We start from the raw sequence: 288358 nt of genomic DNA, 5'->3' as shown, positions 1-288358 counted from the left end.
GGGTGCCCGTCTCGAGTTCTGTTTATGGGTACTGGCACACACTTGAGGGCAAGTGATGTTACTGCACGCACACAAGCCTACTTATCCACCATGTCACCACAAGATAGTAATATGTGAGCTCAGCGACGGGTAATACCTACCAGGTAATAATAATTTTTGCTGTTAATATATTCAAGTTGTGCAGACTACACATACACCGGATGTCGAGTCTGAGAGCCACTGAGATTCATTGGAAGAAACCTAAGGAAATGCAATCCGAAAACAAAGGAAGTAGGTTACAGTACGCTTGTTCGCCCACTGCTTGAATACTGCCAGCAGTGTGGGATCCGTACCAGATAGAGTTGATAGAAGATATAGAGAAGATCCAACGGAGAGCAGCGCGCTTCGTTACAGGATCATTTAGTAATCGCGAAAGCGTTACGGAGATGATAGATAAACTGCAGTGGAAGACTCTGCAGGAGAGACGCTCAGTAGCTCGGTACGGGCTTTTGTCAAAGTTTCGAGAACCTACCTTCACCGAAGAGTAAAGCAGTATATTGCTCCCTCCTACGTATATCTCGCGAAGAGACCATGAGGATAAAATCAGAGAGATTAGAGCCCACACAGAGGCATACCGACAATCCTTCTTTCCACGAACAATACGAGACTGGAATAGAAGGGAGAACCGATAGAGGTACTCAAGGTACCCTCCGCCACACACCGTCAGGTGGCTTGCGGAGTATGGATGTAGATGTAGATGTAGATGTAGCCACACAAGAATACAGTGTGGTTTGAAAATTACTGCAGTCCTTGACTGTACGACTAGGCGCTTTATGAAAATGTATGGGAAGGTGGTATCCCAAACCTCCTAGGTATATGAAAAAAGTTATCTTTCAGAGCCGTCAAGAGCAGCTAACTGTTTACAGCAGCGTACTTGGCAACGAATGCAATGCAACAATTTTAATAAAGTTGCCATTTGCTGTGTTCTAAAAAAAGAATTACGATACCTGAAGATAATTAGATGATCAAAGTTGGTAACATATAATCAATGATTTTATCAGCAGCGGTGGATGGTTTTCAGATATGACTCCTTACTAATGGTGTTAATTATGACGAAATGCATTCTATTAGATTAGATTAGATGATTTGCAGGGAGTTGGTACGATATGCATTGCAATTTTTTATGTGATCTGCCTTTCTACTTATATCTCATATTCTAATAGCAAATTTCGTTTACCTCCACATGTGTGATGATGGCCAACAGCAGACGTTAGCAATTTTCGAAGTACGTAAACAATAAAATATTAAAGGTGCACCTGCCAGGCGCTGCTTTTTGGACTCGTGTAGGCGCGTAGGCCCCGGATCTAATCCGCCGGGCGGATTAACAACATAGAGCCAGTTTGCCGCCCAGCTTGGACGTGGTTTTTAGGCGTTTTTTCACATCCCTCTAGGTAAATACCGTGCTGGCCCCACGTCCCGCCGCAGTTACACGACTCGCAGACCTTTGAAAACGTTCGCACTATTTCATGGCGTCCACTAGACGCAGACAGTTGGGGTATACTAATTGCGTCTCGGGGAGTGCAGGGTGGCGACAGGAAGGGCATGCAGCCACCTTCTGACACTAACATCGCCAAATCTATAGCAACAAGGGTGATCCAACATAGAAGTGGGACAAAGGCCTTAAGAAAGTGATGATGATGAAATTATTACAGGTGTAATTAATGCAAGTAATTTGCCTAATTTCATGTGTCTGTTTTTAAGTGTTCTATATACGTGGACTTGTCTGTGTTTCAGACTACAAGGTCTCTTGCCAAATGTACATGGTTTTTGAAGGCCCTAATGTGGCCAGGATGTAAAAGCTCATGAATAAATGAAATAAATCTAAAATTCGACACCTCTAATACCAGTATGTTCACCACTTCTCCAAAGCAAGCCATTGCTCGACGATTGGGAAGTGGAATGCGTTGTAAGTTTCACAGTGCTGTAATATGAGGGAGGAAAATCCAATTTATCTCACACTCTTCTAATTTCTGAGTTTCCTGTGTGTCCACGTCTGAGTGTGTTATAGTACTGTTCTGTGTGGTTGTTGTTACCCTTGAATTAACTGCAGTCATTGAACAACCTGTCTACTGTTTTGGTTGAATACCTGTTGTTCATGATATTTCCTTTATAACTTTGACCAGTGACTCCCAGCAAGTTTTAATGGTTTTGTGAGCGCCTTTATGAGTGTTTCGTCGTTGTGATAACATGCTGTTGCTTGCTGACATGTCAGTGTCGGTGCTTTTCTGTAAATGTGAAAACTGTGTTCCTCCTCATACGCTAATACCTAGTAAACGAGTAGAGAAATTTAATTTCAAGTTGATGATATTTCAGCCGTCTTTATCAGACATTTGACTTTCACAGCTGTAGATACCTCATCTGGACTTTTCTGCGCATACCGTTTGTTTTCAGATACATGATTCCACGTTACACCTGTATGTCTTCTGGCGTTGCTACCTAGCCTGCATTATGTCGTCGCTATTATCTTTGTATATTAACAAAAAACGACAAAAAGACCCTGGCCTTGCTACCACCGTTTCGCTTAGCCATATAGCCCAACTAACTCCAGGTATTAAAGTGTCTGCAGAATGGAAGAGAATATTGTATGAGGCTGCAAGAATTACTAAAGACTCAGAAATAATTTCACACTGTGAAAATTGTTCTAACATAATGAGAAAAGTTATCAGAAAATAAAAAAAGGCATATTAGAAATGAAATTAACAAGTCAGGCAATAAAATCAAATCAGTGTGGAGTGTTATTAGAAAAGAGACAGGAAAAGTAGCCACTGGGGTAGATAGTATTACTATTAAAGTGAATAAGACCATCTTGACCGACAGTATACAAGTAGTTAATGCATTTAAAGGGACATGCTCGTGAAAATTACTAAAAGTTTGAAAAAAAATTCTTCGTCTATAGAAAAGAGCATCTCGTGCTGATTTCAAAAATGTATAGTTTATGGTCATTATCATCTTCCGTTCGTTCTAAAACTGAGGTTGAACGTAATGCACAGGGGCCACGCACATCCGTCAGTTTGAAGTGTATCAGAATACGTGTTGCATTATTTTGTTCTTCCGTTTTTTTCCGTCGTTAGTTATGAATCGTTAACACAGGTGTATTCTAGGAGGCACTGACTCCCGGAACCAATGTACAGGCATGTCTAGAATGCTATGGTTCGAATGTAAACAAAGATCTGAGAATACATGATTTCGGAATTTCATACCAGTGTGGTTTCGTAGTTATTGTGAGTTGTTTTGTTTCTGTGTGTGTGTTTCTTTTGCTAAATATGCCGAGAGTAAAGAAATTCAGTCCCAAACAAAAGTTTTGCGGCAAGCAGTTCCAAACACAACCGAATAATACACATCAGTTGCTTCAAAAGTTGCCTGTGGAAACTGTGTCTACAGGCATTGCTTTTAGATTTAAACTTTCGATTTCTGAATGCAATAAGAACAAGCCTAGGAGTATTGTGAGCAGTAATGACGACAGAAATGTTATTATGAAGCTAAATATGCTGTCAAGACTTTCGAAGAGTGCTGTGAAATGTAAGTACTGCAATTGTGAAAATGGTATTGACGTTTCTGAGGACATTTCATCAAGGAAGGGTCTTTCAAGTCGGTTAGTGATTGCCTGTAGCTCGTGTAAGAAGCACAGTGATACTATAACATTGCCAGTAACTGATAGTCGGCATTACAATGTAAATATTCAGCTTGTTTATCCAATGCTATGTATTGGAAGGGGAAGGTGAGCTTTTTGTGCAGTGATAGATTTGCCTCCACCTCCACTGAGATTTGACAGATACTATAATTTAATACATAATGCTTTGTGTGGTATAAGTTAACATTCAATGAAAAGAGCAGCAGAAGAAGCAGTAGTCTTGTCTGAGAATACAGACACTGTAGCAGCATTTGATGGATCTTGGCAGAAGAGAGGTCATACTTCTCTGAATGGGGTGTAAATGCCACATTTATTGAAACTCGTAAGATACTAGATTATGAATGTCTAACAAAGTACTGCCAGGGTTGTTGAAGTAAATTTATTGGCATCCATGTTTATATAAAGAACATTGATGGCCCAAGTGGAAACATGGAAGCGAAAGGAGTTCTAAACATTTTTAGAAAATCAGAGGTCAGTCATGGTGTGAGGTAAGTAGGCTACCTTGGGGATGGACTGTAAAGCACACACTACTGTTGTTAATGACAGACCACATGGGGACACTCCGATAGAAAAGCTTGAATGTGTTGGTAATGTACAAAAAAGATTGGGAGCTCGGGTAGCAAAATTATGTAAAGATTTCAGTGGAAAAATCTTACAGACGGAAAATACATAGGTGGTTCGGGTCGTCTTACAAAAATTGAAATTGATTCTTTGACTCAGTATCATGGACTACCAATAAGGCAAAACGTTGGAGATTTGGAGAACATAAGACGAGTTGTTTGGGCAATATGGTTTCACAGAGTGTTAACAGATGAAATCCCACTGCATAGTTTATGTCCAAAAGGGGGACGATCCGTGGTGTAAGAAGTCGTTGACCAGTGCTGCGGCATACAATATACCCATAAGCATTCCTTACAGGTTGCTGTAATGGAGGCTATTAGGGCTATATATAGGGATCGGGCAAATAAAAATCTACACTACTGGCCATTAAAATTGCTACACCACGAAGATGACGTGCTACAGACGCGACATTTAACCGACAGGAATAAGATGCTGTGATATGCAAATGATTAGCTTTTCAGAGCATTCACACAAGGCTGGCGCCGGTGCCGACACCTAAAATGTGCTGACATGAGGGAAGTTTCCAACTGATTTCTCATACACAAACAGCAGTTGAATGGCGTTGTTTGGCGAAACGTTGTTGAGATGCCTCGTATAAGGAGGAGAAATGCGTACCATCACGCTTCCGACTTTGATAAAGGTTGGATTGTAGCCTATCGAGATTGCGGTTTATCGTATTGCGACATTGCTGCTCGCGTTGGTCGAGATCCAATGACTGTTAGCAGAATATGGAATCTGTGGGTTCAGGAGGGTAATACGGAACGCCGTGCTGGATCCCAACGGCCTCGTATCACTAGCAGTCGAGATGATAGGCATCTTATCCGCACGGCTGTAACGGATCGTGCAGCCACGTCTCGATCCCTGAGTCAACAGATGGGGACATTTGCAAGACAACAACCATCCACACGAACAGTTCGACGACGTCTGCAGCAGCATGGACTATCAGCTCGGAGACGATGGCTGCGGTTACACTTGACGCTGCATCACAGACAGGAGCGTGCACGAATGGCAAAACGTAATTTTTTCGGATGAATCTGGGTTCTGTTTACAGCATCATACTGGTTGCATCCGTGTTTGGCGACATCGCGGTGAACGCACATTGGAATCGTGTCTTCGTCATCGCCATACTGGCGTATCACCCGGCGTGACGGTAAGCGGTGCCATTGGTTACACGTCTCGGTCACCTCTTGTTCGCAGTGGACGTTACATTTCAGATGCGTTACGACCCGGTATTCTACCCTTCATTCGACCTTGCGAAACCCTACATTTCAGCAGGATAATGCACGACCGCATGCTGCATGTCCTGTATAGGCCTTTCTGGATACAGAAAATGTTCGACTGCTGCCCTGGCCAGCACATTCTCCCGATCTCTCCCCAATTGAAAACGTCTGGTCAATGGTTGCCGAGCAACTGGCTCGTCACAATACGCCAGTCACTATACTTGATGAACTGTGGTATCGTGTTGAAGCTGCATGGGCAGCTGTACCTGTACACGCCATCCAAGCTCTGTTTGACTGAATGCCCAGGCGTATCAAGGCCGTTATTATGGCCAGAGGTGGTTGATCTGGGTACTGATTTCTCAGGATTTATGCACCCAAACTGCATGAAAATGTAATCACATTTCAATTCTAGTATAATATATTTGTCCCATGAATACCCATTTATCATCTGCATTTCTTCTTGGAGTAGCAATTTTAATGGTCAGTAGTGTACTTAGGAAATGTATGCCTGGTCTCTCTCAGAATGCAAATGAAAGCTTCAACATCTGTATATGGTAAACGATACCTAAAACTGTATTTGTTGGGCTGACAGTACTGAAGATTCGTGTAATGGATGCAATAATAACAATCATTGATGGTGCAATATCAAGGATCAGTGTTATGATGAAATCGAACATCAAGAGGGGAAGGAATATGGCTTCAGCTCTAACTGCTATCGATAAGCGGTGGGTAGCCGAAGCACAAACAGCTGGAGAACCTGCTACCAAGGAATCAAGAATAAAGAGAAGAATGAAGACAAAGAGTGAAAAATTGAAGAGGGTCGTAATGTGTAACACGCAGGCATCTATCCAGACCATCAAACAGGAATTCCAAACTGTATCAGGATCCTTTGCAAATACTATGACAGTTAGGCGGGAGGTGAGAAAACTTGGACTTCATGGTCGAGCGGCTGCTCATAAGCCACACATCACGTCGGGAAATCCCAAACGACGCCTCGCTTGTTGCAAGGAGCGTAAACACTGGATCATTGAATAGTGGAAAAACGTTCTGTGGAGTGAATAACCACGGTACACAATGGGTGGGCGAATGCCAGTCATCTGCCAGTGTGTGTAGTACCAACCGTAGAATTCGGAGGCGTTGGAGGTATAGTGTGGACATGTTTTCCATGGAGGGGCTTGCACCCCTTGTTGTTTTGCGTAGCACTATCCCAGCACAGGCCTACATTGATGTCTTAAGCACCTTCTTTCTTCCCACCGTTGAAAAGGAATACGGGGGTGGCGATTGCATTTTTCAACACGATGGAGCACCTGTTCATAAAGCACGGCCTTTGGCGGTGTGGTTACATAACAATAACATCCCTGTAATGGACTGGCCACCTCGGTGTACCGACCAGAATCCTATAGAACACCTCTGGGATGTCTTGGAACGCTCACTTCACGCCAGGCCTCACCGACCGACATACACTCCTGGAAATTGAAATAAGAACACCGTGAATTCATTGTCCCAGGAAGGAGAAACTTTATTGACACATTCCTGGGGTCAGATACATCACATGATCACACTGACAGAGCCACAGGCACATAGACACAGGCAACAGAGCATGCACAATGTCGGCACTAGTACAGTGTATATCCACCTTTCGAAGCAATGCAGGCTGCTATTCTCCCATGGAGACGATCGTAGAGATGCTGGATGTAGTCCTGTGGAACGGCTTGCCATGCCATTTCCACCTGGCGCCTCAGTTGGACCAGCGTTCGTGCTGGACGTGCAGACCGCGTGAGACGACGCTTCATCCAGTCCCAAACATGCTCAATGGGGGACAGATCCGGAGATCTTGCTGGCCAGGGTAGTTGACTTACACCTTCTAGAGCACGTTGGGTGGCACGGGATACATGCGGACGTGCATTGTCCTGTTGGAACAGCAAGTTCCCTTGCCGGTCTAGGAATGGTAGAACGATGGGTTCGATGACGGTTTGGATGTACCGTGCACTATTCAGTGTCCCCTCGACGATCACCAGTGGTGCACGGCCAGTGTAGGAGATCGCTCCCCACACCATGATGCCGGGTGTTGGCCCTGTGTGCCTCGGTCGTATGCAGTCCTGATTGTGACGCTCACCTGCACGGCGCCAAACACGCATACGACCATCATTGGCACCAAGGCAGAAGCGACTCTCATCGCTGAAGACGACACGTCTCCATTCGTCCCTCCATTCACGCCTGTCGCGACACCACTGGAGGCGGGCTGCACGATGTTGGGGTGTGAGCGGAAGACGGCCTAACGGTGTGCGGGACCGTAGCCCAGCTTCATGGAGACGGTTGCGAATGGTCCTCGCCGATACCCCAGGAGCAACAGTGTCCCTAATTTGCTGGGAAGTGGCGGTGCGGTCCCCTACGGCACTGCGTAGGATCCTACGGTCTTGGCGTGCATCCGTGCGTCGCTGCGGTCCGGTCCCAGGTCGACGGGCACGTGCACCTTCCGCCGACCACTGGCGACAACATCGATGTACTGTGGAGACCTCACGCCCCACGTGTTGAGCAATTCGGCGGTACGTCCACCCGGCCTCCCGCATGCCCACTATACGCCCTCGCTCAAAGTCCGTCAACTGCACATACGGTTCACGTCCACGCTGTCGCGGCATGCTACCAGTGTTAAAGACTGCGATGGAGCTCCGTATGCCACGGCAAACTGGCTGACACTGACGGCGGCGGTGCACAAATGCTGCGCAGCTAGCGCCATTCGACGGCCAACACCGCGGTTCCTGGTGTGTCCGCTGTGCCGTGCGTGTGATCATTGCTTGTACAGCCCTCTCGCAGTGTCCGGAGCAAGTATGGTGGGTCTGACACACCGGTGTCAATGTGTTCTTTTTTCCATTTCCAGGAGTGTAGATACCTCTCCTCAGTGCAGCACTCCGGGAAGAACGGGCTGGCATTCCCCAAGAAACCTTCCTGCACCTGTCTGAAAGTTTGCCTGCGGGAGTGGAAGCTGTCATCAAGGCTAAGGGTGGACCAACACCATACTGAATTCCATCATTAAAGATTAACGGCGCCACGAACTTGTAAGTCATTTAAAGCCAGGTGTCCGGATACTTTTGGTCACATAGTGTATAGCGCATCGACAAAAACTGCCGTTGAGAAATAGTATAAATGATTTCTCTGTTTAGAACATGTGCAGATTGTGTGAACTGCCTGCTAATTGTACAGCTCACGAAATATGATATTTCTGCTATAACTTGTATCATGCAGTAAATGGAAATGCTTGCATTTAAAAACTGTAATACGGTCTGAAAATTGTGTGGTAATGATGTTTACAGAAAAGCATTTTTATTTGCCGTCTTTTGTTGTTGTGGTCTTCAGTCCGGAGAATGGTTTGATGCAGCTGTCATTGCTGCTCTATCCTGTGCAAGTTTCTTCATCTCCGAGTAACTACTACAATCTACACCCTTCTGAATTTGTTTAGTGTATTCACTCCTTGGACTCCGTCCACGATTTTTACCTTCCGCACTTCCATCCAATATTAAATTGGTGATCCCTTGATGCCTCAGAAAGTGTCCTACCAACCGACCCCTTCTTCTAGTCAAGCTGTGCCACAAATTCCTCTTCTCCCCAATTCTATTCAGTACTTCCTCATTAGGTAAGTGATCTACCCACCTAATTTTCAGCAGTCTTCTATAGTACTATATTTCCAAAACTTCTGTTCTCCTCTTGTCTCAACTATTTACTGTCCATGTTCCACTTCTATACATGACTACACTCCATACAAATACTTTCAGAAAAGACTTCCTTACACTTAAATCTATACTCGATGATAACAAATTTCTCATCTTCAAATATGCTTTCCTTGTGTTTGCCAATCTACAGTTTATATCCTCTCTACTTCGACCATCAGCAGTTATTTTGCTCCCCAAATTGCAAAACTCATCTACTACGTTGTCTCATTTCCTAATCTAATTCCCTCAGCATCACCTGATTTAATTCGGCTAGATTCTATTATCCTCGTTTTTTATTTGTTGATGTTCATCTTATAACCTCCTTTCAAGAGACTCTCCGTACTGTTCAACTGCTCTTCCAGGTCCTTTGCTGCCTCTGACAGAATTACAATATGATCGGTAAACCTCAAAGTTTTTATTTCTTCCCCGTGGATTTTATTTCCTACTTGAAATTTTTCTTTTGTTTCATTTACTGCTTGCTCAATATACAGATTGAATAACATCAGGGATAAGCGACAACCATGTCTCAATCCAACTGCTACCCTTTCGTGCCCATCGACTTTTATAACTGCCGTCTGGTTTCTGTGCAGATGTAAATAGCCTTTCGCTCCCTGTAATTGACCCATGCCACCTTCCAACGTGTCTTTGCATGGTTTTAAAGTAATAATACATTTCTTAGGGCTGAAGTGACCGTACCCTAGATGTATATACCACGTTCTCTATTCAAAACAGCTGAAGAGAAAACAGAATGAATAGTTACTCGGAGAATGGTTTTGTGGAACAATATCCCTCTTTGAAGCTTCCATCTGTTGTTTAACTCGTCTCTCCACTTTCTAACTGTTGAATATGTTTAAGTAATGCTTGATATTCGCGCTATTCTGTTTGCAAGCTACGACAGAAATGTATAACATCTCTATCTAAACTTTTTGTTTTCAAAAAAATATACTGCCAAAGTGCCACAGCCTCTGACGTCTTCCTATGTCCATAAACCTACTGGAACTTGGGAAAAAGAATTAGGTACTATATTTTCGTCGTCTTTGACATAACGTATAGAAAAAAACTGAATTCCTACAAGCACAATGCCCACCTTGTGAGCCTATTGCGTAGCAACTTACTTTTTGAGAGCAGCGTTAATGATGTGTGATCACTGTGGACGATGGTGTCATGTCCTGCTAATATGTTTTTAAACTTTTCAGAAGTCTATTCTACTGCTAATGTCTCTTTTTCTGATATTTCAAAATTGCTTTCAGTACATGTAAGCATACGGCTTGCAAATGCTGTAGGTTTGTGTTCAACTATAACACCCAATTATATTTCTTGGTACAGCTCGCCCCTGGGGCCGTAATATGAGGCATCTGTTGCGAGATGAAATGGTTCGCTGAAAACAGGATGCACCGACAATGGTGCTGACACTTGACACTAAACTGTCCTTCACAGCTAAGAAATCTTCTGTGAATTATTGCTTCCATCGTCACGCTGTATCTTGTTTCAATAACTTTGTCATATGCAGTTCATTAATGAGCGATTTCTTCAAAAACTTTCTCTAATATCTTGCCAACCCTAAATATGATGGCAGCTGTTTTTTGTTTGAGGGTTGTGGGCATTTACTAACTGCACCTAACGTACATGGGTGGTCTTATTCAATTCGTATTGATCACATGTCCTATAAAATTAACTTCATTTCCACTGATAACATCTGGATAGCTTCAGGGTAATTACCTGAAAATATAAAAGACATAGTAGTTTAACCAATGTGCTTTTGTGATCTTCCCAGGTTTGCGATATGCTTACTATGTCGTCAATTCATACCAAACTCTTCTGCTTCAAATCATCTCTCATTGCTTTATCCGGACCTCTTATCAAGATCAACACTGAGATATTCAACCCAAGCCTTAGAAACTCGAACCCATTAGCTCTATCTTCAAACAGAAATGCTTTATATTCACTTGACTTCTTCTGTACTTCAGTTTGCAAATATCCAGATGCTAAATTCATGGCACTAAAGTACTCCACCTCTGAAAATCTTGTCAACAACTCATCTGTTACGGGTTATCTGCATCATTTTGGTTTTATTATACTAATTAGTCTTCTTGCATCAAGCACAGGTCTCAGTGCTCCATCGGGTTTCTTAACGACAACCAGTCGCCTATGATAACAACCATCAGATATTTCTATTACGTACCAATCTATCATCCTGTCAGTTTCGTGCCATACCATGCCCTTTACGGGCATCTTGTATAGTCTCACATATAACGGATCACTAGGTTTTATCTTTAGTGTGCAAATGTATTCTCTTAAATGATCCTGGTTTCAACGAAAATATCTTTTTATAACTCGTAAGAAACTGAATACAATCTACTTCTGCTTTTCCTTACGTCCTAATGATTTATCAGTGTTAGCTACTACATTTTCCACTGATACTGTTTCCATATATCTAGGGCCCATATGTATCTCAGTTTGATGTACTGCAGTTTCTAGTGTGATTATTACAGTTGTGTGATTAGTTGCCATGAATCGAATGGTAATGATACTAGTAGCTGATTTCACTGTGTGGAGAAGTTACAGGTCATGTGCAAAAGTCTCAGATAAGTTTAGAATCTAATAACCAGTCTGTTACCAGAAGGACAGGGATGTGTAAGACAGATACGAGGAACAGTGGATAACTAAACTTATAAGTCACAATATAAAAATGAATTAATATGTATGTGTCGAGCTACTGATTCTTCCTGTAAGCAGAGGGAACACTAACAGGATAATTTCAATGTTGACGTAATGTAGTACTGGCAGCAAACAGCATTCTATGAGTGTAGCATATGGAAAACAAAGGCTTAGCGACTTTAACTTGCAGAACATGCTAAACAAATGTACAAATGGAAATAATGTCTTTTAAGAGGCCATAATGGTACATTAATGGCTTTGATAAACTACTGCAAAACGTAATTTTGACAATTGAGATTGTCATTCAATGACGAAATGTCAAGGATACAAATTTTCGTTATAATATAAAGCGTCGTCATAGTCATTATCTATTACACTATTTGACCTGTCATTCTGTTGGTGATAAAGATTATACTTGATATAGTAATGAAAATTTGTAACCTGGACATTTCCTCATTGATTGATGATCTGCATTACGTAATTACTTTTTACAACTGTAGTTTATCAATGTCATTTATTGTACTATTATATGGCTCTTAAAAGACATTATTTTCATATGTACATTTGATTGACACGTTATGCAGGTTAATGTCGTTTAGCCTTTGTTTTCCTTTTGCTGCACTCATAGAATGTCATAATTTTGTTAGCGGTGTATATGCTGTTGATGTTCAGAGGTACAACTCTAGTTTTATCGAATTTTTTTTCCTGGCATCTTACATGTGTTTTTCTCTGTTTGTTCAGTCTTCCAGTTGATGAGGGTTGAAACAACCGATATCAGTCAAGAATAAATATAATGTATGCATCTGATGGCAAATTAAAATGTTTTTCTATAAATATCTCACAGCTGCAGCCAGTTGCCTTCACAAATTTTTAATTGTGTAATAAATTTTTTTCAACTTCATGACGAATGAGATTAAAAACAAAGTAATGTAATAATTAGAAGTTCTCTGGGATACATTTATACTTAGTTATCAGAAAAATTTAATACATTACATTGGTTATAATGTACATATCTCTTTCATTTTGCTTAATTCGCATTTTTCGATTCATAAATTCAAATATATTGAATTAAACAGACGTTGTTAACACAAGAACGCTGTTGGCATCTATGCGTTTCCAGGCCGTCTACAATGAAACAATATCCCAAGCTGCTGCTGCTGTGGTAATGGCACAGAGAAAACCTAGGTTACCTTTTTGCGGTTTGATTACCATTATTTGGGGACACTTGAGTCACAAATTCAAAACTTTTGGTGTGACTCAATCTTTTTTACTTTTTTCGTATTCAATTATAAATAAAGTTTCCAATGTTGTGCTACACCCAACAGCGATGACACAAGCTCGTGGTACATCTTCAACTGAACATTGCGCCTCCAGTTGGCTGAATAACAGATAACAGGAGATGGTTCTCTCCTTCGATGTCGTGAGTTTCCACAGTCATACTGGTCGTATGTTGCAGCCAGTAACATGGCCCACCACAAAATATGTCTTTCATCTGAAAACCACGACAATCACTGTTCACGATTGTCCACACTGAGGAAGGCTGATGCAGTCTGTAACCACCCTCCTTCCATACTTTGCTGTTACTTAATTGAAACAGTTTTCTTTATGGCGAACTTGCACGCGTGAGCGTCAATTAACAGAGAGAACACACTTCGTGCACAACTTGACCACGTTGACAGAAACATATCACTTTGCTTCACATAATGTATTAAAGTTCCTCTTCTTTAAGTTAAAAAGGTTTCTTTGAAATATCATTTCATGCTATTTACTTCGTTCATTTAGTAAGTAACACACTTCCCATTGCTGCGCTGCTTATTGACATTTAACTATCATGTTTTAACAGCTCACAGTAGCCTTAGCAATTTTTGAGATAATAATACAGTCCGCCAATGGATGCTGCCGGTTAGTGTGACGATAGTGATATCCAGGTATTTCGCGCACCTTGTGCGAATAATAAGGTTAATCACTCACTGTCACCCTAAAACTCGACGGAAAACCACTGAACTCATATTGTAACGTCAGCCTTTTTTGTTTCTTTTTTCTTTTGTAGTCATCAATCTCCTATTTATTTGATGTAGGCGACCACGAATTCCTGTCTTGTGCCAACCTCTTCATCTCAGAGTAGCATTTGCAACCTACGTCTTCAATTAAATTGCTGGATGTATTCCAATCTCTGTTTTTCTCCACAGTTGCCTCTGGTAGCAAGAAAGTTATTACTCGGTGTCTTAACTGATGCTATTCATTGTTCTTGTTAGTGTTTTCCAGATATTTCTTTCCTCGCCGGTTGTCTGGAGAACGTCCTCTTTCCTTACCTTATCAGTACACTTAATTTTCAACATTCTTCTGCAGTACCATATCTTAAATGCATCGACTCTCTTCTGTTCCGGTTTTCCCACAGTACCTGTTTCACTACCATACAGTGCTGTGCTCCAAACGCACATTCTCAGGAATTTCTTCCTGAAACTAAGGCCGATATTTGATACTAGTAGACTTCTCTTGGCAAGGAATGCCCTTTTTGTCCGTGCTAGTCTGCACTGTCTCTCGTGGGTTATTTTGTTGTCTAGGTAGCAGGATTCTGTAACTTCATCTAGTTTATGACCATCAATCCGGAAGCTAAGTTTCTTGCTGTTCTCATTTCTACTATTCCTCATTACTTTCGTCTTTCTTTGATTTACTCTCAGTCCATATTCTATACTAATTAGACTGTACATTCCATTCAACAGATCTTGTAACTCTTCTTACAACCTTTTTAATCCGACAGCTTAGTTCTTGGTTTTCCACTCTTATTGTTCCCTCTTAATAATGTTTTGGTGTTATTCACTGTGGATAGCATTGTCATCAACGAATCTTAAAAATGATACCCTTTCACCTTGAATTTTCATTCCACTCCTGAACCTTTCTAATATTTCCGTGATTGCTTCTTCGATGTATAGATTGAACTGTAGCGCCGAAAGACTACATCCCTGTCTTACAACTTTTTTAATCCGACAGCTTAGTTCTTGGTTTTCCACTCTTATTGTTCCCTCTTAATAATGTTGTGATGTTCTTTGGTTACAAACTGCCATTCCATACGAAGCCTGAGCAAAGATTGCTCTCGTCTCGCTTAAGGGCGCGTGACCGTTAGCGTTTGGGCAATGTTGAACTAAGCAGCAAGGTAATGGCTCTGCTGGAAAAGGCATATTCAGCTGCAAATGTTCCAGAAAGTCAGTGATGTATTACGGGTCCGACTGGCTGCGTTATACCACTTGAAATTCCAGATCCTGACTTTTGCTTTAACTGATCAAAGTAAATTCCAATCTCCCTCTCGTAATTCGTGTTGATTCATAGATTCGTCCAGTATGTGGGCCTTTGCTAATTAACTTTTCCTGAAACTTATATGTCTTGGCAATGGTATGTGTCACTAAAGAGGATGGTGGCAGTCTCTCTCTTGTTTAGTCTTTTGTGTATCTACAGCTATCTCTCGTCTGATACGACGGGGAACCTGTGGAGAGTGTTCGTGAACTTAGGGGATTATTGCTGTCTCTGGTCTCTATACACAAGGTTTCTCTCACAGCAATGCCTGTGTGATGCGTGTACTGGAGCGCTCCAAACTTTTTTAGTAGTTTACGTATTGTCAACTGGAAGTATGCGACCTTATAAAGCGCTCCATGCAGTTTCCTATTTCCATTGCCGACACGGACTAAGCAAGTCCTGATGCTCTGTGTGGTGTCGTCTTATGGCTTGGTCAACGATATACGAATAACAATACTGGCATGGCATACTTTACTTTCGGTTCTAATGCAGTGGCACTGAACGCTTAGTATGTGTTCCAATGTGGTTGCCAAAATATTTTGGTCTTCAGCAGGTTTGTAGATGGTCTCCTCTGCGTTCGATCTCGATCAATCCTCTTGATTCATCGTTATAAAAATGGAACGCACGAACCTTAGTCTTTCATTCGATAGCATTATACAACAAATCGTACAACTATATTCAGGCGGTACAGAGAATTCTAAATAGGAAATTACACTCTGGAGGACGCCGAGAGGACGGGAATGCCATGATCATCAGTTACCGAGGAACACATTGACGCTGTGAGGAAACTGCTACACGAAGACAGGCGAGTGACCTATAAGCAGACAGAGGATACCTTAGGGTTAAATGCACTAGCAATTCGTTAGATTCTGGCTTATCATTTGCTAGTAAAGAAACTTCGTCTTCTCTGAGTGCTGCACAGACTGACGGGAGAGCAGATGACATGATGTGTGACATGGTGCCAGGAGATGTTAAAGGAATTTTCTGAGGGACAATTTCAGTATGTGAATAAAATCGTGACACGTGACGAGACATGGCTGTACTGGTATGATGTGCCGACTGAAAATCAGAGTAAAGTTTGGATTTCTGAAGTTGATGACACACCCGAAGCAGTCAGAAAATTCCGATCAGTAAAGAAGAAAATAGTAGCTGATTTTTTCAAATCGAATGGAACTGTGGAGTGTGTTGTTTTGGACACACAGAAGACAGTCATGTCTAATTGGTACACTGACCAGTGCCTGCCCAAAGTTATCCAATCTTTGAAGAACCTGCGACGGAAGTCAAGAATGGACACTCGGTTCCTCCATCACGACAACGCTCCAGCTCACCGTGTCTAAGCATACACCGAATATTTGCGGGGTACAGGACTGAAACTCCTTGGGCACCGTCCTTACAGTCCAGACCTTGCTCCTAGTAAATCTGCACTGTTCCCGCATATGAAAATGAACCTGAAAGAAGTGCAGTTTTCAATTGATGACCATCTCCTGAGAGCTTGGGATGACGAGTGTGCCTTACTCTCTACACAAACTTGGGAGAAATGGCTTACGAACTGGTTTAGAAGGATGGAGAAGTGTCTTCAATGTGGCAAAAATTACTTAGAAAAAATTAAATAAATACAGCTGTATACTTTCTTAGTAAGCTCTGCATGTTAATAGATGATTGAAACCGCTGGAGAGCGTCTGTTCAACGCCTGAGTGACTTGAATATCGGCCACGTAAATGACCTTCCTGATGTATCTTGTTGTAGTTTGTAATTTGTACACACAGTGTGGTCAGCAACAATCTGAAAAGCTTGTAAGAGTGTTGTGCTGAGAAATATAGTTCAGAAACAAATTCGAAACAGTGCGCCGTTCTCCATTTATTTAGCACTGCAGTTAGCCAAATAGGCCGTTGCGAGCGAATTCAAGCACTTGCATTCGCTGCTATGCGACAATGCACAGGGACCTCTGCATTACAAGGACATATTAATGATTTCCTCCTTTTTCTGGTTTTAACAAAACTATTTTATTTTTTAGTAAATACAATAGTCAGACTATAAATGTGTTATTTGTAATGAAGAATAAACATGTTTGGTATATTTCTAGCAAGTCTCAAAGCTGCGAGGAGTGAAAGGAGGAAGTCAATAGAGGATTCCAACAACAAACTTTGTTTGCCAGACATCAAAACAGCCTGTACTCGTAACGGCACAGAGGCACAATCGTATTACAGCTTACTATTTGTTCAAATAATACATAAAGAGAAAAATTCAGAAAACTCTTGTGAAGCAACAAACTGGTTCAAATGGCTCTGAGCACTATGGGACTCAACTTCTGAGGTTATTAGTCCCCTAGAACTTAGAACTAGTTAAACCTAGCTAACCTAAGGACATCACGCACATCCATGCCCGAGGCAGGATTCGAACCTGCGACCGTAGCGGTGAAGCAACAAGTGTAACGTTTAAGAACATAAATTTTAATTTAAGACAAATGACCATGACGTCCTTTAATAAAATATTTTTTTTTCAAACTTGAAACTCATGCCTCTGTTTGTGACAAAACTTAGCTGCAAAATATTGATTTCTTTTTTTTAAAAAAAATCAAGAAATTGAAGAAAAACTTTACAGATATTCTACTTGTTCAATGGAAAGACTTTAGGCAAAGTTATTTGATAGAGGACTGACAAGCCGGGCGGCTCCGAAAGGCTTCGAAATCTTTTGAGCTCTTCAAAACACTAAAAACATTATTTACGAGCTACAGGTTTAAATCAGAAAGAAATTCTTACCATTAGAATACATGCGCCAATTACAGTACTGCTCAAACTTAACAGCCTTCTGCGATCGTAGACCCATTCAGTAGCACTGGTCACGCAACAACGCGTGAGTCGCAGCCCAGCCGGTTAAGAAAACAACAAGTTCCTTCTATAACACACCAGACAAACTATTAGAACTAGGCCCGTTTCACGCCAACTGTGAAGCCAGTCAGCCTTTTGCATGCAAGATGTTAAATCAGATATTAACGTGTAGCCTTGCAACTGCCAATAACACCGAAGTTCTTAAAGCAAATTCCTATATTTTAGAGGACGTAAGACATTTTCATTGCAACTTCAACCAGGCGGCTTACTGAAATCTCTCATAGTGCGCATAGCAGTAAAGGCACAGCTCACTATAGAGCCAAGATAAAATTACACCTTTAAAAATCCATGGCACAATTTGAGCTGCTTCTACACACAGTTGTGCAGAGGTAACAAGTACGTAATGAAGTACTGCAAGAGAAACCGTTACCAGTAACTTGACTGACACACAATTAAGACTACACTTGCTGCTATTCAATACAACATACTTCAAACAACATAACAGATTTTACTATAGTCGCGTTTATAGAACGTGCTATACATTGGGCTTTATATAAACAGATATTACTCTAGGAAAATTTCCCGCGCGCAATCTCTATACAGTTTGAACCATTTGCACAGCTTTCGTAAGTTAGACCCAGTAAACTACGCACTAGACACAGGTAGTACTCATACGTAAAACAGCAGCTACAGGGCGAAAAACGCCCACATACAAAACGCGACAGCACATTTGAAGTTGCACAGCGCAACACGAAAGTCGTGAAGGGCCACTCAGTAGTTAATCGTATAAGAACGATTCTGGATGAGAAAACAGTTAACACAGCTGAAGGTGGCAGCGGCAGACAGAAGTCTTGGCAAGGAGACAGGACGCAGGCGGTTGTATTCAGGCCTCTGCACGGCTACACTGTCCCCTAGACGTAGCGTGGCCCCAGTTCCGCTATTAGCGTGAACTCTCACGCCACGTCGTCCACTCACGAGTGTTGCTTCCGCACTCTCCTAAACCAAACTCAGGGTTTTCACGGCCCACCACCGACCACGGCAAGACCAGTACTGCAACAACGGCTGACAGGTTCACTGCCCTCTTCTACCGCGTCACGCTGCTGCGCCTAGCCCCTTTGAACCGTACCGCGCGCGCCTAAAAAGACGATCGCGACCAATCGCACCACGACAAAGCGCGGTCACAAAAAAATCCAGCACACTTAAAGCTCCAGAGGTAAGGTACAGGTCAATTTTTATAGGGGACAAACAGTCAAATTGCGTCAAGTCCAAAGTAATCAGTTTAGAAAATGTTACCATTCCAAAACAATACCCGTCTTTTGTCTGACATACTTCACCTGTTACTTCCGTCTTAACTTTTTCTCCACATAGGTGCAGTCTGATAAGGCCTGTGTATTAACGTAAATCTCCTTAACTGAGAATAATACTCATTTATTCTTAAGCTTTGTGTCATGTTATTTTATTTTGTATAAGTAGTTTCACAATGGAAATGTGGGTAAGTCTGTGTGAAGAAGAATAATCGGCTTGCATGATGTATGTTTGGCCACTATCATGGCCATCTCATTGAGATCGCAAGTAGTTACACAGAACGGGCTCGCCTTTTAATTTACGAAGTCTGATTTGCTAGTGCGAAAAATATTTGGCGCACTTGAGAGATTCGAAGCTGATAGTTCGTAAAAATAAGAAATCAAGCCATTTATTCCCCCAACTTACAATATTTCGTGCAAAATTAACATTTCTATTCACCAACACTTTAACTTTCCAATTATAAAATCGCGACAGCCCCGAAGGAATAGTAAACTAGATCATTAATATGATCTAAATGTAAGTTTGTTTGCCGGTCGGAGTGGCCGTACGGTTCTAGGCGCTACAGTCTGGAACCGAGCGACCGCTACGGTCGCAGTTTCGAATGGGCATGGATGTGTGTTATGTTCTTAGGTTAGTTAGGTTTAATTATTTCTATGTTCTAGGCGACTGATGACCTCAGAAGTTAAGTCGCACAGTGCTCAGAGCCATTTGAACCGTTTTTGTAAGTTTGTTTCAAAATATGTATGTTTCACAGCTGTCTGTTTCTTTTCCCCATAATTCAGCAAATTAGACTTCGTGTGATGTCGAACAAATAATCTATGAATTTCTTTTAAAGATTGAAAACCTTATGTATAAATGAAAATAATTTATTTTTAGAAACCAGAAAAATTAAATGAACATATATAATACAGCAAGGAATCATAACTGGTAAATTCCTACATAAATATCATTGTTGACGACTACAGCATGGAATGTAATATCTCCTTTTTCCGCCTAGTTCTGCTATCAGTAGCTATAAATTTGTTTATTACAGACTTCTAAGTTAAAACTGAAAAAAGCAGTAGGCTGAAAATATTGTAATTATATGAAAATTTTGTACGTATTGGTGTATAATCATAAAAAGGCGCGTACAGCTTAAAATAGCGATTAGCATTTGTTTCGTAAGGAAAGTTCCGTTTATCTATGACGACGTGCAGTGCGCAATAAACATCTCTGTACACATAGTACATGACGATATGTAGTAGATCTGACTGCGTCACAGATGGCTCGAAATGTTCATTGTAAACCAACCCACCATCGACTTACGGATTCCAACGGGTTACCGCTGGTTATGGAGGTAAAGGTACATTTGGCATTTTTTCTTTGTAAGTCTTTATGCAAGCAGGTGGATTAAGAAACTCTTTTTTTGCGGATGAAATCAGTTTAGTTATATTTCAAAACGTAGATCGTACTTCTTCAGCAAGGCGATGTACTCCATGATCAAAGCACGTTACATGAATCAAATTGGAATAAATTACTTGAAGGGGTTTTCCTGCTTTGATCATATATGGAGCAGCATCTGATTGCGAGTGAAACACAAATACCCTTCGATCCCCAGAGGATTCTGGAAATATTTTTCTAATACCCTCATTCACAAATCATACGATAGTACAATTATTTGTCTTTTCATGTTATTTGCAGACCACTAAATGGAAATACAAATATCCTTCGATCCACAGAAGATTCTGGAAATATTTTTGTAATATCCTCATTAACAAATCAGGCGATCGTACACTTATTTGTCTTTTCATGTTATTTGCAGACCACTAAATAGGAAGAAGAAAACTCTTTTTAAAGCACCAAAAATGAAATTTGCAATTTAACGGCCAAAAGTGTCGGCAGTTTCGTCAACTGAAATCAAGTTAATGTTGTCCTTGAGTTCAATGCGTATTTTTTCCAGAACGTGTAGGTAATTTGTTATTATGTAATTTTCACGCAGTGATGATTCATGTTGTATATTTTGGTTTAAGTAATATTTGCGGAGTAAACTTTGAGGATAGGGTTTGTAACTTTGTGAAGAGAAAAATTAATTGCGATAAATGCTTCACGTAGATATATGTTAGAGTGATTTTTTTGGTTACATTTGGAGATTAAATCCCTCCTACTGCTACTTGCCACTGTCAAAAGTTGTTGTTGCGGGCCTCTCTTTTGAGTCCTGCGACATGGAGCCTTGTCTTGACATGCTCGCGTGTTTGAAAATTTCTTTTGCACGAAACGCTTTTGTCGCAGACTCTACAATATGAAATATTTCCGCCATGTGTAGATTTTCCAGGATGGTCAGCTATCCACGAAACATTTCTTTTTTCGGTCGGCACGGTGCACATCACGATGCACACTATACGTAAACGGGTTAAACTTTGTACAAATAAAAGGAAAACTAAACTGAAACAATGGACGTGTGACTAACAACTTGCTTAATTTAATTTAACTGTTGCCAACGCGTGCGGTAAGACAGGGGAGGGCGGCTTCCGAACTAGAGTCTGCCTATCTGTTACTGTTCAGTAATCAGTTTCCTAGCCAGTAGCCTCTCGCTTATCGATCGCACGAAGTTATAGGTCGTGGCCACTCTATGAGACATCGAAACGAGATTGAGCTAGAGCCCACCCGTCTAAATTTTTAAAATATTGGAAACATAGAGCGAAAATATGCATCGTCACTAGTTTTTAGTTAAAATATGCAATAACCTTTGAAAAGGAGCCAAGTATGGAAATACATATGCATCATGCAAATGTCTATAATCCGGTCTCTACCAATTGCATGCCAGAAGTCAAATTCGCAACTGAAAAATTAAATAACACGATAACTGCGTCGAGTGGAATTATATCGCCAGCTACAGACGAGAATATTGCTGAGCCTGTTAATGTTGCAACAGATCCTATTACGCAACTTCTACTAAAAAATGAAATGACTACTATGAAACAGGAAACAGATACCGTGAATCATGAAATAGGTACTTAGAATCACAGGCAGGAGAGTATGCGTTATAATGGGAATTACGTCTCAAAGATGTGATAACACCATACCAAAACAAGATGACTTCACTACCGCTGTACAGAAGTAAGACAATTTGGTTAAAGGTTACAATGACTTGAGGAGTCGGGACGTACACGTTACAGAACCGAGTGATGATTGATCTGAACAATTCACTGAAAAATCCACCGAAAAATGCTCTTCTAGACAAGTTATCAATAGCGACTTAGACCAAACGCAAGAAAGTTTAACACAAGATACGCCTAAATGGCAAGAAAATGTCCTAAGCTATCTTAATGACGAGATAGGTAACATAGAAAAGGAATTAAACGTCGTGAAGCAAGAGATTAGAAATGACACATCCCAGGCAGCTCTGGCAGCTGATACTCGTTATGTTTATCATAATCCAGTGCCCAGTCAAAATACTGATGGTGATGAACTACATTGTAGTAACCTGTCACCAAAAAACCATACGATTAGGAGTACCCGGCGAGAGCCAACTTTTTGCGAGATAAAAATCTACTCGGATACAGACAGCCTCAAAACTTCATCTCCATGACAAGAAGCAATTATGACAATAACAAAACGTACACAACTGCTGCGGTGCGAGGTTTTTTTTTTTTTTTTCTCGCAGCTGCATGTACAGTTTAGGTTGCGCTCTGCGTCACAGGACGGATTATTTTGTTAAGTGTAGTGGCATAAAGTCAAGCGCCGATCAGTCAGGTGGGGACGGTAGAGCAAAGATGGCCTTAAGACGACATCAGCGCCGGCCGCAGTGGCCGTGCGGTTCTAGACGCTACAGTCAGGAGCCGAGCGACCGCTACGGTCGCAGGTTCGAATCCTGCCTCGGGCATGGTTATGTGCGATGTCCTTAGGTTAGTTAGGTTTAATTAGTTACAAGTTCTAGGCGACTGATGACCTCAGAAGTTAAGTCGCATAGTGCTCACAAGGGAACCTCCCCATCGCACCCCCCTCAGATTTAGTTATAAGTTGGCACAGTGGATAGGCCTTGAAAAACTGAACACAGATCAATCGAGAAAACAGGAAGAAGTTGTGTGGAACTATGAAAAAATAAGTAAAATATAAAATATGAGTAGTCCATAAGCAAGATAGGCAACATCAAGGATGGCGCGATCTCAGGAGCGCAGTGGTCCCGTGGTTAGCGTGAGCAGCTGCGGAACGAGAGGTCCTTGGTTCAAGTCCTGCCTCCAGTGAAAAGTTTAATATTTTATTTTCAGTTTATGTGACAAACTCTTGTGTTTTCATCACTTTTTTGGGAGTGATCATCACATCCACCAGAAAACCTAAATTGGGCAAGGTAGAAGAATCTTTTTACCCATTCGCCAAGTGTACTGGTTAGGTGGGTCAACAACATATTCCTGTCATGTGACGTACATGCCTTCATCAGTGTCGTATAGAATATATCAGACATGTTTTCCTGTGGAGGAATCGGTTGACCTATGACCTTGCGATCAATTGTTTTCGGTTCCCATTGGAGACGCACGTCCTTTCGTCTACTAATCGCACGGTTTTGCGGTGCGGTCGCAAAACACAGACACTAAACTTATTACAGTGAACAGAGATTTCAATGAACGAACGGACAGATCATAACTTTGCGAAAATAAGAAATTAAAATTTTAGCTCGAGGGCAGACTTGAACCGCTGACCTTTCGTTCCGCAGCTGCCCACGCTAACCACGGGACCACGGCGCTCTTGAACTCAGAGTATCCTAGATGTTGCCTATCTTCCAAATAGACAACTCAGTTTGTATATTTTGTTTATTTTTTCATAGTTCCATACAACTTCTTCCTGTTTTCTCGATTGATTTGTGTTCAGTTTTTCAAGGCCTATCAACTGTGCCAACTTATAACTAAATCTGAGGAGGGTGCGATGGGGAGGTTCCCTTGTCAGAGCCATTTGAACCATTTGAACGACATCAGCCAATTGCACGTGCACTGACCCCTCTCCAGGATGACAACCCAACGGAAGCGCCCTCGTCACGAAGAGGACGTAAGCGTCACGCCGCCTGGCCGCAACCCAGTTCTACGAGCTCTACAGCAGTGACTTAGGTAATATATAATTTCACTTGTATCAGGCATTGTCTATACTGAAGATATGGCTTATTTAGTCTGCCACCATTTTCCTGCTCCACCTTTGTATTTTACAAAGTAATGTAATCATTTCCTTTAATAACAAAAATTCATTAATACAATTTGCTTGAATTGTTGTCTAGCGATCCGAGAAGCAGGTTTCCTAGGCACCCCGTACGTGACGAGTAGGCAGGACACACCATTGGCGAGAGGCTTCAAACACCGCACCTCGCTGCCACAGAAATTTTCTTTTGTGTTCAGCTGGCGCCTTAGTTCTCTTTTGTCTTTTCTTTGCATGAGTGTATTTACTTTCTTTAACAGTATCTCTTATCGTGTTATTGCTAATCTGTGTTTTCAGGCGGATGTTCCAGAAAATTTCTTGGTTTTTGTATGATGCATTTTGATTGCTTGCCTTGTCTGTTTATTGCATTTCTCTGTCCCAATATGAGCCACCCATCTCACCCACCCCCTGCTCAGGCGCCTCAGGTACAAGCGATAGATGCAACACAGCTAATGCAGATGATTTAGTTTCAGAGCCAACAAATTTCGAACCTGCTAAACGCGGTGCAGCAGCTACTGGCCAACGCCGCGCGCCCAGTAGAATAACAAACTACACCTACAGCAGCTCCAAGTACTATGCCACCTTTTCGTCAGTTTCATGAACAAGAAGAGAAATGGCTGGAGTGGTAGCAACAGTCTGAAGCCCACGTAATTGTTCACAACATACCAGGTACCGTGAACCCCCATTTATTTTTGTCCACAGTAGAAAGTGCAGTGTTCAGACTTTCCTAACGCTCCTCCAAATGAACTTTCCTACGATCAGGATGTAAATTCACTAACTATTATGACCAACAAGTGAATGTGGTAGCAGCTAGGTACCAATTCTTTAATTGCACGAAACGGTCAGAACAAATTTATCGTGAGTGGGTAACAGATATGCAAGGTATGACGAGGAAATACAAATTCAAATGTGCTGGTGCTGCTTTAGATTCAGATGTTATGTTGCGTGACGCGATCGTGTGCAATGTAACTGATGTCAAATGTAGACAGCAGATTTTGGAACAGTCCGAGGCATCATTCCAGCATGTATGGCAAATACTAGATCAGTACGATGCAGGTACCATGTTGGCCGATAAATCCGAGTGGCCACAGATTTGTCGGGTTGAGTCGCCCCTTGGTTGTGATCGGCCCATTAGTCAGTGACAGCTTGCTCGCGCCACACCACGTCAATACTTCTCCAAGCCACGTCAACAGCTCTCTAAATAGGCGGCTACAGTGAACAGAATTAAGTCAAGCCCTCAGTGCTATTCATGGCCCAAATGCCAAGACTGCCCATCCAAACAAGCAAAGTGTTATACTTGTGGCAAGAAAGGACATTTACAATTCGTATTTTTGCAACGGAAAAAACAGAATTCTATCCACTCACAAAAATCTAGAAACAATGCCCGTGTGATAAATGCACTGTATTCGAAGCATGCTGCAGGAAATAGCCAAACTAGAAAGCGAACATTTTCTTCAGTTTTACGCCGTTCTAACAAGCTTTTTGTTCATTTCGTATTAGTGGGAAACGTATGATATTTCAGTTGGACACAGGTGCCTCTGTGAAACTGCTGAACCGTAACACATACAATCGCACCAAAAAGTATTGGCACAGTTACATTTTAGTGGTTGTAGGTTAAACGAAACATATATTTCAGAACAGAACCCATACATGTGACACCTTACATTACATAGTTTACAAATATGTCAAAATCACCTGTCCTTAAAGTAACATACAGTGTCATGAAAAAAAACATCGCTCTTCTGCACCCAAAAAAGTATTGGCACACGCATATGAATCGGACAGTGTGTTCGTTTTCTTCATTGATGTTCACCATCTAATAGCTAGTGTGCATCCCTTTAGCATCTATAACAGCACGTAAACGCCTAGGAATGCTTTGTATTAAATTCCGGGTGATATCAGGGGTAATTTTCGACCATTCCTCCAGGAGCACTTTCTCCAAGTCGTTTTTACCGGACGGACGCCTTTTTCTGACTTGTGTGTCAAGATGAGCCCACAGGTTCTCAATGGGGTTCAAATCAGGGCTCTGAGGTGGTGTTAGAACCCTTCTGGGGGCATTGTACAGTAACCACTCCCGGGTTTTCATGGCGGTATGTTTTGGGTCGTTGTCTTGCTGGAACTGAAACACCCCAGTAAGGCCCAATTTCTGTGCACTAGCGTGTAAATTACCTCGCAACACGTCAATGTATCTCATATGATCCATTGTGCCGTGAATTACAGCTAGATTTCCAACGCCGGAAGCCGCCATACAGCCCCAGACCATGATACCGCCCCCACCGTGTTTGACTGTGGGATGCATGTGTTTGATGTCGAGGTGCGTATTCGGCTTGCGCCAAATTTTCTTTCTTGCATCAAATCCGAACACATTGAACTTCGATTCGTCGCTAAATATCACAGTGTTCCAAAACTCCATCGGCTTGCTGATGTAGTCCTTGGCAAACTGCAGGCGTTTCTGCCGGTTAATTTCCGAAATGTATGGCTTCTTCCTGGGAGAACGTCCATGCATGTCAGCCTCATTCAACACATTTCGTATAGTCTGAACACTAACCGTCTTGTCGGACGTTGTCTGAACAATCTCAGCAATAGTTGCTGCACTTGTAGCAGGTTCCTTCCGAGCAAGTGCGATGATATGGCGACGCTCTCGGGTTGTAAGCACTTTTGGACGTCCAGGACGACACTTATTCACTGTTGTTCCAGTCTCTTTATATTTCTGAATGATGGCTCTTACCGTGGTGTAGCTCACAGACACCTCTGCTCCGATTTGTCGATAGCTTCTCCCTTGTGAATGGAGCAATACCACTCTCTCACGCAACGCCACTGAATGTTCCTTCTTCTTCGGCCCCATGCTGACCACTATCGCGCACTACAGCAACATACTGGCGACCGGGCCGTCAACAACACGCAGTGTCTAATGTGTCAGCAGATGGCGTTCCGGTACCTGAAAACCCAGCAATATACCGAGATGCCATGCTCTGTGCCAATACTTTTTGTGTGCAGAGGAGATACGTGTTTGCCCATAACACTGCATTTCTTTGTTAATGGTAGGCACTATGGGCAGAATTGTAATGTCTGGTATGTGAGGTAGCACGTACATGTACTGTGTACCGGAAAGTGCGGCGTTTGTAACCAGCAACGATAAATACGCACGTGTGCCAATACTTTTTGGTGCGATTGTATGAACTGTTAGGCTCCCCACGCCTGTCTAAGATTAGCACACACCTGGCGGCCTATAATTGCAAGACGCTCCTGTTCTAGGAAATTGTACTTCGCCTACTATGTATCACTAGCATACGCGCACTGTAACTTTCACTGTGCTACAGTCACGCGATTTGGCATAGATTCATTCGATATGTTTGGCTTTCAAATTAAGGCCAATGTGTTGTCAGTGTCTGCATTCAAAGCAAAAGACAGTGTAACTCGCTTTTCTGAAAGAATTCCCAGAACTTTTTTCTGAAGTCTTAGGCAAGGCTAAAAATTTTGTTCCACGTATTACTGTGAAAGACAATGCTCAGGGAAAATTTTGCCGGGCCAGAACTGTTCCTATTGCATTACGGGACAAAGTCAGTGCTGAACTTAAAGATTAGCAAGATAGCGGAACTATCGCGTCCGTACAAGCTAGTCAATGGGCAAGTCCACTGCTTTTGCTCCCCAAACATTCAGGTCGCATTCGCCTCTGTGTTCACTTAAGTCTACAGTTAACACTCAAACTGTGATTGATTCTCATCCATTGTCCCAGCCAGAGGATCTCATGAAAAGACTAGGCGCTGGTCGCTACTTTTCAAAAATTGATTTGCGTTACGCTTATCTTCAAATACCGCTCGTACGCCTGAGGAACACATTGCAAATTTGTGTGCTTTGTTTCTCGTGTTATCTGATGCAGGACTAAAGTGTAGACTGAATAAGTGTGATTTTTTTTTCAACCGGAGTTGCAGTATCTTGGTCACGTCGGAAACAGTGAAGGTGTACATCCTCTTCAGTAACATTTGTTAGTTCACGCGTGACTTGCCAGTTCCCCTTAATGTCACAGAATTGCAGTCAGTTTTAGGGAAAATTAACTATTACATTCGGTTCATACGGCATGCCGCACAAATCACAGCTCTGCTGCATCGTTTGCGTCGCAAGAACGTTCCCTTTGTTTAGACATATGAGTGCCAGAGCTTTTCAAAAACTTAAAGATGCATTGCTATGTGTTCGCTGCTTAGTTCACTATGATCCTGACAAACTGGTTGTGTTGGAAGTTGACACTTCTTCTTACGGAATCGGTGCCGCGCTTTCGCACAGATTTGTGATAAAGACAGGCCTATTGCTTTCGCATCAGAAGTGTAACTATTGACAAATAGAAAAAGAGGCACTGGCTATTGTGTATGGTGTCACCAATTCCACCACTATTTATATGGCAGAAAATTCTACTTAGTAACGGATCACAAGCCGTTGCAGTCCTTGTTTCATCCAACGAAGCCGGTTCATGCACGAACTGACCAAAAATTGCAAAGAAATGCTTTGTTCGACAGTTCAACATGGTAACGCGAACACCCTTTCACGTCATCCGACAGGCCCTCATACTGACTTTGGCGCTTATGCTGCATCTTGTTGTCACCTCGATGCTCACGATTGTGAATGCTTCAATCCTTTCCTCTGCACCATTGGAAAATTGCACAGGCCACGTAAGCTGATTCAGATTTGAAGATCGCAGCTCGTGGTCGCGCGGTAGCCTTCTCGCTTCCCGCGCCTGGGTTCCCGGGTTCGATTCCCGGCGGGGTCAGGTATTTTCTCTGCCTCGTGATGACTGGGTGTTGTGTGGTGTCCTTAGGTTAGTTAGGTTTAAGTAATTCTAAGTTCTAGGGGACTGATGACCATAGATGTTAAGCCCCATAGTGCTCAGAGCCATTTGAGCCATTTTTTTTTCAGGTTTGAACGTTTCCGTAAAATACGTTCGCACATCTTGGCCTCATTCATTGCAAAGCATAAAAGACTCTGTAGTGTGCTGATACGTTGTACGTCGGCATAGCCTCGCTCTACAGGAAGGTGTGATTCTTGTTCAAAATGACAGTGGACAGTCACGTGTGTTGATCCCCAAAGCTTTGCAAACAGAAATGTTGCAGTTACTTCCCCAAGGACACTGAGGCATTGTGCGTACGAAACAGTTAGCACATCGACGGTGTTCTCGGCATGGTATGGACACCCAAATAGAACAGATGGTATCACTGTATCACGCATGTGCGGAAAATCAGTCCACTCCACCACAAAATTTCTCTGCTTGGCCTAAGTCGCAATCACCATGGCAACGTGTGCACACAGACTTTGCAGGACCGTTTTGGAACATTCGTTGGTTGCTTGCGGTTGACTCTTCTAGCAAATTTCCTTTTGCTGTAGCAATGAACCTGACAACGTCACGTAGCACAATTCAGGTTTTGTCCTCTATTTTTTTGCCTTGGAGGTTTGCCAGAAGTCATAGTGTCGAACAACAGCCCTCAGTTCACGTCACATGAATTTGAAACATTCTGTGAACGCAATGGCATACAGCATCTAACTAGTGCACCGTTCCATCCAGAGTGAAACGGCGAAGCGGAATGTATTGTCAGAACTTTCAAGCAGCAGATGGCCAAACTTCACACCGCACACACTAGGAGTCAAGCACTGCAACTGTTTTTCGCCTCGATCGTTCGCATCCACGAGTTGGATCATCGCCGGCGGAATTGCTTCACGGCCGCCTGCATCGGACACTGCTCCACCCTCCTCAGAATCAGGCGCCGAATGACGGCCGCATGTACGAGGTGCATTCAAGTTCTAAGGCCTCCGATTTTTTTTCTAATTAACTACTCGCCCGAAATCGATGAAACTGGCGTTACTTCTCGACGTAATCGCCCTGCAGACGTACATATTTTTCACAACGCTGACGCCATGATTCCATGGCAGCGGCGAAGGCTTCTTTAGGAGTCTGTTTTGACCACTGGAAAATCGCTGAGGCAATAGCAGCACGGCTGGTGAATGTGCGGCCACGGAGAGTGTCTTTCATTGTTGGAAGAAGCCAAAAGTCACTAGGAGCCAGGTCAGGTGAGTAGGGAGCATGAGGAATCACTTCAAAGTTGTTATCACGAAGAAACTGTTGCGTAACGTTAGCTCGATGTGCGGGTGCGTTGTCTTGGTGAAACAGCACACGCGCAGCCCTTCCCGGACGTTTTTGTTGCAGTGCAGGAAGTAATTTGTTCTTCAAAACATTTTCGTAAGATGCACCCGTTACCGCAGTGCCCTTTGGAACGCAATGGGTAAGGATTACGCCCTCGCTGTCCCAGAACATGGACACCATCAGCACTGGCGGTTACCCGAATTTTTTTTGGTGGCGGTGAATCTGTGTGCTTCCATTGAGCTGACTGGCGCTTTGTTTCTGGATTGAAAAATGGCATCCACGTCTCATCCATTGTCACAACCGACGAAAAGAAAGTCCCATTCATGCTGTCGTTGCGCGTCAACATTGCTTGGCAACATGCCACACGGGCAGCCATGTGGTTGTCCGTCAGCATTCGTCGCACCCACCTGGATGACACTTTTCGCATTTTCAGGTCGTCGTGCAGGATTGTGTGCACAGAACCCACAGAAATGCCAACTCTGGAGGCGATCTGTTCAACAGTCATTCGGCAATCCCCCAAAACAATTCTCTCCACTTTCTCGATCATGTCGTCAGACCGGCTTGTGCGAGCCCGAGGTTGTTTCGGTTTGTTGTCACACGATGTTCTGCCTTCATTAAACTGTCGCACCCACGAACGCACTTTCGACACATCCATAACTCCATCACCACATGTCTCCTTCAACTGTCGATGAATTTCAATTGGTTTCACACCACGCAAATTCAGAAAACGGATGATTGCACGCTGTTCAAGTAAGGAAAACGTCGTCATTTTAAGTAATTAAAACAGTTCTCATTCTCGCCGCTGGCGGTAAAATTCCATCTGTCGTACGGTGCTGCCATCTCTAGGACGTATTGACAATGAACGCGGTCTCATTTTAAAACAATGCGCATGTTTCTATTTCTTTCCAGTCCGGAGAAAAAAAATCGGAGGCCTTAGAACTTGAATGCACCTCGTATCGCTTCGCGTTGCATTGCATTGTTTTTCAGGGTTTTTAGCGGCAGCAGACAGTGTGCGCGAGGCGAAACCCTTCGTCGACTTGGCGTATGCATGTATCTCATTTCAGGTTAATATGGATAGCAGTGCCGACTTCACAATCAAATTCGCCTCTGTCATGTGCACGGTGATCCTTCTGTGTCTCTTCCCCCAGATTCACGGAACCCGAGGACTGAGTAGCCATAGCAGCTGCCAGAGGGTGTCATCACGACGCCGCGGAAAGACACCATGAAGACGGAACCTTCGCCGCCTCCGCCTCCTCTCGTCCTACCGTTGGCACTGGACCCGCCCCCACCACAGCAGCCGACGCCTTCTACATCTGGTTATGGGCCTCAGGAGGGTGATGCGTACCCTTCTGGTCGTTCTCTGGGGGACGTATCCGGCAGAGCGAAGGCCGGATGGCTGGCTACGAGCCTGACGTCCTCTGCAGCCACAGCTTCAGATGCATCACGGCGTCAACTCACATGCCTACGTCAGTTGGAGGGGGGGGGGGGGGGAATATTCCAGCGTAAAGCCAAGCGCCGACACGTCAGGCGGGAACGGTAGGGCAGAGTGTGCTGTGAAACACCAGCCAATTGCACGCGGACGGACCCATCTCTACGACGACAACCCCTCGACACGATGAGTACATAAGCACCACGCCGGCTGGCCGCAACCCAGTTGACGACTAGCCGTTCTACGAGCTCCACAGCGGAGACTTAGAAACCGTATAATTCCAGTTGTATTAGGCCTTATCTATGCTGAAGAGATTGCTTATCTAGTCTGTCGCCCCTTGCCCGCTGCATTTCTGTATTTCAAAATGTATTGTAATCGTTTCCTTTCGTAATAAAAATTCATTAATACGGTTTGCTTGAATTGTTGTCTAGCGATCCGAGAAGCAGGTTTCCTAGGCACGCCATATGCGACTAGTGGACAGGATACGACAGTAAGATTCTCATGTTTTCTGCTGTTGTCAATAATTTACCTCTGCTGTGCTGCAACAAAGATGAATGAGCGCACAGCGTGAGAAGTGAATAAGATATTTGACTGTGCGTTTAGTTTTATCTGTGGTTGACTTACTAATGTATGTTCTGAAGCCCTGAGGCATTCTTATTTGAGGCGTAGTAGCGTCTAGTTTAGTTTTTTTGAGAATGAGATCTGTTATTGTGAATCTGGGGAAGCTATCTGCAATGCTTTATTTTGGGAATGGAAATTCGCTTAATACTTTCTTGTTATTTATGTTAATAGAGAAGATTTTCGAGTAATTTTAAATAACGTGTGTAGTTTCTTTGTAATGAGAGAATTTTGTAATTACTAGAGTCTTCTTATGCTGTGCAGTCTTTTTGTCAATAGTCTGAGTTTGACTTCCCAAAAACAATTTTCTTTAAAGTAAAACCTACCTCCATGAGTCAGAGTAAAGTTTTGAATTTTTTATTATGCGTGGGTTCACCGTACGCCACACGAAGCAACAGAATGTTTCAGACAAAAAATATTAGATTCTTATCTTTAGCTGTTGCCTCTGCTGATCTGTATCTGCTTTCGAGAACGTCAGTACTCCAAACATAAAAAACAGCATGCTGAGCCAATTTGTAGCCAGGATTGTCAGGCGTCGTGCTAGCTAGTACATTAATTTTCAGTGAACAGTGTTAGTAATTTCAAAAAGTTATTTTTTTCCCAATAGAAGAATTATTTAATTTTGAGGATGTTCTTAGTCTAAGATCGTACTCCACGTTACTCATCGTTCATAATATGCTTCGGTACTGAGTTTGTTATATAGATTTCATTGAGAACACAATTGACTTCCTTTGGCATTTAATTAGATTCATTTTCTTACTTCAAGTTTTGCATTTCATGAAGTTTAAAGTTTTATTTCACGACACTGTTCACATGCGCAACACAGGGCTAATAATAGTCAGTTTTGCTCACCAATTGAGTACATTGTGTAAAACACATGTCACATGAGGAAAAAGTTTTCGAAATCAGTGAACTCAACTTTGTCTTAGAAAATATTTTTATAGAGAGCTTGCAAATTTACAGATGAACAGCCCAAGCGGTTCAGGGGTACTTGTACCAGCCCAAGCCGCCAGCTGGCGGCAACACAAACGCTGACTCTGGCATCCAGTCGACAGCACAGGTGGCGGATGCTGTCCTGGGGTACGTTGTGCCACGGCTGCTCGATCTTTTCCCGTTCTCTCTCAACAGCTATTTGCTGAAGAGCCACTTCTCGTCGCATCATCTCCGGCACGTGCCCGGCTGGAGAGAATTCCGGAGATCGTACCGGTCAGGAAAGACCTTAATTTTCTTGTAGAACACGTTGAGTTTCACGGTCATTATGTGAGCGAGCATTATTCTGTTGAAACAACACATCGACTACCTGTTGAAAGAAGAGCAAAAGTAATGATCAAACAACATTCCGCACGTACCGTGCACTGGATAGCGTACCCTGCTGAAACACCATAGGTGAACGACAGTCTTAGCTTATCGCAACCCACACCATAAGGCCTGATTTGGGGCCAGTGTGTCTTAGACGAATGCACTAGAAGACACAGCGCTCACCACGTCTAGGAACGACCGTTACTTGTGTGCCGGCTGGATCTGCTTTCATCGCTAAAGACCTCGGCTTGCCATTCGATCTCCAAAATGATTCTCTGACACCACCAGTCGAGCAGTGCACGTGGATGCTGTGTCGTGAATGGAAGAAGGGATGAAGGTGTCTATGGCCACAGTCACACTGCTAATAAGCGATTCGCAACACTTTGTATTGACATATCTTGGCTCCTAAACGTTTTCAGCTGTTCTGTCGTAGCTGTACGATACGCCACTGTTGCCCTACATTATGGCCGTCCTGGAGGGTGTCTGTGCTACGTCAACGTCCAGAATCTCGTCTACGGGTGTGAGACAGTTCACGTGACCACTGATCCCAGTTGTTGCACAACTGACGCAGAAAGTCCAGCTTGAGTGGCAGATCTCTGAAATGACCATACCGGCACTTAGAAGGCCACAATCTGACGCCTTTCAAACTCACTCAGTTGGCTATAGGACGAACCAGTGCGTCTCCGTGGCCTGATTACCTCTTTACTTCACACGTTTGCACCACACTGAGCTTTCTGGCTGTGAGTTTTCAATATTAAAGGGTAAACACAAGTGGCACACTCGTAGATATGCCACTACTCTAATCTGTTGGCGAACGGAGTTGAAAGCAATATTAGAACTTCTACTATCACACAGATCGTCTCCGGGGGACACCACCTTGACGAAGCACTGTCCGTGCAGGTGGAGAGTCTTGCGTATCCGCGGGAAGCTGAGGGCTATGCCGAAGGTAGAGGACCTACTGCCGGAAAGGCCTCAGCCGATGGATCAGACTTAGAGTGTCCCACAACGTCCCTTCTTCCGTCTCCACTCCTAGTCCTACCCTATTCCCTGACCCAACCCAAGGTGTGATGCGATCCATGCTGAGTGGTGCGTGGCACATGGGAAGATGTGTCTCAAACGGAGCCTCAGGGATACTGGGCGACCCCCCTGAGTAATTAGCCTTACACCGCGTGGGGTGTTCATGGTGTGGACCTTCTAGATCCCCAAATCTCGTGGGACCAACATGGACACGACTACAGAAAAAGAAAAAGAAACTGAGGGGCAAATTGAGACTTCAGATTCCCAAACATCCGTGACTGAACCGATGGAAGGCACTTCCATTACTACCTGAGCCAGAAGTGGGAACTGTATCCGAGAAGCTAGACCAGATTAAGATCAAAGGCTTGTCTGGGGCCCAAAGAAGGAAGCTACTCAGGGAACAGAGGGAAAAGGAAGGAAAAGAATGGCTTACAAATGGAAAGAAGTTAAGGGACTAGAACCCAAGACCACAAGAAGAAACTGTCTGAGGTTGAAGGGGACACGCAGACCCCCACAACTTCAAAGACAGGTAGTAAGTGGATAAGGGAGGAATCAAAGACTCCCTCCTCCCTGGATAAGCGAGTCCAGAAAAAAACCTAGGCTAGAAATAGGGAAACAGACCTATAGTACTGCAGTCTCGGTTTTCAGGATGGCAGTTATCCAGAAAGGTTATCCACTGGTGGCCATTACCTTGCAGCAGGAGCAACTAGTACAGATGGCCCTCTTTGAAAATATTGGGGAGGCACGCTGGCCCAGGTCCCAACTTCAGGAGGGTCTATCTAGCTCGTGGTGCACTCATTTTTGTCTGTGAGGGGGTGCACACAGTAGGATGGCTCAAGGACAAGGTACCCATGTTATCCCCGTGGGAAGATGCGAAGCTGCTGGTCAAGACGGCAGCGGAGCGTCTTAAGACCGCAAAGATATCATTATGGGCACCCAAGATCCTTAAGGAAGTCCCTCCCAACACTCTGTTCGGGAAAATAGGGGCCCAGAACCCAAAAGTCCTGACAGAAGACTGGAGAGTGATTAAACAGAAGGTTGCTCCGGAAGGACGAACACTGCTGGTGGAGGTTTGTGAGAAGTCACTGAAGGCGATGCGGGAGCAGGACCTGAAACTGCTTTTAGGGTTCTCGCAGTTCACCGTCAGGGTTGTCAAAGACATCAAAGATGGCAGTAAGACGGAGCCTGGAGTTGCTGCAGATTAATCTGCAGCACAGTAAAGGGGCCTCTGCTGCCTGGAGCCGCTGCCTGGGGAGACAGGAAGTGGACGTGGCCCTGATACAAGAACCCTATTTATACAAAGGGGGTGTCTCGGGCCTCGGTTGCACTGGAGTTAAGCTGATCTATGCTAGGAATCTAAGAAACTCCAGAACATGCGTCTATATTAGAAACGGCATTTCTTTCATGCCAACGATGGATTTCTCCTCTAGGGACTTAGTGACCATCAAAATGCAGCAATATGAAGAAGGTATCACGAGGGAAATTGTCTTGGCCTCAGCATACCTTCCTTATGAAGACAGGTTTCCCCCTCCCTTGGAGACTGGTAGAGACTTGCCATCGGCAAGGTGACCAACTGCTGGTGGGGTTCGACGCCAATGCCCACAACCTAGTGTGGGGCAGCAAGGACACCAACAGTAGAGGTAAGAATCTTCCTGAATTCCTGTTAGCTAACAACTTAGAGGTCCTCAATAGGGGCAATGAACCTACATTCAGGAGTAGCAGAAGGGAAGAAGTAATTAACATTTGGTTCCATGACGATGGGTAGCTATGTCAAACAATGGCATGTGGTGTTGGAGCCATCCTCATTGGACCACATGTACATTAAATTCAAGGTTGAAATGGGAATCAGACAGACCATGACTTATAGAAATCCCAGGGAAACAGACTGGGAGACATATAGGAGGGACCTTGACTTAGGCTTATCGGAAATTAAAACCACGATAAGGAAGCCAGTAGAATTTGAGGAAGTAGCAGACGCTGTTACCTCTGCCATAGTGACCTCATATCAGGACAACTGCACAATCACCAGGAATTGCACAAATAGAAGTGTTCCTTGGTGGAATAACAAATTGGAAACGCAAAGAAAACAGGTACAGAGACTGTTTAATATTGCGAGACGTAAAGGACAATGGGCTAAATATCGTGAGGCCCTTGTCAGTTACAGTCTTGCAATAAGACAAGCAAAGGAGGCATTCTGGAAGCCATTCTGTGAGGGAGTGGAAGGCATGGCTGCACAAGCCAGATTTCACATGATTCTCACTAGAGTACCAACTAATTCAGGAGGTACGTTGAGGAAGGAGGATGGGGAATATACAAAGACAGCACATGAGATGCTGGAATTGCTCCTCAAAGCTCACTTTCCTCAATATGCTCTGCCGGATAACACAGACCAGTATGTGATCCCAGAGAGGCAACGGTTCTCAGACACTCGAAGAGAGGACTGGGAATCGGCCAAGGAGTGTGTGAACTTAACAAAATCCAGTGGACGGTGGGAACATTCCAGCCGTTCAAGTCACCTGGCCCAGATGGAATTTTTCCAGCTCTCCTGCAACAGGCAGGAGGAAAGCTTATAACAATCCTATGCAGGCTATTTAGGGTTAGCTTAGCAGTAGGAATCATTTCCAATGTTTGGAGGGCAGTGAAGGTTGTCTTCATTCCAAAGCCAGGGAGAATTGATCATACCAAGGCCAAGGATATGAGACCAATCAGTCTGTCCTCTTTCATTCTCAAAAAATTGGAAAAACTGGTTAATGTATATGTTGGGGAGAGGAGGCTATGTAGGGTCCCTCTACACCTGAACCAACACACATACCAACCAGGTAAATCACGTGAGACAGCTCTCCACCAACTCGTCGGGAAGGTGGAAAAAGCACTTCAATTCAAAGAAATAGTCCTCTGTATCTTCCTGGATATCGACGGGGCCTTTAATAACACGACCTTCGATTCCATGGTAAGGGCAACAGAGGTGCATGATCTGGGGACCACTATATGTAGGTGGACCGGAGCCATGCTTAGTGGAAGGAAGGTAGAGGCTACCATGATGAATGAAAAGATGGTACTTAAGACCAATGGAGGCTGCCCACAAGGAAGAGTTTTGTCTCCTCTATTGTGGAATGTAGTGGTGAATTAACTCATTGAGGAACTAAATTCCAGACAATGCTTCCGCCAAGGATATACAGATGACCTTATCATAGTAATACTTGGCATGTTTACTACTGACACGGTCGGTAATATGGCACAAGGAGGGTTGGACATTGTACAAAAATGGTGCAATAAACAGGATCTGAGAGTTAATCCTAATAAGACTGTTGTGGTGCCATTTACGAAGAGATATATTCAGCATGCAAGTTGGAATCTAAAGCTCTTCGATGAAAATCTACCTGTGAAAGGGACAGTGAAATATCTAGGGGTAACCTTGGATGAGAAGCTAACTTGTACCCCTCATATTAAGACTATGTGCTCCAAGGCAAAAAGCACTTTAGTGAGCACTAGGAGGGCTTGTGGCAAAAACTGGGACTAAGCCCCAGGGGTATGCACTGGATACACACCACAATGGTTAGACCTAGGATTTCCTAAGGGGCCGTAGTGTGGTGGAAAAAGGTAGAACAGCAGGTTGCTGCTAAAGAGATTGGCCTGCTTAGCCATAACGCGCCGAATTAGCAGCACACCAACCCCTGGAATGGAATCCACGCTGGATATGCCTCCACTTCACCCATGGGTTAAGCTGGAGGCAGCAGCTGGGGCATATAGACTTAAAACTGGCCAAAACTGGTTCTCATTCGGGTATCCAGAATCACACACTAACATAGTGAGGTAAATATATGTATGGCTGGGGAAATGCCCGCTGACTATATAATAACTCCGAACTGCTTCGACAAGCCTTACAACATAATAATTGGAAGTAGGAAGCAGTGGGAGAAAACAGTTCGACACCGTACTGGGGACGTCGTACAGATCAAGGCGTTGGGGCAGGGTTGTACGGGGTTCAGCCAAGACTGGAGAGCAGCATCTCTCTAGGGAAACTGGCCTCTGTAATCCAAGCCGAAATTACTGCAATCAGGGCATGTGTGGAGGAGAATATGAGTAGGTGCTACAATGACCATAGCATCTACATCTATTCAGACAGCCAGGCAGCCCTGAAATCATTGGCAGCTCCTGCAACAAGATCTAAGACTGTTGCAGAATGCCACAGGGCTCTGGTGGAGCTACGAGGAAGCAATTGGGTGAACCTAGTGTGGGTCCCTGGCCACTCAGGGATCTGTGGCAATGAACATGCCGATAGATTGGCTGGGATGGGGGCTACAACTCCATTTATGGGACCGGAACCTGTCTTGACAATCACCAAGGCTATGATCAAATTAGAACTACGGAAACAGCACGTAGGATATTGGACCAAGGTCCATAAACAAAAACACGGTGGGGTAATGATGCCCAAGCCATGTTTTAAAAGAAGCTCTGTAATCCTGGGATTGAACAGGAAAGAGATCAAACTCATGACTGGACTGATGACCGGCCATGGGAACTTCAAAGAAACAACTACACACGATGGGTATAATGGAAGAGGACCCTAAATGTAGGATCTGTGATGAGGGTGAAGAAACTGCATCACACCTAATCTTTGAATGCAAGGCATTGGAGAGTAAAAGATACAGAATCTTCGGGACAACTAGACCTAAAGAAATTGTGTCTAACAAAAAACTGGTAGAGGGACTCCTTGCACTATTTAAGGGCAGTGGTTGGTTTTACTAGATATACAGGGAGCGATACCGCACAAGAAACCTAGTTTCAGTGCGGGCAGTGGAGGGTTGGACCTAAGCTGTTTTAGCTCTCCTGTTAAAATCAATCAGTCAGTCATTCTAATCCCCCAGATGGCAAATGCCGTCATTGAATCAAAATCGATGTCGTCTTTCCAGGTTTACTTATTTTTCTTCTTGCAGTGTATTTAATTATAGGTTGATCGAGAGTGTGGAATACTGGGAAGTAACAAATGGATCGAACTTTCATATGGAATGGAATTTAACGAATGAACGTATAAGCAGACGTGTAACGATTTTAATGAAATGAGTATGTAAGAAAACAGATACTATCTCATGTAAAACAGGTAAGGTTCTTTATGTAAACTAAAATATAAATATTGGCACCCTTAGAGTTTTAACTGAATAATTAGTGCAGCAACAAAGAACTATACAGATAAGTTTAACTGTACCGATTGGTAAAGTAAATATGTATACTCTATTCTGTAGCCTTGATCAAGAAACTTCTAGCACTGTTAATGTGCAGCCGTTTTTCCGAAAATATTCCATTCCTACACTATTGATCCAAGCAAGCTTCTCACCAAATTATAATAAAAACGTAGAACGAAATAGAGCAAAACTAATTTAATTAATAGAATGCAATCGTTTTATGGTATGAGGATCTCTTTCTCTAATATGTACCTAATTTCCTCATTCTGCTAGTGGAATCTGTGAAAAGATTTGTAATGAACCCCTAACAATAAACTATTGTATTAGTAATTTAATTAGAACGTGAAGAGGTTTTAGTCGTTAAAGTCGCTGAGAATGAGATATATTCTTCATAGAACAAGAAAACCGTAGAGCTATATGCAATGAACTTAAAATCACAGTACCCTTTGTTTACAAAACAATGAGAACTTGTTCAATGTACGAGTATAATTATGTCCTTTGCAAAAGACTTGGTACCTTTGTTTTAACAAAATAACCTGTACATCCTTGCCAGACAACATGTGTATGTTTGTATGTGTATGTAGGGGAAAATCACCTTGATGGTGCACTCGCACTGCGTGAATGTCAGAGAGTGTTTAAAGAGTACAACACAGCACTCTGTTTCTGGCCCCTTTTGAACTAGTCTGGTTTCCGCAGCTTCTTAGGCAACAATTTAATATGACTGTATTACCAACTTCGATGTAGACTAGAGCATTGGAAAGGATAAGCCCCCATTTTGTTAGGACACAGAAAGGAAATTTTTCGTCTGTTGCAGCTTAAGCTAACTGAGCAGTGCACTATTTCGATATGTAATAGAAAGCGTTCTCTAACCTCTTTGTTTGTACAGAAGCAACCACCTGCTTCTTGCTCTCTGCCATGCAGACTTAATGGCGGTCCAAAAAAGCTCTCTCTTAGTTGTTGACCACAGATATCTACAGAACGCCCATCAAAGGAGAACTATCTGGAAATTAGTGGTAAATTTCTATGGGACCAAACTGCTTAGGTCATCGGTCCCTAAGTTTACATACTACTTAATCCAACTGAAACTAACTTACACTAAGGACAACACACACACCTATGCCCGAGGGAGGACTTGAACGTCCGACGGGGGAAACCGTGCGAACCGGGTCGAGGCGCTCCATGACCGCACGGCTAGTCAGCGCGGCCACGGAGAAGTGCGGGCGGTTATGTGGGACACTGACGCTACTAACGTTGATTAGAGTTCGGCTTTATCTGGTTTATGATGAACCGTTTTCCATCACTTGTTTGTAATCACACACAGAGCACGATTCTTTAAGCATTATTGATGCATTTAATTCACTACCTGCCGTATAGTTGGTTAATGAACTTAATCCACGATTTATCATATCCCTCCTCAGATAAAGAAACTTCTCTACAAAGATTTCAAATTGCCACTCGGCAGGCTTCACCTGCCAGTACTTAACTTTGTCGCTGTACTCGTGCAACAAAATTCATGTCCCATTTTACGTCTGCCAGTTTGATTTTTTAAGATTATATTTACACCATGTTTAATAGAATTCCTTCCCTTGTGGGCTATTTCCTCTGTGCAGTTACGATAATGAACTTCATTCTGTTTTTTGGAAGATGTAGTGCTCTTTATGTAGTTCATTGCAGGTCGTACTGTGTAGTCAGAGTGTGTGAATGTCATCTCTTCTCAAATCCGCCAGACCATGACTGCCCCAATCCGATTACTATACCTGCACTGTACAAATTATCTGTGTATACAGACTACTAGTACGTATTTAGTGTAATAGAGTATAAGTGGTTACCAGATGCCCAAGAGGGCCCCCTTATGCCAAGCAACCAACACATAGCTGACTCAAGTAACAATTAATTGTATTCCTGTTAATTTACGTTGTTAACAACGGCTAATGGTGTAATTAATTTGCACTGTAGATATTTCAATGAATGATCATCTTGAAGTGGCTAACCAATACCGGTCCTTTCATTTTTATATGTATGTTGTATCACTGGAAAATTGATTGAGTTATTTAGTTTGGGTTATCAGTGTTGGGGCACCTTTGGTCCACATAGGATTTCTTACTACCTGCTCGTTGTGTGCAAAACGTTTCCCATAGTGTGATAGTTTGCCAGTATATTGTGGGGTTTGTTCCCTTATATTTTACCCTACAGAAGACATAATGCATCATTTTTTTTATTTTTTTTACGAAAGTTTTAAGAATGTAAATAAGGGTGCAGGAACTCTTCAAAGCTTGTTGTTGTATTATAAGTTTTGTAGCAGGATAAAAGAGAGGCTAGATTTATGAAAGCCACATTTATGATCTTCTTGGTCATAAAATCACTTGTCATACTGATTGACCACAGTATGACGTACCTTTCCGGCAACCAGTTTACTGGGGAATACATTTTTCCTCGAGAGCGTCTCCGCGTCAGTTGAGAATGAGTCACTCCAGTATCTTGAACGCATAAGGCAGTCGCCGTGGAGGCCGCAGTACGTGGAGTTGTTTCGTTATTTCCAAATTTTAAATAGTCCTACAACGCGTGCTTTCCCTGCGTATTTCGGTTCAATGCTTCATTGCTAGAGAACTATTTATTAATTCTAGTGACTACCCACGGGCATTCAGACAATATTTTTAATCTGTTCCACTCGTATTTTGTGAAAGCTCGCCTCCTGTTTAGGACTCCACTGCGCCAAGAAAATTTTTCCTGAAGTTTTTCCATGTAGCTCCTACATGACCAGTTATGACTTCTAAGAAATTATAGTTAATCCTTTTGTAATAACCGTTTAGACTTCTCTAAAGTTTAAAGGCTAATCTGCTGTTTGTCTTTGAGGATCTCCATAACGTTATACCACCTCTTCCTCAGTGGTGACCATCGTAACGTGTTTTTCAACTTCAGTCATTTTCTCTGCCAAAGGATCCTTTCCAGTCAGATTTCTGTTGTGTTGAAATAATGATTTAGTGCCCTTCAGGACGAGTAATATATTATACAATTCAGTCCTGTAGACTTTAGGTCTTATTCTCCGGGGTATCGTTTGACGGGCTCTGCGAAAACGTCATATAAGAGGCGATCAAAAAGTTTCCATTTGAGGGCTTTGCTTGCAGGTTATATGCAGCCCAGTGCGACTCCGATGCGGATACATAAAAACCAACATCTAGGCGAGCTGTTAGTGTGGCTTTGAGTGGAAGCTCTTTTAATCGCTCCACATATCCAGGATGTCTCTCCTATGAGCCGTCAGACGCTTTTTCTGTGGTTGTGGCAGATATCTGCAATTTGCAGCTGGAGTCAGACCAAATCAATACCGCTCATCAACTCTTTCTTGCGGCGCCCAGTACCGACAGCAAGTGTCGGTTTGTCTCCCGTTACGAGCAAAACGATTTTTGAAGTTAGTCTACACGGTCCCACATTAGTCTCGTGCGATATTGTTTTATATGTTTGTATTAACAGGGAGAGTAAATCAAGAGCAAGCAGACCTCAAGAGCAAACAGTACTCCAGCAGCAGCTACTGAGCAGTTTTGCTCCATGGCGACAGCAGTTTTGAACAGCGCGCCGCAGCGCGTAATGTGAAGCAGTCGCCCTCCATTTCAGGCGGTGGCGCCGCTACGGCAATCGCAGCTTTGGTGTCTCCCTCTGGTGGGAAAGATGAAAGGTTGCCGGTTCACGTCCATTTAAGGGGCGCTATAAGCTCGCCAGAGCGTCATTTGGGCAGTCGGAGTGAGTCTGGGTCAGTCACTCGTCACTAGTTACTAGTCTGTCTCTCGTTCGCATTTGTGCGGCAGTTAGTGTCTGTCTGTCGTTCGACGTGCTAGTATGTCTGTCTTTGAATCAAACTTTAAAGCCGGCAAAATGAGAGTCTTGCCACTCCGCCAGTAACAGAACTCAGCTAGTCGTCCGTTCGGGGCTGAGTTCCTGCATCTGAGTCTGCGCGTTAATCCGCCAGTCTGCTCGAGTTGCTCGGACAGCGGTCATTGGCGGTTGGATCGATCGGTTGGTCGGTCGCACACTGAGACACAAGATAACTCGTCCGCCTTGAGCGTCGGTGCATGTGAGGTCGCACATGTGAGTCCAGTGGGCCGCGCCGTATAGCAAGGGGTAGTGACTTCGCGGCCGACACGAGAGCAACAGGAGTCAACCCACGACATCGGTCTGGCCGGTGCGAGCTGCGACGCCGTGAGACGGGAGATCGGCGCCCCTTCCTGCGTCCGTTGAAGCGGCCGGTAGCGTACGGTTCGGGAGAGCGTTGGGGGTGCTGCGCCAGGTCTTCGCCAGAAATCGCAGTTTATTAGTTCAGATTGGAGATATGTTCTTTCATTTATTTGTTAAATTCTACTTGTTTTCTTGGTGAGGTCACCAGCCGCTTTGTTTTGGGGTCGTCCCACCATTCTTCTCCTTTTGGGCACCCACGGGAAGGTGGTTATTTATGAATTGGGTGGCCCGTATTTCCCATGTGGAGTAGGGGCGGGTTAGAGCAACCTGCGGTTCGGGTTGTTCTTAATAGCTGTTTGTCGGATTCGATGTTAACGAGTTTATTGCTTGAAGTGTAACGGCCGAATTCCTGAAATATGTATTTATCTTGCCTATCATCTTGAAAGGCGGTATATGTGTAATGTAGAGCATGTTTGGCTAACCCTGTATATTTTATGTAAGACTGCATTTCATGGATTTTTATTTAAATGGTATTTTTTAGTATATAAAGTTGCCACCCTTCCACCGTAAGAGTATTTTTTAATAAAATCAAGTTGCACCTTCGGTGGCAAGTTAATCTTTAATGTTAGTGTTTTGTACAATTTCCATTCCTCCTACGGGGTGCATAGTTTATGTGCTTGTGTGAGTTGTTAAAATATTTTTAGTTGAAAGCAATCTGGTTTGTTGCAGATTAGCACCAGTGTAGTCTTTCAGAGGTTGTTGTGAGCGGTCGTGACTACGGCCGTGTCAGAAGAGAGCGGCAAGGTTCTCAGCCCGAAACCTCATACTGTCAAAATTTTTTTCTTTCTGTCTCTGAATAAACTGTAACGTGATATTAAGAAGGTTCTTTTTGATTATAATATTAAATCTGTTTCTAAAAAAAAAGTCTTTTAGGAATTAAATTTCCATTTGTTGAAAGAAATTTGATTTGTTTTCATCAGTTACCCACTGGCAACTACTTCCACGTTTACATAGTGTGATTAAATGTATTAATGTTCTTGATGAATCGCTAGTAAATAAAGTAAATTCTTAAGAAAAGGGTTTGAAAGTAAAATTCACGGTTCATTACTCCTTTCAGTTTTGTTAACTGATCCTCTTGGACTGTTAAACTAGTAACTTTGGAAGCATTGTGTTGTTTTGATGTGGTCAGTACAAAATGGGAAATAAAAATTGGCCAATGTTAAAACGACATAACATGTATCAGTACGTTACCGCTCCCACCCTAAAAGTAGACCTACCGCCTCATACATGATTAATATCATTTTATCATTTTGAACTTCAGCTGCAGTGGCGTCCCGAACTTCTTTGGCTGACGCTGTATTGTCACCCTGCTATCGCTGCTCACGCAACTGGGTACAAGGTAAATTAATCTTCTCAGCCCCTCTTGACACTGAGTGGCTTGTTACAGTAAACAGCTTTCTGCAAGCGTTTTCACAAAACTAGCACACGACATTCCGCCTCCCCCCCCCCCCCCCTTCGGAGAAGGCACCGTGTCACAAACAACATTTGCAGTCTGTGGTGCCAGATGACGTAAAACTGGTTCAGTTCGGACAATACGGTAATCAGTGCAGAACTGCAGTTCTTCCTATACATTGTTTGATTGTTTCAATGAAAGTCTTCTGGAGAGCGGTGAAGATACTAACAACTAGGATGGATAAAGTTTTCCTTCTTTCTTTTCTTTTGCTTCATTGAATCTGTACATATACCTCTGATGGTGTTGAAAATTTCTTTTTTTTCTGTTCTGTAGTATGAAACACAACTATTTCACTCTGTTTACATTGTTTAATGAATATTATTAACTGATTGTGGCCAGTTTCAGTTTATGTTTGATCTTCTTTGTGATGCTTCCCATACACTGATCAGCCAGAACATTATGGCCACCTAACTAACAGGCGATATTTCCACTTTTGGCAGCGAAAACAGGCGCTAAGCGTCGTGGCATGGAAGCAATGAGGCCTTGGTAGGTCGCTGGAGGAAGTTGGCGCAATATCTTCAAACAATAGACACCTAATTCCCGTAAATTTCTGGGAGTGGGCGATGAACTCTGGCGCCACATTCAATTACATCTCAGATGTGTTCGATCGGGTTCAGATATGGCATGTTGGGAGGGGTGGGTGGGTGGGAGGGGCAAGACTATCAATTAGAACTCGCAACTGTGTTCCTCGAACCACTCTATTACACTCTTGGCCATGTGACATGGCGCAGTACCTCGTAGAAAAATGCCACTGCCGTTGGGAAACACAATCGTCATGAAGGGCTGTACGTGGTCTGCTACCAGTGTACGATACTCCTTGTCCGTCATGATTCTTTGCACGATCTCAAATGGTTCAAATGGCTCGAAGCACTATGGGACAACATCTGAGGTCATCAGTCCCCTAGACTTAGAAGTACTTAAACCTTACCAACCGAAGGACATCACACACCGAGCGAGGTGGCGCAGTGGTTAGCACACTGGACTCGCATTCCGGAGGACGACGGTTGAATCCTGCGTCAGGCCATCCTGATTTAGGTTTTCCGTGATTTCCCTAGAGAACTTCAGGAAAAGGCCCGGATGGTTCCTTTGAAAGGGCACGGCCGATTTCCTTCCCCATTCTTCCCTAATTCGAGCTTGTCGACGGGACGTTAAACACTAATTTCCTCCTCCTCCACATTACACACAGCCATGCCCGAGGCAGGATTAGAACCTGCGACCGTAGCAGCAGCGCGGTTCCAAACTGAAGCGCCTAGAACCGTTTGGCCACAAAGGCCGGCATTGCACGATCTCCACTGGACCAATGGATGCCCACGTGAATGTTCCCCAGAGCATAAGAGAGTCGCTGCCAGCTCGTCTCCGTTCCGCAGTGTAGGTTTCAAGGAGCTGTTTCCCTGGAAGACGACAGATTCGCCCCCTCCCAATGGCCTGACGAAATCGGGGTTCATCAGACTATGCAACGCTCTTCCGGGGAGCAAGCGAGAGACCTCCACGTGAGCAGTCACTTTTTTCGCATTCGAATGCATCTTCATGTGCCTTGATCACTACCGGTGCTCCCTGGGCAACTAATTGGTCGTTTCCAATTAGGCTAACTCTCGAACTCTCGCAGAAGGCGATTTAAAGATAATTCCAACGGCTATTACAAAATTAACAATATCATGAAACCCTATATAAACGGCACTGTTCAGAGCCAACCTGGAAACGTGCTCAGAATATGTCAACTGAATGTTGAGGGACTGTCCAGAAATAAGGGCGAAATAGTATCCAGAATTTTAAGAGAGAATAGGGCGGAGCTCTTAGCGCTGCAAGAGACTCATATTGAAGATAACAACGCTCTGTGGAAGCGAGGGCGCATCCCAGGCTATAAATTAGTGTCCTGAACTAACCACCCTCAATATGGAGTTGCCAGCATTGTCCGCAACCACTTAAAGGATGTCTCAGTTATTCTCGAGGAGAAATCAGAGAAATAAAACGTGATGGTAGCGTTGATTCAGATCGGAAATATAAAAATAGAAAATATCCAAAAAAATGGTTCAAATGGCTCTGAGCACTATGGGACTCAACTGCTGTGGTCATAAGTCCCCTAGAACTTAGAACTACTTAAACCTAACTAACCTAAGGACATCTCACACATCCATGCCCGAGGCAGGATTCGAACCTGCGACCGTAGCGGTCGTGCGGTTCCAGACTGTAACGCCTTTAACCGCTCGGCCACTTCGGCCGGCAGCAAATATCCACAAACCACCGAATAGCACTTGGCGTAAACAACTCCCAGTGCTAGAACATCCTGCAATATATGTAGGCGATTTTACCAGCCATAGCTATGAGTGGTGTTATGCCGAAGAGGATGAAAATGGTAGAAGTCTGGCAGAATGGATGGAAACAAACAACTTCAAGCTCCGTTATGATGCAAAGGGAAAAGGCACATTCAGGTCTGGAAGTTGGGGTACAGAGAGCACACCTGACACCTGCCTGTCAACCCTTCGGAGAGTAGTAGCGGAACTATCATCAGAAAGGTCCTGCACGACTTTCCCAGAAGCCAACATCGCCCCATTCTGATCTCCTACGGCCTACACATTCCCCCAGTGCGATATGCTCCTGTATCCCACTGGAAGTTTCAAAAAGCACATTGGGATAAATTTTCTAAATTGCTGGACGAGTTAATAACACAGGTCCTGGACTTCCAAAATCATACTCAAAGTTTTTAAAGATCATAATATCTACTGCCAAAAAGAGGATGCTGGAAAGTATACATTCCAGGCTGGAACGAAGAGATCAACCAGCTGTTTAACCAATTCAAGGAAAGTGGTGACCAAGAAACAGCTACGAACCTTATGAATTCCTTGAATGAACAATGGAGAGAAAAATGCCATAAAGAAACAAGGGACTTCGATTTCACACACACCAGTAGAAAAGCATGGACGCTGATTCACAAACTTGGAGAAGACCCTTCCCATAACGAAGGAAACTCAGTGATCTCATGCGACTCAATCGCTAGTCACTTAGTGAGAGTTTCCAAGGTCCCAACAGATAAAACAGATCTTCGGCAAGTAAAGAGAGAGCTTACGGAAGTCAAGAAATCTCTTAAACATAACCCGGAATTCTCTTCTCCATTTACAGTCACCGAACTGGAGACAGCCATTAAGCATACGAAATGCAGAAAAGGTGCAGGTGCAGATGGGCTTTAAACTGAATTTTTGGTGCACAGTGGACCGTTAACGCGAAATTGGCTAGTCTGACTTTGTAACGAAATTCTTCGAACAGCAACATTAGCCAAAAATTTAAAAGAGCAAAAATTATCGCTATCAAAAAGCCAGGGAAATGGGGAACAGCTGCAGAACACTTCCGTCCAATATCTCTACTTAGCTGTGATTACAAGCTATTGGAAAGAATGATTCTAAACCGAGTCCAAGATCAAATTAATGCTATGATACCACCTGAACAAGCTGGTTTCAGACCTTATAGAAGCTGCTGTGAATAAGTGCTCTCCTTGACTACTCACATAGAATATGGATACCAAAAGAAACTTAAAACTGGAGTAGTGTTCATTGACATGTCAGCAGCGTATGACACAGTGCGGCGCAAGGGCATATTATTGAAATTTTTGAGAGATATACCTTGCAAAACTCTAGGCAACCTCTTAAGTAACATGTTAAGCAATAGGCGGTACAAAGTATATCAAGGAGAAGAGAAAAGCAGATGGCATATACTCAATTACGGATTACCTCAGGGCTCTGTTCTTGCTCCAGTGTTATTCAACCTCTACACAGCTGACCTGCCGAATTTGACCTGCCGAAAATTTCAACATGCAGATGACCTGGCAATTTCATATCAGGTTGAAGACCTTTCTGAATGTGAAGAACACCTAAAGCACAGCTTTACTAAACTTTATGAGTATTCTGAGACAAGGCGACTAAAACCAGATGTTTCTAAGACCGAGGTAAGCCTGTTCCACTTCTCTAATGGCCTTTCATCAGCAAAGATCAGTCCACAGTTCGGCCCTCTTGGCACAGTCAGATACAACAAAAGCCCAAAATACCTAGGAGTCACTCTGGACAGAACTTTTACATACAAAAAACACCTTTCCAACTTGGCCAAGAAGATACAAACACGAGTGAACCTTGCGAGGAAGCTGGCACGCAGTACATGGGGAGCAACCCCATCAGTTCTCTGAGGAGCATCCCTTGCACTGGCATCCTCTGTAGCAGAATACTGTGCACCAGTTTGGCTCTGAAGCACCCACGTAGCGGAAGTAGACGTCCAACTGAACTCAGTTATGAGAGTAATTAGTGGTACAGTCCGATCTATACCTACTTACTGGCTACCAGTGCTTTCAAACATCTGTCCACCAGACCTCCGTCGAATGGCTGCTCTTTACAACCTCTGTCAGCAAGTTTCTGAAAACAACTCGATCCCTCTTCATGACGATTTGCTATCACTGCCCAGGAAACGCCTAAAAACTAGAAGAACAGCATATGAAATGGGAGTACAAACGTGAGTGGCAAGCTACAAGAACCCGAAACCGCGAACTTGTAGACAATCCAACAGTTCCAGTTCCAGGCTTCCACCAACCAAGGGAGGTGTGGGTGCAGTTAAACAGATATCGGGCCGAAGAGGGTAGGCGCAAATACAAAATGCACAAGTGGGGCCTTCTCGAGTGACAGTGTGTGTGACTGTGGTGACACCCAAACAATGAGCCACATTGTGAATGACTGTCCAATCAGACGCTTCCCTGGTGGCATTGAGAAGCTCCATCAAGCATCGCACGAGGCACTTTGCTGGATCGAGTCCATCAATATCCGAGTGTAGTCTGAGCCGTTTTAAAACTTGTGTGCTAATACAATTTCACATGTTCATTTTTATATATATTTCTTTGTTTTGCTAAATGTGTATTACTGTAATTGATGCATACGATAATAATAACGCTCTGCCACTGCGCCAACGTCCAGTACCGATGGTCACGTGCCTATTTCAGTCGTAGTTGCCGATACCGTGGTATTAAAATTGGCACATACGTGGTTTGTCGGCTGCGGAAGCCTATCTTTTGGAGTGTTCTGCGCACTGTGTGTTCAGACGCACTTATACCCTGACCAACATTAAAGTTTGATGTTATTTCAGCCATAGTTATCCGGCTGTTCCGTTTTACCAGTGTGCCCAGCCTACGACGTCCGACCACTGTAATGAGCGGTACGTGTGGAAGACACTGACCACAGCACTCCTAGACCACCCGGTAAGTCGTGTAGTTCCAGAAATGTTCGAGCCGAACCGCAGGGCCATCATAATCTGCCTTCGGACAAACTCAGATCCCCATTCTGCAAACGGACAGCATGCTCACTGATACTAGATGCACCGTACGTGTGTCTGACTGGCAGTCATTCCTCGCCAGGTGACGCTGCTATCGCCTGGACGAGTTTATATCAATAGTAGCTCGGTGGTAATAGTGTTCTGTATGATCGATGTACACGCATTTCGTAAAACTAAATATAATAATCAGAATGTGTAATATATATGAAGTGTGATGGGAGAGCGATGTCGGTAATTTTCAGTGACTGTGCAACGCCGTGGCGTGTACGGGTGTGTGCTGTCAATCTTGTTATTACGGCGTCGGACAGAAGCGGAAGCAATTTTTACGACCTTGTCCTGATGTTTCAATCAGAATTTTAATAAATTTCGACGTTGACGTTTCGAGAGAAACCCTTAGAGTGGTTGAATACTGCGACGTTCGTGGAGTACAACGAGACAAGGCTTGGAACTAACGCGCAGTAATTGTACTACCAAAACGTTTAATAGGTAACAAAACAGCAAAACGTCACAAATGAACTTACACATTTTCCCTTCTTTTCTACATAATCAAAAATACCCTTAGACTGGTTGAATACTGCGACGTTCGTGGAGTACAACGAGACAAGGCTTGGAAGTAACGCGCAGTAATTGTACTACCAAAACGTTTAATAGGTAACAAAACAGCAAAACGTCACAAATAAAACTTACACATTTTCCCTTCTTTTCTACATAATCAAAAATATTATCAACACATTTCTCCCATTTCGGTACCACTTTCAATATTTTCTTGGTAGAAATCTGTTTCGTTAGAGCACAGACATCTGTGTACTGCAGATTGCACTTCTGCATGTGTCGCAAAGTTTTGGCCGGCCAGGTATTTCTTAATGGGACAAAACAGACGAAAGTCCGACGGTGCAAAGTACGGACTACATGGTGGATGCCAGAGCACCTCCCGCAAAAACCTGGCGATTTTCTCACGAGCAGGAGGAGCAACATAGGGGCGAACATTCTTATGAAGAAGTCTGACACCGTCACCTTAATGTTGTGGCATTTGTCACGAAGAGGGCACGACGGACTTAACCAGAGTTTAAATGTAGGCTGTAGAATTCGCAGTGGTCCCGTGTTCTGCAAAGATCCACGAGTAACACACCACGCATATCCAAGAACACTGTGACAAGCACATACCCAGCAGACTGAGTCACTTTGAATTTTCTTCGTGTGGGAAATAGGATGTTTCCACTCCATAGAGGTCTACTTGCGTTCGGACGTGTAGCCGCCAACGACTCATCACCAGTCACGATTCCTTTCAGAAGGTCATGCCCTCTGTGGCGTAACGCGTTAAGGGATTCAAGCTTGTCATCACTCGGTGGCACTTGCGGTTGTCTGACAGGTTCTTAACGAGCACTAAGTTTATAAAATTTCGGCTTGTCATGAACAGTATCGCACACCGCACCATAGGAAATGCTGAACTGCTGCGCTAAGGTTTGCAGTTGTATACACCAGTCGTTCAAAGCTACTGCCTTATGGCTCCAAGATTCTGCGTGGTTTCAGCTGTTACCGGCCGCCCGGAGCGTGGCGAATCACTAAGGTTCACAGGACACTCTTGGAAGAAAGCACACCTCCTGGAGACATTGCTACGGTCCAAATAGGCGTCCCCATACACGCCACGCATTTTCCTATGTATCTATCTCGTTTTATGTCTTTTGACCCACAAATATCGAACTACACTTCGCTGCTCTTCATACGTTGGCGCAGTAACATTCGTGCCAGTTTGGCTGCAGCTGCACATGAAAACAAAATACCCTCTGTAGAGCAACCTCCCAGCCAAACGGCGTGTAATCTCAACATTCAAACTGCAGTATCCGGGGAGAAAAAATTATTCTGCGTTACTAAAAAAATGGTTCAAATGGCTCTGAGCACTATGCGACTTAACTTCTGAGGTCATCAGTCGCCTAGAACTTAGAACTAATTAAACCTAACTAACCTAAGGACATCACACACATCCATGCCCGAGGCAGGATTCGAACCTGCGACCGTAGCGGTCACGCGGTTCCAGACTGAAGCGTCTTTAACCGCACGGCCACACCGGCCGGCTCTGCGTTACTTTCCGATACTTACTCGAATACAGGGTGTTACAAAAAGGTACGGCTAAACTTTCAGAAAACACAGAAATAAAGAAAAAATGTTATGTGGACATGTGTCCGGAAACGCTTAGTTTCCATGTTAGAGCTCATTTTAGTTGTTCTTCCACCTACGCTCAATGGAGCACGTTATCATGATTTCATACGGGATACTCTACCTGTGCTGCTAGAACATGTGCCTTTACATGTACGACATAACACGTGGTTCATGCACGATGGAGCTCCTGCACATTTCAGTCGAAGTGTTCGTACGCTTCTCAACAACAGATCCGGTGACCGGTGGATTGGTAGAGGCGGACCAATTCCATGGCCTCCACGCTCTCCTGACCTCAACCCTCTTGACTTTCATTTATAGGGGCATTTGAAAGCTCTTGTCTACGCAACCCCGGTACCAAATGTAGAGACTCTTCGTGCTCGTATTGTGGACGGCTGTGATACAATACGCCATTCTGCAGGGTTGCATCAGCGCATCAGGTATTCCATGCGACGGAGGGTGGATGCATGTATCCTCGCTAACGGAGGATAATTTGAACATTTCCTGTAACAAAGTGTTTGAAGTCACGCTGGTACGTTCTGTTGCTGTGTGTTTCCATTCCATGATTAATGCGATTTGAAGAGAAGTAATAAAATGAGCTCTAACATGGAAAGTAATCGTTTCCGGACACATGTCCACATAACATATTTTCTTTCTTTGTGTGTGAGGAATGTTTCCTGAAAGTTTGGCCGTACCTTTTTGTAAACACCCTGTATACAGTCGTGAGTATGTGTACGAGAGCGGATAGTTATTGTCGTTATCAGAACTAAAGTACTGTACTTCCATTGAGCTGAGACGCACGAACGAATGTCCTTTTTAAATTCTTATCTCGTTTGCAACGTAACAAACTACCGCGTGCGTTAAAACATTAACTACCGCTCTGGAGACAGTTAAATTGTTCTTTACGTGGTGACTGTTTTTACCGGAACTATAATTTCCTATCGTGATACTCTTAATAAAAGCAGTTGGACCGTAGTTTCGCTATCACAGCAACTACGTCTAACCAGCTTGTGTCCAAAGGAATGATAATGGAGGAAAATATTACCGCCTATAGGATTACATTCCAAGCAAGAGCACATATCCGCTGTAATTTCATGACTAAGGGGGCTACAATAATTACAGCACCAGCACCAATGAGTCACCGTCGACTTCACAAGACAGAAACTTTGAACAGTTAAGCTACAACTAAAACCACTCACTCTTTCTATCGATTATATAGCCTAAAAGCGTTTTAAACGGTAGGTAGCATTTTATCCGTACACCGTGAGCATATTTGTGCTGACACATAACTACGGAATGGCAGTTCACATCAAGCTTTCCAAGGAGGAGTCCTCTCGGCTTTTTCCAGGTCACAATCCATGTTTCAGAGCCTCTCCTGGAACCTCCAGAGGCGCACTCTCCGACGCGAACCAGTCTACCAACCTCAGATCTTTGACTCTGAAGTTACGTGGAACTGCCAGCAGTCGTTGTCGTGCTATACTGAGATTTGGCCTCTACCGTAATGGACCTTCAAGACTTTGATATTATGCCGCATCATAAAGTTCGCGCAATCAGAGACAATTAGTGCACTATGTGAGACATTAATGTGACATTAGAACTGTGATTCAGTCTTCTGTGGAAGTCTTGCTGTATCTCACCCACCTCCAAACAGAGAATGGACAGACAATTCTTTCTTGTATTTGTGTAGTTAAGCTCTAAAGAAGGCCAAGAGAAGCGTTCGTTTCCATCAATCAATCTGTTTCTCCAGCGTGGGGCATAACAGTATGTACGCCCATCATGTTCGGTATTTATTTTTCGGTTAAATTTAACAGAAATCACGATAGTTTATTCTTTCGCTCACGATGGACCATTCAAAGAGCTCAAGTAAAGCTATGAAATAGGCTGCCTCCTTATATCACCATTGAACAAGAGTAGAGACGATATGTAAACCGGTACGTTGGTGGAGAGGTGAACTATGAAGTTCATGACGAACTGACCTAGGAAGGAGATTCGTCTTCCTACAGCTCTTGGAACAACAGACGTAGTATAAACGGTTCAGACAGTAATGGATGTTTCCTAAGTATGTGATTATGCCGCCTCACGCTGCTCGTCGACATGGCCCGGAGATGATGAATCAATTCCACCAACGTCTTACCGTTCAATTTTACCTGAACCATCGATTCTCGCACCATTATTCGCAACGACCCTCGCCTGGCGCTGCGTCCATCTCTGTACGTCCTGAAACTTGAGTCGCTACCGGCTGCTTCACGGCCACTGTAAAAGCGCAACGTTTGACTCTCCGAACACTCAGTTGTAGGTTAATTATTCCCGGCGGGCAGCAAACAGCGTAACACAAACAAGGCTTCTGTCGAGTAGCAAAGTGCGATGTGGCAGCAGCTTGCAGCGGTGTTTCAACAGTGAAGATGCAGCACAAACGTATCCACAGTTTTGCACGCATTGGAACATTAGCTTATTGAGTCAGAATAATTAATAATAACGAAGCTGATTTTCTGTATCTGGTTGTGTAACTATTCATCCATCGCATGGGTCAGTGAAATAAACTATCCTGTAACCACATCTAAATTTTTAAAATCTTAATTTTTTTCAAAAGCCTATTGGCTTGAGGTAGCAAATATTCCAGATGAAATTCGGTAGCTCCCTGATACCGTTGCCATGTGTTCAAGACACTGATTTTTCAGCTTACCGTGGGAAGAGCCACTGTGTTACACACAGGCAAAAGATAGATGCAGGCTCGCTACGTTATGGGACGTTAAGTGCCTAAACATGGAGTCATAGTGAGGCAACTCAAGCCGCCTTCTCTCATCTAACAACCTGAGGGCAAACATGATATGGTGCACTGTTCGCGGTTTGTTTCAAGGTAACAACGATCAGATGCAGATCAAAGAAAGATGCGAATTTTCAACAAGACAGTGTGCATTGTCGCAATGCTACAATCAATAAGGGATTTTCGCTGACCAGTGGGACGATTTTTTAGAGTCATGACCTGGCCTGAAACAGTCCTGACTTCAAGTCGATTGAGAACGTGTGGTCGAAGCTGAAAATTAAGATGCCGTGAAGGAATCCCAGTAACAAAATGGAGCTACTGGAGACCATGGTCAGTTCATGGTTCAGAATGATCAAGTCTGATGATCTCCGACATTTGTTGGACGTGATGCCGCTCGAATCGAGACAGTGATTAAATCACAACGGCAGCTCGCGAAATACAGAGAAATTTATGATAACTTTTGTACCAAATAATTCGTAACTTTATGAAATTGTTGGGTTGCAAGTATTTTCTTTGATTTTAATTACATATAATTAAACTTTCACATACATCCGGAAGAAAGATTAGTACACCTGGATAGATGACATCGATTTTGACCCGATGATGACATGTGCTACCTGGGAGTAGTCGATTTACTGATAACAGTTTCTATGACGTTCGCTATCAAATAGTATAGTGGGATAGCTACTATAGCGCTCTGTGTGTCTACCATTGAATAGGGAATGCTTGCAGCCAGAAGACTCTGTGATATGTAAAAGTTTGAGGTAAGCAGGCAACCATGCCACGAATATGCACTCGTTCTTCCTACAGCCAACTGAGAAAGTCTGAAAGGGGTCAAGTGGTGGGACGGACCTTTCGTATAACTGCCGTACAAATTGGACGTGCTGTGTCAGTTGTGCAACAATGCTGGTACCACTGGTCACGTGAACTTTCTCATACCTTTAGTGGAGGTTCTGGACATACACGCAGCAAAGACGCCCGCCAGGATCTTTGTATTCTGAGGGCAGCAGTGTCACATCGTAAAGCTACCACAGCAAATACAAGAGGGCTTATGATCCCACCGTGTCAACACGAACTGTTGCGAACCGCTCATTAGCAGTAGGACTACGGGCACGCACACCTCTAGTACGTCTTCCACTCACGCCGTAGCATCGACGTTCATGGACTGATGCCTCTAATTAGTGGTAAAAGTAATTGCAGTGATAACGCTTAACAAAGAATATTTCTCACAATTAGTGTATTGAAACTTTAAATTTCTTGTTGATATATGAAGGGCTTATTTCAATAGTGGTACAAGTCCATTACCTCCACTTTTCTGCTTATAATGCTTCTGAAATTAGTGATCCAAACAAACAGAAAGAAAGGTTCATCTCTAGCAAGAAGCCATGTTGTTGAATATTTCTGATAGCTGAAATGCAGATTTTTTAGCGCTCATTTAGCTTTACGACTCTGTATCTCAGAATGAACAAAAATGGACTTGTACCACTATTGAAATAAGCTCTTCACATATAGTTTCCATGAGCTACTCTATAAAGGAAAGCCGGCGTGTTATCTTGGTCTTATCGCTTGTCTTTTTTTGGATCTTGTTGCTTACTTCTTGTATTGCACTCGTCGACCTGTATGCCATTGGATGTATATAGGCTTGCTGCCTGTTTATGTTAGCTGAATCACCGTTGAATAATGATTATCAGTGTATAATTTCAAAAATTTGTTCACGTTGTGAAACGGAAATCTGCTCCCCTTCTTACGATTTACATAAATGTGGCCAGTGCTTTCTACGGGTGGAAGCTCGTGTGGTATTTTAATCTGATTCCCAAAAGTAGATTAAAATTAGTCTCCTTTCATTTCTTGCGCTTTACATCATGAATAACCTGCATTTTAAAGCTATTTTCCGTTACCACAGTGCGGTTATCTTTGATTGCTGAAAATGTATCTTTGCTTGAAACCACACTGGCAGAATCTTGCATTAACTTGGACTTGAGCCTGACGAAGTAATAATTTGGAATTAAAAGGCTTTTCAATTTATTTAGAGTCAGAAAGAAAAATATTTAGTGATCACTGTATTGTATTGTATGGAACTGGGGAGCTAGAAACGCCGGAGAGGCTTCGTCCCCTCTGTAGCCCTCAGTGGTTCACAACCCCACAACAGGCTACAGCAGTTCACTCACCCCACCACCGCCCCACACCGAACCCAAGGTTATTGTGTGGTTCGGCCCCCAGTGGACGTCTCTCACCAGAACAGTGTAGCCCCAAAGTTCGCGTAGTGGAGTAATTATGGTGTACTCACACGTGGAGAAAGTGTTTGCGCAGCAATCGCCGACACAGTGTAACTGAGGCGGAATAAGAGGAACCAGCCCACATTCGCCGAGGCAGATAAAAAAGCGCCTTAAAAATCATCCAAAGACTGGCCGGCACACCGGACCTTGACACTAATCTCCCGGCGGTATTCGTGCCGGGGACCGGCACGCCTTCCCGCCCGGAGAGCAGTGCGTTAGACCAACGGCTTACCGGGTGGGCTTTAGTGATCATACCAGAGATAATTTTTCGTAGAAGTAAAATATATCTATAATCTAACAATAATAATTCCTAACATCACGATATTTTCACTTTACATGAAGTATATACACTCCCGGAAATGGAAAAAAGAACACATTGACACCGGTGTGTCAGACCCACCATACTTGCTCCGGACACTGCGAGAGGGCTGTACAAGCAATGATCACACGCACGGCACAGCGGACACACCAGGAACCGCGGTGTTGGCCGTCGAATGGCGCTAGCTGCGCAGCATTTGTGCACCGCCGCCGTCAGTGTCAACCAGTTTGCCGTGGCATACGGAGCTCCATCGCAGTGTTTAACACTGGTAGCATGCCGCGACAGCGTGGACGTGAACCGTATGTGCAGTTGACGGACTTTGAGCGAGGGCGCATAGTGGGCATGCGGGAGGCCGGGTGGACGTACCGCCGAATTGCTCAACACGGGGGGCGTGAGGTCTCCACAGTACATCGATGTTGTCGCCAGTGGTCGGCGGAAGGTGCACGTGCCCGTCGACCTGGGACCGGACCGCAGCGACGCACGGATGCACGCCAAGACCGTAGGATCGTACGCAGTGCCGTAGGGGACCGCACCGCCACTTCCCAGCAAATTAGGGACACTGTTGCTCCTGGGGTATCGGCGAGGACCATTCGCAACCGTCTCCATGAAGCTGGGCTACGGTCCCGCACACCGTTAGGCCGTCACCGCTCACGCCCCAACATCGTGCAGCCCGCCTCCAGTGGTGTCGCGACAGGCGTGAATGGAGGGACGAATGGAGACGTGTCGTCTTCAGCGATGAGAGTCGCTTCTGCCTTGGTGCCAATGATGGTCGTATGCGTGTTTGGCGCCGTGCAGGTGAGCGCCACAATCAGGACTGCATACGACCGAGGCACACAGGGCCAACACCCGGCATCTTGGTGTGGGGAGCGATCTCCTACACTGGCCGTACAGCACTGGTGATCGTCGAGGGGACACTGAATAGTGCACGGTACATCCAAACCGTCATCGAACCCATCGTTCTACCATTCCTAGACCGGCAAGGGAACTTGCTGTTCCAACAGGACAATGGACGTCCGCATGTATCCCGTGCCACCCAACGTGCTCTAGAAGGTGTAAGTCAACTACCCTGGCCAGCAAGATCTCCGGATCTGTCCCCCATTGAGCATGTTTGGGACTGGATGAAGCGTCGTATCACGCGGTCTGCACGTCCAGCACGAACGCTGGTCAAACTGAGGCGCCAGGTGGAAATGGCATGGCAAGCCGTTCCACAGGACTACATCCAGCATCTCTACGATCGTCTCCATGGGAGAATAGCAGCCTGCATTGCTGCGAAAGGTGGATATACACTGTACTAGTGCCGACATTGTGCATGCTCTGTTGCCTGTGGTTCTGTCAGTGTGATCATGTGATGTATCTGACCCCAGGAATGTGTCAATAAAGTTTCCCCTTCCTGGGACAATGAATTCACGGTGTTCTTATTTCAATTTCCAGGAGTGTATATTTGAAGTACAGTTTACATTATTAAATGTAGGACGAGAAGTTCGTAATAATAAAAGGCTTTTATTCTTGGTTCCCCAATATTTTTTAAGGGGATACTTAATAAATTTCCCGTAATAAAATCAGGCAGAGTCTAGTTTAACGGCTCACAGATCACTTAAAAGATGCAAAGGCGCGCCGTGGTCTTCAGCGATGAAAGCAGCTCTGGCTGCACACACGTTAAGTTCATCTGCGCGTACAACGTAGACGTTTGGAGCGCTGTCTCTTACAGTGCTGTGGTCGAAGACACACTGTCGCTATCCCGGGCCTTACGGCGTGGGGTGCGATAAGCTGCAACTCTGTTTCACTTTTGGTGGTTCTGGAGGGGACACTTAGCAGTGCTCGGTAAGTGAAGAATATTGTTACACCCGTTCTTTGGCCATTCGAGCAAGACGAAAGTGATGTCATTTTCCAAGAGGATAATGCTCTCCCGCATAATGCAGCAACGTACCAAGCCAGCAAAATCTGCAGACTTGTTTCCAATCGAGCACGTATGGTATACGATGGAACGAGACGTGTCTCGTACGGCTCGTCACTCAACACCGCTTATAGAAATACTGGATACCAAAGGCATCATCTGCATTCCCTCCCATGGAGGCTGCGTAATATTTCATCATGCTTCCATACCTGGTACTTCTGAACCGGTTGCGCTATTGATCAGTAAGTGTAATAATTTCAGGTACTCCTTATTCACTGTTGCAACAATAAATCTTGAGTGATTTGGAAACCTCTAAAAGGAAGTACTATTTTTTACCGGCAGTGTATTCTAAATGAAATTCTCAAACAGCATACATTTGGTATGGAAATTTTTAATAAATTATAATACGCATTTTAACTAAAATAAACTGAATGAAATATTCAAAGAAGCTCTACATAGTGTCCAGAATTTATGCCACTGCTGTATTTCTGCGCTGCTGGCTGTCCCGTTTGAATGGAGTGTGGTAACAGGTATTCATCCGAGAAGTGCTGCCACAGTTGCTGGAGGCCGCTCTTCATATCCACGACAAGATGTGGCTTCAAGAGGATAGTACGCTATTCCCCTTCGACGTTAAAGTTCATGAGCACCTGAGCAATACATATCATCATTGCTACACAGTAAAGATAAGTTCTCTCACATATCCATCGTGATCGCCGGATGTCACAACTGTGCATTTTTCCGTTTCAGTATGAAACATCAGTTGCAACTGTAGAAAAACTGACGAGGAGCACCTTACCTGCTGCTGTAGCCCATACACAGAGACTGGCGATCGTAACTCTGAGAAGCTGTAATCATCTTTAGCTGATGGTATAAGACGTACAATGTTCGAGTCAGCTAAAAAATAATTATTTATTTCGAACCATTAAATTCTTATTTCAAAATACTCAGGTTACAATCATAACTTTGATCCAAGATTTTCGACCACGCTGCATACGTGCTTAAGCAGGCGATGATATCAACACAGAGGACGACAATTCTCAACGAAACACACCTGGTCTGGTGAACGAAGACTGTAATATGACTTTTTTTACTGCATTAACAAGTTGGTCACTGTAATCTATTATAACAGCATTTAAAATACTGAAATTTTTTTCACATCATAATGTTCAAACGATAATTGTATTTGTTACATATCTGTATGCAGCATTTTAGTGTATTAGGCACATATGAAGATAGAAACGACTTGTTGAAACCAGTAATGTGAATATATTAGATATTTAAGCGAGCCTGACGTAATAAATTTTTATACAAGTATAAATTAAGTGTGCTACTGTTGTACGTTAAGTCTGTAGTATAAAACTGTAATTTTTTTACTGTTTGTAGCCAAATAATTGTGATTTGACTGTTTGATTGCGTGATGGCTTTATTTTCTATATCGTGATTGCGTAATATTAATAAAGGAGCCTGCGATGTGTAATACTGTTCTTGAATACTAAATCCCACTGTCTCCATTTTGAAAGAGGTCTTGATCTCTCCACTGCGCCGGAACTGATGCTTTACAGATCATACCAATAATATACACTCACTTACTTGTACCACGGCGGCGAAACATGTTTAACTGTATCGCTCCCGTCATGGCGAGGTCACTAAAAGCCTTTCACGTGGTATTTGGTGGAATAGGAAACTCGCAGTTGTATTCGGTTTTAGAGTCACTAGTTATTATCGATGACTTAGGTCCTCGACTCCAGTTGTTAATGTACGAGTTTGTACCGATTGCACCATCTTTGTTATTCATTGGTAGACACTTAGAAGAATATCTAAAATAATTCAGTATTTTGGCTATTATTTATTCTTTCTTTGCACTCTTAACGTGATTTTTACATACGTTGAACTTGTCAATCCTTCACACATTCTGCCGACCGTGATCACACGGCATTCTCTCTTTCGTCCCTCTGCGACCGTCGTCACCTTTCTGATCCTGCAGGCAGCATCCGCCATGTTAGCTGCTCTTCCGAACGATATCTCCACTTTCGTGTCTCACTTTGATAAGAGTAGATCCCGATTGTTTATTGGAACAAGCCAGCAAGGAATATCCATTTCCTAGCTAGAATTTAATTTTCGACGAAACGTGATACAATATTTCGCATCATTCGACGGGTGCTCAGCCGCCGCCAATCTCTCCATCTGTACTAGCCTACAATTTCGTGTGTATTCCGTGATCTTAGTGCTAACGGATCGTCCCATGATTCCGACATGCGTCTGACTGCAACCGCATGGTACTCGACTCCATACCCTGTGAATGATCCCGTTTGGTTTTGTACCGTGTTTTTTTTAATATACAGTCGGTTATGACGATCTCTATAGTGATGTGCGGAAAGAAGACCTTTCGTGGCATTCCTTCTTTATAGCAGTCATTTTACCAGGTGATTGGCTCTGTCAGACCTGCGATGTCCTTCTTGGAACAGTAATTCGTCTCAGAATGCATTACAAGTTCCACCTCGTGTCCGAGATGCTGTGGGACATTATTCAGGTTCCTGTTATTCTACAGGATAATATGGGGTTGTGTATACTGTGCAAAAAACCGTATGGCCGAAGTTCTCACTATTCCACGTCGTGAACGTATAGCTGTTCATATTTTCGTTTCCTTGGTAATGCCAAAGCTGAAATGTCAAATATTTACGTGAAAGAAATTTGACGTTGTAATAGGGAATTTTGTCAAATATCGCCTTTCGTCAAAGAAATATGATCAGATCTAGAGACTCGCCGTAGGTTTGATCATAACAGTCGTTCGTCTTCTGTTCACTTCAATGTGAAATGTAACCACTTGGAGTGCTGGCATCGCCACAGCTGTTTGACGTCTCTGTATTGTGTTTGTAAACATGGCTTGAAAGCTTAGTTCGTGTGCTTCTTCGACTCTTTTTAATAACCTTGCTTCGGCTATGGTGGGGGGTGAGCAAGGGGCACAACGCATGCTATCTGTACCGTGCTGATGGGCTTGTGAAATATGCTGCAGGCGACTTCAAGCCCGCAATCATAACTACAGCCAGCTACTCAACGCCTGGAAACATTTAGGTAACTTTTCAGCAAGCTGGGATACAGGAAGTGGTCACACTATAAAATAAAAATTTTTCTTCTCAGCATTCGATTCTACTTTGTCTATTTTTTAACTGTGGATATCACAGTTAAAAAGTGTTCCACCTGTTTCGTACCTTTTATTAATTTTGTAGTTGTTGGAAGACTGATATTGAAGTATTCTAAAATAATAGTAGTTCTTATTGCCCATATAGTGTACTAAACATTTGATTAGCTTCAGATATTCCTCCTTCAGTGCCTCATAAATCGCTTCATACGTTTCTGGAATTATTGTGATTAACGTACACTGAGGTATTAGAGTGCTGTACTGTAAACTAGACTAGTTATCAAATCGCAGTGTTATGGTGAGACTGTCTTCTGCACATGTAGCGTTTCCCAAGTGGGTATTCTGTTTTGTAATATGAGAAGCCACTTTACTGAAAAAATATTGAAATGTACTCTTTTCCCTTCCTAAATAATTTATATAAGATAATTTATGTAAGACTTGACGCCATCCACTTGCAGCTCTCGTAACAAATTTTGCTGAATACTTTTATTATCTCGACGTAAAACCCTAATATGTTTCCTTTTTTACGCCGCTTCTCTTGCAAATGCACATATAGAACAATTGTAGTACAAGCAGCTGCAGTACATAACAACTTGTTGCTGTCCGCCATCTTGGACTTTGACGAAAAAAATGATGACAGTGTAATGCCCGACTTCAGCGCCTCGTCATAGACCTTTGTCAAAGAAATTTCGAATACGTGATCATATTTCTTAGTCAAAGAAATATGGTAGTGTAATACCAGCCTAAACAGAACGTTGACCTAGAGACAATTCAGCCCCGAAGCCACCAAACCTATCATCACTATGTTTCCATGTGACGAAGTAGTCAGCCACGTACCTGATCTACACTCTATAGTTCCAGGGTGGCAAGTCAAGTACCGGCTTTTTGCTCTATATGGCGAATAAACAGAAATTATTAGGTTTAGCTGACTTACCAATGCCGATCCTCCTATCTGTCTGTAGAAATCACCAGTCCACGTGAAGTAACATGACGTGGAACATGCATAGAATAACTTGGTTTTAGTACAAGGAAAAAGAAAACCGATACCGTCTAGAAACACCTGTGTAATCTATTACTTCTTCGGAAAGCAACCAGTTTTAACTGTGTGTGAGAAGCGAATATACAAGACTTTATGAAAGTTGAATTAGGTTGGAGAAGATCCGTGCCAACTTGGAGCTATGAATCATGTTCATTTCAGGGTACTGAAATTGGTCTCTGACAGCCCAACAACAACTAATACTAAGAATCCAATCCTTGCCTGCCATACCATTTTAACCTGTTGCCATACCGTGCTACCTATTCCGCGATTGATTTTCCTGCGATTTGAGCCAACTAATGTAATTGTATTTAACAGAAATAAAGATATTTTGATATTAGAGGTAGACATATGATTAAATCTACCGACAATGACAGCTGCTCATTATATTGCTACAAAACTGAATTTTGAATGATGTACTTCTTCATCGCCGGCCGGTGCGGCCGTGCAGTTCTAGACACCTCAGTCTGGAACCGCGTGACCGCTACGGTCGCAGGTTCGAATCCTGCCTCGGGCATGGATGTGTGTGATGTCCTTAGGTTAGTTAGGTTGAAGTAGTTCTAAGTTCTAGGGGACTGATGACCACAGATGTTAAGTCCCATAGTGCTCAGAGCCATTTGAACCATTTGAACTTCTAGTTTTACCGTTGTCTTGTTGTATTATGTGGTAGAGTAGCTGAATATATTTCTTTTTACAAATTGCCTTACCAACATTTTATCATATGAACTATCTTCTATGGGCTTAAACATTGATAATTACAGTATAAACCAGATGGCAGGATCGTACCGTACATATACTAAAAATAAAATGGAGTATAATGAAATTTCGGCAAACATACTATATTTTGTAACAAAACTGTATACATTTTATTTCACAACAATCACAACATACATATTTACTGGCGCTTAGCATCTTCTGCGAAAAATATATGTAATGGAAAGCGCCAATAGTTTTCATGTTTCTTACAAATTTTTATATACAATTTTTATGAGCCGTTGTTTAGAATCACATACAAAAATCTGAAGATTTTGTACAAAATTTCGTGTAATACTGATTATTTCTGGAGAAAGTAGGTCGCTTAGTAGAAAACTTGGCAGTATGTGACACCTGCAATATTAGGGTTTTCATTTCTTCATAGAAACACGCAATAAAGTCAGTTGTTCATATAAATAAAAGTATAGTAAAGCAAACAGGATAGAGACACTTTGAGCATATTGTATGAAGCGCTTTGGTTTCATAGACATGAGATGCGTACAAGCTACACAATAAATTACAGCGTGTAGTGGTCGTGCATAAGTTTAGCAAATTGATTACTGACTGAAGAAAATTAGTCTTTGAACATCGTCAACGGCAACACAAAACAAACTGTAGTTTCGGGGACTGTTACGTTTTTTACATTTCTCTGTATTTCTTTATGGGAGACTTTTTGATGATTGCATTAAATAGTTTAATATCTCAAACAAAATAGATGCTAATATGATGAACAATGTTGTCCTGTTCACGACTTTCTGTAGTACACTGTGTCCCTACAACTTAAAAATAATTTAATACTGAATATGCGTAACCATTGTGTGAATATTGATAATAACTACTGGTTCTTTTAATAATTCTTTCATGTGATAATAATTCAGTACATAATAATTTTTGATACATATACCTACAGGGGTGTAGTGATGCACATTTTTGTTCTGTGTATCGATAACACACAGCAAAAATAATTATTTTAATTCTTACAGAATTTGTATGCAAGGTTGTCAAACCGTCCGAGAAGCGCGTTCAGTAATCTCCTTTATAAACTCTGAATGTCCTGTGCTGCTGTGCCACATTTTACACTTAGTATGCAGGCCATGATATCAATTTCATGATTCTCCATTTGCACTATACAATGTGTACACCAATGTAGACAGAATTTAATGTCTGATTTAGCCACAGTATAACTTCTGCAAACTATATAATAGAAATATGTTTTTCATTTCGCGCGGTATTTTACTGTTATGTACCCAACCGAGCAGTCGCAATGTATTTTTATATAGCACCATTTACATTACAAATAGTTACTAAGTTATCACTATTCGGTACAGTGATCCCATGACACATAGGTCAGATATGTTTGTCATACGTAAATACAGAGGAATCGAGGTTGTGTGTGTGCATGGTTGGCATGATTTCCCATCAACATGATCCTCGCTTTCAAACTAACACGACATAAAGTACCGGTTACACTTCATTCTCATTACATTGTGAAAGTGTAATATTGCTTGCCTCTCCACTTTGTAGATCTATCAGTTCTTTTTGTGCAACGAGCCTGTGCATGCAGCCTAAGAATCCTGAGTAGTATGCCATTGGTAGTCCTGATGGTAAGCTTTCCATTCCACCTAAAAAAAAAACATGTATGTCATTAATTTATGATAAGATTACAAGCTGCAAGTCAAAACAACGACGTATTAATCACAAAATGTTTCCACTGAAATTATCATGGCTTGAGTTATTTATTGTGTAATTCACTGTATCACCGTTGTTGTTACTAACTGACATAGTTCTTGCTACATGGTGACAGCCGTGTCGAATGGAATTGGCAGTACTATATATGTTACATTGTTTGTCTTTGTATAGACTACTGCGGATAATAATGAACAACGTGATATTTCATTACGTAATGACTGCATAAGAAATGTACATATACTCATACATTAGCAAAGTACACTAAAAAGAGAATGGGTTACGCAGTTTAATTCTATACTAACCTATCCATATATCCTGCACCAAGGATCGTCTGATATTATTGCCTTTAGTGAATTTTTGTTTCGGATGTTCATCATCCACTTGGAGAAAACTGTATTTCCAGTGAATTTCTGCCACTACCGTATGTATTCTCCCATCACTTACATAAACCTGGAAAACCGCTCTTGTTACAGCATACATACAGCATTATTAAACTTACATAAACAGAAGTTCAAACTGTCTTTTCTACGACATCTTTCAGAATCATATTCAACTACAGGAATTTAAACAAATATTCAAAATGACAGTATTAGAGTTTATCTTCTTGTTTACGTCATTAAGGATTGTAAAAGGACGTGATGCTGATTCAACTAATACTAAAAAGATGATAATGTCAATGTTGTTTTATTATTACCTTCGACTGAAGTGAAGCTGAATATTTGGTTTTACCAAGTCTGTACCTAAGTTCCAAATACCCATCAGAAATTGCAAGAGCCACATAATTATTTCTGTGCCTAGTCTTTCTGTCATTCCATAAGAGTAGGCCGCTAGCTTCCAGTGTGTGGAATGTGACCTCATAGTGAAAAACTCTCCCATTTATTTCTCTGAAATATACGACAGATTGCAATGTTAAACACATTAAAGGTTTTTGGAATATTTTGGGTCTAATTTAGAAAAATATATGACTGTATCATTAGTTAATTGTTACTCTTTATGAGGTAGCATAACAAAGAAAAACTGACTAATTAATTTTACGTAAAAATGAAATAAGCAGGTCAAATATATTCAGCACTTTAATTCCCCTCTCTTGACCTACAAAATATTATATAACTTCTCAACATTGATTACAAGATTCTTATTTGCTCAGGAACAAGTTTGTTCATTATTTGTTAATATTCTTCTGAAATTTTCCTTCGACTCACATTATTTATATGTGTTTTATATTAACTAATTTATCAATAAACTTACTTTGTCCTAAAGTATCTCCTGTCACTGTTTGTTGAAATGGCATTTAAGTTAGGATAGTTTCAGGTATGCATTTGTCTTTTAGATGGCTAAATCTCCTGTATTTGGGAGATGATATATTATCTTCATAAATAGCGTTATGTGTGATTTAAATTTCTATGTCCAAAAGTTGCTAAAAGATGTCGTTATTAGCAAGGTGACAGTTTTGCCCCTGCCAGTATAACTAAATTACGCACCTAACTGACCATTTCTTTACAGTTAGCAAAGGACACATCATTCATCCATAATATTATCAACGTCTTTTATTAATGTACCGGAATATAAATAACAAAAACCCACTGAAATTTTGAACCTATTTAGATGAGAAATTATTTTCAGACTGACTTGTACGTAATCTGTTTAGAGAGAGATAGATGTGACGGATAGGTAGCAAATGTGATAACACTGTTTCGTAACTATTTAATATAAGCTACATCAAATAACTATCCAACTACTTACTTTTCAGTAATTAAAAGTTAATATGAAATAAATACATCATTGATGGCGTACCCAACTGGCAAAGTATGATATGCCAGATTCTCGAAGTCCGCCTGTTTCTCAGGAGAAAATGAGGTGTCTCCTTCTATGAAGTGATTGCCACCTATATCACTCTCATCGTCATCCTTGTCTTCTTCATCGTAATCGCTATGTTCGTAAATGTCATTGCCAGATATATCAAGGTTTCTTTCATTTCCTCCTTGATTATCACTATACACGAATGTCTCGTTTACTATGTGCTTCATAGAGCCATTAAGACTGAAAATAAAGGAAAAATGAAAACGTAGTATCAGCAAAACTAAAGTAAATACAGTTCTGTAATTTTAGTTTTATTATAGTAAAGTCTTCGCCTTGTGTATCGATATTAAGAGTAAGATACGGTATCATAGTTATAAAATCCTTTAGCAATATGGTTTTGAAGTTATGCTTAAAGTAGATAGTTTTTTAAAACCTGAAAAACTATTAGATATCGCCACGTAAATATAACTGAAAACCGAAGCGCATTTTCATTGTAGTTGCTTTATTAGTGACTTGCTTCGGCTTACACCCATTGACTCTGCATACAGTATAACAGTTTACACAATCAACTGAAAGTAGATTTGAAGTAAATCTTATACAGCGAAACGAGCCTCGGTGTACCAATGTCGTGGCATTCATGATGAATGACGTCTGCAGGTGAACAGCAATGGTAAATGAATTAGGTAAGTAAAACTTGCAAGAATGGGTTACACTTCAAGTACGAAACAAGATAAATTAGTTTTTATCAAAACGATAAACAATATTTTGATTCACTGATGGGTCAAGAAAGTTGCGAATACGTTGGTGCAAAGTATTCTTTACGTTCAGTATGTCTGAAATGGTATGGATGTGGATGTTCATTTTCGTTGCATGTGAAAACAGATTTTCTCACAAAAATCTGTATGAAAGTCTACTTCGCTTGTCACACATTCAGTGTTAGCAATCGTTTTGCATATGTAAAGCAACTGGAAATGACAGCGCTTTCGCTAAAAGAAATATGTATCGATAACTTACCTTGTATCTGCAGCGAGTGACAATTTCACGTAAGTGTTGCCAGTGAACTTTACTGGCGTCGAGTCAGTAGCTCCTTCAGTATCTGTAATCAAAATGTGATACGGGTAAGAAATCTTCACTTCTTTCAAGTCTCGAATTTAGTTCAGAAACCTACAGCACAGCAACATTTTTCACAGTCAATCGATATTAATACTGCCTTATTGTGGGCTCCGTCATTGAGGGTAGACAGCATTCATGTCAGTCGATAAAATGTCTCTTGATTTTCGTGATAATTCGACTCATTCTTTACTTAATCACTAGATTGAACTCAGGAAACAGATCTAAAGGTGTTTTCTTCGAATTTAACTAGCACTAGTAACAAGTAATTACAGTGACGAATCCTTTCATTTGGATGGAGTACGTGATGTACAGCTGCACTGTCCCATACAGAGAGTATGGTAAAACAAGAACAGGTTCGCAAGAGGTAAAATTCAAAATAAGGTCCACCTACCCTCTCGTCTTCATCAAAATCCGGAAGAGTGCTGTGGAAAGCATCCTTAGTCAGTGTCTCCGAATCTATACCCCAAGCTCTCACACAGAGTAGAGACGACAGAATGTGAACAGCTTGTTCTTCAAACAGAGGAATGTTTGCAGAGTTACAGCCGAGTATAAGTGCAGAGTTCCTAGATTGTCGCATCACTGAAATCACGGCAGATCAGTTCAGCAAGGTTACCCCCAATGAAGCATTAAAAAATCCACAGAAGTGTAAATCAGAAAGTTCAGCCAGTTTCTTCGTTTCGAACCGTAAAATATGTCTTTAATGAGGAAGCTAATATGCCACCAAGTAGTTGTTTCTTGAGAAGCGGCGTAGTATGTAAAGAGCGGACGGGGTAATTCTGTCACTCTAGCACTGCAGTCGAAATAGCGATGAGCAGTATTCGACTATAAGTCCAGCCATCCTTATTCAGATTCTCCATGGTTTCCCTAAATCCCTAGACTTGATGCTGGGATAGTTTATTTGAAACGGACTACGTGGATTTACTTGCCCTGCGTCGCTAAAGATCTCTTCATTGAATGGCTATTAGATCAGAATTGTCCTTCCTTTTGTACTAGCTCAAAACAAAACAGGTAGCAAGTCGATTTCAACGCCTGCAGATATCTGAAAGGTCAATGCAGGCATGGGAAATATAAATTAATTTCATCTTTCTTACAGAGAGACTTCTTGGGTATCCCAACCTTGTGTGATACGACCATTATTATAGAGACAATTGGGTATCCTTTTGGAGGGATTTCAAGTGGAATGATCATATGAAACGTATTGTGACAAACACTGATGCCGTACTAAAAATGGTTCAAATGGCTCTGAGCACTATGGGACTCAACATCTATGGTCATAAGTCCCCTAGAACTCAGAACTACTTAAACCTAACTAACCTAAGGACAGCACACAACACACAGCCATCACGAGACAGAGAAAATCCCTGACCCCGCCGGGAATCGAACCCGGGAACCCGGGCGTGGGAAGCGAGAACGCTACCGCACGGCCACGAGATGCGGGCGATGCCGTACTACGACTGGCAGAATATTAAGTTAGTTTGTTGCTCACAGTGGAGGTAGCCTAGAAAACGGGTGTTAGACCAAGTCCTCGATGTCGCTACAGTACACGGAGGCTACAGTTAAACTTTTCTATTTGAGAGACCCCGAATTACAAACGAGCGATCGTGGAACAATCAAAATTTAAGGAAACATTTGTAAAAACACGCAGAGGCATATAACGAATAAACCATTGAAATAAACGGTTTTTAATTTCCACGTGAGACGTAATATTTGCTAATTGTGTACCATGTTTACGTTGCAGATTACAAACGATGTTCATTGTGACGACCATCTGCATCGACGACAAACTAAAACAGCAATAAAGGTTGCACTACCGCTACTGAAACAACGGTGGACACTGGAATGTTCAGCTGTCGTAACACAGCACGAGTACGTTCAGCATTCTCAGCCACGGCAAAAGTAACTTCTTCAACAGTGTGAGGTACAATTGGCTGACGGCCTCTCCCAAGAGCAGCTCTCAAATAATCAGTTCTTTCGAACTTCTGAATCACGTTCTTCAACCCCGTGTGGAAAAAGCACTTCTCCGTGTTCCTTTAATGCGTCGATACTCACGGAGAACAGCAGCACTAATGCTATTGTTTTGATAAAACAACTATATGAGTAAGGTCCTGCTCAGCTTGTCCAGCTCTATGTTGACTGTGTGCAGCTGTAATGAACTCTGATGTCTGTGTTTCAATCCTCCGTGTCATAACACTTCCGGTAGCCGACACTAAAGTTACTAACAGCGCAAATCCTGCAGCACGAAGTCTGAACGTCATTCCTACACAGAAGGGTACCCGTACGGTTACTAGCTTTCCGTCTGTTGCTTCAAGTAGAGAAATTTTAATTATGACCACCCTCTATATTATACTCTTATCAGGTGGGTTTAAGAAAGACGAATGCTTTTTGTTACAGGTTCGCTTAGCAGATACAATAGCTTCACGAAGGTATTCATACATCGGTAGCGGCAAATGCTAGAAGGCAGAAGTTATGCATCGTTCAGACAGATCAGCTCGGAAACTAGTATCGACACGTTTTTCCTCTATTGTATCACTGACGCTGTAATCTAGCAGCGAGGGCTTTAGCATTCCGCTAGACTGCGCGCCATGCCCCACCTACCCGATCTAAAGGTCATCGTACTGGATCAAACAATTTGTAAAACTGTACTATGTTTGCCAGACATTTTACCATATACGGCGCTGTTTGGCTGTTCTTCAAACATAGTCCGTGTTCGACGTGTTTGCGAGAAATTTTGATTGACGGGCAGTTTGACAAAATGGCGGACGTTGTTCGTTTTGATGATTCGCCGTATATGTGTCGTGAAAACTTGTTGTATTGCAATCTATCGCACTGTATCGTGAGTTTCCACAGCTACAGAAACTACGATCAAGGGAAAAAAAAGTAGCAGTGACTGTTACCAAAATGGCGGAGGTGTCACGTCTCTCCCAGCCATGTACTTCGCAGGAAGAGGTTATGAACAAAATCAGTATATTACGCACAATGTACAAGCGGGAGTGCAACGAAGTAAAAGAAACCAAAGTACTGCAGTTCTTCCACAGACGATGCTGCCTACATTTTTCTACGTTGTGGTATCTCAATGAACTGTTATTAAAATACCAGGTAGAAGAGATTAAATTTTCGCGTACTTGTGTCTTCATTTTCAATGTGAGGACGAAGTAACTTTAAGCAAGTTATTACATGTTTCAATGCTCATCCGCAGAAAGTTGGAGTGAAAGATATCAATTAACAGGTTTTCATATAAATATTTCTCTCTCATTTAGAACCATTCCCTGGACCAGGGTCTTGTTTTCTTCTTCTTTAAACACAGTGCCGGAGTCAATGTCAGAAATGCTGTACCTACATTTGTAACCATTGCAACCATGCCAAACTACGGCATACGCGCAAAGCGCTTGCTTCAAAAGTAAGGTTATAAGGAGAAGCTTTCTTGGTACGAATATGGGTTTGTATGGCACATTCGTTGTTAGATAAGAGCGAATTTGACGGACAAGCATCCTATTTAATAAGGGCCTTAAAAAGTATTTGAAAGTTTTATTATACAGTCGAAGAAAGTTGATATAATCATCAGGTTCTTTAGCAGATTTTCATGCGCAAATCTCTCACTCATTTCAGGCCGTTTACTGGGCTAGCGTCTTGTCTCCTTCTTCTTGTTGTTCTTCTTATTCCTCTTCTTATTCTTATTTAAACACAGTACCAAAGTCAGTCTGTCTGTATTAGTGGCCATTCTCACTACTGTCAGGATACTCACAAACACGAACAGCGTCTGCATCAAAGTGAGATTAAACTGACAAACTTCGTACGGGCTTGTCTGACAAATCTGCGGCTGGACAAGGGCTCATTTGAGAAACAAGATTGCTAGTCCACGGGAATCTGAATAACACTGCATGAACAGTCTCGCTCCCAGTGTGTGTTCCTCGTTTACTGGCAATGAGTCTAACTCGCCCCTTGGTGCAAGGTCTGCGATGGAGACGGTGCAGTGTTTTCCTTCTATTGCATATGAAGCTTGATATCTTGTCTGCCTTCTGTAAACCTGAGGCACTGTTAAAGGAGATAATCGGTACACTACATCTGTGGAGACCTCAGCTTGATCAAGTTGCAGTCTGAAGGATCGGGCGTGTGCGCAGACTGATGGAAGTTGTGTGTGCAACGCTAGCATTTGTCTTCTTCATTCAGTGAATTTTAAGTGGTAGCACTGAAGAAAATTTAATACGGTGAGAAACATTTTGAAACAGAATGCTCTGAGTGCTCCTATCTGTCATTGTGGAGTGAATGATGTGTTGGTGTGATTGGTTACTGCAAGACTGACCACAGTTAACTTTATTTAAACTTCCCAGCAGCTTTTGCTTTTTAGTGTACTTGCAGAGCTGTCTAGGTGTGGTTGTATTTCCAGTTGTATGTGGCTCCTCAGGCAGACTTCAGTTAAGGGGCTCCGGAATGGCTCAAAATCATGAAAAGTTCAATTTTTACTTTTTTGCGTTTTCTGAAAACAACAACTATTTTTAAATTTTTTTTGAAATGTGTTCTACATGGGCGTGACCCACTGTGGCGCTGTTAAACTGCTGTCAAATGGTGTTATTATTAACGTCCGTGTTCATCAGGTACATTTTAGTGATGTGAGATAAAGTATGCGTTGTGGCTAACCTATTTTCAGAGACTTAGCAGCATCTGAACTGTTGAAAAAGTGTATTCACGGAAAAAACTCAAAACCCCAATGAAAGTGTAAATAGTGTTATATGGTCGAGAATACTCAAGACTGTATTTGTTGGAATAGCAACACTTCACTTTGGTGTGTATGATGCTGTTGCGACTTTCAATGATGGCAACATTGTAAGGTGCAAGGTATTTAGAAATAATGGAATGAAGATAGGTTCTAACATGGTACGAGCGATGCTTGCTTTAGACAAGGAACGCCTTCGGGCTGCAGACAGGGCTGTAAAGAGTCTAGAAATACAAGCAAGAGTAAACAGGAGGAAGAACAAGAGGAAGCTGAAGGAGGAGTTTGCAGAGGATGAAGATAATCCATCCTATGGACCTGGAATGCACTAAAAAGTTAATCCAATCTTTGTCGCTCGATTCCCAAAACTTTTATTTTCTCATACTAATTACATGTTTTCTAAGGATCTTCCAAACATATTTGTTTCAAACATTCAGTAAATGTTACACAATACCTTCTGCATAATTTAACACAGCCTTTTTCCAAAAAACTGTATATTTTTGAATATATAAATAAAAAATTGCAAAAAAATGTTGTGAATTTTCATTACAATTGAACAAAATCATCTTTAATAACTGAACTAAAATTTTGTAAAATCCCTGTGTTAAGTTGTAGTCCATATTCCAATAAATAATCTGTAAAAAGTTCAACTTCCTACCTCAAATACTTTGTGAGGAAAGATGTAATTTATAAGCGTTATTTTAACATTGCAAGTATAGGGCGTTCCGGAGCCCCTTAAATAAACTCAGTTTTTATGTGTTTCATGATGACTGTTTTGTGGGAATTACGTACAGAAGTTATTACAACATAGAGTTCTGTCACTGTTTATTGTCATTTGGTTGAAGAGAGTGATTTTGTATAGTAACAATACTACCAGCTCTATGGATTTATAACTTTTTATACAGAATCCTGAAAATTTTTTCCATAATCTGTTCTCATACATTTCTTTTTGGAGTTTGAGGTTTTCAAATTACGGGCAGTATAATGTTTGGAATTACACCGTCTCACCAGGCGAAGTGCACTTCAAGACTTAGTGACAGAAGCCAGCTATTTCCGTGAATTTCGTGCATTAATGCATGCTTTGGAAAATTCTTCGGAGCTGGGGGGTCTCATGTGTGATTCTTATGTATTTGTGTTAAGCCTGAAGGCAATAAAAATCTGTAAGTTTTATTTTCTTTAATAACAGTAGGACTGATCTCGATTCAAATAAAATATATTTCTTAAATTTTTCATTATTTGGATCTCAAAAATACATTAATTTACAGTTTGTTGACTGGTTTGTTGACTAGTTTCCTAGGCAACCGTCTTCAGATCATTCTTATAACGGGACCCTGCCTACTCGTGATTACCGTTTCTGTGCGAACTCATGGTAAATTCGGGAATTGGCTACAAATGATGTGACGAAAGTGAGAGCTCCGGATAGACGAGAGTTTAAGAAAAAAAATCATTTTTGGTAAGTGTCAGGCAAGGCATGAGGCAGCTACGTTAGCGTAGTTTTCACGCAGTGGTTGGCGCAGTGGAACGTGTCCAGATCGATAAATCGATAGTCGTGAGATCAAGTCTATAAGCGGAAACTATTCTCAAGTTGTTACGTTACTTACACTGCAAATAAAGTGAAATAATGCTCAGGACATAATATTTATTTCCATAAAAGGTATGAAAAGGAAAGACAAAGGCAAATTAGGGTTGCAAATAAATTTCCAGGAAGATATTGTAAGATGTACACGAGAACTATGTGTATAAAATTAGGTAAGTCATTATTCTTCAACATAAATCTGGATTTACGTCGTGTAATATTAAAGGGATTGCCCCAAGGTCACTTCGTTAATGCAACTCTGCGATGTATACTATTATAGACCGGTAAATAAAGCTACAGAACTGCTGTTGTCGAGAGATAAAAATAAATCACGTCCCAAGAAGACTGCATCCAGTTACACTCCACTGTAGGTCACCAGCTATTCTTGCCATTATAGGCGAAATGACGTGTTACGCTTTGTTTGCTGCTAAACTGTGCGATGAGAGAATTAATGTAAACCAAGATTGTTTTTCTACAGAAACTTTAAAACAACCACGTGATAGTAAATAAGTGGTTTTCGTAAGGTGCGCAAGATGCCGAGAAAATTACGGCTTGCCCTGTTTTAAGATGAATATCGTCCCAGCACGTGTACATCATCAATCGTAAAATAAAAAACTATGTAATATTATACATCAATTTCTTGTGTACACGTTCCTGGAAATTTACCTGCAATCCCCAGTTTTTCTTTGTGTTTCCTTTTCACGTCTTTTATAAAGATATTAATAAACACAATATAATGAGCATTACTTCAGTTTATTTGTGGTATAAGTAAACTAAAAACTAATAAGAAAAAAGTTACCTCTTATTGATTCGAACCCATGACCATCGGTTTACCATTCAGCGCTCCTTCCGCTGCACAGACCGCGGCCTGGAAACTAACGTGACGTAAATGGCTTATGCCTCGACCCACCGACTGATATTTTTTTGTATGTGATTGGCCATCCGGAGCTCCAACACCTGTCACTTTCCTTTCTATCCGAGTCCTATGTGTACCACAAATTTCAGAGAAATCAGTGATGACGAGTAGACAACAATCTTCTTGTTAGTAGGGACTCGGTGTCATGTAAGTCTACCTGGAAACATAGTCACTAGAGAGCCAGGCACAGAAAAATAGTGTTCAAATAATGCATAGCGAACCACCAACTGTACCAACACACCTTTGTTCCTCTACGGTTTTCTGTTCACAAAACTATCATCACTGGAGAGAGGGCTGGACATTGATGATTTACACATATGATTTACACATGCATGGCAGTACAAGGGCACATTACTATATACTTGCCTCTGTCTTTACTTCCATAGATTTGCTAATAACTACAGCAACTTATGTCAGAAGATCAAGATCTCAAACTAGAAATATATACTGATACGAAAAAAATCGCAACACCGAGAAAAAATTAATGTAGAGTAATGAAATTTCGGTAATAGACTTGTCTAGGTAACATGTTTAAGAGATTAAGATTGCAATATCACAGGAGGTTAATATAATGGCGAGAAAAGCCATTGCAAATATGAAATGCAGGTACATTGACAACCTGTGTAGCTGCCAGCATGTTGAATACAAGCATGTAAATGTGCATGCACTGTTGTACAGCTGACGAATGTAGGATGGAGTTCCAGGCCTGTTGTACTTACTTGATGAATACAGGGACCGATATGAAGCTAGAGCTGCCGTTCGATGATGTTCCGTATGTGCTCGATTGGAGGCACATCTTGTGATCGAGCAGGGCAAGGCAACAGGTCGACACTCTATAGAGATCGTTGAATTACAGTAGCTTTATGTGGGCGATCGTTACCCCCCATGGAATGGTGTTCACGAATGGCACCGCAAAAGGCCGGATCACAAGGTTGATATACAAATTTGCAATCGGGGTACGTGAGATAAGTGCGAAGAGTGCTCCTGCTGTCATACGAAATCGCACGCCGGTTTTTAACTCCAAGTTTAGGTTCAGTGTGTCTAGCACGTAAAAATTGGTTCAAATGGCTCTGAGCACCATAGGACTTAACGTCTGAGGTCAACAGTCCCCTAGAACTTAGAACTACTTAAACCTAACTAACCTAAGGACATCATACACATCTCTGCCCGAGGCAGGATTCGAACCTGCGACCATAGCGGAAGCGCGGTTCCAGGCTGTAGCGCCTCGAACCGCTCGTCTAGCACGAAGACAGGTTGCTTGCAGGCCCTCAGCTCTCCCCCTTCTAACCAACACACTGCAATCACTGCACCGAGGCAGTACCAGTTCTCATCGGAAAACGCCTGCCCTCCACTGATCTCTCGCTTGACGCCACTGAAGTCGCAGCGGTTTGCGGTCAGAGGAATGCACGCTTTAGGGATTCTACTCGGAGCTGTCTTTGAAGTAATCGATTCCTATCAGTTTGTTGTGTCACTGTGGCCCCAAGTGCTGCTCAAATTGCTGCTGCAGATGCAGTTACGATGCGCCAGAGCCGTACGCCGAACACGAGGGTCTTCCTCTCGCTACTTTGACCTAGCTGTCCGGAGCCCGGAGTTCTTGCTACCACACATTTCCGGGACCATCACTGCCATCAGTCGTGTACAGTGGCTACATTCCTGCCAAGTCTTTCCAAAATATCGCAGATGGAACATACACCTTCTCGTAGCCCTATTACACGACGTCGTTCAAACTCAATCAGGTCCTGCTGGAAGGAAGCCGCACCCAAGTTCGAAAGTTCCGGAGAACCAATGACGTGCAAGGAATACGTTGTCGATACCAGTACCCGCTACATCTTTCAACGGAATGACCTAACACCAGGTGTACCGGTGCTGTCCTGACCTACCTCGATACATAGAATGCTCGACTGTCGCCATAGCCAGCAATTTTTTAATATCTGTCACCTCTGCTTCGCATAGCTGGCAATTTTGACACCAGCCAATACGTTGCTGACTGGCCGAGAGACTGATCTTCCAACACTTGGCAGCAACTACTATTGATAAAATCTGACATTGAGTTGAATCATCGTGAAATACGACCATGTCTGTCATTCAAGCTCATTTTGACTGGGAGCCCAGACATCTTAGAGTTATTGATGCTGCCTGTATAGTAATTTCTGCACGTTATTTACCTGCAAATATCCTAGAAATTTAATAATATACTCTTCATATTATGTTGTATATCCGCTATGTGTAAGTTTTTATTATGGTTCCTGGTATTGCAAGTAAGGCCGATTTTAGCAGAGAGACAGTAGTGGCGTCCCTGGTGTGTGCCGCGGCTAGCTGCCAGAGTTGGGGGCACTGAGTCTTGTGGACAGTGGCGGGGGTTATTAGCCGACAGCAACTAGCGCGCCACAGATTCACTAGTTTCCGGGCCCCGCAACAACCCCGTCCACTTGTTTGCCGAAGACCGTCACGAGGCATTGCAGTATATGGAGACTATTAGCAATGGTGACTAGTGGCGTCAACTCTTGCCTGATAAACCTCCTCTCACATACAATATCTTACTAGAATACGTGTTCTTACCTCCACAGTCCTTGAGTAACCTTTTGCTGTAATACGGCGAAAGTTGTGTTTCGAGCAGTGTGTTACAAGATTGCGACTTTTCTTAACTAAATACGGCAACACCAAATAAGGCAGGCCGAGACGTGAGAGAAATGAGTACACCGTTCGAGAGTAGAACAGATACAGAAGACCTAGTGTCTGACAGTAAAAGGAAACTTTGGGATGCCACGACAGAAGAGTACTGTTGCAAAACAGAGAAACTGAACCAAAGCGTTCAAATGAGTGTAAATTCCTATGGGACCAAACTGTCGAGGTCATAGGTTCGTAGACTTACACACTACTTAAACTAACTTATGCTACGAACAACACACACACCCACTCCCGAAGGAGGACTCGAACCTCCGACGGGAGAGGCTGCGCAATCAGTGACATGGTGCCTCTAACCTCGCGGCCGATCCGCGCGTCGAAACTGAACTCTTGGTACAATATTGTAAAAAGCTTTATCCAAAAATTCGAGGAGGAACGTGTGAGCGAGAAGAATTTTTCGGATAGTTTAATTCTAATTTGACTAACTCAGTATCGTGACCTGGTATGAAATTATCTTCATTGCGGTCAGTCGAATCTTGAGTAACAATAGCACACTTATATTCGGTCCCTGAGCTGGGGATGCTGGAAGCGGAAGCTTGCGATCGGCTCGTAGCACTTTGGCTGCTAGGACGAGCTCCGCCTCCTTGTCCCGCAGCAGTCAGCTTCCTGCTTATATAAGAAACGAACGCGTAATACGTTAACTCGTTGCAGAAGAGTCAAGAAAGTTTATGGCTAGTCTTTAGATGGATGTAGTAGCAGCTACAGCCTCTTCGCTCATTTTGGTATATGTTATTAACAATCACTACGCATAACACCGCACACGGGTCGACACTATATTAACAACGGGCACTTATTGTTACGGTGCACAATACTGTAGCGTAGGTAATGCTAGCAGCGTCCGTTTACATTCTGGTGCGGCCCGAATTCTACCGACTTCCACAGATTACAGAACGCCGAAAAAAAAGTGTGCGATCAGTACAAATATATGACGCAGGCAACAATGAGCAATCCAGACTAATCACCAGCATTACAATTTCTGAATGTGTAAGCGCAAACATGGACTAGTCACTTGATTCCGTACAGATTTCCCGTTTGAATTATAGTGTTCTTTCAGCGCGAGTTCCTTTTCAATATTTTTCGCAATTACGAGCACCACGCTAGGTGAAACAACATCCGTCTCTCCGTTGCATAAAAGGAAGATACTCGTAAAATGACGGTTTGTAACATTCGAAGACAACTGACTAATTTACTGTCGTTCGCACACAGATGGTAAGAGAGCTTGTAATACAGACCTCGGGTTAGTCGAGTAATATACATTCAATGTCTCATTTTCCCACCCTTTCGGCTTTTCTGTTTTAATACCAGGTGTACCGGTATGAAATGAGCGTCTTTTTCTGAAAATGAAACACTAATTTTGAATTGAAAAGTAAAAACATTTTATTCAAAGTACTGACCATTGCTTTCTGTACACTTTGACAACCTTTCTGGCAATTTGTGGACACCACGGCGATAGAAATGTTCGTATTTTGAAGCAAACCGATCAGACACCCTATTTTCAATTTCTTCGTAGGAATCGAAGTGTTCCTCAGCCAATGCGTGTCCCATTAATGAAAACAAATGGTAGTCGGAAGGGGCCAAGTCTGGTGAATACGGCGGGTGGGGTAGCAGCTCCCAGCCAAGTGTTCTGATTGTATCCTGAACCAGTTTTGCTTTGTGTGCAGGTGCATTGTCGTGTAAAAAAATTACTTCGCTATGTCTTCTGGCCGATTCTGGTCGTTTTTCGGTCAATGCATAGTTCAAATTGATCCTTTGTTGTCTGTAGCGATTAGTATTCACAGTTTCACCGGGTTTTAGAAGCTCATGATATACCACACCTTTCTGATCCCACCAAACACAGTGCATTGTCTTCTTGCCGAATCGATCTGGTTTTGCAGTCGATGTTGATGGTTGTCCCGGATTAACCCATGATTTTTCCCGTTTAGGATTGTTAAAATAAATCCATTTTTCATCGCCACTAACAATTCAATGCAAAATTGATTTTCTTTCATGTATTTGAACCAAATTTGTCAAATGTTTTTTTGGTTTTCCATCTGTCTTTAATTCAATTCATGTGGCACCCATTTTCCACACTTTGGGATCTTTCCCATTGCTTTCAAACGGTCAGAAATTGTTTGTTGTGCAACATTTAGCATTGCTGCCATTTGCTTCTGACTCAAAGTATCATCTTCATCCAATATTGCTTGCAATTCGGCGTGGTCGAACTTTTTTGATGGTCTTCCACGTTCTTCATTTCTTACATCAAAATCATTATTTCTGAACCGTTGAAACCATCTTTTGCATGTTGCTTCTGATAGAGCATGATCACCATATGCCTCGACAAGCATTCGATGCGACTCTGCAGCACTTTTTTTCAAATGAAAACAAAAAATTAATGCTTTCCGCAAATCATCACTTTCAGGTACAAAATTCGACATTGCTAACACGATGAAAACATATGATGTTGTTTGTTCCATGACTTGATGTATACTAAATATCTTTGACAGATGTCATACCAACCAAACAAAAAAAATTAAGGCTCGTTCACAACAAACGTTCCCTGTCGACACATTTGTAGCTTAACGCTAATTTCATAACGGTACAGCTGGTAGAAGAGAGAAGAGAAGTAGACCTGCATACGACTTCAGTCTCTCAGCTAACTGTTTTCCGTGCAGAAATGAGCTCTTATTAAAAAGTGACGCCACCAATTGCCTGGTTCATAAAACCTCTGACGTCACGAGTGGACCACTAGTGTATTTGGGCTAGTAGTGGCCTGTTAGGCCTGTATTATAGGAGTCGGCTCGCTGGTGTACCTGGGATGCGGTGCTTACCGACGTACTGGCAGCGCGGTCCCCGGAAGCGCGCCGGGCAGCGGCAGAGGAAGGAGTTGAGCCGGGGCTGGCAGGCGCCGCCGTGCAGACACGTGTGGGCCGTGCAGGGGGGCCCCGCCCACCTGGACACGGCGGCCACGCCCTCGCCCAGGTTCTCCAGGATCTGCCCGTTCACCACCAGCCGCTGCACCGCGCCCACCAGGTTGGGCAGTGGGATCACGCCTGTGTACATTGTGGCCCTGCCGGCAACACAGGTTGACTTCGTGTACCAATTACAAGTATCGCTTAAGTGTAGACGTAAATGCTAATTGAATTTATTGTCAAACTCCGTCAACTCTCAAGGTAAGCACTGTTTGACGTGTTTCGAAGAAAATGTACAATTTGCAATAGTTACGTATCATGTCCAAAATAAGCCGTTGTACAGGGTGTTACAAAAAGGTACTGCCAAACTTTCAGGAAACATTCCTCACACACAAAGAAAGAAAATATGTTATGTGGACATGTGTCCGGAAACCCTTACTTTCCATGTTAGAGCTAATTTTATTACTTCTCTTCAAATCACATTAATCATGGACTGGAAACACACAGCAACAGAACGTACCAGCGTGACTTCAAACACTTTGTTACAGGAAATGTTCAAAATGTCCTCCGTTAGCGAGGATACTTGCATCCACCATCCGTCGCATGGAATCCCTGATGCGCTGATGCAGCCCTGGAGAATGGCGTATTGTATCACAGCCGTCTACAATACGAGCACGAAGAGTCTCTACATTTGGTACCAGGGTTACGTAGACAAGAGCTTTTAAATGCCCCCATAAATGAAAGCCAAGAGGGTTGAGGTCAGGAGAGCGTGGAGGCCATGGAATTGGTCCGCCTCGGTCACCGTATCTGTTGTTGAGAAGCGTTCGAACACTTCGACTGAAATGTGCAGGAGCTCCATCGTGCATGAACCACATGTTGTGTCGTAAAGACAAATGTTCTAGCAGCACAGGTAGAGTATCCCGTATGAAATCATGATAACGTGCTCCATTGGGCGTAGGTGGAAGAACATGATACCAATCGAGACATCACCAACAAGGCCTGCCCAAACTTTCACAGAAAATCTGTGTTGATGACGTGATTGCACAATTGCGTGCGGATTCTCGGCAGCCCACGCATGTTGATTGAGAAAATTTACAATTCGATCACGTTGGAATGAAACCTCATCCCTAAAGAGAACGTTTGCACTGAAATGAGGATTGACACATTGTTGGATGAACCATTCGCAGAAGTGTACCCGTGGAGGCCAATCATCTGCTGATAGTGCCTCCACACGCTGTACATGGTACGGAAACAACTGGTTCTCCCGTAGCACTCTCCATACAGTGACGTGGTCAACGTTACCTTCTACAGCAGCAACTTCTCTGACGCTGACATTAGGGTTATCGTCAACTGCACGAAAAATTACCTCGTCCATTGCAGGTGTCCTCGTCGATCTAGGTCTTCCACAGTCGCGAGTCATAGGCTAGAATGTTCCGTGCTCCATAAGACGCCGATCAATTGCATCGAACGTCTTCCTGTCGGGACACCTTCGTTCTGGAAATCTGTCTCGATACAAACGTACTGCGCCACGGTTATTGCCCCGTGCTAATCCATACATCAAATGGGCATCTGCTAACTCCGCATTTGTAAACATTTCACTGACTGCAAAACCACGTTCGTGATGAACACTAACCTGTTGCTGCTACGTACTGATGTGCTTGATGCTAGTACTGTAGAGCAATGAGTCGCATGTCAACGCAAGCACTGAAGTCAACATTACCTTCCTTCAATTGGGCCAACTGGCGGTAAATCGAGGAAGTACTGTGCGTACTGACGAAATTAAAATGAGCTCTAATATGGAAAGTAAGCGTTTCCGGTCACATGTCCACATAACATCTTTTCTTTATTTGTGTGTGCGGAATGTTTCCTGAAAGTTTGGCCGTACCTTATTGTAACACCCTGCATGTACACTCCTGGAAATTGAAATAAGAACACCGTGAATTCATTGTCCCAGGAAGGGGAAACTTTATTGACACATTCGTGGGGTCAGATACATCACATGATCACACTGACCGAACCACAGGCACATAGACACAGGCAACAGAGCATGCACAATGTCGGCACTAGTACAGTGTATATCCACCTTTCGCAGCAATGCAGGCTGCTATTCTCCCATGCAGACGGTCGTAGAGATGCTGGATGTAGTCCTGTGGAACGGCTTGCCATGCCATTTCCACCAGGCGCCTCAGTTGGACCAGCGTTCGTGCTGGACGTGCAGACCGCGTGAGACGACGCTTCATCCAGTCCCAAACACGCTCAATGGGGGACAGATCCGGAGATCTTGCTGGCCAGGGTAGTTGACTTACACCTTCTAGAGCACGTTGGGTGGCACGGGATACATGCGGACGTGCATTGTCCTGTTGGAACAGCAAGTTCCCTTGCCGGTCTAGGAATGGTAGAACGATGGGATCGATGACGGTTTGGATGTACCGTGCACTATTCAGTGTCCCCTCGACGATCACCAGTGGTGTGCGGCCAGTGTAGGAGATCGCTCCCCGCACCATGATGCCGGGTGTTGGCCCTGTGTGCCTCGGTCGTATGCAGTCCTGATTGTGGCGCTCACCTGCACGGCGCCAAACACGCATACGACCATCATTGGCACCAAGGCAGAAGCGACTCTCATCGCTTAAGACGACACGTCTTCATTCGTCCCTCCATTCACGCCTGTCGCGACACCACTGGAGGCGGGCTGCACGATGTTGGGGCGTGAGCGGAAGACGGCCTAACGGTGTGCGGGACCGTAGCCCAGCTTCATGGAGACGTTTGCGAATGGTCCTCGCCGATACCCCAGGAGCAACAGTGTCCCTAATTTGCTGGGAAGTGGCGGTGCGGTCCCCTACGGCACTGCGTAGGATCCTACGGTCTTGGCGTGCATCCGTGCGTCGCTGGGGTCCGGTCCCAGGTCGACGGGCACGTGCACCTTCCGCCGACCACTGGCGACAACATCGATGTACTGTGGAGACCTCACGCCCCACGTGTTGAGCAATTCGGCGGTACGTCCACCCGGCCTCCCGCATGCCCACTATACGCCCTCGCTCAAAGTTCGTCAACTGCACATACGGTTCACGTCCACGCTGTCGTGGCATGCTACCAGTGTTAAAGACTGCGATGGAGCTCCGTATGCCACGGCAAACTGGCTGACACTGACGGCGGCGGTGCACAAATGCTGCGCAGCTAGCGCCATTCGACGGCCAACACCGCGGTTCCTGGTGTGTCCGCTGTGCCGTGCGTGTGATCATTGCTTGTACAGCCCTCTCGCAGTGTGCGGAGCAAGTATGGTGGGTCTGACACACCGGTGTCAATGTGTTCTTTTTTCCATTTCCAGGAGTGTACTTCGTCTAAGTTATGCTCCAAACATCTTGTAAATAACTGAAGAAAGTCATATTTCTAAAGCACCAAGAGCTACTCACTACATGTTTCCATGAAATGATGATAATCAGGTAACACAAAATAAGTTTCATCAGCCTTTATGGCATTGGTCTTACTGTTGCGTCGATAAAATAAACTGAGGGCCACCCTGGGTGACTGAAAGCACCGTCAACAGTAAAATACGTCATTGCTGTTAAATAGTGCTAAAATAGCTTCTATATACAGTTTGTGTGTTCCTGTGTAGAGTACTCGGCATACTTGCTGGAACATGTAAACCGACAATAGACACTATCCTTACATTATTTAAGTGTTTCAGTGCACCCCGCGAGTACAAAATGTTTCGAGACTGGATTAATAAAACATATAGAAAAGTTACCATGCTGGTTTTAATACTTCAGATTTATTACGTGGTCTTCACCCACTTGAGTTCAATGCACAGAACCTTCTCATTATCATGTGAGTCTGTCGGGAAAGTCCTTCTTTGTTCTTCAACTCTCGTGTCAATTTCTTTTATCTTGGCGAACCATCACAGACCCATTCTGCACTTTGTCGCTTAGTAGTAGGTTCGTGCTAATAACGCCATGTGTCATCACAACCGGTTATTTTTTCCAGAAAATAACTGTTTGCGTTTTCCATTTCAATCAATTCGCAGTTGGCGTACACAAGTCGTTGGTTTTGTTCGAGATTCAACGAGCACGGGACAAACTTTGCACACACTTTTCTCTTCATCGAAACACTCTGGAGAATGACTTGACCACGTGAGTTAGCTCTATTACGGATTACTGTCACAACAACGGTGATACGCTACAGTCGCATGTCCATTCTTTGTAGCGCTGCTCACCACTGACTGGTCGAATGTACAGCTGTTGTTTACAGCCATTTGTCGAAGCTGCCTAGATAGTTGCTGGACTAACGTCGCTTGAACGCCAGGAATAAAATCAGTCTCGAAACTATTAGCTGGGTGTTATATCTTTGTGTTATCCGCAGTTCCAGTGATGCAGGATGGGTCTTAATTTATTTTATTGACGTCTCACTAACAAGGGAACCTCCCCATAGCAGCCCCCTAAGATTTAGTTATAAGTTGGCACAGTGGATAGGCCTTGAAAAACTGAACACACATCAATCGAGAAAACAGGAAGAAGTTGTGAGGAACTATGAAAAAAAATAAGCAAAATATACAAACTGAGTAGTCCATGCGCAAGATATGCAACATCAAGGCAACTGTGTGGCTAGGAGCGCCGTGGTCCCGCTGTTATCGTGAGCAGCTGCGGGACGAGAGGTCATTGGTTCAAGTCTTCCCTCGAGCGAAAAGTTTTATTTTTTTATTTTCAGACAATTATTATCTGTCCGTCCGTCCGTCCGATGCCAGGTAACTGCGCCGTAGTATGGGGACGCTACACCTAAACGGTAAAAATTTGAAAAAGTTAAAAACATATGTTTTGACAGAGCACAGGGAAAACTGTGCGACTGTGAAACTGTTGCATTCATTTGTTGTAGTTTATGTGACAAACTCTTATGTTTTCATCACTTTTTTGGGAGTGATTATCACATCCAGAAGAAAACCTAAATCGGGCAAGGTAGAAGAATATTTTTACCCATTCGCCAAGTGTACAAGTTAGGTGGGTCGACAACATATTCCTGTTATGTGACGCACATGGCGTTACCAGTGTCGTATAGAATGTATCAGACGTGTTTTCCTGTGGAGGAATCGGTGGACCTATGACCTTGCGATCAAATGTTTTCGGTTCCCACTGGAGAGGTACGTCCTTTTGCCTACTAATCGCACGGCTTTGCGGTGCGGCCGCAAAACGCAGACACTAAACTTATTACGGTGAACAGAGACGTCAATGAACGAACGGACAGATCATAACTTTGCGAAAATGAAAAAGTAAACTTTTCACTCAAGGGAAGATTTGAACCAAGAACCTCTCATTTCGCAGCTGCTCACGCTAACCACGGGACCACGGCGCTCCTGAGCTCACATTATCCTTGATGTTGCGTATGTTGCGCATAGACTACTCAGTTTGTATATTTTGCTTATTTTTTTCATAGTTCCACACAACTTCTTCCTATTTTCTCGATTGATCTGTGTTCAGTTTTTCAATGCCTATGCACTGTGCCAACTTACGACTAAATCTGAGGGGGGTGTGATGGGGAGGTTCCCTTGTAAGAACGATACAGTTAAGTCCGGAATTATAATAGTTTGATCGTAGCTGGTGGAAAAATAATGGTATGCATTTTAATCAGTAGTTTATAAATATGACTTCTTTGTCATAAAAGTGTGTTCCCAGAATGTACTACATTCAGCAGTTTTCATTATCAATAAGCAGCTCTGTAGTTAAGCTTATATCAGTGGGGCTATCATATTACCGTGACTCTGGTTCATAATACTGCAACGTCACGAATTCAGTTATATCTACAATGTGTCAGCATATACGCCGTGAGCAGCAGCGGTCGTTTGACATATTTCTAAGGCAAACACTGCTGATTTAATCTACATATGGTATTACATATAGAGTTTAGTCACACGACCAGTCATTCCAGCTATCAAATATCTCGTGATTGTCTGATAAGTTTTTTGTTCTACTACAAGCAGATATTTATACTTGTATACAGCATTAGCGAACAGTTTGTCAAGCTTTACAAGAGATATGAAACGGGATTACAGCGTCATAGTCTCCACATATCCCTATAAATCATGATTATCATGAATTCCAGAATTTATTGAAACTTAAGTGGAACCTAGTACCACATTTACCAGTATCTTGTAGTGAAACAATCTTTTTTTTTTTCAGTTTCATCGTACAAGGTATCACTTAATAGTATGTAATCATTTAATAGTATGTAACATGCAAAATTATTCAAACATAATCATTTGTGCCATAACATTTTTGTAAATAAATCAATCATTACAGACAAGTTCTTCAAATCTGTAGTCCGTTAGTTGCAGAATGGATTACAGGATTGTTTTCTCTATCACTTCCTGGGCTCTAACGGAATTCCGGATGGTATTTGTCATAGAACCAAGCGAAACTCGAATTCGTAGAGCACTAATCTATTTAATGGTTGGGCGCTGATGACCACGCTGTTTAGCGCCCGAAAACCTCAAACCACACACCTACTTAAAGGTAGCTACTGCCTTGCAGGTACGGGGATTTTTCAGAACTGGGACCGGGAAACAAGTTCGTTGTTCATAAGGATTCTTCTCTCTTCGATGTCCTTCGATTGCGAACGACGAGTGTATGATCATTCCTGTGTAAGCTGGTGAACTAAACTCACGCAGAACTAAAGAATATGTTGTTACGGGAATCCTTCCTCGGAGTGATTCTCTATTCGTCTTTAGGAACTCGTGAAAATTCGAATTTTTTTCGTGGAAACGTTAACCTGTCTGTGAAAATAAACATCACAGACCTGGCATTGTGGAGTATTTCGGAGTGGGATAATTTTTACGGTACATGTGCATGCTTGTTTTTCATCGACAAAGATTTGATCTTAATGCGCCTGATCAGTCTGCCCTCCAAACGAATCAATAACGTACAGAAATTTTTCTTGTCCCACGTACCAAAGAATGAAAATTTTCAAAAATTCTGCGTGCAGCACTTTCGTGAGTTTCTCTGATTCCGTACTGGTCACAATTACATTTTTTAGCTTATGAGTCAACCTGTAAACTGCTTTGCCGGCCAGTGTGGCCGAGCGGTTCTAGGCGCTTCAGCCTGGAACCGCGCGACCGCTACGATCGCAGGTTCGAATCCTGCCTCGGGCATGGATGTGCGTGATGTCCTTAGGTTAGTTAGGTTTAAGTAGTTCTAAGTTCTAGGGGACTGATGACCTCAGATGTTAAGTCCCTTAGTGCTCAGAGCCATTTGAACCATTTTTTTGTAAACTGGTTTGTGAACAGTCCGACCATATTTCCCGGATGTTTGTTGTGTACCTAAGAAAAATTTTTCCTCTCGTATCTGCAGTATACGTGGCTGCGAAGGAACGACTTATCTCGTTCAAATTACACTTCCGGAAATTGAAATAAGAACACCGTGAATTCATTGTTCCAGGAAGGGGAAACTTTATTGACACATTCCTGGGGTCAGATACATCACATGATCACACTGACAGAACCACAGGCACATAGACACAGGCAACAGAGCATGCACAATGTCGGCACTAGTACAGTGTATATCCACCTTTCGCAGCAATGCAGGCTGCTATTCTCCCATGGAGACGATCGTAGAGATGCTGGATGTAGTCCTGTGGAACGGCTTGCCATGCCATTTCCACCAGGCGCCTCAGTTGGACCAGCGTTCGTGCTGGAGGTGCAGACCGCATGAGACGACGCTTCATCCAGACCCAAACATGCTCAATGGGGGACAGATCCGGAGATCTTGCTGGCCAGGGTAGTTGACTTACACCTTCTACAGCACGTTGGGTGGCACGGGATACATGCGGACGTGCATTGTCCTGTTGGAACAGCAAGTTCCCTTGCCGGTCTAGGAATGGTAGAACGATGGGTTCGATGACGGTTTGGATGTACCGTGCACTATTCAGTGTCCCCTCGACGATCACCAGTGGTGTACGGCCAGTGTAGGAGATCGCTCCCCACACCATGATGCCGGGTGTTGGCCTTGTGTGCCTCGGTCGTATGCAGTCCTGATTGTGGCGCTCACCTGCACGGCGCCAAACACGCATACGACCATCATTGGCACCAAGGCAGAAGCGACTCTCATCGCTGAGGACGACACGTCTCCATTCGTCCCTCCATTCACGCCTGTCGCGACACCACTGGAGGCGGGCTGCACGATGTTGGGGCGTGAGCGGAAGGAGCAACAGTGTCCCTAATTTGCTGGGAAGTGGCGGTGCGGTCCCCTACGGCACTGCGTAGGATCCTACGGTCTTGGCGTGCATCCGTGCGTCGCTGCGGTCCGGTCCCAGGTCGACGGGCACGTGCACCTTCCGCCGACCACTGGCGACAACATCGATGTACTGTGGAGACCTCACGCCCCACGTGTTGAGCAATTCGGCGGTACGTCCACCCGGCCTCCCGCATGCCCACTATACGCCCTCGCTCAAAGTCCGTCAACTGCACATACGGTTCACGTCCACGCTGTCGCGGCATGCTACCAGTGTTAAAGACTGCGATGGAGCTCCGTATGCCACGGCAAACTGGCTGACACTGACGGCGGCGGTGCACAAATGCTGCGCAGCTAGCGCCATTCGACGGCCAACACCGCGGTTCCTGGTGTGTCCGCTGTGCCGTGCGTGTGATCATTGCTTGTACAGCCCTCTCGCAGTGTCCGGAGCAAGTATGGTGGGTCTGACACACCGGTGTCAATGTGTTCTTTTTTCCATTTCCAGGAGTGTTGTTTCAACTCCTTCCTCCCAAGGAACTTATTGTACGTCGACTGTTACTGGTAGTCTATTTTATCGATATAAATTACGTAATCGAGTTCGAAATTAGGGATGAACACCGTCGACTATACCTACAATATTTCCGAAGCTGTTAATACTTCGTCCATCGTGCGAACTCTTTGGAGCAGTCCAAATGAATGGAAAACACATTTTAAGGAACTGTGCTGAAACGATTAATCTTATTAATGAAGTTACTACGACGAAAATGACGGTTTTTTAATAATTTTGCATGATGTCACTATTTGATGACATTCTGTATGATGAAACTGAGGGGCAAGGTTTGAACCCAAACCGCAGCGTGGTAGTCGTGGACCTTAGGCCCTACGATCGCACGGCCGAGGAGAAACGCATACATTTCAACATCGATTTTATCGGAAACTGGAGGTCATGGATCGAAAAGCTGTTTGCCAGGTTCTCAGGACAGGTCCCTCTACAACATACGTAAGACTTATCAATGTCTCTGATTAACGGAGCTGATGGTCCCCTTGTAAGTCTCCTATAAAACCTTCAGAAACCTTTGATCGGATTTGTGAAGCACTCTGTGTAGCATAGTATACCAAGGAATGACCCAAGACATCAGTAATAATGTGATACACCAGTTATGGCGAGAGAGATACTTTCTGTGTGAAGACGGCGTAGCAAAACTGTAAATGACGTTACTCGTATGTGGCAATTTAAAACTGTACAACTGTTTAAATAACTTAGATTTACTCGTACTACAGTGAAAAGAATACACTGAAAATGTCTTCAGTTGCAATGACATCCAGTGGAACAATTAGAAGTGATGAAATTAAATGATCGAGCGAAGTAAATGCAGTTTCAGCGAAGTACATCCAGTTTCTGATAAGATTCTTCCGCATCTGCAAGCAGCTGAACGCTTCCCAAATAATTTGGCTCCTTCGTATGACTCAGCTTTTAATGAGGTTGAAATAATCATCAGACATTTATTTCGCGTCTTGGTATCAACATTTCCTCACGCTGCACTAGAAAATTTCAGTCATACGCAAACCTCTGCTCACATGTCTTATGACTGATCGTATTTCTTGACACCTACTCTTCTTTTTACCGGAGGTAGGGAATAACATCAACTTTCTTTCACATGCTAAAGCTGTAAATGGTACTTCAAGAGGATGACAGTTAATTGGTATTGTCTTCACGGCTTTCTCCAATCCGGTACCGTGAATGGAGACGTGTTCTGAACAGCATTGGACGCTGGACTGAGAAAAGTGGTCCGCTTTTCCTGGTCTTCAAAAGACTTACGGTACTAGATTTCATTTTTCAGGATAATTTGAAAACACGAGTTGATCAAACGTTCAAGAAAGACACTGATGTCCCAAAAGCTGCCATGTTCACTATAGTTACGTCTCTTGCTCTTGTGTTGTAGAGAGTGTGATGATGTTTGAGTACAGGATACACGGAAATAAACTGATAAAGAAATCAACTTTTTAGTTAGGACATAAGATGAACCACTACTCATTGTACCATACCAATTACAATTGAATTGTGAAGTTACACGTCATCTTTTGCAGTTCAATGTACCCAGTAGTGAGAGACGGCAGTGCGACATCGAATTTCTCTTAATGTCTATGATTGCAGTGCACATGGTGACGTGATACTAATGCCTTCCCTACAGCGGATGTAGGCGTCACATACATAAGTATCAACAACAAACGTTCAGCGGCATGACTTACGGCAGGCCTCCTATATACAGTGGGAGATCCAGATTGAGCTCGTTTAATGGCGCTCCAGACATGCCCGTGGCGGTGGGGCCGTCATCCAGCTGCAGTGTGCCCTCTCGGTCCATGTAGCTGACCTTCACCGAGTGCCACTGATTCGGAGTTATTCCGTTTGTAGTACTGAAAACAAAGGAACAATATCAGGAAGTTACACAGGAGCCAGCACAGAACACACGTAGTTTTAGAGCAAAATGTTTCCTTATTTCAGTTTGTCATTTTTGCTGTCAGGAGCTATGTCTGACAGAACATACAATATCTGTGCTCTACAGTATATGGCACACCGATTTCTGATTACGTTACATTCTAAACTAGCCGTCTTCCTTAAATAATACAACGTAAGAACTCGCTGATGGAAGCTTTAAATCATTATTGCAGTGGCTAGCACACTGGACACGCATTCGGGAGGACGACTGTTTCAATTCCGCTTCCAACAGTCCTGATTTAGGTTCTCCGTGCTTTCCCTAAATTGCTTCAGGCAAATTCCAGGATGGTTCCTTTGAATGGGCGCGGCCGAGTTCCTTCCCTAATCCGATGAAACCGATGACCTCGCTGTCTGGTCTCCTCCCCCAAACAATCCAATCCAATCCAAATCATTATTCAGCAGAATTATTTTCAATAATAAAGGTAGACAAAAATAATTAATATCAGCCTGAAAGAAACAATTGTAATTTACAAATTTCCTTGAAATGTCCCCTTAGAAAAATTATTGAATTACTGAGCTGATAAACCTCTACGTTATTTAATTTCAAACAGCTGAGGAAAACTGAACGTACTCAGACATTTCTCTCTTTACTTGTTCTGATTATCACTAAACTGACACACAATATTTCTTTTAGCGCAACGCAATCTGACTCTCCATAATCCCTACAAAAGAATGGCCCTGGCTAACAATAACCTATACCTTTCATGAATCTCTTACCTCACAAAAATCTTCGTTACTCAAACTACTGCAATACGGCGTGCGCCAATACTGCTAGCTGAATAAAAGATTCTAAGTACTGAAGGCACTAATTACTGATAGGCATAGTTAGCAAATGAAAGATTTTAATAGAGAACAAACAATTTATTTACCTTAATAATGTTCAAAAGTCAACCCTACGCGCTGTTCACTTACAGCTGTCCAACACTACAATAGCAAATATTCCAACAATGCAAACCAGCCAACCAGACTGCACACAGCACAGCCAGTGATTTTCATACAGAGCGCTACGTGACGTTACCAACATAAAAACCTAAACAGCCTACTTACATCCGAAACAAATGAACCAACAATCACAAGTGAATGGTGTCGATCAGACCATCAGGATTTTCTTTTCTTTTTCTTTCTTTATTTTTTTGTTTGTTTTGATGAACAGCGATGTGGACAATGTTTTCATTTTAAGGACTTTTTCAGTAGCTACGTAACTCGAAACAAAGTCATTTTCTTTGTGGATCTTTGCCATAAAATTTGGGAATTTTTTCACATTGCTTTGCATTTTACAAAGTTGTTTCTTAATTGCGGAGAATAGCAATTACGGATAAAGTACAAAGGCTGTCCCTTAATATTAGGATTGGTTTGAATACAATAGTGCTTCGTTAGGTGTGGTCCTGCTGTTACAAAACTTAACTTTACAGTGTAAGCTGCGTCAGCTGATAACGACCGTAAATTTTTTTAGATAATACAGATTCTAATGATAAATGCATTAAATATATGAGTGATAACTGACTGTGATATCTATAAATAACTGACACGAAACACTTCTCAGTACATTAATCTACTTCATTGTTAGTATAATATTCGTCTGTTATAGTTATAAGATCATCTACACAGTTTATCATATTTCTGTTACAGCTCCAACTGAAACAGCCACCAATAACATTGTTCCAGCCTTAAAATGGAGAACTCCTCTTTCCAGATCAACTGCTAATCAAATGGTTCAAATGGCTCTGAGCTCTATGGGACTTAACATCTGAGGTCATCAGTCCCCTAGAACTTAGAACTACGTAAACGTAGTTCACACACATCCATGCCCGAGGCAGGGTTCGAACCTGCAACCGTAGCAGTCGCGCGGTTCCAGACTGAAGCGCCTAGAACCGCTCAGACACAGCGGCTCGCAACTACTAATCCACACATGCTGTAGTCTGATGTAGATCTGTGAGTATTAGTTATTACATATAAGGGGATTGCATGACTATATCGATAATTCGATTGTGAATACGTTAAGTCATGGTGACAAGAAATGAAACTAAGCTTACATTTTGCAGGTTCTCAGCCATTCATACATCAGTAACAAGACTAGCGAATAGCAGTATCTGCCTTCAGTTGGAATTATCTGTTTAAAGATCTAAAGCAGCTGCGATAAGTTCGACTGATACGGAAACTTGAGGCAGAGGCACAATTGACAATCGTATGTACACTGATTCATATTCTTCTGTATTCTCTTAATTAAATTTTACTACTTTTAAATAGAATTAATTTTTCTCATATTATGAATAAAACATTTACTGTAAGTCTTAAAAGAAAAATAGTCAACTGTTTACCTACACTGTTTTTCCTGGACCACTGCCAAGTTCGAAGTGGAACTGCACGTAGCCACTGACCAGAACTAGGGCTATATAATCGCCCTTTCCATCCAGTCTTTGCCCGCTGTAGAACAGAACACCATCCACCGCTCTTGTCAGAAACCACAGTTCCATAGCAAAAGCCTTGCCGACACCTTCCAGCCTAGGAAGCTCTATGAACGAGTTCCCATCAAATTCTGGCACAAATGCTTCCTGATTTTCGGCATCAACTGTGGAAGACAGGCCCTATAATTAAGTTAGATTCAGATGAGTATCACATAGTGTACACAAAAATGTTTTTGAATAGTAAGACATAGAATTGTTTTACTGTAAGCTAATTGAGAGCAAGTTTAATAGTACAAATATTGGAATAAAACTCCCCGTAATGGCAGAGAATTGAACTAACTCTTTCTTAGGAACTCAGTACTAATTAACTAATATCAAAGAAAGTTTTACACTATTAATGTTAAATACGGAAACGTATCCATAACTCTTGAGAACATTGTTTATGATAAATGTCGATCGTTAAAACTACTGGCACATATCTAAATAATACAGAAATTCTTAACCAATACAAAGCATAATTATATGCAGTTTAACACTGTCTTAATTATTACATGTCAGAGGACAGATTACTACTAACTACCACATAGTGGACAAGAAAGAATAACGGAAACAGTAAAGGACGCAGCAGTTACTGAAACGTAAGCGCCGTCAGGCTGGGCTAGCCCTTGGATTGGTGACCGTTCAGGTCTGCCGAGCGCTGTTAACAAGTAGAGTGCACTCAGCCGTAGTGATGCCAACTGAGAAGCTACTGACTGAGAAGTAGCTGCTCTGGTCACGGAAACGCACATCTAACAGGGGAGTGGTGTGCTGATTACATGCCGCCTTATCCGCATCCAGTAACACCTTGGCTTAGGATAACACGCCGGTCTGTCGGTACCAATGGGCCTTTCAGTACCATATCGGACGGAGAGAGATGCGTTATATGTCTCGTCATGTAAACCGTAGTTTCTGCTTTCAACAACTTCAATATCATATGCAGTGTATTTAATTCAATAACCATCCACCTAAGGCTCTACTGACAATAGACCTTGGCAAATGAACGTTCCTGTCAATAAACCAAGAACCGATGCTGTCTACGAGCGGAACCTAGCACTGATGATCTCAAGTCTTTCGGTCTAACATTGCTCCATATAATCGTTCATAGTCGGCTTCCCAGTATCTCCGCCAAAATTACGGAGTGAAATACACGTAGGCTGCACATACCAGCTGTCATACTTTGGAAGGACTGGCGAAAACCAATAACGAGGCGCTTGATTCATCATACACTTTACTGCGTCAACAACTACGATAACACTACAGTATGCAATTACCAAGCTATACAGTTCGGCAACCGTTAATACAAAGCTCTTGGTACTTCAGCCACGTCAAATCAGACTTGAAACGTAAAGTTGAGAAGATAATTACCGTTGTTAGAGAATCAAAATCCGACCAAAAGTGTGTGTCTTGCCGTCAGTCTTGTTTGAAAGAAATACATTCTGTGTGACTTGCGGGCTTTTGCAATCCTTTCGATTTGACACCATTTAGGCGACTAGAGTGACAATTCCGCTACCTAATATATCAAGCAGCTTCTCATATGGCTGCTCTAAACATTTCCACGTGAAAAAACTGAGTTAGTCACTAGAATCGGACCGAGACCTCAGCATGAGTTACCAGTAACGACAGCCGCGTCTTCTTTTAGGCAACAGTGGTGGATTATAATTTTACTAACAAGTGGACTTGCAAGTGGTACCAGCTGTTTTGTATCGAATCAAAAAAGAATTACATGAAGTGTTTGTTAGCATCACTGTTGCACGACACATGTTCGGCATTTGCTTCAAATGGTTTCTTCTAAATCCAATCCTGACTTTCTGAGGACGCACTGAAAGTGCCTGATGTTAATAAGAAACATCAAAACGGCAATAATGCTTTATAAAGTGATCGCAGATGACTTAGCAAGTCAGAATCAATTTACGGAATAGATTTAACAGAATTTGGATTTGATAGGGATGGCGTAGAGTTTGCTATTTCGAACATTTTTTAAAATGGAAGCAACTACTCACAAAACTCCTGAAGTTTTAAAATGTCTGTTTACACGACGAACTACAAGCAGTAAATGTACTCGGCCTGCAGTTTGGCCACAACCGTAACTGGAGAACTCGCACACTAGAATGAAAGAGCTGTTTTTTTTTGTTTTTTTTTTTTACGAGAATATCAGCTTACAAGTATTTTCACGATGATACGTGCTACTATAATTGTATTTGACGTCAGTTCCAGGAACTCCAGCAGAGACTACATACATTCAATACATTCATTACTTTCTTTGTCGTTACCATTATTTCTTCTCCCACGAACAATAATACGAAGTACGAATATGAATTGAAAACAATCTTTTCAAAGAACCCAAAACGCTTCAAAATAGCACAAAAGAGAAAGAGATGCACGGACACAGATGTACTCAACTACCATCAATGAGTACTAGATTTCTTATGGGTAATGTGATGGAGTTGATACTTTTCTCTCGGCCAGTTTCGGTTGAAAAAATCTACAATTTCATTTTGGCATCGTGGAATATTCCCGCTACAGCTCTTATAGCTTCATGGAGTTCTCATAGATGGCATCGCTACATGTGGTCTTCAAAATGACTTCCGTAATGGAGGTCCGTTCCTAACAGAGAACTGTCACCGAGTTTCTTTTAGTAGAAATCAAGAACATGGCAGATACTCATAGGCGCTTTGAGAATGTCTACGAAGACTTAGTAATAAACAAAAGCACGCTTAGTCGTTGGGTGAGGCGTCTGTCATCATCGCAACAAGGTCACGCAGACCTGTTCGATCGCTGTGATATTATACTGAAAAATATGATTTTGTAGCCGAGAAAGTGGAGAATAATAGGGAGTATGGCGTATTGGTATCCTGAATAAAACCAACTCGCTTTCAGAACAAGAATGTTGTAACGCCGGAAATGCATATCCTCCTATTTCCATCTATTATTGTGCTATAAATTTTTTACTTATTTTGTTACCTGAATATATGACATTTCTGTGCCTTTATATATTGTAATTGTTTTACTATATATATATATATATATATATATATACATATATATATATATATATATATATATATATATATATATATATATGCATCTATGTGGTATAATTTGTTTGTTTTGTAAATATTATTTGTATTTTACACTGGGTCTTGCCTAGGGAAAACTATGCTGTTGAACGAATACATCGATAGGTCGTGTGGAGAACCAAAGTGTTTAAGATCTATGGTAGTGTTAACTCTGTCGCGTGGAGAGCGGGCAGTGGGAGAGCCTGGATTGGGTGGTGCAGTGGAGCAGGTGTGTTGTGTGAGGCTCCCGCGAGTTGCCGCGCTTTCGCGGTTTGGCAGCATGTAATTGCGCTCGACTTGCTATGTTAGCCTCTGACATGGTGTCGCGGACGGGAAGCGTTAGCTGGCACACATCAAGAGCCAGTTTCGGCTGGAGACCGTGTCGAGAAGGCGCGCCAACATCCAGCTTCTGGAACAGCGACGGCCGACAATGAGTGACTGTCGCCACCTCCTCGATCGACGACATCAAACCTTCAATCAACCAACAGGGAAGACTGGTAGCACGTAAAGTTTTAGAACTGTATGGCAGACCTCAGCTTTTCAAACTGTTAAATTTTTCTCACTAAATTACAGCAACGTAGCATGAACCTTTTGTTACTCATTGCCCCAATTGCATTACCAAGCAGGCAGGGTCCCTTCCTTTTCCGGAATGAACCCGAGTGTCGTTGAAATTCAAACGCCAGCATTAAAGTAATACCATTCGATTCCACTGCCTTAATTTCAAAGTTCCGTTAAGGTATTCATAGCTGGCTACAATTTTTAGATTACACAAGCACAAATTAAGAGTGCGAGTTTTGTTACCGTATTTTAGCTTACCTGTGACTGCAGCTCAGCTTGGTACGTACTAAATTTTACTATTGTTAATTGTTCAGAATCATTTTATTCAAGTTCAAAGTTAAATCTCTTATTTCTAAATTGCGTAGATTCAGGTAGCTTTTGAAATGATTGTTGAGGTAGCTCAAGACTAACCGTATTTTACTGAATTTCGATTTGCTTCAGAAACAAAGCTCACTATTAATTTCAGTCACTAAATTAACTTTCAATTTTCCGGTTTTATTAATTCTTTTGCTAAATTAAGTCAGAGTGTAGCGAAATTTATTACTTCTGACAAACTTTCAGTTTTCACACTACACGTGTCAACCTTCAGTTGCCACGCTTCTAGTGCTAATTATATGTGTAATAACCTTTCTTTTTCAGTTACTATAGTAATTGTCCATAGGACTGGCGACCGTAATTTCCCCCAAATCTCAAATATCTAATTACCGCTAATTAATTGTTAACGTAACGGCCGCACATTTACTTTCTTTATTAACTTTACCCCTTTTCAAAATTAATTTCCACCAGCTTCATTTGCATTTTTCATTTCATTTAGATGTAACCCTTTCCTCCCTCTTTACCGACAGATTAACTTCGGTGTCGATTGCTTTTCCCAAATTTCCATTAGGTACACGTGGTTTAATTTTTCACTGTCATTGAGGTCGATAAGTGAGGCGGAGGTTACAATGTGTCGCACACTTATTGAAAGCCAATTTGTTGGATCCGTGGAGTACGACTAACGTAATGTTAGGTTCCTTGCTGAAAATATTCAGAGTATCTGTCTCTTCAATCCTACCAGCGTCCAAATGTTTGAAAAAATTGCTTCAGCCACAACATGTGTAGTTTCCCTTTGGAAGATTTATATGTACGACCGCGTGAGTAGGCACAGTTGTTAAGACACTGGACCAACATTGAGGAAGAGCAGAGTCCATAGCCCCATATAGTCATCCAGATCAAAGTTTCTGTGGTTTCCTCACCTTTTCCTCCTTGGCCTCCTCCTGCGCCGTCTCTAAACACCCTGTTAATGACAAATCGCTAAACCCTAAACTTCTTTTTCGTCTTGTGAACTGCAGCCAGAATGTATGCATTCATTACACGTGTTACAACACTATGCAACACTACATTTGCTTGAAAATACAGTTTCTTTTTATCGACAGAGGGATGATTAATAGTAATAGCAACTTCTTTAATGTTAAAGATTCTTCAATTTGTTTAATACTCACAGTCGTGGCAGGGAAGTTTGATGCTTGTCGGTCCACAGTTGCATGTAAAACCTCCTTCAGGTGATACTTCGCACCATGATCCAGCCACACAGGGGCTCCAAGCACATGAGTTGGTTTTGCTCTCACAGTACGGACCTGCAGGACATGGAAAACCATTGTTGGACCGTTATTGCGAAACTTTGAGGTACTTGGTATTTTATGATGCGAAATGAACAACAAAAACTTCTTTACGGCGACACAATGTTTAGTACAGTGTGTTATTACTTTCACTCGACAGTGGTGCCTAATTTAGTTATGCGTTTGGCGTTTGCAGAGTTTAGCGGTCGGTGGTGCAGAGGTATCAGGGCACATTGTCTGAACACATGCTATACATTCAAATAAGAATTTTGTAAAACGTGGTATATACAGAGTGATAATAATTAATGTTAAACTTTCAGAACGATATAGAAATAACACCACTGGTCAGAATGACGTCAAATTGCAACGGAATATTATCGGAGAAGGGGAAAAACATATGGTAGGAGAAAAAAAGTAGTGTGAGAATTGATCAATAGATGACGCTGTATGTGTCAGAATACATGAATGAAACCACCTGTCATGCCGCACGACCCAATGAAGTTGGTGTAAACACACCGGGTACACAGCTTTTCCTCCTTTCACGTCTGCGTCGTTCGCCATGACTGTCTCAGTCCAGGACCGTGCTCTGTTTGTAAAGCTGTATTACAAGAATGATGACTGCGCGCACGTCGCTCTGCAGAAGTTCCGGACACTGAAGGGTTTGAAAAAAGGCGTCGGTCCGGTGACTGCCGTGGGTCTGGAGAAAATGATTCAGAAATTCGTAAAGACGGGTTCATTTGGTGTGTAACCTGGTAGAGGGAGAAAATAAATGAATTTGACGTCAGTGGAAGTGGTGGCCACAGTAGTGTAGGAGGAGACGAGTGGTGGTGTGCAAACTTGTAGTACACGGAGAATTGCCCGAACATTGGACATGCCCGAGATCGCGGTGCGTAAAATACACGGAACATCCTTCTTTGCTATCCATTCAAAATCACCCATGTGCACGAGTCTATTCCTGTTGACCTGCCAACAAGGGAGACTCAGAATCTCTTGCTCGCATGGAAGTGGACAACGATTGGCCGTGGAAGATTTTGGGGACAGACGAATCCGACTTTCATCTGACAGGATATGTCAATACACAGATTGTCGAATATGGGCAACGGAATATCCACATGCAAATCCACCAGTACCACTTCATCCTGGAAAGGTCACTTTGTGGTGCGGGTTTACGGCATCATTTATCAAAGGGCCATATTTTTTTGAAGAGACACGTGCTTCTGGTCCTGTTACCTGTATCGGCACTGGGAAGGGCTATGAGTGTCTTTTGTGTAACCATGTCATTCCAGCTCTCCAACAGCATGGATGTGTGGATGGGATCATTTTTATGCAAGATGGCGCACCTCCGCACATTGCAAATCCAGTTAAGCAGCTGCTGAAGCGCGATTTAAGAAATGTTAGAGTTATCAGCCGCCATTTCCTTAAAGCCTGACCATCCCGATCACCTGATCTTAATCCGTGTGACTTCTGGCTGTAGGGCTATCTGAAAGACGTTGTGCTCAGTGCTCTGACTGCTAACTTAACTGCATGGAAGGCATGCATTGCGCAACACATTCTGAACGTGACCCAAGAAACACTAAGACCAGTTGTGGGACATGCTGTTCCTCGATTTAAACTTTGAAATTAATAATCCGATTTCATTTTGATTCATGCTTTTTATGTGGTTTTTGGCCTCAGGACAATTAAAAACCGCCGGCCGGTGTGGCCGTGCGGTCCTGGCGCTTCAGTCTGGAACCGCGTGACCGCTACGGTCGCTGGTTCGAATCCTGCCTCGGGCGTGGATGTGTGTGATTTCCTTAGGTTAGTTAGGTTTAATTAGTTCTAAGTTTTAGGCGAGTGATGACCTCAGAAGTTAAGTCGCATAGTGCTCAGACCCATTTGAACAATTAAAAACCGATGTGATTGATGCTTTTTATGCGGTTTTCGGTTTCAGGACATTTAAAAACCGATTTTCCCATCCGTTGTGATACTGTATGACATTGCCGTGGTGGATGGGGTTACTTAACTAACAGTGTCACGCCTGTGCACCCATGCTCTCTGGGTAGTACAGTTTGTTTAACGTCGGACGTACACCTCAGGCATTGTTGTATGATTCATTTGTCATTTGTAGTCGACCACTATTAATTTATGGGAAGAGGTATGTTTGTTAACTATGAAACAAATTAGACTTTGTGTGTAATGTATCGTCTATCAAACTTTGTCTGCCAACTTGTGGAACACGCTATATTGCACCTTTTTGCGTGTGTTTAGAGAGTTTATGGTTTGGCAATAGTAATAACGTGTCCATTGAACGCTGTAGTCTAGTGTATATGCATTCCTATAGGCAATGTGCAATGATCTGTGTATTAGCAATTTCAATAGGAGTATAAACTGCGTGCAGCGGGAATGCTTGTCCTTTTTGCAGAGGACGGATTTGCAATGACTCTTTATACTCACAGCGCACAGCACAACCATATACATTCATTCTTCTCCAGTCTCTGACTCCTTATTCTAGATTCATGCAAGTAGTGTAGCTATTTACGCTCCGTTCGATACTATCATGGACCGTGCTAAGATTGAATTAATGAAGACCAATGGTTAAGCCGATCCTCACTGCCTGACAAAATAGTGAAGTACACAGAAAGCATGCTCGGGAGTCAGTGCAACTTGGTACACGCGCACACCGTCGGCAGGTATGTAAATGATCAGACTTGCGTTACTCTAAGACAGTTGAAACGATCACCGGAGTTTTAGTATTGTTGCTGTAGTGTTGCTGCCACGCCTGGTAGGCACATAAGCGGAATGAACAATGTTAGGTGTTGAGTGATCACTGTGAAGAAAGCAGAGATGTTACATACTCGTATGAATCAGCGTTATCAGCACCTGATAGAGTTTGAAAGGAGCGTCACTGTGGGTCTCCAATTGGCTGCTTCGTCGAATAGCGCAATGTCCAAATTAGAGGGACAATCGGATTTGACAGTGAGCCGATGTTGCACTGCATGGGAACTCGAGGGCAGGCATATTCGTCCCCACGGTTCTGGTCGATCACATCTGACCTCCGCATTATAGACTCGTCCCAGGGACATCTTAGACGTGTGGCATGTTCCACCATCGGTCTTTCTTATTTAGCGATATGAGCACAAAACGTATCAAAAATTTCCGTTTATGTAGCTGTGTGGAGGATAGTGTCAAATCGGTCCCATGATGTCCGTTCCTTTTACAGCGCACCAAACGCCGATTTTTTCTTCATGGAGCAGGTTGCTGACACAAAATATTAGGGTGCTCCGTTGCTCAGTACTTCGTGAATTCACGTGACCGCAAATATGAAACTACGCTTAATCACTCATGATACAATGGAAAGTGTCTAACAAACCATCGTTGATGTTATTCAAAAGCCACGTGCAGTAATCTACACGTTTCAGACCGTCATCCTTTCGTAATTGCTGCACAACCATCAATCGATATAGCTTCATTTAAGACTTTTCAAAATCCGCTGGCAATTCCTCCTACTTACATTTTGGCCAGTTTATATGTAGACTTCTTTGGGCTCTGAATAATTTTTCGGCGAAGGTCTGCATTAACTTCTGGTGTGCGAGCTGAAGGAATTATTACATTTAGCACAGATCTGTAGGAGAGCCAATTTTTGTGAGGAATCTGTACTGCTACCTTTGCTAGTAATCCTCTGTCCGGATACCTGCCCCCGAAAATTTCATGAGTTTCCTTAGTCGAACCGGTTTTCACATACGCTTCCACAATTTTCATTCTTTCTTCAACCGACAGAGTCATTTCGCAGACCGCAAAGAGAAACGTCTAACTTTACGAATGAAATAAACTGAAACTCTGACAGAAGAATGCTAACAATCGGTTATTGTATAAAACTGTCCATTGTTGTAGATTTTTATTTCAGAAGTCGAAATATTGTATTCGCATTTAAAGGGGAGGCGGGATACTTTTAATAGCGTCACCCTGTATTTCACACCAGGCTTGTCAGTGAAGTGACTCTCTGAATGGAATCTGCTCGCACAGGGCGGCAGAGCACCTCACTGCAGGCATATGGAGCATTTCCAGTAGCCGAGGACGCTGTGGATAAAGATAGTCTGGGACTTACTGAGAAGGCTGTTCCCAGCAGTATTAAGCGCAAATTTCACAGATATTCTTCCTTGGGTGCAAATATCAATGGGCGTAGTTTGCATATACTCACTTCCAGAACCAGCAAGGTGAGACATGACGCCCCCCCTTTTACAAGGAATTCGATTAGCGCGAGCGGAAAATAGTCAATTCTGAAAGTGTGGGTGATTGACTGCAAAGTATAATCTGCAAATGAACTTATTGGGTAATACGGGAGCTCGCGAAATCGAGAGTGGGCAGACGCTGGCAAGTGGGGCGGAAGTGAGTCAAGTGGGTAGTGAATGATTGTCAACGAACGATTAAGTTTCCTGCCAGTACGAAAAACATAGGAAGGTTTCGCATGTACAATCCCGTGGGCAGGTGTGGAATTCTGCATGTTAATAAACAGGGTACAATATTCGCCTGTTTCTGTTGAAAATGAAGACGTCGTTGTTGTTATGTGTCTTTTTTCCTGTTTGGCATCGAATTGTTATCTTGTTTGCTAGATGGAGAATATTATTAGCGAAGTTACTAGTACCTAGGTGGAGCTGTGGCAGTTTGTGATGAACATTTACCAGTCTGGTGGTGAAAACACGGAGGATTTTTGAAGGGGAAAATATTTTAGCCCGCTTCGCCAAAGGGAAGCAGATGACCCTTTTGTAGACGGTCGGTAGTGCAGCAATGCAGAAGATTAATCTGGATCTGCCAAAAAACTTTTCCGAATAAATGTACGGAGCAATGCGCCTCTAAATTAGTTTCGCGTGCCGCACATCCGTAAAGGTGCGCGGATTGTGGCCGTTGTCTTGTATTGCGCGAGAATGAAAGGCTCTTTCCTAGTGAGGGAGATGCTTACCTGTGAACTGCGGCGGGCAGTCGCAGTGGAAGGTGTCGTCGCCGGTGGGGGTGCAGGTGGCGGCGTTCTGGCAGGGCAGGTGGGCGCACGGGCTGCGGCCGCACTGGCGCACGCCGCTAGAGCGCAGCACCAGCGCGCCGCCCTCCTCCAGCCCCACCGTCTGCTGGCCCAGCCGCAGCCGCCGCACGCAGCCCACCAGCCCGCGGGCCGTGCCCACGTTCTCAAACACCCTGCAAGTACCCCACATTAGTGCTGCTTGGTACTGTTGTTGTAGTGCTCACTTATTCACGATACCCTACTCTGTGCAAGCCTCTCCTCTTCTGCTTAAGTACTGAAGCAGATGAATACCACAGGTGTATGGAATCACTCTCATTCTGCCAATGGTCTTGTTGAAATGGCGGAAAAGTGGTGAGAGTTTCAGGATATCCTCTTGCCCTCGACGTGGAAACTGTCTCTAAGAGGCGAAAATGTGCGAGGATGCAGAATTCGGTATAATCCACTGTGTTGGAAATGCCGTGTGGCTAGGGCCTCCCGTCAGGCAGACCGTTCGCCTGGTCCAAGTCTTTCGAGTTGACGCAATGTCGGCGACTTGTGTGTCGATGGGGATGAAAGGATGAAGATAAGGACAACACAACACCCAGTCCTTGAGAAGAGAAAATCTCTGATCCCGCCGGGAATCGAACCCGGGCCGTTAGGCATGACATTCCGTCGCGCTGACCACACAGCTACCAGGGGCGGACATCCACTGTGTTAAAGACACGGAACGCGTGTCCACAGGACATACGTCGTCTAAGTGAAAGCATGAGTACTTCTCCATTTGCGAAAGACACTATATTAGTTATCTATTCAGATGTCTGAGAGAGGATGCCAAGGAGGAGGCAATCATGAGAGTAATACTGATTAGCACAAAAGGGTGGTATCGACGAGTGTGGAATGTCGGAAGTCTGAACGTGGTAGGGAAGCTAGTAGACCTGAAAATGCTGATGCGGAGATTCAGTCTATATGTATTTGGATTCACTTAAATGGAATGAAAGATTTGTGGCCAGACGAATACGAAACTGGTGTACTGGGAGCAGGATTCGTTATGTACACGGCAGAGAGTGAGTTACTGTGACCAGTGTAGTCATAGGCTAGTTCTCATCAGACTCGACAGCAAACCAACAGTAACAACTGCAGTTCGAGTGTACTGCTAAGGCCTCCAGATAAGCATCAAGAGGTGGAAGAAGTATATGAGGGCGGTAAACGGTTACTTCTGTGTGTAGAGAGAGATGTTAATTTAATAATCATGGGAGACTGGAATGCGGTAATAGGAGAAGGAACAGAACAGAGAATTGTGACAGACTATGGACTTGCCAGTTGGAATACGAGAGAAAAAAGACTAATTGGGCTAAGTAGTGAATATGAGGTAATAACAGTGAATATACTGTTCAAAATGCAGGAAAAGATTTACTTGGAAAAAGCCTGGAGACAAGCGAAGAAACCAATTCGATTACGGTCAGAGAGAGATTCCGAAATCAGATAATGGATCGGAAGGCGTACACAGGAGCAGATACAGACTCAGACAACAATGCAGTTACGAGAAGGAGCAGCAGAAATTGGTGGCACCCAACAGATGAATACATGGAATTTTGCTACCTGGCAACCAAAACTATCAGAATGATATTTTCACTCTGCAGCGGAGTGTGCGCTGATATGAAACTTCCTGGCAGATTAAAACTGTGTGCCGGACCGAGACTCGAACTCTGGACCTTTGCCTTTCGCGGGCAAGTGGTAGAGCACTTGCCCGCGAAAGGCAAAGGTCCCGAGTTCGAGTCTCGGTGCAGCACACAATTCTAATCTGCCAGGAAGTTTCAACCAAAATTACGTATGACTGACGTAGCAAGGAGTATATAAGAAGCAGACAATCAGAGGAAAAGAGGACACTATTGGCAAAAAAATATCTACTAGCATCAAATATCAGTCTTAATTTGAGAAAGAAATTTTTGAGGATATATGTCTGGAGCACATCATTGTCTGGTAGTGTTCATGGGTGGTGAGAAGACCGGAACAGAAGAGAATCTAAGCATTTGAGATGTCCCTCACATTGAAAATTAGGTGACTGAGAAGGTAAGGAGGTTCTCTGCAGAATCGGCGAAGAAAAGAACTTGTGGAAAACACTGACGAGAAGAAGGGTTGGATGATATGGTACGTGTTACGACATGAGGGAATAATTTCAGTGGCACTAGAGGAAGCTACATAGATTAAAAAACTATAGACGAAGACAAGAGGTTGGAGTACATCCAACAAATAATTGCAGAAGTAGAGCGCAAGTGATACTCTGTAACGAAGAGATTGACACAAGGGAGTTTTTCATGGTGAGCTACATAAAAAATGAAGAACATACGCTGCAGTCTACATGGCTTTGAAGCTGCTTACTGTATTCAACCCTTTGTATCCCCCAAAATTTATAACAACCAACAACCCCCATTATCAAACAAATGATTCTTCAGTATGTGTCCTATCACCCGATTCCTTCGTCAGCAAAATTGTTCAAAAAATGTACTTTTTCCCATTTCATTTCATTACTTCCTGATTAGTTATTCGATGTACCTTTCAAATGTTTTAGAACATGTTGTAACACTGGAATTCAAAGACTTCTATTATCTTCATGTCTGAACTTACTATCGTCGACACTTCATTTTCGTAAAAAGTTATTCTGCAGACAAATACAGTCAGTTTTCCAAAGCATTTTAGAAAATTGTTCGTATACGAATTTTGAAGCAAAAAGGAAGAGAGTTCATATCAGTTCCAGCAGGAACCGACAAGGAACTGAAACTGATGAGAAAAAGAGATGCGCACCCAAGTGACAGCGTACTGAACCGGTGACGTATATACGACACACACAGAAAATCGCCAAAAACTTTTTTTTGTGTTCATACCGGTAGCCGATTTGCGTAAAGGAATTTTGAATGTTAACTAGCAATAGCTTTGTACATATATTGTTTCAGTCAGTGGCCAATGCAATCACGTAAAAAGTAAATAAAGCGTTTCGTAGGATTGAAATTAAATTTCTTGTCGTTAATTTCATTTTCTGTCGGGAGGTAATTCAATTAAAGTACATGATGCTACGAAAACTGTTTGCAGTAATCAGGCAATAATAGCGTCACATGATTATACCAAACAAACGGGCGTCTGGTTTGAAATTAACGGTGGTACAGTTGGCACGATTTAAACATTCTGTAAATTTTTAGAAGATTCGTTGCAATAAACAAAGAAGCAACACCTTGTCTCACAGCATGGCTATAGGCTCAATTCCTAGAAAGAAACAAGGACAAGGAATGGGAAAAAGGAATTACACATAATTTTTCATTGAAGAGATCTCTGTTCGTAAAGTCGGTCTGATTAGACAGGGTTGGTTAACAATGAAATATTTGTCTTTTAGATATGTCTCAAACTCTTAATTTGTTCAAACTAAAAACAGATACAAGTTGTGAAGCTACAAATTACACTCTTGAGAAGTAGCGAGGAGTTAATTTTATTGTAAACCCAGGCGAGATTTCGTCACGCACCCAGCAATAAAATTACGTCTAGAATAAAGTGTGCAACACAAAAAATAAATTAATGTAACAGTGACATCTGGGAACCTGACGATGGCAGCATGATGTCAAAACGTGTCGTGTCAATTTGTTTTCTGCAACGAGAAACAAAACATGTCTACAGAACAAAAATGCGAATTCTTATAACAATTGCATGATGATATGTATACATTTAAATGTAGAGTTTTCCTAAGCCACACCTCATCGCCATCACACCTCGAATGCCAGTGGGTGTTAATGTGTGAATTTTGAATAACACAGAGTGGACAATTAACAGAACAGGTAGATACTAGATACAAGATTATAAAATATGGTCTACCGAAGACTGCTTAGGATGTCATGGGCATATCGGTTAACTAAAGTAAAGGCACTGAGCTGAATCCGAGAGGTAAGAAGCCTTTGATACAAAGTGACTAAAGGAAGCACTGAGCTGATAGGACTTAACTTGAGACACGAGAAATCGTCAATTTGGTACTGAAGGGAAGTGTGAGAGGCAAAAATTGCAGAGGCAGACTAAGACTTGACTACAGTAAACAGATTGAAGTGGATGTAGGTTACATTGGTCATGCAGGGATGAAAAGACTTAGGCTTATACGGAACGGGCTAGGGTGGAGACCTGCATAGAATTACTTCGAGCAGATAGTTAGAGAACCAACTCGTGAAGCTAACGTTTTAGACCTCATAGCAACAAATAGACCGGAACTTTTCGACTCCGTGAATGTAGAAGAGGGTATCAGTGATCATAAGTCAGTGGTTGCATCAATGACTACAAGTGTAATAAGAAATGCCAAGAAAGGAAGGAAAATATATTTGCTTAACAAGAGTGATAGGGCACAAATCGCAGAATATCTGAGTGACCACCATCAAACGTTCATCTCTGAGGAAGAGGATGTGGAACAAAAATGGAAAAAATTCAGAAACATCGTCCAGTACGCCTTAGATAAGTTCGTACCGACTAAGGTCCAAAGCGAGGGGAAAGATCCACCGTGGTATAACAATCATGTACGAAAGGTACTACGGAAACAAAGAAAGCTTCATCATAGGTTTAAGAGTAGTCGAATCATAGCTGATAAGGAAAAGCTGAACGAAGCGAAAAAGAGCATAAAGAGAGCAATGAGAGAAGCATTCAACGAATTCGAACATAAAACATTGGCAAACAATCTAAACAAGAACCCTAAAAAGTTTCGGTCATATGTAAAATCGGTAAGCGGATCTAAATCCCCTATTCAGTCAGTCGTTGACCACGATGGCACCGAAACAGAGGACGACCGAAGAAAGGCAGAAATACTGAATTCAGTGTTCCGAAACTGTTTCACTGCGGAAAATCGTAACACGGTCCCTGACTTCAGCCGTCGCACGGACGCCAAAATGGAAAATATTGAAATAAACGATATCGGAATTGAAAAACAACTGCTATCACTTAGTAGCGGAAAAGCATCCGGACCAGACGAGATACCCTTAAGATTCTACAGTGATTATGCTAAAGAACTTGCCCCCTTTCTATCAGCAATTTATCGTAGATCGCTGGAAGAACGTAAAGTACCTAGCGACTGGAAGAAAGCGCAGGTCGTTCCCATTTTCAAGAAGGGTCATAAATCAGATGCGAATAATTATAGGCCTATTTCGCTTACGTCAATTTGTTGTAGAATAATGGAACATGTTTTGTGTTCTCGTATTATGACGTTCTTAGATAATACAAATCTCCTTCATCATAACCAACATGGATTCCGCAAACAGAGATCATGTGAAACTCAGCTCGCCCTATTTGCCCAAGAAATTCACAGTGCCGTAGACACTGGCGAGCAGATTGATGCCGTATTCCTGGACTTCAGGAAGGCATTTGATACGGTTCCGCACTTACGCTTAGTGAAAAAAATACGAGCTTACGGAATATCGGACCAGGTTTGTGATTGGATTCAGGATTTCCTAGAAGAAAGAACACAACATGTCATTCTTAACGGTTCAAAATCTGCAGATGTAGAGGTAATTTCGGGAGTACCGTAAGGAAGCGTGATAGGACCTTTATTGTTTACAATATACGTAAATGACTTAGTTGACAACATCGGTAGCTCCGTGAGGCTATTTGCAGATGACACGGTTGTCTACAAGAAAGTAGCAACATCAGAAGACTCGTACGTACTCCAGGAAGACCTGCAGAGGATTAATGCATGGTGCGACAGCTGGCAGCTTTCCCTAAACGTAGATAAATGTAATATAATGCGCATACATAGGGGCAGATATCCATTCCAGTACGATTATGCCATAGGTGGTAAATCATTGGAAGCGGTAACGACCGTAAAATACTTAGGAGTTACTATCCGGAGCGATCTGAAGTGGAATGATCACATAAAACAAATAGTGGGAAAAGCAGGCGCCAGGTTGAGATTCATAGGAAGAATTCTAAGAAAATGTGACTCATCGACGAAAGAAGTAGCTTGTTCGTCCGATTCTTGAGTATTGCTCATCAGTATGGGACCCTTACCAGGTTGGATTAATAGAAGAGATAGACATGATCCAGCGAAAAGCAGCGCGATTCGTCATGGGGACATTTAGTCAGCGCGAGAGCGTTACGGAGATGCTGAACAAGCTCCAGTGGCGGACACTTCAAGAAAGGCGTTACGCAATACGGAGAGGTTTATTATCGAAATTACGAGAGAGCACATTCCGGGAAGAGATGGGCAACATATTACTACCGCCCACATATATATCGCGTAATGATCACAACGAAAAGATCCGAGAAATTAGAGCAAATACGGAGACTTACAAGCAGTCGTTCTTCCCACGCACAATTCGTGAATGGAACAGGGAAGGGGGGATCAGATAGTGGTACAATAAGTACCCTCCGCCACACACCGTAAGGTGGCTCGCGGAGTATAGATGTAGATGTAGATGGAGAACCAGTCTTCGGAGTGGATACAGTAAATACAACAAAGCTATAACTGAGTCTCAGCCTGTGAAGTGTTTCAAGCCATGTGGCTACAAAAAGAGTTGACGGAAAATAAGATTAGCTAAGGGCGTTGCAGTACAGCACAATGTAGGCAGTTGTATAATGTACTGTTACAGGATAATCGATTCAGCTGTTTTATTGATGGTAATTTATTCATATCATTTCGCTTTCTAAATTATACAATTTCTTGTTTAGACGAGCTTTTCGCAGTCCAACATAACGGAAACACTGAAGTACATTAACATTTTGAGTACCAGTAGTTTCTGTCTGAAACCACCATTTTATTATCATTATAATAATTATTTTATTTTTCAAGTACCGGTACTTTCGGCTTGAAACTACCGATGGTCCTGCAAGACAGAGACATCTGGTGGTACTGCTACAAATTTAATGCACTGTAACAGTCAATTAACACTATGCAAAGCAGCAATCGGGGTGGGGACTGTGCTACGTGATGGCAGGAGGTTGTGGTATGTGATTTTTATGTAGTGTTCATATTGAGGAGATAATTGACAGTGAAAGTAAGTATATCTAAACTTATTCCAACGTAAATTTGAGTTTGTACTAGTGCTGCTACGAGTGATGTGGAAATGAAATCGTTGGAGCAGTAGTTAAAAAACTGTTCAAATGTGTGAAATCTTATGGGACTTAACTGGTAAGGGCATCAGTCCCTATGCTTACACACTACCTAACCTAAATTATCCTAAGGACAAACACACACGCCCATGCCTGAACCTCCGCCGGGACCATCCGCACAGGGAGCAGTAGTACTTTATTAAATTTTAGAACCATTTTCGCTTCTTATTTAGGACTCTAATTTGCTTTAGACATAATGAGTTCATGGAAGTATCGAGATGTGGGATTGTGTCTAAGAATAATGCGAAACTGACTTCAAATACATTTCATGAAGTGACAGATTGCTGAAATGTGGATGTCCCAGAGGTTCCAAAATGAAACAACTCAAAAACAATTTACTGATTACCTTTTTGCAAGTTATTCTTGTTACTTATAATAATAATAATGAAAGCCAAAACTGTGAAAAATTTTAAAATTAAAATTTCTATTTAAAGTTTTGGGACTAAAAAGGTTAAGCAACCCAAGATGTAGCCACGTCGAAGACTGCTATTGTAAGCACAAAACGTGCCATTTCCTGTGTGATCGCGGTGTACATTAATCGGAGGTGTACATTAATCGGAGTTCCACGTCTGCCGAAAGAAATCTAAAGCATCAACCTTCAGCTGCTGCACTGTATGTTAGCCTTTATACTGGGTGCACGCAGCAACTGTCACATTTTTGTGTTTACAGCACTACTACTCATTTTCCGAAGTGGTCACGTCTTGGATGGCTTTATGTACTTTACTGTTTCGGTTGCGATGTACGGCTACAAACACCCGTGAAGACGAAGTTGAATGATTTCAGGATCGAAATCACGTGAATGGAATACCATAAATAGGTCCGCAGCTCGTGGTCTCGCGGTCGCGTTTTCGCTTCCCGAGCTCGGGGTCCCGGGTTCGATTGCCGGCGGGGATAGGGATTTTCACCTGCCTCGAGATGACTAGGTGTTTGTGTTGTCCTCATCATTTCATCATCATTCATGAAAGTGACGAGATTGGGCTGAGCAAAGGTTGGGAATTTGTATGGGCGCCGATAACCGTGCAGTTGAGCGCCCTGCAAACCAAACATCATCACCCCCAATACCATAAATAAAGCAGTTGAATGGATTATCCAGTAACATCATATAAATTAAATTCGTGTGACGCCCTCCGGCTAAGGTTCAATACATGAAGCTGAGTCACACTAACAGGAGTAACAGCACTTGTTTGGGCGATGGACGATCCACTGGGAGGTTACCTGGAGTGGTTGGCGGGCACGGCGCCCAGGTAGGCGCTGAGCTCCAGGTTGAGCGCGCGCAGCGGCCCCTGGCTCTGGCCCACCACCTCGGCTCCGTCGTCCAGCCGCAGCAGCCCGTCGCGGTGGTAGCGGCGCGCCCTCGCCACGTGCACCCTGCCCAGCGCGACGCGCTCTGCTGACGTCAGCCTCACCGCGCCATTGCCCAGGTTGTACCTGAACTCCACGTGGCTGCAAGAACAGAACAACACGCTACACCTCTCCCTGGATCACGTTCACGAAAGCCCGCCTTTCTGACTTGTATTTCGAGACAGTTAGAGACGCACTGATATACACTACTGGCCATTAAAATTGCTACACCAAGAAGAAATTCAGATGATAAACGGGTATTCATTGGACAAATATATTATAATAGAACTGACATGTGATCATATTTTCACGCTATTTGGGTGCATAGATCAGTATGGCGATGACGAATACACGCTTCCAATATGCGTTCACCGCAATGGCGCCAAACACGGATGCGACCATCGTGATGCTATAATCAGAACCTGGATTCATCCGAAAAAATGGCGTTTTGCCATTTGTGCATCCAACTTCGTCGTTGAGTAAACCATCGCAGGCTCACCTGTCTGTCATGCAGGTCAAGGGTAACCGCATCCATAGTTTCCGAGCTGATAGTCCATGCTGCTGCAAACGTCGTCGAACTGTTCGTCCAGATGGTTGTTGTCTTGCAAACGTACCCATTTGTTGACTCAGGGATCGAGACGTGGCCGCACGATCCGTAACAGCATGTGGATAAGATGCCTCGACTGCTAGTGATACGAGGCAGGCCGTTGGGATCCAGCGCGGCGTTCCGTGTTGCCCTCCTGAAACTACCGATTCCATATTCTGCTAACAGTCATTGGATCTCGACCAACGCGAGCGGCAATGTCGCGATACGATAAACCGCAATCGCGATAGGCTACAATCCGATCTTTATCAAAGTCGGAAACGTGATGGTACGCATTTATCCTCCTTACACGAGGCATCAAAACAACGTTTCACCAGGCAACGCCGGTCAACTGCTGTTTGTGTATGAGAAATCGGTTGGAAACTTTCCTCATGTCAGCACGTTGTACGTGTCGCCACCGGCGCCAACCTTGTGTGAATGCTCTGAAAAGCTAATCATTTGCGTATCGCAGTATCTTGTTACTGTCGGTTAAATTTCGCGTCTGAAGCACGTCATCTTCGTGGTGTAGCAATTTTAATGGCCAGTAGTGTACAATATTCCGCGATTTCTTACCCCCCCCCCCTCCCCAAAAAAAAACGACGCGCCACGAGGGATTTATGCAAACTGTACACAAACTGATAAAATTATAAACTTTGACTGCCGATGCATATGTGTGACCCGCAGGGCAATTTCACCGCTCTCCTGCCGACGATACCAAGCAGGGGACATGTCGATATCAGAACATAAAATCCTAGCGAATTTCATTCCGTGTACTAAATTGGAGAGTCACTATGCCTCGCAGACAGGCACGCGATTAATACACGCAGATGTCATCATTTGAGAAAGCACGTGTGGTCGGGCTAAAAGAAGGCGATGTCACTGTTGGACGATGTACGCAGGAATGGGTGAACCATGGCCGAACACAGCGTCAAGGAGGAAGCGGTCGACCTACAGAGGCGACAGAACGAGAGGATCTAGCAATCGTCGGAAGGGCACTCAGAGCGCCTGTTGGACAGTGTATGACATGACATTTATGAGGAGGACATCAAACAACTGTGTCAATCAATGGCAAACCGAATAACAGCTTGTATAATGGCCACAGGTGGACCAAGGTGGACCAACGAGTTATTCAGTTCGTGAATCTCTTTCCCTTGAATAAGTCATCCAATTTTTTCGGATTGCAGTCACTTGTTTTTCTGTGCATGTGCACCACATCTGCCGATTTTCGGTCCATTCGGATAATTCCTCCGTGGTACATCATTTTTTTCTCTTAGAGTCTACTTTGTACTTAGCATCTATGACAGTAAACGTGAGACTTAATCGTCACTTATGTTCGAATACCTCATGAAAATGCCGTTGCCGAGTTGAATGTGCTTCCCGCAATGGACCGTCACAAATAAACGAACTGATTGGAAACACAACACAACAGTAATTAGTGTCGTGCGCAACACTGCTGCGGGGCCTACTCGATGTGCTTCTTCTTACTATTATTATTAGTGCCATCAGTCATACACCAAGCATTAGCATCCCACAGTCTTTCAGTTTCTGATATTTCAGAGTAAGAAGTACAGCAAGCAAGTAGTTTACGAATAATAAGTCAATGTGAACATTTTAACTTGACTGATTTGAAATTGGGGTGCAAGGTATGGGCGAAACAAGTGTTGCTAGCGAGAGCAGTGGTGCAGTGGAAACATGTTTTCAGGCGAGTGCCTGCCCTTAATGTGGATAGTTAGCTTTCGTTTCTAAGAATGAGTTGCAGGAGGCACTCTTGATGTACCGAGAATTACTTCATTGTTTTGTAAGAAAAGTTTAGAAATTAGCAGTAAAAATGTTTCATTGACTCATTTGCTCGTAGTTTATTAAAACACCTAAGAAATCTAAAGGTCATTCACTTTCCGTAATATTAAAAATAGAATTGCCGAAAGGCATGCACTCTCCGTTCATGTTCCTGTGAAATTTTACCTACTTTTTTATTTTAATTTGTTGCTTATTTCATGCCCCCCCCCCCCCAAATACCCGCTCCCCTTATCTACGGCTGGCTGATAGTTGCCCTTAAGTCAAGCGATGTTAAAAAGCATAAAAATCGTTCTTTTAGTGTCAAAAGATTAAAATAATGGGATTAAAGTAGAATTAAAATTTACATTTAAAACACACAGGTAACGAAAAATTAACGTAATACAAAAATAGCGCTGGTGTGGCTGGTGCTAAAAGGAGCTAATGCTAAATGATGCTAAACGTACTGCAAACTGGCGAGTCTTTTGAGATCACCTCGGACAAATTACGACCAATATACATTTACGGATCGCTGTGTCCTGGAACGGTTGGGAAAAGTGGGTGTGAGAGACTCGATATACTGTTGGGAAATGTGTGATGGAAAAATGAGGGTCGGAACACAAAGGAATAAGTGGATATAAGCTATAGTGGGGGAGAGGGGGTGTAGGGGAGGGGTAGGGAATTAGGGTCTTAATCTACAGACACGACCACTCAGCAGCTCACAACGAAGAGTTTGGCACAGGGTTCATTGAACCACTTATAGATTATTTCTCTACCATTCAACTCTGAAATATGAAATGGGACTGACACTGATGGGGTTAACTCCAATCGTATACCGATTTCACCAGTGGCCAACTTCTATGAACTAGTGTTCGCAGACTACATGCAACAGCCGTGTTTTGTCTCCAACCATCAACTTGCCCGCGAAAGGCAAAGATCCCGAGTTCGAGTCTCGGTCCAGCACAAAGTTTCATATCAGCGCACACTCCGCTGCAGAGCGAAAATCTCATTCTATCAACTATCATCTTTGTTTCAGTGCTTCAATACTCCATTTTCAGGCCTTAACTGACGCTGAGGGGGGTTACTCCAACTGCATACCCGATTTGATCAGTGGCCTCCAACCATCGATTGCCAATTGAAGTTAGTAGTTGATGGTTGGAGTGTTAGCCACATATTCCCTCAGCATCAGTTAAGGACCGAAAATGGTGTACTGAAGCATCGAAACTGGTAGCCATATAATAAATAATACCGTAAGGAAGGCTGCAAGTGTTCCATTTTATTACATAAGTAAAAGGCAGAAGTCCCTCACACCTCCAATCACAAGGATCGACATAAAAAAACATAACTCCTTCAGTCCGTTACTATGATAATCGGTTCCTCCTTTATAGGTGGAAGTCAGTAAAGTAGTTTCCCATTCGGAGGAGAAAGTTGTGGTTGAAATTTCGGGAAGAAATACCGCCGCAATGAAATCAACTTCGTTGTAACGATTGCCACGCCAGCGCGCTTATCGTATCCGTGACACTCTCTACTCTATTTCGCGATATTACTAAATGAGCTGCCCTTCTTTGAACTTTTTCGAGGTTATCCATCAATCCTATCTTGTAAGGATCGCAGTCCTTCAGAAGAAGCGGACAACCGCAGTGTAGGTATGCTCTTCAGCGGTTTTCTTGTATCGTCTAAGTGGCAATAAAATGCAGACCTTCGTTCGCCTTAACTGCTACATTTCCTATGTGATGGTTGAAAATGGTATGGAGACTGAGGTTATATGTGGTAGGAAGGGTGGCTATCACCATGGTTTCTGGATCAGAAAGAAGGAGCCATGTGGCGTTTGCTTGGGAGAGTGTACGGATGGAGTGGAGGTCTTAGTATTGACTTGAACGAAGCCCGAGATTGCAGAATTCACGGGATGTATAAGATCTGCGATGATATTCGAGAAATTTGAGTGGAGGGAAAACTTTACCAATTGATAGGAGTGTTAGTAGGAGACGGACACGGAAAGTGAGATTGAGGGATAGCGATCAACGACTTCTATGGAGTGGTAAAATTTGGAGGGCATAAGGTGCAAGGTATACTGGCAAACTTGATGTATAATAATTGTGTCTGTGAAGAGGATGGTGGAAGGATGCAATCTCCGTATAGGATCTGTTAGTTATTTTATTAATTCTGTGGACTTTTTGTTGATTGCTTAGAGCTGACTGTACCATGTTAATTACTTCTGTATATTTTCATGTGTTGGTAAGATCAATGGTATGATTATGTACAGTGAAGTGGAAGAGGGAGACAAAGTGATGTGAAGTAAGTTCTATAGTTAATGCCTGATTACTAACCGTAACAAGCCTCGAGGGATTAGTGGTTGGAAACTATGGCAGCATGATAGAAAAATTAGGAGAGAGTCAAATTTATGGAAAGTAGAAGGAAGGGTATTATGGAGTTGCCATCAAGTGAAATGCTGACATAACTATGTATAGGATGTGGCGATATTAGTCTGTTTCCAAGTAAACACTCGTTCTCGATGTCAATTTTTTCTTTCGTTTGTCCTTCCCCGCCTTACCACGAATGACATGTAACTGTCTTCATATGTAATGGAAATGCAGCAAATGGGAGTGGCCTATTCGAGTTCTGCAGCTTCGAGATAGAGCGCAGAGATTTTGTTGCGCTTCACTGATCTCATATCTTCTATAGATGTAGTGGCCCCAATGCAGACGTAGAGCTTAGGTCATAAGTTTGTTGTTCCTGAAGTGAGACACATGTCTAATAAGAAGTGATACACACATCAAAAAACTTTTGCATCACCTCGGTTCCGAGAGTTCCGGAACTTGTACAGAAAATTGAATGCAGATCAACATAAACATCATTTCCGCTCTTTTTATTGCTCTGAAAACGACACAACGCGTTGTGTACCATCATACAGTGAGACCTTCAGAGGTGGTGGTCCAGATTGCTGTACACACCTGTATCTACAATACGTCATCTTGCATTGATGCAGGCCTGTATTCGTCGTGGAATTCCCTCCACAAGTTCTTCAAGGCACTGTTGGTCCAGATTTTCCCACTCCTCAACGGCGATTCGGCGTAGATCCCTCAGATTGGTTGGTTGGTCACGTCATCCATAAACAGCCATTTTCAATCTACAGGATGAAAAGTATTTAAACCAACAAACTCTGGGAAGTTGTAGGCACTCCGTCTTCAGGCCACAACTAGCCCATCGGGACCATCCGACCGCCGTGTCATCCTCAGTGAGGATGCGGATAGGAGGGGCGTGTAGTCAGCACACCGCTCTCCCGGTCGTTATGATGGTTTTCTTTGACCGGAGCCGCTACCATTCGGTCGAGTAGCTCCTCAATTGACATCACGAGGCTGAGTGCACCCCGAAAAATGGCAACAGCACATGGCGGCTGGATGGTCATCCATCCAAGTGCCGGCCAAGCCCGACAGCGCTTAACTTTGGTGATCTCACGGGAACCGGTGTATCACTGCGGCAAGGTCGTTGCCGGGAGGTTGTAGGGGACATCAAAACAAATATTTTTTCCTAATGTCATTTTTTCCTATGAGGAGTATTTAAACCAGTAGAGGAACTGTGCTCTGGGTGGATAATCAATTGGTTCCAGTATGTGAACACACTGTAAGTGAAATGGACGTAACAATTGCTCTCGAAGGACTGTTCTTACATTCATATGATTCGTCCCCACGTTACGAGCAATTGCACGTGTTCTGATTGAAAGATCCCGTTCCACGTGCTGCAAGACAGCTTCCTCAAATTGCAGTGTGCTTACCGTGCGACAGTGTCCCTGTCCAGGTAATCAGCTAAATGACCCGGTCTCAAGCAGACGTTGGTACACGGGAGCAAAGGTCTTAATGATCCGGGATACAGCGATTAGGATATTGCTGTTGATAAACCCGCTGTGCAGCTCGTCCGTTGTGGTGCGCTACGCACTACGCACCAAACATATCAGTGTACTCACTCCAGGTGTATCGTTCCATTAGTAAACAGAGACAATGCACTACTACATTGGTGGACACCAGTTGCCTACAACTGAAGAGCGTAATACGCCCTCTAACAGATGAATATCGTAATAAGGTCTCTAACAACTGAAGAAAGTAATACGCCCTCCACCGGTTTAAATAATCCTCATAGGAAAAAATGACATTAGGGAAAAATATTTGTTCTGATTTCCCCTGAAACCTCCCAGAGTTTGTCTCTTTAAATACTTTACACCCTGTATACCAGGCATGTTCGATAGGTTTCATGTGTGGAGAACATGCTGGCCACTCTAGTCGCGCGATGTCATTATCCTGAAGGAAGTCATTCACAAGATTTTCACGATGGGGGCGCGAATTGTAGTCCATGAAGACGAATGCCTCACCAATATGCTGACGATATGGTTGCACTATCGGTCGGATGATGGCATTCACGTATCGTAGAGCCGTTATTGGCGCCTTCCATGACCACCAGCGGTGAACGTCGGCCCAACACAATGCCACCCCAAAACAGCAGGGAGCCTCCACCTTGCTGCACTCGCTGGACTGTGTGTCTAAAGCGTTCAGCCTGGTCGGGTGGCCTCCAAACACGTCTCCGACGATTGTCTGGTTGATGGAATATGCGACACTCATCGGAGAGGAGAGCGTGATGCCAGTCCTGACCGGTCCATTGCGTATGTTGTTAGGCCCATCTGTACCGCGCTGCTATGGTGTCATGGTTGCAAAGATGGACATCGCCATGGACGTCGGGAGTGAAGTGGCGCATCATGCAGCCTATTGCGCACAGTTTGAGTCGTAACACGAGGTCCTGTGGCTGCACGAAAAGCATTATTCAACATGGTGGAGTTGCTGTCAGGGTTTCTCCGAGACATAATCCGCAGGTAGCGGTCATCCACTGCAGCAGTAGCCCTTGTGCGACCTGAGCGAGGCATGTTATCGACAGTTCCTGTTTCTCTGTATCTGCTGCATGTACGAGACGCCTGGAAACTTCCCTTGTTGAGAGCGCTTCCTGGCACAAAGTAACAATGCGGACGTGATCGAACCGCGGTATTGATCGTCTAGGTATGGTTGAACTACAGACAACACAAAACGTGTACCTCCTTCCTGGTGGAATGACTGGAACTGATCGGCTGTCAGACCCCCTCCGTCTAATAGGCGCTGCTCGTGCATGGTTGCTAACATTTTTGGTTGGGTTTTGTAACTTCTCTGAACAGTCAAATGGACTGTGTGTGATACAATATCCAGAGTCATCGTCCAGGACTTCTGGGAACCTGGGCGATGCTAAATTTTTTTGATGTGTGTAACTGGTGAAACAGGTGAGGTTCTCAATTCCGTTAAATGATCTCATAAGTCCCAAATTATGGATGCCAATGAATTTTCTTTATTCACAACATACGAAGCATACAATGTTATAAATTGCTAATAAGTCGTCCTGCTTAAGTTCGATAAGAAAGTCGCAAGTATCATAGTTCATGTGTGGATCTATCACAATCGTATTTCATTAAGTCTTGTAGAAAAATCATCCACAAAAGTTATAAACACTGTTATTCGGTTCTTCTCTGCTTTCCACGCAGAGTGGCGTTATTTGAATGCAGTACTATGTTGCACTCATCCGAGATCTTAAGAGTGCTGCCGGTAACACGAAACACGCACTTCTATCCCTCGCTCCAAAGTGATCAAACAGCCCAAATCACTTCGCCGCGTAGCATTCTTTCAGCGGGAGCCGAAGGTGCGCGAAGTGCTTTGTCTAAGTATCGTTTCTCGACTGTAAATGAAACTTTTCAGAAAGCTGAGATCTGTTGTAAGTAGATTAAAGCTTGCTACTGGGAGTGTATTCAACAAGATAGACAATTAAATCTAAATTATACTTTATCAAACATTGATAAACAAATGTAACAAAATTGGCATGTTGACTCCTGTGTCAACACCCAGTCAGATTATCATCCTACTACATGAAATTTATTCCGAGTTGCGAACATGGACAATCATCGGCTGCGTAATGGAATGACGGCAATAAAAATTTGTGCTGGGTCATGACTCGAACCCGGATTTCCCACTTCTCGACAGCGGTCGCCATACCTTAGGCTATCCGAATATGCTCCACGGCCAGATCTATATGTCGCCAACCATATGTCTACAACCTGCACTCATAAGTCGATTATTTATATTCCAGTACAGGAGAAACATTTTAATCGAAAGTCGCTTGTCGCAGGTCGGCATATTGCAATGCCTGTGTTGTTCAGAAGTGCGATGCAATGTCCTTCGGACATCATGCTTGTTTGATATATACATATCGCAATTTTGAACAAGGCACTGCAATATCGTATCCTCTGGCGCTTATTCTCCCGAAATTGGCACTCAATATACCGTCTGTTGTCTTCCTCTCACCCCGACTCTAACATTATGTCTCATCTGCTGCAATCTAAGGCAAACTATGCAGTGACTCTGGCTCCAAAGCCAGAAATCTCACATAACTAAGAGGATTTCATTGGCATAATGGAGCAAAGAGAAGTTTCGCTTGGGCATATCGACTGTGCAAAGGAGATGACAGGACAGGGTCAGGATGATTGGAAGTAGGAGACTGGGTAAAATTGATGGTGACGGGTAGTGTGTTATGTATCTTCTTACATGACCATCAGCGGCGTCGGAAATTTAAGTGCTCGCAACAGCCTCTTCATAACCACTTAAATCTGTGATCATGTACCTGGCAGCTGTTCCACGAAATGGAGAATAATGTCCCTCCCGCATTATTGCTTCCACTGTTCGTGGTTTAACAGCACTGACAACCTCTATGACGATTCACGACATTTATTGTCATTCTTATTCCAATTGCCTTAGTAATACTTCCCTCGTAGCCACTCGCTGAACAGACATCACACGACTTCTCGAAATCAGTCGCTTGCTTCACCATTAAGTTCCCCTCGGCCAGCGCCAATTTACCTCCATGCTCGATTCGTAGGTTATGTACACATTCACTTCGACGTAAGGAGATGTAGTGTTGAGTCTTTCTAACGTAAGACTTGCCGCAAAGAATGCGATGTGCCATTAATGTATGGAGCTCTAGGTTATTTTTCTTGCTGGTAGAAGAATTTTGTTATAGTTACAGATTGTCGGAAGATGGGTCTGCAACCAATGTTGTCGAGAGCTCGGCCGATACCTGTGGAGGCTGCGCCTGCATATGGTAGTAACGCAAGTCCTTGGCGTCGTTCTTCACTCTTGTTCGTACGTATCGTCACCGTCAGCGTGTCCATAATATCTTCTCTCCTATAGACATTGTAAGCAAGGGTCTTTTCCTGGAGAAGAAAGTGTAAATCTTTCGAAACTTCGCGACACACTGCGAATCGAGGCGGCAATAAGTTTCATAACATTTTGTTCCATTGCCGCGCTTCAAGAACTTACAAAATTCATTAACTACCAAAACCAGTCATTCCTATGAATACGAAAGCCATGGGTATTAGTTGCTAACGATAATTATGAACGACAAAGGAAATGTTTCGCTTTGGAGGATAATCACGCGGGAAAGCAGCATCAGAGTCCCTATATGAAACCAGCTTCGGCAACACTAGCAATGCATAGATTTACTGACACACTTAAGCGGACATCAGACGGAGGTGCACGCGCAGATACTTTGCAGACCAGTCCTCAAACCAGCCACACACCACCAGCACATCGTGACCAATATGTGCATTGATCAAGTGATACCCTTCATCTCCCAGGTCTGAACTTGGCGATTTATGAGCCACACAGTAATACCTACGAGCCGTTTGATCGTATGCTAGCTTGACTAACGACTGAATCATCCGCATCTGAGGACACCACAGTAACTGTCAGCACAGAAAACAAAGAGAGTTAAGTATCAGGATCGTCCACAGCCGTCTGCTTCCCTTCATGAAGCATGTATTTTGAATTTGATTGGATGAACGTACGAACTATCGGCTTTCATTGGAAATTATGTTTATTTTAGGGGGTACTGACTTTCAACTATCCTTTGAACAGAAAACGACGTGACATCCCGAAGAAAAGCATTGCTATTACAGGTTTTGTTCATTCATTTGCGGTACTGAACAGTCTCCAGGCTGTTGAAGACCTATCTGCCGAAACCCAATGACAGCAGGAGTGTGCCACAGAAAATGGTCATGGTCGCGTGAGAATTCCTTACTACTACTTAAAGCAAATGTATTAGCTTCTCGAGACAATATTGGCATCTTTTATAAAGCGCAATCAAAGCATTCGTAAATTTGTCTGGAAGTCCTTAAATAAATTGTACCTGGTATACGAAGTCTGTATATATTTACTCAGAAATTAAATAAAACGAATGTTGAAACGAAAGCATTCCTTCTCAATAAGGTACGCTCAAATGTGAAATATGAGTTAAAGCACCTAACGTACTTTCACTTGCAATTTTGAATACAGTTAAAATTTGAAAGTGACTATTTTTCAATATTTATTATGTCCCAGATCTTAAGCCTGATGACTGACTGGATATTATCAAGTAAATTTACACCTTAATTTTTATTTCACTGACCATGAACCCACGTTTTCACCACTCACATACGTGTTACATCACTGCACAAATAAAGTTTCCAGTCGTCGTCTCTAACAATAATATCACCACCATTACACTCAGTGAAAATCGTAGTCAGAATCAAACCAGGAGTGTCCACCAGTACAACTTGTAGCCACAAGCCCGTCCCAGAGTCTCCATCAATACGTGTCTCCTTCAGTGTATGTCGTAAACCGACGTGTGACCATGGCTGGCTCTGAGCACTATGGGACTTAACTACTGTGGTCATCAGTCCCCTAGAACTTAGAACTACTTAAACCTAACTAACCTAAGGACATCACACACATCCATGCCCGAGGCAGGATTCGAACCTGCGACCGTAGCAGTCGCGCGGTTTCGGACTGAGCGCCTTAACCGCGAGACCACCGCGGCCGGCGTGTGACCATGAGTGTCCATTAGCGGAAGTCTGTGTCACATTTCCCATTCGAGGCGTCACATCCGAACAGTGAGTGAGTCGTGCCGTTGTCCTTACAACCCCTCTGATGGTATTGTCGGAAATATGAAGCACGCGTCTGTGCCAGAGGAGTGTCTCAGTTTCCACTATTTTTCCGGTTGGGATAATAGTACGACCAGCGAAGGATATTTAATATATAAGTGTAGCTTAATTCTCACGATATAACTTTGTATTCCAGAGTATACATTACGAATTGATTGGTAAAAAAATGAGACTTGCGTACAACTTCATGGTGTACGCAGAGTTTGAGATATATCTGTACCTTTTATCGTTCAAAGAGATAGGCTTGTCCCAATTCCTTCCATCTTCCTCTCTCGCCATTTTATTGCTACAGTATCAGCGCTTAATCTTTTCTTTACGTCATCATATTACGAACATAATTGTTTCACCTCAATACAGAATGCGCATGGTATCCTACATATAATTCGTTATTCTTTCAGAAAACGTAGAGTTCTTTTATTTTCCTCACCTCAGTCACGAAATAGTTAACTCCGAACTGTTTCGAAACCCTGAAATTATTTTCATGAGTTTACTGTTTGGAAGGTTTAGCATTTTTAAGTTTCTACGAAATGAATTCGAACGGTATGCTACCAACACACGCACGCACACACACACACACACAGACACACACACACACACACACACACACACACACACACACACACACACATACATACACACACACACAAAATACATCTAGATGCACCAAAAGCAATTACAAAACTATGGTGGAAGTATAGCGACAAAACTAAATCAATGTCACATGGCACTATGAGGTACGGCAATAACCATCTGAAACTGAAACAAGGAGACGAAGGAAATGTTCCTAAGGTGTTTTTAGCACTTCCTGCCATGTTGTATCGTTAGAGAAGGAAGACATGTTCCGACATATTACGGAAAAACGATCATCAGTACCCAGTTAGCCTAGTATTCACATTGACTGTTTTAGTGGCCAAGGAGGGATCCTGAAAGTTCAGAATTACCATGAGTTTTACCATGTTCGAACTCGTACTTTCTCAGAAAATACGAATTAATAACGGAACGAAGCTGCCGCACCGTTGTGTGCAAGTGCATCGCCTATAATGATGCCGCTGTCGATAGCGTGTGTCTGTGTCCTTCGCACTACACTTTCTTCTACTTATTCTACCACGTAAAAAAGCATCTCAGTGACCTCCTTTCACAGTAGCATGTGTGGACCTCCTTTCCACTCTTAAAAGTAGTTTTTCCGAGTTAAACGCCCAAGTTAGTGATTTTGTAGTAATAAAATCTTTATAATATTAGTAGATTTACCTTCAGAAAAATTTGCAGTATGAATTACGACGTTAGATAAGACAAATGGAATAACATATCTGTTTAAATTAATAACTAGGTTCCTGCTACAATGGGTGGTTAATTAAAACTACATTAGGAAGCTACACTGCTTTCACAGAGAGGAAGTGCCACTTACCCTTGAACAATAGCCAGGGAGACGAAGTCTCCTGTCCCATCCTCTTTCTGCTGATTGTAGAGCAGAAGTCCGTCGTTCGCGTACGTGATGAATTCTATTTCAATATTCAGTTTGTTGTGTGCTTTGAGGCGCTTCATCTCGATATAAGCCTGCCCATCAAATGACGGGACTTGATAAACTGAAATAAAACACAGTTAGAATAAAGCAGCCATACGTTAACTGTCCGACAAATGAAAACTAGTTCAGATCAGAATAACACATGAGAAAATTCATCAAAGTAGTTGCTCTATTTCCCATTGATGTATAATCTTAGAACGCCGTACAAAAAATAGATTATAAATGCTGCTAGTAAACAACCAATAATCCACATACTTTATTTCGATAACAAATTGTGACGCAGCTAACAAGGTGCGGCCAGACCATGGGTACCACCTACATCGACGAGCTTGGGCGTATTAGTCGTTCGCTATTCGAAAGTAATTCATGGAAGAGAGCTTAAATGAATTACGTTTCGGACCTGGTGCTTTTTTTTAATGAGTCATTAGTCTTCCGAGTGGTTTGATGCGACTCGCCACGAATTCGTCTCCTGTGCCACCCTCTCGATCTCGGAGGAGCACTTGCAACTTGTCCTCATTTATTTTCTGGATGTATTCCAATCTCTGCCTTCCTCTACAGCTTCACTCTCTACGGCTCCCTCTAGTAACATGGAAATTAATCCCCGATGTCTCAATTGATGTCCTACAGTCCTGTCCGCGCGCATCTCGTGGTCGTGCGGTAGCGTTCTCGCTTCCCACGCCCGGCTTCCCGGGTTCGATTCCCGGCGGGGTCAGGGATTTTCTCTGCCTCGTGATGGCTGGGTGTTGTGTGCTGTCCTTAGGTTAGTTAGGTTTAAGTAGTTCTAAGTTCTAGGGGACTGATGACCATAGATGTTAAGTCCCATAGTGCTCAGAGACATTTGAACCATTTAAGTCCTGTCCCTTCTTCTTATCAGTGTTTTCCATATGTTCCTTTCCTCACCGATTCTGCGGAGAACCTCTTCATTCCTTACCTGTCCACCTGATTTTCAACTCTCTCCTGTAGCACCACATCTCAAAGGCTCCGATTCTCTTCGTTTCTGGTTTTCCCGCAGTCCATGTTTCGCTACCATACAATGCTGTGCTGAAAATGCACGTTCTCAGAAATCTCTTCCTCCGATTAAGGTGTACGTTCTCCATCTACATACATACTCCGCAATCCACCATACGGTGCGTGGCGGAGGGTACCTCGTACCACAACTAGCATCTTCTCTCGCTGTTTCACTCCCAAACAGAACGAGGGAAAAATGACTGCCTATATGCCTCTGTACGAGCCCTAATCTCTCTTGTCCTATCTCTTGAAACTTTGTTTTATTTCTGTCATCGCTTCTTCGATGTAGAGATTGAACAGTAGGGGCGAAAGGCTACCTCCCTATTATACACCCTTTTTAATCCGAGCACTTCGTACTAGGTTATCCATTCCTGTTGTTTCCTCTTGGTTCTTGCGTATAGTGTGCATTACCCGCCTCTCGCTGTAACTTACCCTATTTTTCTCAGAATTTCGAACATCTTGCACAATTTTACGTTTTCTAACGCTTTTTTCTGGTCGACAAATACGATGAACGTGTTTCGATCTTTTTTTTCTTCCATGATCAACCGCGACGTCAGGATGGCCTCTATGGTGCCTCATCTTTCCTAAAGTAAAACTGATTGTCGTTTAACACATCCTCAGTTGTCTTTTCTGTTGTTCCTTATATGATTCTTGTCTTCAACTGGGATGCATGAGCTCTTAAAGCTGACTGTATGATAATTCTCGCAGTTGTCTGCCTTGTAGTCTTCGGAATTGTGTGGATCTTATTTTTCCGAAAGTCAGATGGTATATCTCCAGACTCATAGAATCTGCATACTAAAGCGAATAGTAGTTTCGTTGCCACTTCCCACAATGATATCAGAAATTCTCATGGAATGTTGTCTATCCCTTCTGCCTTATTCGATTTTAGATCTTCAAGAGCTCTTTTAAATTCTACTTCCAATACTGGCTCCCCTATGTCTTCTATATCGACTGCTGTTTCTTCTTCTATTACATCACACAAGTCCTCGCCCTCATAGAGACCTTCAATGTATTCTTTCCACCTATTCTGTCTCTCCTCTGTATTTAACAATGGAATTGCCATTGCCCTCTTGATGTTACTGACCTTGCTTTTAATTTCACCGACGACTGTTTTAACTTTTCTATATGATGCGGCAGCCCTTCCGACAATCATTTCTTTTTCCATTTCTTCACATTTTTCACGCAGCCATTTCGCCTTAGCTTCTCTTTGCTTCCTATTTATTTCATTCTTAAGCTACTTTTATTTCTGTAGCCCCGAATTTCCTTGAACATTTTTGTACTTCCTTCTTTCATCGATTAGCTGAAGTATTTTTTATGTTACCCATGGTTCATTCGCACTTACCTTCTTTGTATAAACGTTTTTTTTTTCATCTTTCGTGACTGCTCTTTTTAGAAACGCCCATTGCTCATCAATTGGACTTCCTTCCGAGCTACTCCTTATCGCTGTATTTATAGCGTCAGAGAACTTCAAGCGTACCTCTTCCTGTTTTAGCATTTTCGTATCCCACTTCTTTGAACATTGATTCTTTCTAATTTCTTAATCTTGAGCCTACTACTAAATTCTGATCTGGATCAATATCTGCTCCTGAGTACACCTTAAAATGTAGATACTGATTTCGGAATCCCTGCCTGACCATGACGTAATCTAACTGAAATAATTCCGCATTTCCCAGCCTTCTCCATGTATCCCTACTGTGATTTTTGAACAGAGTATTCACTATTACTATGAAGATGCAATAGAACACTTAAATGTATGGAAATTTGATTTCCGCATATCAGGCTAGCAATCTAACAGTTTCCAAGTAATCTGAGTACTAATGACTTACATGTGTTGCTTGTTTGAGGAGCAGTGTACAAGTCGCGTGGGGCTTGAGTTCAGGTCAATGTCACCGTATGAGCCAGTGTATTCGAATAACGCTTGTAACACTATTAACGAAATGATACCACATTTGTGACAAAAGTCACAAAGTATACCACTGAAATCTTCATAAAGAACTTACAAAACTGCCATACACTTCTACGCAATCAGTGGCAATCCCAATGTTTCATACATTTTTACTCCAGAAATTTACAGCCAGTATGAATGTATTCATGACATTAAATGTTCTTAGTATCAGCTGCGTGTTGGGCGAGAAATAAGTGCATGGAAAGAAATGGCTTATATCCAGTGTGTTTGTTGTAGAGTACAGCTTTACTTTCCCTTATTCTACGATACCATCAATAACTGCACAACACAATAAACACAGATATGCGTCGTTATACTCATATGGAATTAATGTTTCTACATGTAAGGGGATTCCAGTTTGTAGGACATCGATGCCACACGACTACTTTTTAGGATAGAAGGTGGGAGTGTTGTATTTTCGTGTACTTTTCTGAATGTTGCCTCCAGCCAGCCCTGTAATAGAACTTTAATAAATTTTATTATTATGATTTAAACGACAGAATTCATTTTACATGTGCTGATGTGTGTCGCTGGAATTACAAAAATTACTCTGATAAAGTCAGATTTATCCAAATGTGAAAAACTATTCCAAGATACATCATGGTCGTAGAAGTATTGCAAACGAGTAGATCCTATCAGTACTTTTTCAGTAGTCTGTGTGTTACACTATTATTACACAAGGGCTATTCGGAAAGGATGTGTCGATCGACTGCGAAATGGAAACCATAGTGAAACTCTGATGACGTTCTGTGTAGATGTGTTGGACAGTGTGTCCAGTTTGCCTGTCGATCGCATCACGTCTCTCTTTCCAGTTCTGAGCGCACAGTGAGCACGTAAAGAGGCCTAGAAAACAATGTCTCCCACCAAGTGTGAGCGCCCGTGAGAGTTTACGCCTGATTTCATGCAGCCTGCGCTACTCTCATGCGTTTCCATCTTCACGATAATTCTCGGCCACGCACTGCATGGGAAATGGGGGCGTTCCTGTTACGTTTTCGATGGGAGTGTTTGCTCACCCAAAATACAGCCCTGACGTGGCTCCCTCTGCTCACTTGAATCGGCGAATATGATGACAACATATTGGCAAGTTGCATATCAGCGTAGAAAATTGGCAGAGAGCACAGGTGGTTGCCTTCTACGGCGAGGGTATCTGAAAGTTGGTGAAACGCTACGACAGATGTCTTAGCCGGAGTGGCGACTACGTAGAGAAGCAGCTGGAATGTGTAGCCAACTGTTGCAGATTGAAGATTTTCGTTTTTCACTGTGATTTCCATTCCGCTATCTATCGGGCCTTCCTTTCCGAATAGCCCTCGTATTATATACCAGTAATCAGTAAGTGAAATCGGATGAAGAAGAAGTCTTATCAAACGATAGTTGTAAGCTACAAGCATTTTGAAACAGAAACTGCTGGCAACTAAATGTTTGAAGTCTGGGAAAATCAGTAGGACATTAAATAAATACAGTTCATTTGGTAATATCACATGTTCCATGGTAAAAGAGCTTCCGTTTTGAAGTGCACGACTGGCAAGCAATGGCTTAACTGTCCACACAATACGTAACTACTTTTAAAAATAGACGGAATTTTACTCAAAATAAACTTCTGTAAATAAAGAATTAACCGTTTCCTTCGAACAGTTTCAATATATTTTACAACATTTAAATAGGTAGACCTCGTAATAGTTACAAACGTTGCACAAAGCACAACCTCATGTCTCACACAAAAAAACAACAAAAAAACAAAATGCAGGAAACTTGCTTACGGCGATTACCAGAGCACATTCCTTTATGTGATGCTGAAATGAGTCATTAGATCGAAACACCGGGCGGGAAACATTGTCTGCTCCTGGGTACACTTTCTTTCAGATATAAAACTCCCTCCTACTTTATAGACCACTATGAGCTAGTTCGAGTTTTGCTCATTGTTAGGTGCTTAATAAATTTTATGAAATTATTCATAATACAGTCACTGACCTCAGCCAATTCCCACAAGAATGCCGGCCACTGTGGCCGAGCGGTTCTAGGCGCTTCAGTCCGGAACCGCACTGCTGCTAAAGTCGCCGGATCGAATCCTGCCTCGGGCTTGGATGTGTGTGCTGTCCTTAGGTTAGTTAGGTTTAAGTAGTTCCGTGTCTAGGTGACTGATGACCTCAAATGTTAAGTCCCATAGAGCTTAGAGCCATTTGAACCTTCTGAACCCCACACGACTTGAATAAATTTCAGCTGTGGTTAATAACTATGGGAAAAACAATATGGCGGAGACGATGACATTGTTCTAATTTAGCGAAACTATGGCGTCCACCAAGAAGAAGTCAAACGCAAATCTAGCAAAATTTGACAGCATTACACATCACAAGATTCACATTTATACATTTCGTCAATGGTGCGTTATCTTAAGTGTTGCAAGTCAAAGGGAAGTCAGGCCGAAAATACCAGTCTCTCTAGTATGCCAGTGTCTCTAGTATGCCCGTTGGATAATGTGCAACGCCGCTTCCTGATGTTTTAAATGACGATGTTTTAAACGAATAAAACAGTACACTTATGCAGATGTGGCACAATACGCGTATAGCAGTTGCAAAGATGGTTTTTTGAATACCTCAAGTAATTATACAGCAACTACGTAAAGCATGGCCACACAAATGAAGAATTTGCATATTACTACCTATTCGTCATTTAAGAGTAAGTGTGAAATTATTAATTTTTTAATTATTTTTGTCTATAGTTCAGTTAGCTGCGAAATTAATTCTGCTGTATTATTCGCCCTTGAAAAGGACCGCTGCAAAGATCGTCGAAATGTGGATTTTCTTGCTTCTTTCAGTGTTTCATAATACGCTGCCTTACATAAAGAATGACTTTACTCAAAAAGGTATAAGAATTGTGAGCAATCCCCACTCGAAGAAATATCTAATCAAGTGCAGTTGGGGTGGAGGGACTGTAGCTGCTATGTTGGAGAATGGGCACCACTATTTCAACGGCGTATGTAACAGATCGTCGTGTCACGAGATCAGGCTGTCATGAGATCCTGTACAAGCTTGGCAGCTGAGCACCCGATGAGAAACGTGTCCGGTTATCAGCGTAATTAATCGCAGCCACATCGACGGCGCGCTTCGCTTTTTCGACGTCGTCGGGGCACCGTGCTTTCCACGAGCCCCCTGTCAGGAGCGTAGCTATGAGTATATCGATTCGGGGATGACCGCTGCCACAGGTTCGATTTCCGTGGTGATCACAGGGGCATCATCGACTATGGCCGGTACAGTGCTTCAGATGTCCCACCATTTCAATGCCGGACAACAGAAACAGGTGAGCAGCCATACCCTGCAGAACCAGCTCATCGTTCACCACTGTTCTATGTGATATTTGAAATTATTAAACGCGGCCTTAAATGATAAATTTTGTTTTAAAATACCTGTGTACGAACTAACGGGTGGTTATAATTAAAGTGCAGGTGTTCACAGAAGTCCCATGTGGGCTGTAATTATCGTATTGCAGCAAAACTTGGTAGATATTCTAATCCGTCAATGAAGAACCGATTTACCCTGAAAAAAAATTATTTCAAGTTTTGGCCACCAGATGCAAATCTGAAGCTGTGAATGCATGAAACATATATGGGAATGTCTCCATAGGACAAACAAATGAGAAAGGCATAATGTTCGTTTTACTATTAACCACTGCTCACACAATTTCCTGAATATGAGTACTGGAGTCGTCGACAGTAGGCTGTACTGTGCCAGATTCACACCTGGTGGCCAAAATTTGAACTAGTTTCTTACAGCACAAATCTGTTCGGCTTTAACGCATTAGCGTAATTACCAAGGTTCGCTACCATACAATAATTACAGCCCGCGCTGGACTTCCTTGAGTACTTGTACTTTAATTATAACCACTCGGGAGATCAATATTTCTTATTCAAGATTGTTGCAGCTCGTAACCACACATTCTCAGTTATCTTGCAAACAAATCATTTGCGGATTCCTTTTTACTGCAACGTTATTTCTTCTACTGAACTATTGTGTAACCCGTGACATTTAGCGCACTTAATTACGATACACAATTTTATACTCTGAAATTCACTGTACGATGCATGGCGGAGGATATATCGTATCAGTATTAGCTACCCTATGTCCTATTCCAATTAGCATATTACAGGAGAAAAACATCTTTCACCGTGCAATCTCACGATGCCTATGTGAAAAATACGATAATGGCCACAGAATGGTCGTACAATCTGTTTCGAAAAAAAGATCCCTTTATTTACCCAACATTATTTCGCGAGTTCTACGAAGTCAGCCGGCCGTTGGTGGCCGAGCGGCTCTAGGCGCTTCGGTCTGGAACCGCGTTACCACTACGGTGACAGGTCCGAATCCTGCCTTGGGCATGGATGTGTGTGATGTCCTTAGGTTAGTTAGGTTTAAGTAGTTCTAAGTTCTAGGGGACTGATGACCTGAGATGTTAAGTCCCATATTGCTCAGAGCCATTTGAAACATTTTTTTTCTACGACGTCATTCTAACAATGATTCTTATTTACATCCTCCGAGTATCTCTGTTACCCTTTTACTACGGATGTATACTGCGACAACTGCAGTGCATCTCTCCAATGCTCATTGTGATGCCTAACTGAGAAATAGCGCTAGCACTAGAATTGGTCGAACGATGCAATGCAGTTCCCAAAACTCTTTTAAGAAATCCAAATGTTCCATTGGTATTCATTCTTATTTTCTGCAATTGTCCCATTTCGTATCGCTTATTGTGTTACTCTTAACTACGGAGTCCAATCACAGTAAGGGCAGGTTTACTACCTTTGGCCCGAAAAACGCATGTTCTTTTAGAATTTTTTTCTCGGGACTTGTTTTAGATATCAATGTCAAATTTGGTCACAATGTTTATTGATATTTTCTCTACAAAGTGGAATTTTTCGACCGGAAATGTCGAAGAGCAAAGGCGGAAATGCCGTCGGAACGAAACAAAATTTCGATGTAGACCTCCACGCGTGGTATGTCACAGGTCAGCCGGCTCGTCTGAAATCAAAACTGAGTTGACGTTAGCAAAGTATGTAAGAATCTTTAGGAGTTGTACCTTGATTAAGTTATTTGGACCATAGGAAACAAAATGGTGGCCATTTAAAAAAAAAAGGGCTTTTACCTCGATTTTTCTACTTCGTCGGCCAAGTAAAAATATTTGTGATTGACGGATCGGAATAAAAGTGATACAAGTCCTAGACAATTTAGTTAGCTTCGTCGGAAACAAAGAATCATGCCAATCCGTTCAGTAGATTTGAAGTTACCATACCGCGCGATAAAAAAAGTCATTTCGAGATAAATAAAAGTTTTGACTACAAACTAATCCTTTCTCTTCCTCACAGAGGGCGTTCTGCTCGATCTGGGCCATTCTGCGCTGCTCCAGAGCCGCTCGTACGGCCGCTGACAAGCGGTTTTCGGCCTCATGAATCCGGTGGCCGTCCGAATGCTTGGCGAACTGCGTCGAATAGAATCCCAGGATGACGTCCATCGTTTTCAACGGTCTTCAGAATTGCTGAATACCCTTCGTTGAAGCTGCTTACTGCCAGGAAAATCGCAGCCTCCACAGTCTTCGCACCAGAATGAAAATGCTTGTGGGCTAACTTCCAAACACATGCGTTCAAACTTTCATTTGAATTTTGTGTGTTTCCTCCCAAGCACAGGTACAATAACTCGTCCTCCGAAAGAAAAACAGTTGTGCGAGTAAAAGGCCGATCTGAGGCAGGTGCATTTTTTTGTTCAACCGCGAATAACAAACATTTCTGTTCCGTATTCGGAAAAACCGTTTCAGGGGTTGATTCTAAACACTTACGGATCCAAAAATGCAATATTAAAAGAAATCTCTTTTTTTAACCAAAAGGTAGTAAACCTCCCCTTAAAGCGACCATCGACTTGTCAACGTGCAATAACCACCCACAGCCAGCAGGTGGCAGCACTAGCAGGTATAAAGTGTGTTGGGGGTCGCGGAGGATAGAGCAGTCGGTGTCCTAATGCGGGAACAGAAGTCCTAAAGGAATGATCACTGGTTTTCGAGCCAAGGGTGTAAGCAATTCCGGAACGGCTAAGTCTGTAAATTGTTCACGTGCCGCCGTGGTGGAAATACAGTGTGCATGGCAAAATGACACTACTGAAAACTGGTGCCGAGGCAATTGCGGTACACCATGATCAATAGATGACATGGCTAGACAACGACTGCGATATGCGCATAGGCGAATAGATGGCAAATGGGGAGCAACTTAACCGCTGAGGTGAACTAAAGGGCTACCGACTGTATCTCCTCAGCAATCTTTCAGTGCACGTTGCTGCTTGAGGGCCTCCGCCGCAGGCGCCTGGTTCTTGCACTATGCTGGCTGTTGTTCGTCAGCGACGAGGGTTGGATTTTGAATTCCTATACCGCAGGTGTACGTTCACTGAGTGACGACAGGTGGCCATTTCCTATGAATCACGTTTTATGCTCCATCGGGCAGATGACTATTGGCCTGTACGGCGTGAAACGTCTGAAAGCAAACACTCAACAATGGTTATGGCCTGGGGAGTGTTTTCATGGCATTTCCTGGGTCCTCTCGTTTCCTGGAAGGCAGAGTGGATCAACAGAGGTACGAATCTATCATTGCGGAATGTCCAGCACTACATGCAATTTGGTCGGCACACTGACATCTACCAGCAGGATGATGCAACGCTTCACACAGCTCGCAGTGTACGTCCTCGATTCGAAGAGCACCAGGATGAGCTTCCGTACCCCCATTTCCACCAAACTCCCGGATTTAAACCTAATCGAGAATCTTTGGGACTTCCTCGATCGGGCTGTTCCCGCCACGAATCCTCAGCTGAGAAACCCAGTATAGCTGGTCACAGGAGTAGGTATCTCCCACAGCCTCAATGACCCTCTTCCTGCGCGTCTCGCAAGGCCCCGCGTATATACAAACCGAAAGACAGTTCCCAGAATGAGATTTTCACTCTGCAGCGGAGTGTACGCTGATGAAACATCCTGGCAGATTAAAACTGTGTGTCGGACCGAGACTCGAACTCAGGACCTTTGCCTTTCGCGGGCAAGTGCTTTACCATCTTAGCTCTCAAGCACCACTCACGCCCCATTCTAACAGCTTTACTTCCGCAATATCCTTTCTTTCAGGAGTGCTAGTTCTGCAAGGATCGCAGGAGAGCTTCTGTAAAGCTTGGAAGGTAGGAGACGAGGTATTTGCAGAAGTAAAATTGTGAGGATAGGGTGTGAGTCGTGCTTGCGTAGCTCAAATGAATGACGGCACGGTAGCTCAGCGTGTTCGGTCAGAGAGGTGCTGTCTCTCTGAACGGATGTCCTATGACGCCCGAACAGACCCAACACAACAAACATTACCGAAAAAAAAAAATAGAGAGAGAGAGAGAGAGAGAGAGAGAGAGAGAGAGAGAGACAGAGAGAGAGAGAGAGATGGTAGAGCACTTGCCCGCGAAAGGCAAAGGTCCAGAGTTCGAATCTCGGTCTGGCACACAGTTTTAATCTGCCAGGAAGTTCGAAAGACAGTTGCCATTAATGAAACAAAGTGAAAATGTTTTCCTATTCTTTTAGCGTTGAAGATATCGATCGTCCAACGACAATCCTTTGCTCGATACAGCTGCATCATTAGCGAACAAACTTACAGTTCTTCAGGTCGTATCACGCAAATCATCTTACGCCACAGAGAGTGCCAGTGGCGTAGGGACGGCAAATTTGACACTGGATAAATGAAAAACAAGACCGCGTAGGTTGATGAATCTGAGTCCACAATAGTACAAGCCGAAGCACATGAAGCGATACACCACATTTCCAAATAGGACACAATTTTTGGCAGGTGGTGGAGATACTCTGCCTGTCCAAAACGTTCTGAGACTGATTTTATTCCCATCGTATAATCAACGTCAGCGCTGTAACTACGGCATCAGCTGGAACTAACAGCTGTAAACAACAGACGTGCATTCGACCAGTCATTTGTCAGAGGGTAGTGTTAAGTAGTGGGTTTGCAGACACGTGTCAATGTTGTTGTGTTACAAATCGCAATGGAGTAACAGCTCTAAATCAATGTTTTGAGAAATGTGTGTGGCACACGAAAACATAGGCAAGTGGATGTCTGCTGCGACTTAATTGGGAAGCAAGCCGTGGACAATATTTAGCTGGAGAAAATCATATCGAGTGACGAGATTTGGCGCTATCAGTACGAACTTCCCACAAAACAAAAATGTGCAGAAATTCATATGAAGGGTCAACGCTTTAGCAAAATAACTGACATAAACGAATGTGCCACGTGTGTTGAACAATATTCCAAAGAAAGACTTTTCTGACAGCTTCACATGGTTGCATGAACGTTCTGTGCGTTGTACTCAGACAGGGAGAGGGGATAGTATGTGGAATACCCGAATCATTAAAACCGGCATCTTAACTTTTCTTTATTTCATATTAATCAAGTCTTGACTGAAGGAGTGTTCCCGGTGTTAAATTCTTACCTTACTTTAAATACGCTATTTGATACGTGTGTTATCGTCTCTCATCTGCGAACGATGTAGGAACCCACAGTATATTCACATGCATTTGTTTATTCCCACACAACACCTCTCAGGCGATCTGTATATTCAGCATGACAACGCATTGCAACATCGTTTCCTAACTGAGTCAGAGTCACCAGCATTTCAGTCACATTGAACACACTGGAGGCAATCAGGAATATGTGTGCAACTAGAAGTTGTTTTTGACTAATATCAGTATGCTTTGGATGGTAGTTGAGCGACAACGGAACACGGCAGTTGCACTTTTTCTGTGTGTGTACAGCCCATTTCACGAACCGTCGCCACTGTGATATGTACTACGGAGAGTTCTGTATGCATGTATGCCGTGTATCTAACTCAATTCCTCGAGAACGTGTTCACCTGTGAAATTTGTAAGCATATCATCAAGCCATCACGGTCAAAATTTAGCATAAACTGTGAGAAGCAATCAGAACCTAAGAAGTACCACTAAGGAATGGCGCCTAGACTTGTGGAACACATTTCGCAGTTCTAGTCTCGATCACATTCTGCGAACATGTATCTCAAATATTTGGCAGTAGTAAAAGTCTCAGATGAACCTACATACAATATCAGTCAGTCTCACACTTGCAAGACAACAACATGTGTCCAGCCGTTAGCCCACTCTGCATCCATGGCTGTGTGGAACTATGCCTAAGGGTTACGTGTCATGCTACAAATCCAGAGATTCGGCGTTCAACGTTCAGTCGGATTTTTCTGGCACATATTACTTCATTTATCCCTGAAAATGATTTATGTGAAAAATGGAAACTATTTACTTGATTTAGAGTAGAAGTTAAACTATAAGTCCCCATATATCTATGTAGTTACCGTAAGGCAAATAATATCGCCTCTAGTAATACCACCCCCAGTTGAGCAATATGGTCTTCAAATCGTTAGGGTGGGAACACCTTTACCTCACCATTACTTTCAATACCAGTGCTTTACTCTGAGACTTTATGGCATGCACCAGATGCATGTGCCTTCGTAGCTTATACTTCCAGCCACCATTATGATCTTTGTTTGCTGTTACATTTTACTTATACATTTCAGACCGGTCTATTAATGCAGACACTCACCAGAGATTGTTAGTATATTCTTAGAGTATAATTTCAGATTCTACGACTGATTGAAAGGCTGCCTGACTGCTATACGTATGTTCATTTTCTAGGCTTACTTACAGGGTGGTCAGAAACAATCTGAGAAGCTTGTTAGGGGGCTGAAGGGTAGTTTATGCTTATGAATAATTTTAAAGAAAAAAATTCAGTACACTGCGCCGTTCCCGAGTTATTTAGCACTGAAGTTAGCCATTCAGGTCGTTGCACGCACAAACACAAGCGGTCCGCTAGAGACGGTGTCGCCAAACGTATGCCTCGTTTGGTTTCCTAAAACTGATATAAAAACTGGACATAGGAGGGCCTTAAGGGTAGAACCTAAGCAAAAAGCTGAGCTGTCACCTGCGATATCAACCACACTATGGGAACTACTGACACTAATTGTATCTTGCGGGCCGCTTGGATTTCCGCGCGAAATGGCCTCACTGGCTACCTTCATTGGTAATTAACTGGGAAACGGTGCAAAGGTGAAACGGCGCAACGTATCAAAATTTTTTGTTAAGAATTATTTCTCAGCAAAACCTACCCTGCAACACACTTACAAGTTTTCCATACCGTTTCTGATCACCCTGTACATTTCGTCCCTTAGCAATTTTTGCGTTCAATGTGCCATTAAAGTTTATGAATTAATTTATATAGTACCTTGTGGAGCAAAGAAACTATGTTTGGCTGTTTTGTTCGACCCGGAGATCCTTTTTTGCGATGTCATGCACACATTCCACAATTACACTGCGTGTTTTTTACCAGAGCGTCTTTTAAATTCGTGTGTTTCTTTTTGTCTTTAATGTTTGTAGTGTGCCAATTCGGCGATGGATTTCTCATCTTTTTTGCGTAGCGATGGCTGTAGGCAGTTCAGTTTCTCTTTTGTTTGTTGTTTGTGTTGTGTGATTTAGTACCAATGATGCAATTTAGACGCCTATGACGAATCGATTTCCCAGACGAACAAATGGCAAAACTCATTTAGAAATTATGAGCGATCAGAGAGTTATGTCATTTGGCGATATTTTTAATTTAAGTTTAAATCGTCAGAAATGGCCAGATACTTTTGGAATATAACGTAAACTGAGTACGTTTGGTGTTAGTTGTCAACAGTTTCTGGTACATCTTTATCTTACGTCCTGTTCGCTCAGTTTATTTTTAACATCCACGCAGTTTATGGGTTGTTTTAAAAACGTTCAACCGATTTCACAATACCTCGTCTTCTACATGAATGGAGACAGAAATGTACAATGGTATATCTGTTACATGGATGCATATACAAGAGCTATTCGGAAAGTAAGGTCCGATTGGGTGAGAATATCCGACAAAGATTTCCAGTGTCTCTTTATGCCCGTCGATCGCGTCACGTCACACTTTCTAGTGCTGAGTACACAGTGAGCACGTAAAGATGCCGCGAACAATACTGCCTCCCGCCATCATGCGGCCCACATAACGTAACTGTCACGCATTCCCGTCGTCATGACAATTCTTGGCAGCACACTTGAAGAGCAACGAAGGGGCTCCTGCAGCGTTTTCGATGGGAAGTCTTTGGTCGCCCACCAAACAACCCAGAAGTGACTCTCTCTGATTTTCATCTCTTCTTACATGACCCGCTGGCTATGACGACAACAGTTTGGCGCTGAAAACGTGGTGCAGACCAGCGTAGAGAATTGGCGGAAAGCACAGGCGGTTGCCTTCTATGACGAGGGTATTGGAAAGATGGTACAAAGCTTCGAAAATGTCTATGTCGGAGCGGCGAATATCCTCAGAAGTCAGAGACGGCAGGTGGGAGCACGAGCAGTGGTAGATACGTAACTGTCGCAAATAAAATATTTTTTTATCTACTTAGAGGTTTCGACTTCGCGATCAATCGGATCATATTTTCCGAATAGCCCTCGTACAATTCCGGGTGCTTTTTAGTTATCTTTATGGTAAAAGATTCATTTACCTTTCGAGAATGTTTACTATGCTCTCACCGGACGCATCACAGACACCCAAATGTAAATCAAACTTATCCCATGCTTTTGGGAGCGTGTGTCGAGTTACTGCATTCCCCAACATAGGTATGCATAATGAGGTACGTAGACGGAGTCTTTAGTAAACCCCAACAATACATCACGAAATATGAGATAAGAAGACGGAGAACTCAAAATACCTTTGTTATAATGGTATCGCCTCCTCGACCTAACGCCTGCTGGATAATAAACGAGCCAACTAGCGAGCGAGTTAGCTGCACAAGAGAAATCCTACAGGCAACCACATGAACCAACAACATACTACTGAGTCCAAGAAAACATTCATAGTTTAGATGCATGAACTACATGTTCCACTCTCATTAATATGAGCACTGCCTGTGTTCGACGTATACGTGGAAAAACCACTCACAGACGGCAGTGGCAGCACTATCAGTGGTGGATACCTAAAGCGTGTCGTAGGGACGCGGAAATGAGAGCAGTCGTTGTCCTATTGCGGAAACGGAGCGATTTACAGCCAAGGGTACAAACATTTTCGAAACTGCTAAGTTTTTAACCTGTTTACTTGCCGCCATGGTTGAAGTATTCTGTACACGGCAAAATGGCGCTATTTAAAAGCAGTGCAACTGAGGTGAACTATGGTCCGTAGAAGACATGGCTAGACGATGGCTCCGAGAGGCGTACCGGCGAACAGACGTGCAACTGTTGAGAAACTGCCCGCCGAGATAAACTAGAAGGCTATCAACAGTGTTTCATCAGCGACATTTCGGTCATCGTTGCTCCATATGGACGTCCGCAGCTGACTGCTGTTAATCGGCGACGCAAGCTGGAATTTGAACGAGAATACGGCAACTGTTCGTCCACAGTGGCCTTCTCAGATGATACATGTTTCATGTTCCATCGTACAGATGGCCATTGGCGTGTACACTGTGAAACACTGACAGCAAACACCCATACCGGAGGAGCGAGCGTTGTGGTCTGGGTAAATATTTTCGTGGCGTCTTCTCGTTGAACTTGTCATTCTGCAAGGCACAATAGATCAGCACAAGTATACGTCTATCGTTGGCGGCTATTTCCCCCTCTATATGGAGTTTGATTTTCGTCAGCACGGTAATATCTACCAGCAGTACAATGAAGCGTGTAAAACATCTCGAAGAGCACAACGAAGTGTTTATTTCGCTAAAAAAATGGTTCAAATGGCTCTGAGCACTATGGGACTTAACATCTTAGGTCATCAGTCCCCTAGAACTTAGAACTACTTAAACCTAACTAACCTAAGGACATCACACACATCCATGCCCGAGGCAGGATTCGAACCTGCCACCGTAGCAGTCCCGCGGTTCCGGACTGCAGCGCCTAGAACCGCAAGACCACCGTGGCCGGCTTATTTCGCTAGTCTGGCCACCAACCTGCGCGGTTTTAAACCCAATCGTGAATCTGTGAGACCACTCTAATGGGGCTCTTTGTGCCATGGATACTCAACAGAGAAACCTAGCGCAGCTGGCCACGGCAGTGGATTCTGTAAGGCCCTACACCTATGTCCGTACCTTTCAGAACCTCACTGACCCTCTTCCTTCACGTCTCGCGCGGCAAAAGGCGGTTGTTCAGATTTCTGACAGGTGGTCACATTAATGAGATTAGACACTGTAAAATTCACCCGAACTTCCGCTCTTATTTCAAGCAGAGGAATCGGATGAATATTTTTGAAGCTATGAGTATTTTCCTGATACCAGACACTTACCTTTTAATCTGAGCGTCCCTCAGACGGTTACTTCATTCGAGGTTTTTGTTTCTTTTGACTTTAAACAACAAAACTGGCTAGACATCTTTGGAATTTGGCAAAAACTGAATATAACGTCCATTCCGCTCACTTAATTTCCAATAGTGTATTAACTGGCATGATTTACATTGTTGTCAGGTTTGACAAGTAGTGATCTGACGTAAAGAGAGACGTACCCAGACAGTGTCGGCGATCGTGTGAAGGGGTGCGGTCCGGGCGGCAGCGGCAGGTGTTTTCCTGGCAGCGGCTGCCGGCCACCGAACAGTCGCCGTCCGTGGAGCAGGCGCCGCCCAGCAACGACGACAGCGTCGCAGGCGTCGGCCGGTACACCGCCGAGTACAGCGACTCTGCGCACGGAGAGCGGGCAGTGTGTACTGGCGGACATGGTAGGTACAGCTTACCCTACATCACCCAGCCACCGTAGCAGTGGACCAACGAAACTTCGCAAGTTGTCTCCACACCATCATTCTTGACCCTCCCCTTGGTCAGGAGTGTGTCCTGTCTTGCCATATCATGACGCTTCCTTGATAATCTTCACGTTAATGTGGACCGACACATACAGGCCAACGAACGGATATAATACGAACAAAAAATCTTGTTTCATGGTTATTGTGGTCTCTTGTCCCCAATTTCTGTCAACCTTAAGGCGATCGAACGATTGCCGCATTCACTTAATTTCCTTAGGAGTGTTTTTGGGTGTGTGTGCGTGTGGTGGGGCTTGGAGGGGTGGGGTTGGAGGGCTATAGAAGTAGTTAGGATGGTAACGCCTGAAGAGGGATCTTTGTTTTTGTTTGGTAGGATCACAAGTGGCGGTGCTCCGTAGAACTATTTCTGCTTTTTTGTTTTCTTTGCTAGGTTCGCTTAACGTGCCAAGAAAAAGGTTCTAAATGTACGTACATGTGTTGACGCCTCGACCCAGAAATTGCTAGTCTGAATCCGGCTGCAGGAAGAAATTTTAACCACCAGTAATTAACCGGCGATGGGAGGACAGGTAGTGATGTAAAGTTCCTGATCGCCAGACACTGTGCCAATGTTCTGAGTACCTCAAAAGCCTCTAAGCTGTGCCTTACGGAGCGCCGTCGTGTCACACTGTGGATGGTAATACGTCTGTCGGATGGGGACGGTAACCTCCCTTGTAATAATATGTTTTGTCCAGACATCGTACAACCAGGAAATTGAAAATTTAGCGTAATTGATAAGCCAGAATTGCTGGTCGTGAAGGACATATAGCAAAGTCGGCGGTTATTATTAAATGTAGGAAAAATTAAAACTTTCCCCATTCTCGCGTAAAATTTTTGTAAATCCGAATGTAATAAATTCTGAAATGGAGCTTAACTTTTTTTCTCATGTTTAAGATTTGTATACAGGGTGTTACAAAAAGGTACGGCCTAACTTTCAGGCAACATTCCTCACACACAAAGAAAGATATTATGTTATGTGGACATGTGTCCGGAAACGCTTACTTTCCATGTTAGAGCTCATTTTATTACTTCTCTTCAAATCACATTAATCATGGAATGCAAACACACAGCAACAAAACGTACCAGCGTGACTTCAAACACTTTGTTACAGGAAATGTTCAAAATGTCCTCCGTTAGCGAGGATACATGCATCCACCCTCCGTCGCATGGAATCACTGATGCGCTGATGTAGCCCTGGAGAATAGCGTATTGTATCACAGCCGTCCACAATACGAGCACGAAGAGTCTCTACACTTGGTACCGGGGTAGCGTAGACAAGAGCTTTCAAATGCCCCCATAAATGAAAGTCAAGAGGGTTGAGGTCAGGACAGCGTGGAGGCCATGGAATTGGTCCGCCTCTACCAATCCACCGGTCACCGAATCTGTTGTTGCGAAGCGTACGAACACTTCGACTGAAATGTGCAGGAGCTCCATCGTGCATGAACCACATGTTGTGTCGTACTTGTAAAGGCACATATTTTAGCAGCACAGGTAGAGTACTCCGTATGAAACCATGGTAACGTGCTCCATTGAGCGTAGGTGGAAGAACATGGGGTTACATGATCAACAATGCCTGCCCAAACGTTCACAAAAAATCTGTGTTGATGACGTGATTGCACAATTGCGTGCGGATTCTCGTCAGCCCACACTTGTTGATTGTGAAAATTTACAATTTGATCAGGTTGGAATGAAGCCTCATCCGTAAAGAGAACATTTCCACTGAAATGAGGATTGACACATTGTTGGATGAACCATTCGCAGAAGTGTACCCGTTGAGGCCAATCAGCTGCTGATAGTGCCTGCACACGCTGTACATGGTACGGAAACAACTGGTTCTCCCGTAGCACTGTCCATACAGTGACGTGGTCAACGTTACCTTGTACAGGAGCAACTTCTCTGACGCTGACATTAGGGTTACCGTCAACTGTACGAAGAATTGCCTCGTCCACTGCAGGTGTCCTCGTCGTTCTAGGTCTTCCCCAGTCGCGAGTCATAGGCTGGAATGTTCCGTGCTCCCTAAGACGCCGATCAATTGCTTCGAACGTCAGGACACCTTCGTTCTGGAAATCTGTCTCGATACAAACGTACCGCGCCACGGCTATTGCCCCATGCTAATCCATACATCAAATGGGCAGCTGCCAACTCCGCATTTGTAAACATTGCACTGACTGCAAAACCACGTTCGTGATGAACACTAACCTGTTGCTGCTACGTACTGATGTGCTTGATGCTAGTACTGTAGAGCAATGAGTCGCATGTCAACACAAGCACCGCAGTCAACATTACCTTCCTTCAATTGGGCCAACTGGCGGTGAATCGAGGAAGTACAGTACATACTGACGAAACGAGCTCTAACATGGAAATTAAGCGTTTCCGGACACATGTCCACATAACATCTTTTCTTTATTTGTGTGTGAGGAATATTTCCTGAAAGTTTGGCTGTACCTTTTTGTAACACCCTGTATAAGTCCTGCTACGCAGCTAGTGGTCTCGCGGTAGCGTTCTCACTTTCCGAGCACGGGGTCCTCAGTTCGATTCCCGGCGAGGTTAAGGATTTTCACCTGCTGCGAGATGACTGGGTGTTGTTGTGTCGTCTTCATCATCATTCATTCCCATTACGATCGGAGGAAAGCAACGGCAAACCACCTTCATTAGGACCTTGGCTAATACGGCGGTGCGGGTCTCTCGCATCGTTCCCCTACGCTCTGTCAAGAAGCATGGGACTTAATTTCCATTTTTCCATATGTCTAAAATAGCAGTTAATTTTCTGTGTAAAGAACAGAGCCTTAGATATGATTTCAGACCAGACACGGTATCCACAATGGTAACACTTGCAGTCGTTGACGTCTCATGTCCCGTCACTTTTTCACTAGATATTATGCAAAAAACAACGAGCTTTGAAGAGATCTTCAGTGCTGCGTGTCGCTTAAGCTACATATTTTCATAGTAGCCAAGTATTAACAGGAATATTAGAACATCTCTGTAGAGAACTTGGTAGTCAGGACAACGTACGGTTGTCCACCGTGTGTCTAATTGTAGGCCCGAGTCCCACAGATCCTCCACAGTAACTTGAGTAATCGTTTTCTTGACTCTTACCAAAGTCATTTTAGAAATTCCGAATGAATTTCATCTTTCCATTATTCCTATTTTGATAGGATATCTTATGTCTTCTAAATCGATCCCGTTTTAGTTTTTTGTTTCGTCAGTAGCAGCTCGTCTGCCTGCTAGAGACTATGAATGTATCATGCCTTCTACACAGTCTCTCCCACCGTTCAACAGCTGAAATCCTTTTTCTCTCTCAATATTGCACCTTTGCGTCGGAGTTAATGAATGGAGAAACTTTGTCCACATTCCTGTCTGGAACATGGTCATAGTGTGTACCTGTCTGTGTCGACAAGTTGAGGCATCGGTCACGGGTTTGACCGATAACACTTCCCGTAAAAACAACAGACGCAAAAGGTACTTATCTGCGTTCGACTCATGTTGCCGATGTGTAATATTGCTGAGCCTCATGAACTCAGGGTTTGGATGTTTCTCCAGTCCATAAAACATGCTGATTAAGAACACCGGACAACAAGAAATATTCGCTGGATATCCTCTCGTTCCAAGAGCTCCTAAGTCTGCGCTGTCCGATGCGGTAGCGCACTGTCGTCCACAAAAATGAAAGTCACTTGTGAATGCACTACTGAATTGACGCACATGGGAATAACGTTGACCGGTAAATGTACTGTGTTCAAAGATTTTGAGGTCAGTATGCCTGTCCAAACTTATGCCTCCCCACACCGTAACAGCTGGATCATCAAAACGATCATAGTTGATAATTTTCCTGCATATGTGAGACCTTAACGTTTCCTGGCGAATTGGATGTTCAGATAACTTACGGGTTTGCTGCCGGGTGACGTCGACCACCGCCGATATTTCGACAGCAGCACACGCTGCCATTCTCAAGGCACAACTGCAAGGAGGAAGCAATGTGCAAGGGAATTTAATATCTCGGCTCACAGAGGAGAAACAAGGAAAAAACCATACACAGAGCAAGTAACCGCAGAGTCAACACACAACCAAAGATAACCAACATCAGAAATATCGACAGTGACTATTAATCAACAGGTTAGGTAGCACCAATCCTGTCCATCTGTTTTTTGATGAGAGACAGAGCCGGATTCCTACAGCATGTAAACAAAATCCACCATCTCTGTTTATAAGGTTGCTTGATAGTCTGATTTCAACAGCTTCCTTAATAACACTATACCAATAGCTGGAATAGCTGGCTTGCACGTCCAGCTATTGGGATAGTGTTATTAAGGAAGCTGTTGAAATTAAAATATCAAGCAACCTTATAATTAGAGATGGTGGATTTTGTTTAAATGCTGCTTGGAATCCGGCTGTGTCTCTCATAAAAAAACAGAGGGACAGAATTAGTGCTATCCCACCTGTTGATTAATAGTCACTAACCGATATTTCTGATGTTGGTTATCTTTGGTTGTGTGTTGACTCTGCGGTTACTTGTTCTGTGTGTGGTTTCTTCCTTGTTTCTCCACTGTGAATCGAGGTATTAAATTCCCCTGCACATTGCTTCCTCCTTGCAGTTGTGCCTTTAGAATGGCGGGGTGTGCTCCTGCCGAAATATCGGCGGTGGTCGACGACGTGCCCGGCAGCAAACCCGTTATTTGAACTTCCTACGTATGTGTTGAACAGCATTGGCCAAAATTACCTTTACAGCTATTGATTTCGTCACTTTACAATAACGTATTCAATTCCACCTGTATAAGTAGTGAATCGAATAACAAATCTTACCGATGCTCGGTACTCTCGAATTATATCCACTAAACGAGAGGGCAGAACTGTATCTAATGCCTTGAGGAAGTCAAGGAACTTGGCCTCACCCTGTCCGACTCTGTCTACGTTATTCAGTATTTCATGTACGTATAGGGCGAGCAATGTGTCTCAAGAATCAACTTGTGTTACGCGAAATTTCAAGTTTTCAGTAGGACAGATCGAGTGGTCGAAATACATCTCTGAAAAGAGAGGAGCGTTCATTACAATTACAAGACACCAGTAACTGAGTGACGGAGACAAACAGTGATTTCTGTATGTTCCCTTATTCGTTGCTGAGGTGTCTCATGTGCTCACCAGTGTCCGGATGGTCGGAGAGCCCCCGGTAGAGCGACGCCGACGTGAGGCCGGCCCCGGTGTCCGGCAGCAGGTACTGCTGGTGGCTGACCGCCCCCGCCGCCCCCGCCACTGCCTCTGCCAGCGCCAGGTGCCGCGTGGACTTGGACACCTTCTGCACGCCGTCCGTGTCGTAGTCTCCAGGCACGGTGGACAGCGGCGTCGGCGACACCGAGGACGCCGTCGTAGACGTTAGCGCCACCACGGCCGTCTCTGCAATGTCATGCGGAGCGAAACATTATACACACCTTGTACAAAAAGCATATCGGAGTGAGACAGGGTTTTTAGACTATCCCTGATAATACTTTAACTGTACACTGAGTAAGCTGTGAAGGAAACCAAGCCGCTCAAATGGTTCAAATAACTCTGAGCACTATGGGACTTAACATCTAAGGTCACCAGTCCCCTAGACTTAGAACTACTTAGACCTAACTAACCTAAGTACAGCACACTCATTCATGCCCGAGGCAGGATTCGACCATAGCAGCAGCGCTGTTGCGGACTCAAGCGCCTAGAACCACTCGGCCACAACAGCCGGCAAACCACGCAGTAACATGGAAAGAATTTTAATATTCTGAGAGAAGAAACAAAAACTTAGATATTTCTTATAATATTGCTGTTTAGTAACAAACACCCTAGTACTTGGAAGAACATTTGAACAGAATGTGTAGTGTCAGGAAATAAGGTTACAAGATGAATACCAATAAAAGTAAAACAACAGTAACGGAAAGTATACGAATTAAATCAAGCGATGCCGTGGGAATTAGATTACGAAACGACACGCTAAATCTGGTAGGTGAGTCTTGCTACATGGGCGGCAACATAAGTGACAATGGTCAAAGTAGGACGCTAGAAAAGCTTTCGAAAAGAAGAAATTTGTCGGCATCGAGTGTAAATTGAAGTGTTTGGAAAATGTTTTGAGCCATTTTTGAACCATTTTCGTGACAGGAGCCGCTACTTCCCAGTCAAGTAGCTTTTCTATTAGCCTGACAAATGCTAATTGCATCCCAGTTGCCAACAGCGTTCGGGAAACCGGGTGGTCACTCATCCAAGTGCTAGCCAAACCCGACAGCGATCAACTTTGGTGATCTGACGCGAACCGGTGTTACCACTGCGGCAAAGCCGCTGGCAGTGACGGCTAAGAAATAGATCATTTTGCGAAAAATCAGTTCACTGACGAATAAAAAACTAAGAAAAATAGATATTGAGGTAGTTCCTGTAACGCAATTCAAAAGAAGGCGGTCAAAATAAAAGTTAGACAAACTGACTGAAGCAGTTTTATAAACATCTCTTTGCTGCATTCGTTAATAAGCGATTGCCCGATTACCTAACGAGCGCGTAGCGCAAGACATCAAGAGGCAAACTGTACTCACTAACACGCGCAAAGACGTCATTCCACACAGCCGTACTTAAAAAAATCATACACTACTGGCCATTAAAATTGCTACCCCAAGAAGAAATGCAGATGATAAACGGCTATTCATTGGACAAACATATTATACTAGAACTGACATGTGATTACATTTTCACGCAATTTGGGTGTATAGATCCTGAGAAATCAGTACCCAGAACAACCACCTCTGGCCGTAATAACGGCCTTGATACGCCTAAGCATTGAGTCAAACAGAGCTTGGATGGCGTGTACTTGTACAGCTGCCCATGCAGCTTCAGCACGATACCACAGTTCATCAAGAGTAGTGACTGGCGTATTGTGACGAGCCAGTTGCTCGGCCACCATTGACCAGACGTTTTCAGTTGGTGACAGATCTGGAGAATGTGCTTCCCAGGGCAGCAGTCGAACATTTTCTGTATACAGAAAGGCCCGTACAGGACCTGCAACATGCGGTCGTGCATTATCCTGCTGAAATGTAGGGTTTCACAGGGATCGAATGAAGGGTAGAGCCACGGGTCGTAACACATCTGAGATGTAACGTCCACTGTTCAAAGTGCCGTCAATGCGAACAAGAGGTGACCGAGACGTGTAACCAATGGCACCTCATACCATCACGCCGGGTGATGCGCCAGATGGCAATGACAAATACACACTTCCAATGTGGGTTCATCACGATGTCGCCAAACACGGATGCGACCATCATCATGCTATAAACAGAACCTGGATTAATCCGGAAAAATGACGTTTTGCCATTCGTGCACCCAGGTCCCTCGTTGAGTACACCATCGCAGGCGCTCCTGTCTTTGTGCAGCGTCAAGGGTAACCGCAGCCATGGTCTCTGAGCTGATAGTCCATGCTGCTGCAAATGTCGTCGAACTGTTCGTGCAGATGGTTGTTGTAGGTGTCGTCACCGGCTCCAACCTTGTGTGAATGCTGTGAAAAGCTAATTATTTGCTTATCACAGCATCTTCTTCCTGCCGGTTAAATTTCGCGACTGTAGCACGTCATCTTCGTGGTGTAGCAATTTTAATGGCCAGTAGTGTACTTTATTCAGGACTGTCAACTCCGGTCACCGTTCTTGTTTCGTCACGCAACAATCGCGAGATGAGTAGATGAGGACGGTGCATCCACATCCGTTATCGATGCACTTTGAAACTGTCATGCCTGAAACTACAAAATGATTTTAAAAGGCAGCACACTGGAATAATGACTTTCCTCAATTTTTTCGAGGTTGTGGTGCCCAGCAGAAGAAAATAAAATGCTTAAGGCTAAGGATAAAGAACACTCGAAAAGAATCAGTGATCAAATATCTGCAGATCGTGTTGATAATGGTAGCGATGATGGCGAAAGAAATGCTTGAATGTCGCACGTCACACCAAGATACAGAAAAGGTAACACAACGATTTTCCTGGAAATTGCAAAGGTAATCTGTCAACTGTGAAACAGTTGCGCGTATGTACACAGCAAGGAATTTACTTTGCGTTCATTTCGCCAGGAATAATATTTAACCGGTCGAGACTGCGGTGTTTGCTGTCTTTTACTCGCCGTGCCTTCCGATACACTGATTAATCGGGTCAACGTGTCACAGTGGAGATTGCGGAATCTACATACGCAAACGTAGGATGTAGCGACGAAGGAACTATGCGCCAAACCCTCACACTAGAATCACTGCAGAATGAGGGAGGAAACAATGCTTGTCAATACTGATACATTTTACCATTGTTTTCCCGTCAGGAGGGCACAGCTTCCATCATATATTTATTTGAGAACAGATATTACTAAAGTGATTGTGACTCAACCAAACTGCCGTTGCTATTCTTTCAGCAGCAGCAAACCGAACAACATCGTAAAAAAAAGAAAGTCATTGTGCTGTTAATGAGGTAAGCTGAAACCACGTCTTTTCTCCTTCCCTTTAAAAATGTAGTTGCATGTTCGTATCACCGTTTACTTGCAATCGTACAACCCTTTGCGTATTCGGAGAACAATATGTGTGGCAACAAACCTTACTACGGAAGGAAAAAATTGCTGAGATTGAAGTGAAGTAATCAGAAAAGTGGGAAACCTATGTTCTGCCAGCAATGGCTTCGAAGTTGTTATTTAACGTTTTCGGAGAAGTGTGGTTGTGATTAATCTCCCATAACGTACTTGCTTCCATGGGTTATTATGAAGCTATTCATTATCTCACTACTCACAAAGTAAAGCAAAAGTCACCCTGAAAGTGGGGCAAACGTTTTGAAAAACAATAAATATTAGGTTAATCATCCATAGTTTAATATATTTGGTGTAAACGTTGCATAGTGGATGCTGCTACCGATGTCATAGTTTGGACGGCTCTAGAGAAACAGGGAAAACAAAACAAATAAATGACATTATGTGATTGGAGACAATCTGGAAATTTATTTTCCGACGGTAAAACTATCTTCCTCCAAGGCTCCAATGTAGTACGGCTGCTAGCAGAATGTGTAGTTAACTTTAAATATACATTATTACTAACAATTTACGTTGGGTCTCGTCTTAATACAAGGCGGTCAGAAACAGTCTAAAAAGGTTATAAGGGGGTCGCAGGGTAGGTTCTGCTGAAAAATAACTGTCAAGAAAGACATCGATACACTGCACCGCTCCCGAGTCAATTAGCAACGAAGTAGCCAAACAGGTGGTTGCGGAAGCAAATTCAAGTTGCCCGCCACAGACGCTGTCACCAAACGTGACCAGAGAGTGAATCAGAGAGTGAAATAAAACTTGGATGTGAGACGGTAGTGAGAATCGAAACCGAGCCAAGAGCTGAGCAGTCTTGTGCGTTATGATCTACGCTACGCAACAACTGACACTAATTGTCTCTCGTTGACCGCTTGAAATGGAACGCTCTGTCGCCTGATTGGCTGACTTCAATGCTAATTAATTCGGAAACGGGCCACCGTATAGTACTTTTTTCTAAACAATTATTTCTCAGAACAGCCTACTCTGAAACAACCTCACAATCTATTCAGACTGTTTCTCACCAACCTACGTATTACGAAAAGAGAAGTCCCATAGAAAGATGTAACAAAAACGGATGCAACGATGTAATTAACAGTTATTACAAACACAAGGTAGCTGTAACGATCATATAAAAGTCTGTTTTGAAAACGGGACTTAGTTTATAATTAAAGATCAGAGTAAAAGAGACAATAATACGAGTGTAGCAAAAACCAGAATATCAGTAATACTCCAAGGAGGACACGCATGAAACAGACGAGGACATAACCATTGTGGTTGATCATAAGAAATTGCACTATCAGTAGGCATACGTATCAAACAGACTCTTAGCACTAAAATCCACTAAAAGGAAATCAGAGTGAATGGTTGTAGAAGTGGATAAAATCAGAAAAACACGCAATACTCGCAATAAGGAAAAAAAAAGATTTATTCGTGTAAAACTGGTTTGAAACTGTTATCTACATCATGAAGTGAAATGTGCATACTTCGGGAACCGAAAAGCGAATGCTTTAAGTATCTTAAACGTGGATGCAAAGCTATTAAAATACAAGGAGACGAAGAACTAGCAGTTTTGTTAGATGAGAGACGGAATAAAAGTATGGAAATCAAAAAGAGTCACAAGTTAGTGAGAGGTGTGCAGCAACAGCTAACAGCGTTACAAAGCAAGAACGGCAAGTAAACGGTCCATGAACGATAAGGTGATTTAAGAACGGGTCTCAAAACCAAATTAGAGAGAAATGTATACAGGAAGGAGCTATATCCTTTTCACAGGAAAAGTTCTGGCATTTTCCTTAAGTGACATGAAGAAAATATGGAATTCTAAATGTGAATGACCTGGCGGGCGGTGCATAGCCGCTCCTTAAGAAAGAGAGACCAGCGTCCCAACGACTCTGCGAACTCGCTCGATGCAGTAGACGGCGCAAACTGAGGGCGAGGGTTGACAGAGCGTCTTGCAACTAACCTTTTAGCTTCAGCCTGTTTGGCAGGATTCTCAGATGAAAAAGTTGAGTCTCGTACTGTGTTGGTCGAGCTAGCTACTTTGTGAGACTGTTTCTTTAGTGAAATTACGTTTTCCTTTCATTAAACGGGATCAGCGTAAGAAATGGGAGGAGCTCAAAAAGAAGAAGACTGTTCTCGTTTAGAAAAGTCACTCGTGTTTTAATGGAGAGCTATTTAAATACCACCGTACTCAACTTACACAGGGAGAAGGCAGTTCACTACTGTTCAAGTAATTCCACCAAAGAAGTCGCAGTTCTACATATTACATACATTCTGTTACACCTTTAGGTGCTTTCAAACCACGTTTTGGTTACCGTTTATCATCCGTAGTTTCCTCAAAGGTTACATCTTGGCAGTTTCTTAAGAACTTCCGAATCCTTGATTCTGCCATTCGCACCCATATACCATCTTCTTACCAGTTTACGCGAAAATGTTAATCTTGTCACATTAATTTGTTAGAGACTACCTAATACCAGGCATGCTTTCTATTATTTTGTAACTTTTTGGAAGTAAATATACATAAACGAAACAGAGGCAGGTATGCAGACAATATGCAGACAATAAATTCAAGAATTATTTCTTCACCATTACCTTATACTTTAAAGTGACAAAAGTTATGGAAAACACCCTAATATCTTCTCGGACTTCCCTGTCCTTGGCGCAGTGCTGCAGCTCGAGGTGGCATGGACCAAACAACTCACAGGAAACCCCTGGAGAAGTACTCATCCACGCTGCCACTATGGCAGTCAGTAATTGCGGAAGTGTTGCCGGTGCGGGATTTTGCGCACGAACTGACCTTTCGATTACGTCTCATAAATTTTCGACGGATTTTACGTCAGGTGATCCGAATAGCCAGATCATTCGCTCGAATTGTCCAGAAAGTTCTCGAAAGCAATCGCTAACAGCTGTTTCCCGGTGACATGGTGCATTGTCATACATAAAAGTTCCATCTTTGTTTAGGAACATGAAGTCCATGAATGGCTGCACATAGTCTGCAAGTAGCCAGACATAACCAATTCTAGTAAGTGATCGGTTCAGTTGGACCAGCGGACCTATTCCATATAAACACACCGTATATCGTTATGGGGCCACCACCATCTTGCACACAGGCTTGCTGAAAACTTTAGTCCATGGCTTCGTGGGGTCTGAACCACACTCAGAACCTACCGTCAGCTCTAACCAACCGAAATCGGAACGCATCTGACCAGGTCACGGGTTTCCAGTCGTCTAGAATCCAACCGAGCCCAGTAGAGCCGCTGCAGGCGCTGTTGTCTTGTTAGTAAAGGCACTGGTGTCGGTCATCTGCTGCCATAGCCCATTAACGCCGTAATTCGCTGTTATAATGGATACGTTTGTCATACGTCCCACATTGACTTCGAATCTTATTTCACACAGTACTGCTTGTTTTTAAGCACTGAAAACTCTACAGAAACACCGCCGCTCTCCGTCGTTAAGCGGTGTCGGCCACAGCGTTGTCGGTGATGAGAGGTAATGCCTGAAATTTGATATTCTCTTGACACTTTGGATCTCGGAATACAGAATTCCCTAACGATTTCCTAAATGGAATGTCCCATGCGTCTAGCCCCGGCTAGCATATCACGTTCGAGTCTGTTAATTCCCGTCACTCAGCCACAATCACGGCGGAAACTTTTTGCCTGGATCACCTGAGTGCAAATGACAGTCCCGGTAATACACTGCTTTTTTAACCTTGTGCACGCGTTACTATCACCATCTACACAGGGTGAGTCACCTAACATTACCGCAGGATATATTTCGTAAACCACATCAAATACCGACGAACCGATTCCACAGACCGAACGTGAGGAGAGGGACTAGTGTGATTGTTTAATACAAACCATACAAAAATGCACGGAAGTACGTTTTTTAACACAAACCTACGTTTTTTTAAATGGAACCCCGTTAGTTTTGTTAGCACATCTGAACATATAAACAAATACGTAATCAGTGCCGTTTGTTGCATTGTAAAATGTTAATTACATCCGGAGATATTGTAACCTAAAGTTGACGCTTGAGTACCACTCCTCCGCTGTTCGATCGTGTGTATCGGAGAGCACCGAATTACGTAGGGATCCAAAGGGAACGGTGATGGAGCTTAGGTACAGAAGAGACTGGAACAGCTCATTACGTCCACATGCTAACACCTTTTTATTGGTCTTTTTCACTGACGCACCTGTACATTACCATGAGGGGTGAGGTACACATACATACGTGGTTTCCGTTTTCAATTACGGATTGGAATAGAGTGTGTCCCGACATGTCAGGCCAATAGATGTTCAATGTGGTGGCCATCATTTGCTGCACACAATTGCAATCTCTGGCGTAATGAATGTCGTACACGCCGCAGTACATCTGGTGTAATGTCGCCGCAGGCTGCCACAATACGTTGTTTCATATCCTCTGGGGTTGTAGGCACATCACGGTACACATTCTCCTTTAACGTACCCCACGGAAAGAAGTCCTAAGGTGTAAGATCAGGAGAACGGGCTGGCCAATTTATGCGTCCTCCACGTCCTATGAAACGCCCGTCGAACATCCTGTATAGGGTCAGCCTAGTGTTAATTGCGGAATGTGCAGGTGTACCATCATGATGATACCACATACGTCGCCGCGTTTCCAGTGCGACATTTTCGAGCAACGTTGGCAGATCATTCTGTAGAAACGCGATGAATGTTGCAGCTGTTTGGGCCCCTGCAATGAAGTGAGGACCAATGAGGTGGTCGCCAATGATTCCGCACCACACATTTACAGTCCACGGTCTCTGTCGCTCTACCTGTCTGAGCCAGCGAGGATTGTCCACGGCACAGTAATACATGTTCCTTAGATTCACTGCCTCGTGGTTTGTGAAACCCGCTTCATCAGTAAACAGGTAGAACTGCAACGCATTCTCTGTTAATGCCCATTGACAGAATTGCACTCGATGATTAAAGTCATCACCATGTAATTGCTGATGCAGCGACACATGGAACGGGTGAAAGCGGTGACGATGCAGTATGCGCATGACACTACTTTGACTCAGTCCACCGGCTCTCGCAACGTGCCGTGTACTCATGTGTGGGTTCATGGCAACAGCAGCTAACACACCAACTGCACCAGCTTCTCCTGTGACGGGCCTGTTACGGACCCGTTTGCGTGCTACGACCATACCTGTTGCATACAGTTGGCGGTAGATGTTTTGCAATGTGCGGCACGTTGGATGCTCTCTGTCCGGGTACCGTTCTGCATACACCCTGCAGGTTTCAGCTGCATTTAGTCGACACTCGCCATAGATGAGTATCATCCCCGCCTTTTCAGAGTTCGAATACACCATGGTCACAGTTCCTACAACACTACACTACACAGACGTCTGGTAACATGGTGTACTACAGTTGGTCTGCGTGCGGAGACGAATGCAGAATAACAATAGCAGCAAGCGCTACATGCGGACACTGCGACAGCTAGACCAAACCACAACAGTGCACTACGGCCACACTCGTAAACACGGTCGTCATCGTAAACATGTCCCTGCAGATGCTGCTCGCCGACCGTGGCCCGTGGTTGTTACAACACGCAACTGAACTTCGGAGGTTTCAAGCGTCAACTTTAGGTTACAATATCTCCGGGTGTAATTAACATTTTACAATGCAACAAACGGCACTGATTACGTATTTGTTTATATGTTCAGATGTGCTAACAAAACTAACGTGGTTCCATTTAAAAAAACGTAGGTTTGTGTTGAAAAAACATACTTCCGCGCATTTTTGTATGGTTTGTATTAAAGACTTACACTAGCCCCTGTCCTCACGTTCGGTCTGTGGAATCGATTCGTCAGTATTTGGTGTGGTTTACGAAATATATCCAGCTGTAACGTTAGGTGACTCACCCTGTATATGTGCTATCGCTATCCAATTACTTTGTCACCTCAATGTATGTGAATCAGTTGATTCAAGTGCTTTGGGATGTACAATATTTTTGTGTAGAGATAAATACATTTTTCGGCTGGGCCACTCATGACCACTCAACATAGGAGGGGCGTTTAATATGTGAGGCAACACATTTTTTTCTAGGCCACTTTTGGTTGAAATAAATGCGGTGTTGGTGGTGGGGTACAGTGGAATATTCCCGCTTCAGCCCCTTTAGCTTTATGAAGGTCCAGTAGGTTGCGGCGCTATACGTAGCATTGAAAATGGGGTCTGCAAAGGACGTACTTTCGAAGCAGAGAGATAAGATTGAGTTTCTTTTGGCGGAAGGCCAGAGCATCGCAAATATTCATAGGCGCTTGCAGAATGTCTATGGAGACCTGACAGTGAACGAAAGGACGGTGATTCTGTCGTTGGGCGTGCCGTCTGCCATCATTGCAGCATGGTCGCGCAAACCTGTCTGACCCGCTGCGTGGCAGCCGGCCGCACACAGCTTTCACTTATACAATTTTTATTTGTCGCCACAGAAATGCTAACGAAATTCCTCTTCTGCACGACAACGCAAGGCCTCACGCAAGTCTGCTCAGTCGAGAGGAGCTCACAAGACTTCATTCGACTGTGCTTTCTCATCCACCCTACGGCCTGCATCTCGCATCTTTCGACTTCCATCTCTTCGGCAGAATCAAGGATGCAGTACCTAGATGATGGGGAGGTTATTGACTGTAGCAAGACGTTGGCTCCGACGCTAACCAATAGAGTGGTACAGGCCGTCCGAGAAAGATTGCGTAAGACCATTGCACTGAACGTAAATTATGTTGCGAAAATCGGTTTTATAGGCAGAAGAGTGGGGAATAATATGGAGTATTGGAAAAATGTGAGATGACGATTCCTGATCAGACGATTATAGGGTTATAACGACAACAGAAGTATATATAACGACGTCGCAGGTAGAAGATGAAGAACTGGAGGAAGTACATGTGGATATCCGACGGCTAATTTAGTACATAAAGGGACGTGAAAATCTACTTACCATTGGAGGATTGGAGTATGGTTGTAGGGGAAGAAATACAAGAAATACTTGCAGGACAATAAGGGCTTGGTAACAGGAATGAGAAGAAGTAAGACTGAGCTCTGCTAAAAATTTCAGCTAATACACTCCTGGAAATGGAAAAAAGAACACATTGACACCGGTGTGTCAGACCCACCATACTTGCTCCGGACACTGCGAGAGGGCTGTACAAGCAATGATCACACGCACGGCACAGCGGACACACCAGGAACCGCGGTGTTGGCCGTCGAATGGCGCTAGCTGCGCAGCATTTGTGCACCGCCGCCGTCAGTGTCAGCCAGTTTGCCGTGGCATACGGAGCTCCATCGCAGTCTTGAACACTGGTAGCATGCCGCGACAGCGTGGACGTGAACCGTATGTGCAGTTGACGGACTTTGAGCGAGGGCGTATAGTGGGCATGCGGGAGGCCGGGTGGACGTACCGCCGAATTGCTCAACACGTGGGGCGTGAGGTCTCCACAGTACATCGATGTTGTCGCCAGTGGTCGGCGGAAGGTGCACGTGCCCGTCGACCTGGGACAGGACCGCAGCGACGCACCGATGCACGCCAAGACCGTAGGATCCTACGCAGTGCCGTAGGGGACCGCACCGCCACTTCCCAGCAAATTAGGGACACTGTTGCTCCTGGGGTATCGGCGAGGACCATTCGCAACCGTCTCCATGAAGCTGGGCTACGGTCCCGCACACCGTTAGGCCGTCTTCCGCTCACGCCCCAACATCGTGCAGCCCGCCTCCAGTGGTGTCGCGACAGGCGTGAATGGAGGGACGAATGGAGACGTGTCGTCTTCAGCAATGGGAGTCGCTTCTGCCTTGGTGCCAATGATGGTCGTATGCGTGTTTGGCGCCGTGCAGGTGAGCGCCACAATCAGGACTGCATACGACAGAGGCACACAGGACCAACACCCGGCATCATGGTGTGGGGAGCTATCTCCTACACTGGCCGTACACCACTGGTGATCGTCGAGGGGACACTGAATAGTGCACGGTACATCCAAACCGTCATCGAACCCATCGTTCTACCATTCCTAGACCAGCAAGGGAACTTGCTGTTCCAACAGGACAATGCACGTCCGCATGTATCCCGTGCCACCCAACGTGCTCTAGAAGGTGTAAGTCAACTACCCTGGCCAGGAAGATCTCCGGATCTGTCCCCCATTGAGCATGTTTGGGACTGGATGAAGCGTCGTCTCACGCGGTCTGCACGTCCAGCACGAACGCTGGTCCAACTGAGGCGCCAGGTGGAAATGGCATGGCAAGCCGTTCCACAGGACTACATCCAGCATCTCTACGATCGTCTCCATGGGAGAATAGCAGCCTGCATTGCTGCGAAAGGTGGATATACACTGTACTAGTGCCGACATTGTGCATGCTCTGTTGCCTGTGTCTATGTGCCTGTGGTTCTGTCAGTGTGATCATGTGATGTATCTGACCCCAGGAATGTGTCAATAAAGTTTCCCCTTCCTGGGACAATGAATTCACGGTGTTCTTATTTCAATTTCCAGGAGTGTAGTAGAATAGTCTGAGGATGGGGTGTACGTGGGGAATGCCCGGACACACGGGAAGATTCCAGCCAGAATGGTCACACATTCAGAAATCAGATATTGGATATTAAAGCTTACCCATACCAGACAGAGTATCAGATTACAATTTATTAATGGCAAGATTAGGTCGAAGTTTAATATAACGTAAGAATCAGATAGGAAGGAAGTGAGATAATGAAGTACTGAGGAAGGGTAAGAGGCGTCTGACGTTCAAAAAGGCTCTGAGCACTATGGGACTTAACATCTGAGTCCCCTAGAACTTAGAACTACTTAAACCTAACTAACCTAAGGACATCACACACATCCAGGCCCGAGGCAGGATACGAACCTGCGACTGTAGCAGTCGCGCGGTTCCGGAATGAATCGCCTATAACCGCTCGGCCGCCGTGGCCGGCTGTCTGACGTTCGCTAAAGTTGTGGTTACTGTGATAAGGGATACCACAGTAGGCACTTCGCTTGAAGAGCAGTTCACATCTCTTAAAGGAAAGGGCAATCACAGATGTTGGAAACAGAGACACAGTTGCTAGGAAGGTAACTGAGAAGTAACCTTGGGTAACAGAAGAAATACTCAAATTCATCGGCGAAAGAAAGAAACACAAAAACGTTCCGCGTACGGCAGGAATAGGCCTCCAGTAATATAAATCTCTTAGGAATGAAATAACGAGAAAATAGAGGGACGCAGATGCGAAATGGCTGCAGGAAAATTGTGTAGAAATTGAAAAAGAAATTATCGTCAGAAGTACCGACTCAGCATATAGAGAAGTAGAAATAACCTTCGATGAAATTAAAAGCAATTACAGCAGCATGAAGAGTGCAGAGGGGAGAGCAGATAGGTGGATAGATTACTTTGAAGATTTGCATGAGGCAAAGGAATTCTCTAATGACGTTGGAGAAGGGGAAACTGGAGAGATAGGGACCCCCGCATTAGAGTCATAATTTAAATGAGCTTTGGAAGACTGGAGATAAAATAAGGCAGAAGGGGTGGATAACTTTCCTTCGGAATTTCTAAAATTATTCGGGGAATGCGCGAAAACACGACTATTCACGTTGCTGTGTAGAATCTATGAGACTGGCGAAATACCACCAGACTTAAAGAAAACCGTCATTCACACCATTCCCAAAAAAGCACGAGATTATAAATGCGAGAACTGTCGCATACTCGGCTTAACAGTTCATGCACTTATCACAGATGCACGATCGTCAACTGATGAGGAGAGTAACGGAATTGTAAAATGTAAACTTTCACGGTCGTAATTGTCACAATTAATAAAATATTCCGGCCTATTATGCCGTGGTCGAACGGATTTCACGTTAAAAGCGGATATGACGAAAGGCTATACAGAGAGGCCATAGAGATTGTGGAACACCTCAGGAATTTCAATAGGACGGAGGAGGGCGTAAAATTTAATGAAATTTGGATTCTGTTGCTGAAGAAGATGTGTACCATTCTTCCACCATAGTAACAGGGAACGACGGCAGTCAAAGGCTAATTGCGCTCGCGTATTCAAAACATGTGATGTCACGCCACTGGGCGGAAGCTCACGGTAACGAAGTTTTGCTGTAGTCAGTAGCGAGCCAGGGTGAATCGGACATTCGACAAAGCCCTCCTTGACAATGTCCACCGCAGATGGGGACGAAACGTCGGGTTTTAAAGTGAAACCCCTTCGACCACGGCATAATAGCCCGGAATATTTTATTAATTGTGAGTAACTGAATTGTTCCTTAAATATGTGATGTTCCTCCCACCGCATACCGCATTACGTCAGTAATAGTCGATCAGGAATACGAGAAGTAAAACTGTTATTACAATACGATATAGACAGAATAGTTTTACTATGGTTATTAACAATTGCAGAAGACGGTACATTAGCTGCTGTAAAAAGTATATCGTCAAGATTTGACAAAAATACATACAAGAGAGATCAACATTGATAATCCGCAATGAGAGTATAGATCACCATCTGTGGGGCTTTGCAGAAAGCTCGTAGATCGTATGCTAACAAAGACAGACTTGAGTGATGCCGAAGGCTCCGATGCAGACGGCATGAAAGTTTCGACCTGTACCATCCAGCAGAAGATAGATTCAGAGCTCCGACAGCGACTGAAGTTAAAATGTACTAGGATGCAGAAAGGTACATAGAGGTGCAAATCAGATATTGCAAACTACTCGTAGATCTTGGTGCCAACAAAAATAAAACTTGACTGACGTCGATGGTTACCATGTAAGCGGCGTGGAAGTAGCGAGATGGGCGTTCGTTGTAAGGATCACACTTCAGGTAAGTCTCGTAATAAATCGGTATTTGATCAATACGTGATACATGACAGCCATTGTGAACGATCTATAAACAATAACGTGAAAGTTCTCCAAAATCACCGAAAGGATTTTTATTGAATACAATGCAAGGGATAGAAATTTGTGCTCATCATAAAAGTAAACCTTCGTCTATAATTAAGGAGAAATTATATTTTAGAGACAATTATTTCTGTGCTCCTTTTGAGGACTTAGTATACGCGTAGAATGTTTTTGGTCTCTTCCTCGTACTTCATTACTCTTTTTTATTTTCCAAATTTAATTTCGTACTTGCAACAACTTTTTACAATTTTTCATGACTGGAACGTGTTACCTGACAGTAAACAACTATCTGACAGTATCTTTTATAGTTTTGACTGCCTACACGATCTACGCTTAGTCTGCAATTAATCTGCAATATGTCGCATGTCTCAATTTTATAATTATACACTCCTGGAAATGGAAAAAAGAACACATTGACACCGGTGTGTCAGACCCACCATACTTGCTCCGGACACTGCGAGAGGGCTGTACAAGCAATGATCACACACACGGCACAGCGGACACACCAGGAACCGCGGTGTTGGCCGTCGAATAGCGCTAGCTGCGCAGCATTTGTGCACCGCCGCGGTAAGTGTCAGCCAGTTTGCCGTGGCATACGGAGCTCCATCGCAGTCTTGAACACTGGTAGCATGCCGCGACAGCGTGGACGTGAACCGTATGTGCAGTTGACGGACTTTGAGCGAGGGCGTATAGTGGGCATGCGGGAGGCCGGGTGGACGTACCGCCGAATTGCTCAACACGTGGGGCGTGAGGCCTCCACAGTACATCGATGTTGTCGCCAGTGGTCGGCGGAAGGTGCACGTGCCCGTCGACCTGGGACCGGACCGCAGCGACGCACGGATGCACGCCAAGACCGTAGGATCCTACGCAGTGCCGTAGGGGACCGCACCGCCACTTCCCAGCAAATTAGGGACACTGTTGCTCCTGGGGTATCGGCGAGGACCATTCGCAACCGTCTCCATGAAGCTGGGCTACGGTCCCGCACACCGTTAGGCCATCTTCCGCTCACGCCCCAACATCGTGCAGCCCGCCTCCAGTGGTGTCGCGACAGGCGTGAATGGAGGGACGAATGGAGACGTGTCGTCTTCAGCGATGAGAGTCGCTTCTGCCTTGGTGCCAATGATGGTCGTATGCGTGTTTGGCGCCGTGCAGGTGAGCGCCACAATCAGGACTGCATACGACCGAGGCACACAGGGCCAACACCCGGCATCATGGTGTGGGGAGCGATCTCCTACACTGGCCGTACACCACTGGTGATCGTCGAGGGGACACTGAATAGTGCACGGTACATCCAAACCGTCATCGAACCCATCGTTCTACCATTCCTCGACCGGCAAGGGAACTTGCTGTTCCAACAGGACAATGCACGTCCGCATGTATCCCGTGCCACCCAACGTGCTCTAGAAGGTGTAAGTCAACTACCCTGGCCAGCAAAATCTCCGGATCTGTCCCCCATTGAGCATGTTTGGGACTGGATGAAGCGTCGTCTCACGCGGTCTGCACGTCCAGCACGAACGCTGGTCCAACTGAGGCGCCAGGTGGAAATGGCATGGCAAGCCGTTCCACAGGACTACATCCAGCATCTCTACGATCGTCTCCATGGGAGGATAGCAGCCTGCATTGCTGCGAAAGGTGGATATACACTGTACTAGTGCCGACATTGTGCATGCTCTGTTGCCTGTGTCTATGTGCCTGTGGTTCTGTCAGTGTGATGATGTGATGTATCTGACCCCAGGAATGTGTCAATAAAGTTTCCCTTTTCTGGGACAATGAATTCACGGTGTTCTTATTTCAATATATATATATATATATATATATATATATATATATATATATATATATATATATACTGCAATATGTATTTTCACAGCTGATTATTGGTTGTCTCCCGTGTACACATTTTTGTCACATTTTGACGAGACCATTTTTTTAGCGGTTATTTTATATAATGTAATGTATTCATTTCATCATTTGTTATTAAGCTTTGTAAAACTATTCTGTGTATATTTGATTGTAATAACACTTTTACTTCTTTCACGTCTGATTGGGTATTATTAACGTAAGACGATATGTTGTGGGGCAAGCATCGCGTCGTTAACAAACAACTCTGTTAATCTCTTCAGGAGTTGACTTTGGAAATTGGAAATTCGTGGCAAGGTCTTATGGGACCAAACTGCTGAGTTCAACGGACCCTAAGCTTACACAGTACTCAGTCTAACTTAAACTAACTTACACTATGGACAACACACACACCCATGCCCGAGGGAGGACCGTGACAAGGCGCCCTAGAGCGCACGGCTACCCCGTGCGGCGGAGTTGACTTTCGTCTATCCACGGTACCTGCTCCTTTCAACGCCATCGTCTGCCATCATGGGTATAATTTCCATGTTTTTTTACTTTGCTTATACTTTGTGTATTTTATATTTTATCATCACATTTCACACTAAATCCTTTCTGGACTTACATTTGAGCGTAACATGGCCTGGAGATGTCACGTTTTGACCGTAACCGGTGACCATTGCAAAAAATATTTTATTGCGCTCAATAATGTTTTTAATTCAATTTAAAAAAACGTCCTCGAAGGGTTAAAATTAGTGTTGCAGTTGGGAAACTACAGCATTCCAGACGAATTGACTGCTGCGGACAGTGAAAAAAGTGTACAGCCGCCTACACAGGACGCCTAGAAAGTCTAAGATATCGGGAGCAACCTATCAATATCGACCACTTAAATTTTTCCATGTTTGAAACCTCTAACAGGCTATCAACTCACGTTCCCGCAGTGGCGTACGTGCCTGATGGAACATGTAAGGGTTAGCATCACGTCACGTTTCCTGTTGCATGCTGCAGAAACGAGCATCCTACCACCACTGCTGAATATACCAGCCACATGCTTCAGTAGGTCGCCAATAGGTGGCATGAGAACTGTGTAATGAGGTGGTTGCTGCTGGTGTCCAGGGGAGCAGAAGAAAATTGAGACGCTCTCGTGGATTTCAACTTTCAGACCGATTAGACGGCTTCTAGCCTTCTGCCCCTGTCTCTCTCTTTGACTAAATCTATACAGGGTGTTACAAAAAGGTACGGCCAAACTTTCAGGAAACAACCCTCTTGACTTTCATTTATGGGGGCATTTGAAAGCTCTTGTCTACGCAACCCCGGTACCAAATGTAGAGACTCTTCGTGCTCGTATTGTGGACGGCTGTGATACAATACGCCATTCTCCAGGGCTGCATCAGCGCATCAGGGATTCCATGCGACGGAGGGTGGATGCATGTATCCTCGCTAACCGAGGACATTTTGAACATTTCCTGTAACAGTGTTTGAAGTCACGCTGGTACGTTCTGTTGCTGTGTGTTTCCATTCCATGATTAATGTGATTTGAAGAGAAGTAATAAAATGAGCTCTAACATGGAAAGTAAGCGTTTCCGGTCACATGTCCACATAACATATTTTCTTTCTTTGTGTGTGAGGAATGTTTCCTGAAAGTTTGGCCGTACCTTTTTGTAGCACATTTTATGGTTTCAGAAATATTTTCAAGTCTCAAACATCACTAACGTATATGTGCAGACTGAAACGATATTGTTCGAGCTTAAGGAGAATACCACGTGGACTGAGGCATGAATGGGGATTTGGACTGACGAGGGAGGCGTGCTAGGGTAGTCCGTGCAGTTATGCAAAGCCGCTGCGCCAGTGCAGCGTAGTGCCTACGGCATCTGCCTACTGGCCTGGAGATCCGAATTCGAATCCAGGCCTTGGTACAAATTTTCATTCGTCGATTCAGACTCCAAACTTAACCTGAACCGCAGTTTCTGAACCTTTATTCAGTAACGACGCAGACTGGCGGATGCTCCATACAGCCCGGCTTGGGCGAGCCCTCATGTGACCCACAATTGCAGGTTGCAGTCCAAGTTTATTTCACTCTTTTATTTTGAAACACTCCCTTCTGACATCCTACTCTCCCATCCAGACCAACTACTTTTTACACTCGTTTAGTCGATGCTGTGTATGCTTGTTAAACAACGATAGCAATCATTTGCTGGAAGGAGAAACATATCGAGGAAGGAATCAGACACTTCCAAACCGAATGCTGTGTAGACAGCAGTGGGTAGGCGTGAGGCATGAAGAAATATCTCCCCGACCTTAGGCTACTAGGGTCTTGTTCTCTCCTCGAGACAATTAATAAGAGCCTTACAGTTTCGATCGATAACATTTCATTCCTTAACGATATTTATTGAGATTGCTATCTATGTGCTTCAACCTGCACCGTACTGCATTGACTGTCAGTGAGGGAGAAGATTTCAGACTGGTATTAGACATTCTAACCGAAATAAGAACGATGGATAAGGTAGTTGTAAAGACTGAAGATAAGTCTGTGTCAACAGCGTGAACGACCAAGGGCTGACATGCGGAATCTGTTGATATTTACTAAACGTGCTCAGGTGATAAAACGTAGGTCGCCACTGTGGTACACAGTGCACTACTAGATTGTGTACCGACAGTCACTAAGTACGCCTGCACGTCTGCAAAACAGCCGCCGAGAGCGCGCCGTCAACTCGTTAGGACTGCTATTATAGGAACAGAGCAAACACAGCCAGATGACAAAGTATTTGGATAGCGTGCTGCTCACCGCTGCGTTCCGAAAGATATTTATCTAAATCTGCGTCGTTAAGGAAATGCTGGCCTTTATTGTTTTGTAACAAGAAGAAAATAATACCTGCGTGCCATTGTGACGTATGGCAGCACGCTACTGCGGTTACCTTCTTGCAGACTGATCGTTCAGCGATATCGAACCACATGCGCTGTTTTGTCCTAATTTTGGGCAATAAGGAGCAGAATAAACTAGCCACAAATACGTGCGGTAAACTGTTTTTAGTTCATTTATGTGAACGGTGCCGATTTTTGTACCGCCACCTCTCAGTGATAGTTCTCGGAATTTATCCACTTTCTGTTGGCATGATTCGCTTTAGTTTAGTTCTGTAGTTGGTGAAACGTTTCTGCAAACGCTCTCCTGTGGATCAGTGAAAGCCACTGGAAATCATACAGTTCTTGTTGAATGTTTGTCAGTTCCTTCTCTTATTCCAACACGAAATGTATGAGAATATATCAGAGTAGTAAAACTGCAGCAGGTTGCTGTTGACTATCATCAGTAAGAATAAACTACAGTAGTTTTCCTCGTAACCTTGGTCAGTTAATATCGTAACTGCGTTACCTGTAAGTTAGGCGTGTTGCATACCTATTAGGCGCTACTTCATTTCCATCGCTTTGTTTTCTTGTGTGAGTGGTACGAGATCCCCTAGAAACTGGAGGCTGTGAACAGTCTCAAAACTGACTGAGGATATATAAAGAGCTGTGTAACCTATGGAGTGCTTTTATTCTGCATAGTTATAACCCTGTTACTTAAACATAAACAGTATTTGTGGAAATTGTCAATGTTTAATTCAGGTTTAGCTCGAAAATGGTTGATCTGTAACTTGAAACAGAGGGATGTTGGAATAAATGCAAAAAACAATAAAGATTCATCATATAGCAGTACAAAATGCAATTTAAAAATGTAAAATTAAAACATGCCGCTAAACAAAAAGCATCTCAAACATCACTTCAATACGTCATAGAGTTTGCATGAAACATGATTCATTTATTGATAAACCACTTTCACATTTATCAATAATAACAGGAAACTCTTACCTTTGATTATGATGAAGAACGTTCAATTGAATAGAATATAACGAAAATAATTATATAGATTTTTTACGTTTGTGCATATAAATTGTACTTGGATCAAAATTAATGGCCTTGGTTACATAAAAATGCAGAAGTTACGCGATTAACTAATAATAATGATATTACTTACAAAGTGCAAGTTATATTTTTTAAGTATATAAAATACAGAATGAACTGACACTGAACGATGTGTGGTCCTAATTGGTCTAAAACAAACAAAAAAAAAAAAATTCGTCGGAATGCAGTTTGTCTCTAACACATTAATTTATGTTTCTATCCCTACCAATGCTATCAATACTGCCAATAAACGTAGCACTTACTACGTCATTTATGTACCGTACCATAACTACTGAGTCGCAGTTTCGCAGAGCGCAACTCTACAATAGATAAATTTACCCTACTTCCCTAAAGTTCCGAGACTGATTCTATTCCTGGCGCATAAGGGGCGTCAGCGCCGTAACTGCTGTAGCAGCTTGAATTAACGACTGTTAAGCTCACAGCGAAGTGTCTGGATGATATTGTCATAAAATGTCCATTCAATTACAAATGATAGCACATCTGATTTATTTATTTTCGCTGAGTTGCTATCATTATTAAAGAGACGCTCAATGGAGTCAGTATGCTATGTCCTTAGAAATGTCACTGCTTGTTTGTCTCACAAGGAATCGCCCACGTAAATTCTTCTTAGTGTGCTCGATATACATGTCACACATGTCACTTAGTCCATCAACTCAGTCTCCATCAATTCATAAAATAAATAAATACTCTTCATCGAGATATACTTACTGGGCTACACGTGGCAAGAATTTGATACAGTTGCAGTTCTTGATTTCCCAGCTATATAGTCTCCCGTACGCAAACTAGCTGTTGACTGAACGCTGGAGTATAACTGCGTTGAAGCCATTTAGGAAGTGAGGAATTCGTATTTCTACATGTCTATCCTAGTCTGCAGTTCAGTCTTAGTCGTGCATGTATCTAAATTTCTAGCAGTTTGTTACAATATATACTGCTGTGGCAGTAAGCCGATCTCTGAAGATTGTTGCTGTGAATATCGAAACCGGTGATTTAAAACAATGATAATGTGAAACTGTGTTTTAAAGAAAGAGTCACGATACAATGAAGCACTTTTCTAATAAGCCTACCATTTTGTACTTTTCTACACCTCGTGACTGCGGACAGCGGCGACGAACTATGACCCTCGCCACACGTGTTCCGCTTAAGTGGCAGGACCTATTAATCACGCAGTATGGACGTACGTATCTTCGTATGTTCCACATCTGCTACATCTGCTCCTAACACAGAGTACTGATTTCAAACAAACTTGGTATATTTATCACTTACTGTCAGGAAAGATTCTCTGTGGAACCTATTAATGGGATGGAGGTGGGGGCGGAAAGAAGTGTTGCCCACTATGCGCGAACACCAGTACTTCAGCCTTCCGGTATTTCAGAATGAGAGCACTTAATGTCTTGCAACAAACTGTACAAATAATTTCCAACTTTTACGAAATATGTTCTCCCTGAAAACCCATGTAAAATGATGAAAGGAAAATTATTTATCAGTTACTACATTGTTGCTGTTCGTACAGCAAAACTGCCGCAGCACGCGAGACGTTTTAAATTATTAGTTCTTTACTACTAACTGCATTCACGACTCACTTTGTATACAGTATTCACATATACCATATTATGTAACTGCAGAATTATGTCAATGCACGACTCATAGTTCAGGATATATGAAGTCATAACACTTAGATGCGTGAAAAACTACCGCATCATGCATGCCGTTTAAATTTATTACTTCTTTGCTACTAACTCTATTAGCAAAACATTTCGTATAAAATCTACTCATATTTCGCTGAATGTACCTACAAAATTATATCATTGTACGTTTTCAGCAGATATAAGGTCATAAACATTGAGCTGTGTGAAAACTAAACTACAGGGTGAAATTCGGTAGATATACACGTGAAATATGTGTACCGATATATGTGCAGTTTATTAAATATATGTGAAGTTTATGTGAAATAGGTGTATGTGTAAGTGGGTGAAAAACTTCTCCTAAACTCTGGGATCGCTTTTAACCCAACATCATACACATATTGCTTACTTTGTGAAAAGAAATACTGTGGGAGTAAGAACACGCAACCTCCTGTTGGGGTGGACATGGTAACTTAGAGAGAGAATGGGCGAGAAAGATAGGGACAGACATAGAGGGAGAAGGAGAACATGGAAACATATGCGGGAAAAGGAGATCGACCGAAAGAGATAGGGACAGAGAAAGGCAAGAGGGAGGAGGAGGAGATGGATAGAAGAAGAAAAGATGAAGAGATGGACTGAGAGAGGGAGCTGAGGTTCAAATGGTTCAAATGGTTCTGAGCACTATGTGACTTAACATCTGTGGTCATCAGTCCCCTAGAACTTAGAACTACTTAAACCTAACTAACCTAAGGACATCACATACATCCATGCCAGAGGCAGGATTCGAACCTGCGACCGTAGCAGTCGCGCGGTTCCGGACTGGGCGCCTGAACCGGAGCTGAGGAGACGGACTGATAGAGAGGAGAGGAGGAGACTGACAAAGAGATGGAGAGGAGGAAATAGGGAAAGGGAAGAGCAGGTGAAGAGAGAGGCAGGAGTGACGAGTATATGGACAGAGAGAGGGAGAGTGGGAGATTGGGTGAGGAGAAGATATTGGGGAAAAGGGATGAGGATCAGACAGCCAGGGTGAACAGCAGGAGAAGAGGAATGCAGAGTGAAGGGTGCAGAAGATGGACAGGGAGAGGGAAGAAAACGAGATGTACAGAGAGGAGGGCAGAGGAGGTGGACAGAGAGGGGCGGGGTAAGGAGGTGGACTAATAGAATTGGAAAAAGTACATATCCAGACAACGCCGGATACCTAGCTAAACTTTAAATAAAAGTTACGCTTTCATAGTGGTTGAAGGCTAAAATTAGATGACGAATTTTCACCCCTATTGGTGAAGGAGCCGCCTTGTGTACAGATAACGTACCTGTTTATGTTCTGTACGCTGATTCTCGCAATTTCACACGTGAAGGCGAGTCTTGTGCCTCCAGAATCTATTAAAATTAAATAAATAAATAAAATGGAGTTAATTATAATTATTTTCACGCTGTGTCAATCTTATCGTGCATATGGAATATACTACATGACATGTTCAAGCGAAACATAACTCTCTGTGTTTCTATTGTTCGTTTCTGGCCCGGAACGGAAACAGTGAACGCAAGCAAGTTGTTATCAAGTAAGAGCGCTGCTTTAGTACGAGCCACGCGTTCTGAATTGACTGCTAAACCAAGTTACCTCCACTCTGCTAAAGTTAAAACGACTTGAAGTTTGCGGAAGTGTAATTAAACTTCGCCGTAAAGAAGCGACCATATATCGTTCAGACAATTAGACGAGAATCTAGAAGATTGTGGCCTCTTTAACAATTTCGTAACAAGGCGCACTACACGTGATTAAACTTTCGTAACATTGGTTTTGAAACGTTGATGGCGATACAGTCGAATTGCTTTAGCTCTGCGTTCCAATCTCGATGAACCGAAGACGATGTCTTGTTTAGTTTTCATCGAAGTGCATTGTATCTAGAAGTTCAATGAGACTTACAAATATCAGTATTGTTTTTCTAATCTTTCTGACTCTCTCTCTCTCTTCTTCTTTGGCATAAATTAATGAAACATTTGCGATTCAGCAGACATATCTTCAGATGTTAATAGCGCAGTGCAGTGACATGTGGCTTCGAGCATGGACAGAGTTACCTACTGCAGCGTTACGAGTAGCCACCACGGCCTGAATACAAGATATTCTGTTATCAAGGAGCTACCTGACATAGACTTGTTTCTCTTGATTTTTGTACCGAAGTGATTAGGCATAAATCGAGCTCTGTCATCACAGATCGCTGCCAGTCTTTTTTTCAGGTCCTCCTACATGTTGTCAAACTGCTGGTGAACAGATAAATATTAATTGCAAAATTCATCTTTTATCCAGGGGTTCTGCATGTATTCATAACAGTTGTTTCGACATTTACTGATCCTACATATATATGCATGTATTTGTAGCTGTTATCTCACAGCTATATTTCTTATATGACCCCAAGTAGAGAGTGTTTCAAAAATACTTTTACAAAATTTGAGGACAGGTTCGTTACACCAATACAAAACAAAAACTCTAGTAAACATGCCGAGGAAATCAAGATGCGATGCCGTTCATCAAAGCCAGGCGGACCAACACATAGCGCGACTTCCATTCTAGGTGCCAAGAAATCAGACCTGTATTTCGACCACATAAGAAAATTAAGGAAATGTTGATACGAGAAATTCTTGTCCACGCATCGATGTATTGTGACTCCGTGATCAGACAAGCATTGGAAGTTAGACCGATTGATTTTTCCGCTTCAGTTGTCCTTCTTCCAACAGCACAGATAACCAGTTTTCAATTTTCGATGATTACGGGGTACGATACTGGGTTCACATGAGAGACAAATGAATGACGGTTAGAAAGAAAGGTTCATGCAACACCTACGAGATGTGAAGCGTAACGGGTGCAAATAAAATTGGAAATGAATAAGAAATGGAACTTCTCGAGGAGAAAGCGTGACGCTAACGAAAGCATGCTTTGTTTTCTAAAGGGCACTAATTTCTTTTTGTGAAATTGGAAGACAGAAAATGCTACTGTTCAAAGATTCTCCATATTTTTAAATTTAATATTTTGCCGTAAATTATATACAATATGAAATAACGTGCATGGCCTTCACTTTAATATTAATCGTAAATTTACTCTATTGTAGTGCGAAAAGCCCATCGGTAAACAGCCAATGGACAGTAATACGGTGAAGACTATCACATCAGTTGTTTACTTCTGTCATTGCTTCTGAGCTGAGAGGGCGTTACCGATATGTGAAAGTATTCACTGACTTCCTCCCCTACAGCTTTTACCCTACACAGGGTCTTCTAATAGCCTGATAACACGTATCCTACCAGCCTATTAACTCGTCTTGTCACTGTAATCCGATGTGTTGTTCCTCTCCTCGCCGATTCTGCGGAGAACTTCCTCATTTGTTATTTTATCAGTACACCAAATTTTCAACATCTTTCTGTAGTACCGCATTTCAAACGCTTCGATTCACTTTTTCTCTGGTTTCTCCAAAGTCCATTAATTACTTCTGTACAATTCTGTGTTTCAGACGCACATTCTCTTCCTCAAAATAAGGCCAATACATGATACTGACAGATTTATTTTGCCCAGGTGTACCCTTTTTCCGTGTGCTAGTCTATTCTTGATATCCTTCTGCTTCGTTCTTCATAGTTATTTTCCGTCCAAGGTAGAAGAATTCATTCGGTTCATTTACTTGTTAGGATTTCCAGTAGTCTCATCTCTGCGACTCCTCATTGCTTTTTTGAGTCTACCCTCATTCCATATTTTGTACTTGTAAGTCTGGTAGTTGCATTCAGTAGTTCCTGTATTTCTTTTTCTCTTTCAACGAGGATAGGTATGTCATCAGCGAACCTTATCACTGACGTTCTCTCACTTTCAGAGGAGTAAAGCCATAAATATAGACATATCCGAAAGTATTTCTTCCTGACTTGGTTGGAGCTTATGTCACTGAATCAGTGTGATTCGGCTTTTGTTACATGTATTTCACGATGATTCATGTCTCTTGGTAATTGAGTGACGCACAGAGTGCACGAATATTCCCTCAATTAAGTTTAAAATAATTAAAAACAAATTCTCAGCGCTTGGATCGCTAGTGCCGGTTCAACTGTCAAACGGCTGCAACTAAAACTTCCTGGCAGATTAAAACTGTGTGCCGGACCGAGACTCGAACTCGGGACCTTTTCCTTTCACGGGAAAGTGCTCTTCCATCTGAGCTACCCAAGCAAGACTCGGGAGTTCGAGTCTCGATCCGGCATACAGTTTTAATCTGCCAGGAAGTTTCATATCAGCGCACACTTCGCTGCATAGTGAAAATATCATTCTGGTAACAACTAACTTTCTCGCCAGAGAGTATTGCGACTGTGGTTATTGGATTGTGCTTCCATTATGAAGCATAACGTCAGAAGAGCCTCTCTCATGCGTTAACCTTTCTTAAAGTCCAACTAACAGCTCAACAATTTTCTTTTCCATTCTTCGGTACGAGTATATTATTCATGTCATCAACTTCGATGATAAGCTGTATTACGGCCACCAAGTTCGTCAGGTGACGCCGCATCTTACTGACCGGTGAAGCGGTCATTCCCGATTAATCATTCCCGATTAATAGTAAGCGATTGTTTCTTTCTTGGCCTAAAGTACGTATCAAATTTTTGAAATTAAACTTCTTCTTGTTTTATGCTGAAGTTGTCATGGTATTTATATCTATTGCCTGCCTATCGAACGTGATCTTGATCAGAACGCTAATGTCACTAAGTTGTGTTTCATGGTCTCATTTCAAAAGGGATTTATCACAACAGTATATTTATCAATTCGGCCAAGTCGACAGCAGTTAGTTTTATTCATCGAGCACGGCCTATCATACCGTATGTTCTAAGAGAAACACCACATAGTTCATTTACTATTCAGTAACAACCAGTTTTACAGTGAAAATTAACATGGAAAGTGTGCGGTTCAGTCGTGAATTATGTTAGACTTGTTCCACCCATTGTAATACGTATTGTATGATGTGTAATGTTTATAAGGATGTTTGTATCAAAAATTCAGTGGTCTTTTTTGTGGCTTTACTCTTAATATTCCCATAGCTTTAGTGCCTTACACTCTAAGCAGGCTACAGCAACTAGCTTGAGGCACGAACCTTGGGTCTGTATTGGAGGGTAGTGATTTTCGTTAAGCAGTCGGGGTCGTGAAGACGAAACACCTTTTCGTAAACAAAACTCTCGGTACGCTGATGGCATGGACGGCTGTTGAGGCGCAACAGTCTGCAGCGTATAAGAAAACTTGTAACAACACTAACGTTATCCTACTGTATATGTAATAAATTTTTCCCCTGAATTTCGATAAATTAGTATAATCGATATTCTGGTTTCATTTCTTTCTTTTTTTTTGTTTCATGACATTATGTTGAAAAAGCTATAAACAATTTTCGATGTAAATTTTAATATTTATGTCAAATTTCAAGTAATGTTGTAATCAAAGGGAAGTGGAACTAATGTTGGAGATATTATAAGATGTGAAAGATGTAATTGTATGCCTTGTCCATACGTAGGTAATGTTTTAGAATATGTGGAATGTAAAACCTTTGGTGAATACCCTGTCTGTAGGGGAGCAGGAAAAGGTGGATGTAGGCGAGCGCGGGAAAACGCACACGGGCGCGTTACGGCATAACGGGCTCAGCAGTAGTAGTCGGAGTTGGGCATCGATCTGAGAAACACGTGCTGGATCGAGGAGGCTCTCCTGGAAAAAGTGGTTTCGTTGAGCCTCGGATGCGCTGTTTCCGACGTCTACACAGCATGACAATATTCCATAGGCACTAAATGGAAAAGCATTGCGACGCCATGAAGAAGTAAAGTGCCGATATTTCATGAGCCATTGCTGTAATTGCACGTGTGCTTTGTGCCTCGCTATCTCACCGCCTGCCGACCGCCTCATCGATAAGAACAGGTTGAAACTTTCAATACTGTATTCGTGTGGACCAGTGTCACTTTTGCTACATACTGTTCAATAATAACTTACATTTTACCAGAACTGTCCTATCAATTAATTATCCTCACAACTAACCTAGACAGGGTCCTTTCCACATGTTGTGCAATCCGAGTATCCCAAGATGAAGATTTAAAGTTTATGTTAATAATCATTACCTGCAGACCTATCTATGTTAGAATGATGTTTAAAGAACTTTGTTTTTAATGAAATACTGGACGAATAATATAGGTCTGACCAAGTTGGAAGATAATATTGAAATTGGTTTAGTAATGAAGTTTATTTAAATTGAGACAAAAATAACGGTAGTTAAATGAGCAGGAAATAAGACAAAAAGAGTGGTAAATCATATATTGGAAATCTAGAATGCTTAAGGCTCTCAATGATCAAACTTTCGCTACAGTGATCATAACAGTTTCAGGGTCCCCCCCCCCTTCTCCTTTCTTTCTTTTCTATTCATTTGAATCCCGAAGTGTACTGAACTGCTTTGACCAGCAAAGTTAAAGTCAATATAAAACCTAAATTTATCAGTGTTTTGCCCTTCTTAAAATTGACATTGTATGTGTGTTTCAAAAGTGCTTTTTCTAGGATAACCTATGCCCGATTTCAGTCGGATCAAAAGACAAAACGCAGGTTGTAGTAAACATTATAATGTTATAGTGTATTGTTGTGTATTTATGGTGTGTCCATATTAGTACAGAAAGTGAGATTCTTAGTTCAGTAGATTTTTCTGGTTCTAAAATTTACCATATAATGCAGTGTTACTACGTGTTGTTATGCTTGCACGTACATCCACTTGTACAAGGAAAAAGCTCACTTAATGCCTAATTAGGCTGGCGACCGTATTATTAACAATTGGTAGCATCTGCTGTGTATGTTTCTTGTCCATCCTAACGTGTAGTTGCACTTTAGACTTGCTTGACGTATCATTGTTGTTACTGAGTGGGTGTAAGTCTGATTTTGCCTCCATTCAGGTACACGCGGTCAACATATTTACTAAAATCCTTTCTTATAAGGTGAAGCCTGTCAACTTACCATAGTACAGGCTTTAAAGAGTTAACGTACGCCCGAGCGGAGGCGTTACGAACTACTGTCCCATAGAACTCTAATAGCCCAGTGGTAAGAGTATCGAATCTCACTAAAGGTGGGGAATAATTTTCAGTCTCAAAGATCAACAGTTTAAAGCATCAGTTAATAGTGCACAACAACCGTACGGAAGCGAACGGACTGTCCCACTCTCTTTGCTTCTGGTGAGTTATGAATTCTGAGCTGTATCTCAATTGTCGCAGACGATACAGTAACTTAACCCCAGGTGAAACTCACGGGCTGGGATGAAATAAACTGTAGCGTATAATCTGATCCAAAAACTTCAGTGGAGCGTCAGTGCCTCTGAAATACATGTGAAGAAACTAAGACTCCTGGCCCGGGAAAAGCCAAGTATCTGTGTCTCCGAGAGTGATATATAAAGGACACGGACCGCCGGCTTCTAGGAGACTGTAATTTCCACAAATGTCTGTCAGGGACGGTAGGAGACTGGGTGGCCAAATCTATGACAAATGAATATACCTCGGCTATTCTCCGAGTAACTGCAAAATTACAAGCAGTTACTACACACAGATGTTTTACTAAGTAGCCACATGCTCCCAAAATCTGTTCAATAAGGAATTTGCAGATAACTCACTGAACAAAGTCGTTACACACCAATGTTATCCGTTTCACTTCTGAGAAAGTTCCTTCGTCTTGACACGTGGGTTCTACAGCTGTCACCGCATCCAACATCTCTGTCGCCAGACGCCTCAACCTCGCATTCTTCTTCATCCGCGTCTATTCCCATTCTCTCCATCCTTAGCCACTGTATTCATGGTATTCCTCTTCTTTTCCTTCCAGAATGCAGCCGAGAAAGTGCTTTCTTCGACCATCTATCTTTTTCTATTGTTATGACGTACGCTAACCCTCCTTGCTTTCTTTCTTCGATTCTATCCGTAATGCTGCTATTTCCTCAACTAGATTAGCACCCGCCGCTTCGCTCGCCAAGTCTCTATGGCTAGCAGGGACTTTTTTGTTTTTCTTTAATTGAATTTTTATGCAGTACACAAATTGCGACGCCTTCTAAGCTTTTCCCGCTAATTAAGGCCATACAGGCATGGTCTTTTCCGAAAGCACTTCGACAAGAAAGCGATTCTGGTCGCTGGAGTCCAAATATTTTGTTAATCGTGCCTTCTGCGTTCTTATGAAGTTATTTCAATAGCAACTTTCATTCCCTATCATATATTTCTTTACATACCACCGAGAAGGCTCAAATGGTTCAAATGGCTCTGAGCACTATGGGACTTAACTTCTGAGGTCATCAGTCCCCTAGAACCTAGGACTACTTAAACCTAACTAACCTAAGGACATCACACACATCTATGCCCGGGGCAGGATTGCAACCTGCGACCGTAGCGGTCGCGCAATTCCAGACTGTAGCGCCTAGAACCACTCGGCCACCCCGGCCGGCAACCGAGAAGGGAAATACCAATTTTCATAAATTTAGCTTTATAATCTTTTAATCTAAATATTTTCTTAAAAATTCCATCCCTTATTGAACTCCCTTTCTGGTTGAATTTCCAGAAACAGGGAAATAATTTTTTTTTAAATTTCTAACCGAGAAGTCAAATACCTCTTGTCGTAGATGTAGCCTTAAAAATCCTTTAGTAGTTCTTTAGCAATTATTTATTTTCAAAAGAACCTCCACCCTTTATTTCACCCTCTACATCTACAGCTACGTCTATATGAGTACTCTGGAAAACACGCTTAAGTGCCTGGCAGAGCGCTCATCGAAACATTTTCACAATAATTCTTTATAATTCCACTCTGGAACAGCGCGAGGGAAAAACGAACACCTTAGTGGTGAACTTCCAAAATTGCTGAAGCACGTTTTTTATTATTTTCTGACTGAGAACCCAAATACCAGCTTTTGTAGTTCTAGTTCCAAAGATACCTTAATAGCGAAATACTTTTAAAAAACCTTTCATCCCCTATTTAACCCCATTAGGAGTGTGATTTCGGACGTTCCCTTCTTAAACAATGCGTATAGTACACAATCCACACCCTCTCCAAACTTCAAGTTTCTATCCATGGCGGTTTTGGCTGGGCGATGAGTGACCCTACTGCACTTCCTTAGGGGTTGAATTTCCAAAAACAGTGACATGCGTTGTTTTATTTCTCATAAAGGAGCCATATGCAAATATTCATAGCTTTAGCTTCCAAAATTCTTGCACAATGAAATATTTCCATAAAAACTTTCATCCCCCGATTGCCACCATAGGTGTCGAAATCCAAAAACATTGAAACACATATTTTTTATTTCCAACTGAAAAGCCAAATTTATATTTTCATAGCTTAAGATTTAAAAATTATTTCATAATAAAATATTTTCATAAAAAGGCTCGTCTCCTATTTCACTCCCTTAAGAGCTAAATTTCCAAAAATACTGAAATATGTATTTTTGTTATTTGCAACTGAGTATTAAAATACCAATGTTCATAGACGTAGCTTTAAAAATACGTTAGAATTAATAATGATAGATTTTTTTAATCTTTTCATGCGCTATTTCATCCCCATAGCGTTAAATTTCCAAAAATGCTGAAAACGAATTTCTTTATTTATGCCCGAAAAACCGAAAAACCAGTTTTCGTAGGTATAGCTTCAAAATAGCCTTACATCGACATTTTGAAAAAAAGAAAAGAAACCAACCTTCATCCCCTGTTTCACCAGTTATGTGAGTAAGTATTGAAAATTCAGAGAAAACAGTAAAACGAGACTCAGAGCCTTTGAAATGAACCACTGGAGAAGAGAATGTATGATTCACTGATTTGATCGCGTTAAAAATGAGGTAAACATCAAGGCACGAAATGTACTGGACCTCCAACGTTACGTCCCCCAGCGTTTACCTGTTGTCACTCTCGTGCAGTGGCGAGAGTTGTGGCTACTTCACACGGGGCAGAGCTCACATTTCATGATTTCGGCTCCATCGATCCATCCATATGCTACTCTGTAATCGCGTAAACGGTTTGTGAGAAGTGGATTGGTTACAAAATATCTAGGTGGACATACTCAGCAGACCTAAGGCCAAGCGGTAACCAGATGTCATAACTCAAAATGGACGATCTTCAGAATGAACTGGGCTCATCACTACTGACCGAATGTGCTCAACAGCCCAGACATCCTCTACGAATGGATGGCGTATCACCCTGCAGTCTTGGGCAAATGTACAGCTCTGCACAGCTTCGAGCACTGACCAGCTTCAAAATGCATCATCGTAGCCTTCTCCACAGCGAGACATAGATGCCGCCGAATTATTAAGGAGGGTGTGGCGCGACTTTCTGGGAATCTTAAATCGATGCTTTTATTCCACCGGCAATTGTAACATATCAGGAAGATTTCTGGATTTGCAGGAAGACGCCCAATTACGTGGGTATTGCGGACTGATAGACCTCAAACCTACCTCCGGGGACGGAGGACAAGAAATGGCTGAACATCCGCTGAAGTAGCCACCGCTAGAGACTAAGATTCGGGCTTACGGCACGACGCTGGCCACCAAGATTCGGGCTTACAACGCGCCACAGCCATCGCCGAGAGGACTTTATTGCTGAGAAGGAGAAACTTTACAACTGACCCTTTCCACCATGAGAGTTGCGTTAAGCGCTCTGCGTAGCTCAAGATATAGCACCTTGTCCACGTTAAGTCAATTACTCTCTGTTGTGGCATCTCACGGGAATAGCAACAGAAACCTGGATGAACAAATTAATGTTCTGCTGCACAACCGCTCCATTTGCTAAAAAGCACTATATCTTACTCCACGGCCGATTTCGCCTCTTATAGTGAAGCTATGTCTCTAGCGGAATCTGAAACTGGAATTGTAGTTTAAACTAAACGTTATACATAATGATTTAATGTATATTCAAGTTATTTATGAAGCGTATCCATAAAATAAGTTCCCTTGGGGGTATGAACAGAAACAAAAAACATATTAATTGAAAGATTTATTTGAACCGGTAAAGGAAACGTTGAGTTGTTTTCAAAATTCAGACATTTGTCATACCGCGATATAAACTTTTGTATTGCTGTGTCTTACAAGTCTTCCTCCTGAGACGAACCACTGCGTGACAGCCAACTCTGCCTCTTGCAACACTTGTGAGCGATCTGGACTCTACCTGTTTCGTGTAACTTTCTTGTTTTCTGATGCTTAATGTGATACCTGCGCCACTATGTTCTTTTGTAAAATAATTGTTCTTATTTTCTATCAATTTATCTAAAATAAACGACATGTGCACGCATTTACCAAAAGTATGTTTTGTTAAAATACCAACATGTTAAAACAGTAATTGTAGAACTAGTTCAAGTATTGAGCACGTAGGTTTTTGCTTACGCAAAACTTGAAGGAATGTCCCTCAGCCACGAAAAACGGCAGGCGGGAATAGAAAGGATAGATTTGGCGGTAGATCCACAAGGAGTTTTTGTGGCACAGTGAGTCGGTGGCTGACATTCGAGAGATGAAAGCATCAAACATGAGTCACAATGCCTCAGATGTGGAAGATCACTGAATAGTAATTCAGCGCATTTACCGGCTGGCTCTGAATCATACAAAATCTGGTGCCAAGATGATGATTTTCAAAGTATTTGTACTTCAAAAGCTATAACTGCGTATGGAATTTTTACTTTAGCCACAGAAGATCGCCACAGATTCTGGCTTCAGCTCAAGTAAAGTTTAGTATTAATTTATTTGCATGTACCAGTAATTTGCTTCAGACGCGAATACTAATAATTTTATTTTCAACTTAGTGATGAGAACATTAATTCAACCTCCCGTCATTTTATGTAGACATGTTCGTTTTCCTATTGGTGCAATAAACCCGAGTGTCCAATTTTATTGGGCTGCGAAGTATTGGTTACTTTAACAGTGCTCATTAACTTTTGTGGTGTACTAAATTTCGTACGTGTTCAGTTAGCTTTGTTTCTGAAACACTCCTACTGATCTGCACACATGATGAGTTAAAGTTTTGCAAACATGGGAGTGCGAACAAAATAACTAATTACTTTTCTTAAATTGCATTCTTGCCAAAATATTAGTTCAGTAATAAAAGCAACTGATTAAAAAAGATATAATGAAAAGCGATTGCTGGGCATTACAATTTAAGGGAAAATATGATGAATGCCTATTTCCCAGGCTCATAAAACGATTGTTTTTCCTGTATTTGTGTTTACATGGGCATCGTAATTGTGTCTTACGAGAAGCGATTAGTTGTCAGTCAATTGATAAAACATTTTATGGCCCCAATATTAAATGTGGACGCAGTATCACAATCATTATCACAGTGAAAGTGGTTATGAAGTGCAGAAATCATTTGTACAGATTTTGTGATGTTGAAAGATTCACTTGCTACAGCTTGTTCAGACCGTAATAGATTCAGTACCCCAATGTTTCAATTATGTTCTTTTTAATGCAAAGAAATGTATCCTCCCTCTGGAACGTATACTAATCCCATGAAACAGTACAGCAGCTTAAAGACCATTTCTATGTCAATGCATTGCAACAGTCCAATATCCAAATTAGTTACGCTCGTGCCTTATTAATTGATTTTGTGTAATGAACAGTGGCGATATTGCTTTAAATGCAGTTGGTATATGTTAGTGACAAACATTGTGTGGCCAGAGCGTTTTATGCTTGTAGTTGTGCTGCTCGTGTCACATTATTTCACCAGTACTTGTTAAATTGTACTATTGTTTCGTAACCTGTCTGCAAAACAGAATTTAGTACCAAGCAAAATAATAAACAGTAATTAACTTTCTTAACAGTATAATTACTTTGTCCCTCTCTGCCTAATTTGACTGGCGACCGGTTTTTATTTACGTAATTACAGTTTACTTTAAAACTACCATAACATTGATTTCATTTCCGTTAATTTAATTACTGCTCTCTATCAAAATTAATCGTAAGAGTGACGAAACGTAGTCCGATACCGATAACATTAGCACACGTTCGTGCTCATTTTTAATTCCTTCGATAGAGGTAACATTATAGGCTGATTACTCATGTAGGGTTATACTTAGTCTGAAAGTCTGGGCCGTAGGGTGGATGATCAGACGACTCCCAGCGACACACTTACAAGAACTCAGTTGCCCGTCGAGCCACGTCGGGCCGAGCGTTATCATTCAGTAAGAAAACACCGGCATTAAGCACCCCGCGCCGCTTGCTCTGAATGGCGTGTCGCCGTTTCCGCATTGTTTCTCAGTAACGGTCAGGATTCATCGTCTGGTCAGGAATTCGACGTGGAGAGTTCCCGGCCAGTCCCACAGCACTGAACACAGCCACACCGACACAGTTCGCTTCAGTTTCTCCTTGCAGGGAGAGCCACTATGACGCCGATGCATACACTGCTACTTGATTTCTGCTGTGGTATTGTGCGAAACCCACGTCTCGTCAACATTTTTATGATCCGATCCAGAAACTCGTCACCACTACCTTGGTAGCGGTACAGAAAAGATGGTTCAAATGGCTCTGAGCACTATGGGACTTAACTTCTGAGGTCATCAGTCCCCCGAACTAACCTAAGGACATCACACACATCCATGCCCGAGGCAGGATTCGAACCTGCGACCGTAGCGGTCGCGCGGCTCCGGACTGTAGCGCCTAGAACCGCTCGGCCACCCCGGCCGGCAGGTCATTTACTCGTTGCACGTCTATTCACCCGTACACATCTCCAGAGGGGTCATTCAACTCTGTCATCTATGGCCCGTGGTGCACCACAGTTGCCTCGGCGCCGGTTTGGACACCGCCATTTTGCCATGCACGGTATACTTTAAACACGGCGGTATGTGAACGGTTTATAAACTTGGCCGTTTGGGAAATGCTTCAACCCGTGGCCCGGAAGCCAGCGATCACGCCCGTTTCTGCGTTAGATAAATCGCTCTTTTTCGCATCACGGCAACGATTGCATCGTTTTCCGCGTCCTTGCGACACGCTTTATGTATCCTCCACTACTAGTGCTGCCACACACCGCTTTTGTGTGGTCATTGCACGTTGACGTCGAACCCAGGCGGTTGTCACATAAGTGAGTGGACCGTGTATACTGATATGTTAGAAATCTATGGAACTCGTCTGGATTTAATGAAGTTCTAAAATATTTTCAGTGGGTGGGTTGTCCAGGAAAATCGGCAAGTTACATCGTCCATCATGAGCGGACAAATGTTGGAACACAGGGATCTGCAGAGGGCGCTGGTGTATCCTGGAAGCGACGTGGACCGCTTACAAGATGAGGATATGTTTATACCTGAAAGCAGCTACGAAACTGAGGAATACCTTGACACGAAGCTCTTAATAACGAGGCGCCGTACTCCCGTATGGAGTACATACCAATATGGATAGCTGACGCAGAGAAACAACTGAACGAGTTGAAGACGAATATGTCGCCAGATCCGGATGGGACCCAAGTTCAATTTTACCAAGAATACTCCAACACATTGGCCCCTCAGTAAGCTTGCATTTATCGCGAATCTCTTGCACAGCGGGAAGTCCCTTTCGACGGAAAAAAGCGCAGGTGACTCCTGTATAAAGAAGGTTAAAAGAACGAGTCCGTATAATTACAGACCGGTGCTCTTGACATCGGTTTGCTGCAAAGTTTTTGAGCATGTCTCATTTCCAATATAATAAATCCCTTTGAGACAGAAAAATTTCTCTCTAGGAATAAGCACCGTTTTTGAAAGCATGGCTCGGCCGAAACTCAGGCTGCCCTTTCCGCACTTGATGTACTTCGAACTATGGATGAAGGGTAATAAGGAGATTCTATATTTCTAGATTTCCGAAAAGCATCTGACGTGGTGCCCAACTGCAGACTGTTAATAAAGGTACGAACGAGCTCATGGACTACATACCCAGATATGTGAGTGGCTCGAAGACTTCTGAAGTATTAGAACCCAGTACGTTGCCGTTGAGTGTTCATCAGACACAAGGGTGTCATCAGTGGTGCCCCAGGGAACTGTGACAGGACGGCTATTATTGTCTGCACCCGTATATGATCTGCTGGACAGGTTGTTTGCTGGCGGTACTGTGATACACGGGATGGCGTCATCGTTGAGTGACTGTAGTACCACACAAGGTGACTTAGACATAGTTTCTAGTTAATGAGATTAATGGCAGCTAGCTCTAAATATAGAATAATGTAACTTAATGCACATGAATAGGAAAAACAAACCACTAATGATTGAATTCCACGTTAGTACTGATCTGCTTGACACAACCACGTCCATTAAATATTTAGGCGTAACGATGCAAAGCGATATAAAATGAGCGAGCATTAAGCATTGTAGTAGGGACGACGAATGACCGACTTCGGTTTATTGGCAGAATTTTGTGAAGGAGTGATTCACCTGTGAAGGAGACAGCATGTAGGACGCTAGTGCGGCCTGCTCTGGAATACGCACCAGGTCGGTTTAAAGGAAGACTTCGAGACAGTTCGGAAGATTGCTGCAAGATTTTTTACCAGTTGGTTCGAACAACGATCAGGTGTTACGGAGATGCTTTTGGAGCTTAAATGGGAATCCCTGGACGGAAGCCTACGTTTTCTTCGAGGAACACTGTTGAGAAAATTTAAAGAGCAGGTATCTGAAGCTGACCGCTGAACGGTTCTACTGGCGTTAACAAAAATTTCTCGTAAGGAAAACAGAGTACGAGAAATTAGGACTCATACGACGACATACATACAATCGTTTTCTCCTCACTTTATTTGCGAGTGGAATATGAAAGGAAATGACTAGTAGTGGTATAAAGTACCCTCCGCCGAGTACCGCACGTTGCGGAGTGTGTATGTGTATGTAGATGTAGATGTAGATGTTGATATTGATCTAGGAAACCCGTGTCTCTTAGTAGGCATTATTCGTTGCACAGCTTTCTGTTCTGTTTTTGCAGGTGGAATGTGTTTCAGTTTTTTTTATGTGTCCGTTAGGTTTATCTTCATATTTGTATGAACAGTTATAAGGTTGTTTTCGATACTGTGTACCACATCTGATATGAGGTGAGCAGTGAAGGTGGGTTTATTTTCTATGTTTTTTCTTTATAATTCTGTAAGTTCCTTGTATCATGTGTTTGTTCGACGTAGCTAAATGTATCTGACTTCAGATTTCTTCGTCGTTTCACTTGTATTCGCCATAGTATAATGCAAGTTATACTTTTCTTTATTCTTTTTACTGTACCTATACTGTACATGGGGAAACTTAATCTATGTCATGTAGAAAATGCTACCCATTAAATTATTAGAGAATTAATTATATTATTACATATAACATTATTATTATTATTATTATTATTGTTATTATCGTATGGTCTAACAGATCATATAAAACCAAATACCCAAAGAATTTAAAGGTTAGTTTTTAAATCTTATAGCCAAGTCGCAGCGCTCTGTGTCAATTCATGTTAGCTGCTCCGCAGCACAATAACTCGATTTATCGCAGATATGGCCGCATCTCCCTTGTCGTTTTCATATGCTGTTGTGTTACGACCTTACGCGACGGGAAAGATCAAATGGTTCAGTGTGTATCATTGGATTTTAAATTAGGTGGGTATTCAGGGGTTTAGGCATTCTTTTACTTTGGTCGGTGACATCTAAAATGTCTATCACTCTAAGAACGACCCAGTGTGGCTTCAGGTGTATATACTGTTGATTCAGGAAAGAACTACGTAGAACTGAATCTTATGTGACCCTATAAGAATTTTCTCTTTCTCATCTTTTCTTCTTAGAGAGGGAACATTGGATTGAAGGGGTACCCAGTCAGCACGACAATAGTTGCAGGAAATACGCAACAAAACACAGATCCAAACAGACCTTCTCAAGACTAATCAGACGCATGGTACAACTCCATTAGCCGCGCGGGGTAGCCGTGCGGTCTGAGGCACCTTCTCTCGATTCGCGTGACTGCCCTGGCAAGGGGTTCGAGTCCTCTCTCGGGCATGGGTGTGTGTTTGTTGTCCTTAGCGTAAGTTAGTTTAAGTTAGATTCAGCAGTATTTAAGCCTAGGGACCTATGACTTTAAGAGTTTGGTCCCATGGGACCTTACCACAAATCTGAAAATTTTACAATTCGATTAACATCGGATACAGGTTACCAACGTGTCAAACAGGCGATCTTAAACCAAAAAGTGAATATCTCTCACGTCCTAAACTGGAGTAAGAAGCAGATATAGTAGTAATTCAGCATAACCACGCTAAAAAAAACTATGCAGATCTCTATTGGAGTGGAAAGATGGATTCCTACACACTGTGCCATCAAAAGTATCCGGTCACTCTTACGTAATGCAGAATGAGTCACTTGATGTCACGAGAGGCAGACCCGTCGGTATAAAATTAGGCAGGGAGTATCCTGTTGTCACTAGAGAAGCAATAACTGCAGAATCAGACGTCCAGAAGAACACTGTGACTTCGAACGCGGTCTAGTCATTGGCAAACGATCAGGGACTTTGTAATCTTTATAAATCCGCCCAAGTCGTCAGTTTGTAATGTCAGTGTGAAGTGGATACGAGAAGGAACAACCACGGGTAAACAAGACCATGCAGATCTCATATACTGACGGAGAAACGCCGTTGAGCACTGTTGAAGGTAGATGTAATAAATTGCATTAACCAACGGAAGGAATCACTTGTGAGAACCGAAGTGTTACCAGTAGTCCAGCTGCCACAATGACTACCGAAGGGAGTTAGAAAGAATTGGGTACAACGATCCAACAGCTCCACGAAAATCACCATTCTCTGCTAAGGGACGCTTAAAGTTGCATAAAGACTGACCTCACTAGACAGTGGATGGCTGGAAAGGATGAATTGGAGAGAATCATCACGTTATATGCTGTGAAAGTCCGATAGAAGAGTTTGGGTTTGGCGAATACCAGGACAACTTTACCTACCGTCGTGTGTAATACAAATAGCGAAGTACAGAGGTGGTAGAGTTAACGTATGTGGGTATTTTATGTGGTTAGGGTGTGGTCCCACTGTTGAGATGAAGAAAAAGGTAAATATGCAAGGATCTGCATACAATTATAGCAATGTACACTACGCACAACATAACAATAGTTTAAAGACACTGATTGGTTGTATCTGTATGACAGTGCACTCTGCCATAAAACTGAATCTGTTAAGCAATCGTTTGTAGGCAACAACATTTCTGAAATGACCGAGGCTACGCAGGGTCACGTCCTGAATTTAAATAAATTACTTTGAAATTGATTTGACTGTCGCTCCACATCCCAACATGCAACATCACTACCTTCTCTGGTTTTGGCTCTTGAGAGAGAGCTATTCCTCCACAGACATTCGATCTCCTTACTGAAAACATCCTCATGAGAGTTCAAGCCACCGTAAAAGCGAAGACTGTACATATCCGTAATTAATATTCACTACACTAAGGTGACAAAGTCAGGGGTCAGCAATATACAGATATACAGATGGCGGTACATTGGCGGATCCGTCATTTGTTCTCATGTGATTCATGTGAAAAGATTTCCAACGTTATTATGGCGGCAGAACGGGAATTAACAATCATTGAACGCGAAATAGTAGTTGGAGCTCGACGCATGGGACATTTGATTTCGGAAATCGTTAGGGAATTAAATATTCCGAGATTCGCAGTGTCTAGAGTGTCAACAAGAATACCAAATTTCAGGAATCACCTCTCACCTGAACCACGCAGTAGCTGAACCCTTCATGTAACGACCGAAATCAGCGGGTTGGTTTGAGTTGTTAGTGCTAGGAGACAAGCAACACTGCGTGAGATAACCGCAGAAATCAGTGTGGGACGTAAGACAAATGTGTCCGTTAGGACACTGAGTCAAAATATGGCGTTCATATTGTATAGCAGATGACCGACGCAAGCGCCTTGGCTAATTGCCCGACATCACCTACAGCACCTCTCCCAGGCTCCTGACGACATTGGTTGGACCCTTATAGACTGGAAAACTGTGGCCTGGACAGGAGTCCCGATATCAGTTTGTATGAGCTGATGGTAGGGTTCGAGGGTGTCCCAGAACCCACGAAGCCATGGACGCAGGTTGTCAATAACGTCATTTGCAAGACGGTCGTGGCTCCATTATGGTGTGGATTGTGTTTACACGGAATTGACTGGGTTCTCTGGTCCGACTGAATCGATCATTGATAGGAAATGAATATGTTCGGCCACCTGGAGAGCATTTTCAGCCATTCAAAGACGGCATTTTTATGGATGACAATTCCCCTTCTCACCATGTCACAGTTGGTCGCGATTGGTTTGAAGAGCACTCTGGACAATGCGAGCGAATGGTTTGGCCATCCACATCGTCCGACATGAATCATATCGAACATTTATGGGATATACTTTACTTTACGTACACAGAATCCTCCATCGGCAACACTTTGATAATTATGAACAGCTGTAGAGGCAGCCTGGCTCAGTATTTCAGCTGGGGACTTCCAACGACTTGTTGAGACCATGCCAAATGTCGAGTTGCTGCACTATGCAGGGCACAAGATATTAGAAGACATTCAATGGATTTCGTCACCTCATTCTAATAGATGACAGTGCACTTTTATTATACAGCGTAATACTGCTGGGGTATAACATATGGTTTCATTTACAGTGTGGGAGTCATATTCTAGCAGAAAGCCGAAAGACGATATCAGAGTAAAATAAAGAACTTCCTAACAATTGGAACTCTTGTTGCAGAGCAGCAACGCTTTGTAAACACGGAGGAACTAATATTAATCGTAAGGTGGCTGTGTGAGGAGAAGTGGCAGTAGTTCCTCCCAAATTTACCATAGGGTGCTTGTACCCTGAATATAAGCGTGGGGGAGACCTCTTTGGCCTACCAGAGCTAATTTTGTTTCGGGTAGATGACGTCACTTCTGCGGCTGTCTTGTAAATAGTCGGATGTGTGTTTTTTTCTGTGGCTTGTATTGTTGAATGTGATGGATTGGATTATTTTATTTCGAATTACCGCTTTCTCCACGCCAGGTTACTGTGAATGAGATAATATTCGTCACTACATTTGGATTTTCTGCGATCTCAAATGTTTGAGTGGTATGGCTAGAGAAGGTTTTCCATTTCCGTTCATCGTTAACAGGACATAGTTTGAGTAGTTATTTCGTGATTACCATGCACGGACTCAGGGAATCATTATAGCAGTCTTTTCCCTTTTTTTAATGCACTAAACTAAGAAACTGATAGGATTACCTGTTCGATAGGTTCTTGGTAGAAGAATTTGTCCATTATGAATGAAAACCCTCACGATACTGGGTCAATATTCTGCAATATCGTAGAATACTACACCAGTGTCCTGTGGGTTCTCATCAAAGTGTTATAACTTTACTAGCAATATTTTATGTTTTCAAGCTCGTGTTAAAGCCGTTGTTATTTCAACAGAGGCATTTTCACGTTTTCGGAGAGTAGTCTTTCAACCTTCTATGCTCTCAGTTGAAATATAACAACTAGATTGAAATAAACTGTTCGTGTACTTAATCCCCTGACCTCGTATTTCCGTTTTTTGATTCCAAAAGCTACTGTGCACTGATGTGGTCACACGCCTTGCACTGTTGCGTGATACGTAGCATGTTCATACGCAATGCACATCGTGTGATTTATTTAAGTGCGTTTAGCAAATAACAAGTGATTTCTTCCACATATTCTTACAGAATATTGTTACATTACAGGTAGCGAGGCAGATCAGAGATGAGCTTCTTTACTGTTGTTCCACAGGGAGGAGTTAACGTTATGGATATGACATAACTTTATGTGGAGTACTCAGGGAACAGTTAACATTTACATATTGCTGTAGAGATAGAAATTAGTATCAGTAGTTCAACATGGTTGTTTCAAATGTCAACTGCTTAATATCCGGCGTTGACTGGGTATGTACGTTTTCCAATTTTGTTAGTCCGCCTCTTTCTTACCCTGCACCTGTCCATTTCCTCCTCTCCCTCTCTCTGCCCATATCCTCTCTCTCTCTCTCTCTCTCTCTCTCTGTTCACCCTTCCCACCTCCCACTCTCTATACATCTCCTTCTCTTTCTCTGGCCATCTCCCCCCATCGTCCCTCTCTGTCCATCTCTTCCTCTTCATTTCTCTCCGCACGTTGTCACCCTCACTGCAATAGAAGGACCGAACGTGGTAGCGCAGTGGTCATCACACTGGACTCGCATTCCGGAGGACAACGGTTCAAACTCGCGTCTAGCCAACCTGATTTAGGTTTTCCATTATTTTCCAAAATCGCTTGAGGCAAATACCGCGATTATTGCTGCGAAGGAACAGACATTTTCCTTCTCCATCCTTTCTTAATCCGAGCTTGTGTTCCGTTTCTAATGACCTCGCTGTCGATGAGACGTTAAACGCTACTCTTCTGCTCCTCCTCCTCTAAATACTGTATGCAAAATGTGCTGTGCATAGAGTTATTACAAAAGAAATAGTAAAGTTAAAGGTCGTGCATTAAGCAGCAGTGTTATTGGATGGACTGCGAAAATGCTAAGGGACAACCTTTTTCTCCTTCGCCGGTTGTGTGAGCAAGACAATGTTTCTTAAAAGTTTGAAATCATGTGTAAAGTTTGCTGCAAATCGCTAAGTGCTCTCATTCTAAAATACAGGATGAATATAGTCTGGCTATTTGCGTGTGGTGAGCTGTACTCTTCACCCCATTCCTTTTGCGAGGTAAGTCATTCTTATCCTTACAGTGGTTCTTTCCAGATAGTAAGTGAAATGTTTACCAAGTTTGGTTAAAGTCGATCCAGTGCTTTAGTGTGAAATGTGGAACATAGATACGTACATACATCCACTTTTAAGGTACTTACGAATCAATATCGCAGTCTTGTTTGTTGGAGAGTTATCCGTCGTGTTTTCTTGATAACGTTTACTGTTATATTTCTGGATTAAAGCTTTCTGAAATTTCTGTATCTTTATATATTCATAGTGACTTTGAGGTTCGCCGATGACATTGTAATTCTGTCAGATACAGCAAATGACCTGGAAGAGCAACTGGACGGAATGGATAGTGTCTTGAAAGAAGGATACAAGATGAACATCAACAAAAGAAAAACGAGGATAATGGAATGTAGTCGAATTAAATCGGGTGGCGCTGCGGGAATTAGATTAGGAAATGAGACGCTTAAAATAGTAAATTAGTTTTGATACTTGGGGAGCAAAATAACTGAAAAAAAATGGCTCTGAGCACTATGGGACTCAACTGCTGTGGTCATAAGTCCCCTAGAACTTAGAACTACTTAAACCTAACTAACCTAAGGACATCACACACATCCATGCCCGAGGCAGGATTCGAACCTGCGACCGTAGCGGTCGCGCGGTTCCAGACTGTAGCGCCTTTAACCGCTCGGCCACACCGGCCGGCAAAATAACTGATGATGGTCGAAGTAGAGAGGCTATAAAATGTAGACTGCCAATGGCAAGGAAAGCGTTTCTCAAGAAGAGAAATTTGTTAACATGGAATATATATAGATTTAAGTGTCAGGAAGTCGTTTCTGAAAGTATTTGTATGGAGTGTAGCCATGTATGGAAGTGAGACGTGGACGATAAATAGTTTAGACAAGAAGAGAATAGAAGCTTTAGAAATGTGGTGCTACAAAGAATGCTGAAGGTTAGTTGGGTAGATCACATAGCTAATGAGGAGGTATTAAATAGAATTGGAGAGAAGAGAAATTTGTGGCACAACTTGACTAGAAGAAGGGATCGGTTGTTAGGGCATATTCTGAGGCATCAAGGAATCACCAATTTAGTATTGGAGGGCAGGGTGGAGGGTAAAAATCGTAGAGGGAGAGCATGAAATGAATACACTAAACGGATTCAGAAGGATGTAGGTTGCAGTAGGTACTGGGAGATGAAGAAACTTGCACAGGATAGGGTAGCATGGAGAGCTGCATCAGACCAGTCTCTGGACTGACGACCACAACAACAACAACAACAACAACAGTGACTTTGAGGCGCGTTTCATATTCAGAAAATTGGATAATCATATTTTGTTCGAGTCACAGTGTACTGGCTACGCAGCATGAAGATAACACGGCGATCACAGCTAGAAACTTCCATTCTACATTAGGAACATTACGCAGTAACTTTATCCTATTAAAAGGCTACACATACCTGGTGGTTGCAAGTAAAGTGCACTTACTCACAGGAGTGCAGTGTGGGCTGTAATTAAAGTATGAGGGTGAAAATTAACAGATGTGGTAATGGGTTAATGGCGAACCGACTCACGCTGGAAAAACATTGTTTCAGATTTTGGTCGTAAGCTGCAAATCTGGCGCTGTGAAAGCGAGAAAGACGTATAGAAATATTTCCATGTATAATGGATTAACAACTGGACGTGAGCAGAAAATGTCAAACGACTAAGGTAGGTATAACGTTGATAATTAATTGCTGCTTGCAGAATTTGTTCAATATGAGCTCTGTAGACGTCGCCAAGGTGCTGCATCCATAAAACGACGTGAGTAATGGTTGCTCGCAGCAGTTCTAGTAGAAAATTTGCTGTGTACTGGCTTCAAGTGAGGTATACACTGAACTTTTCCCTGATAAACGCGTTGGTGTAGATATCTCCAGACCTAAAAGACACGTGGATTGAGATTCAGGTGATCTTTCAGCCGTGGACCTGGAAAGTCTCTGGAGGTAACACGTTCGTGGAAGGTTGCATTAAGCGTATCTTTCACTGGGCGGGCAATATGAAGTGTCGTCTCATCTCGCATGAAAACAGTGGTTTCCACAGAGCTCCCATATTCAAAACACTGGGACCACAATGTGTTCAAGGTGGTCTCGATGACGTGCAAGACGTCACGGCAGAGGTGACAGGCACTCCGTGTGTACAATCTTCAAAGAAACCCGGGACACGAAGGATGGTACTTGTGACATAAGGCGAATGCAATGGCTCTTCGTGCACAGCATGCAGCTTAACAGTAGCCCCAAACTCTGTAGTTCTGTGTATTCACTGCCCTCTGTAGTGTGAAATGTATCTTCTCACCCCATAAAATATTGCCAGACCACATTTCATCAACTTCGATCCGTGCCAGAAACCGAAGAGCAAATACAGAACGTTGATGCGGTTCATGAGGCTTCACTTTCTGCACAATCTGGATCTTATAAGGGTACCTGCGTCAAATAGACCGCAAAACTTCCCGTAATGTTGTTGACCATGGGATACAGAATTCTCGCGACACTGTACGAGCACTAGAACTGCCCGGGGCACGTGCTGCATGGTCTTGTTGCTTCCACCGGTTTAGGACGTCTTCCTCTTCCAGGTGCAAAGCAAAGCTCACCCTTATTCTCGAACTACTTTATCATCTTCTCTAAACCATTTAAAGACATCTGACCTCTCCTCAGACTCTTCAGTCAGTGACACTCTCTCAGTGCAGCACAGTAATTGTTGGATTCTCATGAAACGTTTCCACGGTCTCTCTTCTCGATGTTCATACTGTTCACTCGCGTTATGGCTTGTCAAATGAGAGTGTGGATACCCCACCGTCATAAAAACAGCGTACAACTTCGGATTTGCAAGTGGTGGGCGAAATTGAAACTAATTTTTTTCCAGCGTAGATCTGTTCCACATTAACGCATTAGTATATCTACCAAGTTTCACTGATATACTGTAATTGCAGCTCACAACGGACCTCCGTGCATACCTGCACTTTAATTGTGATAACCCAGCATGTAGATATACGAAAGTTATACGGTAAAAGTTTTGAGTTCGAAGATTTCATACACTTGCGGCATATTGTCTGCACAGCAATTAGAATAAGTAGTGTAAACACAGAGTTTTTACCTATTCTGATATATCTCTCTCTCTCTCTCCCTCTCTCTCTCTCTAATCGTTTAGTCGGTTCCGACTCTTCGTGACCCCATGAATCATATCACGCCAATTTTCCTGTCTTGCACTTTCTCCCGTAGACCTTCCAGGTTGGAACACATTGCTTCTGTGATGCCATCGATCCATCTCATCCTCTGACGTCCTCTTCTTCTAGTTCCTTCACTCTTCCCCAGCATTAATGTTTTTTCGAGCGAGGCACGCCTTCGCATTGTGTGTCCAAAGTAGGTCAGCTTTTGTTTTAACATTAGACCTCCCAGGGAGAAATCTGGTTTTATTTGCTCCAATATTGATTTGTGGGTTCTCTTTGCAGTCCATCGAATTCTAAGAAGTTTCCTCCAACACCACAATTCGAAGGAGTCAGTTCTTCGCCGTTCAGCCTTTCTAATGGTCCAGGTCTCACATCCATACATCACAACTGGAAAGACCATAGCCCTCACAATATAGATCTTTGTTGCTAGCGTTATATCTCTGGACCTTATAACCCTGTCAATGTTTGACATCGCCTGTCTACCAAGCGTCTCCGGATTTCATGGCTGCAGTCGCCATCAGCAGAGATCTGGGGACCGAGGTAACTGAATGTGGTCACTACCTCCATGGTTTCTCCTGCTATATCCCACGAATTGATAGGTGTAGTTGTCACAATTTTCGTTTTCTTCACATTTAGCCTAAGACCAGCCTTTTCACTTTCGTCTTTCACCTTCAGCAAGAGTGTTCTCAATTATTCTTCACTTTCTGACGACAGGATCGTATCATCCGCGTACCTGAGGTTGTTTACATTTATTCCAGCTATTTTAATTCCTGTTTCTCCTTCATCTAGTCTCGCATTCCTCATAACATGTTCTGCATACAGATTGAATAAGTACGGCGAGTATGCAGCCTTGCAGGACCCCTTTCGGAATCTTTAACTATTTCGTTGTGCTATATATAGTTCTCACCATGGCTTCCTGGTCTAGGTATAAACCCCGTATCAGATGAATGAGGTGATCTGGTACACCCATGTTTTTCAGTACGTTCCATAATTTGTTGTGATAGACGCAGTCAAAGGCTTTGGCGTAGTCAATAAAGCAGAGGTATACATCCTTCTGGAATTCTCTTGCTTTTTCCATAATCCACCTAATGTTAGCAATTTGATGTCTAGTTCCATTTCCTTTCCTAAATCCAGCTTGTTCTGATATACTGAAATATAATACAGTTCGAAAGTTTCACAATGCCTGCTGTTGCTCACCTACCCATTGTAGGAGATATTACCATAACTAGGGCATGAGGAGGGGCAGCGGCGTGACGTACCTTCGTCGGCCGCCCTGCAGTCGCCGTAGAAGGCCACGGTGATGGGGGAGCGGCCACGCGGTCTGCGGCACGACGCTAGGTGCAGGCGGCACTCGCTGCGGTACGTGCGCCCGTCGCTGCCGCAAACCCGCTCGGCAGGGGCGTCGCGCGGGCAGTCGTTCCGGCAGGCGCAAACTCCTGCCCTGCACACGGCGCCGGGCTCCGCGCACACCACGCCTCTGCAAGGGTCTGCAACCAAGCGGCCAGCCGAGCGACGTCACACACACAAATACTCTGTGGAGACTAGGGCATTGGGAACGCATTATACAGGATGTTGTCGTGATGATGATGAACAAGAAGTAGAAGCGTGAACGATGCATGATAACAGGAAAGACAGAGAACACATACAGCCAAATTAAAGAAACACATTAAACATAAAAGACAAATAACGTTAGTTAAAAGAGAAACCAGAAGAGTGCCAATCGTAATTGGGACCCATGCCCTGGAAATTTAGGATACGACATCAGAAAAAAGAGCTTGTAATGCATCAATAGCTCTCAATAAAATGGAGAAAGATACCCAATAGTGGAACAATATCCCCGAGGAAACATTCCTTGGCTAGTATCAAAACCTATGAACAGGGATAGAAGAAAATATTGTAACAGCTCAATCAGAAATAGAAAGTGTCCAGGGAGAGAGAAAACACATAATGTGCTTACTAAATATCGTCATGAAAATCTTGAGTTTAGACTTCTACACTTACATGCGGAGGCTACGACGTTGGGATCACTTGAACGCCTTTAATAGGCCATTAAAATAACGTGCAAGTAGTAAGGAGCAGTACTCTGGCAATTCCAAAAAAAAAATCGCAAGAGGAATGGCCATGTTCCGGAAGATTGACAGAGGTCAGTAGTCTTATCTGTATTTAAGAAAGGACAGGAGTGACTGCAATAGTTACAGAAGCATAAGCTTCCTAAAATGCAGGAATAAGGTGGGTGTCACGATACTTTCCAAAAGATTAAATGCTTTAACAGAGACTTATCTGTTGGAAGCACTAAACGGTTTTTGACCGAGAATATCATGTATGGATTGTGATTTATCAACATGTCAGACACGAGAAAAGCGAACAGAATATAGTCTCCAAGCTGATATAGCTTTTATGGGTTATGAAAAGGCGTTAGAACGGGCGATGAGATCCTAGGTGTGGGAAATTTTAGCAGAGTATGTCCTTCGTGAGTATCTGAAAAGGTTAATTCTGAACAATACAACATCAAGGTACACGTCGGCTCCACCATTAGTACAGGAATGAGAAGACGCACGCTATAAATCCTTAAGGTCCAAGCTCTATAAATAAATGTAAATGACATGGTCAACAGATAGCGAAATTATGGAAGATTTAGACCCACCGAGTCGTACAGTATTTAACTCACCCCTTTTTTGCAGCTGAACACATCACACTGACGGATACGGAAGAAACCTAAAACTAGCAATATTGTCCCTACATATAATGGTAAGACAATATAATTCAGTCATATCCACAAAGGAAAGTAAATTTATAGGATTCTGTGGAAAAAAATCTTAGACGAAAAATCATAATCGACAATGAGATACTGGACAAGCACGTACATTTAACTACCCGGCCAGTTATAGTTCTTATGCTTACGATAGTGATTATGAAAAGAAATTATAAAGGTATTGACAAATAAAATTATGGACTTGAACGACCAAATATTACAAAGAATTGATGCAACAAAACTTACATTTCTCAAAACTTTTATAGGATCAAGTATTACAGAGAAGCTTCGTGAAATCAAATGGGAATCACTGGGGACAAGAAGAATCTCTTCTCGCGGGGCACACTGCGGAAATTTATGAGAACCAGCTTTTGACGTTGACTGCATATGGATTCTACTGCTGCCAACGTACATTTCTCGTAGCGGCTTCGATGATAAGACAAGAGAAATTAGGGCTGGAATGGAGGCATATTGGCCAATTTTTCGTCTCTCTATTTGCAAGTGGAAAAGGAAAAGAAATGACTAGTAGTCCGTGGTACCCTCCGCCATACAGCGTACAGTGACTTCAGGTGTATCTACATATGCATAGATACTCCGCAAGCCACCTCACAGTGTACGACTTCTAGTCATTTCCTTTCCTCTTCCACTCGCAAATAGACCGAGAGCGGCTGTCTATATGCCACCGAATGAACCCAATCTCTCGTACCTTGTGGTCCGTTCGTGGCAGTAGAATCGTTCTTTAGTCAGCTTCAAACGGCTGTTCCTACAATTTTCTCAGTAGTGTTCCTCGGAAAGAACGTAGGTTTCCCTTCAGAGAATACTTTTTGAGCTTCCGAAGCATCTCCGTAACACCTGCGCGTTGTTCGAAGCTACCGGTAACATATCTAGCAGCCCGTCGTTTAATTGCTTCGATATCCTCCTTTAATCCGGCCTAGCTCGGATTCCAAACACTCCAGCAGTACTTAAAAATAGGTTGCACTAACTTCGAATCGAAATCTCTTCAAATTTCATCCACACTTTCCCATAATTCACCCAATAATTCGGAGTCGACCATTCGCGTGGTCTAGGGGTAGCGTCTTTGATTAGAAATCAAGAAGTCTTCGGTCCCTAGTTCTAAGCATGCCAGTGCTTAAATTCTGAACAATAATCAGCATTGGTGGCCTAAGACTTCCGGCATAAGAAGTCTTCTTTATTCTGCCAACGGTCTTGTCGAAGACGGCGGACGAGGGGACGAAGGTTCAGAGCACTTTCTTGCCCTTGGAAACTGCCCCTAAAGGCGGAAGAATCAGAAATGATCAACGGCATGATGAAGCAGAAGGCAATAGAAACCATTGTATTAAACGCACATAATGTGTATCCACAGGACATGTGCCCTGTAACTGAAAAAGTATCATGATTGGGGAATGGTGCCCAACTTTGAAACCAGGGTGGGTGGGATTGGGGGGGGGGGGAGACTGCCACGGAGGATGTAATCATGAGAAAAAGACTGAATAACCAACGAAATGACAAGGATTTCTGGTCAGATGAGTATGGGGTAAAATCAACAGCAGCAGTAAACGGTTTATCGGGAGTAGGATTCGTTATGAATAGGAAGGTAGGGCAGAGAGTGTGTTTCTGTTAACAGTTCAGTGACAGGATTGTTCACATCAGGATCGACAGCCAACCGACACCGAGAACAATAGTTCAGGTCTACATGCCGACGTCACAAGCTGAGAATGAACAGATATAGAAAGTATGTGAAGATATTGAGAGGCTAATATAGTACGTAAAGGGAGATCAAACTCCAATAACCACGGGGGATAGGAACACGGTTGTGGAGAAAGTATTAGAAGAAAGGGCTACAGGAGAATATAGGCTTGTTACGAGACAGGAAAATTGAGTTCTGCGATAAATTCCAGCTAGTAACAGCGAATACTCTGTTGAAGAATCACAAGAGAAGGAGATATATTTGTAAAGGGCCGAGAGATACGGAAAGGTTTCAATTGTATTACATAACGGTTAGAGAAGGATCCGAAATCAGATACAGTATTGTAAGGCATATTCAGGAGCTGATATAGACTCAGATCACAGTGTAGTAGTGATGAAGAGTAGGCTGAAGTTAAGAGAAGAATCAATGATCAAGAAAAGTCGGATACTGAAGTACTAAGTAGTGACGAGATACGCATGAAGTTCTCTCTTCATATACTGGAATAATTATTGCTGCATACTGAATTGCTCATTATAATGAGCAGTTCAGTATGCAGCACAGTTGAAGGTAAATGGACGTCTCTAAAAAGGCAATCGCAGAAGTTAGAAAGAGAAACGTATTTACAAAAAAGGTAACTGCGAAGAAACCATGATTAACGGAAGAAAAACTTCAGATGATTTATGAATGAAGGACGTACAAAAAAGTTCAGGGAGATTCAATAAGAGAGAAATACAAGTCGCTGAGGAATCAGCTAAATAGGAAGTGTACGGAATCTACAAAAATATGAAGAAATAGAAAAAGAAATGTGTTTTTAGAAGGACTGACATAGCATATAGGAAAGCCAAAACGTCATTCTGTGCAATAAAAGCAAAAATGGTAACATTAAGATTGCAACAGGAATTCCACAGTTAAAATCAGAGAAGGGAGCGAGTAGTTGGAAAAGAAGAACTCTGTGAGGGGGAAGATTTGCTTGATATGATTGAAGAAGGAACAGGAATCGATTTAGAAAGGTAGGGGATCAAGCACTAGAATCAGAATTTCAAAGAGTTTCCTCATGGCATGTTATCTATCCCTTCCGCCTTATTTGATCTGAAGAATTCAGAAGGCATATACAAGATTTCATCATAATTTCTAAAATCATTAGGGGAAGTGGTAACAAAACTACAATTCACGTTGGTATGTAGAATGTATGTATCTGGCGATAAACCATCTGACTTTCGCAAAAGACCATCCACTTAATTCTGAAGGCTGCTAGAGCTGACAAGTGCATTAATTATCGCACATTCAGCTTAACAGCTCGTGCACCAAAGTTGCTGACAAGAATAACATACAGAAAATGGAAAAAAAGCTGATTGTGTGTAAGATGACGATTACTTTGGCTTTAGGAATGGTAAAGGCACCACAGAGGGAATTCTGACGTCGCAGTTGATAATGGAAGCAAGACTAAAGAAAAATCAAGAAATGTTCGTAGGAACTGTCGACCCGAAAAAGCTTTCGATAAAGTCAAACGGTGCAAGATGGTCGAAATGCTGAGGAAAACAGGGGTAAGATATAGCGAGAATCAAGTAAATACAACATGTACGAGAACCAAGAGAGAATAATAAGAATGGAAGACAAAGAACGAAGTATACTGATTGAAAAGTGTGTAATACAGGGATGTAGTCTTTCGCCCCTAATTTCAGTCTGTACATCGAAGAAGCTATGGTGGAAATAAAGAGTGGACTTAAAATTCAAGGTGAAAGGATATCAGTGATATGATTCGCTGATGACATTGGTATCTTCAGTGAAACTGAAGAATAATTACACGATCTGATGAATGGAATGAACAGTATAATGAGTAAAAAACGTGGGTTGAGAATAAATCGAAGAGACGTGAAAGTAAGAAGAAGTAGCATAAATCAGAACAGCAAAAACTTAACATCAGAAATGAAGGTCAAGAAGTAGATGAAGTTAAGGAATTCTACTTTCTATGTAGCAAACTAACCAACGACGGAGGAAGCAAGGAGGACATCAAAAGCAGACTAGCATAGGCAATAAGGGCATTCCTGGTCAAGATAAGTCTACTAGTATCAAACATAGGCCTTAATATGAGGAAGAAATTTCTGAGAACGTTTGGAGCACAGTATTGTATGGTAGTGAAACAAGGGTTGTGGAAAAACCGGAACAGAAGAGAATCGAACCACGTGAGGTATGGTGCAACATTGTTGAAAATTAGGTGGACTGATAAGGTAAGGAATGAGGAGGTTCCACGCAGGAATAGAGAGGAATGGAATATGTGAAAAACACCGACAAGGAGAAGAGATAAGATAATAGGACATCTATTAAAACATCATGAATGACTTCCATGATGCTAGAGGGAGCTGAAGAGGGTAAAAACTGTAGAAGAAGATAGGCCTAGATATTTAAACAACGTGACTATTCCAAGCAGAACACTATCAATTCTGTATTTGAAGATTACGGCTTTGTTTTTCCTACTCATCGGAATTAACGTACATTTTTATATAGTCAGACTTAGCTGCCATTCATCACACCAACTAGAAATTATGTCTAAGTCATCCTGTATCCTCCCACAGTCACTCAACGATGTGACCCTCCCGTACATTACACTACGACCACGAAAGGAAAGCAGATTGCTGCCCACCCTGTTCACCAGATCGTATATGTATATAGAAAATAATAGCGGTCACTTCCGTGGGGCACCCATGATGAAAACCTGTTCACTGATGAACACTTGCTGTCAAGTGTTCCATTACTTAAGAAGTTTTCGTGGAATGACATGCCCTGGAACCTATTCGATGTGCTCTTACCTTCATTAACAGAGTTCAGTGGGGCCCTTGTCAAACTCACATGCTCTCAGAAAGTCTGGAAATATGGACTGTACCTCTCGTCCTTAACCCATAGTTCGCAGTATATCACATGAGAAAAGGGCAAGCTGAGAATCGCACGAGCGACGCATTCTAGAACCGTGATAATTCGTGGACAAAAGCTTCTCGGTCCCAAGAAAATTTATGATACTGGAACGGGGTATATTTACAAGGATTCTGACATTAGGGATATTGGTCTGTAAGTTTCTTTTACCAGTTTTCTGTATAAGATACATAGATGTAGATGTAGAACAGTGAGGTAAGAGAGGAACTCCAGGTTCTAGAAACAATAGAAAGGATTCAACCGTCCAGAAAAGAATAACATGAGCGTTTACTGTGTACGGATCGAAGTTTGATACCATGGAAAATCTATGACTACCCAAGTGTAGAAGAAGGATAAGACGGCCACGAAGAAGATTATGAGATCGACTTTAAAGGTACGACGTTTTATCTTACCCGGAGTTGTCAAAGCTCTTTTCATATTCGAGAAGAGAAAGCAATTAGGTAGTGGTGTTGTCAAGCTACGGTCACTGTTGAATGTGTCACAGTGTCATCGGATAGCGGCTCATGCACGCTATGACTGTTTCAGTGAATAGCAGGTCAGGTATGGTGGTAAAAAGGAGACAGAGTGCAGTTGTTCCTTTCTATAAATGGTTCAAATGGCTCTGAGCACTATGGAACTTAACTTCCGAGGTGATCATTCCCCCAGAACTTAGAACTACTTAAACCTAAGTGACCTAAGGACATCACACACATCCATGCCCGTGGCAGGATTCGAACCTGCGACCGTAGCGGTTGCGCGATTCCAGACTGTAGCGCCTAGAACTGCTCGGCCACTCTGGCCGGCTTCCTTTTTATAGACAGAGAAATTCATTATAACAGATTTAGTAGTTTTCAGTAGCTTTTCTTACAGCAAATTGAAAATGATCATACAGTAATTAGAGGGATGGCCATTGTACTTGTCTCTTGGTAGCAGAACACCACATTTCGTCGTGGTGGAACTTGTAGTTTTCGGTGTTGTTGTGAATGCCATGTATAGGCAGGGGCAGTTAGTTCAGTAGTAAGAGGCGAAGCCCTGATAACCAGCCTCCATTGTGGATACATAGAGTGGAATGAATGATATTCCTGCATCTTCAACACATTTCATATACCTCTGTTATTTTAACATCGTCCCTTTACGTGACGTAGTAGTGATAACCCCAAAATGTGGAATTTACTTATTGTTCAGCAAGGCAACTGAAGTTATATGATGCAACGGTGACGTATTTATTACAACGACAAAAAAGCTAATCTCAGACCGTAAAAGAAACTTAGCATTACCTTCTCCATTTCTTGGAAGCATAATGTTTTTTGTACGTCCGTCGCTGATGAAGTTTATTTTCTTAATAGAGACATCGCTGTTACACTTAGTTATTTTTATTTTCTTATTTACATTTTATTCTTTTTGACTAATGTCGTTGTCCACCACCATTCTCGAGCGCCCCTTACTGTAATCCGTCAATCTGTCGAGATGAAACGCGACAAAGAGCGAAATACAAAAAGTAAAATAAAATAATAAAGTGTAATTGTTGAAATTTTGTGAAAAATTAGGCAAGAGACGCACAAAAAATTCCGGTAAAGTGTGTGACGGTTTCCGACGAGAGATAATCGATTATATTTATATGTTTTGACGATGTCATTATGGCCTTATCACTTTAGGACATGATGTAATAAAGATCTGAGGATGGTCATTACGGACTAAAACCGGTCATCGTCTAAAGAATTCATATTGTGATGAAAGACTGGAATAAAAAACATTAGATAATCGAACAGACGCAGAGAACAAAGGTAATACAACATGTGGGCGGAAAGCACTAACAGGTGACAGTCAAACATTTAGCGTTAAGGCAGTAATAGAAGAATAAGCAGCCTTATTTCCTAAGGGGAAAAATGCTGTATCACACTTACCACAGGGACCCTTGTAGGTGACGACGATTATCATCTGTTTCTCGCAAGACGTCATCCTCAGGCGACAGGCCGATTCATACGTTGTGCCGTCAGACCCACAGACAGGCGATTTGACTGCCTATAGATTAAAAGAAAACAGTATTAACATGTAGGTGAAACGAGACGAGGACCTGTGACAGATACAGAAAAAGTACTGGTTTTGAGTACTGAATGATACGCTCCAAGAATTCTGTAACAAATCTAAGATTAAAAGACGTTTCTTTGGTACTCACATCGCGACAGGTATCGAGACAGCGACACTGAGGCATTCCTTGGTCGTCTGGATAGCACGTGGAATGCACGGGACACTTGTGTCCCTGGCAGACGTCTGGAACATAACACGGGAACTATATTCAGTACCCGACTGGGCAAAGTAGGAGTACATCAGTTGAAATAGGGAAAACGAAGTGAACTGGACGTGGATCACATTTTAAAAATCCTAATTCAGTTAAACATATCCTGTATCACACTAATTGCAAGGGTCGCTAAAGGAACCTGATAGGAAATATCAGTATTGTGGAGATGGGCAGTTCGGTAGCCACGAAAGTGTAGGATTGCAGATGAAACTATTTATCCCTAGCTTATCCACAAACTTGATTTCAGATAGGCAAATGATCGTACGGTGTCAATTTTAGTGCACTGTGCACGAAATACCAAATGATCACCACGAAAACGAGATGAGTGAACAGAGATTTGAAGCTCGTTCTTCTAAAACAATGATCTACTTAGCAACCTTATTATGAACTGACAGCTAAAATGGTGACAATTCCGAAGCATTGTAGATGTGGCACAGGGTTTAGATGGAAGTAGAGTTTGTCTGAGGGTTTATACAGGCATAGGTCTTTAACCACTTAATTAATAATACGCGCAATACCGTCACGTCGGAACCACACTCAAGTCCAAAGGCGAAACTGGATCGTCAATTAAGAACAACACTTACAAATGAAGGCATGTTTAGTACTAAGACCAACTTACCGCCGCCATAACAGAATTAACTTCATGACGGTGAGTACAGGTATTTATACAAACATAGAATGTTCTATTCTGTTGCTATATACGCAAACATCGATTATTCCAGAATATACAATCATTACAAAGATGAGGTATTTCTGAAATGACAAATACAATAGGAGAAGTAATTTCTACTACGCTAGTAGTACGAGTCGCAATTGCGGCAGTGCTCCCTGTTCCGTAAAAACACAGACCTGCTGCTTCAAAGTTATCATTTGAGACGACTACGGCATCGTGAAAATATAACTTGTCAGTGATCTCTGCGCTGTGCGATCCCAAGCGTTATGGTCGTGTTTTTACATCCTCTGCACTACGATGATGAGCATCGAAGGCAGATCCTTGTTTCGAAACTTGGTCGAGTGTGGCTTCAGTTTCCTCAAACCTCCCATCGTCGACTTGTGTCTCTGGAGTGTAGTAGGGCTTCACACAGCGGACGACATTTCCATCTTGTTAATGAAGGATAGTAATTCTCAACTTCATATGTGATGTCTGCAACAAAAGAAGCATGTCATACGGCCGAAAGCAGCGCTTTAGTAGCTTTTACTATAGCCCCACTTTCCGCCCGGCATAAATATCCATAATCTCACTGATCGGAACTTGGACCTAAAACGCTCTCTGTCTTTTTATTGGACATCCGAAGTCCATAAGCAACTGTGTTGCTGCTTCGACTATCGCGATGAGGCGTTTCACGTAGTCATCCTGAGCATCATCCAGTTAAAACGGGAATGGAGTATCCATTGCCGTTTCGGCCTCGTGACCGTAGAGTAGAAAGAACGGTGCTAAGCCCGTATTGTCTTGCTTCGCTGAAAAATGAAATGTCGTGTGGCTAGGGCCTCCCGTTTGGTAGACCGTTCGCCTGGTGCAGGTCTTTCGAGTTGACGCCACTTTGGCGACCTGCGCGTCGATGGGGATGAAATGATAATGATCAGGACAACACAACACCCAGTCCCTGAGCGGAGAAAATCTCCAACCCAGCCAGGAATCGAACGCGGGCCCTTTGGATTGACAGTCTGTCACGCTGACCACTCAGCTACCGGGGGCGGACTGAGTTGCATGCAAATGTCATGAGGGGCAGCATTCAATTCCAGTCTCTCGGTCCGACTGTGGTGTCACCGCCAGACACCACACTTGCTAGGTGGTAGCCTTTAAATCGGCCGCGGTCCGTTAGTATACGTCGGACTCGCGTATCGCCACTATCAGTGATTGCAGACCGAGCGCCGCCACACGGCAGGTCTAAAGACACTTCCTAGCACTCGCCCCAGTTGTACAGCTGACTTTGCTAGCGATGGTTCACTGACAAAATACGCTCTCATTTGCCGAGACGATAGTTAGCGTAGCCTTCAGCTACGTCATTTGCTACGACCTAGCAAGGCGCCATTACCAGTTACTATTGATGCTGTAAAACATGTACCGTCAAGAGCGATGTTCCCCAATTGTGGATTAAAGTTAAGTATTCCAACAGCTACGTACGTTTTTTGCTAGTATAATTTCCTTGACCTGTTCCAGACCCCACGCCAGCCTGCGTGAGCTAAAACGCGTGCCTTTCGGCTTCCTCTCATAGTGAGTTGGCTGTCTTACCAATCCACAACACCGACATTGACGTACATCGAAAGTACTTTTCCAACATCTTATTAACGCATTCTGTGAGAACATTCATCTGTAGACGGTAGGCAGCTGTCATCCTGTGTGTGATACAGTGACGTGGAATTACCTCTGATACAAGTCTCGGTCGGAAAACTTTTAGGCGGTCAGAGCTCATCGCAGTGCGTGCACCGTGCTTCAAAATGATGTCTTCTATAAGAAACTTTGCAATTTCCGGAGCTTCTGCAGTTGATACAGAATTTGTCAAAGCATAGCGTGTGAGGTAGTCACTGCAGACTATTACCTATCGACTCCCGTTTGCTGCCTGTGGATGCCATCGATTCCCATTTGCTGCAGACCTCGCGAGCCTTCCAAAGCGGTCGATTCAAATTCTATGGAAAGGCGCTGCCGCATGTGGGATCGCTGCCTGATGCCCGAAAAGTAAAATTGGGCCAGAGGTTATGCTATCCTGAATGCAAAAAATTCAAATCTTTATTAATGTATTTATAACTGGACATTTGCAAGATACACAATGTGATAAAAAGTATCCGGACACCCCGAAAAACATACGTTTTTCTTATTAGGTTCCATTGTGCTGCCACCTACTGCCAGGTACTCCATATCAGTGACCTCAGTAGTCATTAGACATCGTGAGAGAGCGGAATGGGGCGCTCCGGGGAACTGACGGACTTCGAACGTGGTCAGGTGATTGGGTGTCACCTGTGCCATATGTCTGTACGCCATATTCCCACACTCCTAAACATCCCTAGGTCCACTCTGAAGGAACACGTACAGCACAAAAGCGCACAGGCCGACCTCGTCTGTTGACTGACAGAGATTGCAGACAGTTGAAAAGGGTCGCAATGTGTAATAGGCAGACGTCTATCAGGACCATCACACAGGAATTCCAAAGTGCGTCAGTATCCACTCCAAGTATTATGAAAGTTAGGCGGGAGGTGAGAAAACTGAGATTTCACGGTCGAGCGGCTGCTCATAAGCCACACATCACTCTGGTAAATGCCAAACGACGCCTCGCTTGGTGTAAGGAGCGTAAACATTGGACGATTGAACAGTGGAAAAATGTTGTGTGGAGTGACGAAACACGCTACACAATGTGGTGATCTGGTGGCAGGGTGTGGGTATGGCGAATGCTCGATGAACGTCATCTGCCAGCGTGTGTAGTACCAACAGTAAAATTCGGAGACGGTGGTGTTACGGTGTGGTCGTGTTTTTTATCGAGGGTGCTTGCACTCCTTGTTGTTCTACGTGGCACTATCAGAGCACAGCCCTACATTGATGTTTTAAGCACTCTCTTGCTTAACACTGTTGAAGAGCAATTCGGGGATGGCGATTGCATCTCTCAACACGAACGAGCACCTGTTCATAATGCACGGCCTGTGGCGGAGTGGTTACACGACAGTAACATCCCTGTAATGAACCGGCCTGATCTGAATCCTACAGAACGCCTTCGAGATGTTTTGGAACGCCGACTTCGTGCCAGGCCTCACCGACCTACATCGATACCTCTCCTCCGTGCAGCACTCCATGAAGAATGGGCTGACATTCCCCAAGAAATCTTATAGCACCTGATTGAACGTATTCCTGCGAGAGTGGAAGCTGTCATCAAGGCTAAGAACGTGCCAACACGTATTGGATTCCAGGATTACCGATGCAGGGTGCCACGAACTTGCAAGTCATTTTCAGCCAGGCGTCTGGATACTTTTGATCACAAACTGTATATTTTCTCATAATAGATCGTGGAATTATCCACAATGTGCTACAATACACGCCCCAACAAGTTTCGTCATGTTAGCTGCTACATTTTGGATGGGGATTACACTTAGGCTGAAGTTTTCGTCTTTGATGTTTTGCTTCAGGTGGGCGATTGTATGAGGATTGTTGTTCTACACGTTATCAAGAAGATGTCCTCAAAAAAGAAAGTCGGGGAGAGACGGGGGAGATAAATCTCGGGATCTAAGCGTCCATAGGTCACGTGAAATGATGTCTAACGCAACATTATCATGGTGCTATGTCCCGTTTGTGTTGGTGCACTATCTTGCTGCAGCCAGCAGTATCATTCATCAGCCTCTAGCAATGCTACGCAATGAGGTATCATGTCCTGCTAACGTTCTGCTGCTATCATACCCGAGGAATAATTGGGCCTGCAACTTTTTGCCCAAAATTTCACAAGGAACTCTCGAATTCTATCCTTATGTGAATGTATTAGGGTCCCATTGAAAATATGAGCGTCTTATAAACTCCAATATCTGGAGCTCTGGTGGTTTACATAGCCACTTAGATGAAACCACGCTTCATCAGAGTAGAAAACTTGAGGAAAAACCTGAACACTCCTACGCATAAAACGCAACCATTGAAAGTAACGTAGTCTTTTTCCTTTATCAGGTCCTCGAAGCTCAAGCACAACGAGAAAGCGACACGGACAGAGTTTCGGTTTCTTTCTGACTATGCGAACAGTCCCATAACACGTTCAAGTTTTATTATACCGTTTTCATTTCGACCTTCTTGGTGAATGTAGCAAAGACGAGCTGATATTTTCCAGTAAGACATCACTTAACATCCAAGGTCGGGCGGAACGTTCAGATTCATTCACACTAAACATCCAATGTCGCTAGGAACGTTCAAATTCAGTCACACTACCAGTTTTTGTAAGAAGAGCTATTATGCGTGAAATTGTTCATGTGTTAGGCGCACTTGTTGCAAGTCTTCTTGACATCTTAAGGCAGGTTGTGGTTTGAAGTAACAATCAAGAATAAACGCACGTTCAGCTTGAGAAAAACACAAGTTTCTTTGTACTCAGCTAACTCAACACTCACACCAAAAAGGTAGGGAACTGCTTGGATATCACGTGCTCTGCGTCTGCCATAAGTTCATCCGCTGCCAACACAAACATTCCCATTGGTATGAAACACAATTTCCAACCATACTGTCTTTATATTGTGGGATGCGTAGCTTTTGGTTCATCCTGTAATTGCAGGCTTCTGTTGGCAATTCTTACAGTTACAACTGAAAGAAAAGCAGCTCTCGGTCACTATATTTAAACGAATTAACCGGGTTTCAACACTGTTAGAAGTGTCTTCCTCAGAATTTAAATCAAAGAATGGTCTATATTCTTTGATTTAAATTCTGATGAAGACACTCCAAGCAGTGTTGAAACCCGGTTAATTCGTTTAAATATAGTGACCGAGAGCTGCTTTTCTTTCAGTTGCAACTATTCACGGTCTCTGAACGTGCTGCCATACACAAAATCTTGCAATTCTTACAGTGACACTTAGTCAGCCGTTTAGTCGAGAAATGGGCTTGTTTGTTGCTTGATAGACATTTACAGGGGCAGTGCGTCGACATCTAGAGCACCACGCACTCTCAACACGGTTGCCGTTGTCGCGGCTTCGCTCGACGTGGCAACAGGTAGACGCCGCGACAGGCGTGCACTCAACGACAACAACGGACTCATGACTGGCACCACGTCATAATCTGAGTCGAGCTTCAGTTCTACGTACAGCTTCGCGATTGACGAACCAGTGTATGTAGGGTCCGAGGTGACAAACACCCAGCCTTCATTCGGTCCCAGCATTTGACATTATGGTATGGGGTACATTATAGTATAGGGTACCATTGGGTATACAACAAGATACAGTATATAAAGAACCACATGAGCCACCGTAAATGTCACTGAAGAGAAAACTGTAACAGGGGTGTGATAAAAAAAGCTATAAACTGTTTTGAGGCACAGTAGAAAACGACGCCCCTAAAGTTTCTACGTCAGAGCCATAAACCTCGGAAGTTTCAAAACACATGCCTTTTGAATATCATGTAATTAGACTGAAGAAAGTTATTTCTGTGTTGGAAGAAATAGTGAAGAGAAAGAATGTACAAATCATTATACTCCGTGGAAAATTAATACATGTCAAGGGACGTGCCTGTCATATAAGAATAGAAAGGAAAAAAATGTAAGAGGAGTAAAACAAGAAAGGAAAGCATATTTTGGAAAAAGTTAAATTCATATAAGTCGGAAAAACACGAAAATGGTTTATTTGTGCTCCTAATTTATTAAAAGCAGCGCTCCGTCATCGGGTCACATGTTGCCCGCCGGGATCCTCTGGCTGCCGTTTCATGCTCAGCTGAGAATGCGGATAGGAGGGGCGTGTGGTCAGTTCGCATCAAGAGGGTGAGTGCACCCCGAAAAACGGCAACAGCGTATGGTGACCCGAATGGTCACCTATCGAATGCCGTCCGCACTCGACAGCGCTTAACTTAGGTGATCTGACGGTAACTCGTGTATCCACTGCGGCAGGGCCGTTGCCTTTCTAATTTATTAGATATGTGTTTACTTTATTCACCTTCTATCTTACTTTACAGATGATTCTCGCCTCTGTTTTGCTGGTCACCATGCAGTGACTGAGAATCATTTATGTAGTTGGTCCAAATGGCTCTGAGCACCATCGGACTTAACTTCTGAGGTCATCAGTCCCCCAGAACTTAGAACTACTTAAACCTAACTAACCTAAGGACATCACACACATCCATGCCCAAGGCAGGATTCGAGCCTGCGACCGTAGCGGTCGTGCGGCTCCAGACTGTAGCGCTTAGAACCGCTCGGCCACTCCGGCCGGCATTTATGTAGTATTTACGTTTCTCTTAGCTGTAATGTAAGCTATGTATTACAACGAAGTTAGACCTAACTGGAAGAACCTGCTACCACAGAGAATAAAAGGGTTAGAGTTGAAATGTGACAACAAATGTCCTAATGACTGCTATGTAGAATGAAACGTTATGTAGTTTGTCGATCGTCTTTACCTATGGCTTTGGATGCATACTGAGATAATAAAAGCCATGACATACCTCTTAATATCGTATCGGATCTTGTTTTTCCCTGATTAGAGGACCAACACGACGTGGCATGGGCTCAACATGTCGTTCGAAATCCCGTGCTGGAATACTGAGCCATGCTTCCTGTATAGCCCTATTGCAAAAGCTTTGCCAGCGCAGGATTTTCTGCAGGAAATGACCTCTCGATTACGTTTCACTAATGTTCAGTGGGATTCATATCGGATAGTCTGAGTGAGCTTGAATTGTCCATAATGTTCTTCAAACCATTTGCAAACAGTTAAGGCACGTTGACAAGGCGCATTGTCGTCCGTAAGAATTACTAAGTTTTTTGGGAACATGAATCCCATAAATGGCTGAAAATTACCTCCAAGTAGCCGAACATAACCATTTTCAGTCAATGATCGCTTCAATTGGAACAGATGACGCAGTCCATTCCATATAAACACAGCCTGCACCATTAAGGGGCCACCATCAGCTTGCACAGTGCCTTGCTAACGAAATGGGTCCATGGCTTCTTCGAGTCTGCGCCATCTCTACCATCGGCTCTCTCGTAATGAAATCCGGACTTATCTGACCAGGCTACAGTTTCCCAGTCGGATAGGGTCCAACAGATATGGTCACGAGCGCAGGAGAGACGCTGCAGGCGCTGTCGTGCTGTTAGGAAAAGGCACTGGCGCTGGTTGTTTGTTGCCGTAGCCAATTAACGCCCGCTCTTCTAACAGATACGTTCTTCGTACGTCCCATATTGATTTCTGCGGTTGTTTCAGTGTTGCTTGTCTGATAACACAGACAACTCCTACGCAAACTCTGCTGATCACGGTCGTTAGATGAAGGCCGTCGGTCACAGCGTTGTCCATAGCACCTGAAATTTGGTATTCTCGGCACACTCTTGACACTGTTGATCTCGGAATACTAAACTACCTAAATAGGTCCGAAATGGAACGCGTCTAGTTCCAGGTACCACCCCGCGTTCAAAGGCTGCTACTTCCTGTCGTGCGGCCGTAATTACGTCGGAAATCTTTTCACATGAATCACCCGAGTAGAAATGACGGCTCCTTTTTTTTATTGAATTTCAATTCCTCCCCGAAGAGGGCCGGCTGGCAGCAGCATAGTATGCCGCTCTTCAGCCCACAGACTTTGTGAGAAATATGAAAAGAATAAATAATAAAACAGGCGATAAAATCGGAGGCTTAAAGAGTAACATGGCGAAAAGAAATCGTGGAACTTAAAACAAAGAACAGAGGGATGATGATGCTAATAAAATACATACGAAGCAGACAGGTAAAACAATAGACAGACAATTAAAAAACACGGCGACAGTCTGGATTCTGTTCGCAAAGGACATAAAATTCACACCTAGCGACAGCATGGTTTCTGTTCGCAACACGAGAAAGACGAACAACACTGAATAGTCACTGGAACACTGCACTAAAAAGTTGGCAAATGTGACATACCACAGCCGGGAGCAGGTGGGGGGAAACTGGACAGATGATGGGAAAAAAAGGGGGGGAAAGGAGAGTAAAAGCGAAGGGGGGAAAGGAGCTGATGGAGGATGAGGACCCATAAGAGGGGTGGGGGGCAGACGTGACAGGGAGTGGGGTAGGCAGAGGAGGGGAATACAAAAGGACTTGGGGGGGAGAAGGGAGGTAGGGAGAGGTTTAGTGGGGAGAAAACAGGACGGAAGGGGGGAAGAGGGAGCCCAGGGAAAGGATAGAGGAAAGGAGGGGAAGTGAGGATCAGAGTTGATAGGAGGGATAAATGGAGGGAGAGAGGGCATCGTCTGGGAGGGGGAGTTGATGGAAGCCATCTTGGGAAAGGAGATGTATGGTGTAGAGATGGAGGGTAGGGGGGACACAACGGTGAAGACGTGGTAGGGGGCGGGGATGGGAGAGGAGAGGAGCAACCAGGGGGTGAGGGGGTTCAAGACGGCGGGAGGTGTAGAGGATGCGGATATGTTCGAGGAATAGGAGCAGATGGGGGAAAGGAATGAGATCATAGAGGATCCGCGTGGGGGACGGGAGGCGTATACATAAGGCGAGGCGGAGTGCATGACGCTCAAGGATCTGGAGGGACTTAAAGAATTTAGGGGACGGCTCCTTCAGTGCGCTGCCCTTTTATACCGTGTGTACACGACACTACCGCCGTCCTTATAGGTGCATATTGCTATGCTATGACTTTTGTCACCTCAGGGTATACACTACTGGCCATTAAAATTGCTACACCACGAAGATGACGTGCTACAGATGCGAAATTTAACCGAAAAGAAGAACATGCTGTGATATGCAAATGATTAGCATTTCAGAGCATTCACACAAGGTTGGCGCCGGTGGCGACACCTACAATGTGCTGACATGAGGAAAGTTTCCAATTGATTTCTCATACACAAACAGCAGCTGACCGGCGTTGCCTGGTGAAACGTTGTCGTGATGACTTGTGTAAGGAGGAGAAAAGCGTACCATCACGTTTCCGACTTCGATAAAGGTCGGATTGTATCCTATCGCGATTGTGGTTTGTCGTATCACGACATTGCTTCTCGCGTTGGTCGAGATCCAATGACTGTTAGCAGAATATGGAATCGGTGGGTTCAGGACGGTAATTCGGAACGCCGTGCTGGATCCCTACTGCATCGTATCGCTAGAAGTCGAGATGACAGGCATCTTATCCGCATGGCTGTAACGGATCGTGCAGCCAGGTCTCGATCCCTGAGTCGACAGATTGGGACGTTGCAAAACAACAACCATATGCACGAACAGTTCGACGACGTTTGCAGCAGCATAGACTATCAGCTCGGAGGTGATGGCTGCATCACAGACAGGAGCACCTGCGATGGTGTACTCAACGACGAACCTGTGTGCACGAATGGCAAAACGTCATATTTTCTGATGAATCCAGGTTCTGTTTATAGGATCATGATGGTCTCATCCGTGTTTGGCGACATCGCGGTATGGGGTGCCATTGGTTACACGTCTCGGTCACCTCTCGTTCGCACTGACGGCACTTTGAACAGTGGACCTTACATTTCAGATGTGTTACGTCTGGTCAATGATGGCCGAGCAACTGGCTCGTCACAATACGCCAGTCACTACTCTTGATGAACTGTGGTATCGTGTTGAAACTGCATGGGCAGCTGTACCTGTACACGCCATCCAAGCTCTATTTGACTCAATGCCCAGGCGTATCAAGGCCGTTATTACGGCCAGAGGTGGTTGTTCTGGGTACTGATTGTCACTATCTATGCACCCAAACTGCGTGAAAATTTTTAATGGCCAGTAGGGTATTAGACAGTGCTTTATAGTAGTCGGCCTGTTGGACTCAGATTACTGAGATTCGTATAATATACGTTACAATAAATTGCTGTTCCAGCAACACTGTTAAGATAAAGAACAAAACAGTACAACTGCTCAACGAATCCAGTAATGTTACGTTTTATGCTGACTGGAAGTATCGCAACTTTAGCTTCCTCCCTCATACCACAGCAAGGCGGCGGCGATTAGTTTTTCTACGTGAAAGTTCTCCGTTCCACTGGTGCTGCAGCCGGCGATTTAGGCACCTTTAATAGGTCCGGAGATTTCGCTGCAAATTGGGCGCACGAGCGGCGCCCCGTGCCGGCTGGCTAATTAATGAGAAGCGTGGGCGTGGGCGCGGGCCGCGGCGGCCAGACACGTGATGGTACGGCGACCGGCGCGCTGTTCCACTTAATCTGCATGCTAATTGAAAGGCTCACCCGGCCGCGGCGCGCGCTGCAGCCTGACGTGTGGGCGGCCACTGTGCGTCCGTCAGGCGCTGGCAGGCCGCGCCAGACAGCGCCCAATAATATGCACATATCTGCGCCCCGGCAACGGCCTGTCCTCTGGCGCATATGATTAATGCGTAGCGGGTATAATCGGAATACTCCTACGAATTTTCAGGGCACCAAGACAGACGACACGAAATTATGAAAATAAAAACTCTTCGCTTGTGACTGACAATGGCCGTCCATTAAGTAATTCAACAAATATTTTTTCTCGGCCAATTTCTGTAGGAGAAATGCGGAATTTGCTGTGGGGCTTGTGGAACGTTCGGGCTTCAGCCGCTGTGGTACGAAGTTCCGACAGGTGGCAGCGCTACACGTAGCTCCCAAATTTTTATAGGCACTTGCAGAATGTGTGCGCAGAACTGGCAGTAAACAAAAGCACGGTGAGTCGTTGGGCGAAGCGTCTGTCGTCATCGCAGCAAGATCGCGCAAACCTGTCCAGTATCTTGCATGCCGGCCGGCTGCACACAGCTGTGAAATTAAAGGAACGATTTCAACATGTTCTCACCACAAAAGTGCAGGTGAACTTCTTCTCCATGACAACGCAAGACCTCACACAAGTCTGCGCACCCGAGAGGAGCTCACAAAACTTCACTGGAGCGTTCTTGATTACCCACCCTACAACCGAGATTTCGCCCCTTCCCACTTCCACTTGTTTGGCCCGTTGGAGGATGCACTCCACTTGAAGAAGTACATGTGTGGTGGTGAGGTTATTGATGCAGCATGATGTTGGATTCAATATCGATAAGTAAAGTGGTACCAGGCGAGTCTATAGGCCCTACCGGTTAGGTGACACAAGGCCGTCGCATTGAACGGGAGATGGCCGGGGTGGCTGAGCGGTTCTTGGCGCTACAGTCTGGAACCGCGCGACAGCTACGGTCGCAGGTTCGAATCCTGCCCCGGGCTTGGATGTTTGTGGTGTCCTTAGGTTAGTTAGGTTTAAGTTGTTCTAAGTTCTAGCGAACTGATGACCTCAGAAACTAAGTCCCATAGTGCTCAGAGCCATTTGAACCATACAACGGGATCATGTAGGAAAAATAGTGTTGTGTAGCCGGAAGAGTGGCGAATAATATGGTGTATGGGAATCCTGAATAAAACCAGCATGCTATCAGAAGAGAGTGCTGTATTTCTTCCTGAAAGCCCCACGGTTTAATCAAAGGAACATTTTACAAAGTTCCATGTGAAAATTTTTCCATAGATCTACCAGTCTAAATGCAAGTGATCCTGTAGTAGTATATTTGGCATTCACCAATCGCAGTGCTTTAATTTGCATCTGTGTGCGGAATCTGCGTATAAAGGGGTACATTTTCACAAACATTTGTCCTAACAAATGAATGTATTTTGGATGTAGGCCTTTTTGGGTTATCAGACAGCTGAGAAATATTCCATCTTTTGCAACTGAATATTTAATTTGTGTGTGCGCTATTTATGCATCTTCAGTGGTCTACGCTAAAAAGAAAATTATTTTACTATGCATATTTGGAGGAAAGGTCTGTAGTGATACTTGCCAGCTCACGTCAGTCTCTTTCATTTACAGCTATACCGTTGCGCTTTTTACACTTGCGTTCATTTTATGTCGTTTACATCCATACACATGTTTTCTGCATTTACTAGGTGCTCATAGCACGTATTTCAGCCAATTGGTACGTCACATTTAAACATTTCTTATCGCATAACCAGTACTGATGCACAATGATTTAGGGCCAGCTGAGAGATCATGGGAGTTGTAGGGCGTGAGAGTGGAGTGTTGGATTGGGATCGAAGGGAGGTTGGTGGTGGGAATGAGCTTATTTCAATTTTGATTTATGGCCTTCTGTATGAAATAATCTACTTATAGCGTATACATACCATTTCCTTTGTTGCTACTGCATAAGGGTGGCGTGTCTGCTTTTATCCCAACGTGACTTTGATTTTCTCATATTAGATAGTCTGCATATGTGAAATGGGTACAGTCGCTCTTCAGTCCCATAATATGTTCATTTTACGTTATATTAAAATTTCTTCCAATCACTCAATATATTTAAACTCGCAGTAACTACATGTCAGTTCAAATTTCACAAATATCTGTACAGTTGTATTTACCTTTACTTCTCTCAAATTTTTTTCCTTTTGTATTGTGCTGATTTTCCGGAAAGGTATATAAATTTAATTACTTTAAAGATGTCACGTATCTTGTCTATGATTTACCTGTCATTAGTTATTCTGTGCTATTTTGTGTTTGTGTTGAGGGGTGTGTTTCCTGATGAGAATGTGAATTGTGTGATATTGTTGTGTGTTGATATATCTGGACTGTTTTCATTTTTGCGTTCGTTTACTTGAATTTTACTTTTAATGGTATCACGTAGTTTGTGTACTGTCTTGCTTCTGTATCCATTGCTTTGAGCTATATTGATCATCATGTTTACTTCTCTTGATATTTCTTTGCTTTGAGATGTTCAGCACAGCCATTATATCATATGCCTGACGGCTGAGTTTTTTGACAATGTGAATATTTTCACTTCACGTGTGTTATAGTGTCAGTAACTGTTTCCTTTCTGAAAATGTTGAAGATGTGTCTTCTATCAGGTATTCTGATTTTGAGGTAGAGGTAGGGTATTGTCTCTTGTCTTACTGTTATCACAGTTAATTGAACATTGTTGTGTATGTTATTAACCTGTGTAAACTATACGTTCTTGTGGTTCTTCTATGAGGCCTATGACGTCATTTAAATATCTGTACCATTACAAAAATATTATTTTTTGTCTCTGTTATTTCGGCAAAAATCTGATATCAGTGTGACTCATTGGAATATTTCCTAATATTCATGAAACTGGGATTCCTGCTGGCAGTCCTTCCTTTAGTAAATGGAATGAATTGTTAAACTGAAAGCAGATTTGCTTAGTGATTACTTTTATGATTTATGTCAGATACTCTGTAGTGATGTTTCTAATTTCTGGGTTTCCTGTCAGCTGATCGTTTATGATGTTTATTGTTTCATCAAGTGGGAGTGAATTTAACATCTCTTTCACTTCAAAGAATATCAGTTTTGCAGGTGATGTGAGTTAATTCTAAGGAGTTATTTATATTTCTGTTGTATGCTAATTGTAAATGTGTTTATAGCGTTATAGAATTTTGTGCACATGCAGCGCAAACCACAATAATTACAACAAAGCACAGTGTACCACCTTAATGAGGAAAAGGAGAAAATTAAATGGATATTTCGATATGCTATGAATACGATGTGCATGATTAGATAAGAAACAAGTAGGTATCCCTAATGGATTTTCAATAAGTAATTCGTAACAGTTGAAACTTTATAGCCACAAAAGAAGTCGACTCATCAGTTTATATCGCTCATTTATTCATATCAGTTGAGATATATATAAGTTTGATTGAACTTACAGGTAACCAGTATCCGACAGTTTAATTGGATGCTTAATTAAAGTCAGCTTAACTGTTAAATTAAAACCATTAAAGGATCAGCCTGACAGTATGTGTTAGAGAATTTACACAAATTTCTTCTAGAAAATCTGCATTATTAGAACTGCATGTTTAAGAGCCAATTTCAATTAATGATTTAATATGTTTTGTAGTTTTCCACATAGTTTAAATACGGTTAGAGATAAGTGAATTCTAGTTGCATCAGTGAAAAGAGAACGTCATTTCCTGAAAAAACGAGGTGCTATTATGTGTACGATATGGTTGAAGGCACAGAAGTCAATGAATGAAAGTGATCACTGACATTAAAAATGAATTTATTCAATTTTTATTCCTGAGAAAGCTACATAACGTTGTAGGCCATATTCAGGCCCGGGACCGCAGAATGGAGTTTGTCAACGTAGTGTCTGCACGTTCACAGACTGCACTTTTGGGCGCTAGACCTGAAGATGACCTCCAGTGCAGATTGGAACTAGTTGCCAGTAACTAAAATGTTGTGATCCACACTATGCTTGTTTATTTATTATAACAAAGGGGTCACCGTTCATAATATATAGCGTCAACTATGAAGTAGAATCATGTGTAATATGTCACTTTATTATTTTTTTGCATACATCTGATGATGCATCTAGTTTTAAGATTGAATTATTGTATAAAAAGTTGTAAATAAGGATAGTGATTGCTTACAGTCGTTAAGGGGGGTAGGACGTCAAACGGGCCGTCTTGGAGCAGGAGAAGCACCAGAGGAGCTTTTAATTTCCACTGTCTACACTTTCACAAATAAATTAATAAAACTTTATAAGCATGACCAGGAAGGATTCGAGATTCACGATCAAAACATTGGTCGTTCAAAAACATAACAAAGTAATTTTTTTCTTACATGTGACATTTCATCATTTTTTCACTTGGCTGCATTTGTTGCTTTCGGTACACTTTTCTTCATAAGTAAGAGAGATTTTCGATGAATTTTGCACATCATAGAAACCGTACTTACAGGTGTTTGCAACTCTAGAATTTTCCAGATCTATTAAAAACTGTGGTAAAAATTGAGATAATGAATTATAAAATTTTAGTTTTTTCTAAACATGAAGTTTAAAATGTAACAGCTCATTCATTTTTTCATAAATTAAATAAATTCTTATGAAGAAAAGTGTACCGATAGCAACAAATGCAGCCAGTAGTAAGAGAAAACGTGATGAAATTTCACATGTAAAAAAAATTATTTTGTTACGTTTTTGAACATCCACTGCTATGAGTGTGAATCCTGAATCCTTCCTAGTCATGCCGATAAAGTTTTATGAATTTTTTTTGTAAAAGTTTAGATAGTGGAAATGAAAATGTACTGTGGTGCCTCTCCTACTCCAAGTCAGCCTGTTTGACGTCGTATCTCCATTACGTGGCGTAGATGCTTCGTGTTTCTGTAGTAGGATGGACTGAACTTTATAAAAGGCTGCAGCCATCTTGCTCGTCTTCAGTTGCCTGAGTAGGGTTGAAGAAGCAGGACCTAATCTGGTACGGGAGTTGTGTGAGCTACACGCTTTTACGACATCGAAGTTTTTTCATGGAGATGGTCACGACGCTCAGAATTATTCCACGCAGTAATCCAGTGAGCTTAGGAAAATCCGCAATAGTCGTCACGCTGATCTATCCTGCCAGTAGTTTGGTGGCACTCGCATTTTTCGCGTGTTAGGCCAGTTTGGACCTGAATTCTGTGTAGTAGTTGAACGTCACTTAGAATCATTCCTTCGTGTGACTATCGCACGTACTTTTTTTTTTAATTTTAGCGTCGATTGGAACATTGACCAATCTATGAACATATGCTATGTTCACATAACATGACACAATTTCAAAGACTTTACTGGTCTCATATAGACGTAATTTTATGTATACAGACTGAAGCGGAGAGTGAAAATTTCTACCAGGGTCTCCTGTTTACTACACAGGTGCTTTAGCCACCAAAGCACCTTGGTATAGTGGTTCACACATTTGCGCCAATTATCCTGTCACGCCTCCCTCCTATTTGGATCCAAGTTCCCTGGTAAAAATTTTCACTCTCCACTTCAGCCGTGTTGCCGGTTATTTTGATTATATAACCCCTGTATTGGGGGTTAGAGCTATTTGAATACGCTTATGTTCGCTGTAGATATTAATCACCAAACTGCACTCATTGCGTAACAAACCACACGAAGTTATTATTACTGAACTTTATAAATTGTAGTTTACTCTACAAATCCTATTTACAGATTACCATGTAGGTTACTGCACCTATATTCAACCTGACATTACTTAATCTGATTCAAACATCAGGAACAATTTATTATTTTCCTTAAAAAAATCCCCTAAGACTGCTGGAGAGTGTTGCCAACACTTACAGTGAGCTCCCCACCAGTTTCAAGTTCAAAAATCACCAGAAAACCACAAACAAAAGTGCTCCTGCACTCATAATCGCTAAAATTCCCAGTAAATTTTTAATCATTATGGAAGAAAACAAAATGTGTATTAGTAATGAGTTTCCTTTATTATTAAGTAATAAAATATTCACAATCACTAAATGAATATACAATAAACAAATCACCAAGTCAAGGTCAGAAACATACCAAAAGTTTTATAATAACAGGTAATTGTTTAAATGAATGAATCATTTTTGTCTCTCTGAATTTCATTTTCGTTGCAGCACTTTCCTTCCAACCTCAAACCACAGCCTGTTCTTAATATAGCAGTTAAAATATTTAACTTCATTCTATTCCTCTGCTTGTTTTTTATTACATTCATAGTGCTAAAAAGTCTCTCAACATCGGCATTGGAATGAGGCAGTATCAGGAGAGTAATCGCAGAAGGCGCTGTTTCCTCAGATCTGGATTTCCCTTAAGCATCTTTGAAATGCAATACTTCATTCCAAAAATTTTTTTGTATCTTTGGCCTCGTTCCAGTTCAACAAATATATTTTTCGCCACTAATCATCCACTCTTGCTATAAATTGTACACTTTTATTGAACTGAGCCATTTATCAACTAGATTTTCTTTGAACATGATCGAAGCAGACGAAATGAATTAAAATTTGCACTGCGGCCAGGACTCGAACTCCAGTCTTCTCTTTTGCTAGGCAGAAATCATTACAACACCGCAGTAGCATGGTGAACCTTGCTGCACGAACTACCTAAGCTTAGTGCCCTCCCCAACACAAACTTCAATTCATTTTTCCCTCATATACTGTCACTACTGCCAGGGCTCTCCGATATTGGCAAGCACCCCAGCATTGGACGTAATGGGACGTCCTTGTATCATTAGTGATCTTCTGAATCTCACAGTTACCTGTATCCCTGAGGCTGCGGTGATGTAAGGGTTAGCAATTTTTGCCTAGCAATCAAGAAGACTCGGAATCGAGTCCCGGTCGCAAAACAAATTTTAATTCATTTCATCTTCTTCGATCATTATCGTAGATAATAAAAAGAGACTTAAATGACTCAGGGAAACTTTTAATTATAGTTTTCCTTTGTTGTGATTAAGTGTTTGTCCAACACCTATTCTGGAAATTTTTTTCATCAACGTCAAATTTTCTGGAAACCTGTTTTTTATTTATTCAATCAGGCTTACTAAAAATGTTATGTCCCAATTACGCAACATTTCTTCGTCTTTCCGTGATAATCATTTTTCTCTCATATCAAGCTACTGCTTTTCAAAGCGGGATTCCAGATAACATCTTCGATCGAAGAAATCACAAATATTTTGAGTAAAAATAGTAACTTTATTTGCAGGTAACGCAACTTCGCTGACAAGCATATCTATGAGGTTGGCCACTTAATCAAATAGTTTGGTGTGATCTATATCTTTCGACTCAAACATTTTATTGATTCTGTTTATTTCAATTAATATTGGAAATAAAAATGAAATATATGCCTAATTAATCTCATTCGCATACATAGCGTGCAATAACTCTGCCAAATAAGACTTTTCATCCACTTTAGCTACGGAAAATGTGTTTCCTGATACAGCGGATTATATTGCTAACTACCTTGTCTGGCACGCTTGAGCTGTTTTTAACGGTTTATGTTCATCGTCGATGGTTCTATATAGCTCCTTGTAAAGAGATTGTCTGGAAGGAGAGCGACTAAACCAATCATATGTGTCTTTAATCAAAAACTCCAAATTTCTCGGTAAAAATTCTTTTGCAACAGCTGAAACAGCCAGTTGCAAGTTATGGCACAAGCAACGTACTAAAATCAGGTGTTGTACCTCTTCTTTCAGTTTCGTATATACTTTCGTTATTTACTCCAACCATGACAGAGGCATTAACTTTACCAATTTACTGTAACAAACTATAATCAGTCCCAAGTATTAATATACAGCAACATCAGTAGTTGCATCAATTAATAAGCTAAATGATTGATCTTTACAATCTTGTTTTAGAACGTCAGTGAAATGCGGTGCTAACACGTTTTTTTGTAATTCAGGTGTACTTAGTGCGATGCAGCTTTGCCATTACTGTGATTAATTACCTGTCCCAAATGGTCGATTACTTATATACTGGTATGCATGGCTGTGAATAATGCAAGCCTTGCTTCTTCCTTTTTTTTACACTCCTGGAAATTGAAATAAGAACACCGTGAATTCATTGTCCCAGGAAGGGGAAACTTTATTGACACATTCCTGGCGTCAGATACATCACATGATCACACTGACAGAACCACAGGCACATAGACACAGGCAACAGAGCATGCACAATGTCGGCACTAGTACAGTGTATATCCACCTTTCGCAGCAATGCAGGCCGCTATTCTCCCATGGAGACGATCGTAGAGATGCTGGATGTAGTCCTGTGGAACGGCTTGCCATGCCATTTCCACCTGGCGCCTCAGTTGGACCAGCGTTCGTGCTAGACGTGCAGACCGCGTGAGACGACGCTTCATCCAGTCCCAAACATACTCAATGGGGAACAGATCCGGAGATCTTGCTGGCCAGGGTAGTTGACTTACACCTTCTAGAGCACGTTGGGTGGCACGGGATACATGCGGACGTGCATTGTCCTGTTGGAACAGCAAGTTCCCTTGCCGGTCTAGGAATGGTAGAACGATGGGTTCGATGACGGTTTGGATGTACTGTGCACTATTCAGTGTCCCCTCGACGATCACCAGTGGTGTACGGCCAGTGTAGGAGATCGCTCCCCACACCATGATGGCGGGTGTTGGCCCTGTGTGCCTCGGTCGTATGCAGTACTGATTGTGGCGCTCACCTGCACGGCGCCAAACACGCATACGACCATCACTGGCACCAAGGCAGAAGCGACTCTCATCGCTGAAGACGACACGTCTCCATTCGTCCCTCCATTCACGCCTGTCGCGACACCACTGGAGGCGGGCTGCACGATGTTGGGGCGTGAGCGGAAGACGGCCTAACGGTGTGCGGGACCGTAGCCCAGCTTCAGGGAGACGGTTGCGAATGGTCCTCGCCGATACCCCAGGAGTAACAGTGTCCCTAATTTGCTGGGAAGTGGCGGTGCGGTCCCCTACGGCACTGCGTAGGATCCTACGGTCTTGGCGTGCATCCGTGCGTCGCTGCGGTCCGGTCCCAGGTCGACGGGCACGTGCACCTTCCGCCGACCACTGGCGACAACATCGATGTACTGTGGAGACCTCACGCCCCACGTGTTGAGCAATTCGGCGGTACTTCCACCCGGCCTCCCGCATGCCCACTATACGCCCTCGCTCAAAGTCCGTCAACTGCACATACGGTTCACGTCCACGCTGTCGCGGCATGCTACCAGTGTTAAAGACTGCGATGGAGCTCCGTATGCCACGGCAAACTGGCTGACACTGACGGCGGCGGTGCACAAATGCTGCGCAGATAGCGCCATTCGACGGCCAACACCGCGGTTCCTGGTGTGTCCGCTGTGCCGTGCGTGCGATCATTGCTTGTACAGCCCTCTCGCAGTGTCCGGAGCAAGTATGGTGGGTCTGACACACCGGTGTCAATGTGTTCTTTTTTCCATTTCCAGGAGTGTATTATTCCGAATGGTCCCTTACTTAGAAGCAATTTTAGGCTGCATAGTCACATCCTGCAACAATTTACTTACGCAAAGAGTAGTCAGAGATATAAAACAGATCAGTGAAAGACCAATCAACTAAAAAGAAGGTTGCTTACCTTTTATTTTCCGGATGCTTCATTGAAATCCCATGAAACTTCAAATCTCCATAGTGACTCCTTAAAACTGTACCACAAAGTTTGCAGGGCGCTACCTGACCCGTAGTACTCTCAGTAACTTGAAGCCAATCTTCTAAATGTGGGTCTTGAAATCAAGAAACTTTTTCGGCATAGTTATACACGTATGAAGTCGTGAAATAATACGATGCACTGAGAATCACAGTTGCATAGTGCACAACACGAACGACAACAGTCGAGTTACTTTTTCTGCGCATCTGACGTGACGCACCTGCGTGAGCCAACAAGCGCTCAGTGGTTATTCGAACCAACAATGAAATAAGTGAGCACCCATTTCGACCGAGAAATGAACTATAACTTAGTGCCACGAAATACTGTCCATTCTACAGGGAATCCCTTCACGTTGTCTATCGAGCCTGATGGTTCGTATGATATTGCATCGCATCAGTGTTGTCTTCGCAGAAATAACACATCTGGAAGCATATAAATAGCTTAGCGATTGAGAGACCACATTTACAGTAACTAAGCCACAGGGAATTCCTTCACGTTGTATATCGTGCCTGATGGTTCGTATGATATTGCATCGCATCAGTGTTTTCTTCGCAGAAATAACGCATCTGGAAGCATATAAATAGCTTAGCGATTGAGAGACCGCATTTACAGTAACTAAGCCACAGGGAATCCCTTCACGTTGTATATCGTGCCTGATGGTTCGTTTGATATTGCATCGCATCAGTGTTGTCTTGGCAGAAATAACATATCTGGAAGCATATAAATAGCCACTAACGCAATATGTCGCCACTAAGGGATCGTAAAAGGGCATTTTACTGTAAGCCCAACAACCACTAACGTAATAAAGAGCATTAGAAAAATCCACTACATACGCAATACTACCAGGATGAGCTTGTTTTTAAAACAATGGACTTGTAGTCCGGGGTGATATGTTGCAATGCAGCATCGCCGGTCTATTGCGGTCTAACTGTATTGGTGGGGTGGTAAAAAGGAGCATTAGAAAAATCCACTACATACGCAATACTACCAGGATGAGCTTGTTTTTAAAAAAATGGACTTGTAGTCCGGGGTGATATGTTGCAATGCAGCATCGCCGGTCTATTGCGGTCTAACTGTATTGGTGAGGCGGTAAATTTCCACAGGGCAGTGACTGCGTCACAACTTTCGTTTTAAAATCCTTAACCGTGCCAAATGCGACTGCGAGATCGGTTCTGGGATTAAGTTTGCTAGGCACTTATGCTCGATGGTATGTCCGAAACGCGTGTGAAGAGTTTTGTGGAGAAGGGGCCACGAGTTCATTCGTTCTGCAGCGGACGCGTGAATATCGCCGTGCAGCAGCGGCCCACAGTACACGCACAAGCAGCGGCCAGACTACATCATATCGCGGCAGCGTCAGCGACTACGCAACGCCTGCGGACGCCGTCAGCACACAGCGTGGGAACAGCCTAACAGCTGAAGTCAGAGGTGTATATGCGGCGTTAGCCGCAGTGATGCTCAGAACTCAAGTCTCATCAAGGACATCACAATGTGTCTCTTTGGGCGTCCTAAGTGACGTCTCAGCTATGTAGTGTCGCCAAGAAAGCACCAAATACTGTACATCGATGAGCAACTAATGTTGATGCATAGGATTTGCAATACTATTTCTCTGCTGCAAACGATACTGGTTTTTTGTTGTGACTGGCTATCAACGGTTCGAAGAAACTATTCCGAATTCCTCATTGCCAGTCACAATCCGTGATGACAAAAACGAATCTCTCCTCTATCCTACACTGAAGCGCCAAGGAAACTGGTATAGGCATGCGTATTCAAATACAGAGATATGTAGACAAGCTGAATAAGGCGATACGGTCGGAAGCGCCTATATAAGACAACAAATGTCTGGCGCTGTTGTTAGATCGGTTACTGTTGCTCCAATGGCAGATTATCAAGATTTAAGTCAGTCTTAACGTGGTGTTATAGTCGGCGCACGAATGATGGGACACAGCACGAATGATGGGACACGCTATCCAAAAATGGTTCAAATGGCTCTGAGCACTATGGGACTTAACAGCTACCGTCATCAGTCCCCTAGAACTTAGAACTACCTAAACCTAACTCACCCAAGGACATCACACAACACCGAGTCATCACGAGGCAGAGAAAATCCCTGACCCCGCCGTGAATCGAACCCAGGAACCCGGGCGTGGGAAGCGAAAACTCTACCGCACGACCAGGAGCTGCGGACCACGCTATCCGAGATAGCTATTAATTGGGGATTTTCCCGTATGACTATCTCACGAGTATAGTGTGAATATCAGGAATCCGGTAAAACATCAAATCTCTGACATCGCTGTGGCCGGAAAAAGATGCTGCGAGAACGGGACCAAAGACGACTGAAGAGAATCTTACCAACGTGACAGAAGTGCAAGGATTCAGCAGATTGCTGCAGATTTCAGTGCTGGGCCATCAACAAGTGTCAGCGCGGGAAGCATTCAACGAACCATCATCGATATGGGCTTTCGGAGCCGAAGGCCCACTCGTGTACCCTTGATGTCTGCACGGCAATAAGCTTTAGGTCTGCCTCAGGCCCATCAACGGTGACATTGGACTGTTGATGACTGGAAACATGTTGCCTGGTAGGACGAGTGGATGGACCTGTACGGGTAGGGAGAGAACCTCATGAATCAATGGACCCTGAATGTCAGCAGGGACTGTTCAGGCTGGTGGAGGCTCTGTAATGGTGTGGGGCGTGTGCAGTTGGTATGATATGTGACCCCTGATGCGTCTAGACACGACTCTGACAGGTGACACGTATGTAAGCATCCTGTCTCATCACCTGAATCCATTCATGTCCATTGCCCATCCGACGAACTTGGGCAACTCCAGCAGGACAATGCGACCCCCTACAAGTCCACAATTGCTACAAAGTGACTCCAGGCACACTATGCTGAGTTTACACTTCTGCTGGCCACCAATATCGCCAGACATGACTATTACTGAGCATATCTGGGATGCCTTGCAACGTGCTGTTCAGAAGCGGTCTCCACCCCGTCGTATTGTTACGGATTTACGGAGAGCCCTGGAGGATTCGTGGTTCCCTCCAGCACTACTTCAGACATTAGTCGAGTTCATGCTACGTCGTGTTGCGGCACTTCCGTGTTTTCGTGGGGCCCCCACCGGATATTAGACAGGTGTACCAGTTTCTTTCGCTCTTCAGTGTATCATCTTCTTTTGTGAAATTATTTTGCAACATCTCTGTCAACTGCTATGTACAGCACAATGCTCACGGCAGATAGACCACACATAACAGCTGACAAAGTTATTCCTACGAGGCATCAACCTGCCTTAGCAAACTGTTTGTCGCCTGTTCAGTGTTGATATAACTCGTCCTTTAGCTATGTCCGTTCGTCGTCTCTACATTTACGTTTGAAAACTCTGATTTCTGTCGACCCTGACAATCTATATTTGAGCCCATAACCACTGCGACAATGGAATGGGTATACAGCAGAGACTGTCTGAACGCTCTGTGGCGTGCCTCGAAGTCCAAATTGTGCAAGCGTTTGGCGTTCACGTTGTCTGGTGGGAGGCGAAGCGTCTCATATGGGAAATATGTTACAGTGTATGAATTATTTTACTTCTGCAGCCTGCCACAATGCCCTTTCTTTGCAGCTTCACCGTGTATAGAGATCTTACAAAGACAAAAAAAAAATAGTAACGAACTAGAGGGGAGGCTGCAGAACATCGCCACTTTTGAGGCTTCCCGCCCGGAAAGCAGTGCTTGGACCACATAGCTGACCGGGCGTTCGTGGAGTGTTTGAAGTTCGCTCTTTAATTGTGAAACATAGACTGCTTGAGAAAGCAGAGGAACGCGATGATGATTTCGGTAGAAAGGTTGCCGAATGCATCAACTGTGTTTAGTGTTTAGTAGCTGCAGAAGCCCGTTATCATCAAGATTGCTATGCTAAATTTGTGTCGAACTCCTCCTCTGCTCGAAAAAGAGGCCATCCTCAAGATACCAACTTTGATGCCGTTTCTTAAGAATTATGCAAATTTATAGACAGTTCAGAGGAACGTCAATTTTTAACGCTCGATTTGTTGCAGAAAGTCAATGAATGTCTACTAGAAGGAGAGGCAATAACAACTTAAGCTCTAAAATATGAATTGTCTCAACACTTCTGTGATGAGGCCTTGTTTGCCACAACGCCAAAAAATCCCCTAGTTATATGTTTTCGTGTAAGTGGCCACAACCTTTGAATCCATGGTACAATAAACGAGCTGTTAATGAAAAATATGAGAGAAAGAGAATAGTAGAAGCAGCAGCAGCTATCATCCATGAAGGTTTAAGAATGACTCCTTACAGTATTGCCGATTATCCGGATATCAATGACTTGACAGAGAATGCTGCAATTCCTGACACTTTACTAGAATTTGTGAAGAGTGTGGTTTTGTCAAAAAAGAAAGATAGTGAATAGTCCCCTTTAAAAAATGTACAGCGATATTCCATGTGATTGTATCAGCTACCAGGCCTCGTTCATTTATCTCCCAACTGCTACTTCGTCTTGCAGTGTACTTGTTTCGTAAAGTGGGATCAAAAAACATTGCTGACATTGTCTCGAATATTGGTTTCTCCTATTCATATAGCACTGTCGCTTTATTTGAGGCTGCTGTCGTTCACCTCTGGAATCCAAATATTAGAAATGATTCGTTTTCACAGTTCGTTTCCGATAATACTGACTTCAATATTGTAGCAATGATGGGGAACGGTACATTCTATGCTGTTGGTGGAATGAGGTGTGTGTGAGTACAGGAAGAGGGATAGAACATCAGAAAGTAACGAAACTGTCATGCCGACCTCTACTGAAACAGCAAGTGCTCAAAAAATTAATCTAACCTTCGGAAGGCAGAATAGAGTTGGAATTGAAGAAATTGTTCTGCAAAATGCCTACTCTGAACAGTTTACTAAAGCAACAGTGCCTATCAATCAAAATTTTACTTGGATGATGGGAAAGTTTTTACAGCTTTCTATTCATGTATGGATAAGTTGAATGGAGAAAATCACAACTGGAGAACCTCATACGTAATCAAATGTATTAGCTCTTCCATTCATCAACAACCTGTCCACAGATGGTGACACTCTTTCAACTGCCTTAAAGTATGCCATCACGGAGAGTAAGAAGACCACATAGCAGACATGTATCGTGGTGCATGATCAACCACTCTACATGAAAGCTAAAGATATAGTTGCAGTGGAGACTAATGGAGAGAATGAGCTATTCAGTAATGTAGTTATTCGATTAGGAGGCTTTCACTTGATGGTGTCTTTTGTAGGAGCAATAGAATTAATAATGAGAGACAGTGGACCCTCACAACTTTTGGAGATTGTATATGCTGCAGCTTCTGTTGTCCATATACTTTCTAATCCTAAATACGCGTGGGCAATTTAAGTTCAATCTTCAGTCATGTGTGCTCTTTCCATCAAAACGCTGGAGGAAATTGCAGTCATGGAGGAGGAGAAGCAACATATTAAAGACTTTATTTCTGATATGAGTGGAAATGATGCATTTTTCGGCGATTTGGAAAAAGATCAAGCGATTGAAAAGCTGAAAAATAAATTCGTCAACACAATGGATGATATTAAGCAAACATGGAAAAATTCCCAGTTATGGATACAATACATACAGCGTATCATCTTGGCATTTCATTTCATCCAAGCAGAGGATATGGGGTATTGGGAGCTCCATATAGAATGTGTGAGAGCTATGCTCCCAATATTCCATGCAACTGGATACTTTCCTTTTGCTAAGGTGTGTCATTTGTATGTACCTCCAGGACGTGGAAAAACTGACAGTAACCATGAAACCTGTGGAGTTCGATAAATTCACCAAGGAGAGCTTCTTCACGGTTCGATGCTCTGATAGAACAAACGCTTACGAAGAACCTGAAGAGTGTTGGAGGTGTTTTACATGGAAGAGGTTTTGCCGATAGTGTGTTGAACAGATGGATTCGCGGTATACCAATAGCCCATCATCACATATGTGAAGCTATGAAACATTCCTGCAATTTACATTCGGTTTCGCGTGATCAACATGTTGAACTGAAGAGTGGAAGGATAGAAATTGACGAGAAAATTCTCAGAATATTTCAGCTACGGTTGCAGCAACATACTCCATTTGCTTATAAGGCGCAGTTGTATTCATTACGATCTGGATTAGTAGCTTCTCAGGAAGTTAACTGTTACAAAGCTGTGTCTATTGGTGAAGAAGCTCTTGAACAATCGTTACTGTCTCGCCAAAATTTGGTTCTCTGAAGCTTAAGCGATCCAGTATGGTTAGTACAATGTGCATGCCAACTGCTGGGCTTGAAAAAAATGTAACGTAGGTAGGTACAACTCAGTTATTTAAGAGAATACTGTGCTGTGCACGTTTCATTCACATGGTGATTTGAAGGATTGCTTTACGTACGAATTAGCGAATGTACCAATCTCTCTGTTTGACAGCAGTGGATTGATGCGGGAAACAAAGAAGTCATCGCTGTATAACCTTTTCAATCAAGTACCTGAAAGGAATATTGACAATAATGAACCCAAGTTCTTTGTTATAGATGGAGGGTTTCTTATCCACCATGTCGTGTGGTCCGAGAATGGAATTTTTGGTGACATTTATAAAACCTTAATAGCCTATACTTTATGATACTTTATAAAGATGATGATGGTGTTGTATATGACGGATATTTAGAAAGACCTCTGAACATAAAAACTATTGAACGCCAAAGGCGAACGATGAAGCGGACCTCACGAGAAATTTTCTTTAATGACGAGACGTTGTGCGTTCAATTACAGTCTGCCTTTCTTAGTAACCTCAGCAATAAGGAATTGTTTATTACACAACCTCTGCAAAAAGTAGATAGTTTTGGTATTGAAACCAGGGTTGCAGATGGATGCAGATGTTGAAAGTGCTATAAAAGCAATAAACGCCTCAAAATTTTACTAGCAAGTAATTATAATGGATCAAGACGTAGATCGTCTTGTGCTACTTATCGCTCTTGCTCCAGACGACACAGAACAAGGTGTCAGAGTTCTAAGGATACACGTTACTCCTCACTCGTTCATGACTGCAAGAATTCAGTACTGTTTCTTCATGCAGCAAGTGGTTGCGACAGCACTTCAACCTTGTTTGTGAAAGGAGAGCTGCAAGCTTTCCAACTATGCAACGGTATCCCCAACTTCATAATATTCCACAGATATTCAACTATCCTGCTTCCTCTCCTGACACCATTGTAAAAGCAGAAGAGAAATTGATACTCTCTCTCTCTACACAAAAACAGTAGAGAGTCCTGATGATAACTTAACTGCTATTCAATTTAAATGTTTTAATGTACTTCTGGGTCAGGCAAACAATATTGCCATACTCTCTCGTTTGCCACCCACTACTGATGCAGGACACCTCCACTCTTACCGAGTTTACTTACAAGTCCAGCTATGCCTGGGGAACAACTTGGATCTCAGAAACTGGAGCTGGAGGGAATCAAACACATCCCTCTCCCCGATTCACATGCAATGACCACCTGCTCTAGAGAAAATACTGTTACTGATTTCATGCGGCTGCACTCAAGGCTGTGGAAGAAAGTGCGGATGTGTCAAGGCTGTCCTATATTGCAAAGATATGGATGATGGTTTTATGCAAAAAAAAAATATATATATATTTACAAGAATTTAATTCTTGGATAGCCATTGTGGTACTTTCATTGTCTACATGCTGCACATATGGTTGTAAATGTATTACAACAAAAGTAACTGTTGATTAGTTTTACAGTTATTATTAATTTTCATGAAAAATGATTTTCATTCCAATAATTTAAGTTGCATAAATCTAAAGTAAAAGACTATAAAACAAAATTGTTCCATGTAAATAAAAATTCTGTTTTAAAATAAATTTAACTTTTTTTATTTACGAATTTTAGCACTAATTACCTTGCTTAGACATGGATTTGACCTTCTCTCAGTAGGATTTCACCTTCTTTGAGTAGGATTTCTGTCATACAGATACATCGTTAAATGAACCGTTTTTCGTAAAGTTTAAACCGTGAAACAAATTTTTTTTCGATATCATTGTCCATTACCATGATCAAGAGTATCGAAGTTACCGTAATTATGCACAATAAAATGCAACTAAGATCTGGTCTGAAGAATGAGTGCAGTTTTAACCGACGCAGTGAACACATGGCAAGAGTTCTACGCTTATCTCAAGGGTCCTCAGGTCACCAAAGTATGTTTTTAGTCAGCATTTTATCACCAATAATTCTTTACGACGCTCTACCTCTGTATAATCGGCACTTCACGCTTATTCAGGTATGTCTAAACTTGTACTGCTGTGAAAGAATGGTTTAAAAAGAGTCTTAACTTGACTAAAAAAGAACTTAAAATCACTGCCAAAACTTATACAAAACTAGAAACATTGCAAATTCAGTAAATATTTCTAATAATATTTTTTCGCTTATAATATCATGAGTCGGGCAATTTAGGTGAATTACGATCGATGAGTAATGTATCCACAAAAAATGTAAAGCAAACAATTTCTTTCTTTCTTGTACTTGTTTGTTGTTTATTTGTGTCAAATTTCAGAATTGTATCGAAGTGCATAAATAAACGGTTATACTTTACTGACATACAGAATGCGTTTCATACAAATCTAGACCCGGCTGTAGCAGTGGAAAAATGCTCCAGTCGCAGCAACAGAAGACTAATACATTCATTCCTCTTTAAAAGACTCTGACAGACAAGTGGAGTATGGCACCCTCAGTCCTCATTCCGCCTTCTTCGTCAAAGATGTTGGCATGTTAAGATATGCGCACTTTTTGTGCTGAAAGAGAGTAGCAGGGAGACAGTGATAGTGGAAGAGAGAGGAAACAGTGACAATGGGATATAAACAGACATGAGACAGTGATGGTAAGGGCAGCGAAAGAGAAAGAGAGAGATGGACGAAGATAACTGAAATAGGAGAGAGAGAGCAGATATTGATTGCCATGGGGACACAGTGGCAGTAAAAGAGAAAGAGAGAGTGATGGAGATACAAGCAGTGGCAGTGAAAGAGAGAGGAGACGACAAAAATAAGAGGTCATACATAGATTTGGGGGAATCTGGAACCTCCCAGACCTCCCAAATATCTTGGTGTGTCGACGATTCCTGACGGGCGAGCAGGTCACGATGTTTTATCAAACAGGTATCCTCAACCCGGCGCTTCGGGGGATGATTGCCTCAATGGTCACGGCGATTGTGCCTGATTGGCATACCGATTCTGGACTGCACGGCCTCAGAACGGAAGTTTATTGATCGCCCCTGGTACATCTTCCCTACAGTAACAGAAATTCTTCAAACCGCTAAATACAATTTAGTTCACGTATTCTTTTGTTACAGTTTTCAATTTCGTCTTTTATTGCATTCTGCAACACCTTCCATGTGCAAAATCTCCTCAAGCTATTTTTCAGTTCTTTTGTCTTGTATTATTTTTATTTTATTGTGATTGTTAATTTAATCTAATTTGTTACATAGGTTATTAGGCTATTTCTTAATGTACATAGTCCTGTCTCTTAAGTGTAATTCGTGGCTAACGTTGTCCTTCTCTCTCTCTCTCTCTCTCTCTCTCTCTCACACACACACACACACACACACACACACACACACAATCTTTCTTCAAGGTATGATGTTAAGGTTTTCTCGGTTTATTACCTTTATATTTATTTACTGTTTAATATTTTCAGTTGTGCTACCACTACTCCGTCAAAGACGACATTTACTTCTGTACGTTACTTTCCAGTTGTAAGATCGCTTTGAATGGTTGTTCACCAGTATTGTGCCCTCTTTGACGACGATTGTCAGTTGCAGTGGTCTTGTAAGGCGAAAACTGGGTAACGAATGAAATTAATGTTGTAGAAGGTCAACAATTGTATCTTTAATTCGTAATGATAAGTAAACAAATGCTGGAGTGAAGCCATTAAAATAGGAGATACGTCTCGTGGTGTAACTAGTCCTCCACCAGGAGCCTCTGGTATACATGCTCTGTAAAAGATGTCGACCAAGAAGTGTTTATCAAATTTATAGGTGTCCATGTTATTGCATGGACGAGGGACTCTAGCTGATTATATATATAGGAAAAAGTACCACCACAGCTGCATCTTGAGAATGTGATGGAATAAAGATATTCTCAAGATACAGTTGTGGTGGTACTTTTTCTCAGATGAGTGTGTATTAGTTTTTGGTAGTGACCAGTTAGTCGAAATTGGTATAATGACGTAACCGTTAGCGTGAGGGTTGAGAGAAATAAACTTTGTAATTAACAGTAATGTGTTATTTTATGCTCACTTCCAGTGAAATGGCAAATGTGGACACATATTTGGTAAAATGGGTTCACTGCATCTCCTCTTTGTAACGAGTCCCATGTTTCTACGATTGATACACAGTTAGATTGTTTCACGTACCCTGAATAATTTGCATACTAGATGGTAACGATGTGTAACTAGACGGTTTACGTTCAAATTACAAATAGTTTTGTAAATTTCAGTACATACTCAACATTTTTAATGTACATACGGGTGTTCGTAATTCCTATGCACAGCCTCTTATACAGAACAGAAAGAGATGTCTAGGAGAAACTTTCTCAGTTTGTTCTCAAATTTTACTTTGCTCTCTGCTAGAAAATATCATAAACTGGGTCAGTGATCAAAAATTTTCATTTCAGCATAGAGCACCCCTTATTGTGCTAAAGAAAACGTTAATGTGGAGTAACGAATCTAATTTTTTCTTATGGTGTTGTAATTATCTACTTCACTATGAAGCAGCAGTTGAAACGGTTAACTCCTTTAACAGATGCCTACTAGATGATCGTGAATAAGCACCGCATGTTACTCTTTTGGCCATGAAGACTTCCTCTACTCCAGACATTATTGAACAACAATATGAAAAATGCGCCAACTTAGTGTTTTGTCTCCCTGATGATTTGCAATGATTTGCAGTGATTGTGATTGCTAATGTCGCTGGACGAAGTTGTTGTAAGAGTTCAAAAATATGCTATTCACATTTCAAATTCTAATCTATAGGTACACCTAAAAATTTTTACTATTTCCTCACTGGGTATTACATGCGTGCTAGGAGTGATTAAAGTATATTATCAGCAAAAATAACTAATTCTTCTTTCTGTACATTAGACGATAAATCATTTTCTTATATGGGGAATAATAGCGCACTAAGATTGAGCATACGTGAATTTTCTCGCAGTCAGAAGAATATCTCCTGATTATATTATTTCATCTACATCGCGCTATACACCATTGGTCGCATTACTGAGGTCGTCGCCAAAACGCCGCCAAAACTACGGCAGTTTACTTCACGAAACGGCGCCCAGTCCTCCGCCGCAATATCCCGATTGCAGGCGTGCAGGTGCCCTGGTCCTCGACAACCACCCATCTCGGGGTCCAGATGGACCACAAGCTGCCCCTCCACTGTCATGCGGAGTATGTCAACAACAAGGGGCAAAAGCCAACCAGGGCTTTGTACCCGCTCCTTCGCAGTAGGGAACTTAACCCGCATACCAAGCTCCGCATTTACCGAACAGTTATCCTGCCTGCCCTCACGTATGGATCTGCTGCATGGGCCACGATTAGTGTCACCAGGATGCGGACATTGCAGCGCCTGCAGAACAAGGTGCTCAGGTGGAGCCCGCGCGCTCCGCCACTCACGAGAATTGTCACTCTCCACGAGGAAGCGGATATCGTCCCCCTAAAGACGACCATACGCAACAACGCGCGGCGGCTCTATGAGAAAGTGGATGCCTTGCGGGACACTGTCCATGGGTTACGCCACGTTGGGACCACACTTCCACGCCGCTGGCATCGACATCCGGTTCCCCTAACCATCCTAGAGGAATCGTATTCCGACCATGGCTAACGATAGGTCTGGCACGCCCACCACGGACGCATCCTTTGGCGGGACTAGCCCCCATTCTACGTCCAATACTTTCCAATGATACCTGCCCACGTTAGGCTAAATTTTTCTGCCTGACTCATGTAATACTGTCACCGTCAGAGGGTGGTACGGGACTACAAGTCCCACCGCCATACCTCCAAAGTGAATTGCAGTGACGCAGTCACTGCCCTGTGGCTAAATTTACTGCCTCACCAACACAGTTAGAACGCAATAGACCGGTGATGATGTATTGTAACATATCACAAAAAAAAAATCTACACTTGGGATGCAATACATTCGATATCTTTTCCAGAAACGCACCCTCTCGAAACCTGGACAGCAAGCTACACCTCGATTCAGAGCGCCTCCCTTGAGGAGCCTGCCACTTGAGTTTGCTAAACATCCTCGTAACGCTATTACGCTTACCAAATACCCCTGTGACGAAACGCGGAGCTCATCTTTGGATCCTCTCTATCTCCTCTGTCAACCCGACCTGGTACGGAACCCACACTGATATGCAATATTCAAGTATAGGTCGAACGAATGTTTTGTAAGCCACCTCCTTTGTTGATGGACTACATTTTCTAAGAACTCTCCCAATGAATCTCAACCTGGCACCCGCCTTACCAACAATTAATTTTATATGATCATTCCACTTCAAATCGTTCCGTATGCATACTCCCAGCTAAGATATTGCAGCTTGAGTAACAGCCTTCCGTATTGCTTTGGGTAGATATGACATTATCCATTGATTGGGTACAGCATCAGTTGCGTAAGGCATCGATTTGTCTAGGAGAAATGGCAAGGAGATGCAAACGAACCAGAACAGTTCCAATCTTTCGCAGTTACCCGTTCCCCGGTAGCACCGTGCATTAGATATATTCCCCTCTGCGAGCAGTGCTGGCAACTTACCGCACTTTCCATGGTGGCGCACCGCCAGCTGTGTGTCGCCGAGACTGCAGGCGGCGGCGTGCAGCTCGCACTCCGAGCCGTAGTCCCTGCCGTCGGAGCCGCAGACGTGGGACCCCGACCCCGACCCGGAGCCCTGAGCTGGCGGCGGTGGGCAGGAGAGGCATCGGCACGTCGCGGCGCCCCCAGACACCTGGCAGCGCGACCACGGCCCGCACTCCAGGGACTCGCACGGGTCCACCGCCGTCTCCTCTTCTGCAAACCGAACGCACGCGTCATCATGTCCGAACACTCAATTATTGTAGTACGTGCTATTAAGGGGGTAGGACGTCAAACGGGGCGACTTGGAGCGGGAGAGGCATCACAGGGCATTTTAATTTCCAGTGTCTATACTTTACAAATAAATTCATAAAACTTTGTCACCATCACCAGGAAGGATTCAGGGTTCGCACTCATTGCAGTGGAAGTTCGAAAACATAACAAAATAATTTTTTTTACGTGTGAAATTTCGTCATTTCTTCACATACTAATGGCGGCATTTGATGCTATAGGAACACTTTTCTTCATAAGTTAGAGAGATTCTTCGATGAAATTTGCACGGCATACATACCATACTTACAGGTGTATGAAACTCTAGAATTTAGTTAATTTATAAAAAAACGAATGATCCGTTGTATTTTAAACTTCATGTTTAGAAAAAACTCAAATTTTATTGTTAATTATCTCAGTTTTTACCACAGTTTTTGATAGATCTGGAAAATTCTAGAATTACATACACCTGTAAGTACGGTTTGCAGGATGTGCAAAATTTATCGAAGAATCTCTCTTACTTATGAAGAAAAGCGTACAGATAGCAACAAATCCAGCCAATAGTAAGTGAAAAAAATGATGAAATTTCACATGTAAGAAAAAAATTATTTTGTTATGTTTCTGAACTTCCAATTGTAAATCTTGAATCCTTCCTGGTCATGCTGACAAAGTTTTATGAATTTATTGGTGAAAGTGTAGACAGTTGATATTAAAATGTCCTGTCGTGCCTCTCCTGCTCCAAGTCGGCCCGTTTGACGTCCTCCTATCACCATTAACTGTTCTACAGACAACCGACCACTCCAGTAAACAGTGTCAATTAGCGCTTACGCGTCCACAAGGGGGACGGTAAGGGGAAATAGAGGAGACTTGTTGCCACCCTCCTGGAATTTGGGTACAGACATTTTATTAATTACAGAATTCTTTAGAACATCTTGCAATCATTATGTACAACTCTACTAAACTGCCTATTTACAATTGCCGACAGAATCGAGAAATACTGCAGCTCTAGCAATCACTATACAGCATATTAAGGGTATAAGTGCGGAGACTGTGATCATTGGTACTTTAATATGTACCAAATTAAGTGTGTTAGTTGTACTTTCTCTGCATCTAACAGTCTTCCCGCAAACACATAATGTAATTTACTAGCCAGCCAGTGTGGCCGAGCGGTTCCAGGCGCTACAGTCAGGAACCGCGAGACCGCTACGGTCGCGGATTCGAATCCTGCCTCGGGCATGGATGTGTACGATGTCCTTAGGTTATTTAGGTTTAACTAGTTCTAAGTTTTAGGGGACTGATGACCACAGCAGTTAAATCCCATAGAGCTCAGAGCTATTTTTTTGTAATTTACTACCTGATGTTTTCAGTTTGATCGTAACAGCACCATAAAGTGGAATACAGCTGTCAGTATGGACTAACTGCATTGCGTCGACGCATCCACACTTCAATACCTGACCTGCTGCTCATGCGAAAATAAGCGTCAATAGCTTGCTCTTGCAATACGTACTTGTAGGTAATAACCAACCTAAAAACATACTGCTACTAGTAGTATAATTATTAGCCTGCATATGTAGTTAATACTGATGTAAAGTGGTTTAGTATACTGCCCTCAGTCACAAACAAAAATATTTGTGATTATACCAATAACATGTTGTATAGCTTGATGATTGGTGGTTGGTGGTTTACAGCGATAACCACAAACTCATCGGCACCCTTGTTTGAAATTTACGGACGAGGCTTGTGAAAACCTGTCAAAAATATCAAGAAAACTTGAAACCAAGTTTTATGCCCAGACAAGTACTGAAATTCGAACTCTACCATTGTGAGATTTATACAAGATTAACCATAAAATCCGGACGAAGCACTGAAGAATTACTTGGTAAAATAGAGGATAGTATACCATTACAGACACAGCTGGAAAGGGGACAGATGCCTGTGGCTGGGAGACCGAGCCCCTCCCACACGCAACATGTTGGGAAGAATTCCTGTCATCATACAAAATCTTAAAAAGCGAATCTCACTCGCCTCAATATTAAAAGATAGTGCAGGTTCTCTGGGAGACCCAAATCACGAGCGGACATAAGACACAGTCCATTAAAATACGTCGTATTGATAGCTGTGATCTACATGTGTCCACGGGCAGCGTCCTATTCGAAGCCTTGTAAGGACTAGTTCTTCAGGACGTTGTGATCGAAGCAGGTCAGCCACGCTCGTACTGAATGTTTATTACCCGCACATCCAGCCACTCTAAATATAAGAAGAAGAAGAAGAAAAAACAAATACTCTTGACGCTTATTTTCGCATGAAGTGTGGATGCGTCGACGCAATGCAGTTAGTCCATACTGTCAGCTGTATTCCACTTTATGGTGCTGTTACGATCAAACTGAAAACATCAGGTAGTAAATTACAAATACACTTTTACTGAGGCTTTTTTGGTGCATGCGTTCACACCGTTAGTTATGATACCAGTTGTATAGTCAACATAGCAGCGGTGTACGTCCCTGTCATTCGTCCTCAGTTTCCATAATGACGCACCACCTCGTTCACCCACAGTGGAATCACAACAGTTGTTTACTATTTGTTTATAGAAAAACAAAACCCATGATTGCTTGCTGACTTCGTAATCGGTTTTACATGACAGAGCTCTTGTAGCACACTAGAAAGAACACTAGTGTACTATGTTGTATGTGTGTACATGGTACTTAGTTCCAAACACGTCAGTCGGAGAAAGAGTAGACGATTCTCTGCGTTAGGATAGAGGGGAAAAATGAGTGAAATTTCGAGATTGGAAAAATGTGCAATCCTTGAACGGTACCTCGTCAAAGTCAACTGCTGCAGTATAGAGCCGCATTCAGTCTCAGAGCTACGAATTCTGTATTCAAGTTGGCATTCTGCACATTAATGTCAGAAAGTGGAGAAAGTATTATCTTCGTGCAGTCCCACGTTGCTAAATGTTGATTCTACAGACCAGTTAGAGGATGGATTTGGAAGGTTCCCCAGATTCATCTTATCAGATACTGGCCCTGGACTGCGTTTTACCTACTCAGCAAAGAAAGGTTTAACACTTACGAAACGTTTCGTTCAAATTCACTTATGCCAGTGAATGATAAAAATACACTCCTGGAAATTGAAATAAGAACACCGTGAATTCTTTGTCCCAGGAAGGGGAAACTTTATTGACACATTCCTGGGGTCAGATACATCACATGATCACACTGACAGAACCACAGGCACATAGACACAGGCAACAGAGCATGCACAATGTCGGCACTAGTACAGTGTATATCCACCTTTCGCAGCAATGCAGGCTGCTATTCTCCCATGGAGACGATCGTAGAGATGCTGGATGTAGTCCTGTGGAACGGCTTGCCATGCCATTTCCACCTGGCGCCTCAGTTGGACCAGCGTTCGTGCTGGACGTGCAGACCGCGTGAGACGACGCTTCATCCAGTCCCAAACATGCTCAATGGGGGACAGATCCGGAGATCTTGCTGGCCAGGGTAGTTGACTTACACCTTCTAGAGCACGTTGGGTGGCACGGGATACATGCGGACGTGCATTGTCCTGTTGGAACAGCAAGTTCCCTTGCCGGTCTAGGAATGGTAGAACGATGGGTTCGATGACGGTTTGGATGTACCGTGCACTATTCAGTGTACCCTCGACGATCACCAGTGGTGTACGGCCAGTGTAGGAGATCGCTCCCCACACCATGATGCCGGGTGTTGGCCCTGTGTGCCTCGGTCGTATGCAGTCCTGATTGTGGCGCTCACCTGCACGGCGCCAAACACGCATACGACCATCATTGGCACCAAGGCAGAAGCGACTCTCATCGCTGAAGACGACACGTCTCCATTCGTCCCTCCATTCACACCTGTCGCGACACCACTGGAGGCGGGCTGCACGATGTTGGGGCGTGAGCGGAAGACGGCCGAACGGTGTGCGGGACCGTAGCCCAGCTTCATGGAGACGGTTGCGAATGGTCCTCGCCGATACCCCAGGAGCAACAGTGTCCCTAATTTGCTGGGAAGTGGCGGTGCGGTCCCCTACGGCACTGCGTAGGATCCTACGGTCTTGGCGTGCATCCGTGCGTCGCTGCGGTCCGGTCCCAGGTCGACGGGCACGTGCACCTTCCGCCGACCACTGGCGACAACATCGATGTACTGTGGAGACCTCACGCCCCACGTGTTGAGCAATTCGGCGGTACGTCCACCCGGCCTCCCGCATGCCCACTATACGCCCTCGCTCAAAGTCCGTCAACTGCACATACGGTTCACGTCCACGCTGTCGCGGCATGCTAGCAGTGTTAAAGACTGCGATGGAGCTCCGTATGCCACGGCAAACTGGCTGACACTGACGGCGGCGGTGCACAAATGCTGCGCAGCGAGCGCCATTCGACGGCCAACACCGCGGTTCCTGGTGTGTCCGCTGTGCCGTGCGTGTGATCATTGCTTGTACAGCCCTCTCGCAGTGTCCGGAGCAAGTATGGTGGGTCTGACACACCGGTGTCAACGTGTTCTTTTTTCCACTTCCAGGAGTGTAGTTATATCTATGAAATATTCAGCCGGTTCTTGGACAAACATAGACACATTAATAACTTGAATGCAAAGTATTAATATTCAACAATAATATTTATGTAATAATTCGTTATGAACCGGCTTTCGGACTTAGGCTGTCGTCAAATAACCTAATAAACTTAATAAATTGAGTTACCTAAGAGTGACCTAAGAAGCCGAATGCTGGTTCATAACGAAGAATTAAATGAATATTATTGTGGAGCATTAATACTGTGTACTGAATTTATTAAAAATAGTACCCATGAAATTAAGGGAAAATCTATTTACGTGAACGTATATGAAGTTTTATAACTAGTTATGGAAGGCAGCAAAGTAAAATAAGCCTCTTTTGAAGTTCATTCCCTGTTTATTCTTTCCGAGGTTTATTAATATGGCATTTTTTTTGACATCCAGCAGGATTTTCTCAGTCGTTTCAACGCGCTCTTACATCACATTTTTAATTTTCAGTTATGGGAGTGTGAATATAATATTTTTGTGAATGTTCACTACTAGTGGCTCTGTCCCATAACTCATTGGATATTCTGAATTCAATCGTATTGTAATGGAATTTCTGCTTCTTATATTAAAAATATGGCATCCATATTCATATTAATAACATAAAAATATGTATTTTGCATATACTATTGAAATATTCCTCTTTGATCAACTCTTGTGTGTTAGCCTACTGGGTTTTGTTGTGCCTGGGCAGCTGTGCTGTGCGCTTACTGCTCTCTGTGCTGTGCGGTTACTGCTCTTATATGTTTTCATGGTTTCAATGTTGTTTTCCGCTTGTTTAACTCTGTATTACGGCGATAAGTACCAGTTATCGAAAATGGCTTACAATTTCTTGGTCAAATAGCATGTATGTAATGTGAGGTTGTCACAATAGGTATTTTTCCAGTATGAAGATGGTCCATGATCGAAACCGTTAATGAATAAATGTGCTGTAAGACAACACATTGTGTGTCGTGCATTTCTTTAAATCCTAGTTTGGCCTCAGAAGAGCAGAGTGGACCAGTACGAGACTCCTAATCGATGGGTTCAGCCAATAGAGCGCATCATTGTGTTTGGTTTCCTCGCAACATTTTGTGTATGACGGTTCCAATTTAACTTGTTCGTGTTTGTTATTCCCTGTGCCACTACTAGTCACTTCCTTTCCTGTTCCACACGCTAATAGAGTGAGTTAAAAACGACTGTCGATATGCCTCCGTACTAACCATGATTTCTCGTATCTTGTCTTCGTGGTTCTTACGTGAAGTGTACGTTGGCGACAGTAGAACTGTTCTACAGTCAGCATGAAAGGTCGGCTCTCTAGGTTTTCTCAATAGTGTTCCTCGAAAAGGAAGTCGCCTCCTCTCCTGTGATTCCGATTTGATTTTCCGAAGTACTTCCGAAAAACCTACGCGTTTTTCGCCCCCTATCGATAAGAAATCTAGCAACATGCATCTGCAATGCTTCGATGTTTACCTTTAATTCGAACTGGTGCGGATCCCAAACACTCAAATAGTACTCAACTATGGGTCGCATAAGTAAACTATAAGCGGTGCTGTTTCCAGAAAAACGACACTTTCTTAAAATTCTCCCAATGAACCGAAGTCGACCATTCGCCCTCCCTTATACAAGCATCTCACAACCATTCCACTTCATACTCCTTTGCACCGTTACGCCTGAATATTTAATCGAACTGACTGTGTCACGTAGCACACAACTAATGCTGTATTCGAACATTGTGCGTCAGCTTTTTCTACTCATCTGCATTAACTTACATTTTTTATATTTAGCGCTAGCTGCTATTCGTTACACCAACTAGAAATTTTGGCTAAGTCATCTAATGTCCTCCTACAGTCATTCAACGATGGCATCTTCCTGTAAATCACCATACCTTGCGATTACTTTCGGCCCTTTCCGCCAAATCATTTATGTTTATAGAAAATAACAGCGGTCCTAATACACATCCCTGGGGCACTCATGACGATAGTTTTGTCTCTGATGAATACTCGCCGTCGAGGACAACATAGTGGGTTCTGTTACTTCGGGTAACCCACATATCTGAGAACCTATTGCACATGCTGTTAACAGTCGGCAATGTGTCACTGTATTAAATGCTTTACGGAGACCTAGGAATGTGGAAACCGCCTGATGCCCATTATTCATAGTTCGCTGGCTGTCATATCAAAAAACGGCAAACTGGTTTCCGCAAGAGCATTTCTTTCTGAAACCGTACTAATTTATGAACAGTAGCTTTTCCCTCTCAAGAAAATTTATGTTGTTCGAATTGAGAATATGTTGAAGGATTCTGCAGCAAACCGACGTTAACTTGCTCTATAATTCTGCATCTCAGTTGTTTTAGCCTTCTTATATACAGGTGTCACTTTGCGCTGGGTTAGAGATTCGCGGTAAATGCAAGGTAAGTAAGGGGCGAATGCTGTAGAGTATTCTTTGTGAGACCGAATTGGTATTCCATCACGACCTAGCGACTTATTCGCTTTCAACTCTTCCAGATCTTTCTCTACGCCAGGGCTGAATATTACTATGACCTCCGTGCGGGACTCTGCACGATTTCTTAAACCCGAAATTTAAAACTTCGGCTTTAGTTTTGCTATCTTCTACGGCCACATTAGACTGGTCAACGGGAGACTGGATAGAAGCCTTAGACCCATTTAGCCATTACAAATAGGACCCGAATTCTCTCGATTTCTCGGCATGATCTTTTGCTAAGATGTGACGAAGGTAGTTATAAGCTTCGTGCGTTGAATTTTTTAGAGCAGTGCAATTTCTTACCTTTCAATATGATATTGATTTTATGCGCGAAATTGAACAGTGTGTTTTTAGTACATATGTAGAAGACCTCACACTTCTTAATAATCAGGGTCAAGTGCCACTTTTCGCACGATGAAAATGTCTAGTCTAACCCATTTTAAAGTTCATTTTGACCTTCTGATGACTTACTTCATGGTAAACGACAGCATCATCAGGGAACAATGTACGAAGTCCGCTCAGACTGTCAATAACCTCTTATATAGATGAACAGCAGCAAAGGCCCTGTAACACTTCCTTGGGGAACCTCAAGTATCACTTCACTTTCATTAAAGGACTTTCTGGCACCTGCAACCTTTTTGACAGGAAATAATGCCAACAGACAAGTAATTTTATTACAACTCGTCTGGGAGGAAAAGTGTCAAAAGCCTACTCGAAATCTAGATATGAGGAATAAACCTGAGATTACCAGTCGATACTACTGATTAAAAAAATGGTTCAAATGGCTCTGAGCACTATGGGACTTAACATCTTAGGTCAACAGTCCCCTAGAACTTAGAACTACTTAAACCTAACTAACCTAAGGACATCACACACATCCATACCCGAGGCAGGATTCGAACCTGCGACCGTAGCAGCCGCGCGGCTCCCGACTGAGCGCCTAGAACCGCTAGACCACCGCGGCCGGCTACTCATTACTTCATGTGAATAAAGAATTAGTTGTATTTCGGAAGATAGTTATTTCATGAATCCGTGCTGACAGCACATCAAAAGGACGTTAGTACTAGGGCAACAACAGTGCTGCCGCGCAGTATTAGCCGAGCGGTCTAGGTGCTACAGTCATGGACTGTGCGGCTGGTCCCGGCGGAGGTTCGAGTCCTCCCTCGGACAAGGGTGTGTGTGTTTGTCCTTAGGATAATTTAAGTTAAGTACTGTGTAGGCTTAGGGACTGATGACCTTAGCAGTTAAGTCCCATAAGATTTCACACACATCTGAACAACAGCAGTGGTGAGGAGGTTTTTTTGTGTGAGGATTGCATGCATTCAAGGGAGAGCATACCTTCAGGGGCAAACGTGAATGATTTATGACCTTAAACTATGGTTATGCTAATTTATTTATTACTTCCTGGGCATAATCCATCCTGAGAACCACAAACCCCTCCAACTCGACCCCCTGCTTCCCCACTGCTCTGGGAAACGCTCAGCCCTCTCCTCTTCCTCTTGCAGATACAGGCACACTTCTGGTATAAGACTAAATGCCTAACGAATTAAACCGATCAAATAATTGGGTATTTATTTTTATTACTCCCGTAATAAGGTATTCATTAGCTGACAGTGTATCGACTGCAGGTAGCGTCTTGGATGATTACAGTCCCCCCCCCCCCTCTCTCTCTCTCTCTCTCTCTCTCTCTCCCTGCCTACAGAGTGCGCGTCCCTGGCAGTATCATTTATAGATGAACAGTCAGAAAGTTATGGATCAAAACAACAGAAATTACGTGAGAAGATTCACGATAGTTGGCGTTTGCTGGACAGTTATTCTTCCCACGTAAACTGATCGGTTGACTGCTTGGTGATAGACTCTCTGACCTCTGAGCGCTCGGTTCCGCTGGCATACGGATGCCGAGAGATGGGAGCGCCGCTACCGGCAAAGCTGATACGTGTGCAGGTCTCTCCTGACCAGCGCTCGTGAGACGAAGCAACGTCTCTGCCGGTGGCAGATGGCGCGACCGCGGCTCCCGGCAGTTGGCGGACGGCGACCTGTCCACGATCGCTACTGTATGTGATTGGTTGGATTTTTTCGCCTGTTGTGTTAAGTGGACACATTGCGTTCGAGGAGGGTGCTTGAGTTCTTAGACGGTGCATAAAAGACCTCAGATACATTTAATGCTACAATCTACTTAATTACTTGATTTGTATAACGTTTGCATGTGATATTCAAACGTTGAAAATATGTTTTTATTATAAAGAAAGATCATCTTAAGGTGGAGGTGATTCACTCCTGTAAATTGTCAGACTATTAATTTTATAGGATAGTGGGAATTTTTGATATCGAAATTGCATCAGCGTGTCCCCAGCATTACCCAATAGGAACAGAGAGATGGAAACCTCCTGCATGTTAGGAGATGTTGGTTCAGACACACGAACAGGAAGTATTTTCTTTAGGGAGAAAGACACAGAAAGTAACTCTGGAATTCCCAGTCAACATAATGCGGCCACTTGATGCCTTATTTGGGGTTGCAAGATCAAAGGAGGCCGAAATGTGGTCCCTGGTCTGCGGTATTTAGCATTATGACTATAGTTAGGACATTGTGTGGTTTCTGACCTGTTTGGCAGAACCTGGATGACAGACACATGTGCAGGAGACCCCAAACGGCGGCTACTGACCGCACTTCATTCCATTACTCAGTGTTTATAGTTATTACATCATGGGAAGTGAGGATGGGATGTGGAGATGTGACCTCTATGCAAGTGGGGGAGTCCTGTCTTCCACAAACTGATTAAATAAAAAAAATTCACATCAATATGTTACTGACATTGATGTGAATTTCGTGTCGTGAGATCCTTCCTCTCCAACACAGAGTGAACCTTTTTCCCCCGAATTTTTTCTGGGAGGGGTATGGAAGGAAAGGCGAGGAGTTGAGGGTGGGACGTCTTCAGATGATGGGATTGTGCGCTAACTAAATCGATCCCTGCATGTCAAGTTGAGTGCATACACAGAAACTTTTCAACAATACAATACCTCCAATCTGCTGCATAGTTACATAATTAGGACATGTAGTTGCTGGATGTGAGCTTTTCTGGCCAATGAAGCGATTCAACTGCTGGAAACTAATTTTATAAATAAGCAGTAAATCCTCTGCTATGTAACTGACATTGACTTCAATTTCGTATCATGAGCTACATCCTCTCGAGCACAGACTTAGTCCTTTTCCCGCCAATTTCCGCACAGGGGAGAGGGGAAGAGTGGGGGTTGGAGCGAAGGGCAGGGTGATTTCCCAGAGGGGAAGGGGTTAGTTAATTAATTGATTCAAATTATTAGTCAATCAATTTAATATCAATAGTGTGCTTGTAATGGTGAGGAGGAGGGGAGAATACTTGGCGATATCTAAAAGAATGGTTCAAATGGCTCTGAGCCCTATGGGACTTAACTTCGGAGGTCATCAGTCCCCTAGAACTTAGAACTACTTAAACCTAACTAACCTAAGGACATCACATACATCCATGCCTGAGGCAGGATTCGAACATGCGACCGTAGCGGTCGCGCGGTTCCAGACTGTAGCGCCTAGAACCGCTCGGCCACTCTGGCCGGCTGGCGATATCTAAGAAGGAAGGGGATTTCTCAGAAGGATGTGCTATCTCCAAGGGGTTATAAATCAATCTGTAGGGGTCGTAAATCATTTAGCATAACAATACGTTACGGTCATAAATCAATTTGGTTTGTCCCTGAATGTATGCAAGCTGCACTAAAGAGAACCCTCTCCCCCCCCTTTTCCTCCAGCACCACCGTTGCTCTCATTGTTGTGGCTCTCAGTTTGTCAGTATGTCAGCCACAGTAACTACTTCAGGTAACCTATCTTTGTGCATGCAACAATGCCATCATCTACAGCACATTGATGCTACAATCATTGGAGATAAAATTATCGGCCCGTAACTTGCACAGCCTGTCCATATTTCTTTTCGTACTTCCCAGTTTCTCTAAAACATCCACACTCCGACTCATAGCACTTCGCCCTCATCTTCGTAAATGGTCATCATGAAATTTTATTACAAGACTGTGTGGTCTTCAACTCTGACATTATACAGCCAGTTTCAAGTTTTAGAAGTACTAGACACTATCGTCTGGGAGTTACATTGATTTATATCATTCAGCCACTGGCAGCTTGACGAATGGCAACACATGGCCTCTAGCAGTTCATTAATGATTATCCTCATAATCGAAACTGAGATTCGTACATAAAGATACTAGAGAATCTGCCTTGGCGTTCTTCAAGAATCATACACGCTATGGTGTGACACTATGGAAAATGTGTATCTTGAAGCAAAACCAGAACGCAAATTCATGTTCTCCTGGGTCAAGAGTTTTATTCATTACGCGAACTCATTAGGCTGACGCAAGGTGTGACAAATATCTTACAAAGCAAATTAGAGAAATTTTTCTAAAATCACTAGCGAAAGAACGACGCTTAACAATCTTTCGCAGAATCTTGAACCTAAGACATTATTACTTTCAGTTATGAAATGTTGGTAAATACCAAGACACGTTGATTGCGATTGTCGTTATTAACAGTAAGTAAAAGAAATTAGTTTTATCTTTCCTGATATTGTTCTATGAAGCTCAAGTTTCGTTTCACTGATGGTTTGACCTTTTGAGTTTGTATTACACTACGGTAGAAGTTGATTGTATCAGCAGTTAATGAATAAGTGAGCTAATGCTTGGTGGTTATGCCTAATTTACAACTTCCAATGAATACGTTAGTTGACAATGTCTGTAATTACTCTTCATTAGCAGCATCTCTCGATCAATTATCCGATATGTATAACGAGCCACAGCGTCCGCCATACGGAATTTGGTCTCTCCGAAATTCTCTCTGTCGATTAACGAGTGCCGAGTAATTAGACCTCCATTATATCGTCAATCACAAAATACCAAATTAGCCTTCTAGCAGAATTCTCTACTATTCCCCGTTGCTGTTGACACTATTAATGGGCATGTAACGGAATTTCTATTTTCTATCCGAAGGCGACATGTTCTGATTATTGTTATGTTCTCATCTATTGACCTGTAAATGTTGTTGTAGAAATCCACAATTCTAAAGTAGTTAGAATTCCCTTGGGACGTCTTTGAGACTCTGTCTGCGACACAGCTCAGACAACTTTCAGTTTTATTACTGTGCGTAATTCATTTTATGTAGATGTGTCGCAATAGTAAGCGAGATTTAGTAGCAGAATAATACACAACAGTCAAATTTTCATTTCATATTGGCACACTTGGGACGAAGCTTGAGAAGTTAATGGGTCATGCATCCAGAGCTTTGGCCAATTGGCAGAATAGAAATTTGTTTAAGCCTTGAAGAATTCAAAAGTTTCAGGGTTGAAAAAGAGTGAGTGTCTTAATTATTTGACATTCTTTGCAAATTTCCAACATGTTTCGTTCCAGGCAGATAATTCATAACGTACTGTTGTCGCATTAATGTGCCCACTTGTAAGAAGCCTGCATATCAACCTTTTGCAGCTTGAACCATTGCGAGAAGTGATAGAGTTAGTCATTGAAATTATGGAAGGTGCCGATGGGAATATGGTTCCATACTGATTACAGTGTAATGGCCAAATGCGCTAGGTTTCTCTGTTGTGGATGCACGTGTCCATCCCGATTCGAGGTGGTCCCATAGATACTCGATTGGCCTTAAATCCGGAGCGTTTTGTGGCCAGGGGAGAACGGACAACGCATCCTGGTACTCTAAACATGGATATACAATACGAGCCGTATGACATGTTCTGTCGTCTTCGGGTAGATGTAATTATATTGAGGAAAGACGAACTACATGTAGAGCTGCACAGGGTCGCCAAGGAAAGATGCATATTTTGTGTTGGTTCATTGTGCCTTCCAGAATAACGAAATCGCCCAGGAAATGAGACTAAAATATTTTTCAGGTCATGGCGCCCCCTCCTTCGCCCTGAAAACTTCCGAAGGAGGAAGCTTTGGCGTCATCCAAATGGAACCCCACTTGTTTCCTACGTTATGTGGATGACACGTTGTGATCTGGCCCTATGGAAGGGACAAGCTCCTAGACTTACTTACATACCTGAACTCCATACATACGAACATTAAATTCACTATGGAGACCGAAGCAGAAGGAAGATTACCATTCATGAACGTCATGGTCAAAGGAAGAGCGGATGGCATCCTGGGCCACGTTATATACAGGAAGAAAACTCACACCGATCTGTATTTGCATGCGGATAGCTGCCACCACCCTGCGCAGAGGAATTGTGTGCTAAAAACACTGGTGCACAGGGCGTTCACCATCTCTGACGCAGAGAGTCTGCCCCAAGAGCTGGAACACCTCAAAACTGTATTCCAGAAAAGCGGGTACTCGGAATGGCAGATCAGACGCGCTCTCCGTCCCACCTCTACAGTACAGCGTGCGAAGATGGAAGAAGTTACGGAGAAAGAGATAGCCACTGTCTATATACCGTATACTGGTGCACTACTGAGGAAACACCGAACGGGAACTGCCTTTTTCCCACCAAATAACACACGAACTTTATTGGGAAGTGTCAAAGACGATCTCGGTTTGCGGAAGGCCGGAATATGCCAGATTCCGTGTCAATGTGGAAAGACTTATATTGGACAGTCAGTGTGCACCATCGAAGATCGTTGCCGAGAACATCAGAGGCACACTTGACTTGGGTACCCCAACACGTCGGTGGTCGCAGCGCACTGTTTGTCCGAAATTGACCACCAACATGCCAGGGTCTTGGCACAGACATCTAAATACTGGGACAGCGTCGTTAGGGAGGATTTCGAAATTCGTACCAGAGATGGACTCATCAACCGAGATTGCGGCTACAACCTCAGCAGGGAATGGGTACATGCATTGAGTCTAATTATAAAGGCGCTCAGCATAGGAAATGAAGAGGCGACTAGGGCGGATGAGGCAATTATACCGACGCCAGAGTCTCAGCGACTGCTGACGCGCGGGCGCGGCCTGGGAGAGAACGCCTCGCGAGGGGAGGTGATTTAATATTGTCTGGCGTGAGGTCGGTCGCTTGACGGCGCGTTCGGCGCGGGCCCGCCCGTCGCCGGCGCGCCGTAAGGCACGGAAGCTCGCACTAGGGCGTATCGCTTCCAGTCGGGCGTGTCGCGACAGTCCTCACAGGGGGAGTGACGCGTCTCTTACAGCCTCTCCTTCCCAAGTGGCTCTTTCCGCCTTCCCGTGGTGCCAGATGTTAAGCTCGGCATTCTGCCTAGCGACAAAAGGGAGAGCTGCGACCCAACCCGATGCGAAAGCGAAGGGTGCATGGCACAGGGGGAGCTGTGTCGAGGGACCGAACACCAGTACCTTTCTGTTCGCAGGGCACAGACCAGCAGGTGCTCTGTATGCCGGCGACCTCGTTTGTCGGCGTGGGATCGCGGCGCGAGTCGGCAAGGGTGCTTCGCCGCACCCCTGGGTAACCGGGGCGTGTTCTGCCAAACCCAGGAGGTGGTGACATCGCCTGGGCCAGGTTATATGGGTCCAGACCGCCGAACGACTAGGGGACCGACCCGCCACCTGAGTAGGAGTGGGTTCTTGGCCGAGAGGTGGAAACTCGGGCCAGTAGGCGGCGAAGGGCGAGAGGTGCATCCGCCTCTCCGGAGTGCGGGGTGCAGTTGCCGAGGAGCGTCGCGTGAAATCGTCGATGATGCAGTCACCGAGGGGGACCAGTGCACTGGCGACGGTGCGCTAAACCCAGCAGTTCGATAGTGCCCTTGACCTAGGGGCGAGGTCGGTGGGCGAGCTGCAGAAGTCCCCCCCCCCCCCCCCCATGCCAGAGGAGCTGGTCCGGGGTAAGAGACGGGCTCCCACCTCTTTTTTATCAAAATGGCGACAACAGAGACGAGTGATATTAGTGCGCTTTCGAGAACTTCTCTTTCGCCTGATCCCTCTCCACAGGACGAGGTGGGACAGGCAGAGGAGGATTATTCAGTAATGAAGAGACACGCCAAAATTACACTGCTCCTGGAGCAAAGTATAAAAAATGGGAAAATAAGCCAGGCAGCAATCTCACAAATAAAAATTGTGTTGGCTGCATGGGCAATCGCTCATGCAAAACTGGAAGGACGCGCAGAGGAGCTGGAGAAATAAAATACCCGACTGAGACAACAGCAACAACAACCGAGCAAGACCTGGGCGGCGGTGGCTGCACAAGCCCCCACTAGACATAACAACTCAAAAGAAACAATAGACAGGGTGACTAAAAAACAAGAGACGGCGTTCTTTCTTAGGACCTTGCCTGGACAAGATACGAGTGTCAAAGGGATCCAGGAACTCTTAACCACTACAATCGACCCGGTGAAAGACAAAATAAAGATTAAACGAGTCAAACCAAGCCGCAACTCGGTGATTGTAGAAGTTGCGTCTGAAGAGGATAAAAAACAAACTTCTTGAAAATCCGAAATTGTACGCAGTTGTAAAGTGCGAACCGCCAAAAAAGAGGAACCCCTTGGTCATACTGTACGATGTTCCTACAGTAATGACAAACGAGGAACTCTGTGAGGCAATCAGGAAGCAAAACTTTGAGGGCATTAACGAAAAGGATTTCCAAAGTAGCTTCAAATTGAGATTTAAGACGGGTCCTCGGGACCATGATGTCGTACATCATGTTGCCGAGGTATCTGCAACAATGTGGAGACAAATAACATCAATGGGCAGACTATACGTGGGATTCCACGCAATAAATACCAGAGACTACATTGTGGTACCTCGTTGTCACAATTGCGGTGACCTGGACCACATTTTGAGGGACTGCACCAGGGGGTCGGCCTGCTCCAAATGCGGTGATAGCGGTCACACCCGGAAAGATTGCAAGGCCACAGGCGTCTGCATCCCTTGCAAGAGTCGAAGCAAAAAGTCTTGTGGAGCCACAGGACGGAACTGCCCTACCTACAGGATGCTTGAATAACGATTAATATCACGAATTGATTATGGTTGAGAACGGCATACGAAGCAGGATGCCAAAACATAAATCCCCGAGCAAAAGGAGGAGGGATGCTATGAGAGCAAGTAGATTTAGGAACTTCCTGAAGTCGCTCACCAGCGTCGACGTACCAACAGTCGACAATTCAATACAAACAAAATCCCCCACTAGGGACATTGGCATTCAAACTGAGCTCCCCCCCGTGGTCAGAGCACCTTCTTCCCAACGCCGGGACACGCTGCCGACTAAAAATCCTCAACGGCAAGAGCATCCTGTGGTAGCGACAGATAAAGCTGCAAAACCTGTCCAAGAAAACACAATAACAAGATCCACCGCCAACTCCATCACAAAAGACAGCCCGTTGGTCAGGTTGCCACCCGTGCACCCGGTGAGGGTGTACCCGAATCTCGAGTACACCATGCAATTAGCTAGGCTGGAGCAGCCGACTACACTGACCACTGCCTTAAGACAAGTCGTCCGAGTAGGACATACGGACGGAGGATAACCTTCTCTGTGATGGAGGCTGTGGACAGAATACAATTAAAGTCAGTGAACCTCCCCACTGACTTCGGAGCACTGCGCGACCTACTCAAAAAAGTGTTTGAAAGACGAGGAGAAAAATTCGACCTAGATGAAATCTACCATCAATCAGTGATAGCAAACGGACGACTAGCCTATGACTGGAACAAAACCTGGCCACATGACCACATACATACTTACTTTCCATGACGACCAAAATAAAAATAGGACAACTCAATACTCATAACAGTCGACTAGTAATGCAGGAGCTCCGTAAGGAAGTGGTGGAAAAGAGACTGGACATACTCTGTGTACAGGAGCCGTACTCTCTGGCCGGAAAAGTTGCGTTCACTGCCGCAACATGGCAAGCCGTTAGCAGTGGGGACATCCCCAAAGCAGCCATCCTGGTGACAAACACTGCACTACGTTCAACACCTCTGTCACAGTACTCCAATAGTCACTGCAACGTCGTGGAGATACAATCTCCTGCTGGAATTGTAATCATCAGTAACATGTACTTCCAGTACGGAGACAGAATTGAACAGCACATAGACCATCTAGTGAGCGTGGCCACGGCGTTGCGGGGACGCAAAATCATTATAACTGCTGACATAAACGCCAAATCCCCCCTATGGTACAGTGGCACAAGAGATGAAAACGGTGCTAAAGCAGAGGAAATGATTATGGCTCTCCAACTAGTGGTGGCAAACAGACCAGGCAATCCCCCAACCTACGTGGCTGGAGGGGGACAGGGCACCAACATTGACGTGACATTGGTCACGCCAAACGCAGTAAATGTGCTCCAAGAATGGAGAGTGGTAGACAATGCCAGCACTAGTGATCACAATCTAATTACCTTTATAGTAGGAGATAGAGAGTGCCGCTGGGCCATGGGGTGGGAGGTGCAAAGAAATTTTAGGAAGACAAACTGGGAACGCCTAGCCAGAGAGTGCGACATTCCTCCATTACCAGAAGGGGACGTACGACAAGACTTTAACGTGGACGACAGAGCCGAGGGGCTGGTACGTGTAATAACAAGGGCGATTAAGGCGGCTGTACCAACCAGGAGGAGGGCCATGGCGGCCACACCGGCACCATGGTCAGCCGAACTACAGGATCTGCGTCAGTCTGTCAGGAGACTGAGAAAGCACTACCAGCGCAGTGTCGTCTGGTAGGAAAAGCAAAGATGGCTGCAGTTATACCGGGAGGCAAAAAATAACTTTCAAAAAGAGCTGCAGAAGACCAGAATAAAAAGTTGGGAAAATTTTGTAACCAATCAGCTGGCCCTTGACCGTTGGGGTGTGCCATACAGATTGGTGAGGGAAAGGATCCGCTCCCCATCGATGATATCAACGCTCAGGTGCGGGGACGGGATGACGGAATCTTGGCAGGAAACTGCCGAGGTCCTCCTCCGGTCCCTGTTGCCTGACGATGACAGGAATAACGACACCGAAGAGCAGCGTCAATTAAGGAACGAAGACCTTGTTAGGTATGTAAATGACGTAGCGGTCCTCCCCTTCTCTGAGGAGGAGGTTGCTGCTCTCATCAAGTCCCTGAAGGAAGGAAAAGCCCCTGGGCCAGACGGCATTGTGGTGGAGGTGGTGCAGTTCTTAGCCCCACGGCTAGTTGCGCCACTCGCACAACTCTAACGAATGCCTCACGCAGGGCAAATTCCCAAAAATATGGAAAACTGCAAAGGTGGTAATCATTAAGAAAGGCCCTGAGAAGGACCCTGCCGAGGCCAAATCCTACAGGCCCATCTGCCTGCTGGATGGCTTTGGCAAACTTCTCGAAAAGTTATTAGCTGACAGATTGAAAAAAAAAAATGGTTCAAATGGCTCTGAGCACTATGGGACGCAACTGCTGTGGTCATAAGTCCCCTAGAACTTAGAACTACTTAAACCTAACTAACCTAAGGACATCACACACATCCATGCCCGAGGCAGGATTCGAACCTGCGACCGTAGCGGTCGTGCGGTTCCAGACTGTAGCGCCTTTAACCGCTCGGCCACTCTGGCCGGCTGACAGATAGACTGTTCACCGCATGCTGCATGGGGTGAGCGGCAGGCAATTCAGTTTCAGGCCGGGGCGATCGGCATCTGATGCAATCGCGCTGGCGGCTGAGGTCTGCGGCTCATCCCCATGTAAGTATGTTGTTGGCATCATGGTGGATATCAGTGGTGCCTTTGACAACATGTGGTGGCCTTCGCTCTTCTCCTGCCTTCGGGAGAAGGAGTGCCCAGGGCTACTATATGGCTGTTTGAGGAGCTATTGTGAAGATCGGGAGGTATGGCTATCATCCCCTAGCGGGAAGGTCCGGAAAACTATCACCAACGGATGCCCCCAAGGCTCCGTGTTGGGTCCCCTTTTGTGGAACATCCACATGGAGCCTCTTCTGGACAGCTTGCAACAGAGCGATGAGGTGCTAGAGGTGATAGCCTACGCTGATGACCTCCTCCTGCTGGTCGGCGTCCGAAGTCGCGAAGACATAGAACCGAAAATAGAGCTATTGACAAACTACAACTATGGTGCCGCAACACCTAGATGACTATCTCACCAACCAAGTCGACTTACCTTCTACTCAAAGGATAGTTAATGAGAAACCCGACCGTGAGAATTGACGGTACGCCGGTTCTTCGGAGACGAGAAACGCGCTAGTTGGGGATCATCATCGATGAAAGGTGGAACTTTGCAAAGCACATTGAAACCGTAACCCAGAAAGCATTATAACTACTAAATAACCTGATTTCCATAGGATACAAGAGATTCCACCTTCCGCCTCATCTAATTAAGCTCTATCATAACAGTATACTGACATCAATAGTGGGTTACGGCTCGGGGGTCTGGGCACACAGGCTCACGAGGGTGGTGCCCGCCGTGACGGTGAGAAGAGTACAAAGGAACATGGTACTAAGGTCCGTGGGAGCATATAGAACATCTCTGGGAGGTGCCCTGTTAATTATAATGGGGCTTTGTCCCCTGGATATAAAGATACGGGAACAGGCTGCATGGTACTGGGCCAAGAGAGGTAACAACACCAAAGTAGAGGAAATTATGGGGGCACCAGTCAGGGAAAAAGGGGAGATAAGGGGAAGGGGTGAAGATCTATGGCAGGAGATATGGGAGTCAGATGAAACTGGTAGAAGAACCTTTCAGCTCCCACCAGATGTTAAGGAAAGACTAAAAATGAAATACTTTGAGCCAACTCGGGGATTGTTCCACTTTCTCACAGGTCACGGCCCCAATCCCACTTATCTATGTCGGTTTGGGAAGAGGGCGACGCCTGCGTGCGACTGTGGCGCACCGGAGGGTACTCCTGACCGTGTGGTTTACGAGTGCCCCCTTTTCGATGATGTAGCCGAGACATTGAGACGACAGTTACCAAGTACAAACACCTATGACCTTCTAAGACAAGAGGAGACCTTTCAGAGACTGAACACGCTGGCCAACGAGGTATCACAAAAAGTATTAAAAAATATGACTAGATAAATAAAAATCACCGATTGATACCACTGCCCCAATCCCGTACCGCCTGTTCGTGGATAGGTCGACTTTACAGTTGGAATCCGCCACGTGCAGGATCAGGGGGACTGGGGTGATCCTGAAATGAGACAACGCACCGATTATGACGTAGAATAGGAAGTAGATTTTAGAATAGGATAGTAAGTTAGGAACCTGCAGCGATAAATAACTTTTGCCTGCCCTGTGCCAGGGGCATGCTCATAGGGATTAGCTCTATGAGCAAGGCATCTAAGTAGGTTTATATATTAACACTGGCACAACTGTAACACTGCAGGCAGTTAATACTAACCTTTCGTAGTAATCAGAAATTATGCTAACATTAGTAAAATAACAAATAGTCTGCCTAGTAATAATCATAGTACTGTCTGTAGTCAAGTAGAATGTAGAAGCTGCTATTGTAAAATTAGAAATATAGGACCCACTAATCACTAAGGTGGTGGGTCATTTTTGTATAATTATTATGTTATGAAGTAAAGAATTTTTTTAAAAAAATATTGTGCCCGTTGGACACTCTGGACCGGCAGTACACCCGTGGACTGTTCGAACTTCCGAAGATTATTGCAGGGTAGATGCTTTCAGACGTCTCACGCCGTACACGCCAACGGCCACCTGTCCGAACGAGTGTGAAACGTGACTCACATGAAGGTCACTTGTCACCACTCAGTGGACGTCTAGTAGCGATCATGATGTCCTATTTCCAGCCTTCGACGTCGATAACAGCAGTCGGCAAGGTAGCATGAACCAAGGACCTGCTGCAGAGGGCCATACACAGTAACGCTCCCTGAGACGGTGGTCGAGGAGAAGCTGTTGATAGCCCCTTCTTTCAACCGGGCGGTCAGTTCCTCGGCAGTTGCACGTGTGCTCGCCCGAACACGTCACCCCAAACGCCGTTCACCTCTGTCGTCTATGCACCACAGTTGCCTCAGCTCCGGCTTTGGACGTATTTTTGCCCTGCACAGTGAACTTTAACGATGGTGGCACGCGAATAGATTAGTCGTTTCGGAAACTTTCCACCCTTAGCCCTAAAACGAATAATGAAGCACTTTTGGATGTCAGATAAATCGCTCTGTATCCGTATTACGATAACGACTGCGCTGTTATCCTTGTTTTCCGGACGCGCTTTATATCCCTCCATTGATAGTGCTGCCATCTGTTGTCTGTGAGTGATTACTGCACTTTGATGTCGAACATAGGCGGCGGTCACATTAGTGCGACTGAACCAGGTATTAAGACAGTTAGTTTTCCTTTTCCTTCGATTACTTACAGTATGCTCATAGTTCCTTCTGATTTTCAGGTTTCGCCTCTCCTTTACCTGTTTTATATATCAACGACAGTGTTGCGCTTTTCGTATAGTACTTTGTCATTTTACATATTGTGCATGGTGTGTGTAGGCAGAACAGTACGTGAAACTTTTAGGTGATTCGGGTGTACAGAAGTTGCGAAAAGCGGTACATAGAGCTGCAACAACAGCACCAAGCCCTCTCTGGATAGAGTCAAACTAATGGTGTTTGACACATCCGTGTACGTCACTCCGTGTTGCTTGACCTCTATGGCAGAGGTTGCCAATGACAGTTTATATCGAGTGGAGACCAGAAGGTTTTAAGGGGTGACAGACGTGGAGAACGTTTTAATGAGGGCAACGGTCAAACAGTGACGGTATCCACGTAATCCAGGACAGCATGGACAATATGCGATCTTGCGTTATATTGTTGAAAGAAAATGCCATGGATACCTCGGAGATTCAACACACTTAATAAATGTAACGACTGATGTCCAGATTATCTCCTAGCTCAACCAGAAATGATCGTGTTGTGTACCCAGTAGAAACATCATAACATCACGGTAGGTGCAGAGCTCGTATGATGGTGAAGACTGCAGTCCAGATAAGATCGTTATCTTTGCAGCCATCATATCCTGAGGTGACGAAAGTCATGTGATAGAGATACGCACATATAGAGATAGTGGTAGTATGATGTACACAGGATATAGAAGGACAGTGGATTGGCGGAGCTGTCATTCGCACTCAGGTAATTCATGGGGTAAGGTTTCCCACATAACAACGGCAGCACAACAGGAATTAACACCTTTTGAACACAGAATGGTAGTTGGACGTAGACGCATGGGACGTACCATTTCGGAAATCGTTAAGGAATTCTATATTCTGAGATTCGCATTGTCAAGAGTGTGCCTAGAACACTAAATTTCAGGCATTACCTATCACCACAGACAACGCTGTGGCCAACGGCCTTCAGTTAACGGCCGAGAGTAGCGGCGTTTGTGTACAATTGTCAATTCTAACAGACGAGCAACACTGCTTGAAATAATCGCAAAAATCAATGTGGGACGTAGAACGAACGTATCCTTTAGGATACTGGGACGAAATTTGGCGTTAATGAGTTCTGGCAGCAGACCACCGACACGAATGCCTTTGCTAATAGCACGTCATAGCCTGCTGCGCCTCTACTGTGCTCGTGACCATAGCAGTTGGATTCTAGAACACTGTAAAACAGTCAGTGGCCTGGTCAGATGAGTCCCAATTTCAATTGGTAAGAGCTAATGGTAGAGTACAGACACGACGAAGCGATGGGCCCAAGTAGTCAACAAGGCACAATGTTAGCTGATGGTGCCTCCACAGCGGTGTGGGCTGTGTTTACGTGGAATGAACCTATCGTTGGCTGGAAATGGTTATGTTCGGCTACTTGAAGGTCATTTGCAACCATTCATGGACTTCATCTTCCCAAACAACCGTAGTACTTTTATAGACGGCAATTCACGGTGTCACAGGGGCACAATTATTCGCGAATACTTTGAATATTATTCTGGACAATTTTTGTGAGTGATTTGGCCACCATTAGAACAGTCATGGGACATAATCAAGAGATCGGTTCGCACACAAAATCCTGCATTAGGAACATGCTGGTAATTATGGACGGTGCACTATATCTGCAGGGGACGTCCAACGACCTGTGGAGTCTATGCCGTGTCGAGCTGCTGCAGTACACTGGGCAGAAGGAGGTTCGACCCGATATTAGGAGGTATCCAACGACTTTTCTACTGTCAAGCAGGTATCGCAATTCCGTATGCAGAACAGGGGCTCGTATGAAATGGCGACTCGATGACTCGTGTGTGCAGTGCTGCCGCTGTGTGAGCCAGTGTCTGCGCTCCTTTATCTGCTGCTGCCATAATTGTAGCCATGCTGAAGTCCGTCGTGTTCCAGACGGCGTTGCACTGTTATAAACGTGCAGGGTTATTGAAAAAGATAGACCATTTAAATTTGTATTTTACGAAATAATTTTTTAATTATTTATTTTTTACACAAGTTATTTATGTTCAATGTGTTCGCCCTTTCCTGCACGGAAAACATCTAAGCGATAGTGAAACTCTTCCCTTACGGGGAACAAGCGTCTATTGTGTTACGGAGTTCAGAACAGCAGAGACATGGTTCTGCATGTCGGCCAGAGATTTGGTAGAGGTGGGACGTAAACAGCCTCCAGAACATAGCCCCATAATAAACAGTCACAAGGCGTGGGGTAAGCTCTCGGTGCCACAATCGGTGGCTATTTTCTTTGCAGAGAAATTACGCCTGTTGAAACTGCTTAAACCAATGCCTTATTTTTTTTCCTAGTTGGTGGTTCAGTGGCGTGACGGAGGCGAAATTCCCACTGCACTTCAACTGCCAACTCACTTCTTGCGAACTGTAGAACACAAAAAAAGCTTCCGCAACGTCGATACCTATCTTATTCGCTACTGCGTACAGCTGCGTGTACCCTGTTGATTAGCCGGCCGCGGTGGTCTAGCGGTTCTAGGCGCTCAGTCCGGAACCGCGGGACAGCTACGGTCGCAGGTTCGAATCCTGCCTCGGGCATGGATGTGTGTGATGTCCTTAGGTTAGTTAGGTTTAATTAGTTCTAAGTTCTAGGCGACTGATGACCTCAGAAGTTAAGTCGCATAGTGCTCAGAGCCATTTGAACCATTTTTGAACCCTGTTGATTATGCAACCTTCAACGCCATACGGCTGTTTACGCAACTATCACCGCCCTAATGGCCCCTTACTAAACTAGTGGGTAACAAAACAAAAGTTTAGATCTTCCTCTTTCCTTCGGTATGTAGACTGTTCATGTCCCATTTATATGTCGTGAAATTGAAATTAATTTAGATCGATTTTTTCGAAGAACTCTGCACTTGTCTTGCTGCAAACAAATACATTTCCAGTCTCAAGATAGGCGACGTTGTTGTGCTATCCTGCATGCACAATTTCCTGCCCTCTCGGTAGCTGAAACCATAGATTCCATACTCACACGACTTTCGTGGGGTCCTGACCCATAATCGGCAGTCTAGTTCGGCAACGAACTGAGGCACGTGTTGGTAGCCGTTTCGCCTTCTTTCGTCAGCCACAAAACGATCTTCTTGCAGCACATACAACCAACATTCATATGCAATTATTGCATAAGAAACCCGCTGTGAAGAAGTTTCATGTGTACAGAAAGTTGATGGCGTTGCTCGTAGATATTTTTTGCGGTTCCTGCTATTCCAATTATTTCCATATCCAAGCATGTAGTACACTTCGAACAATAAGACGTTTATTTCATGTTATCCTGATGTTGCTCCAATTTAATGGATGCAAATGTATAGAGAATTGTCTTCTCTCATCTAAATTTTAAGAATTTCTTGATTGTATTTATTTCATGTCGTGCTCTTTTTAACTGTTTCCTACATGTCAACGTCTTTGTTTATTACCGACGATCCGCGAATTTTTTACAGATGAGTATCTCTCTGACATGAACTATTGTGACTTGTTAACAAACTTGTTTTGTTCCTGAAGGCACGCTCAAAAAGAGCTTATCTTCATTAAATTTTGAAACTGTAACTGTGTTATTTAATAATCTAATTTGGAACATTCTCCTACAACACCACATTTTAAACTATTCCACTTTCTTATTTTTCAGATGTTCCACAGTCCACCCCTCACGCTAGAACCTGTGGAATAATTAGTTTCTCCATGTTTGGATGATGCTGATTCCGCAACTGTTATTCAGTTAATGACAATTACGTAATTGGAATATTATTAAGTCCACACACGACCGGTTTCGGCCTTTACATTAAGCCATTACCAAGTGTATCTGAAACCACCGAATATAATATGATAGATATATAGGTGCTCTTTTACATAATAAGATATGAGAGACAAAGCCTGTTATGCATAGTACAAGTGCAGAAATAACACACTACTGTACACAAACAACGTCAAATGATAAGAAAAGTAGAAGGCAAGTAGATTTAAAGTAAAGTTCCGTGCCCAATGACACCATTAAGAAAGTTATTTCTGTCCTTAGTAATTTAGATTTCTGTGTCCCTGGCTTTCCCTGAATAAATTTATACACCTTTCTTTATGGAATAATTGAGGTGTTTCTTCTACTAGTCTTTCCTATGTTTGGCTTGCCTTCCCTGTATTCCCTGCTTGTTTCAGTCCTAAGTACCATTTATTACTGTGTCCCAGGCTTTCTATAAACAAATTTGTTTTTCCCTCCCTCGCCGAATATCTGAAGTCGATCGCTGCTGTAGTTTAGTGCAAAAGTTACTAGTGGTGGTGGAAAAAACACGTGTATGTACAGACAGCGTTGTTTTAAGGTATATGGAAATGTGTGCTCGCACAACTTAACAGCGTTACGAATGTATACATCAGCAAATGCCAACGACATGTAAATATGTCACCGTGTATAAAGTTCACATTGCTTAAAGCCCCAACATCTGCACTTGATAATGGCCTAAGGCCGAAATTGCAATAGTGAAATAAATAGTTTAACAAATACTGGCGTAAACATGATGTCTTTTAAAAAAAATTTCCAAGACCGTTGGAGGCAGAGAACAAGCACTAAATGAAAAAGGTTGTTTTAATTTCAATGCAACTATACCAATATTTGCATTAGACAATATAAGGAAACAGTGGTAAACGTAAATCTGGTTTTTAATACTGGCATTTGAGTCTTGTTTCTCCAGATTGCGGGTCAAATGCTTAAACCAGTGCGCAAACTCAGCCGGCTACGCGATGCTTGACGTAAAGTTACAATAAAATTTCCATGTCACCGTCTACTGCTTGTAATTTATGAGGTCTAAATTTTTAAGAGTCAGAGGATTTTCAGTAGTAGGAAAAGACCCAGCGCTGAAGTGTAATGTGCTCGTGAACGATCCATTATTAGAAAGACTCAGTGGCGGCATCTATTAAAGAGAGCACCGCGGCGAATATAACGGCTGAGAGAGCTCTGGCGGTTGAGGTTTATTTTTATGGCCCTTTGGCCGTTTATCGCCGAATGCAGGGCTGTTGGAGGGCACTGATGATGACAGGCACTGCTACCTCTCAAACATTTTGTGATTACCCGTCATAAGTTCTGGAAATAGGTTCATGAATAGTTACGTTATCGTGCTTCTGACTTCAGTTTTTCACTGCGAAAAAGAATGTTTGCCCTACCCATCTCACATCTGTCTCCTTAATGTTTCATCAGCTTATAACAGAGTGAGTGAGATGCTAACCAAACATTAACCGTGTGTAATAATTACAAGAGCTATGTCATATATTGGGTCACTTTGAAAGGGAATATATCGAACTTCACCTTCTGCACTACAATTTAGAAGTCCCATATTAGTGTTTAACATCTGCTCACGGTAACAGTAATGAAATTACAATGAAATGCAGGCCTTTGGCTGCTTACAGGCGTGGATAAACATCAACGGGAACAGTTGAAAATGTGTGCCCCGACTAGGACTCGAAACCGGGGTCACCTACTTACATGACCGCCGCTCTATCCGTCTTAGCCACCGAGGACGCAGAGGACAGTGCGACTGCAGGCACTTATCTATGCCACGCTCCCCGTGAGACCCACATTCCCAACCTACTGTCTACACACTACATTAGTAGTGCCCCTGCGCACAATACTCATTACTCTAGGCAGTCAATCTACCGATTCCCATAAGAGTTCGGCCAATGTGAGTCCATCTGCACTGATGAAGATCATTAGCCGATAAGCCTTATCTACATGAAGATAGTATCAATAATGGTTTCGTCACCTTCATCTCCACACTGGGAAAGTGACTCACTTTGGCAGTTGATATCTGTAATTAAAACGTTCTCTATAGACATTCCAACGGTCTATTAATCCCTTAATTATACCTCTACTTTTCCGTACATATTCCGCAGGCACCGTATGGTGAACGGTATCTTATATCACTACTAGTCATTTCATTTCCTGTTCCACTCGCCGTCACTAACGAGCCCTAATTTCTCTTATCTTCGTGGTAATTCCACGAAATGTACGTTGGCGGCAGTTTAATCGTTCCGCCGTCAGCTTCAAATGCTGGTTCTCTAAATTATCTCAACAGTGTTTCAGGAAAGGAATGTCGTCTCCCCTACAGGGATTACCATTTCAGTTCACGAAGCATCTCCGTAGTACTTCCGTGTTGATCGAACTTAACGGTAACAAATCTATCAGCACGGCTCTGAATTTCTGTAACTGTAAAACCTGTAAGTGCATTTGAATTATGCTTGTGGCCACAGTCTCTTTTACAACGTCGGTGGCAGTGGTTTGAATTAATTGACTTAAGTAAAACATAATACAGTTAAGCAGATTTAATAACGTGCTCGGCATATGTTAAGACTAATTGTTACATAAATTTTTTTCTATGTATCAGAGGAAAACATCACATATATTTATTCACCAAATTTGTCTCGTTTCATATACAGAACTAGGTTAAATTCTGACGTAGTTCGTTGTGTAATGATGATCGCGTTTCACCTGATGTTAGTCTGTCCACACTATTCCAGTATTTGCGTAAGAAACTGTTATTTTAGAAGCCAGGTTGTTATATTTCCTGATCTGTTTTCATATACATGGAGTTTCTTGTAACAAGGATTGTAGTTACAGTAACAGCATATGAAAGATAAACAGCTCATATCTTTGGATATGGAAAAGAATGTTTTACCAGCGCTTTACTTGGAATTATTGCTTAGAGTGATAGTAACATGTTAAATCCTTTTCAAGAAAGCTCTCTACATCAGGAACTGAAGATTAGCGCCAGCTCATAACGTAAGTGTGACATCAGTCATTTTGATAATACCTCGATTTTTTGAGACATAATTCCTAACTGAAGATGTGGCAAACGATGATCAGTGGCTTTATGAAAGGTAAAGGCACCAGAGAGGCAATTCTGACGTTGCGGATGATAATGGATGCAACACCAAAAATAAATCAAGATAGGTTCATAGTGTGTGTCGACCTGGAAAAGCGTTCGAAGATGTTAAGTGGTGTAAGATGTTTCAAATTCTGAGAAAATAGGAGTAAGCTACAAGGAGAGACAGCGAACACTCTGTTGAAGAGCCGAAAAAGGAGAATGTGTACTTGGAAAAGGCCGGGGGATACGGGAAGATTTCAATTAGATTACATCATAGTCGGCAGAGATTCCGAAATCAGATAGTGGATAGTAAAGCGTTCACAGGAGCAGAATACAGTCAGATAACAGTAATGTTGAAGACTAAGCTGAAAGTAAAAGTGGCTAGTCAGAAGAACCAATGCGGAAATAAGTTGGATACCTAAATACTAAGTAATGAAGAGATACACTTGAAGTTCTCTCAGACTGTAGATGCTGCGGTAATCAGGGGGAAGTGGTAACAAAACGATTATTGCAGATGGTGTGGAGGGTCTATGAGGCTTGCTATATAACATCGGACTTCCATACAGTTTCGAAGATAGCAAGAGCTGACAAATGAGAGAATTATCGCACAATCTGCTTGACAGTTCATACATCCAAGTTGCTGACAAGAATAATATATAGAAGAAGGGAAAACGAAACTGAGAATGTGTTACATGACGATCGTTTGGCTTTAGGAAACGAAAGGCAACAGAGAGTCAATGGTGACGCTTCGGTCGATGAAGGAATCTGAAGAAAAATCAAGGCATGCTCAATGGATTTGTCTACGGGGAAAAAGCGTTCGACCGTATCAAACGGTGCAAGACGTTAGAAATTCTTAGGGGTAAGCTATTGGTAAAGACGGGTAATATACAACATGTACAAGAGCCAATATGGAATAACAAGAGTGGAGTACTAAGAACGAAGTGCTCGGTTTAAAAAGGGTGTAAGACAGGGATGTACTCTTTCTGCCTTATTGTTCAATCTGCATATCAAAGAAGCAATGATGGAAAGAAAAGAAAGGTTCAGGAGTGGAACTGAAATTGAAAGTCAAAGGATATCAACGATGCGATTCGCTGATGACATTGCTATCCTGAGTGAAAGTGAAGAAGAATTACATAACCTGCTGAGTGGAATGAACACTGTAATGAGTACAGATTATGGGTTGAGAGTAAATGGAAGCAAGACGAAAGTAATGAGAAGTAGCAGAAATGAGAACAATGAGTAACTTAACATCAGAACTGATAGTCACGAAGTAGACGAAGTTATGGAATTCTGTTCCATAGGCAGCATATTAACCAATGACGGACTGCGCAGGGAGCACGTCAGAATCAGATTAGCACTGGCAAAAAGGGCATTCCTGGCCAAGAGAAGACTGCTAGTATCGAACATAGGTCTTAATTGGAGGAAGAAATTTCTGGGAATGTGCGTTTGGAGCACAGTATTATGTGTTAGTGAGACATGGACTGTGGGAAAATCGGAGCAGAAGAGAATCGAAGCATTTGAGGTGTGGTGCTACAGACGAATGTTGGAAATTAGGTGGACTATTAGGGTGGGGCATGAGGAGGTTTAAAAATCATTTATGTAGTTGGTTCAAATGGCTCTGAGCACCATGGGACTTAACATCTGTGGTCATCAGTCCCATATAACTACTTAAACCTAACTAACCTAAGGATATCACACACATCCATGCCCGAGGCAGGATTCGAACCTGCGACCGTAGCAGTCACGCGGTTCCAGACTGAGCGCCTAGAACCGCACGGCCACCGCGGCCGGCGAAGGAGGAGGTTTTGTGCAGAATCTGAAAGGAAAGGATTTTTGGAAAAACTGACAAGGCGAAGGGAGAGGATAATAGGACATCAGGTAATGATGCTACAGGGAGTTGTAGAGGGCAAATACCTTATAGGAAGGTACAGATTGGAATACATCCATCAAATGACTGATTATTTAGCTTGCAAGTGCTGCTCTGAGATGATGAATTTGGCTCAGGACAGGAATTCGTGGCGGACCTAATCAAACCAGTCATAACACCGATGATTCAAAAAAAAAATCCTAATAATTACTTGCGTTCCGTCATAATTTTCTTTTCTGTGCTAACCCCTTCGTCTCAAAACAACTAGCACCAACTTAAAATTCTTCGTACTTTATTTTGATTTAATATCCAAGTGATTCAATCTTCTGTAGTTCTTTCATTTATTGAACGTTTCAGAATTTCCAACTTTCGTCGATAACGTGAAATATTTCATTTTTTGTGCTCAATTTCCTCGCAGTTGCCTTTTCTATGGTATCGTTTATGTGTCAAACTTCTGTGACCACCACTTTTAGAGATGTCAGTTCCTCCCACTTCTTAACTGCATAATGTGATATTCAGTTTCGCAGTTCCAGGCACAAAGAACTTCGAAACCGTGTGCTGGAGAGGGTTTTGAACCCTGGCCGTTGTCGTACGTGACCGACTGAGTCATCCAGGCAAAACTGACGGCCCATACTCACTTCTACCAGTGCTGCTCTCCTACTTCCCAGAAACACACCTGCATACAGCGGTGGGTTAGTACTCCTAGGAAAAAGTATACTATGGAGAAACGGCATAACTATAGCCTACAGTTTCAGAATCAGTCTTACGCAGCAGAGCATGGGTGGTTTTGAAATATCCTTCCTTCTAGGAGTGCATATCTAGGAAGGTTTCCAGAATCGCATGTGTGAAATTTGGACGATTGGAGGGAGGTACACGCAAAGACTGCATTCTGTGAGAAAAAATTTGGTCCATAAAATCAATTCCTTGAACAAGATATGAAAAAAGTTAAAAAAGTTGTCTCTTTCACTAAGGGCATTACCCGCGAAAGGCAAGTCCAACACACTTTATGTGCCAGGAAATTTCAATAATGTCAAAATTAGGCCACAGATTCACTCTAGCTGAAATAAGATCTTCCTCTGCATCATCACTTACCTCCGTTTACACACATTGACATCATGTATTACTTCAGTTCTCCCTCTTCCTGTTTTACAGAGCTTGTTTGTCTTCTTCCTGTGTACCCGCTTTGTTTCTACCATTTAACTGATCTTACAAGCGAACATTACGGACTGATCCTCCTACTTACAATAATTAAGGACCAATGCCCGGAAATCAGTTTCCTAAGCCGATACGATGCACCCCTCAATAATACTCCGAGAAACAACAGAATTTCAAGATCACCGAGTGTTAATACCGATACTAACAGCAAAGCTGTAAAACCATCGTGTCTGTTAGTCTCTGAACACCCTAATCTCCAAAACTACTGGAGGAATGTTCATGAGATTTTCGCAGGGTAACTTGAGCATAGTTTAGGGCACCGTCTAGGCCTTACTTCATCAAAATCGTATCATACATATTACAAAAATGTATGTAAGTACGTATATTCCGCATCTGTTCCGGAACCACTGCACTGATTTCAATCAAACTTTGTAGCTATATCATTTGCTACCTGGAAAAAATCGCTGTGGGGTTAAGAATCATAAAGGTAAGGGTGGTCACGAAAAAGATTTTATTCATCCAGTATGTGAGAACGAGATCACTTAGTGACTTGCAACAAATTGTACAAGTAAACTTTCTCGCACTGGCACCGACGTGTAATGACGAAAGGAAAAAGATTATCGTTTACAACATTCTCACTGTTGTTTTTCCCATCACATACAGCATTTTAACTTATTAGTTCTTTACTACTAACTGTATTCGCGGCAAATTTTGCAGACATTTTGAATACATACAACTAAATGTGAACTAAAAATTATATTATTGTACGACACAGTTTCTGGATATATGACGTCATGAACTCTGAGATGCGTGAAAAACTGCCGCATAATGCATGACATTTAAATTTATTATTACTAACTCTCAGAGCTAATATCAATTAAATATCATGAGAAGATAGCTTGAACCTTTAGTCAAACAACTGGCTCCTTTAGAAAGTGAGTATTATAAGATACTTATTGATTTGAAGAATATTACGCGAATTAGGGAAAAATATTTACTTTTAGCCAACTACAGCTTATCTCTGTCCATAAAGAGATTCAATAAAGCAGTTAAGTTCAAACACCACGAACTGGGAAATCTAAGTAAATGCAAAGAATAATAAAAAAATCAGAGAGTAAAGAAGATTGTCCATCAGCTCGTCGCCATTGAATAATGCTTCACCTCACTGTGCATTCACAGATTTGTTCTTCTGGTAACACCCGGTAGAGTGGAGCTCCAGGAATGTAGGTGTATTCATATTTCATCCGACGCCCAGCTCTCAGGTGTACTGAAGGTGTTGCTTGAACTCCTTCAGCCCTCGGTGCTGGCAGTAACGGTACCACTTCCTCTTGTGGCACCGATATGGTGTTATCAATATCCAGTAGTGTGCAAAGTGACACTTCATGTTTGTCGTGTACTTACTCTTTGGTCGGTAGCATATGTGCAAGTTTGGCCCCTTCCAACGATATGATTCGGCTCTTGCCATTTTGATGTTTGTTGTATTAGCCCCTTAGCAGTTAGACGGCCCACACAACAGACAAGCAAGGTAGGCTGCCGACATCCTTACAAGAACTCATATCTAAACATCGCCAGTGAATGTAAACATCAACAGACTTTCCGGATAAACACGGCACTACTTCATGAAAAGCCATGTGACAGAGATCCATCAATTGGAACTAATGTGACTAAGTGTAGCACTTAGAGAATTGGTGTTACAAGAACGGCAGCAGAGTCACACTGGTAGTGGGTACCTGCAGCTAGGACAGCTCTGGCCAATATCTATGCCTGCTCCAAGCCAGTAGACACTCATCGTAGTCTTCTTTAGAAATTTGTATCATGTTGGGCGTAACGCCACTTTGGAATTGTGTAGTGTAGTATTTTGGTTGTTATTATTTCTTTTCATTGTCATGTAACTTTTATCTGGCTTTTGCCACCACAAGAATTTTGTGTTTCTTGTTGTTCTTGAGTTTGGAAATTAGTGCACGCTAAGAAGGCGCTTTAGTTAAATAAAGTGTGTTCACACTTGATCGTTAGTTCTTTCCTGCCGACCACAGTACAGTACAGTTATTGGCGACGACGATAGGATTTTCATCTTTGGTGGAAATGGCTACCTTAGAGGAATATCTTGAGTCCGTGACGGAAACTGTACAGCAGATTCAGGCAGTGCTCACTATGTCTGAACATAGCCCCCACTCCCCAGCATTGCAAGATGAAGCTCATAGAGTTGATTCCATTACAGGTAAATTGAACACTTTTCACCTGGCTCCACAGATGTCTGCGGTTGTCGACAGGTCTGTCGAACCATGGTCAAATTATGTCAAGTGGTTGGAACAACATTTACTAGCACCTGGAATACACGACGAAAATCAATGTCGGACTTTCTTCCAGCAACAGTCGGTCCACAAATGTATCGTTTAATTCAGCAATTGAACCCTGAGCAGTGACCTCAAGATCACTCGTTTATCCATACTAAGGGCTGCCTTTCTGAGTACTTTGCTGCACAAACAACGTCAGCTCCGTCCGTCAGACTCTTTTTTTGTCGAAAATCACCAGGTCAGGCATATCGGGAATGGATTATGAAGCACCAGGGCCTCTCCCGCTACTGCAAATTCGAGTGCGCCAACGTTGCCTGCAAGCAGTCTTAAGACTCTTCGCTGATTCGCGATATGGTGGTGTTTCACGCACCAACGAATATCTTCGGGCTGATATTTTGAAGTTACAGGACCCGCCCCTCGACACCTGTCTACCGATCATTGGTGGGTTTGAACAGTCTCACCAACTGCCACATCTTGATCTGGTTGTTTTCGCAGATCGCCAGTTGCTTAGCGCCGAGCGGGAGTCTCGTCGATCTCTTGGTACAATCCGTAACAGAAAATCTTTTGCACGTTTTCCATCATGTTTAGGCTGTTTCTGGACTCACCAACGGTCGGCGTACTCCCACCTGCGAGCAAGGGGCACGGCTTGCAGCCGAATGGGCTATATGGCCGTTATGTGTCAGGCTTCACAGAAACATCGCATAGATGCCATACATTCTGCAGACGCAGAGGCTCGTGACGAATTGTTACCACAGTACCTCGTACCTGGAAGCCTCACATTCCGTTCACAGACAAGTATTCTCTATCATTCCTTAGTCGGGAGCCCGTTTCCTACTTATCTTGGAGGTCGCGCATATTTCTGTGGTCTTCCAAATTGAAATGACTTCTCCTGTTGCTATTGTGGATGGCACATACGAACGCTTGGACTCGCCAGCTTTGTCTCCGTACACTTGCCTCTTACGTGGTTTCAGTAATCACCATACCTCAGTGGACGGAGTTTTCAACACAAATCTCCTACGATGGTCGTTTCTTCACCACAAAGATTGGGTGTCGGCTCCTCCGGTACTGCTAACCTTCTGTGTTTGGACAGTTTTGGTCGTCCAGGTTTGTCGGAGCAGTGTGAGGTAAAGGCGTTTTCAATCGCCTCCTTGGAAATCCTCCTCATCCCGTTGATCAGCAAATACGAAACGTTGTTGTCATTCTCCACGCCAGGGGTGACGGGTTTCACTGCACACGTTAAGCTTCTTCCCTCTGCTATCCCTCTTTTCTCTTTTAAGGCCAACCCAATTCCTTTTGCTCTCCGAGACAGGCCCCAGGTGGAAGTTCGCTGCTTACAAGACGAAGGAATCCTTTCTCCCGTCGCACACAGTCGCTGGGCGACGACTATCGTGTTAGTCGAGATGCTGAACGGTGCTTTACACATCTGTGGTGATTTTAGGTCACGATAACTTCTCAGCCCGTCATCATTGCCTATCCTGTCCTATCAGTGGATGACAAACTCACACGTCTATCGGGCTCAATTGTTTCGCCAAAATTGATTTCCACGATGCTTATTTGCTGCTGCCGTTGGACGAGGAATCGCAGCAGACACTAGTCATCACTACCTCGTGTTGCGTTTTCCGGTACAGCCGACTCCCGTTTTGCATTGTCTGGCCCACCGCCATTTTCCAACGTTATGTGGAGCACCTTACAAGTCAGGTGCTAAGTGCGTAAATTATCTGGATGATTCGAGAATAAGATTTTGACTCTGCAGCGGAGTATGCGCTGATATGAAACTTCCTGGCAGATTAAAACTGTGTGCCGGACCGAGACTCGAACTCGGGACCTCTGCCTTTCGCGGGCAAGTGCTCCACCAACTGAGCTACCCAAGCACGACTCACGCCTGTCCTCACAGCTTTACTTCTGCCAGTACCTCGTCTCCTACCTACCAAACTTTACAAGATGTATGAGATAGGCGAAATTCCCTCAGACTTCAAGAGGAATATAGTAATTACAATCCCAAAGAAAGCAGGTGTTGACAGATGTGAAAATTACCGAACTATCAGTTTAATAAGCCACAGCTGCAAAATACTAACGCGAATTCTTTACAGACGAATGGAAACACTGGTAGAAGCCGACCTCGGGGAAGATCAGTTTGGATTCCGTAGAAATGTTGGAACACATGATTCAATACTGACCCTACGACTTATCTTAGAAGAAAGATTAAGGAAAGGCAAACCTACATTTCTAGCATTTGTAGACTTAGAGAAATCTTTTGACAATGTTGACTGGAATACTCTCTTTCAAGTTCTGAAGGTGGCAGGGGAAAAATATAGGGAACGAAAGGTTATTTACAATTTGTACAGAAACCAGTTGGCAGTTATAAGAGTGGAGGGGCATGAAAGGGAAGCAGTGGCTGGGAAGGGAGTGAGATAGGGTTGTATCCTCTCCCCGATGCTATTCAATCTGTATATTGAGCAAGCAGTAAAGGGAACAAAAGAAAAGTTCGGAGTAGATATTAAAATCCATTGAGAAGAAATAAAAGCTTTGAGGTTCGCCGATGACATTGTAATTCTGTCAGAGACAGCAAAGGACTCGGAAGAGCAGTTGAACGGAAAGGACAATGTCTTGAAAGGAGGGTATAAGATTAACATCAACAAAAGCCAAACGAGGATAATGGAATGTAGTCGACTTAAATCGGTTGATGCTGAGGGAATTAGATTAGGAAATGAGACACAAAGTAGTAAATGAGTTTTGCTATTTGGGGAGAAAAATACCTGATGATGGTCGAAGTAGAGAGGATATAAAATGTAGACTGGCAATGGCAAGGAAAGCGTTTCTGAAGAAGAGAAATTTGTTAACATCGAGTATAGATTTGTCAGGAAGTCGTTTCTGAAAGTATTTTATGGAGTGTAGCCATGTATGGAAGTGAAACATGGACGATAAACAGTTTAGACAAGAAGAGAATAGAAGATTTCGAAATGTGGTGCTACAGAAGAATGCTGAAGATTAGAGGGGTAGATCACATAACTAATGATGAGGTATTGAATAGAACTGGGGAGAAGAGGAGTTTGTGGCACAACTTGACTAGAAGAAGGGACCTGTTGGTAGGACATGTTCTGAGGCATCAAGGGATCACCAATTTAGTGCTGGAGGGCAGCGTGGAGGGTAAAAACCGTAGAGGGAGACCAAGAGATGAATACACTAAGCATATTCAGAAGGATGTATGCTGCGGTAGGTACTGGAAGATGAAGAAGCTTGCACAGGATAGAGAGCATGGAGAGCTGCAACAAACCAGTCTTAGGACTTAAGACCACAACAACAAGAACATGAGTTAACGCAAGATGCGAGGGCAAATGAAGTTCTATTGAAAGAAGCAGAGAATAGAGCTTTATATGCATTTTTGGGAGGGGTCTCGCCATATTTTTCACTCCGGATATGGATGGAAAATCCAAGTGACTGAGCAGAAGCATTGCAGGTAGCTACACATTTGTAGGAAGTGGATAGCGCCACTAGAAGTCGCCATGACAAGAAAATTTTTTCGTCTTCCAAAGAGTGTTAACGTTGTGGGAAGCAAGGTCATTTTAAGGTACAATGTCGAGAACCGCAGTGTTTCAATTGGCAGAAAATAGGGCATAAGGCACAGCAGTGTAAAGCCAAGAAACGGGTTAATGGTACAGCATGTAAAAAACTGTGAAACGAAAAAGGGAGTGTCTCTCCCGTCGGGAGGCATTCCCAGTAAAAAGGGGTACTCAAAGAGTGCACGAAGAGGCGGATTGTAGTTTGATGGCTGTGATAAAAGAGAAGTGGGAAGAGTTTTAGTGGATACTGGATCGTATGTATCAGTTGTCAGTGTGGACCTCATGGGAAAGGAAGGATTGGAAGCCCCGAGATACAGATTGCGCGCAGTAGGTGATACAAAATTAGATGCACTAGGGACAGCACAACCGAAGTTTAAGATAGGGAACGTGTGGATCCGGGAGCAAATGGAGGTGTTGTCAACTGTGGGACAGGGATTTTCAGCAATACTCGGGTTGGACTTTCTGATTAAACACCACGCCAGAATTGACCTTTCGCAACACATGCTGGAACGTAATGGGAACTTGTTTTCAATGGGTACAGCCGTTGCAAATGTTTCAGAGTCGTACGGTGCGCCGATAGCTAAGGTGATACCAACTAAACTGCGTACATTAAAGGTGACTTCGTGTGACAAAGTACAAACAGGTACAGGGAAGTTGATCTGGGTACTGGTGGATGTCGATGTGCCACAGCAGAGGTTATTCTTGGTAGAGCCGAGTAATGAGGTTTTAGACGGAAAGCATTGCTTTATTCGTAGAAGTGTATCACGGAGAACAGACATAAATGGGCAGTTTATGGTTCCAGTGAGTTTAGATAACTTCACGCGGGATTATGTCTATCTGCCGAAGGGGTTAGTAATAGCTACAGTAGAGTTAATGGATGAAGAGGACATCGATGGTTCGAGGCTAGACTATGATGTAAAGCAAACCATCAGCACGTCTGCACTTTGTGACAAGGTAAATCATTTGAGAGGAAATGATCGTTCAGGTAGGGAAGCATTATAATTAAAGTATAAAGCATTGTTTGAAGCACAGGGTACGTTACCTGCTACAAAGATAACAGAGTATCATATTCGACAGGAAATCCCGCTCCAGTGTATCGTAAGCCATAGAGACTACCGAAATAATTACAACCAGTAGTAGAGCAATTAATAGAGCAACAACTGGAAGATGGGATAATCCAGCACAGGAATAGTCCTTGGTCTAGTAGCATGGTCCTAGCCCCAAAGAAGACACCGGACGGGTCGAAAAATTTCGCATTTGTTGCGATTACAGACATTGGAATGAATTGACAGTGGCGGATGTATATCCGATTCCGAATATCAGAAAAATGTTAGAGATCCTAGGGCAGTGTAAATTTTTCTCCACTATGGATTTGCGAAGCGGTTATCACCAAGTTGAAGTATATCCGGAGGACAGGACGAAAACGGCATTTACGACGCATTGTCGTCACTTCAAGTATAAAAGAATGTCGTTTGGGCTAAGAAAAGCTCCAGTAACGTTTCAGAGGTTGTTGGCTGGAGTACTTCGTGAGTTGTAACCGAAAGAACGTATGGTGTATCTGGATGACATTATAGTTGTTTCAAGAGAGATAGAGCAGCATATGGAACGGTTAGAGGAGGTGTTTAAAAGATCAGAGGCAGCACGGCTAACATTAAGTTTTGACAAATGCCATTTTGCGCAAGCACAAGTAAATTATCTCGGGCATGTTATCAGTCATGATGGGGTACGGACAGATCCTCGTCTTACTTCTGCAGTACGTGATTTTCCGGTTCCGCAAACGATTAAACAACTGCAATCGTATATTGGTCTTGCGAGATATTATCGAAAATTCGTACAGGGGTTCGCAGAAATAGCGAGGCCACTTACTAAGTTGCTAAGAAAAGGTGTTACCTTCCAGTGGACTTTAGAGTGCGAGAAAGCATTTCAAGAGTTGAAACGGATACTGACATCAGATCCAGTTTCGAAGTTTCCAGACTTTTCGAAGGAGGTTATACTACAATGTGACGCATCTAATCACGCTCTTGGGGTTGTACTTGGTCAAGAAATTTATGGCAAAGAACATGCGGTTGCGTTCGCGTCCTGTCAACTTAACAAGGCGGAACAAAATTCCTCCACAACGGAGAAGAAATTGTTAGCGGTAATATACGGGGTTTCGTACTTTCGATGTTTTCTGTACAGTAGAAGGTTTAAGGTTGTAACCGATCATTCAGCTCTCAAATGGTTATTAGGTCTGAAAGACACAGCGAGTAGGCTAGTGAGATGAGCGCTGATACTCAGTAAGTTCGATTATGAGGTGATACACAAGCCAGGTGTGAAACATGCCAATGGTGATGCATTGAGCAGGAAAGTGGCAGTATTACAAGTAACAGGGGTGACTGAAAATGATTGGAAAAGGGCACAAACCGTGGATAGTGATTGCCAATTGTTCAGAAAGCAACCGCAGTTCCTAGTACAGGACAGGTTACTTCGCAGGTCGACGAAATGCGGCCCGTGCATCGTTGTATCAGCAGCGTTAAGACCTGAAGTTTTGCAACAGGCGCATGACCATTCTCTTTCTAGACATGGCGGGAGAAGAGTTATGGATAGGCTGATAGCGGAGAAGTCTTGGTGGAGGACACGACGTCAAGACATGGACGAGTTTGTCAGGAATTGTGTGCCATGCGCACAGCGTGCGGACTTGAGCCGTCAAAACATTCAGCTTCAAAGATTACCGGAGGCAGACAGACCTTTCCAACAAATCGGAATTGATGTATTAGTCCCATTTAATAGGAGTGCAGCAGGGAATAAGTATGTGTTAACAGTGATTGACCACTTTTCTAGGTATTTAGTCATGGTCGCATTACCAGATAAGAAAGCAAGTACGATGGCACAAGCTTTAGTTAATAATTGGTTACTCAGATATGGGATACCACAGTCCTTAATCTCGGATCAAGGTACTAATTTCACGTCTGATCTGATGAAGCAACTGTGTAAGTTACTGAAGGTAAAGAAACTAAGGACTAGTCCATTCAATCTCCAAGAAAAACAGATGAACGGAGAGAATGCATCGCAATATCGCTAAGATGATGAGTCACTATGTAAATAGTCAACACACCGACTGGGATGTGTACTTGCTATTCGTAACCAGTGCATATAATAGTAAGGTACATACGTCAACAGGATTGTCGCCATACGAAGTGGTGTATGGGCGGAAGATGCCATCACCTTTTGACATGCTTCGTCCAAGTCTGGGAGCAGAGGGCGAGCATGTAAGGCAATTTGCGAAAACCATTAAGGAAGTATGGCAGAGAGTTAGACGAGCTAACACGAAAGCGTTGGAACGACAAGAACATCTGGGTGGTACAACGAGGAACTTGCCACAGTACAGAGTAGGCCAATGGGTGCTACTAGCTAATCCATATGTTCCAAAAGGGAGAACCAAGAAGTTCACAAACAAGTTCCAGGGACCGTACCAGGTAGTGGAAATGACATCACCTGTCAATATAAAATTACAATTGCCTACCAAGACAATGGTGGTTCACGTTAGCAGAGTTAAGCCGTTCTAGGGGGTTGTAGATCCGTGTATATGTACTTCTCCTTCTGGCAGAAAGCGAAAAGAAGCGCCAGAAGCAGACCGTAAACCGAGTATTAAGTATAAGTTGCGTTCGAGGGATGTGTAGTTCGCAGTAATTGTCATGTGTGTTTTATTTTTGTGCACGGACTAGGGTTATTTTATTGGTATTAAGGGGTAGTGATGGGAGTTTTTTCCTTCTCTCTCCATTCTGTAGGCGACGCAGGATGGGGTACAAGTGGATAGTATGGGGCGTAGTCCTCTGGCAGCTGACAAAAGCTGGCCAGGTACAGGATATGCCGTTGCGAAGTGGGGTGTTGCTTGGGGAACAACCAGATGTGGTCCTCACGAGTTACGAGTGGATGCTTCAGCTGGCACTCAACACCCTGCAGGTAAGGAACGAGATGCTGCAGCTACAGGAGTTGGTATCGAGTGTGGAAACAGTTGCATCTAAGAACAGAATATTACGGGATGTGCAAGAAGAGTACGAGGCTTTGGATAGGTCATGTAAGAAAATAAGGGAACAATGTGCCAAGTTGTGAGCATGATTCCAGGGAGGAGAAGGAGAGTAAAGGGTGGTTGTTCAGTGCAGGTGGGAAGTTGCTGAAAACAATTTTTGGAGCAGCAGATAGAGACGATATTGAGGGTTTGAACAATTCTCTAACAGTTATTCGCGACAGGAATGAAAGAATAGGAAGTTAGTGGATATACACACAACAGAGATACGGGGATTAGGTACAGAGTTGTTGAATGTGACACGCATGGTGCGTGGGATGGCTACAGGGTTACGAGCATATATAGAAAAAACACAGAAATTATTGAATACGGATCTGGAACAGGTACAAACGCGATTGGATATAGTGTAAAGGAAGATGGAAATGCCTAAATTGCTGCAGGAACTGGTTAACAGCATTGGTGACGCATAAGTGAAGATGCATGAATTGCGAGGGGCAGTACATCATGCATCGCACGGGCAGGTGAGTGTGATGTTGATGTCACCAAAAAAATTCAGACAGAGTCTGAAGTAGGCACAGGGAGAGTTTCCAGAGGGCGTGCAGCATGTAGTGCCAAGCGAGTGTGTCACTTTTTTATCATACGTCTAGGATTAAGGTAACAGCAGATCTACTTAAGATGTATATAGAGATTAGATTTCCAGTAACTAGTGTAGGGAGACAGTATCACTGTTACACAGTGCATCCTTATCCGGTCAGATGGGAGCGCATAGGGAAGGGCGTACAGTTCAGGACACGGTAGGTTTTATTAATTTCTAAGGAGGGGGATACTCATGCAACTATGTCGAGTTAGAGTTGAGTAGATGTCTAACGGAGTCAGTTTCCATTTGTCCATTATGGGTTGTTTTCATGGCCAAGGGGTCGCGTGTGATCCAGTTATTTAGGGCAGAAGCAGAAGCTTCAGAGTGTCAGAGAATAATAGTGAAGCCTATGCCACATTTTCAGCAAATTGGGAGGCATTGGTTGTAATCAGTATTCGCTACGGAGAGGATATCAGCCAAGTGTTATGACAATGGGAATTGGACAGCAACCATGGAGATGGAATTACGGGACAGTGGTATGCTAATCAATGGCACAAGTTCTGAAATAGTAGGGGATTGTTTTAGCTTACCAGCGATAGTCACGGGAGTCACCAAGGTTACAGACACTCATGTGACATTGCACTGGCCAGATGCGTCATTCAGCATCGCTCCAGGAGAAAATTTGACGTATATTAACTACACCTTGGAAGCTACACTATGGCAAACGATAGATAAACTAGTAGATTCGGAGAAAGGTCAAATTTCAATGCAGCAATTATTAAGGCATGAGGAGGAGTACGATACCAGGCGGAAACGTAGCATAGTGGACATTGGTATTTCAACCAATACCATTACCGTGTTGATTGTATTTATCAGTGTGGTATATGTCTTATTAAAACAGATTATTCAGCATGTTAATGCAAGACCGCTCCATGAGATTCCTGTAGAATGGATTACCAGTTGGGAAAGAGTCGGGGTAACCTGGATGTATATAGGAAAGAAGTAGAATATGGGATAGAACTAGAGTTAACGTATAGGGTAAATTCAGGGACGAATATAATTTTTAGGAGCAGGCAGTGTTGCGGCCACATGTAGTAAGTGTTGCTTTACACAGTGGAGAATGGCAAAACAGAGGCATGCCAGCGATCGAGGCGTTGCGAAGTAGGCAGGCACAGATAGCCTTGCTGACAGCAGCAGTCTAACAACAGACTGATGCAAGAACACACACAGACCGAGCGCCGAGAAAACTCTGGAGAGTGCTGAGTAAGGGGAAGTGAGGTCAGCACGCTAGTGGAGCGCAGGCAGCAACAGACAGAAGCCATTAGGAAGCAGTTCGGATCTGAGGACGGACGTGGTCCGTGTCCGAATGTTCAATATTCGTAGGTGTCGATTCTGGAAGTCTGTTCCAGCTCGCAGGAGTGATCCGTTCGCCGGCAAATGTGAACTTCAGTTCTGGAGGTCGGCCCGAGTTTGGTCGGCACCATGACTGATTAACTACAGCGAGAACTTCCAGCAGGACTGTCCGCAGCGCGGTCTTGGTCACAGGTGGACATCGCAACTGATGGCTTCCCAGCCGCCGGTGCAGCTGGCGTTGGCAGCTGACTTCACGGCGATGCAGCTACATGGGCGTGCCCATACTGGGGCGCCGAGCAGCGACGAGTTCCTCTCAACCACAGGGCATCCTGGCTTCAGTGGAGCACAGGTGGCTTGAGGCTCCCGAGTGCGATCAGAAGCGCGTTGCGCGCATTGTCGGAGAATCTGCACGGCAGCAGCCAGGCAGAGGGATCCGCAGGGCTGCTCAGCGACGACGAGGGATAAATTTTAAAGAAAGTTTAATACATAATTGTAAAACACCACGGTGTTCAGTCTTTGGCGCAGCCACTGTGTCTGCTGCTAACACCGGCTAGTGCTGACGTGAAAGTTACCTGAATGGCCACTGCGTTAGGCCGATGTTGTCTATAGAAATTAACTGTTCCAAGGAATCAATCGGTGGGGAGAGTCTTCTCTCGATAAGGGCAAGTTTATCTTGCAGTGGGCTGATACCGGCTGCTGTCATTGAGTAGCCCCAGAATGGCGCCCGACTAGTCGAAGTAAACACTTTCGTTCATTGATCGAAAAGCCGTATGCATCAATGCGTTGGTAAACACTCTTTAAATACAGTTCGTACAACTTCTCGGGCGCCGAAAAGTCTAGGATGTCATAGAGGTATGCGAAGTAGTACCTCTTAGTACTTCGTCGATAAACCGCTGCCAAGTTTTGCTGCATTTTTCAAACCCATCGGCATACGGTGGTATTCGAACAAGCCGAATGGTATCGTGACAGCCATCTTCGCTATTTCAGCAGTTGCGAATGGTATCTCGTGATACGCTTTCCGGTAATCAATGACACTGCGTAAAATCACTAATATGTGGTGTTGGATAACGATCGGTAATGGTACGGGTATTCAGTGCCCGGTAGTCTCCAGGTGGTCTCCAGGTCCCGTCGATTTTCTTTAGTAGATGAAGAGACGATGACCATGTGCTTTCGGATCTACGAACTACGAACTACTCCCGAGCGCGATAGTTTTTCGGATTCGGCTTTCACTGCTGCGAAACGATCAGGTAATAACCGGCGCGGACGTTGAGACACTGGTTGACAGGGTGTAATCCTCATGTGATGGACCGTGTTGTGTTTAACTGTCAGCGCCCACGGCACTTAGTCTCAGTTTACTACACCTGGCGTTATCCCCTGTCTATCATCGAATATAGTCAGAGGATAACCTCGTCCTAGGCTGCCTTTCTTGCACTGCGTCCTCCGGCAGATGCTCGACGACCCAATAGCTACTTCAACTGCGTAATGAAAGAAGAAGTCCGCGCCCAATATTGCGTCTGACACATCGACAATCACGAAAGTATATGGTAAACGTTCTTGGAAACGGAGGTCTACATCTGACTGGCATTGTCCACAAGTCGCTATTGAAATCAGGTTTGCTACTGTGAGCTTTTGTTAAGATGGAGGAAGGCTCACATCGCAGCTTCTAACAGGCAATGCTCTGACGTCCGAACCTGAATCGATCAGACAAGCGCGGCCGTGTTTACCGTCTGTGACAAAAAGTCGATGCGACAACACGGGTAAGCAAGGAAGGTTATTCACCTGTAGTTGCCCGCCATCGCTCTCATCTTTCAGTGGTAGGGCTGGTGCTCGAACTAACGCCGGCCGCTGTCGCCATTCGGATGAGTACAGAGTGATGCGCACTTCCTCTACTCGTTTCCGAAGTGACGGTGGCCATCTTCCTTGCTCTTTTTGTACGTGCCTGCCTTGCCTTTGAGCAACGTCGATATCTATCACCGCGAGCCGTCAATGCGATTTCCAAGCTCGTGCTGTTAATGAGTAATTCCGGTTGTTGACATCTCTGCAGCTTCCTGAACGTCTGTACTGTTGTATTCGAGCGTCACGGACGACGTATGACATGCATCTAGCGAAACATAGACCTCAGCCGCTCTATCTCCCTCTGGCAACTATACGTAAGTTACGTGATGCAGTGTCGTATCTTGCAACTCGGTGGCATCGACTAAGCTTCTCAGGTGACACCAAAATTCTAAAGGCGACTTACGTCCTCTCGTTTCACCATGCGCTGCTTGTTGGATACGTTGTTCCACCGGGCGACGTAGCCCCCCAAGGGGTAATTACACCCATGCTCATAAATTAAGGATAATGCTGATACATGTTGAAACAGCGCTCTGGTGGGCGATTTGCGGGTTTAAATCACCTCAAGGTATGACCATGCGATGCATTTGACCTGCGGTCGTCGCACGGTGGCGCTGGCAGCAGTCCACATACGCAGAGGTGTGTTGGTGCGTGTCGGAGCACGGTGGAGCGAGTAAGTGTGCTGACGTTTTCGGGTGCGCTAATTGTGACTGTGCGTGAAAATGGCCCAAAAAACACATATTGATGACGTTATGAGGGGTAGAATACCAGGGCGACTGGAGGTTTGTCGAACACAGTAGGTCGTAGCACGGATCCCCCGTGTGCCACAAAGATTATGGCAACGATTCCAGCAGACAGGAAACGTGTCCAGGCTCTACAGTAGGGGACGTCCACAGTGTACAACACCACAAGCAGAGCGATATCTCACCATCAGTGCCCGAAGACGGCCACTGGGTACTGCAGGTAGCCTTGCTCGGGACCATCCCGCAGCCACTGGAGCAGTTGTCTCCAGACACACAGTCTACAGACAACTAAACAGACATGGTTTATTCGCCCACATATCTGCAAGGTGCATACCACTGGTCACAGGAAAGCGCCTAAAGCCTGGTGTCAAGAATACATTACATGGTAATTGGAACAGTGGTCCCAGGCTATGTTCACGGACGAGTCCATGTATAGTCTGAACAGTGATTCTCGCCAGGTTTCCATCTGACCTGAACCAGGAACCAGATACCAACCCCTTAATGTCTTTGAAAGGACCTGTATGGAGGTCGTGGTTTGATGGTGTGGAGTGGGATTATGGTTGGTGCACGTACACCCCTGTATGTTTTTGACAGAGGAACTGTAACAAGTCAGGTGTATCTGGAGGTCATTTTGCACCAGTATGTCCGCCTTTTCAGGGGTGCAGTGGGTCGCATCTTCCTCCTGATGGATGATAACGCACGGCCAACGTGGAGGTGTACCTTGAAACAGAAGATGTCAGGCGAACGGAGTGGCCTGCCTGTTCTCCAGACCTAAACCCCATCGAGCACGTCTGGGATGCTCTCAGTCGACGTATCGTTGCACGTCTTCAAACCCCTAGGACACTTCAGTAGCTCCCACAGGCACTGGTGCAAGAATGGGAGGCTATAATACCCCAGCAGCTGCTCGACCACCCGATCCAGAGTATGCGAACCCGCTGTGCGGCCTGTGTACGTGTGCATGGTGATCATATCCCATACTGATGTCGGGGTACATGCGCAGGAAACAGTGGCGTTTTGTAGCACATGTATCTCGGGACGGTTTTCTCAACTTATCACCAATACCGTGGACTTACAGATCTGCGTCGTATGTATTCCCTTTGTGCCTATACTATTAACGCCAGTTTTGTGTAGTGCCACGATGTGTGGCACCTCATTCTGCAATTATCCTTATTTTATAAGCATGAGTGTATTTAAAGTGCGTATACTTCTGCCTGACGGGCGGGCGGAGTATTATATCTGTGTTGTTTCTTTACTGTCAAGCTCACTATCCGCGATCATAAATTTGGTATCTTCGTTTACAATGCCGTTCTGCTGGAAAATCAGATCGAGCATTGCAAGCCATAATTCAGGTTTACCAGGAATGAAGGTGCGGTTGGCGTATTTTCAACTTGTTACTGTTATCCGCCGAACGGCCGTTCCTTGATGCAATAGAAAAGACCAGCGCAGCGTTTTCCTGGTTTCCAATGTCGCGTCGTAAATCTTCGATGTGCTTCAACAGAGCGTTGCGCCGATCCGTAGTGCTCTGTGTTTCGCACGGACGCATCGGCTCTGTGGCAGACGAAATGAACGGTGCTGCATTTGTTCGTCTACAACGGAAATCAGTATACGGGATCACCACTTTAGCCAACTACAGCTTATCTGTGTCCGCTAAAGGGCTTCAGTGAAGTAGTTAAGCATTAACTTTCTATTTTTAAGCTCAAACACAATGAACCGAAAACTCTAAGTAAATAAAAAGAATTGTAAAAAATTGAATAGTAGAGAAGATTTTCCGTGCACTCGTCGTCGTAGAGTAATGCTGCGCCTCTCTGTGCATCGACAGATGGTCTTCTGATGGCTCCCACACACTCTTTGAAAAAGCTATTTACTCTCTGACTTTTGGCATTTATATTTGCGAAAGCGCTAATCTTGGTTCATACGTGTCACGTGTCACGATTCAAAGTAATAAATCAATGCCCATATATCTTGAATGAGTTTAATCCATATTTCCTCACTATTTGTTACGTGATGTATATATTTTAACCTACAGCTACTATGCGCGCCATCCTCTGTTTGAAAACGAGAGCACATAGCGACTTGTGGCAAAATTTACACTTGATTTCAAACGGTTACTATCTTTTCTTGATGTTGTTAGAGCAGTCGTCAATAGCTGTGGGCCTACCATTGCAGTCTTGTAACGCCTAGTCTGCGGGTTCAGTTCTCGGCATATTCAGATTCTTTTAATATTTATGCGAATTCTGTACTTGTTACCAAATTTTATTGTTAATTAACAATTATTTACATAATCTTTTAAGAAGTGTAACATACTTTAATACTTAATTGCAAGCTTTCTTCTCCAGGGTTTTCTATTTTCTAATTCAGTCATTAAAATGCTCTATCAAATTGAGTTACAATCTGCAATTCAGAGTCAATAAGTTACAACTGGAGTCCCTGGAAATGTTTTATATTTTTAAATATGGGTAGTAAATATTTGTTCCAGGATTATAATATCAAACTGAGATCTTTCAGTGTCTCTCGGTCTCTTCCCTGTTGAAAAACTTTCGCGATTCTTAAACCAAATGTTAGAAATGATTAACCTGTGCAACGTGCAAAATTCTATCAGGCGGCTTCCATTTCGTTCCTTTCTCACCAGTCCATTAGCCGCTACTATATTTTTCTCTCTTGATTTTCTAGTATCAAAATCGAGTCAACTATTACAATTCAGTTTTAGTCTCCCTTGACTATGTGAATAAATCCTTTTCAATTATAATATTTTTACTAGGAAAGTAGAAACCAGTTCCAGGTTCACGCAGCCAGCATTATCTACGACTGATTATATCAATGAAAACAGTATCTAAGATACCTATAGTAGTTGCTGAGGCTAGCCATAACATACCCACAGGAAAGCTCTGTGCATGAGCTTAATATGTATAGAGAGAACATGAAGAGATATATAGATTCTTGTAATTACAATTCCATGTGGCTCTGTGGCCTGATGCAAGTCCTTCTATTTGACGCCACTCAGGAGATTTGAGTGTCAGTAACGTGCAACAGTTATCTAAGGGGAACAGGACCTACGGTTTGACGTGGAATACGACTAATGTATCGTTTCTGCCATATTTTCACTTCAATGAGACCTAAATGCTAGGTTAAAAGACTTAGTGAGAATATTCCATTATCCACACGCACGCACTTTACCGCTAGACCACCAAGCCGACGTAGGTTCTGGACAAGCTTCTCTGCAGTTGAGGCGACAGTATACGTTACTGCTTTTCCCGCCAGATACCTCCTCCTCTGAAGTTGACAAGCTTGTAGCACTCACCACTGTCACGACATGTCACTCCATACCACAATAAAATATGGAACAACTAGCAGTACACATATTATAGTCTCATAACTACTTAACAGCGATAAATTATGTTCACAAATATTCCTCGTGAATCATTCTGTGGGTAGAAGCCGTATTGAAATCTCTACAGGAGATCATACTTGTAGAAACATCAGCGGTGCAATTTAATTTATAACATGTGTAGATATAG

General features: G+C 43.3%; 1 protein-coding gene across 1 annotated transcript; it reads right to left on the bottom strand.

Moving 5' to 3' along the window:
- Positions 1-65691: 65691 nt before the first annotated feature.
- LOC126158747 (agrin-like) lies at positions 65692-243654 on the bottom strand. Its single transcript, XM_049916466.1, has 19 exons — positions 243531-243654; positions 238958-239209; positions 205526-205620; positions 205254-205371; positions 197263-197490; positions 149472-149723; positions 144054-144224; positions 127421-127598; positions 114497-114724; positions 106124-106353; positions 101071-101205; positions 95854-96100; positions 93285-93449; positions 82744-82982; positions 69953-70034; positions 68933-69178; positions 67833-68022; positions 67441-67588; positions 65692-67071 (listed from the first exon to the last, which is right to left on the bottom strand). The coding sequence occupies exons 1-19, from the start codon at positions 243652-243654 to the stop codon at positions 66914-66916; spliced, it is 3486 nt and encodes a 1161-aa protein (XP_049772423.1). The 3' UTR covers positions 65692-66913.
- Between the last annotated feature and the right edge of the window lie 44704 nt (positions 243655-288358).

This window comes from Schistocerca cancellata, chromosome 2 (genome assembly GCF_023864275.1).
Source record: "Schistocerca cancellata isolate TAMUIC-IGC-003103 chromosome 2, iqSchCanc2.1, whole genome shotgun sequence".
Lineage (NCBI taxonomy): Eukaryota > Metazoa > Arthropoda > Insecta > Orthoptera > Acrididae > Schistocerca > Schistocerca cancellata.
This window is presented reverse-complemented; position numbering and strand designations above follow the sequence as displayed.

Bases quoted from the DNA above. Each gene is read 5' to 3' on its own strand.
- LOC126158747 (XM_049916466.1), bottom strand. From the start codon at position 243,654: ATGGCGCTCGCTGCGCAGCATTTGTGCACCGCCGCCGTCAGTGTCAGC. The intron at 205,621-238,957 runs GTAAGTTGCCAG...GTTATGTTCCAG, and splicing joins GCGCCACCATGGAAAGTGCG to ACGTCTGCCAGGGACACAAG. The intron at 205,372-205,525 runs GTGAGTACCAAA...TTTAATCTATAG, and splicing joins GTCTCGATACCTGTCGCGAT to GCAGTCAAATCGCCTGTCTG.